The 243,793-nt window shown below is 43.2% G+C and overlaps 1 protein-coding gene across 4 annotated transcripts; it reads right to left on the reverse strand.

Moving 5' to 3' along the window:
* Nucleotides 1-86,379: 86,379 nt before the first annotated feature.
* Nucleotides 86,380-241,619, reverse strand: LOC141265016 (uncharacterized). 4 transcript variants are annotated; one of them, XM_073677537.1, is made up of 7 exons: nt 241,586-241,619; nt 241,194-241,318; nt 240,977-241,066; nt 240,082-240,631; nt 108,699-109,237; nt 91,017-91,083; nt 86,380-89,888 (listed from the first exon to the last, which is right to left on the reverse strand). In XM_073677537.1, exons 4-7 carry the CDS (start codon nt 240,623-240,625, stop codon nt 88,369-88,371), a joined length of 2,670 nt encoding a protein of 889 aa, XP_073533638.1. In that variant the 5' UTR covers nt 240,626-240,631; nt 240,977-241,066; nt 241,194-241,318; nt 241,586-241,619; the 3' UTR covers nt 86,380-88,368. The 4 variants fall into 4 exon arrangements, with proteins under 4 accessions (XP_073533638.1, XP_073533636.1, XP_073533637.1 ...); XM_073677535.1 differs by lacking the exon at nt 241,586-241,619 and having other exon boundaries at nt 241,194-241,509; XM_073677536.1 differs by lacking the exons at nt 240,977-241,066; nt 241,586-241,619 and having other exon boundaries at nt 241,194-241,509.
* Between the last annotated feature and the right edge of the window lie 2,174 nt (nt 241,620-243,793).

Genomic DNA, 243,793 nt, shown 5'->3' on the forward strand with positions numbered 1-243,793 from the left:
ATATGACCACTGAGGACTGGGACACGACCAGACAGGAGCAGTACAGCAGGGTACAAGCCTGTGTCGAGGACAGTCTCACTCGGGTGAGAGGAAAAACAGGAGGCGCACTACAACAAATACGCACCCGCAGAACCTTTCACACCTGGTGAAACAGTATTGAAAAGGAAAAGACGCAACCATAAACTTGACGATCAGGGGGAAAAAGAACCCTACACTGTATTGAATTCCAAATTTGACAATAAGAAGACATGCTTTATCAGTCGAGATGGAGGAAGAACGTCTGCAACAGTGTCCAGGGACCACCTAAAGTTGTGTCCAAACTTACTGAAAACCCAAGACGAAACACCTCTCACAATCCCGGAAGAACCTAAAGAAGCAGTGATACACACTGACCTAGGAGATTTCCCGGCAGATTGGCCTCAAATAGGAGGTGCAGTAATCATCCCAGTACTCCAATTCTACGAACAGCCAGAAAACCCTCCACAGCAAGTTGAACCTGTAAGTGCTGCAGAAGAGCCAGCTCAAGAAGTATCCCCGAATGAAGGATCCCCGGTAGGAGCAGAGCAAGAGGGCCCAGCCAATGGTGAACTTGCCAGCCCAAGAGAGAGGTTAAGGCAGTTTTACAACATGGTTGTAATGGGTCTGGGAGGCGGAACCTCTGAGCAACTATACAAGGGGGTGGTCCTTGTAAGGAACCGGGTGGCTCCCAGGGAAGACGGGCAGGTAGTCACGGCAAGTGACAGGGACAGTCTCTGGGTAGACTAGCAGACAGGTAGCAGGTGGACGCTCCCAGGTGAGCGGGCAAGAGTCTCTGGACGGGCAGGTGGTCACAGCAAGTGACGGCAGAGCCTCCAGGTAGGCTAGCAGGCAGGTAGCAGGTGAGCGCTCCCCGGTGAGCGGGCAAGAGTCTCTGGACTGGCAGGTGGTCACGGCAAGTGACGGCAGAGCCTCCAGGTAGGCTAGCAGGCAGGAAGCAGGTGAGCGCTCCCAGGTGAGCGGGCAAGAGTCTCCGGACTGGCAGGTGGTCACGGCAAGTGACGGCTGAGCCTCCAGGTAGGCTAGCAGGCAGGTAGCAGGTGAGCGCTCCCAGGTGAGCGGGCAGGCTGGTCCATAGACAGACTGACAGGTGTCGGAAGGCAGACCGTCGGACCGCAGGCTTGCAAGCAGGTAAGCGGATATCAGGCAGGTATCAAGCAGGAATCTGGCAGGTGACTGGCAGGTAACTGGTAACGGGACCTGAGGGATGAAGCAGAGTGAAGGCTTTGCAACAACATTGCTCGGGCACCTCCATTTTGGAGGAGGTGCCTTATATATGGTGAAGTCCTCCGGCCATTGGCCGGGGACTTCTTAGGACGGCGCGCGCGGCCCCTTTAAGAGAGGGGGAGCGCGCGCGCCCTAAGCACAGTGGCCGGGAAGCAGCGCGCGCTGCCAGCAGAGCGGGAGGAGGACGCCGGGCACGAAGCGGAGAGGTGAGGGGAACAGCGTCCCTGCCTAGCAGGAGGCAGGGATGCCGACGTTACAGTACCCCCCCCCTTTAGGCCAGACAGAAATTTAGCAAGGATGAGAGGGGCATGGATGTTCTCCCGGAGCTCCCACGTTCTCTCCTCAGGACCAAACCCCTTCCAATCTACCAGAAAAAAGGTTTTTCCTCTTACCCTTTTGGTGGCCAGAATGTTCTCTACCTCAAACTCGTTTTCAGCGGAAACCGGAGCAGGAGGCATACCTGTAGACTTGGAAAAAGAGTTAAGTACCACGGGTTTGAGGAGAGATACATGGAAGGAGTTAGGGATCCGCAAGTTGGCCGGAAGTTTCAATTTATAGGCCACTGGGTTGATTTGTTTGATAACTTCTAGTGGGCCGATGAACCGAGGCCCTAACTTGTAGGAAGGAATCTTGAGCCGGACATACTTGGACGAGAGCCAGACTTTATCTCCAGGACGGAATTGTGGAGGATCCAGGCGTTTTTTGTCAGCGTGTTTTTTCATCCGCTCGGACGACTGAAGGAGTGCGGATCGGGTACTCTCCCAAATGGAGGAAAATTTGCTAACGAGAGATTCCGCAGCCGGATTGTCCACCGAGGTGGAGACGGGAAATGGGATCCGAGGATGCTGACCGAAGACTACAAAAAACGGGGATTTGGAGGAAGATTCGCTCTCGTGATTATTGTAAGAGAATTCGGCCCATGGCAGGAGATCCACCCAGTCTGAATGGTGGGCATTAACGAAGTGCCGGAGGTAACTGGTCAGGATCTGATTGATCCGCTCCACTTGACCATTGGACTGTGGGTGTTATGCGGAGGAGAAGTCCAGGGTGACGTCTAGCAGCTTACATGTGGCTCTCCAGAAGCGTGAGGTGAACTGAACCCCACGATCCGACACGATGTGGAGGGGCAGGCCATGGAGACGGAAGATGTGGCGGATAAAGTCTTTAGCCAGCTCGGGTGCAGACGGGAGGCCTGGCAGGGGAATGAAATGAGCCATTTCGGAAAAGCGGTCAGCGGAAAATGACCGTACAACCGGCAGAGACAGGGAGATCTGTTATGAAGTCCATAGCTATATGCTGCCAGGGGGCAGCAGGTACTGGAAGAGGAAGGAGGCGACCGGCTGGCAGGTGTCTCGGAACCTTGTTGCGGGCGCAGGACACACAGGCAGAAACAAAGTCTATTACGTCCTTGTGCAGGGTAGGCCACCAGTAGTGCCGGGTGATAAGCTGGAGGGTCTTTTTCTGACCGGCGTGGCCAGCAAGCTTAGACGAGTGACCCCAGTGTAGGATCTTCTCCCGATCAGGTACCGTTACGAACGTCTTACCGGGAGGGAGACGATTTAGACTCACAGGGTCCACCTGCATTACTCTGGCGGGATCGATGATGTGTTTAGATTCCTCCTCAAGATCAGACACCAGGAAGGATCGGGAGAAGGCGTCAGCTTTGATGTTTTTGTCAGCCGGGCGAAAATGAAGAACAAAATCAAAGCGAGCAAAAAACAAGGACCAACGGGCTTGGCGCGGGTTAAGTCTCTGGGCACTCTGGAGGTAAGCCAAGTTCTTGTGGTCCGTGTAAATTATTACCGGGTGAAGAGCCCCCTCGAGCAGGTAACGCCACTCCTTCAATGCCAGCTTAATGGCCAATAACTCTCGGTCTCCTATAGAATAGTTGCGCTCGGAAGAGGAGAAGAGTTTGGAGAAGAAGCCGCAAGTTACCATTCTCCCGGAAGACAATTTTTGGGTAAGTACCACTCCGGCTCCAGAGGAGGAGGCGTCAACTTCCAGGAAGAATTGCTTGTTGCCGTCCGGGCGATGCAGCACCGGGGCGGAAGAGAAAGCCTGTTTTAAGGAAAGAAAGGCTTCCTCAGCTTCGGGCGGCCATTCTCTGGGATTAGTGCCCTTACGGGTGAGCGCAGAGATTGGGGCAGTCCGGGAAGAGAAGTGCGGTATGAAGAGGCAGTAGTAGTTGGCGAAGTCCAGGAACCGCTGAATAGCCTTCAACCCCTCTGGTCGAGGCCACTTCTCGATGGCAGACAGTTTCTCAGGATCCATTCGTAGGCCGGTCTGAGAAATTATGTAGCCCAAAAACGGAAGCGAGGTCTGCTCAAAGAGGCACTTCTCATATTTAGCGTAGAGGTGGTTCTGCCTGAGCCTGAGCAGAACCTGAAGAACATCCCTCCGGTGTGTGGGGAGATCCGGAGAGACCAAGATGTCGTCCAGGTACACCACTACGCAGGAGTAGAGAAGGTCCCGGAAGATGTCATTGACCAACTCTTGAAAGACGGCGGGAGCGTTACAGAGACCGAAGGGCATTACCAGGTATTCATAGTGGCCGTCCCGGGTGTTGAATGCCGTCTTCCATTCATCCCCCTGACGGATACGGACCAGGTTATACGCCCCACGGAGGTCCAGCTTGGTGAAGATTCTAGCCCCCCTCAGACGGTCAAATAATTCCGGAATGAGCAGAAGGGGGTATTTATTCTTCACCGTGATCTGGTTAAGGCCTCTATAGTCTATACAGGGACGGAGTTAGCCGTCCTTCTTTTTGACGAAGAAGAAGCCTGCTCCCGCCGGGGAAGTAGATTTCCAGATGAATCCCCGGGCCAGATTCTCCTCAATATATTCTGACATGGATCGGGTCTCAGCAGCGGACAAAGGGTAAATGCGCCCACGGGGAGGAGTAGCGCCGGGCATCAGGTCGATCGGGCAGTCGTATGGTCTATGAGGGGGTAATGTCTCTGCCTCCTTTTTATTAAAGACGTCAGCATACGACCAATAAGGAGCCGGAAGACCAGGTAGATTGGCTGGAGTAGGAGAAGGACGGACAGGATGGACGGGAACTAAGCAAGTCTTATGGCAGTCCTGTCCCCAGCGAAGGACTTCTCCGGTCTGCCAATCAAGCACGGGTGCATGTCTCTGAAGCCAAGGTAGGCCTAGTAAGAGGGCGTGAGAGAGTCCAGGCAGAACATGAAAGAAGATGCTCTCAGAGTGCAGCATTCCCACCTGCAGGGTTATGGATTCGGTGATGAGTTGGATGGGATGTGGTAAGAGGCCCCCATCCACGGCAGCGACAGATAAGGGTACAGCTAGAGGTTTGGTGGGAATGCGGTATTTCTCTACCAGAGACTGAGAAATGAGATTTCCGGCAGCTCCAGAGTCAAGTTGGGCTAGTTCAAAATAACGGTTCTCCCCGCAGATGATAGAGACCGACAGCAACAGAGATGGAGAGGGTTTACTCTTGTCTAGGACGACCTCTCTGAGCGATCCTAGACACAGGCGTTTCCCGACCTCTCCGGGCAGGAACGGATCCGGTGCTCCTTACTGCCACAGTAGAAGCAGCTCCCCTCGGCATGGCGTAACTCTTGACGGGTTTTGACCATCTTGGTCTGGTCGACCTGCATAGGCTCGGGTGAGTGCGCCTGGGGAGTAGCGGGAGAAGTGACAGGTTTCTGAAAGGTAGAGGCTAGACGTGGAAACCTCCTCTCACGGGTGACCTCTTTGGCGCGTTCCTGGAACCGGATGTCAATCCGGGTGGCAAGAGTTATTAAGTCGTCGAGAGTGGTAGGTATGTCCCGACCGGCGAGTTCATCTTTAATACGGCCGGACAGACCCTCCCAAAAGACAGACACCAGGGCGTCGTTATCCCAGGCCAGCTCCGAAGCAAGGGTACGGAACCGTATGGCATATTGGCCCACGGTGAGATTTCCTTGATGGAGGCGTAGCAGAGATGATGCGGATGAGGTCTTCTGTCCGGGTTCGTCGAAGACCTTCCGGAAAGCCGTGAGAAAGACTGGCAGGTTGGACACCAGGGGGTCTCCTCTCTCCCATAGAGGATTTAGCCAAGCCAGTGCCTCCCCCGTGAGATGGGACATGATGAAGGCTACTTTGGCCCGGTCTGAGATAAACTGGTGGGACAGGAGTTCAAAGTGCAGGGTGCACTGGTTTATGAAGCCCCGAGCTTGAGCGGGGTCGCCTCCGAAGCGAGGAGGTGCAGAAAGCCGGGGTCCGGGACAGGATGCCATGGTATTGGGGGGCAGCGGCGCTGCTGGGCTGCGAGTCATGACACTAGCGGTGGTTGCTGGTGGAGCAGTCAGAGTGTCCAGGCGAGAGTTGACATTCCCCAGGTGGCTCAGGATGGACTCCTGTTGGGACCTCTGACGGGACAGTTCATTACATAGGTCCGAGAGCGAGGGAGCTTGGGTGACACCGGGTTCCATGGCCCGAGCAAACTGTAACGGGTCTGGGGGGCGGAACCTCTGAGCAACTATACAAGGGGGCGGTCCTTGTAAGGAAGCGGGTGGCTCCCAGGGAAGACGGGTAGGTAGTCACAGCAAGTGACAGGGACAGTCTCTGGGTAGACTAGCAGACAGGTAGCAGGTGGACGCTCCCAGGTGAGCGGGCAAGAGTCTCTGGACGGGCAGGTGGTCACAGCAAGTGACGACAGAGCCTCCAGGTAGGCTAGCAGGCAGGTAGCAGGTGAGCACTCCCAGGTGAGCGGGCAAGAGTCTCTGGACAGGCAGGTGGTCACGGCAAGTGACGGCAGAGCCTCCAGGTAGGCTAGCAGGCAGGAAGCAGGTGAGCTCTCCCAGGTGAGCGGGCAAGAGTCTCTGGACTGGCAGGTGGTCACGGCAAGTGACGGCTGAGCCTCCAGGTAGGCTAGCAGACAGGTAGCAGGTGAGCGCTCCCAGGTGAGCGGGCAAGAGTCTCTGGACTGGCAGGTGGTCACGGCAAGTGACGGCTGAGCCTCCAGGTAGGCTAGCATGCAGGTAGCAGGTGAGCGCTCCCAGGTGAGCGGGCAAGAGTCTCTGGACTGGCAGGTGGTCACGGCAAGTGACGGCAGAGCCTCCAGGTAGGCTAGCAGGCAGGTAGCAGGTGAGCGCTACCAGGTGAGTGGGCAGGCTGGTCCATAGACAGACTGACGGGTGTCGGAAGGCAGACCGTCGGACCGCAGGCTTGCAAGCAGGTAAGCGGATATCAGGCAGGTATCAAGCAGGAATCTGGCAGGTGACTGGCAGGTAACTGGTAACGGGACCTGAGGGCTGAAGCAGAGTGAAGGCTTTGCAACAACATTGCTCGGGCACCTCCATTTTGGAGGAGGTGCCTTATATATGGTGAAGTCCTCCGGCCATTGGCCGGGGACTCCTTAGGACAGCGCGCGCGGCCCCTTTAAGAGATGGGGGGCGCGCGCGCCCTAAGCACAGTGGCCGGGAAGCAGCGCGCGCTGCCAGCAGAGCGGGAGGAGGACGCCGGGCACGGAGCGGAGAGGTGAGGGGAACAGCGTCCCTGCCTAGCAGGAGGCAGGGACGACGACGCTACAATGGTCACACATAGAACTGGTAGGGTAACTGAAAATACAGACACTGATACCCCACAGACCACCGCACTACGCAGATCAATACGTAGCACGAGAGGTAAACCCCCTGCTAGGTACACTCAATAAATAGACAAATTTCTGAAAATGTAGATAGTTACCCCTGGGGTATTGTATATTAAAATTGAAATGTATTGTATAATTGTGTATTTTCAATGCATATGTCTGCCTTCATTAATTTGTGCTTTATCTTACTAATTCCTTTATTGCTTATCAAAAATCTTTGTGGCTGAGGACTGTGTGCAGCCCAAAAACTGCTTTTGTATATAATTGCGCTCCGTAGAGTGCCCCTTTTAGGTGACCTCAGAAGGAAAACCTGTCGGGAGTGGCTCTATTGGAGGTCCAACTCGGGATCTTCATGCCCTGCAGCCACCCAGGGCCTGCGTTGAGGGTTTGGGACAGGTCCCTCAAAACCACCAAGTACTCTACCCTGTGAGATGGACATCCTCTCTGGGAACCTCACTACAAGAGACCTGAATTCTGAGGACACTACGTATTTGTTATTGTTATGTAACGTTTAAGCTTGGTGCCTCCCATAAAGGGAAGATTGTTATTGCATTGTTCACGTTTCCTATTGTTATTGTTTCATAAAAATGTTCTTCAGCCCGGCAGTGCTGAGCTTAACTAGGGGGGAATGTGAAGCCCAGCTGCGCTTGGTATCACAGATCCTAGAAGAGTGCATTGATGGATTCCTCCACAAGAGGCCCCCATAACCATTTACACATCTCCTCCTTCCACCTCAGACCACCAGAGGGAGCCCGTTAGGGATAGATAAATAGGGAAGGTGGAGCTAGGTAGCAGTTAGTCTAGTCTGGTTTAGCAGTGAGTCCAGTACAGTCTGAGAAGAGTTACCTCAGAGGACAAAAGCCTGTTCCAGCTCCTGCAATTGCTATCCTGCAGTGGAGCCTATCCAGATCAAGACTCAGTTGTAGCTCAGAGAAGTGAGTTTTAGGTGTGCCGGCGCCATAAGGTCGGTGAAGCGTGGCAAGCTGCCGTTAGTGTGTATAGCCTAGTGAGGGCCCGAGTAGGCCGAAGGCGAGAGGAGAGTTAGTACATAGGGGGCAGAGGAGCTTAACTAGCTCACCCCGAAGAAGCATTTACCGGACACCGGGTCCGAAGCTTACTGGGATCTCTATGACCCAGTAAGGTACAACCGGAATCCCTGGAGAACTACAAGTCCCAGGATCGCTAAAGTGCTGATACGTAACAGAGCCAGGAGACACATAGGCCCCGCAAGCTGAGGAGCGTGTACTCCAAGGAAAGGCCCTACCACAAGGTCAGCCAGCGCAGGACAGAGACAAAGTTAGGCCTAGCTCCAGGCAGGTCAGAAACTTACTACGCAGAGGCAAGAAACAGGAGGCCCTACACCTGCTCATTGGGGAGGATCCTGATATGCACCCTTCACCCTACAGTGCTCCGGGACGTGCCTGAATTTCCATCAGTAAAAGGTACTGAAGTGACTATCGTGTCTGTCCCCGTTCTTGCTCTGACCCGGCTGGGTCTCGCCTGTCCTGCATCCCCCTTCATACTCTGCCCTGGGGCCTAGCCACCTGTGGGGAGCTATACCATCGAGCTGCCTTATCATCGGCCTCAGTGGACTGCGCAGCGCTGGTGATTCTCACCAGAAGCCACCGGTGGCGTCACAAACTTTAATAAAAATAAACATCTATCAATGCTTTTAAGAGAGACCCCAGGGTACGGGCCCGGGAGTCGACCACCGCAACATCCCCAAGGCCAGGCAAAGGCCCGGGTACCGAGTCAACCCCATCCCCTGGGCTGGTCATCTCCAATCGTGGAACTTATTATTATTCCAAGATCTATTGATTAAAATCAACTTTCGTTTGTGGGTAAGCCCTTTTAAGGTCCCCATACACGTTAGACTAAAGGTGATGAAACCTGGTAAAATTGTCGGGATCAGCCAACTGCTTAACATGTATGGGGCCTCCCGATTCTCCCCAGACAGATGATGTCATATGAGATAAGGGTCTTGCAATTTGAATTGTAATGCCTGACCTTTTTGTTTTTCAGGAGATAAGCCTCTGCCTGATCCATTTAGCAGCAGCTTTCTCCGCTCTCCCCTTTGAAAGAATCTTAATACTCAACTGAGCAAGACATTCATGGGTATGGGGGAGTCGGGAGTACTGAATGAGTGCTCAACCATCAGCAATTGGAACTGTATGGCTAGCTTCATGCTTTTTAACCTGTCTGTCACTCTTTTTGAGTCAGTAATTCCTTCCAATCAGCATTCTTCCAGCATTGTACATATGTGAACTACCTTCCCTTCACTTCCCAGTATGCTGTTATGTCTGTATGCATTTTGACAGGCAGGATTGTGACAACATGAACACGTTCCTGTCCTGTGATGACAACCTCAGGTTGACAGGGTTCAATTTACAAGTGAAGACAACAAGTTGGCACCTGCAAGAGAGGACAAATAATTCATAACAGTTATGGAAAGGGAATTCGCTCAGTACGATTCCAACAACTGGGTAGTGCCTTTACCTTTTCATTCTCCTAGAGCAAGGTTGCCAAACAAGTATGCTTAGTATGAAGGCATCTCTTTCAATAACCTACTCTTTACTGAGCCTAATCTAAACAACAGCTTTATAGGGGTACTGATTCGCTTCAGACAAGACCCTGTTGCAGTAATGGCCGACATCCAGCAACTGTTTCACCGTTTTATCGGGACCGAATACAGTAGAAACTACCTCAAGTTCCTATGGCACAATGACATCCACAATCAGGTCATAGATTACCGGAAGAAAGTACATGTCTTCGACAACATCCCCTGACCTACTGTGGCAATCTATGGACTGAGATGAAAAGCCCAAGAAGGTGAGAGAGAGTACGGATCTGATCCTCGTCTATTTGTGGAAAAGAATTTCTACATAGATGATGGACTTAAGTATTTGCCCACGAGTGAAGAGGCAATTGACCTGCTCTCCAGAATACAGGAAATGCTGTCTGCAGCAAACCTCAGACTTCACAAGATCATCTCCAACAGCTAGGAGTTAATGAAAGTGTGTCACCCTGGCCTGGATGCCACAAGTGTAATTAAAGCTGTGTCTGAGAGCAAGGGGGAGGTTCTCTAGTCAGGGGAACATTAGCATGCAATGCCTCCTGTCTCAGGCCAGTAGGGGGAGCAGGCTGCCCCTATAAAAGCTGGTACTGGGGGCAGGGTTAGAGAGAACTTGAAGGCCTGTCTCAGGACTGAGACTTGTCACAGAGCAGAGCAGGGACAGACAGTTGTATTGCACCTAAGAGGAAGTGTGGCAGGAGGAGAGCCACAAGCCAGAGACAAGAGGCGAAGAGAGCCTGTCTTGGCAGATCACGGACTTACTTTACCAGACTTTGGTGTCTGAGGCTGGGAGGATTCCACATTCTCCAGCAGATAACCAGTTCGCAGGGGACTGTATATTCCTTGGCCTAAGAAGCCTGGAGGCCCTGCCACAACAGGAGGGACCAGCAAAGCCGTACAAGGCTGGGAGTAGAAAGGAACCCACGTCGCAGGTCATACAGGCGAGAATACACGGAAAGCTCGGAAACGTGGGCTGTTACCCTATAATGAGGAGATAGCCAGAAGGAGCGCAGAAAGCACGGTAGGCCTACACCCTCACCCTGACCAGGGCCAATTTCCCCGTTGCTCTCAGACATCCAGGTCCCCTCCTAGCTGGGACTGTTTGTGGGTCAATTTACCTGTTCTAGTAAAGACCCTGGACTGCAGCCTGTTGTCTGCGTGCTCCTTGCTCCTCCAGCACTATCAGCGCGGGGACTCCCACTACCATCACTCCCAACATCCACTACACTGCCCTGGGGCCGCACTCTTCCCGTGGGGAGTCACACCATCCCAGCTGCATACATCATCAGCCCCAGCGGTCTGCCTTGCAGTGGCGGTTCCTAATGACCGCAAATCCACGGGTGGTGTAGTCGGACATAATCATCAGCGCATAACGGACTACCACTGGCCTGACCACCCTGAGCCACGGAACCGGGTTGCCACTACTACTCCCCAGATCCGAGTGCCCCACGGCCCAGGGGGTGAGTCAAAAGCACTCCCATCTGAGAACCATGCAACAAGCTTAAAAGACCTTGATCTGGATTCTGACGTACCTCCCATGCAACGCAGCCTTGTTCTGCTGTGGGCCATTAAACAGGACACGTTCACATTCCAAGTGTCATCCTGCGATAAACCCTTCAAAAAACGAGGAGTCTTATCTGTTTTGAACAGCAACTATGATCCTCCTGGGTATATAGTACCCATCTCCATTCAAGGCAAGATACTGCTGAGAGCACAGATTGGGACATTCTGCTACTGTCCCAGAAACAACAAAGGCGGGAGACATGGAAGAAGTTTCTGAAAGTTGTAGAGCATCTCCATATCCCACATTGTTATTCCTTAAAGTTCCTTCAGCTGCCATCAGAAGAGAAGTCTACATTCTCTCCGATTAATCTACAGAGGAAATGTCTGCAGTTGCCTATCTGAGGACCTTGGAGACCAGCAATAGAGATGAGCGTTGTTCGACTCGAACTGTTCGCCAATCTCAAATTCGAGCTGTTTTGAGCAGTGTTCGAGCCGTTCGGCGAACGCGAACGATTTGAAAAAAATCCGGCTGTTCGACGTTATGTTCGATAACTGTTCGTGCACCAAAATCATAACTGGATTTTTTTCACAGTAATGCTGATAATCAATGTTGATCCGCAGTTTGAGTGTACAGCGGAGCGGGGGGAGGGGCAGGGGATGGATCTCTGCAGAAGTAATGAAGATCTCCATTTTTTTTTCTCTTTCCCGCATTTACAGTGGTGAGGTGCCATCTGTCAGCCTATCAGTAGCGCACACATGGAGCGAACTGCTTTTTTTCACACAAGCAAGGGCATGTGTCATTGGCTGTGTATGTCACATGTCCTTGCCCTATAAGACCCAGCCATTTTCCCCGTCGCCACCATTTTCACACTGCTGCAGCTGCATGTTAGACGGCACCGCTGTTGCTGTGTGCACTATACTTTCAGTGTTAATTTCAAGCCAATTTTCTCGGAAATATACAGATAGCTTGGAAGTAGGGAATAGATGTGATTGCAGTCCTTTTGAGGACTAGGTTACAGCATTTCCTACAACTTTCAGCAGGCAGGTCTGTGCTCTTAAATAGATAGGTTGGCAGTAGGGACTAATTGTAATTGCAGTCCTTTTGAGGACTATTTTACAGCATTTCCTAGGACTTTTTGCCAGGCAGGTATGAGCCAGTGCTGTGCAAGTGTTTTTCACAGCATTTGGCTAAATCTAGCTAAGCAAATCCTTTTTGGCATCTTGCAGTGTGTGTTAGTCAGTGGAGTAGCGTATCTGTGTTGCAAGCTACACCAACTGTGTATAGAATACAATATTTTTTACTGCACCTAGCCAAGTAAAGCCTTTCGGGCATAGCATCATTCTATCAGGCCATCTATACTAAGCTCCAGCAGCTTGCAAATTAGTAATAATTTTTATCTGCATCTAGCTCGGAAAATAATTTTGGGCTTGTAGCAGTGTGGGACTTATTCTTAGTCCATCTATACTAAGCTCCTCCAGCTTGCAAATTACAAATAATTTTTATCTGCATCTAGCTCGGAAAATAATTTTGGGCATAGTAGTAGTGTGTGGTACTCAATATATTAGGCCATCTATACCAAGCTCCACCAGCTTTGAAATTAATAATAATTTTTAGCTGCATCTTGCCTGTAAAATAATTTTGGGCATATTAGCAGTGTGTGGTACTCATTCTATTAGGCCATCCATACTAAGCTCCAGCAGCTTTCAAATTACTAATAATTTTTAGCTGCATCTTGCCTGGAAAATTATTTTGGGCATAGTAGCAGTGTGTGGTACTCATTGTATTAGGCCATCTATACCAAGCTCCACCAGGTTTGAAATTACTAATAATTTTTAGCTGCATCTTGCCTGTAAAATAATTTTGGGCATAGTAGCAGTGTATGGTACTCATTGTATTAGGCCATCTATACCAAGCTATACTAGGTTTGAAATTACTAATAATTTTTAGCTGCATCTTGCCTGTAAAATAATTTTGGGCATATTAGCAGTGTGTGGTACTCATTCTATTAGGCCATCTATACTAAGCTCCACCAGCTTTCAAATTACTAATAATTTTTAGCTGCATCTTGCCTGGAAAATAATTTTGGGCATAGTAGCAGTGTATGGTACTCATTCTATTAGGCCATCTATACTAAGCTCCACCAGCTTTCAAATTACTAATAATTTTCAGTTGCATCTTGCCTGGAAAATAATTTTGGGCATATTACCAGTGTGTGGTACTCATTCTATTAGGCCATCTATACTAAGCTTCACTAGCTTTCAAATTACTAATAATTTTTAGCTGCATCTTGCCTATAAAATAATTTTGGGCATATTACCAGTGTGTGGTACTCATTCTATTAGGCCATCTATACTAAGCTCCACCAGCTTTCAAATTACTAATAATTTTTAGCTCCATCTTGCCTGGAAAATAATTCTGGGCATAGTAGCAGTGTGTGGTACCCATTGTATTAGGCCATCTATACCAAGCTCCACCAGCTTTGAAATGAATAATAATTTTTAGCTCCATCTTGCCTGTAAAATAATTTTGGGCATATTAGCAGTGTGTGGTACTTATTCTATTAGGCCATCTATACTAAGCTCCACCAGCTTTCAAATTAATAATAATTTTTAGCTGCATCCTGCCTGTAAAATAATTTTCGGCATATTAGCAGTGTGTGGTACTCATTCTATTAGGCCATCTATACTAAGCTCCACCAGCTTTCAAATTACTAATAATTTTTAGCTGCATCTTGCCTGGAAAATAATTTTGGGCATAGTAGCAGTGTGTGGTACTCATTGTATTAGGCCATCTATACCAAGCTCCACCAGGTTTGAAATTAATAATAATTTTTAGCTGCATCTTGCCTGGAAAATAATTTTGGGCTTAGTAGCAGTGTGTGGTACTCATTGTATTAGGCCATCTATACCAAGCTCCACCAGCTTTGAAAATACTAATAATTTTTAGCTGCATCTTGCCTGTAAAATAATTTTGGGCACAGTAGCAGTGTATGGTACTCATTGTATTAGGCCATCTATACCAAGCTCCACCAGATTTGAAATTAATAATAATTTTTAGCTACATCTTGCCTGTAAAATAATTTTGGGCATATTAGCAGTGTGTGGTACTCATTCTATTAGGCCATCTATACTAAGCTCCACCAGCTTTCAAATTACTAATAATTTTTAGCTGCATCTTGCCTGGAAAATATTTTTGGGCATAGTAGCAGTGTATGGTACCCTTTGTATTAGGCCATCTATACCAAGCTCCACCAGGTTTGAAATTAATAATAATTTTTAGCTGCATCTTGCCTGGAAAATAATTTTGGGCATAGTAGCAGTGTGTGGTACTCATTGTATTAGGCCATCTATACCAAGCTCCACCTGCTTTGAAATTAATAATAATTTTTAGCTGCATCTTGCCTATGAAATAATTTTGGGCATATTAGCAGTGTGTGGTACTCATTCTATTAGGCCATCTATACTAAGCTCCACCAGCTTTCAAATTACTAATAATTTTTAGCTGCATCTTGCCTGTAAAATAATTTTGGGCATAGTAGCAGTGTGTGGTACTCATTGTATTAGGCCATCTATGCCAAGCTCCACCAACTTTGAAATTACTAATAATTTTTAGCTGCATCTTGCCTGGAAAATAATTTTGGGCATATTAGCAGGGTGTGGTACTCATTCTATTAGGTCATCTATACTAAGCTCCACCAGCTTTCAAATTACTAATAATTTTTAGCTGCATCTTGCCTGGAAAATAATTTTGGGCATATTAGCAGTGTGTGGTACTCATTGTATTAGGCCATCTATACCAAGTTCCACCAGATTTGAAATTACAAGTAATTTTTAGCTCCATCTTGCCTGGAAAATAATTTTGGGCATAGTAGCAGTGTGTGGTACTCATTGTATTAGGCCATCTATACCAAGCTCAACCAGCTTTGAAATTACTAATAATTTTTAGCTCCATCTTGCCTGGAAAATAATTTTGGGCATAGTAGCAGTGTGTGGTACTCATTGTATTAGGCCATCTATACCAAATTCCACCAGCTTTGAAATTACTAATAATTTTTAGCTCCATCTTGCCTGTAAAATACTTTTGGCCATATTAGCAGTGTGTGGTACTCATTCTATTAGGCCATCTATACTAAGCTCCACCAGCTTTCAAATTAATAATAATTTTTAGCTGCATCTTGCCTGGAAAATAATTTTGGGCATATTAGCAGTGTGTGGTACTCATTCTATTAGGCCATCTATACTAAGCTCCACCAGCTTTCAAATTAATAATAATTTTTAGCTGCATCTTGCCTGTAAAATAATTTTGGGCATATTAGCAGTGTGTGGTACTCATTCTATTAGGCCATCTATACTAAGCTCCACCAGCTTTCAAATTACTAATAATTTTTAGCTGCATCTTGCCTGGAAAATAATTTTGGGCATAGTAGCAGTGTGTGGTACTCATTGTATTAGGCCATCTATACCAAGCTCCACCAGATTTGAAATTACTAATAATTTTTAGCTCCATCTTGCCTGGAAAATACTTTTGGGCATAGTAGCAGTGTGTGGTACTCATTGTATTAGGCCATCTATACCAAGCTCCACCAGCTTTGAAATTACTAATAATTTTTAGCTCCATCTTGCCTGGAAAATAATTTTGGGCATAGTAGCAGTGTGTGGTACTCATTGTATTAGGCCATCTATACCAAACTCCACCAGCTTTGAAATTACTAATAATAATTTTTAGCTACATCTTGCCTGTAAAGTAATTTTGGCCATATTAGCAGTGTATGGTACTCATTCTATTAGGTCATCTATACTAAGCTCCACCAGCTTTCAAATTACTAATAATTTTTAGCTGCATCTTGCCTGGAAAATAATTTTGGGCATAGTAGCAGTGTGTGGTACTCATTGTATTAGGCCATCTATACCAAGCTCCACCAGCTTTGAAATTACTAATAATTTTTAGCTGCATCTTGCCTGGAAAATAATTTTGGGCATATTAGCAGTGTGTGGTACTCATTCTATTAGGCCATCTATACTAAGCTCCACCAGCTTTCAATTTAATGATAATTTTTAGCTGCATCTTGCCTGGAAAATAATTTTGGGCATATTAGCAGTGTGTGGTACTCATTCTATTAGGCCATCTATACTAAGTTCCACCAGCTTTCAAATTAATAATAATTTTTAGCTGCATCTTGCCTGTAAAATAATTTTGTGCATATTAGCAGTGTGTGGTACTCATTCTATTAGGCCATCTATACTAAGCTCCACCAGCTTTCAAATTACTAATAATTTTTAGCTGCACCTTGCCTGGAAAATAATTTTGGGCATAGTAGCAGTGTGTGGTACTCATTGTATTAGGCCATCTATACCAAGCTCCACCAGATTTGAAATTACTAATAATTTTTAGCTCCATCTTGCCTGGAAAATAATTTTGGGCATAGTAGCAGTGTGTGGTACTCATTGTATTAGGCCATCTATACCAAGCTCCACCAGCTTTGAAATTACTAATAATTTTTAGCTCCATCTTGCCTGGAAAATAATTTTGGGCATAGTAGCAGTGTGTGGTACTCATTGTATTAGGCCATCTATACCAAACTCCACCAGCTTTGAAATTACTAATAATAATTTTTAGCTCCATCTTGCCTGTAAAGTAATTTTGGCCATATTAGCAGTGTATGGTACTCATTCTATTAGGTCATCTATACTAAGCTCCACCTGCTTTCAAATTACTAATAATTTTTAGCTGCATCTTGCCTGGAAAATAATTTTGGGCATAGTAGCTGTGTGTGGTACTCATTGTATTATGCCATCTATACCAAGCTCCACCAGCTTTGAAATTACTAATAATTTTTAGCTGCATCTTGCCTGGAAAATATTTTTGGGCATATTAGCAGTGTGTGGTACTCATTCTATTAGGCCATCTATACTAAGCTCCACCAGCTTTCAATTTAATGATAATTTTTAGCTGCATCTTGCCTGTAAAATAATTTTGTGCATATTAGCAGTGTGTGGTACTCATTCTATTAGGCCATCTATACTAAGCTCCACCTGCTTTCAAATTACTAATAATTTTTAGCTGCATCTTGCCTGGAAAATAATTTTGGGCATAGTAGCAGTGTGTGGTACTCATTGTATTAGGCCATCTATACCAAGCTCCACCAGCTTTGAAATTAATAATAATTTTTAGCTGCATCTTGCCTATAAAATAATTTTGGGCATATTAGCAGTGTGTGGTACTCATTCTATTAGGCCATCTATACTAAGCTCCACCAGCTTTCAAATTACTAATAATTTTTAGCTGCATCTTGCCTGGAAAATAATTTTGGGCATAGTAGCAGTGTGTGGTACTCATTGTATTAGGCCATCTATACCAAGCTCCACCAGCTTTGAAATTAATAATAATTTTTAGCTGCATCTTGCCTGGAAAATACTTTTGGGCATATTAGCAGTGTGTGGTACTCATTGTATTAGGCCATCTATACTAAGCTCCACCAGCTTTCAAATTACTAATAATTTTTAGCTGCATCTTGCCTGTAAAATAATTTTGGGCATATTAGCAGTGTGTGGTACTCATTCTATTAGGCCATCTATACTAAGCTCCACCAGCTTTCAAATTACTAATATTTTTTAGCTGCATCTTGCCTGGAAAATAATTTTGGGCATAGTAGCAGTGTGTGGTACTCATTGTATTAGGCCATCTATACCAAGCTCCACCTGCTTTGAAATTAATAATAATTTTTTGCTGCATCTTGCCTGTAAAATAATTTTGGGCATATTAGCAGTGTGTTGCACTCATTCTATTAGGTCATCTATACTAAGCTCCACCAGCTTTCAAATTACTAATAATTTTTAGCTGCATCTTGCCTGGAAAATAATTTTGGGCATAGTAGCAGTGTGTGGTACTCATTGTATTAGGCCATCTATACCAAGCTCCAACAGATTTGAAATTACTAATAATTTTTAGCTCCATCTTGCCTGGAAAATAAATTTGGGCATAGTAGCAGTGTTTGGTACTCATTGTATTAGGCGATCTATACCAAGCTCCACCAGCTTTGAAATTACTAATAATTTTTAGCTCCATCTTGCCTGGAAAATAATTTTGGGCATAGTGGCAGTGTGTGGTACTCATTGTATTAGGCCATCTATACCAAACTCCACCAGCTTTCAAATTACTAATAATTTTTAGCTCCATCTTGCCTGTAAAATAATTTTGGCCAAATTTGTAGTGTGTGGTACTCATTCTATTAGGTCATCTATACTAAGCTCCACCAACTTTCAAATTACTAATAATTTTTAGCTGCATCTTGCCTGGAAAATAATTTTGGGCATAGTAGCAGTGTGTGGTACTCATTCTATTAGGCCATCTATACTAAGCTCCACCAGCTTTCAAATTAATAATAATTTTTAGCTGCATCTTGCCTGTAAAATAATTTTGGGCATATTAGCAGTGTGTGGTACTCATTCTATTAGGCCATCTATACTAAGCTCCACCTGCTTTCAAATTACTAATAATTTTTAGCTGCATCTTGCCTGGAAAATAATTTTGGGCATATTAGCAGTGTGTGGGACTCATTCTATTAGGCCATCTATACTAAGCTCCACCAGCTTGCAAATTAATAATAATTTTTATCTGCATCTACTGTAGCTCGGAAAATAATTTTGGGCTTGTAGCAGTGTGTGGGACTTCTTCTTAGTCCATCTATACTAAGCTCCTCCAGCTTGCAAATTACAAATAATTTTTATCTTCATCTAGCTCGGAAAATAATTTTGGGCTTGTAGCAGTGTGTGGGACTCATTCTATTAGTCCATCTATACTAAGCTCCACCACCTGTGTATGTAATAAAATTGTTTTACTGCATCTAACCCAGCCAATCCTTTTGGGCTAATACCACAGTTTGGCCACTCAGCTCTGCTCGGTTCCCATCCATCGTTTTTTGTGCAAACAACTCCAGAGTTGTCAATTAGTTAACCACCAAAATGAGTGGAAAAAGGCCTGCTGCTAGTGGAAAGGGGAATAGGCGTGTTGGGAAGGGAGAAAAAGGTTGTGTCCGTGGGGTAGGTGTCAAAGCAACAGTAACATCTGCAGAAGAAAGACCATCTTCCAGCCAAACTAAGATGTCTACTTCTTTTAGAGGACAATGTGATACGATCCCCTTCTTACGGCCACGCCAATCGCTACAAATTCCAGATGAGGCACAAAAACAGCAGGTGCTTCAACGGATATCAAGTGCTCCTTTAAGTGGGCTCTACTCCACCTCAACTTCAACATCACAAATACTCCAGTCCTCAGAGGTGTCACCCCAATCGCACTTGCTTCCTCACAGCTCCCAAGTCTCAAGCTGCCTGTCTGAGTATGGGGTAGAACAGATGGCTGTGTCTGCAGAGCTGTTTACTCATACTATAGCCTGGGAATCAGAGGTCGGCTCCAGAGCTTCTGTGAATCCAGACGAGGAAATGATCTGCACTGATGCCCAGAATCTTTATGAGTCGGATCCAGGACCAGACGCAGAAGGTTCTGACCATAATGTAGACCCTCGTTCCCAAACTGTAACTACTGTTGGTGGAGACAATGAGGAAGACGATGATGAGACTCAAATACCTGATTGGAGCGACAACTTTAGTTTTTTCTCAGGCCAGGAAGAGGTTGGCTCTGAGGACGACGGGTGTGTGAACACACAGGGTGATGATGACGAGGTTGCAGATCCCACTTACTGTCAACCCACATTCAGCCAAGAGATGAGGTCAGCAGAGGAGGTGGATGAGGATGCTAGTGACGACGAGGTCAGGTTGCGCCTTCCTGGACAGAGACGTAGTACTGGAAGCACGTCAACAACTGCATCCTCAAACACAACTCTGCCTCTCACCACAAGTCGTGGTGGTTCTTCAGGTCGCATGGGTGCTAAGCCTTGCATAGCATGGGCATTTTTTCAGATGACCCAACTCGTGTTATCTGTAACATTTGTCAGCAAAAGCTAAGTAGAGGCCAAAAAATCCATAGTTTGAGTAATTCATGCATGAACCGTCACATGGATATGAAGCATAAGTTGCAGTGGGAAGCTCACTGTGCTACAATGCGGCCTAGCGGGCCGGGCCAAACACTGTCTGCCCCATCTTGTGCATCCACGGCCTCTTCATCCTCTTTGACTGGGGGGACAGCAGTCACACCTGTTTTGGGATGCAGACCTGCCAACTCTTTACCCGCAACAGCCAGCGTGATTGGCAGGTCATCATTTTCTTTGGAGGTGGAAACACCAGCTGGTGTTGAGCGCTCTCCGACATCGAGAGCACCACCTTTGGATCAAGGCAACCTAACATGTCCGCCTGCATCTTCCTCACAGACCGGCAGCTTGCCGGGGACACCCTTCTCAACCCCGTCTAATCACAACAGCCAGCCCTTGGTCCCTCAGATGTGGACAAGTAAAAGATCATTTCCTCCTAGCCATGAGAAAGCTAAGAGGTTGAATTTCACCAACTGCAAGCTCTTGGCTACAGAAATGCTGCCTTTCCGCCTAGTGGACACAGAGGATTTTCGAGACCTTATGTCCGTCGCAGTGCCCCAGTACCAGATGCCCAGTCGGCACTACTTCTCAAAGAAAGGTGTGCCTGCGCTCCACCAGCATGTCGCACACAACATCACCGCTTCTTTGAGAAACTCTGTGTGTGACTGGGTGCATTTCACCACAGACCCTTGGACGAGTAGGCATGGACAGGAAGGTTACATGTCGCTGACTGGGCACTGGGTAACTATGGTGACAGCAGGACAAGGGGCTGCTGTCCAAGTCTTGCCGTCCCCACGAGTTGTGCGTCAATCCTCTTTATCTCGAAGTTCCTCCACTGCTTCTGCCTCCTCAACCTCCTCTCGGTCCTCCACCTGCACCCAAAGCCTGTCTGGTCATGCCACACGCTTTCTAACTGCGCAGAAGGGATCCTGCACAACTCCTTACTATGCTGTTAGCAGGGCTCAACATCATCAGGCGGTTTTTACTTTGAAATGTCTGGGAAATATGAGTCACACAGCTGAGGAGTTGTGGTCAGCTCTGGAGAACCAGTTTCATGAATGGTTGTCTCCACTGGACCTGAAACCAGGGAAGGCCATGTGCGACAATGCTGCATACCTCGGTGCGGCCCATCGCCGGGGCAATGTCACACACGTGCCTTGTATGGCTCACGTGTTGAACCTGGTTGTCCAGCAATTTTTAGCCCACTATCCCGGACTAGATGGCCTTCTGCAGAGGGCACGGTCGCTGTGTGCTCACTTCCACCGTTCACATCCCGCAGCTCAGCGACTTACATCTCTACAGAAGTCGTTGGGCCTGCCACTTCACCGGCTAAAATGCGATGTGCCTACCCGGTGGAATTCAACTCTGCACATGTTGCAGCGACTGTGGCAGCACCGACATGCCCTGGTGCAATACATTCTGACGCATAGCCTGGGCAAACGGGATTCAGAGGTGGGGCAAATCACGCTGGAGGAGTGGTCTCAGATCAGGGACCTATGCACCCTTCTGCACAGTTTTGAAATGGCGACGAAGATGTTTAGTGCTGATGATGCCATTATCAGCATGACTATTCCAGTGATTTACATGCTGGAGCACATGTAAAACAGAATTCGGAGTCAGGTGGTTCGACAAGAGGAGGTGGAGGAAGTAGAGGAGGAGGAGTTGTATGCGGAAGGGCTAACATCTGCACGGTCCAGACGGTCGGCAGCACCAAGGCGGCAGGCATGTGAGGGTGCGGGAGCTGGATTTACTAGGGCGCATGGTAGCAGCCAAACTAGTGAGGAAGGTGCAGGAGCCCAGGAAGAAGTGGAGGACGAACTGATGGAAGACTCACCAGATGAGGGAGACCTTGATCACATTTCTGTTGTGCGAGGTTGGGGGGAGAGGGCAGAGGAAGGAAGCATGATTGTTACCTCGCCACCAACACAACAGGGACTTGGTGCTCATGGATGCGCAAGACACATGAGTGCCTTCTTGCTGCACTACCTGCAACATGACCCTCGAATTGTCAGAATTCGAAATAATCCTGACTACTGGGTTGCCACACTCTTAGATCCCCGGTACAAAAGTAAATTTGCCGAAATAATTCCTGCAATAGAAAGGGATTCACGCATGCAGGAGTATCAGCAGAGACTGTTGCAGAATCTTACATGTGCTTTTCCACAAAACACCAGTGGTGCATGTAGTGAATCTCACAGTTCTAACTTGCCAACCGTGGGACTGTCGAGTGTTCAGCACTCAAACCGTAACAGAAACACAGTATCTGCTGGTAACAGCAATTTTGCGGAATCATTTCACAGCTTTTTTAGCCCATCCTTTGCAAGGCCACAGGAGACAAGAAGTCTGACACATAGTCAACGACTAGAGACGATGGTACAGGAGTATCTCCAAGTAAACATCGAAGCCATGACTGTGTCACTGGACCCTTCCACTTTTTGGGCTTCCAATCTGGTAAATGGCCTGAGCTCGCCACTTACTCCCTGGAGATCTATGCATGCCCCGCAGCCAGCGTTCTCTCTGAACGTGTGTTCAGCGCTGCTGGTGGTGTGCTGACAGATAAGCGCACGCGGCTGTCCACTGAGAATGTAGACAGACTCACGTTCATAAAGATTAACAAATCATGGATCCGCAAGGACTTTTCTACCCCTGTGTCATCCTGGGGAGAGTAAAAGCTTTAGGATTTCGTTAAATCACCTCACCAACCGTTTTAAGCTTTCAAATTACTAATAATTTTAGCTGCATCTTGTCTGGAAAATAATTTTGGGCCTGTAGCAGTGTGCGGTACTCATTCTATTATGCCATCTATACTAAGCTCCACCAGCTTGCAAATTACTAATAATTTTTAGCTGTATCTTGTCTGGAAAATAATTTTGGGCCTGTAGCAGTGTGCGGTACTCATTCTATTATGCCATCTATGCTAAGCTCCACCAGCTTGCAAATTACTAATAATTTTTAGCTGCATCTTGTCTGGAAAATAATTTTGGGCCTGTAGCAGTGTGCGGTACTCATTCTATTATGCCATCTATACTAAGCTCCACCAGCTTGCAAATTACTAATAATTTTTAGCTGCATCTTGTCTGGAAAATAATTTTGGGCCTGTAGCAGTGTGCGGTACTCATTCTATTATGCCATCTATACTAAGCTCCACCAGCTTGCAAATTACTAATAATTTTTAGCTGCATCTTGTCTGGAAAATAATTTTGGGCATAGTAGCAGTGTGTGGTACTCATTCTAACCAACCGTTTTAAGCAACTCTGGGGCAATTGATGCCACTTAAGTGGTGTCTGTGCCACAAATTTTTGGAAAAAATGGAGACTCGTTTTGGAGTCCCCTTGCTTTGTTTTACGTGACGTTGCCATCATCAATTAGAGGTGGGTTGGGTCTTCCCCCCCTCCTTTAACCGTAAGAAAATACATACACTATGGCTTGGGGTAACACAGATGGTTTAGTCTGAAGAGCTGTTTACTCAGAGGTCTGCTCCAAAGCTTCAGTGTCTGCTAGTCAGCGTAGTAACCCAGCTGCGAACAAGCTGCACCGCCTGTGTATCTAATAATGATTTTTAAATGCATGCATCTAGCCTAGGCAGACTGTGGGGACCCCTAACCAAACCCAGACGCTCAGCCCCCTAACGCCCCCCTTTCATTGACAATACAATCATGTAACTCTTACAACTGGATGGGTGAGGATCGGTCACAGCTTTATTAACTGTTTATACTCATTCCATTAGAAATGCATTTTATTTCTAAAATAATTCAGCTTGTTGCAGCATGCCCTGTGTCTCCAGTCTCCACAACGGCAAGTTGGCCAACAAGTGTAACTCTCCAACATGTCCTTTCTATTTCCGGGCCACGGAAGATTCTGCTTACTCGTATGCAGGACTCTGACCCCCATCCATCACTCTTAACGCTTGTTCCACTCCGTCCTGGAGTCCTGACAGAAATATGTCCAGTCCAAAATCCATTAAGTGAACACCGTCGGGGAATATGAGGCCTGCTTTATCTCCTTCCAGTTGTCAGTGTCGTATCACTACACAGCCTCTGTCTCTTATAAATTTTGCCTTCCGAATATTTATTACCTGCCTTGTCCGTTCGATGGCCGTGATGTCTCACGCACCTTGCCATACCATTCTCGGCACAATCTCTGACCATACTATAGTTCGTTTTGTGAAAAATTCTCTGAAGCGCTCAGTGTCTAGTTTCATTATTGCCATTAGTTATGCGCTCTTGTGATAAGCTATGTCGTTTACCCCGGCCTGTATAACTAAGATGACCGGACCTCTTGCCTCTCTCCCTACCTTGATTACCTCCATTAGTACCTGTGGCCATTGCTGGCCTGTAATACCTCTCCAGTTCAAATATGTGTTATGAAACTCAAATTTCCTCCCGCCTGGGCGGACTTTCACCCTTCTTTCTGCACAATATATATACGAGTTCTTAATCATTGCATAGCAAAAAACAGCAAGGAAGTGGTATTTATATGTCATGTCCTGCTATGCACCTGTTCAAGGCTGAGTTAATCAGAAATTTAAACACACATACCATGTTAAAATCGTATAGCATAGAAACAATGCATATAAATGTAAATAATCAAAAAGAAAAAGAAAAGAAGAAAAAGGGAACATATATAATAATAATCTATAAATGATCACTCATAATTATACATCAAATCATGTCTGATGTTTAAACCCGCTGGTACACGTGTATTTAAAGTATAAATCCACCAACTTTCTCTATTAAGGCGCTTTCTCCTATAATCATCCACCAAATCTCCAGCAATCGCCACGGCCCACGGAGGGGCCACCACAGTCAGTAAATCCTTCCTTATTTAGCATAGAGTCTACCAATACTTTGGGCCTATTAGCCCAGCTGCTAAGCAAGCTGCACCGCCTGTGTATCTAATGAGAATTTTTAACTGCATCTAGCCTAGGCAGACTGTGGGGACCCCCAACCAAACCCAGACACTCTGCATGTAACCCAGCCAATCATTTGATTGTATTGCTAGTAGCAGAGTCGCATGGGCTCTAAACCTTGCATAGCCTGTGCATTTTTTCAGACCGCTAAGGATGACCCAACTCGTGTTATCTGTAACATTTGTCACCAAAAGCTAAGTAGAGGCCAAAAAATCCATAGTTTGAGCATTTCATGCATGAACCCTCACATGGATATGAAGCATAAGTTGCAGTGCAAAGCTCACTGTGCTACAATGCGGCCTAGCGGGCCGGGACAACCACCATCTGCCCCACCTGTGTCATCCTGGGGAGACTAAAAGCTACTGCGTAGTTTTTTCCAAAAATTTGACAGAATTACCAGGGGAATGGTTTGGAAGAGGTATAAGAGTTTAGGTAGGATGTTCATTTTTAGTATGCTTATTCTGCCGAACCAGGAAAAATCCTTCATCGTCCAAGAAGTAAGATCTTTATGGAGTTGTTCAATATAGGGCCCAAAATTAAGATAAAATAGACGGGAGAGGTCTCTATGAATATGAATTCCTAAGTATTTGATACCCTGTGAGGGCCAGGCAAAGGGAAAGTTGGACTGGATGGAATCCTGTATGGATTTGGGGAGGGAGACATCGAGGGCCTCAGACTTCGCTGCATTGATTTTAAAATTTGACCATGTAACAAAGTGATCTATTTCAGCCATAACAGCAGGGATGGATATATGTGATTGACTGATATATACTAGGACATCATCAGCAAATGCAGAGCACTTGTACTCGGTGCCTCCCACCTCAATCCACCTAATATTGGGGTTATCGCGAATTGATGAGAGCAGGTGCTCCATCACTAGGATGTATAAGAGAGGGGACAGAGGACATCCCTGCCTTGTCCCATTGGTGATTATGAAAGGTGATGAAAATGTTCCATTTATCTTCAGCCTAGCTGACGGATTGCAATACAGGGCCATGATTTTGGCTATAAAAGGGTCCCCTAGACCCCTACCCCAAGCTTTTTAAGAGAATAATATATGGCGTGCCAGGAGACTCTATGGAATGCTTTCTCAGCATCCAACGAGAGTATCTAATTACAAATTTTTAACTGCATCTAGCCCAGGCAATACTTTGGGCATAGTAGCAGTGTCTGCTAGTCAGCGGAGTAGCCACCGCCTGTAGATCTTATTACAAATTTTTAACTGCATCTAGCCCAGGAAATAATTTGGACCTAGTAGCAGTGTCTGCTAGTCAGCGGATTATCCCAGCTGTTAAGCAAGCTACACCACCTGTAGTTTGGACACTTAATTTTTTCAAAGGAAATGCTTCGGGCCCCCGGGACACTCAGTGAAGAGCATCGGGGAGGCACCCCAAGGCACAGGGGCTAGGACTGGCGGTAGGACGCCTTGCGGTGGACCGCCAAGCTCGATCCTTATAAAAGCTTTTTAACTGCAGCAGCTTTAGTGGACGCTACAGGAGCTGGAATTCCCGCGGCTGCTGGCATCAGACTTGCCCTCCAATATGTCCTTGTAAAAGGATTTAAAGTGTACTCATTCAAATTACAGAGACAATTTAAATTAAAAAGCTTAGACCTGCCTCCATCGCAGGGGGGCTCGCTCGACCCACCAGCGGACAGGCACCAGTATTGGGAGAGGGGGGCTGGCCGTCAGGGTCCACCGCAGCTCTGGCACAAACCCGGCGACACGGAGGTCGCACGGGCAGGAACGGACTGGCCATATCAGCTTCGCACTTTTTTGGTTTTAGAAGGGCATGACATGCCTATATCTGTGTCTCCCACTCCTTTTACTCCTCCACCTCTTTTCGCATGACTATATGTACTTGTCACTTTTCCATGTGTTAGTTGTGTCTTCTGAGCAGTTTGTCAGCTTTTGGACACCTTTGAAGGTGTTTTCTATGTGTTTTTATGTGTTTTTGTTTGCCTGACATTGGTTTTAACGGTGTTCGACGAACAGTTCGACGAACAGTTCGACGAACATATGGGTGTTCGACGAACCGAACCGAACTCGAACACTACGGGGGTGGCTCAACTCTAACCAGCAACAGGGTACATCACAGATTTGTTCCTTGTAAGGTAAAGCTAAGCCCAAAACCTGCACACTCTGTTCCAAGACTTGAATTTTATGCTGCTCTACTAGCAGTGAACATTGCCGAAGTCACTCTTTAGCAGCGGCACCACATCTCCACTAGCCTGGGTCCAGCTGATTGTGGAGCAGCATCTAGCCTTAGCGACAACACGTGACTATCGCCTCCAAGCTTACACAATACCTGCAGAGCATATACCAGCAGAGCATATGAGCTTGAGAGATCAGACACTGATGGAGAGTTCAAGCCAACCAGTCCTATACACTTTGGACATTTATGGCACCAAGATTAAAGTTGAGGCCTCATCGCTTTGGATGCTTCACGAACTGCTCATCTGTCGTGCAGGCTGGTACTCACTAGACATACATCGCTCAATACCTCATAAGGGAAGGCATCATATGAAGCAGGACACTACTCCTGGACACAGCTTATGGCGGGGAGCATACCTCCACATACCTCCAGCTGTGTTGCTTAGAACTTCAAACTTTCACCACTTAGATTGTTGTGTTGTGGAAGACTTTGCATGTTGTGGCTTCCCCAATAAGAAGATGGGTTTCGTATTGGAACTTAGATTCTTTTATCCTTGTGAACTGCAAGACACCAACTATATAATTAGACTTTTCAGTTATTTGTTGTTTGTTATTGCATGTTTGTGTATTTTCATTTGTTTTTCAGGTTTCAAGAAAGGCGGTGGACATCATTCTAGGACATCATGCCAAGTTGGATTATCGTGAAATCTATAGACTTCAGACGGGGAGTGTCATTTTCCACGACTTGGGAATCATACAGTATTGTATTGTATCGCTGCTTTTATGTTGCTACGCAAAAGGTTTATCTTTTAGAAGTTTGTCCTCCCTTTTTCCCTGTCTGCCTCCCTAGCTCTGATGTCAGTAATCCTTCCCTTCTTCTTTCTTATTGTGAGTCTGTCAGCCATCCAAAAGTACATGTCTTGCAGCTCTGGTTCAGGAAAAATCTTTTTTACCTACTGTATTTGTACATAACTACAAGAAGTCAGCTGGAAAATAAACCTTCTTCTCGAATCTTCATACGAGCCTCCTACAGTCGAGTCAAGCTATCTGAGGAAATCACAAGTAAATGATACATAGAGACAGCCTAGAAACGGTGTCTCAAGAGCGTCCTACACTTGCAGCTTAGTTATGAAGTCTGAATGCACTCCTATTATGGGTCGTGATCTCTGATCTCTTGACCTGAACTCAACAGCCTAGCAGTAGGCAAATAGGTATTCGAACCGTGTTCCAGGGACGTCTGAATTCTGCCTAAAGGCACAGTTACTTCTCTTTTTATTTCTCAGTTTCTAAAGAAATAGAACAAGTTCACTAATTCCATTCTGATTAACCGTCTCAATTTTTTTGTGGAGCTTTTCCTGTTCTTGTTTAAACAATGTGCTCGTATTTAAGCGCAAGTTCTAAAGAATGGCTGGAGATTATTTCCTGCTGGGGAGCTTTATCTATTGCTGAAATATAATAATCGGCTTTCCTCTATCGCAATGTAAGAAAAAAAAAACTTTTATTACCAACTCAAAGCTTTTTCTCATCTTATCCAAAAGATTACCAATTGCATGTTTGTTTCTTATGATTGAAGCCCCTTATTGCAGAGAATCTCTAATTGCAGATACTATCGGAAGTGGCATCTGACAGTGTGTTATCCTTTACTGTGACTCACCTGAATGTCATTCTAGCATGGATTAAGAAAATCTTTGGTACGTTGCTAGACTCTGTTGAGTTTACACAGTAATCACTTCTAGACCAATATCTATCATCTAAGCAAATTAAAATAGTTTTATTGGAAAATTGAACTTTTATAGGTACCAAGGTAGTACATGCCATTGCGTCAGAAACAGATGTAGCAATCGCCAAACTAACCGCCACATTGCACTACAGAAGTAGCGTGACATCCCCAGGGCACTCAGGAATCACAAATGCAAGGAGCAGCGTTTTTTAATGCTAATTCACTATACAGGGGGTCTGGATTTGCATCCCGCTTCTTCCTGGTTTTCTGAAACAGTTGTTCATCAGGTGAAATGATCTTTTGTGCAGCACAAAAAAATCATTGTTTTCGGCGGTGCATCCTGTGTAAGCAAGACTCACACTGTCGAGAGCTATGGCAACCTATGCTCACTAAGCAGTCTAGTATAGATCGATCAGAGCTCATCATTTGCTTTGATCCGTCTGTGTAAACAGCCATTCAATTCTGGAGGCTATGTATACGTTATACATACCCCCGGGCAGCGCCGGACTGGGGTGTCTGGGGCCCACCAGGGAAATTGACTCCAGGGGCCCACCCACCCGGGTCAACCCACCCTTCAGCTATTTGCAAATACCTGTTAGCCGTTATACCCATTATATTGGCGGCTCCTGCCCATCACTGTGCACTCACCAGAAATGCGATGTACAATTACTGTAGTTTGCATTAAAGGGTTTTTATTGGTGAAAACAAGTTATCAGCGATGCACAGGTTGGGAAGGTGATCTCTTATTTATTGGTGGAATCCGCACTGTCAGAAGATTGTGGCACTTTGAGTATTTGGTGAGATTTTTACCTCAGTATTTATAAGACAAAACCAGGAGTGGAGCAATCCGAGGTAATGTTTTATGCATTTCTCACCCACTCCTGGCTTTGTCTTATAAATACAGAGGTGAAAATCTCACCAAATGCCAACCTGCTTTCTCTGGTGAACCTCTGTAACTGCATCTCTGCTGCTGTGTAATAGTCACAGGACAGAGAGGGGTTAAACATCCAAGTATTTAATATCTATTGGAAATAAAGAGGTTTCCCCTTGTTGATATCAGATAAAACAAATGACCAACTACAATCCACTCTACCAAGACCAATATTACCATATAGAAGGCAGAAATACTACCACACCGTGACCAGATCACATATTACCACCACATAGTGCCCAAATAATGCCACATACAAGGCACAAATACTGACACACCATGAGACCATATATTACCACCACATAGTGACCGAATAATACCACATACAAGGGACAAATATCGTCATGTCATGACCAAAGCACATAATGCCACCACATAGTGACAAATAATACTAAAATAATAAAAATGTAAAAAAGCTCTGTATATTGGGTCAGTGTACAGGTTATACAGTGATCACCAGTGACATTATACACAGAAGCTCTGTATATAGTGTACAGGTTATACAGTCATCACCAGTGACATTATACACAGAAGCTCTGTATATAGTGTCAGTGTACAGGTAATGCAATGATCACCATTGATATTATACACAGGAGCTCTGTATACAGGTTATACAGTCATCACCAGTGACATTATACACAGAAGCTCTGTATATAGTGTCCGTGTACAGGTAATGCAATGATCACCATTGATATTATACACAGGAGCTCTGTATATAGTGTCAGTGTGTGTGTATAGGTAATACACATACTCACAAGTTCTTTATCTGTCGCAGACCGATATCACATCTTCTATGCAGGACTTATCTCTGCAGAAAATAACATAGTTAGCTATAACTGATCACTTCCAGAGCACAATCTACACCTTTCCCAAGACTTCTACACTACATGAAATGACAAAAAAGCAACATAGTGCGGCACTACACAGTAACAGTGCTCCAGTGTCATTCTGTGCCTGCTCATCTCTGTCAGCAGACAAATTTGTCTGATGGCAAAGATCTAGCAGAGCTGAAGACAGAAGACCTATGGATTACGTTGGAGTGAGGATTTTTCTTTATTAAATAATAAAAAAAAAATTCTGTCTTTTTTTTCTGTTTACTAGAAATTGATGGTGGCTATGTCTTATTTGGCGTGACACCATGAATTTCGGGCTTAGTACCAGCTGATAATACGAAGCTGGCCTGGTACTAACCCTATTACTACCCAGGGTGCCACTCACCACTAGGGCTGCTGGAAGAGCCGGGTAAAGCACCTGGAAATGGTGCCATGATGAATGCGCCATTTTCAGGGGTGGCTGCAGGCTGCGATTTTCAGCGTGGGGGGCCAAGAACGCTTGGGCCTTACCATGCTGCGAATCCCAGCCCCCAGCTGCCTGGTTTTATCTGGCCGGCGATCAACATATAGCAGGAGCCCACGCATTTAAAAAAAAAAAAAAAAAAATGTTAAATAAGTTTAAAACAAATATTCGGCTTCTCTGTCTTTTGATCGCCAGCCAAGGTAAAGCCAGGCAGCTGGGGGTGGCAGGCCGTAGCTGTCTGCCTTATCTGCGATGAGAATCAAAAATTCTGCGGAGCGCTACATCGTTTTTAAAAATTTCATTTCACACTTCTATATGTGACAGACCCAACAGCCAATCGCAAATGCTGTCAAAGAGGATGGGCGTCTGTGATTGGCTGTTTGAGTAATGTACAATTATCTCATATATTCTAGTATGGTACTATGTATGGGCTGCTTTCAGATTACTCAACCAGCCAATCACAGACGCCCATTCTCTGTGTCAGCATCTGTGATTGGATTTTGGGACTGTCACACATATAGAAGTGTGAAAATAAATAAATAATAAATCAAAAATTACATAGCGCTCCGCAGAATTTTTGACTCTCAGTGCAGATAAAGCAGACAGCTACGGGTTGCCACCTCCAGCTGCCTGGCTTTACTGTGGCTGCTGATCAAAAGTCAGGAAAACCCAATGGTTTTTTTAAATTATTTTAAAAAATAATTAAAAAAAAAAATGTGTGGGCTCCCGCCATATTTTGATCGCCAGCCAGGTAAAAACCAGGCAGCCGGGGGCTGGGATTCTCAGCATGGTAAGGCCCAAGCATTCTGGGCCCCCCACGCTGAAAACGGCAGCCGGCAGCCACCCCTGGAATTGGCGCATTCAACGTAGCGCCATTTCCAGGCGCTTTATCCGGCTCTTCCAACAGCCCTGGTGGGGGGTGGCACGCTGGGTAATAATGGGGTTAGTACCAGCTTTGTATTATCAGCTGGTACTAAGCCTTAAATTCATGGCGTCACGCCAAATTAGACATGGCCACCATGAATTTCTAGTAAACAGAAAAAAAAAACACAACACAGAGAAAAAATGTTTTAATAAAAATAAAACACATGTAGGGACTCCATCTTTAATAAAAAACAAAATGGGCAATGGGCATGCATGATGGTACCACCAGTGGCTGGCAGGACATGATGAGCATGATAGTACCACAGAGGCTGACAGGACTTACTAGGCATGATTCATGCCTTGTATGTCTTGCCAGCCTCTGTGGTACGATCATGCCCACCCGGCAAGTCCTGCCAGCCAGCCACTGGTGGTAGTAGTACTAGCATGATAGTACCACACCACCACCAGTGGCTGGCAGGACATGCCAGATGGGCATGATAGTACCACAGAGGCTGGCAAGGCATACAAGGCATGAATCATGCCTAGTATGTCCTGTCAGCCTCTGTGGTACTATCATGCCCACCCAGCATGTCCGGCCAGCCACTAGTGGTAGTACATGCAGCTGGGCATAGTACCAATAACCAGAGGCTGGCAGCAGGACATGCTGGGCAATGGGCATGATGATGGTCCGTCCTCCACAGTGCACACAGGAAGCAGTCCCAGGGCGATGACGTCATCGCCCTGAGACTGACCTCCTGCGCACGCACCAGCAGTGTCGCACTGCGCAGAGGAGGCAGAGGGGCACTGCGGCAGCAGGCAGAGCAGGGAGATCGCTCTCCCTACTTTGCCGCTGCAGAGGGCCCATCACTAATCATATCGGCAGTGCTGCCGATATGATTAGCGAACCGGGGGGGCCCTCTGTTCTCTGTACAGGGCCCAGGAGGGGTAGGGGAGCGCGGCTTGGGGGGCATGGCCATCGGGACCCGGGGCCCACCGAGGGTTTTCCCGAACCTCCGGTGGGCCAGTCCGCCCCTGCCCCCGGGCATTCAGCGCTGCCTCGCTCCATACACTTATATGGAGCGAGGTCACGCCCCATTTAGTGACATGGATGGCCAGTGGGCGTGTCCGACTAGAAGGCTCAGCCTCACTCAATACAAGTGTGTGGAGAGCGAAGCCGCGCCCACTGGCCAGGAGTATTTATAACACATATATACCCTCCATTACCGGGTCTCATACCGGCAAATCCCTGCAGTGCACAGTGTCTGCACTGGGGGAATTCAAAAGTCTGCAGTCACACAGAGTGACTGCAGACTTATCACTTTTGACCAGACAGCCCCTTTAAAGTGGCTAAAAAAAGATAAGTTCAATTACTCTGTGATGTCGGTAATACATCCATCTATGTCTTTGAAGGAGGGTGGCGGGCTGATGAAGATGCCGTGGCAACAAGTGGGTTAAATATGTTACATGTTATGATTAGTTTGATAAAGTTTACTGTGTTTTATCCCTATGGTCGTTATTGTATGCTGGTTCTCCTCTAGGCTTTGCCTAAGGCCGTCCCTGGGGATGCGGGAGGTCTGTCCACTAAGGGAATCATACAATAGAGAGGGATATAGTTTGCATTACATTGCTTAGACACTAGATAGTTAACACTGGGATTAGCCCACTAGTTGGGTGGGGTTAGAGTAGTTTTATAGAAAACAATTTCTGGGTTGCAGTCAGTTAGTCAGGGTGTGGAGTCCATGACACACACATCCTAGTTCTGGGTCCATGACCCTTACAGCACAGTACTGGTGCAAGTCCTGTTAAAAAGAGTGGAGTGGAGAAAGGAAGGCTGAATAGACATGGAGACTGCTTCCAGAAAGCAGATACAGCAGAGAAGAAAGTATTTTATCAGCGCAAGTTTTCTGACAGAATGAGGACACATCTGATGCTTCATTTGGACGCCGCCACACTTCTGGGCTTAAAGCTTGAAAGAGGTATACTGAGAAACAGACCTCTGTATCCACAATGGGGAAGTTGTCAGCTGGGTCGCAGAAGAAGTAGAAGATGGTGGGTCTCAGGACAGGATGGGGACGAACACTGAAAAGGCACACAACCAAGGGAACATCACTAACAAAAGACTATGTCTTAATCTGTATTCTGCAGCCACGTGTAGAAAAATTACATAGTAAAAGTGAGTCTGTTAATCCAGATCTAAGATCTCCTGTCTTGTTTGAAGCCGGTTCCAGTCCCGTGGACAAAGTAACAATGAGTAAAGAGTAGAGATGAGCGTTGTTCGACTCGAACTGTTCGCCAATCTCAAATTCGAGCTGTTTTGGGCGGTGTTCGAGCCGTTCGGCGAACACGAACGATTTGAGAAACATTCGGCTGTTCGAGGTTATGTTCGATAACTGTTCGTGCACCAAAATCATAACTGGATTTTTTCTCAGTAATGATGAAAATTAATGTTAATACGCAGTTTGAGTGTACAGCGGGGTGGGGGGAGGGGCAGGGGATGGATCTCTGCAGGAATAATGAAGATCTCCATTTTTTTTTCTCTTTCCCGCATTTACAGTGGGGAGGTGCAATCTGTCAGCCTATCAGCAGCGCACACACGGAGCGAAGTGCTTTTTTTCACACAAGCAAGGGCATGTGTCATTGGCAGTGTATGTCACATGTCCTTGCCCTATAAGACCAAGCCATTTTCCCCGTCGCCACCATTTTCTCACTGCTGCAGCTGCGTGTTAGACGGCACCGCTGTTGCTGTGTGCGCTATACCTTGTTAATTTCAAGCCAATTTTCGCACAAATCTACAGATAGCTTGGGAGTAGGGAATAGTTGTGATTGCAGTCCTTTTAAGGACTAGGTTACAGCATTTCCTACGACTTTTATCAGGCAGGTCTGTGCTCTTAAATAGATAGATTGTGGGAGTAAAGACTAATTGTAATTGCAGTCCTTTTCAGGACTAGGTTACATCAGTTCCTATCAGTTTTTGCCAGGCAATCTGTGCCAGTGCTGTGCAAGTTTTTTTCACAGCATTTGGCTGAATCTAGCAAAGCTAATCCTTTTTGGCCTATTGCAGAGTGTGTTAGTCAGTAGAGTAGCCTATCTGTGTTGCAAGATATACCACCTGTGTATAGAATACCAATTTTTTTACTGCACCTAGTGAAGTAAAATCTTTTGGGCATAGCATCATTCTATTAGTCCATCTATACTGACCTCCATCAGGTTGCAAATTGAATATAATTTTTTTCTGCATCTAGCTCTGAAAAAATATTTGGCCTTCTAGCAGTGTGTGGGACTTGTTCTATTAGTCCATCTATACTGACCTCCATCAGGTTGCAAATTAAAAATAATTTTTATCTGCATCTACCTCTGAAAAAATATTTGGGCTTCTAGCTGTGTGTGGGACTTGTTCTATTAGTCCATCTATACTGACCTCCATCAGGTTGCAAACTGAATATAATTTTTTTCTGCATCTAGCTCTGAAAAAATATTTGGCCTTCTAGCAGTGTGTGGGACTTTCTCTATTAGTCCATCTATACTGACCTCCATCAGGTTGCAAATTAAAAATAATTTATATCTGCATCTAGCTCTGAAAAAATATTTGGCCTTCTAGCAGTGTGTGGGACTTTCTCTATTAGTCCATCTATACTGACCTCCATCAGGTTGCAAATTAAAAATAATTTTTTGTCTGCATCTAGCTCTGAAAAAATATTTTTCCTTCTATTAGTGTGTGGGACTTTCTCTATTAGTCCATCTATACTGACCTCCATCAGGTTGCAAACTGAATATTTTTTTTTTCTGCATCTACCTCTGAAAAAATATTGGGCTTCTAGCTGTGTGTGGGACTTGTTCTATTAATCCATCTATACAGACCTCCATCTGGTTGCAAACTGAATATAATTTTTTTCTGCATCTACCTCTGAAAAAATATTTGGGCTTCTAGCTGTGTGTGGGACTTGTTCTATTAATCCATCTATACAGACCTCCATCAGGTTGCAAACTGAATATAATTTTTTTCTGCATCTACCTCTGAAAAAATATTTGGGCTTCTAGCTGTGTGTGGGACTTGTTCTATTAGTCCATCTATACTGACCTCCATCAGGTTGCAAACTGAATATAATTTTTTTCTGCATCTAGCTCTGAAAAAATATTTGGCCTTCTAGCAGTGTGTGGGACTTTCTCTATTAGTCCATCTATACTGACCTCCATCAGGATGCAAATTAAAAATAATTTTTATCTGCATCTAGCTCTGAAAAAATATTTGGCCTTCTAGCAGTGTGTGGGACTTTCTCTATTAGTCCATCTATACTGACCTCCATCAGGTTGCAAATTAAAAATAATTTTTTGTCTGCATCTAGCTCTGAAAAAATATTTGGCCTTCTAGCAGTGTGTGGGACTTTCTCTATTAGTCCATCTATACTGACCTCCATCAGGTTGCAAATTCAAAATAATTTTTTGTCTGCATCTAGCTCTGAAAAAATATTTGGCCTTCTAGCAGTGTGTGGGACTTTCTCTATTAGTCCATCTATACTGACCTCCATCAGGCTGCAAATTAAAAATATTTTTTATCTGCATCTACCTCTGAAAAAATATTTGGCCTTCTAGCTGTGTGTGGGACTTGTTCTATTAGTCCATCTATACTGACCTCCATTAGGTTGCAAACTGAATATAATTTTTTTCTGCATCTAGCTCTGAAAAAATATTTGGCCTTCTAGCAGTGTGTGGGACTTTCTCTATTAGTCCATCTATACTGACCTCCATCAGGTTGCAAATTAAAAATAATTTATATCTGCATCTAGCTCTGAAAAAATATTTGGCCTTCTAGCAGTGTGTGGGACTTTCTCTATTAGTCCATCTATACTGACCTCCATCAGGTTGCAAATTAAAAATAATTTTTTGTCTGCATCTAGCTCTGAAAAAATATTTGGCCTTCTAGCAGTGTGTGGGACTTTCTCTATTAGTCCATCTGTACTGACCTCCATCAGGTTGCAAACTGAATATATTTTTTTTCTGCATCTACCTCTGAAAAAACATTTGGGCTTCTAGCTGTGTGTAGGACTTGTTCTATTAGTCCATCTATACTGACCTCCATCAGGTTGCAAACTGAATACAATTTTTTTCTGCATCTACCTCTGAAAAAATATTTGGGCTTCTAGCTGTGTGTGGGACTTGTTCTATTAGTCCATCTATACTGACCTCCATCAGGTTGCAAATTGAATATAATTTTTTTCTGCATCTAACCCAGCCAATAGATTTGGCCTAATACCACAGTTTGGCCACTCAGCTCTGCTCGGTTCCCATCCATTGTTTTTTTGTGCAAACAACTCCAGAGTTGTGAATTAGTTAACCACCAAAATGAGTGGAAAAAGGCCTGCTGCTGGTGGAAAGGGGAATAGGCGTGTTGGGAAGGGGAAAAAAGGTTGTGTCCGTGGGGTAGGTGTTAAAGCAACAGTAACATCTGCAGAAGAAAGACCATCTTCCAGCCAAACTAAAATGTCGACTTCTTTTAGCGGACAATGTGATAAGATCCCTTTCTTACGGCCACGCCAATCGCTACAAATTCCAGATGAGGCACAAAAACAGCAGGTGCTTCAACGGATATCAAGTGCTCCTTTAAGTGGGCTCTCCTCCACATCAACTTCAACATCACAAATACTCCAGTCCTCAAAGGTGTCACCCCAATCTCACTTGCTTCCTCACAGCTCCCAAATCTCCAGCTGCCCGTCTGAGTATGAGGTAGAACAGATGGTTGAGTCTGCAGAGCTGTTTACTCATACTATAGCCTGGGAATCAGAGGTCGACTCCAGCGCTTCTGTGAATCCAGACAAGGAAATGATCTGCACTGATGCCCAGAATCTTTATGAGTCGGATCCAGGACCAGACGCAGAAGGTTCTGACCATAATGTAGACCCTCATTCCCAAACTGTAACTCCTGTTGGTGGAGACAATGAGGAAGACGATGATGAGACTCAAATACCTGATTGGAGCGACAACTTTAGTTTTTTGTCAGGGCAGGAACAGGTTGGCTCTGAGGACGACGGGTGTGATAACGCACAGGGTGATGATGATGAGGTTGAAGATCCCACTTACTGTCAACCCACAGTCAGCCAAGAGATGAGGTCAGCAGAGGAGGTGGAGGAAGATGCTAGTGACGACGAGGTCAGGTTGCGCCTTCCTGGACAGAGACGTAGTGGTGGCTCTTCAGGTCGCATGGGTGCTAAGCCTTGCATAGCCTGGGCATTTTTTCAGATCGATAAAGATGACCCAACTCGTGTTATCTGTAACATTTGTCAGCAAAAGTTAAGTAGAGGCCAAAAAATACATAGTTTGAGTACTTCATGCATGAACCGGCACATGGACATGAAGCATAAGTTGCAGTGGGAAGCTCAGTGTGCTACAATGCGGCCTAGCCGGCCGGGCCAACCACCGTCTGCCATATCTTGTGCATCCGCGGCCTCTTCATCCTCTGTGACTGGGGGGACAGCAGTCACACCTGTTTTGGGGCGCAGACCTGCCACCTCTTTACCCGCAACAGCCAGCGTGATTGGCAGGTCATCATTTTCTTTGGAGGTGGTAACACCAGCTGGTATTGAGCGCTGTCCGACATCGATAGCACCACCTTTGGATCAAGGCAACCTAACATGTCCGCCTGCATCTTCCTCACAGACCGGCAGTTTGCCGGGGACACCCTTATCAACCCCGTCTAAGCACAATAGCCAGCCCTCGGTCCCTCAGATGTGGACAAGTAAAAGACCATTTCCTCCTAGCCATGAGAAAGCTAAGAGGTTGAATTTCACCATCTGCAAGCTCTTGGCTACAGAAATGCTGCCTTTCCGCCTGGTGGACACAGAGGATTTTCGAGACCTTATGTCCGTTGCAGTGCCCCAGTACCAGATGCCCAGTCGGCACTACTTCTCAAAGAAAGGTGTGCCTGCGCTCCACTAGCATGTCGCACACAACATCACCGCTTCTTTGAGAAACTCTGTGTGTGACAGGGTGCATTTCACCACAGACACTTGGACGAGTAGGCATGGACAGGGGCGTTACATGTCGCTGACTGGGCACTGGGTAACTATGGTGACAGCAGGACAAGGGGCTGCTGTCCATGTCTTGCCGTCCCCACGAGTTGTGCGTCAATCCTCTTTATGTCAAAGTTCCTCCACTGCTTCTGCCTCCTCAACCTCCTCTCGGTCTTCCACCTGCACCCAAATCCTGTCTGGTCATGCCACAAGCTTTCTAACTGCGCAGAAGGGATCCTGCACACCTCCTTACTATGCTGGCAGTAGGGCTCAACGTCATCAGGCGGTTTTTACTTTGAAATGTCTGGGAAATGTGAGTCACACAGCTGAGGAGTTGTGGTCAGCTCTGGAGAACCAATTTCATGAATGGTTGTTTCCACTGGACCTGAAACCAGGGAAGGCTGTGTGCGACAATGCTGCAAACCTGGGTGCGGCCCTTCGACGGGGCAATGTCACACACGTGCCTTGTATGGCTCACGTGTTGAACCTGGTTGTCCAGCAATTTTTAGCCCACTATCCCAGACTAGATGGCCTTCTGCAGAGGGCACGGTCGCTGTGTGCTCACTTCCGCCGTTCGCATCCCGCAGCTCAGCGACTTACATCTCTACAGAAGTCGTTGGGCCTGCCACTTCACAGGCTAAAATGCGATGTGCCTACCTGGTGGAATTCAACTCTGCACATGTTGCAGCGACTGTGGCAGCACCGACAAGCCCTGGTGCAATACGTTCTGACGCATAGCCTGGGCCAACGAGATCCAGAGGTGGGGCAAATCACGCTGGAGGAGTGGTCTCAGATCAGGGACCTATGCACCCTTCTGCACAGTTTTGAAATGGCGACGAAGATGTTTAGTGCTGACGATGCCATTATCAGCATGACTATTCCGATGATTTACATGCTGGAGCACATGTTAAACAGAATTCGGAGTCAGGTGGTGGCACAAGAGGAGGTGGAGGAAGTAGAGGAGGAGGAGTTGTATGCGGAAGGGCTAACATCTGCAAGGTCCAGACGGTCGGCAGCACCAAGGCGGCAGGCATGTGAGGGTGGGGGAGATGGTTTTACCAGGGCGCATGGTAGCAGCCAAACTAGTGAGGAAGGTGCAGGAGCCCAGGAAGAAGTGGAGGACGAACTGATGGAAGACTCATCAGATGAGGGAGACCATGATCACATTTCTGTTGTGCGAGGTTGGGGGGAGAGGACAGAGGAAGGAAGCATGATTGTTACCTCGCCACCAACACAACAGGGACTTGGTGCTCCTGGATGCGCAACACACATGAGTGCCTTCTTGCTGCACTACCTGCAACATGATCCTCGAATTGTGAGAATTAGAAATAATCCTGACTACTGGGTTGCCACACTGTTAGATCCCCGGTACAAAAGTAAATTTGCAGAAATTATTCCTGCCATAGAAAGGGATGCACGCATGCAGGAGTATCAGCAGAGACTGTTGCAGAATCTTACATGTGCTTTTCCACAAAACACCAGTGGTGCACGTAGTGAATCTCACAGTTCCAACTTGCCAACCGTGGGACCGTCAAGTGTTCAGCACTCAAACCGTAACAGAACCACAGTATCTGCTGGTAACATCAATTTTGCGGAATCATTTCACCACTTTTTTAGCCCATCCTTTGCAAGGCCACAGGAGACAAGAAGTCTGACACATAGTCAACGCCTAGAGACGATGGTACAGGAATATCTCCAAGTAAACATTGAAGCCATGACTGTGTCACTGGACCCTTGCTCTTTTTGGGCTTCCAATCTGGATAAATGGCCGGAGCTAGCCACTTACGCCTTGGAGATCTTGTCATGCCCCGCAGCCAGCGTTCTGTCTGAACGTGTGTTCAGCGCTGCTGGTGGTGTGCTGACAGATAAGCGCACGCGGCTCTCCACTGATAATGTAGACAGACTCAAGTTCATAAAGATGAACAAATCATGGATCCGAAACGACTTTTCTACCCCTGTGTCATCCTGGGGAGAGTAAAAGCTTGATGATTGGTTAAAATCACCCTACCAACCGTTTTAAGCTTTCAAATTACTAATCATGTTTATCTGTATCTTGACTGGAAAATAATTTGGGCTTTGTAGCAGTGTGCAGCACTGATTCTATTAGGCCATCTATAATAAGCTCCACCAGATTTAAAATTAATAATAATTTTTAGCTGCATCTAACCCGGAAAATAATTTTGCGGCTCCGAGATGCGCAAGACACATAAGTGCCTTCTTGCTGCACTACCTGCAACATGACCCTCATATTGTCAGAATTTGAAGTAATCATGACTACTGGGTTGCCACACTCTTAGATCCCCCAAACTTTTCGATCAACCTTTTCATTTTAATAAAGACCAAAAAAATTGTCATTTTTGAAATTATAAGCATTAGCAGGTTATTAGAAACTGAAATCAAACAGTTTTCAACTCAAAACTTTATTCTAGGTGATGTTACATTTTCACATAGGACCCCTTGTTCGAAAGGAGCTTCTGAACTCTCTCGTCCATTGAATTTGTCAGGTTTTGGATGGTTTCTGCTTCAATTGTTTTGCATGAGGACAGAATACCCTCCCAGAGCTGTTGCTTAGATGTGAACTGCCTCCCGCCATCATAGACACTCCTTTTGATGATGCTCCAGAGGTTCTGAATGGGGTAGAGGTCAGGGGAGCATGGGGGTCACACCATAAGTTTGTCCCCTTTTATGCCCATATCAGCCAGAGATGCAGATGTTTTATGTGCAGCATGAGATGGTGCATTATCATGCAAAAAAATGATCTTGCTGTGAAATACACGGTTCTTCTTCTTGAACCATGGCAGGAAGTGCTGTTTGAGAAAATCCACATACATTATGGAGTTCATCTTTAGCGCCTTCAGGGATCCTAAAGGGGCCGACAATCTCTCTCCCCATGATTCCAGCCCAAAACATTACTCCTTGTTGGCGCTGTAGCCGTGTTTGCGTGGGGTGTCCATCAACCAGCCATCCTCCACTCCATCCATCTGGACCATCGAGCGCTGCACGGCACTCATCCGTGAACAAAACAGTTTTGAAATCAGTCTTCATGTAATGTTTGGCCCACTGGAGCCGTTTCTGCTTGTGTGAAGTGGATAGAGGAGGTCGACAGGATGGCGTATGCACAGCTGCAAACCTCTGAAGGACCCTGCATCTTGTTGTTCGGGGGACATTGGAGGCACCAGCAGCTTCAAAAACTTGTCTGCTGCTATGACAAGGCTTTTTTGCCGCTGCTCTTTTAACCTGACGTAATTGCCTGTAGGAAAGAGTCCTCAATTTGCCCTTATCAGCACGCACACGTGTGTACTGTGAATCAGCTACATACTTCTTGATTGCCAAGACACTTCATCCTGATCATCGCACAATGTTGATTGTAGTCATGCCTTGACCTAAACACTCCACAATTTGTTGCTTCTCAGCAGCCGACACATCCTTTTTCTTTCCCATTTTGGCAGAAAATGTAGGCTGCTTAATAATGTGGGACAGCCTTCTTAAGTAGTCTTGCCTTTCATTGGACACACCTGCCAAACTAATTAGCACAGGTGTCTGCAATTGCTTACAGTGATATAAAGAGCCCTGACACACATCACCATCAATGAGTTTAACTGACAAACAAACAAATTCTTCCCTTATCACTCCTAAACACTTTTTGCATAATAATTTGGAGCACAGTGTACATGTGCTTTTCCACAAAACACCAGTGGTTCACGTAGTGAATCTTACAGTTCTAACTTGCCAACCGTGGTCTGTATGGAGTTGTTCAATAAAGGGCCCAAAATTAAGATAACATAGATGGGAGAGGTCTCTATGAATAGGAATTCCTAAGTATTTGATACCCTGTGAGGGCCAGGCAAAGGGAAAGTTGAACTGGATGGAATCCTATATGGATTTGGGGAGGGAGACATTGAGGGCCTCAGACTTCGCTGCATTGATTTTAAAATTTGACCATGTAACAAAGTGATCTATTTCAGCCATAACAGCATGGATGGATATATGTGATTGAGTGATATATACTAGGACATCATCAGCAAATAGAGAGCACTTGTACTCGGTGCCTCCCACCTCAATCCACCTAATATTGGGGTTATGGCGAATTGATGAGAGCAGGTGCTCCGTCACTAGGATGTATAAGAGAGGGGACAGAGGACATCCCTGCCTTGTCCCATTGGTGATTGTGAAAGGTGATGAAAATGTTCTGATGCACCCCCTGGGCCTTGGGACACCCGGAGCCGGACCCTTTTTGGTGGATGCTGGTGGTTGTAGTCTTCGTGGCGGCGACCCGGTTCCGTGGCTCAGGGTGGTCAAACCAGTGGCGGAACTATTTATGTGGTTTTGATGTTTAAATGTCCGACTACGCCACCCGTGGATTGCGGTCAGAGTGAACCGCCGCTGCAGGGCAGACCGCTGAGGCTGGTGTTGTGGGTGCAGCAGAGCGTAGCATAACTCCCCACGGGAGGAGTATAGCCTCAGGGCAGTGTATGCGGAGGATGGGGGTGATGGTGCAGGGCAGCAGCAGTAACGACACGGAGTCAGTGATGCAGTCCAGGGCCTTTACTCACAGTTCTTATTATCCAGACCACGTCTGCAGGTAACGGCTGCCCACGTCGTACTGTGCTCACCAGGTGAGGGGCTCAGACAACTCCCAGATAACTTTGGAGCGCTTCACAGGACCCCCTTTGTGTGTCCTTTGTCTGGCCTTTCTTACCAACCCTTCTGTCCGGCTGCCTCGGGCCTCCTCTTGTTAAACTTGGCGCCAGTTTCCCCGACCCTATGTGGTGCCTTCCTAGCGGGTGTAGCGAGGGGCTGCGCCACAAAAAATGTCACAGCCTCCGGTTTCTAGCTGAGGGTCGTTTTCTGCCTCCACTAGTTTCGGGGACCGGTCTACCCCTTTGGCCTGACCCCTCCACGCAGGTGGATTCGGGCGTGCGGTGGCGACTCGCCCGTCCGCACCCCTGGGATCCCTTCATTCCTCGTTCCTGGAGCCTTCTCCGCTCCTCTTCCTTCCTTCTCCCTCTTCCAGGCCTGGGCCTCTGTTACTAGGCCCGCCTCCGGAGCAGAGCTCATGCAGAGCCCCTGCTCCCTGCCACTTCTGCTCAGACTTCTCTGCACTGAACTAAGATGGTGCCCACCTTTTATACTCCCTTCTCAATGCACCCAGGAAATGCTTCCTCCCTGCTCCTGCACTACAGGGTTCCCCTTCCTCAGTGTTCCCTCCCCCCACTCCAGCCAGGGACAGGGACTGTCGTGCCCATCTCAGAGGCATATTGGTCGCCCTGCCCCACGGCAATGTGGTGTAATGCATGCAGGTGTCGGGTCCTGATCCACACTCTATCCTTACCTGAGAGTGAGATATCACACCTCTGGGTGAGGTGCAATACCTCTGTAGCAACCGAGCCCTCAGGGTGCTACAGTTCCATTTATCTTCAGCCTAGGTGACGTATTGTGATACAGGGCCGTGATTTTGGCTATAAAAGGGTCCCCTAGACCGCTACCCCAAGCTTTTTAAGAGAATCATATATGGCGTGCCAGGAGACTCTATGGAATGCTTTCTCAGCATCCAACGAGAGTATCTAATTACAAATTTTTAACTGCATCTAGCCCAGGAAATACTTTGTGCCTAGTAGCAGTGTCTGCTAGTCAGCGGATTATCCTGGCTGTTAAGCAAGCTTCACCACCTGTAGTTTGGACACTTAATTTTTTCAAAGGAAATGCTTCGGGACCACGGGATACTCAGTGAAGAGCATCAGGAGGCACCCCAAGGCATAGGGGCTGGGACTGGCAGTAGGATGCCTTGCGGTGGACAGCCGAGCTCGATCCTTATAAAAGCTTTTTAACTGCAGCAGCTTTAGTGGACGCTACTGTAGCTGGAATTACGCGGCTGCTGGCATGAGACTTGCCCTCCAATAGATCCTTGTAAATGGATTTAAAGTGTATTCATTCAAATTAGAGAGACAATTTAAATTAAAAAGCTTAGAGCTGCCTCCAGCACAGGGGGGCTCGCTCGACCCACCAGCGGACAGGCACCAGTATTGGGAGAGGGGGGCTGGCCGTCAGGGTTCACCGCGGCTCTGGCACAAACCCGGCGACACGGAGGTGGCACGGGCAGGAGCGGACTGAACGTGTCGGCTTCTCACTTTTTGGATTTTAGAAGGGCATGACATGCCTATATCTGTGTCTCCCCCTCCTTTTACTCCTCCACCTCTTTTCTTTTCGCATGACTATATGTACTTGTCACTTTTCCATGTGTTAGTTGTGTCTTCTGAGCAGTTTGTCAGCTTTTGGACACCTTTGAAGGTGTTTTCTATGTGTTTCTATGTGTTTTTGTTTGCCTGCCATTGGTTTTAACGGTGTTCGAAGGTGTTCGACGAACAGTTCGACGAACAGTTCGGCGAACACACGGGTGTTCGACGAACCGAACCGAACTCGAACACTACGGGGGTGGCTCAACACTAGTAAAGAGCAGATTCCATCACACAAAACACTCCACGCTCAGTCCTTTAAAGAAGAGGGGTTACAGGGCACAGAGAACTCAGTTCCAACCCACAGCGTGTTGAAACCAGCCCTATGTCCCCCTTCATCTTCAGAACTTTTTTCCTGACATTTCATTGAGGCCTGGATTTCCATTCTCTTTTCTCACATTACAATTTCTCACATTTGAATAAATTAGCATGCTTCTTGGGAAATTCCCATGTGCACTCAATCTGAGTGTCTACTCACTGTCACAGCCAAGATATGCTGGGAATTAAATTTTTTGATTGAAGACATTGAGAAGATAGGTCCAATGCCCAATAATTTACCAGATTTTCTTGGAAAATGTAATTTGGGAATACATTTTACTGCAATTTGTTGGGCTACTTAGAGTAAGTACATGCACACAACATCTTTTTCAAGCAGATTCTATCTGGAACCAAGTCAGCAAAGATGTGAAAAATGCCAAAAAGAATGAACATCTGCACAGCAATGTCAATACAACTTGCTGTGCATACGCTCCGTCTTTTGTAACTTCTTTTAACTGCTTCAGGCTTTGAAAGCTGTGAAGTGGCTATGAGAGGTGACTGGACTATTCTTCTGGCGGCTTGAAAGCTACCACTTCGTTGTATATTGAGTTGAAAAAAATAAGCTAGCGGCAAGACTGCCTCAAAAGACATCCAGAAAGACCTCAGAAAAGACACTTCAGGGAAAACACCGCCGATGCTTTCAAAAAGCATCTTTTGTTTCAAAATGATATGGGCACGCAGGGGTATAAGCAACGTTATCTGTACTTACAAACTGATTTTTTTCTCATTTACCAAAAGGAGCAAAAAGTAAAGGTGCTGTCTGATCAGGTTTCTCTGTAGAAAGTTTCGCCTGCTTCAGGGGGATGTAGAACAACATGGCTGCCATATAAATAATTAGAAAAAGGTGTCTTCTCTTACAGATCATCTCTCCATTTCAGCTCATAGAGGGGGCTCTCGAATGGAGACCCCCTCTGTGATATTATTAGAGATTGTCATTGTAAGATAACCATCTTAATATTGAATTATTGGTTCACTTACATCAAGAAATCGTCTAACCGTAGTAGGAAAAACAAACCAGTGTAGACATATCGACAGCTATATTTTGTAATACAAAGTCCCATTCCAACTCTCCATTAGGCTTTATCTGTGCAACATTAGGAAAAATAAACTCCTGGCAACAAATATTTAGAGCAAAATAGACGAGTTTATTGTATTTGGCAGCGAATATGTAACAGATTTGCATCAAGTAAACAGTCTGTTTGGCATATGTCCGTACTCTGAAGCCTGAGTTCTGTCTTCAATTATGTCCTAAAAAGCTGTTGGACCTATTATAAAGCCTAAGAGGCAGTGAGAAAATCATCATAGACAATCATTGTGAATGTGTCAGTGATTCCCATAACTTCACCTTCCTGCGTATCATCTATGTGTATTCGATTACAGAACTGCTAGCAGACATTAAAAACTGCAGCATTTTGGAGGCATGGGTGCAATATACAAAATATGAAATGGACTTGTATAGTATAACAGGTGCACAGACAGTTCAGGGGGAAAAAAATACCCAAAAGTTCAACACAGCATACGCTATATGGAGAAAAGTAATGGGACAAAATCCATACGTCTTAAATAATTGAATTCAGAATTCTCATTCAGTCCCATTGCTCCCGGTGTATAATATCCAGACCAGGGGTGGCTTGGGGCCCCTGTACAAGAAATGTGTCTGGGCTCCCCTCCTTCTATGGCAGCAAAGCTACATATATATATATATATATATATATATATATATATATGTGTGTGTGGATATATATATATATATATATATATATATATATATATGTTACTCAGTCTCCTTTAATATGCATACAACCATCCCGTATTACACAGTGCCCTTTCTTGTTATGTACAGCACCGTCCCTTACATATCAGATTATATAGCACCCTGTCTTTATTACATAGCATTCTCTCTTGTTAGATATATAATGCAATGACGGCTGATGTAGCATGGGAAAACTTCTTTTCTAATGGAGGAGGCTGATGGACTGGTCTTCTGGTCACCGGCTGCTCCATCAGCAGTCATGTTACAGTATATCTAACAAGAGACGACTATGTAATAAAAGAGGGCGCTGTGACTGACAAAAGGAACAAGAAAATGCTATGTAAGGGACTGCACTGTACATAACAGCAGAGGAAGCTACAGGTGGGGAAAATAAGTATTTGATACACTGCAGATTTTGCAAGTTGTCCCACCTACAAAGAATAGAGAGGTCTGTAATTTGTATCGTAGATACACGTCACCTGTGAGAGACAGAATTTAAAAATAAAAGACAGAAAATCACATTGTATGATTTTTAAATAATTAAATTGCGTTTTATTGCATGAAATTATTATTTGATCACCTACAAACCAGCAAGAATTCTGGCTCTCATATACCTGTTAGTTTTTCTTCTCTGCGCAAATTACCTGTATTAATTGCACCTGTTTGAACTCGTTACCTGTATAAAAGACACCTGTCCACACAATCAATCACACTCCAACCTCTCCACCATGGCCAAGACCAAAGAGCTGTCTAAGGACACCAGGGACAAAATTGTAGACCTGTACAAGGCTGAGATGGGCTACAGGACAATAGGCAAGCAGCAAGAGTCAGTGTGCCATCCGATAAAAAAAATCTGACAGCACATGGACATATCACACAAATGTGAGAATGCAGCCTAAGGGATTTACAGATAATATTATCACACAGTACAGATACAAAATAATATTTACATCCAGGTACTTACCGCTGATGTCTCGTCTGATTAAAGTCGTTTGTGCTATTTCTTCTCCCTCTGGGTAGACCTTCATGTCGACATCTCCCAGTCACAACTCGTCTTGTCACAATGATCACCGCAGCCCTAAAAATCACAAGGTCACATATATTGTATGCATATATGTGTCTCCCTCGCATTGCGCCCCTGAATACAGATATGTACCCTACCATTAATATACTATTAGCCATGCAGTAATCAAAATATAAAGTGATAAGCAGCACTGTGCCCCCCATTAACTATAATCAGTGCTGACTAGTGTTGAGCGAACATGCTCGACACTGCTCGGTACTCGCCCGAGCATCACGCTACTCGGGATGTCCAGCGAGCACCGATCATTTCCGGGTTACTCGGGCGGGAGCTCGGGTCTCCGCCCTGCATGTTTGGCGCTCTTTACAGAGCCAATGAACATGCAGGGATTGCCAGCCAGTCACTGTAATGCTGCAGCCATGTTGGTTGTGGGCATTACAGTGATTGGCTGGCCGCACAGCGTCACCTCGAGTATTTAAAACCGGGCGCCGCCATCTTGGACACAGTCGCTCCGGATTAGACAGTGTAGGGACAGCGCTGCTGATTTAGGGAGAGATATATACTGCGAAATAGTTAGTGTAGGGTCTGTAAAGGCTGCCAGAACAAACAAACAGTCCTTTTCAGGACTAATATCCATCCCTGATACCAGGCAGGCAGGCTGTATAGGAGACACAGTGGTTATACCAGCAAACGCTGCATTACAGTCCTGTGTGCTCCTGTTGCTGAAATTGCTGGACTTAGCACCAGGTGTCGGGGGCCAGGAAAAATCCTTTTTTTTTCATCTAAATCCTCCTTTTTTTTCCTCCTTCACACTGTACAAATACCCGTCTTATTAACCTTTTGGTGCGCCCCCCCCCCCAAAAAAAAATGTGTCTCTGATTTTTCAGACACAAATATAACTGTTGAAAATAGTCTGGTGTAGGCTAGAGAAACAGAAGTGTTGTTTTGCACTTCCACGGTTCAAACCTCTGTATTATCCATTTTGGGCCATTTGTATCTAAAAAAAAAAACAGTTTGAGTGTGTCGCTCACTGTTCAGCCGCAAATATCTCTATTTAAAAAAGTGTGGTATACCCCAGTAAACAATAACTGTGGTTTTGCCATCCCACGGTAAAAAATCTCTATTATTCAGGTTTTGGTATATTTTCCGTAAAGAAAAACAGTAGTGTCTCCTGACTGTTGTGACACAAAAATATATCTGTTGAAAATAGTCTTGTGTAGGCCCAACATCCCAGTGTGGTTTCGCAGTTCCACGGGTCAAATCGCTGTACTATCCAGTTTTAGGCCTTTGGTATCTAAAAAAAAAGCAGTTTGAGTGTGTCGCTCACTGTTCAGCCGCAAATATCTCTATTTAAAAAAGTGTGGTATACCCCAGTAAACAATAACTGTGGTTTTGCTATCCCACGGTAAAAAATCTCTATTATTCAGGTTTTGGTATATTTTCCGTAAAGAAAAACAGTAGTGTCTCCTGACTGTTGTGACACAAAAATATATCTGTTGAAAATAGTCTTGTGTAGGCCCGACATCCCAGTGTGGTTTCGCAGTTCCACGGGTCAAATCGCTGTACTATCCAGTATTGGGCCTTTGGTATCTAAAAAAAAAAGCAGTTTGAGTGTGTCGCTCACTGTTCAGCCGCAAATATCTCTATTTAAAAAAGTGTGGTATACCCCAGTAAACAATAACTGTGGTTTTGCCATCCCACGGTAAAAAATCTCTATTATTCAGCTTTTGGTAGTTTTTTCCGTAAAGAAAAACAGTAGTGTCTCCTGACTGTTGTGACACAAAAATATATCTGTTGAAAATAGTCTTGTGTAGGCCCGACATCCCAGTGTGGTTTCGCAGTTCCACGGGTCAAATCGCTGTACTATCCAGTTTTGGGCCTTTGGTATCTAAAAAAAAAGCAGTTTGAGTGTGTCGCTCACTGTTCAGCTGCAAATATCTCTATTTAAAAAAGTGTGGTATACCCCAGTAAACAATAACTGTGGTTTTGCCATCCCACGGTAAAAAATCTCTATTATTCAGCTTTTGGTAGTTTTTTCCGTAAAGAAAAACAGTAGTGTCTCCTGACTGTTGTGACACAAAAATATATCTGTTGAAAATAGTCTTGTGTAGGCCCGACATCCCAGTGTGGTTTCGCAGTTCCACGGGTCAAATCGCTGTACTATCCAGTTTTGGGCCTTTGGTATCTAAAAAAAAAGCAGTTTGAGTGTGTCTCTCACTGTTCAGCCGCAAATATCTCTATTTAAAAAAGTGTGGTATACCCCAGTAAACAATAACTGTGGTTTTGCCATCCCAAGGTAAAAAATCTCTATTATTCTGTTTTTGGTAGTTTTTTCCGTAAAGAAAAACAGTAGTGTCTCCTGACTGTTGTGACACAAAAATATATCTCTTGAAAATAGTCTTGTGTAGGCCCGACATCCCAGTGTGGTTTCGCAGTTCCACGGGTCAAATCGCTGTACTATCCAGTTTTGGGCCTTTGGTATCTAAAAAAAAAGCAGTTTGAGTGTGTCGCTCACTGTTCAGCCGCAAATATCTCTATTTAAAAAGTGTGGTATACCCCAGTAAACAATAACTGTAGTTTTGTCATCCCACGGTAAAAAATCTCTATTATTCAGCTTTTGGTAGTTTTTTCCGTAAAGAAAAACAGTAGTGTCTCCTGACTGTTGTGACACAAAAATATATCTGTTGAAAATAGTCTTGTGTAGGCCCGACATCCCAGTGTGGTTTCGCAGTTCCACGGGTCAAATCGCTGTACTATCCAGTTTTGGGCCTTTGGTATCTAAAAAAAAGCAGTTTGAGTGTGTCGCTCACTGTTCAGCCGCAAATATCTCTATTTAAAAAAGTGTGGTATACCCCAGTAAACAATAACTGTGGTTTTGCCATCCCACGGTAAAAAATCTCTATTATTCAGCTTTTGGTAGTTTTTTCCGTAAAGAAAAACAGTAGTGTCTCCTGACTGTTGTGACACAAAAATATATCTGTTGAAAATAGTCTTGTGTAGGCCCGACATCCCAGTGTGGTTTCGCAGTTCCACGGGTCAAATCGCTGTACTATCCAGTTTTGGGCCTTTGGTATCTAAAAAAAAAGCAGTTTGAGTGTGTCGCTCACTGTTCAGCCGCAAATATCTCTATTTAAAAAAGTGTGGCATACCCCAGTAAACAATAACTGTGGTTTTCCTCTTCCACGGTTCTAATCTACTCTTTATTACCCTTTTTCCATTGATAGTGCAAGTGTAAGCTATTTTACTTCATTTACAATGGGCAAGGCGCGTGGCAAGGGAAGTGGAAGTGGACGTTCTGGTGATGGTTCGTGCAGAGGACGGGGCCGTGGCCAAGGTGAAAATGTGCCACAACCAACAGCCACATCTTCTCGCTCCCACTTCTTGACCGAATTACTAGGGAAGCACAGAACAACACCAGTATTGAGAACTGATCAGTGTGAACAGGTTATTAATTGGAATAGCATTTAATACTTCCAGTTACCTAGGCACCACCACCTCCGGTCTGTCTTCCACACGGTCAACTCTTAGTAGCCGTGAGTCTCGACCGCATACTCCTCCTCACCCTGATGCTCCTTCCTCCCACCATGCCGAGTGTCGTCAGACAGCAAGTGATCCCACACTTGGACACTCTGAAGAGCTGTTCACTGGTCCATTTCCATATTTGGGCCCCTCGCCTGATACGCTTGAAGTGGTGGAAGAGGAGATCCCATGTTGCGATGGCCAAATATTTGAACAGCCACGGCCACAGGAAGTCGACGTTGGCAATCTGTCACAAGAGGTGGACGATGACGAGACACAATTGCCAGGAAGTGAGGAGGAGGATCGTGGTGCGCAAGTGGAAAAGGAGGAGGTGGTGGATGATCTAGTAACTGACCCAACGTGGAAGGAGGACATGCAGAGTGAGGCCAGCAGCACACAGGGGGAGGGAGGCAGAGTACTCCAACAGGCAGGAAGAAGCAGTGTGGTGGCCGCAGACAGAAGGCAGGCAACCGTTCCCCATAACACCAACACAAGGGACGTTGCCAGTACAAGCGGTAGGTCTTCCTGAGTCTGGAATTTTTTTAAAGACTCTGCTGATAACCCCAAAAAGGCCATATGTTCCACCTGCCATGCCAGCATCAGCAGGGGTGATAAAACTACCAGCCTGACCACCACCAGCATGATCAGGCACATGGCAGCAAAGCACCCGACTTTGTGGGGCGAAACCCAGGGCCCAAGACCAGTGTCAGCGGGTGTCACCACTCCTTCTTCCACTGTTGTGCACGCAATAGAACCCCCTGTTGTGTGTGCAAGGCAATCCCCTGTCCATACTGCATGTAAAGATGCCCCCTCCTCTCAGTCTTCACTTGTTATGGCAGTTTCTCAAGAAACAGCATCAACGTCCACGTCCACGTCCCACCGCAGCGTTCAATTGTCCATATCCCAGACCTTTGAACGAAAGCGGAAATTCGCAGCTAACGCCCCACAGGCCACAGTCCTAAATTCGCACATTTCACGACTGCTTGCGTTGGAAATGCTGCCTTTTAGGCTGGTGGAGACGGAATCCTTCCGCAATCTTATGGCGGTGGCCGTCCCTCGGTACTCGGTCCCCAGCCGACACTATTTTGCCCGGTCTGCCATCCCCGCCCTACACAAGCACGTGTCCGAAAGCTTCTGCCGTGCCCTCAACAACGCAGTTACTGGGAGAGTCCACCTGACAACGGACACGTGGACAAGTGCTTGTGGCCAGGGATGGTACATCTCTCTGACGGCACACTGGGTAAACATAGTGGAAGCCGGGACCCAGTCGGACCTTGGGACGGAACACATCCTCCCCACACCGAGGATTGCGGGCCCTATGTCAGTCAGAGTTGCCCCCACAGTGTACAGCTCCTGCGCATCCTCCTCCTCCTCCTCCTCATGTTCAGCCTCCATCTCAGATATCACCACATCAGTTACAAGCTGGAAGCATTGCATTACTGCCTCCGCCAAGCGGCAACAGGCTGTGCTGAAACTCATAAGCTTAGGTGATAAACCTCTCACTGCTTGTGAGTTGTGGACAGCTGTGAAAGAGCAGGCAGATCTGTGGCTGAGACCGCTGAACCTACATCCCGGCATGGTCGTGTGTGACAATGGCCGTAACCTGGTGGCGGCTCTGAGGCGAGGTGAGATCACACACGCACCATGCCTGGCTCATGTGCTTAACCTCGTGGTTCAGCGGCTTCTTAAATCGTACCCTGAGTTGCCATATGTGCTCGTGAAAGTACGCCGCCTGTCAGCTCATTTTCGCAAGTCGGCTACAGCTTCCGCCGCCCTTGCTGTGTTGCAGCAGCGTTTGCAGCTTCCGGCACACCGACTGGTGTGTGATGTCCCCACACGTTGGAACTCTACCCTCCACATGTTGAAAAGGATTTGTGAGCAGAAGAGAGCAGTTGTGGAGTACCAGCTGCAACAAGGCCGTCGATATTCAGGTCAGACTCCACACATAAGACCTCAGGAGTGGACCTGGATGTCTGACATATGTACCATCCTGACAAACTTTGAGGAGGCCACCAAGATGGTGAGTGGCGATGACGCCATCATTAGTGTCAGCATCCCACTTGTCTGTCTTTTGCAACGCTCTCTGCAGAGAATTAAAGAGAAGGCATTGCAGCAAGAGTATGATGAGATGGATCAAGAAGCCCTAGCGGGCGATTACACACAGCCCAGCCTCATCTCATTCCAACGTGCATTGGGGGACAATGAGGGAGAGGAGGAGGAGGAGGAGGAAAACAGGAGCTGCTATCATGCGTTGTAGACGGTAGTACCTGTACAAGTGTCATACCGTCGGTTCAGCGTGGGTGGCCTGAGGACAGGGGGGAGGAGGAAGAGGAGGAGGAGGAGGAGAGCATGGTCAGTCGTCATCTTGGTGAGGACACGGAAATCTTGCCCGTTACCAGTCTGGCATGCATGGCTGACTTTATGTTACGCTGCCTTAACTATGACCCTCGCGTTGTCAAAATGTTGGGTGACAGTCATTACTGGTTGGTGACACTTGTAGACCCCCGCTACAAGGAGAACTTTCACTCTCTTATTCCTGAGGTGGAGAGGTCTACAAAAATGGGGCAGTACCAGAAGGCCCTTGCTGCACAACTCTTAAAATAATTCCCATCTGAACACGCTAGCGGCAGAGGTCACAGTTCATTGCCCAACCAAGGCGTACAGGCGAGAGAGATGCAACTCCAATCCAGCAGAGGCAGGGGAACACTGTCAACGTTCTGAGACAGTTTTCTGACACCCGCCCAGCTTACAGGCCCTGAGGCGCGGGGTACTCTCACAAGGAGTGGAAAGTTTCAAAAGATGGTGAGGGAGTACCTTGCCGACCGTAACAGCGTCCTCCGTGTTTCCTCTGTGCCTTTTAATTATTGGGTATCCAAGCTGGACACTTGGAATGAACTCGCTCTGTACGCCTTGGAGGTCCTGGCCTGCCCTGCCGCTAGCGTGTTATCGGAGCGTGTTTTTAGTGCCGCTGGGGGAATTATAACTGATAAGCGCACTCGCCTGTCAACTGACAATGCTGACAAGCTGACCCTTATCAAAATGAACAAGGGCTGGATTGGGCCAGACTTCTCATCACCACCAAATGACAGCAGAGTAACATAAAGTCAAATCCACTGTGTTATTTCGGGAGGTGTATTCACATGCACCGCTTCACACCCACACATGGGTATATGCTTCCTCGTTTCGGCTGTTTTATCTTCTTCTCCAGCCTCCACCACCACTATACCACCAGGGTGCCAGCATTGCAAGTTCCTCCGTTCTAATTTTTGGCAGCTTTTGCTTGCAAGGCATAAGCAAATACTATGGGAGACCCACTCCCCAATAATGGGACTTATGTTTGTAATATGCTGTACTGCATGGCTCTTGTAAGGGGCATTGCAAGTTGCTCCGTCCTAATTTTTGGCAGCTTTTGCTTGCAAGGCATAAGCAAATACTATGGGACACCCACTCCCCAATAATGGGACTTATGTTTGTAATATGCTGTACTGCATGGCTCTTGTAAGGGGCATTGCAAGTTGCTCCGTCCTAATTTTTGGCAGCTTTTGCTTGCAAGGCATAAGCAAATACTATGGGACACCCACTCCCCAATAATGGGACTTATGTTTGTAATATGCTGTACTGCATGTGACGTGCCCCCTGGGCTGTGTGTACACGTGTGCCGGGTCTCTGGGGTCTGTAGTCTCCGTGGTGGTGACCCGGTCCCGTGGCTCAGGCTGGTCAAACCAGTGGCAGTCTTTCTTAGGTTTTGAGGTTAATTGTCAGACTGCGCCACCCGTGGATTACGGTCAGGGAGTACCACCGCTGCGAGGCAGACCGCTGAGGCTGGTGTTGTGTGCGCAGCAGAGAATGGGATAACTCCCCACGGGAGGAGTATAGCCTCAGGGCTGTGAGTGTGGATGATGGGGGTGATGGTGCACGAGCACAGCAGGAACGACTCAGAGTCTTTGCAGTGCAGTTCAGTGTCTTTACTGATGATTATAAGGTAGACCCTCCCGGGAGTACTGGCTAGCATAAGAGGCCTGGTCAGTCTGTGAGCAAGCAGGAGTTCCCCTGGCCAGGTGGAGTTGTAGGCCTCCCCGTCTGTCTACACTCTTGCTGGCTACCTTGCTGTAAGCGGGTAGAAGTAGCCCACGTCCCTGAGTGTACCGTGTAGTGCTCACCCGTATGGCTGGTGACTTGGGGCTTTCTGTTAGCCTCCGCTCCACGACGGCGGTGCTGGTCCCTTGCTTGTGACTGAGCCTCCGGGTTTCTATGGCCAGAGGACCTGAAATCCCCTGCCGGCTGGTTTCTGCTGCTGGATATATAAGTCCTCACAGCCTCGGACTCCTGTGTCCGGTTCCTATTGTCTTCTGCCAGGGCGAGCTCTGCTCAGCTTCCAGCCCCTAGTCTTTAGCTCCTAGCTCCTACAGAGCTCCTTGCTGTTACTTTCCCTTGCTCTCACTCTGACTCTGACTGTTCTCTGTTCTCTGACTCACTCAACCCCGCCCCAGATCCAGTTTATAAGGGCAGAATTCTCCTCTCCCAGGACTGGGGCAGGAGGATGTTGCATGTTTAAGGGATCCTGACCAGGAAACCTCCCACTTACTCTCCGACTTAATATCTCTATTACTGTGGTGATCAGACCCCTGGGGTGCCACACATGGCTCTTGTAAGGGGCATTGCAGTTCCTCATAATTTTTGGAAAGCCTTCCATTCACTGCTTAGGCCAACAGTGCACAGGAGACCCAGTTGCTATAAATGGAAAAAAAGTTTTAGTTAACGCCCTCTGACCTCCATATCATTTCCAAGGGGCAGTGGAGTGCCCCGAAATTTTTGGTAGGCATTGCACTCACTGTATGCCCTATAACTGTGTAGCCGAACCGCTCCTTTTGTTACAGAAACATATCCTACAAGACATATCTGGTTGACTGGCCTGATATTGATGTGAATGGTCCCTGTTCCTCCTGCTCTTTCTCCTTTGCCACTACTTCATCCATCATTTATCACCTGAAGCTTTGTTTTAACGGGAGTCATAGAACTTGGATAGTAGCAGGAAAGCATCCAGCAGTCCTCGGAGGAGGTAGGATATGCGCCAAAACGCTGACCACCTCAGGCCTAGCCGCTACTACATACATGCGCTTGCATTACAACAAAACAAAGCAGATGCTAACTTCTATCATCCTCATCATGCTCCTCACCTTGGCACTCTCAACTCCCCTGATGGAGAAGCCAGGGCCCACCGGAGGAGTCTGATAGTCCGGTGGGCTCGGCCAAAGCTGCCCTAAAGCAGGCCAGGCTAAGAAAAGTGTGGGAAAGGTTACCGGGACAAATAGGGGTGGCTGGGGACCGAGTATGGACACCCGGCCACCCCCTGGAGGCTGGGGAGCAAGCGGGGACACCCGGCCACCAGGCGGCTGGGGACTGAGTATAGATACCAGGCCGCCGACACAGCCATGGCGTGGTGGCCAGATTCCGCCTCCACATGCCTAAAAGGCCCAATTTAAAGTGCAAGCAAGCAAGCAGTATGGTATTGCAGCCTGGGGGTGGGTGGGTGGCAGGCTGCATACTTGTGCTTGCATTGCAAGGAATGGGAGAGGTACAATTGAACACTGCCCTGGGACAAGGACTTGAATGGGGATAGTTGCAAGTCTGCAACGACAGGTGCAAGGTGGGAGGCATCTTCGCATGTACCATGAACAGGGGTTTGGCATGCACACACTACAGTGGAATAGGCTCTCCTTCCCACTAAATGCACTGGGGAGGGCACAGGTAATGTTTTGGTATACGCGCTTAATCTTATGTATAAGGCACACCAGGACAAATAGGGGCGGCTGGGGACTGAGTATGGATGCCTCGCTGCCGAAGCAGCCATGAGGTAGTGGCCAGCTTCGGCCTCCTCCAAACTAAAAGGCCCCATTTCAAGTGCAAGCTAGCAGTATGGAATTGCAGTCTGGGGGTGGCAGGTTGCACATTTACACTTGCATTAAAAGAAAACATAGCAGATGCTAACTTCTGTCATCATCATCATGCTCCTCACCTTGGCACTCTCAACTCCACCGATGGAGAAGTCAGGGCCCACCGGAGGAGTCTGGTTCTCTGGTGGGCTCGTCCAATGCTGCTGGCTAAAGCAGGCCGGGCTAAGAAAAGTGTGTGGGGGGATGTTCCAAGGAGAAATAGGGGCGGCTGGAGACCGTTTATGGACACCCGGCTGCCCCCAGGCGGCTGGGGACCGTGTGTGGACACCCGGCCGCGGGGCGGCTGGGGACCGAGTATGGACACCCAGCCGCCGGGCAGCTGGGGACTGAGTATGGATTCCAGGCCGCCAACACAGCTATGACGTGGTGGCCAGATTCCGTCTCCACATGCCTAAAAGGCCCAATTTCAAGTTCAAGCAAGCAAGCAGTATGGTATTGCAGCCTGGGGGTGGGTGGGTGGCAGGCTGCATACTTGCGCTTGCATTGCAAGGAATGGGGGAGGTACAATTGAACACTGCCCTGGGACTAGAACTTGCATGGGGATAGTTGCAAGTCTGCATCTTCTGATGCGGCAAGGATCACTTATGATGGGCACACTTTTAGACAGTGACCTGGGAGTCAGAGATCCTTCCAGGGGTCTTTCCCATGCTGTTCCCATGTCTTTTCAGCACTTTATGCACAGCACATGGCCAGATAAGGTTGTAAAATGTTAAAATGACATTTCCCGGTGAATGCATTTGTCATAGTTGAAAGCAATACAAAAGTGCAAAAACGCATAAAAAATGCTACTTGTGAACATAGCCGAAGGTGTGGAGGAGTATTTTTGTTTTGGGTCATTTATTTTAACTTATACACAAGTCTTTTCCCTGGAAAGGATGTTCCTTAACATATTTCACAGGAAAAAAGTTTCACTTTAGTTTTTGAACGTTTTATTGTGAGCCTGTAAAAGTGGCTTAATACCTCTGACCACGTTGTTGACAGCAGTGACCTGGGGGTCAGAAATGCTTCCTGGGGCGATCCCCATGCTGTCCCCATGTCATTTGAGCACTGTCACTATTGTTTTGGGCACTTGTTAGGCTTTTAAAAGACTGCCGGGTGTGCCACCGCAAAAATGCTCGAGTCTCCCATAGACTAACATTAGGCTCGTTGCTCGGGTCGAGCACCCGAGTATCACGGTGAGCTCGGCCCGAGCTTCGAGCACCCGAGCATTTTAGTGCTCGCTCAACACTAGTGCTGACCAATAAATATAAATGATTCAGTGACTCTCCCCAATTAACTGTAAGGCTATGTGCACAGGCTGCGTTTTTGTTACACAAAATATGCAAGGCTTTACAGTACAAGCAAAGTGAATAGGATCCCTAAAGTCTCATGCACACATTGCTTATTTTATCCTTGCAGATTTGCAGCAGATTAAAATCTGCAAAATGTCAATTCCTGCAGCGTATTTCACCCATACTAATGAGTGGGGGGAAATATGCAACAAAAGCATGTCAAAAGCATAGTAAAAAAATGTATTTTACGCAGCGTTCACCCTGACAGCACATTAGGATATGCAGCAGAATTTTCTCCTGCAAATCCTGAACGTGTGAACATAGCCTTAGTCCCTGTCATGTGTCCCTACTCCATTCATTATAAGTCCTTGAGAGCATCATAATGAATTTGGAGGAGGGAGAAAGACATTTTCAGCATCATCCGCCACCTCCCAATTCATTACAAGTCCCTGATAGTGTTTTCTCCCACCTTTCAATTCATTTTAAAGTGTCCTATGCACCTTACCCCCTCCCACTCCCCAATAAATTTTAAGTCCCTGATAGTGTCATAATGAATTGTGAGTTGGGAGAGAATGCTATCAGGGACTTGGCACCCTCCTCCACCACCCAATTCAGTTTACATCCTTATCTAACTTATTCCTCCCCCTGTTCATAAGTCCATTATAAGTCCCCTTTACTTCCATCCCAATCCCCCACGTCCCTCATTGTCTTCTCCCCCACTCTCATCATTGTGCTCTCCCCCACCCCCATCATTGTCCTCTCCCCCAACCCACCATTGCCCTCTACCCCACATTCATCTTTGTCCTCACCCCCACCCCATCATTGTCCTTTCCCACACCCCTTCATTGTCCCCTCCTCCACACCCCTCATTGCCCTCTCCCCCATCCTCATCATTGCCCTCTCCCCCACCCTCATCATTGCCCTCTCACCCACCCCATCAATGCCCTCTTCCCCACCCCAATCATTGTCCTCTCCCCACTCCCATCATTGTCATCTCCCCCATCATTGTCTTCTCCCCCACCTCCATCATTGACCTCTCCCGCACATTTCTCATTGCCCTCTCCCCCACATCCCATTATTGTCCTCTCCTCCACATCCAATCATTGTCCTCTCCCCCACCTCCATCATGTCCTCTCCACACTCCCATCATTTTCCTCTCCCCACTTCCATCATTGTCCTCTCCCCACTCCCATCATTGTCCTCTCCCCACTCACAATATTGTCCTCCCCCACTCACAATATTGTCTTCTCACCAGTGTATTGGAAAAAAAACACACTCACCTTTCTGTCCCATGAGGCATCACTGTTCCTTTCTTCATCACCAGCAACTTTCTCTCTGACACATGCACGCGATGTATGCTGATGTCATCAAGCCGCGCGTGCCTGTGTAAGAGAGAAAAGCCAAGCAGGAAGCAGGGGTTGGATTCCTGCAGGCCCGCTGCCATTTTCTCCTGTGGGCAGTGGAGTATGGGCATGTGCACACAACATCTTTTTCAGGTGGGTAAACCTGCTGTGTTTTTCATTACGCTTTGGGACATGTCACAGTTTTTTGCCCCCAAGTGTCTTTTTTATTTTAGTGTTTCCAGAGCCCTTGTTTGTCTTTTTTGACCCTTTTTTAAAATATTTTTCAATTGTTTTTGGGTTGTCTTTTTTACTGGTGTTTTACGTTTTTTCAGTCTTTTCTTTTTCTCCATTCAACAATGATGAAACCCCTAGCAGTTCCTGAAGGATAAAACGGGAAAATGCTCAAATAGAAGCCTGAGCGTCTTCCAGGTGTCTTTTGAGCCTTGCATTGTAAAGTATGGTGCATCTTCAAAGTGGAAAACGCCTGAAGAATGGTCTTTTCAGTGTCAGACTGGGGTGCCAAGGGCCTACCAGTAACCAACTCTAGGGCCCCACTTTTCAGCTACATGCAAATGTGACATTATCCTCAATCACAAATTTATATACCAATGGACTGAGTAGACTGTAAATGAATCAGATGCTGCCTTTGTCTATACATAGTGATTCAAGTATATTGTACCAAGTACTGCTCATATAAGAGGGTGGTGGCGCACCAGAGGATTCTCTGGTTCTCCCGAGCGCCAGTCCAAACCTGCGTCCATTCACTTATTTTAGCCATTTAACATCTTTTGAAATTTAAAGTGGCTAAAAGATGCTGAAAACATTGTATGAACAGCAAGTCGATTTTACATAAAAATGCATATGTTTCGGAGTGCACCCGATCAAAAAACACATACAATTAAAGAAAAAGATGTTTAACGTATGTTCGCTGCATCTTATGGTATTTTTCATTCCTTGACTTTACATATGGTTTAAATGGTTGGTTTTGTGATGTTTGACTCCAAACATTTGTTATGCTTCACTGCACATACATGGTTTGAATCTATAAATTCTCTCCGGAGAGTCTGGCATTCTGGATAAGTACGTGAAGAAACAATGAAAATCAGATGTGATTACCCGTCCTTTTCACTCAACAGGTTGCATTTGCTTTTACGCAATGTGATTTTCCCCTTTAATAAATCACGGGAAGCCTGCATCATGCTGTGATTGCTATTTAATAAAGAATATAAGCAATATGACAAAGTCATTTATGATAGGACAGCCTGAAGCGCAGGAACCGCAGCCAGATGGTAACTACCAATATCAATTATCAAGTTCTTGTTTTCCTATTAATGATTACAAAATAAAGCAAAAATGAAATCCTGCAAAATTACATTATAATTGTTGACAAATCTGAAGGAAATGACATTATTAAGAAAATAACCTTTAATGTCTCCCTATCTCGTTACATGCGTTCAGTATACAACTAACTACACATTTTTCCAAGAATTTAAAGGAGAGATAAGATCCTTTGGAGCCTCAATAACTTTATTTGAATTTACAAATGACCAGTGCAGATATAATAAAGGTCCTTAAACGGGTATTCCAATATGAAAAAACATATTAAAGTATGCATTACAAAGTATAAATCCTCAATGCATATGAATCAATCTTCATGGAATTCTCCAAAATAACGATGTGACATCTGATGACTGCTCACTGCCTTAAATTATTATATTACACCTGATGAGGCTGGTGTACTTTAAAATCAATATCAGAATGACTGTATAATCCTTTAAAAAAGCTTAACTCAAACTTTTGCCTAGCTAGTTTTATTGACGGCTGCTCAGTGTCCCTCCTCCCTGCTGCTGTTGAGATCTAACATTGCTCAGTACAAGTTGTCAGTCTGGCAGGGTGTGCGGAAACTGAATACACTTGGACTCATGAGTAGGGATGAGCGAACCCGAACTTAAAAGTTCGGGGTTTGCACCAGACAGTTAGTGTCCGGTGCAAATCCCCGAACACGGATGGGTTCTGGTTCAAGTTCGGGTATACTTCTGGTACCCGAACCGAACTTTAGAACAGAGTTCGGGTCGAGTACCAGAACCCGAACTTTCATGGGTCCGCTCATCCCTACTCATGAGTCCTCTCAGTCTATAGCGGGACTTATTCTAATATCAGGATTATACAGCCATTCTGACATGGATTTTTCACAGTAAGTGCACCTGCTTCCTCAGGTCTAAAATTTATTTTATAATCTATAGTTTGTACTTTTGAAAATAGTGACAGATTCGCTTTAAAATTTACAACCTGCACTTAGCTGGTTCAGCACACTTACTGACAGTACTAGGTGTTATTGGTGCTATAACTGGGAGCTTATGTGAGAAGCGCAGCAATAAGGAAGCACAGTGTGAATAGATGTCAACAATACATGATGGGAACTATAGTCTGCTACTCACATGGGCTGTTGCTAAAACTTCTGTATGACAGGTAGCAACAATGAGAAAAATCAGGTAATTATACACGTTTAGGATGTAACATTATTAGCATTGTAATGTTGCTCTGTAACAACCCTCAACCTTATTTCAAGTTTCTTGTCTGGTTGCCTTATCCTTTAATGCAGGGGTGTCTAACCTGCAGATTAAGGGCCCAGTATGGCTATGAATGCGGCCCAGGATGGCTATGAATGCGGCCCAGGATGGCTATGAATGCAGCCAGTAGGGCTATGAATGTGGCCCAGTATGGCTATGAATGTGGCCCAGTATGGCTATGAATGCAGCCTAGGATGGCTTTGAATGCAGCCCAGGATGGCTATGAATGCGGCCAGTATAGCTATGAATGCGGCCCAGTATGGCTATGAATGTGGCCCCGTATGGCTATGAATGCGGCCCAGGATGGCTATGAATGCTGCTACTATGGCTATGAATGCGGCCCAGGATGGCTATAAATGCGGCCCAGTATGGCTGAGAATGCGGCCAGTATGGCTATGAATGCAGCCCAGGATGGCTATGAATGCGGCCCAGTATGGCTATGAATGCGGCCAGTATGGCTATGAATGCAGCCCAGTATGGCTATGAATGTGGCCCAGTATGGCTATGAATGAGGCCAGTATGGCTATAAATGCGGCCCAGTATGGCAATGAATTTGGCCCAGTGTGGCTATAAATGCAGCCCAGTATGGCAATGAATTTGGCCCAGTATGGCTATAAATGGGGCCAAGGATGGCTATGAATGCGGCCCAGGATGGCTATGAATGCAGCCAGTATGGCTATGAATGCTGCCCAGGATGGCTATGAATGCGGCCCAGGATGGCTATGAATGCGGCCCAGTATGGCTATGAATGTGGCCCAGGATGGGTATGAATGCGGCCAGTATGGCTATGAATGCGGCCCAGTATGGCTATGAATGCGGCCCAGGATGGCTATGCATTCGGCCAGTATGGCTATGAATGCGGCCCAGGATGGCTATAAATGCGGCCCAGTATGGCTATGAATGCGGCCCAGTATGGCTATGAATGCAGCCCAGGATGGCTATACATGCGACCCAGTATGGCTATAAATGTGTCCCAGGATGGCTATTGCGGCCCAGGATGGCTATAAATGTGGCCCAGTATGGCTATAACTGCAGCCCAGTATGGCTATGAATGTAGCTCAGTATGGCTATGAATGCGACCCAGTATGGCTATGAATGAGGCCAGTATGGCTATAAATGCAGCCCAGTATGGCTATGAATGCGGCCCAGTATGGCTATGAATGCAGCCCAGGATGGCTATAAATGCAACCCAGTATGGCTCTAAATGTGGCCCAGGATGGCTATTGCGGCCCAGGATGGCTATAAATGTGGCCCAGTATGGCTATAACTGCAGCCCAGTATGGCTATGAATGTAGCTCAGTATGGCTATGAATGCGACCCAGTATGGCTATGAATGAGGCCAGTATGGCTATAAATGCAGCCCAGTATGGCTATGAATGCGGCCCAGTATGGCTATGAATGCAGCCCAGGATGGCTATAAATGCAACCCAGTATGGCTCTAAATGTGGCCCAGGATGGCTATTGCGGCCCAGGATGGCTATAAATGTGGCCCAGTATGGCTATAACTGCAGCCCAGTATGGCTATGAATGTAGCTCAGTATGGCTATGAATGCGACCCAGTATGGCTATGAATGAGGCCAGTATGGCTATAAATGCAGCCCAGTATGGCTATGAATGCAGCCCAGGATGGCTATAAATGCAACCCAGTATGGCTCTAAATGTGGCCCAGGATGGCTATTGCGGCCCAGGATGGCTATAAATGTGGCCCAGTACGGCTATAAATGCGGCCCAGTATGGCTATGAATGTAGCTCAGTATGGCTATGAATGTGGCCAGTATGGCTATAAATGCAGCCCAGTATGGCTATGAATGAGGCCAGTATGGCTATAAATGCAGCCCAGTATGGCTATGAATGCGGCCCAGTATGGCTATGAATGCGGCCCAGTATGGCAATGAATTCGGCCCAGTATGACTATAAATGCAGCCCAGGAGGGCTATGAATGCAGCCCAGGATGGCTATGAATGCGGCCCAGGATCGGTATGAATGCAGCCCAGTATGGCTATGAATGTGGCCCAGGATGGGTATGAATGCGACCAGTACGGCTATGAATGCGGCCCACTATGGCTATGAATGAGGCCAGTATGGCTATAAATGCAGCCCAGTATGGCTATAAATGCAGCCCAGTATGGCTATAAATGCGGCCCAGTATGGCAATGAATTTGCCCAGTATGGCTATAAATGCGGCCCAGGAGGGCTATGAATGCGGCCCAGGATGGGTATGAATGCGGCCCAGTATGGCTATGAATGTGGCCCAGGATGGCTATGAATGCGGCCCAGTATGGCTATGAATGTGGCCCAGGATGGCTATGCATTCGGCTAGTATGTCTATGAATGCGGCCCAGGATGGCTATTGCGGCCCAGGATGGCTATAAATGCGGCCCAGTGTGGCTATGAATGCGGCCAGTATGGCTATGAATGCAGCCCAGGATGGCTATAAATGCGACCCAGTATGGCTATAAATGCGACCCAGTATGGCTATAAATGCGGCCCAGGATGGCTATTGCAGCCCAGGATGGCTATAAGTGCGGTCCAGTATGGCTATAAATGCAGCCTAGTATGGCTATGAATGCGGCCCAGGATGGCTATGAATGAGGCCAGTATGGCAATGAATGCAGCCCAGTATGGCTATGTATGCGGCCCAGGATGGATATGAATGCGGCCCAGTATGGTTATGAATGCGGCTAGGATGGCTATGAATGCGGCCCAGGATGGCCATGAATGCGGCCCAGGATGGCTATGAATGCGGCTAGGATGGCTATGAATGTGGCCCAACACGAAATCGAAAAGTTACTTAAAATATTATGAGATTTTTTTTCTGCGAAGAAGAAAAGCCTCATGTCTGCATCACAGACATCTGAATGAGGCTTTACATTGACTGAGCAGAGCTGAGTCAGTGTTCAGCTTAGAAGTATGATGATTGACCGAGCTGTTCTCACAGCTGGAAGAAGTCACCTGCTCTCTCACCGCTCAGAGCTGGAGTGTAAAGGTAAGGTCTTTAAGTGGTGAGGAAAAGTCAATTAGTAGTATAATGTCAGGTTGCCCAACCTGTTCTCACCTCCGCTTCCCTGGTACCCTTTACACTGCCACTGACCTGTCCTCCGGTCACCGCTTGCTGCCAAACACTGCATTAGCAGTAACAGAGGTAAATCGTAGCTCTGCGCCACAATAAAATGGCGCCTGGCTCTTTCCCCAGAGAGAGAATGCAGTCAGACACTGACCACAGTATTCTATGGCCCTGGGCTATCGTATTTGTGATCTATAAGTGTAGTGCTTATGTAAGGGTGGTGGACAATGACTGTCGCGTTCCTACTCCTGAAGACACCAACCAAGCTGTGTTGTATTGTAATGTGAATAATGTCCTGTGTCTTTTGTATATATTGTGTAATGTGGATGTTACAGATCTGGGTGGTGGAACCTCTGTGCTGCGGTGCAAGGAGGGACCAGAGGGGCGTAACTAGGTATCAACTCGGACCGACCAAGGTCGTACGGTGGCTCAATCGACTCTGTGACCAGGGAAGGACCGAGCAGAGGGACCAGGTGCTACTCTGGGGACCGACCTTGTATGACAGCAGGTGACTCCCACGGGTCAGAAGGCAGGGACTGACCGGTACAGCAGATGAGCACGGCAGGCAGGCTGATGGGTGATCCAGGCAAACGGACAGGCAGGCACGGCAGGTAACAAGCAGGAGCCTCCAGGTAGGCTGACAGGTAGGCACGGCAGGTGACAAGCAGGAGCCTCCAGGTAGGCTGGCTGGTAGGCACGGCAGGTAACAGGCAGATGCTTCCAGGCAAGCAGGCGGGTTGAGCCCTTAGACAGACTGGCGGACTGGACCGTAGGCAGACTGTCAGGCTGGAGAGTAGACAAGCTGGCGGACTGGACTGGTAGTCAGTCTGGCGGACAGGACTGGTAGTCAGGCTGGCGGACAGGATTGGCAGTCAGGCTGGCGGACAGGAATGGTAGTCAAGCTGGCAGACAGGACTAGTAGTCAAGTTGGCGGACAGGACTGGTAGTCAGGCTGGCGGGCAGGCAGGACTTGTAGTCAGGCTAGCAGCGGGACCTGAGGGCTGAAGCAGAGTTTAACACACAAAGCTACAACCTTGCACGGGCACCTCCATATTGGAGGAGGTGCCTTTTATAGGGGACTTTTTGGTCGGGGACTTTTTAGGATGGCGCGCGTGGCCCCTTTAAGAGGGAGGGAGCGCGCGCACGCCCTAAGCACAGAGTCAGGGAAGCTGCGTGCACCAGCAGCAGCTGCAGGGAGGCCAGAAGACACCGGAGCAGGACCACGGCGGTAAGGGGGACGGCGTCTCTGCCGGGCAGGAGGCAGAGACGCCGATGCTACTGTGCACTGTAATGTATAATGTAAGATGTGATAGTGTAAGGCATAGTGTATTAGGTAGTGTTAGGAATGTACAGTGTAGGATTTAGATAGGTGACGGTAGTTTAGGTAGCAACGCTGGGGTAAGATAGGATAGGGTTAAATTTTGGGACTAGCCCATAGCGGGAGGGGATTAGAGTTAGGGCAAGAGTCTGCTTCCTTTAGTTAGTTAGTTGAAGTCCGAGGTCAAGTGTCATTGGGAAGTGCAAAGTGAGCAGAGCTGCATTAGGGTTGATCTGGAGTGAGAAGAGACTAAGGACAGGGGACAGCGAGAGCTTGAAGTAACTGATGAAATTGAGAGGCCTTCTGGAAAAGGGTTCTTGGACAGGACGATGAGTCACGAAAACCCCAAGCTTGCAAACACAGAAGGTAATGTACCTTAACAGGGCTGACTTTGAGGGGCTTATGGGGGACCCGAGTGGTAGATCTAAGGCGGCAGTAGTGGAAGAAATAGGATGGGGAACTGCTGAGTAGAGATGAGCGTTGTTCTACTCGAACTGTTCGCCAATCTCAAATTCGAGCTGTTTTGGGCAGTGTTCGAGCCGTTCGGCGAACACGAACAATTTGAGAAAAATTCGGCTGTTCGAGGTTATGTTCGATAACTGTTCGTGCACCAAAATCATAACTGGATTTTTTCTCAGTAATGATGAAAATTAATGTTAATACGCAGTTTGAGTGTACAGCGGGGTGGGGGGAGGGGCAGGGGATGGATCTCTGCAGGAACAATGAAGATCTCCATTTTTTTTTTCTCTTTCCCGCATTTACAGTGGGGAGGTGCAATCTGTCAGCCTATCAGCAGCGCACACACGGAGCGAAGTGCTTTTTTTCACACAAGCAAGGGCATGTGTCATTGGCAGTGTATGTCACATGTCCTTGCCCTATAAGACCAAGCCATTTTCCCCGTCGCCACCATTTTCTCACTGCTGCAGCTGCGTGTTAGACGGCACCGCTGTTGCTGTGTGCGCTATACCTTGTTAATTTCAAGCCAATTTTCGCACAAATCTACAGATAGCTTGGGAGTAGGGAATAGTTGTGATTGCAGTCCTTTTAAGGACTAGGTTACAGCATTTCCTATGACTTTTATCAGGCAGGTCTGTGCTCTTAAATAGATAGGTTGTGGGAGTAAAGACTAATTGTAATTGGAGTCCTTTTCAGGACTAGGTTACATCAGTTCCTATCAGTTTTTGCCAGGCAGGTCTGTGCCAGTGCTGTGCAAGTTTTTTTCACAGCATTTGGCTGAATCTAGCAAAGCTAATCCTTTTTGGCCTATTGCAGAGTGTGTTAGTCAGTGGAGTAGCCTATCTGTGTTGCAAGATATACCACCTGTGTATAGAATACCAATTTTTTTACTGCACCTAGTGAAGTAAAATCTTTTGGGCATAGCATCATTCTATTAGTCCATCTATACTGACCTCCATCAGGTTGCAAATTGAATATAATTTTTTTCTGCATCTAGCTCTGAAAAAATATTGGGCTTCTAGCTGTGTGTGGGACTTGTTGTATTAGTCCATCTATACTGACCTCCATCAGGTTGCAAACTGAATATATTTTTTTCTGCATCTACCTCTGAAAAAATATTGGGCTTCTAGCTGTGTGTGGGACTAGTTCTATTAATCCATCTATACAGACCTCCATCAGGTTGCAAACTGAATATATTTTTTTCTGCATCTACCTCTGAAAAAATATTGGGCTTCTAGCTGTGTGTGGGACTTGTTGTATTAGTCCATCTATACTGACCTCCATCAGGTTGCAAACTGAATATATTTTTTTCTGCATCTACCTCTGAAAAAATATTGGGCCTTCTAGCAGTGTGTGGGACTTTCTCTATTAGTCCATCTATACTGACCTCCATCAGGTTGCAAATTCAAAATAATTTTTTGTCTGCATCTAGCTCTGAAAAAATATTGGGCTTCTAGCTGTGTGTGGGACTTGTTCTATTAGTCCATCTATACTGACCTCCATCAGGTTGCAAATTAAAAATAATTTTTATCTGCATCTACAGTACCTCTGAAAAAATATTTAGGCTTCTAGCTGTGTGTGTGACTTGTTCTATTAGTCCATCTATACTGACCTCCATCAGGTTGCAAATTGAATATAATTTTTATCTGCATCTAGCTCTGAAAAAATATTTGGCCTTCTAGCAGTGTGTGGAACTTTCTCTATTAGTCCATCTATACTGACCTCCATCAGGTTGCAAATTAAAAATAATTTTTATCTGCATCTACCTCTGAAAAAATATTTGGGCTTCTAGCAGTGTGTGGGACTCATTGTATTAGGCCATCTATACCAAGCTCCACCAGCTTTGAAATTAATAATAATTTTTAGCTGCATCTAGCCCTGAAAATAATTTTTCCCAATAGTGGTAGCAATAGAAATATGGGGCGCGCGCCTGGCTAACAAAAATATACGCTTCATAGCACAAAACACCAGCCTAGCGCACTGCATTAATAAGATGGCATCATCGTCTCTCCCAGTGCTAGGCCTACTACGCAGGCTAGTATTCCTGTGCCTAAAACACAATGTATGGGTCCGCGCTAGCCACTATGCTGAGGGGTATAAAGCTGCTGCTAACGCTTTATAACAATTCAATTGGCAGATTTTCATAGAGCTCTTCCACAACGCCCACCCATCGGGCAACAGTTGCCCACCCTCCCTATGGGATCTAGTGGCGAATAGTTGATGCCATTAATCAGAGCATCAGTTGCCCCGTCAACGTGGCAAGCATACGGTAAGGCATGGGAAGAGTGGACACGACTAGTAGCAGGCAGACGGGTTGACCAATGTGAACAAGCCAGATCACAAGTCACCATAGAATTTCTCCACCAGCTAATGATGAGGGGCATATCAGGGGCGTCAGCGCAGCGGTGTCTGACCGGAGTAGCATTTCACTTCCAACTACTGAATTGGGGAGATGTGACAAAGATTCATCATCAGACAATCCATAAAAGTGTGGAAAAGGGGTCAGCCAAGTCAGGAATGTAGACGTCCCGTCCCGTGTCACTAAAACTGATTTCTCACATCTTATCCCTAACACCATTAACATGACACTCACAATTTGAAGCAACACTAATGTCTACTGCATTTGTGATCGCCTTCTTCGGGGCGCTATGTATAAGCGAATTAGTCCCTCAATCCAAAATTACCACCAGTGGACGCTTATTACACCAGGAAGTAGTCATAGCCAATAATGCAATACGTGTACGCATACACCAATCGAAAACGGTTCCAGCGGGCAGGGGTACTTGGGTACTTCTACAACCCACAAATGGTACACTGAGTCGGGTAACAATAGTAAAAACATATCTAACCATCAGATCACAAAGTAATTTCTTCGTATCACACATTGATGGAACGCCATTATCAAGATACCTGTTCCAAGCTATATTTAATAAATGCATAACATCGGCAGGGAACCACCCCAAAGATTACGGGACACACTCATTCCGCATAGGTGCGGCCACGGAAGCAGCAGGAGCAGGACTGTCAGAAATGGAAGTTCAGAGGATAGGGAGATGGCGATCCACGTGTTTGGCGAGATACATAAGACCGGACTTGTTATCCTAACGTGGTTTGTTTCTTTTACAGGTGACGCTAAGCCAACAGTGTGAGTGATAGGCCACTCGTATATATATTGGGCACAAAAAAGGGCGAAAGTCCGCCCAGGCGGGAGGAAATTAGAGTTTCATAACACATATTTCAACTGGAGAGGTATTAGAGACCTGCTATGGCCACAGGTACTAATGGAGGTAATCAAGGTAGGGAGAGAGGCAAGAGGTCCGGTCATCTTAGTTATACAGGCCGGGGGAAACAACCTAGGTCATCACAAGAGCGCATAACTAATGGCAATAATGAAACTAGACACTGAGCGCTTCAGAGAATTTTTCACAAAATTAGCTATAGTATGGTCAGAGATTGTGCCGATAGCGGTATGACAAGGTGCGCGAGACATCACGGCCATCGAATGGACAAGGCGGGTAATAAATATTCGGATGGCAAAATTTAGAAGAGACAGAGGCGGTGTAGTGATACGACACCGACAACTGGAAGGAGATAAAGCAGGCCTCATACGGCCCGACGGTGTTCACTTAATAGATATTGGACTGGACATATTCCTGTCAGGACTCCAGGACGGAGTGGAACAAGCGCTAAGAGTGATGGGTGGGGGTCAGAGTCCTGCATACGAGTACGCTGGATCCTCCGTGGCCTGGAAATAGAAAGGACATGTTGGAGAGTTACACTTGTTGGCCAACTTGCCGGAGTGGGGACCCAGGGCATGCTGCAACAAGCTGAATTATTTTAGAAATAAAATGCCTTTCTAATGGAATGAGTATAAAGAGTTAATAAAGCTGTGACCGATCCTCACCCATCCAGTTGTAAGAGTTACATTATTGGGTTGTCCATGAAAGGGGGGCGGTAGGGGGGCTGAGCATCTGGGTTTGGTTGGGGGTCCCCACAGTCTGCCTAGGCTAGATTAATTTAAAAATTCTTATTAGATACACAGGCGGTGCAGCTTGCTTCGCAGCTGGGCTACTACGCCCAAAGTATTGCCTAGGCTAGATGCAGTTAAAAATTCTACGCTGACTAGCAGACACTGAAGATTTGGAGCAGACCTCTGAGTAAACAGCTCTTCAGACTCAACCATCTGTGTTACCCCAAGCCATAGTGTATGTAGTTTCTTACAGTTAAAAGGGGGGGGGTGCGACCCAACCCACCTGGAATTGACGATGCCAACGTCACGTAAGACACAACAAGGGGACTCCCAAAACTGTGGCACAGACACCACTTAACCCTAGAACGCATACCTGTGGCCTTGCAGGCCCGCCCAGTTAATTGTTTTCTATTTTCTGCAAGATTGCTTTAGTTAGAATTTTGAAACTCTAGGTATTCTTCATGTATATAGTTGTTTGTCATTTGAGTTTGAGTTATTCCTGTTATGTTCTGCTACCAAAGCTAAGGAAAGAGAGGAGATCTTTCCCTACTATAAGACTCAGCTGAATCCCTACGATGTAACAGGGAACCTGATCCTGCGATCAGACCTGCTAAAGTCCTAATCTAGTCTGTACGAAGACCTATAGATGTGGGGAGGGAATCCCTACAAGTACTTAGGACTGGGAGGAATATGGGACACCTCCTAACAGAAATAGTAGCAGACAGACGAACAAACAAAATAGATAGAACAAAGAGGTCCGTAGACCAAGCAAACTAACAGAGTTAGATACAGAGCACAGGCTAGCTAGAAAGTAGATATACAATGAAGTCCAGCAAAGCCAGAAGGGCGGAGCAGGATTAAATAGGCCAACAAGGTCATGTGACCAGCAAAGGAAAAAAAACCTAACAGCAAGGTTCTAACAGTACCCCCCCTTCTAAGAGGATCCTCCGGATCCCCTAGGACCAGGCTTATCAGGAAATCTCCTGTGAAACGCTCTGATAAGTCTGGACGCGGAAACATCATCTGACCTCACCCAAGAGTTATCCTCGGGTCCGAAACCTTTCCAGGCCACAAGATACTGCAAACTACCTCTATACCGTCTAGAGTCAAGGATGCGAGAAATTTCATATTCCCCGTCCTCCACCACCGGAGGAACAGAGGCAGAGGCGTCACCATCCGACACAACAGCTTTTTTTAACAGAGAGACATGAAAGACCGGATTAATTCTCCAGGAGGTAGGAACCTCCAACCTAACAGCAGATTGGTTGACAACCTGAAGCACCTTAAAGGGCCCTACAAACTTGGGACCCAATTTCTTAGAAGGAATCCTCAACCGCAGATTCCTAGAGGACAACCAAACCATGTCACCAACAGCGAACAAAACCTCCTGTCGTTTCCTATCAAAGTAGTCTTTAGATTTTCTGTTGGCCTCCTGAAGATTACCACGCACATCCGTCCAAACTCTTTCCAAATCACCGGAAAAATTCTCCTCCTCAGGCACGGCAGATCCCAACTTGGAGAACGACCCAAACGACGGATGTCTCCCAGAACAACAAAAAAAAGGCGAACAACCAGCAGAAGAAGATGTATGATTGTTCAGAGCAAATTCAGCAAGTGGCAGAAACTCAGACCACCCCTCTTGATTGTCTGCCACAAAACAACGCAAGAACTGCTCAACATCCTGGTTTTTCCTTTCTGTCTGGCCATTAGATTCAGGATGATATCCGGACGAAAACGACAAATGAATTCCCAACCTGTCACAAAAGGCACGCCAAAAACGAGCCACGAACTGAGGACCCCTATCAGAAACAATGTCAGTAGGAACGCCATGAAGTCTGACAATTTCCTTGACAAAGGCCTTAGCGAGAGTTTTAGCGCAGGGCAGTTTGACGAAGGGAACCAAGTGACACATCTTGCTAAAACGGTCCACGATCACCCAGATGACAGTAAAACCCTCAGAGGGGGGAAGGTCAGTTATAAAGTCCATAGCCAAATGTGTCCAAGGAGCACTGGGGACCTCCAAAGGACAAAGCAACCCCGCAGCAGGAGTATGTGAGGACTTAGATCTAGCACATATAGTACATTGGCGCACCCACTTAATGACTTCCTTCTGCCATCCAGGCCACCAAAAACTGCGACCCACCAGTCTCTTGGTCTCAGAGATTCCGGGATGACCTGCCAACCGAGATTCGTGACACTCAACAAACAAATCTCTCCTAAAGGTCTCAGGCACAAACAACCTCCCATGAGGAGTGTTAGATGGGGCATTCTCCTGAGCTTTAAGAATCTCATCTTCCAAAACGGAGTCTAAAGCAGCTATCACAACACCTTCTTGTAAAATGTTTTCCTCTTTCTCAGCACCGACTATGGGAGAAAAACTGCGAGACAAGGCATCCGCCTTAACATTCTTAGTACCAGGGATGTAAGTAACGGAGAAATTAAACCGCGAGAAAAACAGTGTCCACCTAGCCTGACGGGCATTCAGGCGCTTGGCAGCATCAAGATATATCAGATTTTTATGATCCGTAAGAACCTGAACGGGAAATTCCGCACCTTCCAAGAAGTGGCGCCAGTGTTCAAATGCGAGTTTAATAGCCAGCAATTCCCGATTACCAATATCGTAATTCAGTTCAGTCTCCGAAAATTTTTTTGAAAAAAAGGCACAGGGATGTAATCCATCCCCGTTATCCTGAGACAATACTGCGCCAACCCCCACAGAGGAAGCATCAACCTCAACCAAAAACGGCCTAGTAACATCAGGCTGCATAAGGATGGGAGCAGAGGTGAACCTCTCCTTGAGATACACAAAAGCTTCAATGGCCTCAGAAGACCACTGAACCGCATCAGCACCTTTCCTGGTGAGATCAGTCAGAGGTTTGACAATACTAGAAAAATTTTTTATGAATTTTCTGTAGTAATTGGCGAAACCCAAAAACCTCTGTATCGATTTCAAACCAATAGGCCTAGGCCATTCCTGCACAGCCTGAACCTTAACCGGATCCATCTCAAAACCTTTGCTGGAGATAATGTAGCCCAAAAAACTAATTCTCTGTACAGCGAACTCACATTTCTCCAGCTTAGCAAAAAGTGAATTGTCCATTAATAACTGTAATACTTCACGCACGCTCCGCCAATGAGACTCCAGATCTGGCGAATAAATCAAAATGTCATCCAAATACACAACCACATTTTTACCGATCAAAGGTCTAAGGATGTCATTAATCAGATTCTGAAAAAATGCAGGAGCATTAGTAAGACCAAAAGGCATAACCAGATTCTCAAAATGACCCACAGGAGTGTTAAAAGCAGTCTTCCATTCATCACCCTCCTTCATGCGCAACAGATTGTATGCCCCCTTAAGGTCAATTTTAGAGAACCACTTGGCCCCCAATAACTGGTTAAACAGATCAGGAATCAATGGCAGTGGGTAAGGATTGCGTACCGTAATTTTGTTAATCTCACGAAAATCCAGACAAGGACGTAAACCGCCGTCCTTTTTTTTTACAAAAAAAAATCCAACCACCACAGGAGACTTAGAGGGCCTAATGTGACCGGCGGCCAAACTTGTCTGTATGTATTCCTCCAAAGCCTTCCTCTCAGGAATAGTAAGGTTAAATAAACGACTTTTAGGAAGAGTCGCTCCAGGGACAAATTCAATAGAACAATCATAGTCTCTATGGGGAGGCAAAACCTGCGATTCCTTCTCAGAAAAAACTCTCCAAAAATCCTGAATAGGAACAGGCAATTCTCCCCTATCCAAAGCTGCAATACGCCCGTTACAACACTTGTCATAACATTTATGGCTCCAGGATTTAATTTCACTGGTAGACCAATCCAGTACAGGATTGTGAAATTTTAACCAGGGCAAACCCAATATTACTGGAGAAGGCAAGTTATTCAACACTACCAAATCCAATTTCTCATGATGAACACCATTAATAGTGAGAGGAAATTCACTGACCTTGAGAGTAATATTCTTCAAAGGGGAGCCATCCACAGAAACCACAGCAATGGGGGATGATAAAGGTTCAGGTTTTAAATTGAGTTTTTCCACGAATCCCCCATCAATTACATTCAGTGTAGACCCGCAATCAACAAACACCCGAAATTCCATTAATTTTTCCTGAGCAATCGTGGAAGCAGCTAAAAATATACCCTTGGAATTTAAACAGGCAATACGGGCGTGACTGACCTTTTTTTTTTCTTTCTTCATACGAAGCTCACAGCCTTTAATCAAATGACCAGATTTTCCGCAATAGAAACACAAGCCTTCCGAAAAACGACGGTCTTTTTCTTGAGAGCGAGGTGCCACCGATCCAATCTCCATCGGTTCACCACTGTTAGTACACACATTATCATAACCAGAAACTGACATAGCAGAGGATTTGCTCTCATTAACCCTAGCACGCAGTCTTCTATCCACCCGTATAGCTAATTGCATAGCCTGTTGCAAATCCTCAGGTGTAGGATAAGCAATTAGCAGGTCTTTAACCCTTTCACTGAGCCCAGCAAGAAATAGACTTTTCAGAGCAGAATCGTTCCACCCTGTTTGAGTGGACCAACGACGAAAATGAGTACAATATTTTTCGACATTACCTGATCCTTGTTTTAAACGTCTCAACTCAGTCTCAGCTGATGCCACACGGTCAGGATCATCATATAATAGTCCTAAAGCAGAAAAAAAACTATCCACTGATCTGAAGCATGTATCACTAGGTTGCAAAGAAAAGGCCCACTCCTGAGGCTCTTTGCGCAAAAGTGACATTATGAACCCTACGCGCTGGGATTCATCCCCAGAGGACTTGGGTCTCAAATGAAAATACAATAAGCAAGCATTTTTAAATGAAAAAAATTCTCGATGTTCACCAAAAAATAAATCCGGCAAACATACCTTAGGCTCCAAGAAATATGCTCCAGGACAGTTACTCACGTGCTGACGGAGCTCGGCCACTTCCAGAGAGAGTCCCTGCAGGTGTTTAGCCAAATCCTGAACCGACACCATGATGGAACAAAAAAAAAAAAAAAAAAAAACTTTCCTTAGAGAATTTGCAGGCTGGACTTACTGTTATGTCCTGCTACCAAAGCTAAGGAAAGAGAGGAGATCTGTCCCTACTATAAGACTCAGCTGAATCCCTACGATGTAACAGGGAACCTGATCCTGCAATCAGACCTGCTAAAGTCCTAATCTAGTCTGTACGAAGACCTATAGATGTGGGGAGGGAATCCCTACAAGTACTTAGGACTGGGAGGAATATGGGACACCTCCTAACAGAAATAGTAGCAGACAGACGAACAAACAAAATAGATAGAACAAAGAGGTCCGTAGACCAAGCAAACTAACAGAGTTAGATACAGAGCACAGGCTAGCTAGAAAGTAGATATACAATGAAGTCCAGCAAAGCCAGAAGGGCGGAGCAGGATTAAATAGGCCAACAAGGTCATGTGACCAGCAAAGGAAAAAAAACCTAACAGCAAGGTTCTAACAATTCCATGTTATTTGCACACGGGCCTAAAGGGCCCCAGGTATGTGAAAGTGTAGATTTTTATGGTCATGCGTTCTAGGGTTAAGTGGCATCAATTGCCCCACTGTTGCTTAAAACGGTTGGTGAGGTGATTTTACCAAATCCCCAAGCTTTTAGTCTCCCAAGGATGACACAGGGGTAGAAATGTCCTTGCGAATTCATGATTTGATCATCTTTATGAACGTGAGTCTGTCTACATTCTCAGTGGACAGCCGCGTGCGCTTATCTGTCAGCACACCACCAGCAGTGCTGAACACACGTTCAGAGAGAACGCTGGCTGCATGGCATGACAAGTTCTCCAAGGCGTGAGTGGCGAGCTCCGGCGATTTTTCAAGATTGGAATACCAAAATGAGCAAGGGTCCAGTGACACAGTCATGGCTTCGATGTTCACTTGGAGATTCTCCTGTACCATCCTCTCTAGGCATTGACTATGTGTCAGACTTCTTGTCTCCTGTGGCCTTGCAAAGGATGGTCTAAAAAAGTGGTGAAACGATTCCACAAAATTGCTGTTACCAGCAGATACTGTGTTACTGTTACTGTTTGAGTGATGAAGACTCGACAGTCCCACCGTTGGCAAGTTAGAACTGTGAGATTCACTACGTGCACCACTGGTGTTTTGTGGAAAAGCACATGTAAGATTCTGCAACAGATACTCCTGCATTCGTCAATACCTTTTTATGGCAGGAATTATTTCGGCAAATATACTTTTGTACCGGGGATCTAAGAGTGTGGCAACCCAGTAGTCGGGATTACTTCGAATTTTGACAATCCGGGGGTCATGTTGCAGGTAGTGCAGCAAGAAGGCACTCATGTGTCTTGCGCATCCAGAAGGACCAAGTCCTTGTTGTGTTGGTAGCGAGGTAAGAATCATGCTTCCTTCCTCTGCCCTCTCCCTCCAACCTCGCACAACAGAAATGTGATCAAGGTCTCCCTCATCTGATGAGTCTTCCATGCCCATTGCCAGTTCGTCCTCCACTTCTTCCTCGGCTCCTGCACCTTCCTCAACAGTTTGGCTGCTACCATACGCCCTGGTTAATCCCTCTCCCCCACCCTCCCATGCCTGCCGCCTTGGTGCTGCCAACCGTCTGGACCTTGGAGATGTTATCCCTTCCGCATACGACTCCTCCTCTACTTCCTCCACCTCCTCTTGTCCCACCACCTGACTCCGAATTCTGTTTAACATGTGCTCCAGCATGTAAATCACCATAATAGTCATGCTGATAATGGCATCGTCAGCACTAAACATCTTCGTCGCCATTTCAAGACTGTGCAGAAGGGTGCATAGGTCCCTGATCTGAGACCACTCCTCCAGCGTGATTTGCCCCACCTCTGGATCTCGTTGGCCCAGGCTATACGTCAGAACGTATTGCACCAGGGCTTGTCGGTGCTGCCACAGTCGCTGAAACATGTGCAGAGTTGAATTCCACCATGTCGGCACATCGCATTTCAGCCGGTGAACTGGCAGGCCCAACGACTTCTGTAGAGATGTAAGTCGTTGAACTGCGGGATGCGAACGGCGGAAGTGAGCACACAGCGACCGTTCACTCTGCAGAAGGCCATCTAGTCCGGGATAGTGGGCTAAAAATTGCTGGACAACCAGGTTCAACACGTGAGCCATACAAGGCACGTGTGTGACATTGCCCCGGCGAAGTGCCGCACCCAGGTTTGCAGCATTGTCGCACATGGCCTTCCCTGGTTGCAGGTCCAGTGGAGACAACCTTTCATGAAACTGGGTCTCCAGAGCTGACCAAAACTCCTCAGCTGTGTGACTCACATTTCCCAGACATTTCAAAGTAAACACTGATGCGTTGAGCCCTGCTGCCAGCATAGTAAGGAGGTGTGCAGGATTCCTTCTGCGCAGTTAGAAAGCAGGTGGCATTACCAGACAGGCTTTGGGTGCAGGTGGAGGACCGAGAGGAGGTTGAGGAGGCAGAAGCAGTGGAGGAGGTTCGAGATAAAGAGGATTAACACACAACTCGTGGGGACGGTAAGACTTGGACAGCAGCCCCTTGTCCTGCTGTCACCATAGTTACCCAGTGCCCAGTCAGCGACATGTAACGCCCTTGTCCATGCATTCTCGTCCAAGTGTCTGTGGTGAAGTGCACCCTGTCACACACAGAGTTTCTCAAAGAAGCGGTGATGTTGTGTGCGACATGCTAGTGGAGCGCAGGCACACCTTTCTTTGAGAAGTAGTGCCGACTGGGCATCTGGTACTGGGGCACTGTGACGGACATAAGGTCTTGAAAATCCTCTGTGTCCTCCAGGTGGAAAGGCAGCATTTCTGTAGCCAACAGCTTGCAGATGGTGAAATTCAACCTCTTAGCTTTCTCATGGCTAGGAGGAAATGGTCTTTTACTTTTCCACATCTGAGGGACCGAGGGCTGGCTGTTGTGCTTAGACGGTGTTGAGTACGGTGTCCCCGGCAACTGCCGGTCTGTGAGGAAGATGCAGGCGGACATGTTAGGTTGCCTTGATCCAAAGGTGGTGCTCTCGATGTCGGAGAGCGCTCAACACTAGCAGGTGTTTCCACTTCCCAATGAACTGACGACCTGCCAATCACACTGGCTGTTGCGGGTAAAGAGGTGGCAGGTCTGCGTCCAAAAACATGTGTGACTGCTGTCCCCCCAGTCACAGAGGATGAAGAGGCTGCGGATGCACAAGATGAGGCAGACGGTGGTTGGCCCAGCCGGCTAGGCCGCATTGTAGCACAGTGAGCTTCCCACTGCAACTTATGCTTCATATCCATGTGACGGTACATGGATGAAGTACTCAAACTATGTATTTTTTGGCCTCTACTTAGCTTTTGCTGACAAATATTACAGATAACACGAGTTGGGTCATCCTTATCGATCTGAATAAATGCCCAGGCTATGCAAGGCTTAGAGCCCCTGTGACCTGAAGAGCCACTACGACTTGTGGTCAGAGGCAGAGTTGTGGTTGAGGATGCAGTTGTTGACGTGCTTCCAGTACTCCGTCTCTGTTCAGGAAGGCGCAACCTAACCTCGTCGTCAATAGCATCTGTGATGCCCCGCTGCGCTTGGTATCACAGATCCTACAAGAGTGCATTGATGGAATCCTCCACAAGAGGCCCCCATAAACATTCACACATCTCCACCTTCCACCTCAGACCAGCAGAGGGAGCCCGTTAGGGATATAAATAGGGAAGGTGGAGCTAGGCAGTTCAGTTCCTCTGAAGAGTTCCTGCAGTAGAGAAGCCTAAAAGAGGTCAGTCTGCAGTGGAGCTCAGCCTAGTCTAGAGAACGCAGTTAATAGTTCAGCAGTGGAGCACGAGGCTCCTGCTTGCTAGATTCAGGGAGCCCAGATAGAGCTTAAGGTGTGCCGGTGCCGTAAGATCAGTGAAGCGCGGCAAGCTGCCGTTAGTGTGTATAGCCTAGTGAGGGCCCGAGTAGGCCGAAGGCGAGTGGCGAGTTAGTACATAAGGGGCAGAGGAGCTTAACCAGCTCACCCCGAAGCATTTACCGGACACAGGATCCGAGCTTACCGGTATCTCTATGACCCAGTAAGGCATAACCGGAATCCCTGGAGAACTACAAGTCCCAGGATCGCTAAGGTGCTGATATGTAACAGAGAAAGGAGACGCTTAGGCCCCGCATACTGGGAGCGTGAACTCCAAGAGAAGGCCCTACCACAAGGTCAGCCAGCGCAGGACAGAGACAAAGTTAGGTCTAGCTCCAGGCAGGTCAGAAACTTACTACGCAGAGGCAAGAAACAGGAGGCCCTACACCCGCTCATTGGGGAGGATCCTGATATGCACCCTTCACCCTACAGTGCTCCGGGATGTGCCTGAATTTCCACCAGTAAAAGGTACTGAAGTGACTACCGTGTCCGTTCCCGTTCTTGCTCTGACCCAGCTGGGTCTCGCCTGTCCTGCATTCCCCCTGCATACGCTGCCCTGAGACCTAGCTCCACCTGTGGGGAGCTATACCATCGAGCTGCCTTATCACCGGCCTCAGTGGACTGCTGCAGCGCTGGTGCTTGTCACCAGATACCACAGGTGGCGTCATGAACTCTTATAAAATTAACAATTATCCACCCTTTTAAAGAGAGACCCCAGGGTACGGGTCAGGGAGCCGACCACCGCGACATCCCCAAGGCCAGGCAAATGCCCGGGTACCGAGTCATCCCCATCCCCAGGGCTAGTCACATCCTCCTCCACCTCCTCTGCTGACCTCATCGACTGTCTGACTGTGGGTTGACAGTAAGTGGGATCTCCAACCTCGTCATCATCACCCTGTGTGTTATCACACCCGTCGCCCTCAGAGCCAACCTCTTCCTGCCCTGACCGAAAAGTCAAGTTGTCGCTCCAATCAGGTATTTGAGTCTCATCATCGTCTTCATCATTGTCTCCACCAACAGGAGTTACAGTTTGGGAACAAGGGTCTACATTATGCTCAGAACCTTCTTCATCTGGTCCTGGATCAAACTTATAAAGATTCTGGGCATCGGATCAGATCATTTCCTCATCTGGATTAACAGAAGCTCTGGAGCAGACCTCCGTTTCCCAGGCTATAGTATGAGTAAACAGCTGGGCAGACTCAGCCATCTGTGTTACCCCATACTCAGACGGGCAGCTGGAGACTTGGGAGCTGTGAGGAAGCAAGTGCGATTGGGGTGACACCTCTGAGGACTGGAGTATTTGTGATGTTGAAATTGAGGTGTTGGAGAGCCCACTTGAAGGAGCACTTGATATCCGTTGAAGCACCTGCTGTTTTTGTGCCTCATCTAGAATTTGTAGCGATGGGCGTGTCCGTAAGAATGGGATCTTATCACATTGTCCACGAAAAGAAGTCGACATCTTAGTTTGGCTGGAAGATGGTCTTTCTTCTGCAGATGTTACTCCCCCCCCACCGTGGGGGGCCTCGACCCACCGGCGGACAGGCACCAGTATTGGGATAGGGGGGCTGGCTGTCAGGGTCCACCGCGGCTCTGGCACAAACCCGGCGACACAGAGGTGGCACAGGCAGGAACGGACTGGCCGTGTCGGCTTCTCACTTTTTGGATTTTAGAAGGGCATGACATGCCTATATCTGTGTCTCCCCCTCCTTTTACTCCTCCACCTCTTTTCTTTTCGCATGACTATATGTACTTGTCACTTTTCCATGTGTTAGTTGTGTCTTCTGAGCAGTTTGTCAGCTTTTGGACACCTTTGAAGGTGTTTTCTATGTGTTTCTATGTGTTTTTGTTTGCCTGCCATTGGTTTTAACGGTGTTCGAAGGTGTTCGACGAACAGTTCGACGAACCGTTCGGCGAACACACGGGTGTTCGACGAACCGAACCGAACTCGAACACTACGGGGGTGGCTCAACACTACTGCTGAGCGAGTAGAGAGACCTGTTGATCAGGACTATGGCATTGAAAATGGGTTGTGATGAAGCAACGTAATGGCGAAACAGTGTGCCTCACCGGCCCTGGAGTAGACAACAGAGGAAGGATACTGTGTGAATGAAACTGCTTCGTACTGTTAAAGAAACATGTGGAAGACTTTGTACCTGCTTTCCCTTATATATAATCCTAAACAATTTACAGTTCAGTAAAGACTTTATTTTTGAACGGCGGTCTCCTTTATGGAACCTACGGTCCTGGCCAGCCAACACCATCGGCCACAGGCAGCCTGCATGGGCGCAAAGTCCTCACAGCAAGAGTACAAACACCAAACCAGGACCCACACTTTCATCTAGTGCGCCGGAGCGTAAAAGGAGTACCTCGCCCACGGCTACTGCCCCGCTCAGCACTATACTCTCACCCTTACACACTGGCAAATAAAAAAAAGTAATAAAAAATAATAATTACCAGAACAGTAGATTTTATTTTGTTTTAAAAGTAAATGATTATATAATCAATACTTATTAATTCGAATATAAGAATCGCGTTATATTTCCTTGAAATAAAGGACAGAGGCATCTTTTAGAAAGTAACTGGAAATAGAATTAATCCGTAGAGGGCCAGAGAACATTTTGCTGTTTCTGTCATGTCGCTGTTTCGTGTTTTTGTGTAACTTTATTCTTTTATATTAAAAAAGGAAAGGGGAATACCAACTAGAAATAAATACGTGAAAAAAGAGTAGAGAAAGTATTAGATTTGGAAGTTTATTCCTTTGACTATATTTTATTGTATTTTTTTTTTTTGTCGGTGGTTGGCAGATGGGACTACTTATTGACCATCCTTAATTTATTAAATTGAAATACCTCAGCCTTCTGTGTCCATCACTTTTTTCTTGGGTTTGGAGGTGATGGACAGTTGAGATTTTGGGAAGGATCCAGATGCCTTGGGTATGTCATGTTTTACATTACTAGGTTCTCCCTATCTATGCGATTGTTGTCCATGACTGGTGGTAAAAAAAATTCTACCTGGGTCATAGTGGTATATACAGAGGCAGGAAACTGAATTTTGGTAAATATGGGAGAAAAAAAGGCCTAATTAAGTCTGACCCTGACCAATGTCAGTAACAAAATGGCTTAAAAGGGAATTGTTTTATTTTTTTTTAATTTTTCATAATTCAATAGAACACGATAAAGGGAACCTATCAGGTCAGATAATGATATTAACCTATTAGCGTTATGTAGGTACCCGGCAAACAGTATTGTATTGTATTGTCATTGTATTGTTGCTGTTACACTGCTATGGAATCCTTATCAGTTTTGTTGAACAACATTTCCAACGTAAAGACCTGAAAAAAACAAGTAAGATCAGTTTCTACATCAAAGTCACTTCTATGGGTCACTGGACAATACGCTAAACCTTTATTGAGGACAGAAAGTTCATCATTATTCATAGTTCTAGATGAAATATTCACCATTAGATCTGGGGGGTTATCTTCTGTCAGGGGGGATTCCTCCAAAGCTGAAAGTAATGTGTTTGATTTTCTCTTCCGTGCTCATGAGCTCTTCTTGCACCCTCTCCTTTTCTTCTTCCATTCGTAGTGTCTGTCTTTCTGGTCTCTAAAAAAAGACCTCCTTTGGATAGTTCAGAATTAGTGCTAAAACCTCCTTGCAATATCGGATTAGTCCTGTTGACATGTGGTATAGGTATATTTTTCATAGTGTTTGGTCCTTGGAATTGCCAGCTATAGACACGGCCAGATGTATAATCGTCAGCATCTCTTGCCCATTTATTACGCTTAGTACACACAATACCCTCACGATGATCCATACGCATGTTGTCATGCTTCTTCTTTAAGGTCTTAAAATCATCCAAGGTGACAGATTCCTGCAGTTTCTTTTCCTGTAAGAAGCACTGTTTCTGGGTCTCCTCAATCTCCACCTGTAAGAATTCCAAGTTCGATGTCATAATGTCTATGGAATAATTATTCGAGATCCTCTCAAATCTTTTACACTATGCCAGATTATTAGGTACGAGATATGGACTTACATGTGATCACATTCCACGTGGTATACGCTGTATTTTATAGTATTTAGCAAGTGTCCGTAAGTGGAATTGTAAAGATTGGAGTTTTTTTGTGTCATTATTTCAATCTATAGTCAATTCATCCACAGGTGGTTTTGCAAGGAAAGTTGCTTCCTGGGTGACTCTACTTAGAATTGTGGTGGCTTCTTCCTCAGAATGTGTAAAAACATTAGCATCTCTAGGATGGTCACATTCCATGGTAAATATACTTCCAATAGCAATGTGGAAAAATGATAAAAAGTTTGAGGGAACTTACTGGATCAGGTGAAGGATTCTCATGCACCATTGGTGGCTCTGTGTTGAGTCAGTGTGACCTCCCATTAGGTCCCACTAATGAACTAGTGAAGACTGCGACATTCCAAAACGGATCCGAGGCACCAGAGAAAACTCATATATGAAAAAACATAACTTTTATTCCATCCTTAAAATCACATAGCGCTAATAGAAAGTTGATGTAGACAAAGCAACATTTCAGCCAAAATTGCCCTTTATCAAACCAGAAAAAGACAAATTAAAAATACCGCTGTAAAGACCAGGTGACACGGCTGAGGCCTTTTATATATGAGGGGAATTGAGCTCCACCTCTTCCTCCTCATCAGGGCCCAGCCCAGTTGTCATGACAGCTATCTTATCATTAAATAAACAAATCATTAAAATATGGTAAAATTAAAAATAACTACATATACACATATGCTGTATCAAAGAGAAGATGTGGTATCGTTCATACCAAGATCTCAAGAGTTAAAAAAATAATGAAATCCTCATAGGAATACCCGTTATCAAAATTGTATATGTCATGCACCTAAATAGGGTCTTATTATTATAGCTTACATTGCTATGGAATCAGGTTTGCCCTTTTGAGAAGTTTGTCCTGTACCTCTCCCTGTAGCACATCTCTGATGTAAGTAACTCCTCCCTTCTTCCGCCTGTGTCAATGTTTTTCAGCCATCTTGCTAGGTTCATCTCTGTACATCACTGGTTCAGAATTGTCTGTCTATCAAGAATTCAGCCCGAGAATAAACTTCTTCAGGAATCTTCATACGTGCCTCTGCAGTCGAGTCAAGCTATCTGATACTGGTTCATAACAGATATTCATAGAAACACTGTCTCAAGAGCCCCACACTCGCAGCCTAGATATGGAGTCAGAATTGTGATACCCAGGAGAAAATTAACTTTATTTTTCCCGGGAGCCACCAACTTTATTTTTCCCGGGAGCTGCCTGCTTTCAGGAGTGAGAAAGGCGGCTGTAAGCACATCCCTGCACTGACTGACAGCCGGCTCTGGGGAGCATAAGTGCAAAGCCAGCTTCACTTATTACAGCTTGGACTCATTTTACCTGTGAATTGAGAATTTTGACAATGAATGATCAATCCAAGAAGCGAAAGAAGGTGGATTTCTCTGATAAGATATATTACAAAGTTGCTCATTTTCATGTGTACTATTAATTTGCAAAACAAAAATTAAAACGTGGGTTGATTATTCTCTTAAAGAGCCATCGGTCCTTGCAGATTTTATTCTCCTTTATAATAGTCATCATCAACAGGAGACATATCTTAAAGTTTACTAGTAATAGAGGTAAAAAAAAGTCTCACTCTATTAGCTTTCATATACTAAAGCAACCAAACAGCAACAGCATTCTGGTGGGGCTCAGATATATGCAAACAGTGAGAGGGTCCGACTGATCTGATTTTGCTGACTTATCATGACCATGACCTGTCTGTGCTAAGAAAAACCTCTTTAGATTAAAAATAAAGGAGGCTCCCTGAGGTCCCAGGCCAGCACCCCCACCCCCCCTTTCCCAAATAAAAATAATAAAAGAGACAAAATACTTGGTAGAAATAAGATTTAATTACCAATCTGAATGGCAAACTGAGCAATTTATTAAAATCGCTTTAAACATATAATTTCCGGTATAAAAAAAGACACCAATTGTAAATGATACAAGTCTTATACATTTTAGGTATCAGCATTATTCACAGCTCAATTGGAGCTATTAAAATAGTTTTTAATCCATCTAAAATTCTTTAAAAAAAATCATTCAAAAGACTCGCTATAAAGCGATCATCTCACCTTGTACAATCTGAAGCCCTCAAGCACACAACCATAAGATAAATCATAGCATAGGGCATTCTGCATCTGTGGGCAAACCACATCAAGTTCCATATTGCACTGGTTTTGCCCATAGGTTTCCATCTGGTGTTCTTTACTCAGGAGTATTATTGCACGTACTTTCATATGACGCAGCATAATAAGTATCCTACAAATATGATTTCCAACGTCATCCCTGCTAAAAGTCTAGGAGAAAATTCCATATGCACCTGGGAACAATTTTTCCATCTCCATTGACTTCTATGGGGCAAATAAGCATACAGTACATGCGTTATCCACTGGAGCATAGCACAATTCTGTTTTAGCCATATTTTGCCTGTGTTCAACTTGGACTTAGCACCAAGCAATAATATGGTCGTGCACATGAGACCTAAATCTGTAGACTCCTCCCATGAAAATAATGCATTTAAACAGTTCTTTCTTATAAAATATAAATATATGTAAGCATTTACAAAAATAGACACATGAATGGTGGAACCATTTGGTGCCAGCAAAACAGGCCTGATTCCCCGTAATATACTTCTCTTAAAAAAGTTTCTCAAGTCCTTATAACTTCTTATGTTTTCGATGCATATTTTAAACATATAATACATTATTGCCTACTAATGTTGTGTCATCTTTCTAACATTTAGTATTTACAAAAAAAACATATTTTATAATAGTCCACTTCATTTTTATTATAAAACATGTATTCTGTCACTTAAAAAATATGTATTGAGATTTTCCCATGATGCGCTGTTTAATTGCAATTATTTTAATTTAGGCAATATATCTTTTAATGAAATAGGTAGACAAAGTATTGTAGAACTTGCTAGCTTTCATGGTATTTATAGGGTTCCTACATCATTGCTAGGGCATGTGTCAGGTAAGGTACTCTACATGTGAATATAATACTCAGCTTCATTCACCCAAAATGGTTGACAATGGTTACAGCTTCCTATAAAAGTAAGTAGCTCTCTTCAAGGGAGTCTTTCAGCACAAAATGACTGCTCAAACAAAGCACCGATGCTGGGTGTTCCTTTGGGTGACCAAACACTTCACTGCATCTTCCCACCTACTTTGTCCTCCTCTTCCTTGATTGACAGCTCTGCCTTTATAGGAGTGAAAATAGGACAGATATAGAAGAGAAACAAGTAGATGAGATAGCCAAGTCAAAGGAGCACTGAGCATCTGTGCTTTGTTTGAACAGTCATTTTCTGACGATTCCTTTTAAGGCCCTTTTGCAATGGTCAAAATCAGCAAACCAAATATTCATAAGAACATTATTTGCTAATAATTGCTCCATGTAAAAATGGCAGGAATCAGCCAATAAATGAGTGAACACACTTTTCTCAAAGTCAACCAGTCGCATCTTTTATATGGGCCTAAGAATCATTAGTGGTCGGCAGCACATCTCATGAACACGGGATGCGCTGCCGACAATATACAAACTGTATGGGAACAGTAATAGCAATAATCATTCTTCCTCATGCAGTTTGCAAATGTAGATGATTGTCAAGTGAAAATGGAAATGTGAGGAATGTTAATCAACAATCTACGAGCAGACTATAATCCTGAATATCAACCTTCTAGCTAGTTTTCAAAATGTCAAGTCACCTCCACTCCATCTGTTTAGGTTGCAACTGATAAGTACAAACTGGAAACTAAAGCTGGTGACACATGGCCTGACTTTTTGGCTTTATACAATGACATAGTCTCAGCCTAATATGTACCAACTTATGGCTGCTCTATGATGAAACCCATAGGATAGACAAATTAGTCCCTTTGTCATGAGCGATCTGATTGATTCTACCACGAACACAGTCAAGTGAAATTGATAACATTGTGCCATTTTCAACGTGAAATGAAGACCGTAGAGTCACGCTAGTCCATTGACTTCCTTCTGGCATCTGCCCACCAATTTGCTGGGCGACCACAGTTGGTTGCACTTGGTCATTCACCCATGTACTAATTGTCACTTTCACAACGTTGCAGGAATGGATCAATTTTAGATTGAAAGATACACTGACACCTCCCCTTTCGGTAAACTTGAAATATTTGTAGGCAAACTGACCAGTCGAAATAAGCTGAATTATTTTGTCATTGGCTAAATCCAGGCTAAAACTCAAAACTTTATTTCTCACTGCTCCTGTTGGTAATCCAGAACTAGATACTGAGGCTGAAATAGCGGTGGAAATTGCAGTTGGAATCCAGAGAAGACTTAACATGCTAATTCCAGAGTTTTCACCAAAATATCTAACGTTGCATTGAGCCGGTGATAGAACCTCAAAGTTTATTATGTCTCCAGAGTTAACTTTGGCCGCTCCAGATCCCGAGATGGACGTGTCTCGGTAGTTTACTCCAGACTTGAAAACTTGAATTAATTCAGAGTTTGTGCCATTTCTATTGATGTAAAAAATCAGATTAAACCCTTCACGCACACAGGTTGGACCCATGGAATACAAGGCTTGTTGAAAGACAAATTTGACTACACCGGACTCCGTTAATTTAATACTTCTTCCATCATGAGATAGACTGACCATGTATGGATCAGACACAGAAATAATCTTAAAGGTGGGCCGATAGTTTGTTTGGTAATGCATTGCGGTGGACATCTGAGCACTCATGGCCACTGCTCCAGTATCATGAGACAGCCAAAACAAACTAAGTGGAGTGTTCAGGTCATAAACATGTAAGTCTTTACTCTGGTTACAGAACTGGTTGGGGCTTTTTAGAACCACAGACATAGTTTGGCTTGGCTCAACTTCTGCTGCACAACTTACGCTCGTGCTCTGGAAGTATTTTCCTTCTGGCTGTTCTATTCTTGAACCACTTATCTCATAACCTTCTTCGCTGTTGTTAAGTTTCAATGACAGCTGAAGGAAATTCCTGCAGTTATGCTTCACTGCAAAATTCAGATCCACCCATAACAAGCCGTGTTGTTTGAAGACCACTTGATTTTCTTCGGGAGACAAGATTTCGCAATGCATCTTCTCTTTGATCTTTAAGTGGAGTCCAGGGTAGATCTGTGAGACGGGCAGTTTAGATGTTGGCAGAGAAAGGCTAGCCGACCATGATTCAGATAATTTGCTTTCACTGATAGTTGTGCAGACTGTATCACTATCCGCAGTACATGAAAAGGTAACAACCCCTTCTTCACACTCAGAGCAGGCTTGGCACTCCTGAAGCTCCTTATTAAAGAAGTAATGGTCTCCACAAATCCCTAAAGCTGCATCTTTTTCAGCAACCCCCAGACATCGGAAGCCACCTAGTAAAATAAAAACAATATAACATGTTTAATGGTGACAAGCAAGCTACTTAAGACTTGTCCTAGTATAAAGCAACTTAAAGGGGTTGTCCAGCCTTAGACTATAAGTCTGCAGTCACTCTATGAGACTGCATAATTAACCAATAAAGTTGCACTCTATAGCGTTATAGCATGTAGACATGAAATTTATAAAATATGAATTGCATTACTTTTCTAGAAAATAGGAAAAAATTTATACAATTAGCAAATAATTTGGCCAATCTATGCATGCCCAGCGGCCAACGACAAGGCATTCTACTGTTGCTGGGGACCTATCCTAATGTGAACCCTCTCCTAGGCTAAAGCATGTATTTACATGGGTAGGAAGGACACTGCTACAATTAAAACCGCCAAGGCTGATGGGTGGATTGCTCGGTCAAAGAGCCTATATATAAATAACAAAAGACTGATCGTCACTTCCAAACAGAAAACAGTTAGACTATGTCCGCCCTCGCTCAATAAACTTGCATTAAGCAAGACTATGCCCATCTAGTCAGTACGTGACCTAATGTATGCAAATCACATACTTGCGGTCACGCGCCTTGTGCGCCAGCACTGGAAAATCCTCACAGCGCGCAGTGTGCAGAGTGACAGCAGACTTGTTGCCTAAGGCTGGACAACCCCTTTATATATGTTCACTTTTAGGATATTTAATGTATGCTGATTGTATTATTTGATTATATAATTCAAGCCACCATTTAACACCTTTCACAATCTCCTCTGTCACCATAAAATAGAAACAGGGGGTGTGAAGCTGCAGGAACTCTAGCACAGTGTGTCTATGAGGCTGCAGGAGAGGGAGAGAACCTACAGAGGAGAAAACTGATTTGATCAGTGCACACAATACTACACAGAAAGGGTCCACCTACTCAGCAAACATGACAATCGGTAATGTAAATGTATGGAAAACAGACAAACGGGAAAAAACTAAATTATTTATATTATACTTGGGGGGGGGACATTTCTGGCTAAATATAATACACGTCCATAGCTGCATGAATCCTTAAATTAATACATTCTATATTTTTTTCTTAAACTAAAATGATTTTGAATATCCCTCCCTCCATTAGGATGTAGTAAAAGCAATACCTGGAGTGTTTAAGCACTTAATCCTCTCGCCACAGATACTTGGTGAATCCATGCACTCATCTCTGTCCTAAAAAAATGCAATAAAAAAAGTTATTACCAAGTAATATGATTTCAGATAAATTGTGCTTTGCTTTAGATTTTTGGCGATACAGTAGGGAAGATTTACACAAAGCTACCGAGTTCATGACAAGCAATATCCAATAATCTTTTAAGGGGTTTTCTTTAGCGATATGCCTCTACTTTAGATTGTCAATGAGCTCAGGGCGGAATAAGAGAAAATAAAGAATCCTATATTCATCTCTAGTACTGGTGTCAAACTCTGGCCCTCAGGGTGATTATATTTTGCCCGAGACACCAGGGACTATGTTGGGCAACTATACTGTATGCACGACTATATGGGGCCCATTATATTGAATGGTGGACAATGTGGGGCCCATTATTCTGTATGGAGGATTATGTGGGGCCATTATACTATATGAAGGACGATGTGGAGCCATTATACTGTATGGAGGACTATGTGGGGCCCATTATTCTGTATGGAGGATTATGTGGGGCCATTATACTATATGAAGGACAATGTGGAGCCATTATACTGTATGGAGGACTATGTGGGGCCATTATACTGTATGGAGGACTATGTAAGCCATTATGCTGTATGAAGCACTATGTGGGGCCCATTATTCCGCATAGAGGATTATGTGTTGGCCATTATTCTATATGGAGGACTATGTGGGGCCATTATACTGTATGGAGGACTATGTGGGGCCATTATACTGTATGGACAACTATATGGGGCCCATTATACTGAATGGAGGACTATGTGGGGCCCATTATTCTGTATGAAGGACTATGTGGGGCCATTATACTATATGAAGGACAATGTGGGGTCCATTATTCTGTATGGAGGACTATGTGAGGCCATTATACTGTATGGAGGACAATGTGAGGCCATTATACTCTATGAAGGACTATGTGGGGCCATTATATTATATGAAGGACGATGTGGGCCATTATACTGTGTGAAGCACTAAGTGCAGCCATTATACAGTATGGAGGACTATGTGGGGCCATTATACTGTATGGAGGACTATGTGGGGCCCATTATTCCATATGGAGGACTATGTGGGGGCCATTATACTGTGTGAAGGTCTGTGTAGGAATCACAGTTGAGGCATAATGTTATGCACATGCCCGGACTGACTGGCGTGAGCGTGGTTAGTTATCCCACAGGACCATGAACCGAGGAGTGCCTGGAGGGGTGTGACTAAGTATCAACTCGGTCCGACCAAGGTCGCACGGTGGCTCAGTCGACTCCGTGAACCAGGGAGGAACCGAGCAGAGGGACCAGGTGCTACTCCAGGTCAGACCCCGGTCACAGCTGTTGATCCACACCGGGAAATGCAGGAACAGGCAGGTTAGGCTGACATATTGACAGGTGGGTACTGGCAGGCACGGCTGGTATGCAGACAGGTGGGTACTGGCAGGCATGGCTGGTATGCAGACAGGTGGGTACTGGCAGGCACGGCTGGTATGCAGACAGGTGGGTACTGGCAGGTAGGAGTGCAGGCAAGATAGGGACCAGTACAGACTGGGATACAGGAACAGAGCCGCAGATGCGGCAGACAAGCAGAGCAGAGCAAAACCTGCAGATGCGGTAGACGAGCAGAGCAAAACCCGCAGGTGCGGTAGACAAGCAGAGCAGAGCAAAACCCGCAGGTACGGTAGACAAGCAGAGCAGAGCAAAACCCGCAGGTGCGGTAGACAAGCAGAGCAGAGCAAAACCCGCAGGTGCGGTAGACAAGCAAAGCAGAGCAAAACCCGCAGGTGCGGCAGACAAGCAGAGCAGAGCAAAACCCGCAGGTGCGGTAGACAAGCAAAGCAGAGGAAAACCCGCAGGTGTGGTAGACAAGCAGAGCAGAGCAAAACCCGCAGATGTGATAGACAAGCAGAGCAGAGCAAAACCCGCAGGTGCGGTAGACAAGCAAAGCAGAGCAAAACCCGCAGCTGCGGTAGACAAGCAGAGCAGAGCAAAACCCGCAGGTGCGATAGACAAGCAGAGCAGAGCAAAACCCGCAGGTGCAGTAGACAAGCAAAGCAGAGCAAAACCCGCACATGTGGTAGACAAGCAGAGCATAGCAAAACCCGCTTGTGCGGTAGACAAGCAGAGCAGAGCAAAACCCGCAAGTGCGGTAGACAAGCAGAGCAGAGCAAAACCCGCAGGTGCGATAGACAAGCAGAGCAGAGCAAAACCCGCAAGTGCGGTAGACAAGCAGAGCAGTGCAAAACCCGCAGGTGCGGTAGACAAGCAGAGCAGAGCAAAACACGCAGGTGCGGTAGACAAGTAGAGCAGAGCAAAACCCGCAGGTGCGGTAGACAAGCAGAGCAGAGCAAAACCTGCAGGTGCGGTAGACCAGCAGAGTAGAGCAAAACCCGCAAGTGCGGTAGACAAGCAGAGCAAAACCCGCAAGTGCGGTAGACAATCAGAGCAGAGCAAAACCCGCAAGTGCGGTAGACAAGCAGAGCAAAGCAAAACCCGCAAGTGCGGTAGACAAGCAGAGCAGATACACACAAGGTACTTACAATGAAGTAGCGAGTGGACACTAAACTCACAAGCAGAAGTACAGAGACAACGAGTTGGAGTTACGTGCAGGTTCAGACACTGCAGGAAAAGGGAAGATACAAACATAGAGACAAACAAGTAACGGGCTAGGACACTGTTCAGACAGGAACTGAACCAGGAACAAGATACAGGAATGAGCCTGGGAACTCAGCCCCCAGGGTGGCGGAAACAGACTAGAAGTCACAGATACAGGTAACAAGCCTGGGTATACAGCCCCCAGGGTGGCGGAACAGACTAAAAGTCACAGATACAGGTAACAGGCCTTGGAATACAACCCCCAGGGTTGCGGAAACAGACAAGATACAGGACAGGACCTGGCAACTCAGTTGCACAGAACACACTGAAAGAAAGTGTTGCTCAGGCACCTCCTACTGGGTGGAGGGGGTTTAAGTATCCAGTGACTCACAACAATAGGCTGGGGACCCAATAGGAGTGCACACACAGTAACTACAAGAATCAGACAATAACCGCGCCGCCGCCCTAAGTAATCAGACAAGAGACATGCACACAGCAGGCACTAGAGCAAAGTGTGCAGCCTGGACTGATAGGTAAGATGGCGGTCTTGCATGGTGGGAGATGGTAAGCCATGCCAGCATGCCGCCAGGGATGTTACATGTAATACTGTGGTGGGTCACCATACTTTTCTGGGGGGGTACAGTAGGGTCATCATACTGTGCAAGTAGAGGGTACTGATCGGTTGCAGTCTTCACATTCAATCCAAAGCTGCTTCTTCCACTCAGACGCAATGCGAAGGCTTCAGCTGATTAGTGGTGGCAGCATGTGCCTTAAGATGCTGATTCCTCAAAACCAGCGGCTGGCACAGTGGCGAGTACGAAGGAATGGCACCAGTGCAGGAGCTGAGTATAGGATTTTTTTCTCTTCTCAATGCTTGTCATGAATTTGACAAGCAGACATCGCTTTGTCGGAACTGGGCAAAAATGGCGGGAAAAGTCACAAAAGTCACAAATTTTTTGCACTGCCTCGTGTTGCATAAAAGGTTTGCAAATTTTCAAAGCTTTTTATGCCAGTTGTTTTGTAATTTTTTTGCATTATACTGATGTATCGACTAGAGATGAGCGTTGTTCTACTCGAACTGTTCGCCAATCTCAAATTCGAGCTGTTTTGGGCGGTGTTCGAGCCGGTCGGCGAACACGAACAATTTGAGAAAAATTCGGCTGTTCGAGGTTATGTTCGATAACTGTTCGTGCACCAAAATCATAACTGGATTTTTTCTCAGTAATGATGAAAATTAATGTTAATACGCAGTTTGAGTGTACAGCGGGGCGGGGGGAGGGGCAGGGGATGGATCTCTGCAGGAACAATGAAGATCTCCATTTTTTTTTCTCTTTCCCGCATTTGCAGTGGGGAGGTGCAATCTGTCAGCCTATCAGCAGCGCACACACGGAGCGAAGTGCTTTTTTTCACACAAGCAAGGGCATGTGTGATTGGCAGTGTATGTCACATGTCCTTGCCCTATAAGACCAAGCCATTTTCCCCGTCGCCACCATTTTCTCACTGCTGCAGCTGCGTGTTAGACGGCACCGCTGTTGCTGTGTGCGCTATACCTTGTTAATTTCAAGCCAATTTTCGCACAAATATACAGATAGCTTGGGAGTAGGGAATAGCTGTGATTGCAGTCCTTTTAAGGACTAGGTTACAGCATTTCCTACGACTTTTATCAGGCAGGTCTGTGCTCTTAAATAGATAGATTGTGGGAGTAAAGACTAATTGTAATTGGAGTCCTTTTCAGGACTAGGTTACATCAGTTCCTATCAGTTTTTGCCAGGCAGGTCTGTGCCAGTGCTGTGCAAGTTTTTTTCACAGCATTTGGCTGAATCTAGCAAAGCTAATCCTTTTTGGCCTATTGCAGAGTGTGTTAGTCAGTGGAGTAGCCTATCTGTGTTGCAAGATATACCACCTGTGTATAGAATACCAATTTTTTTACTGCACCTAGTGAAGTAAAATCTTTTGGGCATAGCATCATTCTATTAGTCCATCTATACTGACCTCCATCAGGTTGCAAACTGAATATAATTTTTTTCTGCATCTAGCTCTGAAAAAATATTTGGGCTTCTAGCAGTGTGTGGGACTTGTTCTATTAGTCCTTCTATACTGACCTCCAGCAGGTTGCAAATTGAAAATAATTTTTTTCTGCATCTAGCTCTGAAAAAATATTTGGGCTTCTAGCAGTGTGTGGGACTTGGTCTATTAGTCCATCTATACTGACCTCCATCAGGTTGCAAATTAAAAATAATTTTTTTCTGCATCTAGCTCTGAAAAAATATTTGGGCTTCTAACAGTGTGTGGGACTTGGTCTATTAGTCCATCTATACTGACCTCCATCAGGTTGCAAATTGAATAAAAAAAATTTCTGCATCTAGCTCTGAAAAAATATTTGGGCTTCTAGCGGTGTGTGGGACTTGGTCTATTAGTCCATCTATACTGACCTCCATCAGGTTGCAAATTAAAAATAATTTTTTTCTGCATCTAGCTCTGAAAAAATATTTGGGCTTCTAGCAGTGTGTGGGACTTGGTCTATTAGTCCATCTATACTGACCTCCATCAGGTTGCAAATTAAAAATAATTTTTTTCTTCATTTAGCTCTGAAAAAATATTTGGGCTTCTAGCAGTGTGTGGGACTTGTTCTATTAGTCCTTCTATACTGACGTCCAGCAGGTTGCAAATTGAATATAATTTTTTTCTGCATCTAGCTCTGAAAAAATATTTGGGCTTCTAGCGGTGTGTGGGACTTGGTCTATTAGTCCATCTATACTGACCTCCATCAGGTTGCAAATTAAAAATAATTTTTTTCTGCATCTAGCTCTGAAAAAATATTTGGGCTTCTAGCAGTGTGTGGGACTTGGTCTATTAGTCCATCTATACTGACCTCCATCAGGTTGCAAATTAAAAATAATTTTTTTCTGCATCTAGCTCTGAAAAAATATTTGGGCTTCTAGCAGTGTGTGGGACTTGGTCTATTAGTCCATCTATACTGACCTCCATCAGGTTGCAAATTAAAAATATTTTTTTTCTTCATTTAGCTCTGAAAAAATATTTGGGCTTCTAGCAGTGTGTGGGACTTGTTCTATTAGTCCATCTATACTGACCTCCAGCAGGTTGCAAATTGAATATAATTTTTTTCTGCATCTAGCTCTGAAAAAATATTTGGGCTTCTAGTGGTGTGTGGGACTTGGTCTATTAGTCCATCTATACTGACCTCCATCAGGTTGCAAATTAAAAATAATTTTTTTCTGCATCTAGCTCTGAAAAAATATTTGGGCTTCTAGCGGTGTGTGGGACTTGGTCTATTAGTCCATCTATACTGACCTCCATCAGGTTGCAAATTAAAAATAATTTTTTTCTGCATCTAGCTCTGAAAAAATATTTGGGCTTCTAGCAGTGTGTGGGACTTGGTCTATTAGTACATCTATACTGACCTCCATCAGGTTACAAATTAAAAATAATTTTTTTCTTCATTTAGCTCTGAAAAAATATTTGGGCTCCTAGCAGTGTGTGGGACTTGTTCTATTAGTCCTTCTATACTGACCTCCAGCAGGTTGCAAATTGAATATAATTTTTTTCTGCATCTAGCTCTGAAAAAATATTTGGGCTTCTAGCGGTGTGTGGGACTTGGTCTATTAGTCCATCTATACTGACCTCCATCAGGTTGCAAATTAAAAATAATTTTTTTCTGCATCTAACCCAGCCAATAGTTTTGGCCTAATACCACAGTTTGGCCACTCAGCTCTGCTCGGTTACCATCCATTGTTTTTTTGTGCAAACAACTCCAGAGTTGTGAATTAGTTAACCACCAAAATGAGTGGAAAAAGGCCTGCTGCTGGTGGAAAGGGGAATAGGCGTGTTGGGAAGGGGAAAAAAGGTTGTGTCCGTGGGGTAGGTGCAGAAGAAAGACCATCTTCCAGCCAAACTAAAATGTCTACTTCTTTTAGCGGACAATGTGATAAGATCCCTTTCTTACGGCCACGCCAATCGCTACAAATTCCAGATGAGGCACAAAAACAGCAGGTGCTTCAACGGATATCAAGTGCTCCTTTAAGTGGGCTCTCCTCCACATCAACTTCAACATCACAAATACTCCAGTCCTCAAAGGTGTCACCCAAATCGCACTTGCTTCCTCACAGCTCCCAAATCTCCAGCTGCCCGTCTGAGTATGAGGTAGAACAGATGGTTGAGTCTGCAGAGCTGTTTACTCATACTATAGCCTGGGAATCAGAGGTCGACTCCAGCGCTTCTGTGAATCCAGATGAGGAAATGATCTGCACTGATGCCCAGAATCTTTATGAGTCGGATCCAGGACCAGACGCAGAAGGTTCTGACCATAATGTAGACCCTCATTCCCAAACTGTAACTCCTGTTGGTGGAGACAATGAGGAAGACGATGATAAGACTCAAATACCTGATTGGAGCGACAACTTAAGTTTTTTGTCAGGGCAGGAACAGGTTGGCTCTGAGGACGACGGGTGTGATAACGCACAGGGTGATGATGATGAGGTCGGAGATCCCACTTACTGTCAACCCACAGTCAGCCAAGAGATGAGGTCAGCAGAGGAGGTGGAGGAAGATGCTAGTGACGACGAGGTCAGGTTGCGCGTTCCTGGACAGAGACGTAGTACTGGAAGCACGTCAACAACTGCATCCTCAAACACAACTCTGCCTCTCACCACAAGTCGTGGTGGCTCTTCAGGTCGCATGGGTGCTAAGCCTTGCATAGCCTGGGCATTTTTTCAGATCGATAAAGATGACCCAACTCGTGTTATCTGTAACATTTGTCAGCAAAAGCTAAGTAGAGGCCAAAAAATACATAGTTTGAGTACTTCATGCATGAACCGGCACATGGACATGAAGCATAAGTTGCAGTGGGAAGCTCAGTGTGCTACAATGCGGTCTAGCCGGCCGGGCCAACCACCGTCTGCCATATCTTGTGCATCCGCGGCCTCTTCATCCTCTGTGACTGGGGGGACAGCAGTCACACCTGTTTTGGGGCGCAGACCTGCCACCTCTTTACCCGCAACAGCCAGCGTGATTGGCAGGTCATCATTTTCTTTGGAGGTGGTAACACCAGCTGGTCTTGAGCGCTGTCCGACATCGATAGCACCACCTTTGGATCAAGGCAACCTAACATGTCCGCCTGCATCTTCCTCACAGACCGGCAGTTTGCCGGGGACACCCTTATCAACCCCGTCTAAGCACAATAGCCAGCCCTCGGTCCCTCAGATGTGGACAAGTAAAAGACCATTTCCTCCTAGCCATGAGAAAGCTAAGAGGTTGAATTTCACCATCTGCAAGCTCTTGGCTACAGAAATGCTGCCTTTCCGCCTGGTGGACACAGAGGATTTTCGAGACCTTATGTCCGTCGCAGTGCCCCAGTACCAGATGCCCAGTCGGCACTACTTCTCAAAGAAAGGTGTGCCTGCGCTCCACCAGCATGTCGCACACAACATCACCGCTTCTTTGAGAAACTCTGTGTGTGACAGGGTGCATTTCACCACAGACACTTGGACGAGTAGGCATGGACAGGGGCGTTACATGTCGCTGACTGGGCACTGGGTAACTATGGTGACAGCAGGACAAGGGGCTGCTGTCCAAGTCTTGCCGTCCCCACGAGTTGTGCGTCAATCCTCTTTATGTCATTTTTCCTCCACTGCTTCTGCCTCCTCAACCTCCTCTCGGTCTTCCACCTGCACCCAAAGCCTGTCTGGTCATGCCACAAGCTTTCTAACTGCGCAGAAGGGATCCTGCACACCTCCTTACTATGCTGGCAGTAGGGCTCAACGTCATCAGGCGGTTTTTACATTGAAATGTCTGGGAAATGTGAGTCACACAGCTGAGGAGTTGTGGTCAGCTCTGGAGAACCAATTTCATGAATGGTTGTCTCCACTGGACCTGAAACCAGGGAAGGCCGTGTGCGACAATGCTGCAAACCTGGGTGCGGCCCTTCGCCGGGGCAATGTCACACACGTGCCTTGTATGGCTCACGTGTTGAACCTGGTTGTCCAGCAATTTTTAGCCCACTATCCCAGACTAGATGGCCTTCTGCAGAGGGCACGGTCGCTGTGTGCTCACTTCCGCCGTTCGCATCCCGCAGCTCAGCGACTTACATCTCTACAGAAGTCGTTGGGCCTGCCACTTCACCGGCTAAAATGCGATGTGCCTACCCGGTGGAATTCAACTCTGCACATGTTGCAGCGACTGTGGCAGCACCGACAAGCCCTGGTGCAATACGTTCTGACGTATAGCCTGGGCCAACGAGATTCAGAGGTGGGGCAAATCACGCTGGAGGAGTGGTCTCAGATCAGGGACCTATGCACCCTTCTGCACAGTTTTGAAATGGCGACGAAGATGTTTAGTGCTGACGATGCCATTATCAGCATGACTATTCCGGTGATTTACATGCTGAAGCACATGTTAAACAGAATTCGGAGTCAGGTGGTGGCACAAGAGGAGGTGGAGGAAGTAGAGGAGGAGGAGTTGTATGCGGAAGGGCTAACATCTGCAAGGTCCAGACGGTCGGCAGCACCAGGGCGGCAGGCATGTGAGGGTGGGGGAGATGATTTTACCAGGGCGCATGGTAGCAGCCAAACTAGTGAGGAAGGTGCAGGAGCCCAGGAAGAAGTGGAGGACGAACTGATGGAAGACTCATCAGATGAGGGAGACCTTGATCACATTTCTGTTGTGCGAGGTTGGGGGGAGAGGACAGAGGAAGGAAGCATGATTGTTACCTCGCCACCAACACAACAGGGACTTGGTGCTCCTGGATGCGCAACACACATGAGTGCCTTCTTGCTGCACTACCTGCAACATGACCCTCGAATTGTGAGAATTAGAAATAATCCTGACTACTGGGTTGCCACACTGTTAGATCCCCGGTACAAAAGTAAATTTGCAGAAATTATTCCTGCCATAGAAAGGGATGCACGCATGCAGGAGTATCAGCAGAGACTGTTGCAGAATCTTACATGTGCTTTTCCACAAAATACCAGTGGTGCACGTAGTGAATCTCACAGTTCCAACTTGCCAACCGTGGGACCGTCAAGTGTTCAGCACTCAAACCGTAACAGAACCACAGTATCTGCTGGTAACATCAATTTTGCGGAATCATTTCACCACTTTTTTAGCCCATCCTTTGCAAGGCCACAGGAGACAAGAAGTCTGACACATAGTCAACGCCTAGAGACGATGGTACAGGAGTATCTCCAAGTAAACATTGAAGCCACGACTGTGTCACTGGACCCTTGCTCTTTTTGGGCTTCCAATCTGGATAAATGGCCGGAGCTAGCCACTTACGCCTTGGAGATCTTGTCATGCCCCGCAGCCAGCGTTCTGTCTGAACGTGTGTTCAGCGCTGCTGGTGGTGTGCTGACAGATAAGCGCACGCGGCTCTCCACTGATAATGTAGACAGACTCACGTTCATAAAGATGAACAAATCATGGATCCGAAACGACTTTTCTACCCCTGTGTCATCCTGGGGAGAGTAAAAGCTTGATGATTGGTTAAAATCACCCTACCAACCGTTTTAAGCTTTCAAATTACTAATCATGTTTATCTGTATCTTGACTGGAAAATAATTTGGGCTTTGTAGCAGTGTGCAGCACTGATCCTATTAGGCCATCTATAATAAGCTTCACCAGATTTAAAATTAAAAATAATTTTTAGCTGCATCTAGCCCGGAAAATAATTTTGGGGCTCCGAGATGCGCAAGACACATAAGTGCCTTCTTGCTGCACTACCTGCAGCATGACCCTCATATTGTCAGAATTCGAAGTAATCATGACTACTGGGTTGCCACACTCTTAGATCCCCCAAACTTTTCGATCAACCTTTTCATTTTAATAAAGACCAAAAAAATGTTCATTTTTGAAATTATAAGCATTAGCAGGTTGTTAGAAACTGAAATCAAACAGTTTTCAACTCAAAACTTTATTCTAGGTGATGTTACATTTTCACATAGGACCCCTTGTTCGAAAGGAGCTTCTGAACTCTCTCGTCCATTGAATTTGTCAGGTTTTGGATGGTTTCTGCTTCAATTGTTTTGCATGAGGACAGAATACCCTCCCAGAGCTGTTGCTTAGATGTGAACTGCCTCCCGCCATCATAGACACTCCTTTTAATGATGCTCCAAAGGTTCTGAATGGGGTAGAGGTCAGGGGAGCATGGGGGTCACACCATAAGTTTGTCCCCTTTTATGCCCATATCAGCCAGAGATGCAGATGTTTTATGTGCAGCATGAGATGGTGCATTATCATGCAGAAAAATGATCTTGCTGTGAAATACACGGTTCTTCTTCTTGAACCATGGCAGGAAGTGCTGTTTGAGAAAATCCACATACATTATGGAGTTCATCTTTAGCGCCTTCAGGGATCCTAAAGGGGCCGACAATCTCTCTCCCCATGATTCCAGCCCAAAACATTACTCCACCTCCTCCTTGTTGGCGCTGTAGCCGTGTTTGCGTGGGGTGTCCATCAACCAGCCATCCTCCACTCCATTCATCTGGACCATCGAGCGCTGCACGGCACTCATCCGTGAACAAAACAGTTTTGAAATCAGTCTTCATGTAATGTTTGGCCCACTGGAGCCGTTTCTGCTTGTGTGAAGTGGATAGAGGAGGTCGACAGGATGGCGTATGCACAGCTGCAAACCTCTGAAGGACCCTGCATCTTGTTGTTCGGGGGACGTTGGAGGCACAAGCAGCTTCAAAAACTTGTCTGCTGCTATGACCAGGCTTTTTTGCCGCTGCTCTTTCAACCTGACGTAATTGCCTGTAGGAAAGAGTCCTCAATTTGCCCTTATCAGCACGCACACGTGTGTACTGTGAATCAGCTACATACTTCTTGATTGCCAAGACACTTCATCCTGATCATCGCACAATGTTGATTGTAGTCATGCCTTGACCTAAACACTCCACAATTTGTTGCTTCTCAGCAGCCGACACATCCTTTTTCTTTCCCATTTTGGCAGAAAATGTAGGCTGCTTAATAATGTGAGAGAGCCTTCTTAAGTAGTCTTGCCTTTCATTGGACACACCTGCCAAACTAATTAGCACAGGTGTCTGCAATTGCTTACAGTGATATAAAGAGCCCTGACACACATCACCATCAATGAGTTTAACTGACAAACAAACAAATTCTTCCCTTATCACTCCTAAACACTTTTTGCATAATAATTTGGAACGCGGTGTACATGTGCTTTTCCACAAAACACCAGTGGTTCACGTAGTGAATCTTACAGTTCTAACTTGCCAACCGTGGTCTGTATGGAATTGTTCAATAAAGGGCCCAAAATTAAGATAACATAGATGGGAGAGGTCTCTATGAATAGGAATTCCTAAGTATTTGATACCCTGTGAGGGCCAGGCAAAGGGAAAGTTGGACTGGATGGAATCCTATATGGATTTAGGGAGGGAGACATCGAGGGCCTCAGACTTCGCTGCATTGATTTTAAAATTTTACCATGTAACAAAGTGATCTATTTCAGCCATAACAGCAGGGATGGATATATGTGATTGAGTGATATATACTAGGACATCATCAGCAAATAGAGAGCACTTGTACTCGGTGCCTCCCACCTCAATCCACCTAATATTGGGGTTATGGCGAATTGATGAGAGCAGGTGCTCCGTCACTAGGATGTATAAGAGAGGGGACAGAGGACATCCCTGCCTTGCCCCATTGGTGATTGTGAAAGGTGATGAAAATGTTCTGACGCACCCCCTGGGCCTTGGGACACCCGGAGCCGGACCCTTTTTGGTGGATGCTGGTGGTTGTAGTCTTCGTGGCGGCGATCCGGTTCCGTGGCTCAGGGCGGTCAAACCAGTGGCGGAACTATTTATGTGGTTTTGATGTTTAAATGTCCGACTACGCCACCCGAGGATTGCGGTCAGAGTGAACCGCCGCTACAGGGCAGACCGCTAAGGCTGGTGTTGTGGGTGCAGCAGAGCGTAGCATAACTCCCCACGGGAGGAGTATAGCCTCAGGGCAGTGTATGCGGAGGATGGGGGTGATGGTGCAGGGCAGCAGCAGTAACGACACGGAGTCAGTGATGCAGTTCAGGGCCTTTACTCACAGTTCTTATTATCCAGACCACGTCTGCAGGTAACGGCTGCCCACGTCGTACTGTGCTCATCAGGTGAGGGGCTCAGACAACTCCCAGATAACTTTGGAGCGCTTCACAGGACCCCCTTTGTGTGTCCTTTGTCTGGCCTTTCTTACCAACACTTCTGTCCGGCTGCCTCGGGCCTCCTCTTGGTAAACTTGGCGCCAGTTTCCCTGACCCTATGTGGTGCCTTCCCAGCGGGTGGAGCAAGGGGCTGCGCCACATAAAATGTCAGAGCCTCCGGTTTCTAGCTGAGGGTCGTTTCCTGCCTCCACTAGTTCGGGGACCGGTCTCACCCTTTGGCCTGACCCCTCCACGCAGGTGGATTCGGGCGTGCGGTGGCGACTCGCCCGTCCGCACCCCTGGGATCCCTTCATTCCTCGTTCCTGGAGCCTTCTCCGCTCCTCTTCCTTCCTTCTCCCTCTTGCAGGCCTGGGCCTCTGTTACTAGGCCCGCCTCCGGAGCAGAGCTCATGCAGAGCCCCTGCTCCCTGCCACTTCTGCTCAGACTTCTCTGCACTGAACTAAGATGGTGCCCACCTTTTATACTCCCTTCTCAATGCACCCAGGAACTGCTTCCTCCCTGCTCCTGCACTGCAGGGTTCCCCTTCCTCAGTGTTCCCTCCCCCCACTCCAGCCAGGGACAGGGACTGTCGTGCCCATCTCAGGGGCATATTGGTCGCCCTGCCCCACGGCAATGTGGTGTAATGCATGCAGGTGTCGGGTCCTGATCCACACTCCATCCTTATCTGAGAGTGAGATATCACACCTCTGGGTGAGGTGCAATACGTCTGTAGCAACCGAGCCCTCGGTGCTACAGTTCCATTTATCTTCAGCCTAGGTGACGTATTGTGATACAGGGCCGTGATTTTGGCTATAAAAGGGTCCCCTAGACCCCTACCCCAAGCTTTTTAAGAGAATCATATATGGCGTGCCAGGAGACTCTATGGAATGCTTTCTCAGCATCCAACGAGAGTATCTACTTACAAATTTTTAACTGCATCTAGCCCAGGAAATACTTTGTGCCTAGTAGCAGTGTCTGCTAGTCAGCGGATTATCCCGGCTGCTAAGCAAGCTACACCACCTGTAGTTTGGACACTTAATTTTTTCAAAGGAAATGCTTCGGGACCACGGGATACTTAGTGAAGAGCATCAGGAGGCACCCCAAGGCATAGGGGCTGGGACTGGCACTAGGATGCCTTGCGGTGGACAGCCGAGCTCGATCCTTATAAAAGCTTTTTAACTGCAGCAGCTTTAGTGGACGCTACTGGAGCTGGAATTACGCGGCTGCTGGCATGAGACTTGCCCTCCAATAGATCCTTGTAAATGGATTTAAAGTGTATTCATTCAAATGAATTTAAATTAAAAAGCTTAGAGCTGCCTCCACCACAGGGGGGCTCTCTCGACCCACCAGCGGACAGGCACCAGTATTGGGAGAGGGAGGCTGGCCGTTAGGGTTCACCGCGGCTCTGGCACAAACCCGGCGACACGGAGGTGGCACGGGCAGGAGCGGACTGGCCGTCTCGGCTTCTCACTTTTTGGATTTTAGAAGGGCATGACATGCCTATATCTGTGTCTCCCCCTCCTTTTACTCCTCCACCTCTTTTCTTTTCGCATGACTATATGTACTTGTCACTTTTCCATGTGTTAGTTGTGTCTTCTGAGCAGTTTGTCAGCTTTTGGACACCTTTGAAGGTGTTTTCTATGTGTTTCTATGTGTTTTTGTTTGCCTGCCATTGGTTTTAACGGTGTTCGAAGGTGTTCGACGAACAGTTCGACGAACAGTTCGGCGAACACACGGGTGTTCGACGAACCGAACCGAACTCGAACACTACGGGGGTGGCTCAACACTAGTATCGACCAGAAGGAGGCCAAAAGGACTTTGTTTTGGCCTATATTTGCCAATAAAGCAATATAGATTTAATTAGCATGTGCATTAGGAGTTTCCCAAGGTACATGAAATCCCGAAGTTAAAGCACCACTCTAGTGATTTTTTTTATTTCAGTGTTGGAGTGGTGCTACTACGTAACATCCTTGCACCAAGTATTATACTTATCAGCCATCGTCTTCAGTTGGTGGTGATAGAAGGTGAAGACAGCGGCTGGTAAGTATGAGAGTAGGTTCAGGGACCTTACATTAGTAGCACCACTCCAGAGAGAGAGAGCTGTCAGTGGAATGATGCTTCAGTCTATATCCATCTAAGCTCAGTTATATACGAACATGCATATTTATGTAGGCTAGGTTAGATATGCATGTTATTACTATAGAAGGAGGAAAATAATTTTATAGACTACAGTGGGTGCGGAAAGTATTCAGACGCCTTTAAATTTTTCACTCTTTGTTTCATTGCAGCCATTTGGTAAATTCTAAAAAGTTAATTTTTTCTCTAATATTAATGTACACTCTGCACCCTATCTTGACTGAAAAAAAATCAGAAATGTAGAAATTTTTGCAAATTTATTAAAAAAGAAAAACTGAAATATCACATGGTTATAAGTATTCAGACCCTTTGCTCAGACACTCATATTTAAGTCACATGATGCCCATTTCCTTGTAATCCTCCTTGAGATGGTTCTACTCCTTCATTGGAGTCCAGCTCTGTTTAATTAAACTGATAGGACTTGATTTGGAAAGGCACACACCTGTCTATATAAGACCTCACAGCTCACAGTGCATGTCAGACCAAATGAGAATCATGAGCTCAAAGGAACTGCCCAAGGAGTTCAGAGACAGAATTGTGGCAAGGCACAGATCTGGCCAAGGTTACAAAAGAATTTCTGCATTGTTCAAGGTTCCTAAGAGCACAGTGGCCTCCATAATCCTTAAATGGAAGAAGTTTGGGACCACCAGAAGTCTTCCTAGACCTGGCCGTCCAGCCAAATTGAGCAATCGTGGGAGAATAGCCTTGGTGAGAGAGGTAAAGAAGAACCCCAAGATCACTGTGGCTGAGCTCCAGAGATGCAGTAGGGAGATGGGAGAAAGTTCCACAAAGTCAACTATCACAGCAGCCCTCCACCTGTCGGGCCTTTATGGAAGGTGGCCAGACGGAAGCCTCTCCACAGTGCAAGACATATGAAAGCCCGCATAGAGTTTGCTCAAAAACACATGAAGGACTCCCAGACTATGAGAAATAAGATTCTCTGGTCTGATGAGACGAAGATAAAACTTTTTGGTGATAATTCTAAGTGCTATGTGTGGAGAAAACCAGGCACTGCTCATCACCTGCGAATACAATCCCAATAGTGAAACTTGGTGGCAGGACGACTGGTTGTAATTAAAGGAAACATGAATGCGGCCAAGTACAGAGATATCCTGGATGAAAACCTCTTCCAGAGTGCTCTGGACCTCAGACTTGGCCAAAGGTTCACCTTCCAACAAGACAATGACCCTAAGCACACAGCTAAAATAACAGGAGTGGCTTCAGAACAACTCTGTGACGATTCTTGACTGGCCCATCCAGAGCCCTGACCTAAACCCAATTGAGCATCTCTGGTGAGACCTGAAAATGGCTGTCCACCAACGTTCACCTTCCAACCTGACGGAACTGGAGAGGATCTGCAAGGATGAATTACAGATGATCCCCAAATCCAGGTGTTAAAAACTTGTTGCATCATTCCCAAGAAGACTCATGGCTGTACTAGCTCAAAAGGGTGCTTCTACTCAATACTGAGCAAAGGGGCAAAGGGTCTGAATACTTATGACCATGTGATATTTCAGTTTTTCTTTTTTAATAAATTTGCAAAAATTTCTACATTTCTGTTTTTTTCAGTCAAGATGGGGTGCAGAGTGTACTTTAATGAGAAAAAAAATAAACTTTTTAGAATTTACCAAATGGCTGCAATGAAACAAAGAGTGAAAAATTTAAAGGGGTCTGAATACTTTCCGTACCCACTGTATGCTCATATACTGTTGGCCGAGTTATTAGAAATTTACCAGTGAGCATCAACTCTACATTATTGAATGCCATAATCTCACAAACCTGGACCCCAGTAAATTTAACATGATGGGACCAAAATAAGACATTTTTATTCGTTTTTCAACACTCAGGGTGCTAACAATCCATAAAATATTGGACAGTGCTTAAAAATAGTGCACTTTTTTCAAGAGTCCATAAAAACATCTAATGTGTCCTTGACTTTTTCTAAGGTGCAAACTTTTGTGATGGCAATTATAATCATTTTTCTGACATCAAAGTACATGATATCAGCATATGAGCTACATACACTCCTCAACATTGAATTTGTAACTCAAATTGGAAAAGTCGTGGATTTATGAAAACTGCAGGCTCGATAGATATGTTAATGATATACAAATGGAAACAGTATTTTTAAAACATCTGAATTCATTCAGTATGGAGTACAAGCGCCACGCACAGAAATCCCGGCACTCACAGCCTTGGCTACTATCAATGTGATTATTAATGGTTGGCTGAGGAACGACACTGAATGCATTTGGACAAATCATCAAGATCCACTGCTGGCAGCTCGTTTTGCTATTGACGACCAATGATGTCCCAGACGTGCTCAATGGACAAGTCCAGAGACGCTGCAGACCATGGTAGCAAGTTTAGGCCACATAGGCTACTTACAGTACCATCAGCATGTTCATAATCTCATGATTTTTCCTTCTTGGGTGTTGCAATTTTAATGTTGAGGAATTAATATAATGTAAGATCTTTATAATTCATTTTGGTTTTCAAATGTGTTTGTAAAAATTCTTGGTTATTTGTGATTCATTATCCGGAACAAAATAGATAAAAATTGGTAACTGAGGTTGGGAACCATGGGTGTCACTCTCCATCAAAAAATACCAGTGCGCATCACCAACTCTGACTCTCTAAATCAGACTCTTGGACCTCTGATTATGACCCTGGTGGATACTACAGTCAATCCTAGAATGTAAGGTTTTTGATTCAATGATTGTTATTGTAACACAATAAAATTTTGACTTACTTGACAAATCCGATCAATATTTTCAGAACACTCAGATAGTTGGAAAAACCCTGCAGGACACAATGTACATTTTTCACATAGAGGAGGTGTTTTCTGAAAATTACAAAACTCATCACTCTCACAGATGCCACATTCGGGTAGAGGCTCCTCAACATCAATCACTTTAGCATCCACGTCCATCTTATGTACAGAGTATGTCTTCTGAAGATGGTTCCGAACCTGATTCTGCAACCCTTGGAGATGGGCTTCAAAATACTGCTGTATGTCCTCCTGGAGACTCTGGAAGGACATCTGCTTTACAGTGTCAAACAGGATACTGTACTGGATTTTAACCATGTCCATTTGCTCATACATTCTCCTCTGCTGCTCTATAATTTCTCGTTGCTGGTTGACCAATAAGTTCTGCTGTTCAGATAGTTTCTGCTGTAAATCTGTTATGGTCTTTTGTTGGATTTTCAATGACTCCACAAACTTTTCCTGGCCTTTGGCCAACTGCAACTGAAGAATCAGAGCATCTTCTGATGGAACTTCATTTTCTCCTAAAATATATGAAATTTTGTCAAAATTTTGCAGTAATAAGTACTATAATCCTACAAGTACAAGATGAAACTCACAATCATTCATTCAGCTTTTAAAAAACATTTAAAGGTAATCAAAAACATCGATTCTGTCATTTATTTTTATTTTTTTAATTTTAGTGTTTACTGTACAGCATAAATATGATATTAGATCCATACAGTTATGCATCTTGTAATTGTGTTGCTGGGTGGTGATGGGCATCGGAAGGGAAACCTCCCCGCATTTCCAAAGCATCTGTCAAGATTCACAGCAGCATCTAAGGATCTAAACTGCTGTGATGGAAAGTAGCGCGAATCGCAGCAGTTAGACTTTGATGCTGGCTGTATAAAACAGTCAGCACTTGCAATGTGCACATCAGAAGTACATATAAGCTACAATTGATGTCGCCAATGGAAATCTGAGCCAAATGGGCCCCCAGCATTTTTCCGGGTTCACTGAGTGCAGACGCCAGCCCTGCCTTTTACCAATGTAAACTAAAGATTTCATTCTTATGTTGTATGTTCATTGAGTCAGAAAGGCTCAAGATGGACCAAAACGCATCCTGTCCTTATCTTTATTAATATACAGTGATAAAAGCAGCGAAAAATAGTATCATTGCATTGCATGGATTTCCATCCCACGTGTGCAGTCACTACCCAAGGGCAGAAAAAGTCAATCTTTTAACCAGAAATCTACTTGAGTCTGCATTATAATAACAGCACCATCCGCCATGATTATCTTGGTATGCAATACACCTTTGTACCTTTTGCGCATTATGTCTCCAGCTTACAACCTCTAAGGTCCCCATACACATTAGACGAATGTCAGCCAAGCCTAACGATTTTCACAGGATTTGCCAACAGTCTAATGTGTATTGGACCGCTGGTCAACTGATGGTCGGGGAAGATGTTGATCACGCATTTCTAGTTTCGGACTTCCAATTGTATTGTTCTCTTGGAGATAAGCTGCAATGTGACATCTCAGGTGACAGCTTTCTCATAGAGAACACAGGAGCGTTCGGTCGAACAAGTGGTCCTGGTTAGAGATGAGCGTTGTTCTACTCGAACTGTTCGCCTATCTCAAATTCGAGCTGTTTTGGGCAGTGTTCGAGCCGTTCGGCGAACACGAACAATTTGAGAAAAATTCGGCTGTTCGAGGTTATGTTCGATAACTGTTCGTGCACCAAAATCATAACTGGATTTTTTCTCAGTAATGATGAAAATTAATGTTAATACGCAGTTTGAGTGTACAGCGGGGTGGGGGGAGGGGCAGGGGATGGATCTCTGCAGGAACAATGAAGATCTCCATTTTTTTTTCTCTTTCCCGCATTTGCAGTGGGGAGGTGCAATCTGTCAGCCTATCAGCAGCGCACACACGGAGCGAAGTGCTTTTTTTCACACAAGCAAGGGCATGTGTCATTGGCAGTGTATGTCACATGTCCTTGCCCTATAAGACCAAGCCATTTTCCCCGTCGCCACCATTCTCTCACTGCTGCAGCTGCGTGTTAGACGGCACCGCTGTTGCTGTGTGCGCTATACCTTGTTAATTTCAAGCCAATTTTCGCACAAATCTACAGATAGCTTGGGAGTAGGGAATAGCTGTGATTGCAGTCCTTTTAAGGACTAGGTTACAGCATTTCCTATGACTTTTATCAGGCAGGTCTGTGCTCTTAAATAGATAGATTGTGGGAGTAAAGACTAATTGTAATTGGAGTCCTTTTCAGGACTAGGTTACATCAGTTCCTATCAGTTTTTGCCAGGCAGGTCTGTGCCAGTGCTGTGCAAGTTTTTCACAGCATTTGGCTGAATCTAGCAAAGCTAATCCTTTTTGGCCTATTGCAGAGTGTGTTAGTCAGTGGAGTAGCCTATCTGTGTTGCAAGATATACCACCTGTGTATAGAATACCAATTTTTTTACTGCACCTAGTGAAGTAAAATCTTTTGGGCATAGCATCATTCTATTAGTCCATCTATACTGACCTCCATCAGGTTGCAAATTGAATATAATTTTTTTCTGCATCTAGCTCTGAAAAAATATTGGGCTTCTAGCTGTGTGTGGGACTTGTTCTATTAATCCATCTATACAGACCTCCACCAGGTTGCAAACTGAATATATTTTTTTCTGCATCTACCTCTGAAAAAATATTGGGCTTCTAGCTGTGTGTGGGACTTGTTCTATTAATCCATCTATACAGACCTCCATCAGGTTGCAAACTGAATATATTTTTTTCTGCATCTACCTCTGAAAAAATATTGGGCTTCTAGCTGTGTGTGGGACTTGTTGTATTAGTCCATCTATACTGACCTCCATCAGGTTGCAAACTGAATATATTTTTTTCTGCATCTACCTCTGAAAAAAATATTGGGCTTCTAGCTGTGTGTGGGACTTGTTCTATTAATCCATCTATACAGACCTCCATCAGGTTGCAAATTGAATATAATTTTTTTCTGCATCTAACCCAGCCAATAGTTTTGGCCTAATACCACAGTTTGGCCACTCAGCTCTGCTCGGTTCCCATCCATTGTTTTTTTGTGCAAACAACTCCAGAGTTGTGAATTAGTTAACCACCAAAATGAGTGGAAAAAGGCCTGCTGCTGGTGGAAAGGGGAATAGGCGTGTTGGGAAGGGGAAAAAAGGTTGTGTCCGTGGGGTAGGTGTTAAAGCAACAGTAACATCTGCAGAAGAAAGACCATCTTCCAGCCAAACTAAAATGTCTACTTCTTTTATCGGACAATGTGATAAGATCCCTTTCTTACGGCCACGCCAATCGCTACAAATTCCAGATGAGGCACAAAAACAGCAGGTGCTTCAACGGATATCAAGTGCTCCTTTAAGTGGGCTCTCCTCCACATCAACTTCAACATCACAAATACTCCAGTCCTCAAAGGTGTCACCCCAATCGCACTTGCTTCCTCACAGCTCCCAAATCTCCAGCTGCCCGTCTGAGTATGAGGTAGAACAGATGGTTGAGTCTGCAGAGCTGTTTACTCATATTATAGCCTGGGAATCAGAGGTCGACTCCAGCGCTTCTGTGAATCCAGACGAGGAAATGATCTGCACTGATGCCCAGAATCTTTATGAGTCGGATCCAGGACCAGACGCAGAAGGTTCTGACCATAATGTAGACCCTCATTCCCAAACTGTAACTCCTGTTGGTGGAGACAATGAGGAAGACGATGATAAGACTCAAATACCTGATTGGAGCGACAACTTTAGTTTTTTGTCAGGGCAGGAACAGGTTGGCTCTGAGGACGACGAGTGTGATAACGCACAGGGTGATGATGATGAGGTTGGAGATCCCACTTACTGTCAACCCACAGTCAGCCAAGAGATGAGGTCAGCAGAGGAGGTGGAGGAAGATGCTAGTGACGACGAGGTCAGGTTGCGCCTTCCTGGACAGAGACGTAGTACTGGAAGCACGTCAACAACTGCATCCTCAAACACAACTCTGCCTCTCACCACAAGTCGTGGTGGCTCGTCAGGTCGCATGGGTGCTAAGCCTTGCATAGCCTGGGCATTTTTTCAGATCGATAAAGATGACCCAACTCGTGTTATCTGTAACATTTGTCAGCAAAAGCTAAGTAGAGGCCAAAAAATACATAGTTTGAGTACTTCATGCATGAACCGGCACATGGACATGAAGCATAAGTTGCAGTGGGAAGCTCAGTGTGCTACAATACGGCCTAGCCGGCCGGGCCAACCACCGTCTGCCATATCTTGTGCATCCGCGGCCTCTTCATCCTCTGTGACTGGGGGGACAGCAGTCACACCTGTTTTGGGGCGCAGACCTGCCACCTCTTTACCCGCAACAGCCAGCGTGATTGGCAGGTCATCATTTTCTTTGGAGGTGGTAACACCAGCTGGTGTTGAGCGCTGTCCGACATCGATAGCACCACCTTTGGATCAAGGCAACCTAACATGTCCGCCTGCATCTTCCTCACAGACCGGCAGTTTGCCGGGGACACCCTTATCAACCCCGTCTAAGCACAATAGCCAGCCCTCGGTCCCTCAGATGTGGACAAGTAAAAGACCATTTCCTCCTAGCCATGAGAAAGCTAAGAGGTTGAATTTCACCATCTGCAAGCTCTTGGCTACAGAAATGCTGCCTTTCCGCCTGGTGGACACAGAGGATTTTCGAGACCTTATGTCCGTCGCAGTGCCCCAGTACCAGATGCCCAGTCGGCACTACTTCTCAAAGAAAGGTGTGCCTGCGCTCCACCAGCATGTCGCACACAACATCACCGCTTCTTTGAGAAACTCTGTGTGTGACAGGGTGCATTTCACCACAGACACTTGGACGAGTAGGCATGGACAGGGGCGTTACATGTCGCTGACTGGGCACTGGGTAACTATGGTGACAGCAGGACAAGGGGCTGCTGTCCAAGTCTTGCCGTCCCCACGAGTTGTGCGTCAATCCTCTTTATGTCAAAGTTGCTCCACTGCTTCTGCCTCCTCAACCTCCTCTCGGTCTTCCACCTGCACCCAAAGCCTGTCTGGTCATGCCACAAGCTTTCTAACTGCGCAGAAGGGATCCTGCACACCTCCTTACTATGCTGGCAGTAGGGCTCAACGTCATCAGGCGGTTTTTACATTGAAATGTCTGGGAAATGTGAGTCACACAGCTGAGGAGTTGTGGTCAGTTCTGGAGAACCAATTTCATGAATGGTTGTCTCCACTGGACCTGAAACCAGGGAAGGCCGTGTGCGACAATGCTGCAAACCTGGGTGCGGCCCTTCGCCGGGGCAATGTCACACACGTGCCTTGTATGGCTCACGTGTTGAACCTGGTTGTCCAGCAATTTTTAGCCCACTATCCCAGACTAAATGGCCTTCTGCAGAGGGCACGGTCGCTGTGTGCTCACTTCCGCCGTTCGCATCCCGCAGCTCAGCGACTTACATCTCTACAGAAGTCGTTGGGCCTGCCACTTCACCGGCTAAAATGCGATGTGCCTACCCGGTGGAATTCAACTCTGCACATGTTGCAGCGACTGTGGCAGCACCGACAAGCCCTGGTGCAATACGTTCTGACGTATAGCCTGGGCCAACGAGATTCAGAGGTGGGGCAAATCACGCTGGAGGAGTGGTCTCAGATCAGGGACCTATGCACCCTTCTGCACAGTTTTGAAATGGCGACGAAGATGTTTAGTGCTGACGATGCCATTATCAGCATGACTATTCCGGTGATTTACATGCTGGAGCACATGTTAAACAGAATTCGGAGTCAGGTGGTGGCACAAGAGGAGGTGGAGGAAGTAGAGGAGGAGGAGTTGTATGCGGAAGGGCTAACATCTGCAAGGTCCAGACGGTCGGCAGCACCAAGGCGGCAGGCATGTGAGGGTGGGGGAGATGGTTTTACCAGGGCGCATGGTATCAGCCAAACTAGTGAGGAAGGTGCAGGAGCCCAGGAAGAAGTGGAGGACGAACTGATGGAAGACTCATCAGATGAGGGAGACCTTGATCACATTTCTGTTGTGCGAGGTTGGGGGGAGAGGACAGAGGAAGGAAGCATGATTGTTACCTCGCCACCAACACAACAGGGACTTGGTGCTCCTGGATGCGCAACACACATGAGTGCCTTCTTGCTGCACTACCTGCAACATGACCCTCGAATTGTGAGAATTAGAAATAATCCTGACTACTGGGTTGCCACACTGTTAGATCCCCGGTACAAAAGTAAATTTGCAGAAATTATTCCTGCCATAGAAAGGGATGCACGCATGCAGGAGTATCAGCAGAGACTGTTGCAGAATCTTACATGTGCTTTTCCACAAAATACCAGTGGTGCACGTAGTGAATCTCACAGTTCCAACTTGCCAACCGTGGGACCGTCAAGTGTTCAGCACTCAAACCGTAACAGAACCACAGTATCTGCTGGTAACATCAATTTTGCGGAATCATTTCACCACTTTTTTAGCCCACAGGAGACAAGAAGTCTGACACATAGTCAACGCCTAGAGACGATGGTACAGGAGTATCTCCAAGTAAACATTGAAGCCACGACTGTGTCACTGGACCCTTGCTCTTTTTGGGCTTCCAATCTGGATAAATGGCCGGAGCTAGCCACTTACGCCTTGGAGATCTTGTCATGCCCCGCAGCCAGCGTTCTGTCTGAACGTGTGTTCAGCGCTGCTGGTGGTGTGCTGACAGATAAGCGCACGCGGCTCTCCACTGATAATGTAGACAGACTCACGTTCATAAAGATGAACAAATCATGGATCCGAAACGACTTTTCTACCCCTGTGTCATCCTGGGGAGAGTAAAAGCTTGATGATTGGTTAAAATCACCCTACCAACCGTTTTAAGCTTTCAAATTACTAATCATGTTTATCTGTATCTTGGCTGGAAAATAATTTGGGCTTTGTAGCAGTGTGCAGCACTGATCCTATCAGGCCATCTATACTAAAGCTCCACCAGATTAAAAAATTACTAATAATTTTTAGCTGCATCTAGCCCGGAAAATCATTTTGGGGCTCCGAGATGCGCAAGACACATAAGTGCCTTCTTGCTGCACTACCTGCAGCATGACCCTCATATTGTCAGAATTCGAAGTAATCATGACTACTGGGTTGCCACACTCTTAGATCCCCCAAACTTTTCGATCAACCTTTTCATTTTAATAAAGACCAAAAAAATGGTCATTTTTGAAATTATAAGCATTAGCAGGTTGTTAGAAACTGAAATCAAACAGTTTTCAACTCAAAACTTTATTCTAGGTGATGTTACATTTTCACATAGGACCCCTTGTTCGAAAGGAGCTTCTGAACTCTCTCGTCCATTGAATTTGTCAGGTATTGGATGGTTTCTGCTTCAATTGTTTTGCATGAGGACAGAATACCCTCCCAGAGCTGTTGCTTAGATGTGAACTGCCTCCCGCCATCATAGACACTCCTTTTAATGATGCTCCAAAGGTTCTGAATGGGGTACAGGTCAGGGGAGCATGGGGGTCACACCATAAGTTTGTCCCCTTTTATGCCCATATCAGCCAGAGATGCAGATGTTTTATGTGCAGCATGAGATGGTGCATTATCATGCAGAAAAATGATCTTGCTGTGAAATACACGGTTCTTCTTCTTGAACCATGGCAGGAAGTGCTGTTTGAGAAAATCCACATACATTATGGAGTTCATCTTTAGCGCCTTCAGGGATCCTAAAGGGGCCGACAATCTCTCTCCCCATGATTCCAGCCCAAAACATTACTCCACCTCCTCCTTGTTGGCGCTGTAGCCGTGTTTGCGTGGGGTGTCCATCAACCAGCCATCGTCCACTCCATCCATCTGGACCATCGAGCGCTGCACGGCACTCATCCGTGAACAAAACAGTTTTGAAATCAGTCTTCATGTAATGTTTGGCCCACTGGAGCCGTTTCTGCTTGTATGAAGTGGATAGAGGAGGTCGACAGGATGGCGTATGCACAGCTGCAAACCTCTGAAGGACCCTGCATCTTGCTGTTCGAGGGACGTTGGAGGCACAAGCAGCTTCAAAAACTTGTCTGCTGCTATGACAAGGCTTTTTTGCCGCTGCTCTTTCAACCTGACGTAATTGCCTGTAGGAAAGAGTCCTCAATTTGCTCTTATCAGCACGCACACGTGTGTACTGTGAATCAGCTACATACTTCTGGATTGCCAAGACACTTCATCCTGATCATTGCACAATGTTGATTGTAGTCATGCCTTGACCTAAACACTCCACAATTTGTTGCTTCTCAGCAGCCGACACATCCTTTTTCTTTCCCATTTTGGCAGAAAATGTAGGCTGCTTAATAATGTGAGACAACCTTCTTAAGTAGTCTTGCCTTTCATTGGACACACCTGCCAAACTAATTAGCACAGGTGTCTGCATTTGCTTACAGTGATATAAAGAGCCCTGACACACATCACCATCAATGAGTTTAACTGACAAACAAACAAATTCTTCCCTTATCACTCCTAAACACTTTTTGCATAATAATTTGGAACGCAGTGTACATGTGCTTTTCCACAAAACACCAGTGTTCTAACTTGCCAACCATGGTCTGTATGGAGTTGTTCAATAAAGGGCCCAAAATTAAGATAACATAGATGGGAGAGGTCTCTATGAATAGGAATTCCTAAGTATTTGATACCCTGTGAGGGCCAGGCAAAGGGAAAGTTGGACTGGATGGAATCCTATATGGATTTGGGGAGGGAGACATCAAGGGCCTCAGACTTCGCTGCATTGATTTTAAAATTTGACCATGTAACAAAGTGATCTATTTCAGCCATAACAGCATGGATGGATATATGTGATTGAGTGATATATACTAGAACATCATCAGCAAATAGAGAGCACTTGTACTCGGTGCCTCCCACCTCAATCCACCTAATATTGGGGTTATGGCGAATTGATGAGAGCAGGTGCTCCGTCACTAGGATGTATAAGAGAGGGGACAGAGGACATCCCTGCCTTGTCCCATTGGTGATTGTGAAAGGTGATGAAAATGTTCTGATGCACCCCCTAGGCCTTGGGACACCCGGAGCTGGACCCTTTTTGGTGGATGCTGGTGGTTGTAGTCTTCGTGGCGGCGACCCGGTTCCGTGGCTCAGGGTGGTCAAACCAGTGGCGGAACTATTTATGTGGTTTTGATGTTTAAATGTTCGACTACGCCACCCGTGGATTGCGGTCAGAGTGAACCGCCGCTGCAGGGCAGACCGCTGAGGCTGGTGTTGTGGGTGCAGCAGAGCGTAGCATAACTCCCCACGGGAGGAGTATAGCCTCAGGGCAGTGTATGCGGAGGATGGGGGTGATGGTGCAGGGCAGCAGCAGTAACTACACGGAGTCAGTGATGCAGTCCAGGGCCTTTACTCACAGTTCTTATTATCCAGACCACGTCTGCAGGTAACGTCTGCCCACGTCGTACTGTGCTCACCAGGTGAGGGGCTCAGACAACTCCCAGATAACTTTGGAGCGCTTCACAGGACCCCCTTTGTGTGTCCTTTGTCTGGCCTTTCTTACCAACCCTTCTGTCCGGCTGCCTCGGGCCTCCTCTTGGTAAACTTGGCGCCAGTTTCCCTGACCCTATGTGGTGCCTTCCTAGCGGGTGTAGCGAGGGGCTGCGCCACATAAAATGTCACAGCCTCCGGTTTCTAGCTGAGGGTCGTTTCCTGCCTCCACTAGTTTCGGGGACCGGTCTCCCCCTTTGGCCTGACCCCTCCACGCAGGTGGATTCGGGCGTGCGGTGGCGACTCGCCCGTCCGCACCCCTGGGATCCCTTCATTCCTCGTTCCTGGAGCCTTCTCCGCTCCTCTTCCTTCCTTCTCCCTCTTCCAGGCCTGGGCCTCTGTTACTAGGCCCGCCTCCGGAGCAGAGCTCATGCAGAGCCCCTGCTCCCTGCCACTTCTGCTCAGACTTCTCTGCACTGAACTAAGATGGTGCCCACCTTTTATACTCCCTTCTCAATGCACCCAGGAACTGCTTCCTCCCTGCTCCTGCACTACAGGGTTCCCCTTCCTCAGTGTTCCCTCCCCCCACTCCAGCCAGGGACAGGGACTGTCGTGCCCATCTCAGAGGCATATTGGTCGCCCTGCCCCACGGCAATGTGGTGTAATGCATGCAGGTGTCGGGTCCTGATCCACACTCCATCCTTACCTGAGAGTGAGATATCACACCTCTGGGTGAGGTGCAATACCTCTGTAGCAACCGAGCCCTCAGGGTGCTACAGTTCCATTTATCTTCAGCCTAGGTGACGTATTGTGATACAGGGCCGTGATTTTGGCTATAAAAGGGTCCCCTAGACCCCTACCCCAAGCTTTTTAAGAGAATCATATATGGCGTGCCAGGAGACTCTATGGAATGCTTTCTCAGCATCCAACGAGAGTATCTAATTACAAATTTTTAACTGCATCTAGCCCAGGAAATACTTTGTGCCTAGTAGCAGTGTCTGCTAGTCAGCGGATTATCCCGGCTGTTAAGCAAGCTACACCACCTGTAGTTTAGACACTTAATTTTTTCAAAGGAAATGCTTCGGGACCATGGGATACTCAGTGAAGAGCATCAGGAGGCACCCCAAGGCATAGGGGCTGGGACTGGCAGTAGGATGCCTTGCGGTGGACAGCCGAGCTCGATCCTTATAAAAGCTTTTTAACTGCAGCAGCTTTAGTGGACGCTACTGGAGCTGGAATTACGCGGCTGCTGGCATGAGACTTGCCCTCCAATAGATCCTTGTAAATGGATTTAAAGTGTATTCATTCAAATTAGAGAGACAATTTAAATTAAAAAGCTTAGAGCTGCCTCCACCACAGGGGGGCTCGCTCGACCCACCAGCGGACAGGCACCAGTATTGGGAGAGGGGGGCTGGCCATCAGGGTTCACCGCGGCTCTGGCACAAACCCGGCGACACGGAGGTGGCACGGGCAGGAGCGGACTGGCCGTGTCGGCTTCTCACTTTTTGGATTTTAGAAGGGCATGACATGCCTATATCTGTGTCTCCCCCTCCTTTTACTCCTCCACCTCTTTTATTTTCACATGACTATATGTACTTGTCACTTTTCCATGTGTTAGTTATGTCTTCTGAGCAGTTTGTCAGCTTTTGGATACCTTTGAAGGTGTTTTCTATGTGTTTCTATGTGTTTTTGTTTGCCTGCCATTGGTTTTAACGGTGTTCGAAGGTGTTCGACGAACAGTTCGACGAACAGTTCGGCGAACACACGGGTGTTCGACGAACCGAACCGAACTCGAACACTACGGGGGTGGCTCAACACTAGTCCTGGTTATGGGAGAGTCAACTGAGATGGCCGTCAGCCAAAAGATCATCAATCTAATGCATGGCCAGCTTAAAACCGTCCATATCAACCAGATGGCTGACAGCTGAATGATGCTTTTGATCATTCGGCCAACAGTCATTTCAACCGACTGCCCCATACACAGCAGCACTCATTTGATCAAGAGCTACTGAGTTCTCTATGAGAATGCCGCCGACAGGCGAGTTGGATGGCGGCTTATCTCAGGGAGAACAATGCAATTGGCAGTCCGAAATCGGACATGTTTGATCGACATATCTCCTGACCATCAGTTGGCCGGTGCCTCTATACAAATTCAAGAAGGAGGGGAATATCCTGCATCCAGATAGATAAAATAAAGAATTTTATTAGGAAAAATTTAAAAGCTCGGGTAGTCCAAGTCACAACCATGCATATGGCATGAAAATCGCAGACACGTTTTGGACTATTTGTCCTTTTTCATTCAAGCAATGAATAAGGAAACATAGTCCGAAACGCGTCTGCGATTTTCATGCCGTATGCACGGTTGTGACTTGGACTACCCTAGCTTTTAAATTTTTCCTAATAAAATTCTTTATTTTATCTATCTGAATGCTGGATATTCCCCTCCTTCTTGAATGCTTTCCCTGCTGCGCTGCAGCTTTTTCTGTGCAACGGATTTGTTGGAGTAGATGAGCTGACTCTAATCGTATGATTATCCTGCTTGTGTCCCTGTACAAATTAGACCAGCAGCCAAAGCCGTCGATATTGGTGGGTTCAGCAGACTTAAGTCTTAAGTGTATGGGGGTCTTAGGGTGTAAATACCATAAACAAGATGCAGTTTACTAACCTTTTTTAACCTCTCTCCTATTGCTATCCTTCCTTCCGTTGGCGCTTATGTCTCCTATATTAAGCACCTTTGGGCCCTTCATGACATAGGTCCAATTAAAAACAAGATGCCAACAACAATGAGAAAGATAATGGACAAAAGCTTTTACAAAAGGATTAAAGGAGGGAGGTATGGCCCCTTGGCCAATCATGCAGTCAGCCACCATTGAGATTTCAAGTTTTGGGAAAGTTAATTTACTAAATCATTTTCCAGTGTATGTACAGTTTCATCTTGAGCTACCTAAGATGTAATCCTAGCATTAAGTGGCCATCTAATTGAAAGTTAAATAGATGGAAAACATCTGTGTGCCCTGCGGCAATGCGGAACATATGTTCCTAAAACACAGCACATATACCGAACAGACATGTCTCACGTTGAATCAGTGGAAGGCCAGACTCTGATGATTAGAAACAGTGATATGATACCTTGGATTACAGACAAATACCCCAAATGTTTTGCTAATTTGCAAACAGTGCAAAACAAGCCTTATTGTACCATCAAAAAAGCAGTAACATTTCATGGATAGCATTTCTCCTCAAATACTCTATCTGTTGGCCCCAAAACAGTTCCATTCAGCGACACAAGTTATGCCAAATAATTGTTTCAAATGAAAGCAAAAATATGATGAAAATTAAAAGGGTTATCCACTTCTCAAAAATTAATAACCATCAAAACGAGATCAATGGACGCCCAACTCTCGGAAACCACAGCAATCGGCTGTTGTAAGGGACATCGGCCCTCGTATGAGCACTGTGTCCACTTTGTTGTTTAGACTGGTCCATATAGCACAGCTACAGTACATACTATTATGAATGTCTGTGCTGGGTTTTGTTTTTTTAACCCACTCAAATAAATAAGACAAAGCTGCATTGTATATATTGTTGCGCCCCCATCAAACCATAGATTGCGATGGGTGACAAAAGTTTTACCATCCACCTATCTAATATTTATGGCCAATCCCAATTTAAACCTTTTAATTAAAAAGAATCTTATTTTGTATGAAAAGCTGAAAATGAATCATTGAAGAAAATAATTCCTGCCCTCTGAGCAGAAAAAGTTTGACCCCTTTTAAGTTTGCTCAGTCATTGATCAAAGTGTCATGAAGATCTTACAGTCTTACCGGTTGCTCGTCACCCATACACATTAGCTACAAGCAGATACAGACACTTAAAAGTATCTGTATATTCTTTATATAATATAAAAGGGACATCATTTGTGAAAAATCTCCCAGTGAAAAAGTTTTCTTGCTCCTCATATGAACAAAAAATGTAACTAAAGGGCTGAGGCTGCATTCCTTGTAACATCCTTACAGTGGGTACGGAAAGTATTCAGACCCCTTTACATTTTTCACTCTTTGTTTCATTGCAGCCGTTTGGTAAATTATAAAAAGTTCTTTTTTTTTTCTCATTAAAGTGCACTCTGCACCCCCATCTTGACTGAAAAAAAACAGAAATGTTGAAATTTTTGCAAATTTATTAAAAAAGAAAAACTAAAATATCACATGGTCATAAGTATTGAGACCCTTTGCTCAGTATTGAGTAGAAGCACCCTTTTGAGCTAGTACAGCCATGAGTCTTCTTGGGAATGATGCAACAAGTTTTTCACACCTGCATTTGGGGATCCTATGCCATTCTTCCTTGCATATCCTCTCTAGTTCCGTCAGGTTGGATAGTGAAAGTTGGTGGACAGACATTTTCAGGTCTTTCCAGAGATGCTCAATTGGGTTTAGGTCAGGGCTCTGGCTGGGCCACTCAAGAATAGTTACAGAGTTGTTCTGAAGCCACTAATTGGTTATTTTAGCTGTGTGCTTAGGGTCATTGTCTCGTTGGAAGGTGAACCTTTGGCCAAGTCTGAGGTGCAGGGCACTCTTGAAGAGGTTTTCATCCAGGATATCTCTGTACTTGGCCACATTCGTGTTTCCTTCAATTGAACCAGTCGTCCTGTCCCTGCAGCTGAAAAACACCCCCGTAGCATGATGCTGACACCACCATGTTTCACTGTTGGGATTGTATTAGGCAGGTGATGAGCAGTGCTTGGTTTTCTCCACACATACCGCTTAGAATTATCACCAAAAAGTTCTATCTTCGTCTCATCAGAACAGAGAATCTTATTTCTCATAGTCTGGTAGTCCTTCATGTGTTTTTGAGCAAACTCTATGCACGCTTTCATATGTCTTGCACTGAGGAGAGGCTTCCATTGGGCCACTCTGCCATAAAGGCCCGACTGGTGGAGGGCTGCACTGATAGTTGTCTTTGTGGATCTTTCTCCCATCTCCCTACTGCATCTCTGGAGCTCAGCCACAGTGATCTTGGGGTTCTTCTTTACCTCTCTCACCAAGGCCCTTCTCCCACAATTGCTCAGTTTGGCTGGACGGCCAGGTCTAGGAAGACTTCTGGTGGTCCCAAACTTCTTCCATTTAAGGATTATGGACGCCACTGTGCTCTTAGGAGCCATGAGTGATGCAGAAATTCTTTTGTAACCATGGCCAGATCTGTGCCTTGCCACAATTCTGTCCTTAGCTCTTAGGGCAGTTCCTTTGAGCTCATAATTCTCATTTGGTCTGACATGCACTGTAAGCTGTGAGGTCTTATATAGACAGGTGTGTGCATTTCCAAATAAAGTCCTATCAGTTTAATTAAACACAGCTGGACTCCAATGAAGGAGTAGAACCCTCTCAAGGAGGATCACAAGGAAATGGACATCATGTGACTTAAATATGAGTGTCTGAGCAAAGGGTCTGAATACTTATGACCATGTGATATTTCAGTTTTTCTTTTTTAATAAATTTGCAAAAATTTCTACATTTATATTTTTTTTCAGTCAAGATGGGGTGCAGAGTGTACTTTAATGAGAAAAAAAATGAACTTTTTAGAATTTACATAATGGCTGCAATGAAACAAAGAGTGAAAAATTTAAAGGGGTCTGAATACTTTCCGTACCTACTGTATGTATATTAGGGGCTGACGATCATCGATCCAACCGCAAACAATAATTTGTTGATCAGATTTTTCATGATGACAAAAAAATTGTGTATACAGGGGCTATTCTGGCAACAATAATGTACTCTATAAGTGTAGCACAAACATGCGATCTACTGAACAATCATTTTGGGGGAAAAAATTGTAGATAATGGTGATATCCACATAGAAGTAACCAAGCGCCAATTAACTATATTATGAAACAGATCAGTATTCAATTCAGAAAATTGACTTTACTGTGTTTAATATCTCTGTGCTGTGAAATCATTTTATATATTATCCCTGTACTGAGACATCACTGTGTTTATTAACCCTGTACTGTGACATCAATGTTTATTATCCCTGTACTGTGACATCACTGTGTGTATTATCCCTGTACTGTGACATCTTTGTATCTATTATCCCTGTACTGTGACATCACTGTGTTTATTATCTCTGTACTGTGACATCACTGTGTTTATTATTCTTGTATTTTGATATCAATTAGTCTAGTATCCCTGTACTGTCACATCAGTGTTCATTATCTCTGTACTGCAAAATCACTGTCTATTATCCCTTTACTGTGACATCATTATGTTTATTATCTTCGTACTGTTACATCACTGTGTTTATTATCTTTCTACTGTGACATCACTGTTTATTATCCCGGTACTGTGACATCACTGTTTATTATCTCTGTACTGTGACATCACTATTTATTATCCCTGTATAGTGAAATCACTGTATTATCCCTGTACTGTGACATCACTGTGTTTATTATCTCTGTACTGTGACATCAATGTGTATATTATATCTGTACTGTTACATCACTGTGTTTATTATCCCTGTACAGTGACATCATTGTGTGTATTATTCCTGTACTGTGACATCACTGTGTTTATTATCTCTGTACTGTGACATCACTGATTATTATCCCTGTACTGTGACATCACTGTGTTTATTATCCCTGTACTGTGACATCACTGTGTTTATTATCCCTGTACTGTGGCATCACTGTATATATTATCCCTGTACTGTGATATCAATGTTTATTTTCTCTGTAGTGTGACATCACTGTTTATTATCTCTGTACTGTGACATCACTGTTTATTATCGCTGTACAGTGACATCATTGTGTTTATTATCCTTGTACTGTGACATCACTGTTTATTATCTATGTACTGTGACATCACTGTGTTTATTATCCCTGTACTGTGACATCACTGTGTTTATTATCCCTGTACTTTGACATCACTGTTTATTATCTCTGTACTGTGACATCAGTGTCTGTATTATCCCTGTACTGTGACATCACTGTGTCTATTATCCCTGTACTGTGACATCACTGTGTTTATTATCCCTGTACTGTGACATCACTGTTTATTATCCATGTAATGTGACATCACTATGTTTATTATCCCTGTACAGTGAAATCACTGTGTTTATTATCCCTGTACTGTGACATCACTGTTTATTATCTCTGTACTGTGACATCACTGTGCCTATTATCCCTGTACTGTGACATCACTGTGTTTCCTATCCCTGTACTGTGACATCACTGTATTTAATATCCTTGTACTGTGACATCACTGTGTTTATTATCCCTGTACAGTGAAATCACTGTGAGTATTATCCCTGTACTGTGACATCACTGTGTTTATTATCCCTGTACTGTGACATCACTGTGTTTATTATCCCTGTACTGTGACATCACTGTGTTTATAATCCCTGTATTGTGATATCACTGTGTGTATTATCCCTGTACTGTGACATCACTGTGTTTATTATCCCTGTATTGTGATATTACTGTGTGTATTATCCCTGTACTGTGATATCACTGTGTTTATTATCCTTGTACTGTGACATCACTGTTTATTATCTCTGTACTGTGACATCATTGTCTGTATTATCCCTGTACTGAGACATCACTGTGCCTATTAGCCCTGTACTGTGACTACACAATATTTATTATCCCTGTACTGTGACATCACTGTTTATTATTTCTGTACTGTGACATCACTGTTTAGTATACCTGTACTGTGACATAACTGTGCTTATTATCCCTTTACTGTGACATCACTGTGTTTTATTATCCCTGTACTGTGACATCACTGTGTTTATTATCCCTGCACTGTGACATCACTGTTTATATTATCCCTGTACTGTGACATCACAGTATGTATTATACCTGTACTGTGACATCACTGTGTTTATTATCTCTGTACTGTGACATCACGGTGTTTATTATCCCTGTACTGTGACATTACTGTGTGTATTATCCCTGTACTGTGACATCACTGTGTGCATTATCCCTGTACTGTGATACCACTGTGTTTATTATCCCTGTACTGTGAAATCACTGTGTGTATTATCCCTGTACTGTGACATTGCTCTGCATATTATCTATATACTGTGACATCACTGTGTTTATTATCCCTGTACTGTGACATCTTTGTATTTACTATCCCTGTACTGTGACATCATTGTGTTTATTATCCCTGTACAGTGAAATCACTGTGCTTATTTTCTCTGTATTGTGGCATCACTGTGTTCATTATACCTGTACTGAGACATCACTGTATTTTATCTCTGTACTGTGACATCACTGTGTTTATTATCCCTGTACTGTGACATCACTGTGTTTATTATCCCTGTACTGTGACTTCACTGTGTTTCTAATCCCTGTACTGTGACATCACAGCATGAATTATCCCTGTACTGTGACATCACTGTTTATTATCTCTGTACTGTGACATCACTGTGTTCATTATACCTGTACTGTGACATCACTGCTTATTATCTCTGTACTATGACAACACAATGTTTATTATCTCTGTACTGTGACATAACTGTTTATTATCTCTGTACCGTGACATCACAATGTTTATTATCTCTGTACTGTGACAGCCCTGTCTTTATTATCCCTGCACTGTGACATCACTGTGTTTATTATCCCTGTACTGTGACATCACTGTGTGTATTATCCCTGTACTGTGACATCACTGTGTTTATTATCCCTGTATTGTGACATCACTGTTTATTATCCCTGTACTGTGACATCACTGTGTGTATTATCTCTGTACTGTGACGTCACTGTCTTTATTATCCCTGTACAGTGAAATCACTGTGTGTATTATCCCTGTACTGTGACATCACTGTGTGTATTATCTCTGTACTGTAACATCACTGTTTATTATCCCTGTACTGTGAAATCACTGTGTGTATTGTCCTTGTACTGTGACATCACTGTGTTTATTATCCCTGTACTGTGACAACACTGTGTTTACTATCTCTGTACTGTGACATCACTGTGTTTATTATCCCTTTACTGTGATATCACTGTTTATATTATCCCTGTACTGTGACATCACTGTGTGTATTATCCCTGTACTGTGACATCACTGTGTTTATTATCCCTTTACTGTGATATCACTGTTTATATTATCCCTGTACTGTGACATCACTGTGTGTATTATCCCTGTACTGTGACATCACTGTATTTATTATCCCTGTACTGTGAAATCACTGTTTATTATTCCTGTACTGTGACATCACTGTGTGTATTATCCCTGACAGTGACATCACTGTGTTTATTATCCCTGTACTGTGACATCACTGTTTATTATCCCTGTTCTGTGACAAAGCTATATTTATTATCCCTGTACTGTGACATCACTGTTCATTATCTCTGTACTGTGACATTACTGTGTGTATTATCCCTATACTGTGGCATCACTGTGTCTATTATCCCTTTACTGTGACATCACTGTGTTTATTTTCCCTGTACTGTGACATCTATGTATTTACTATCCCTGTACTGTGATATCACTGTGTATATTATCCTTGTACTGTGACATCACTGTGTTTATTATCTCTGTACTGTGACATCACTGTGTTCATTATACCTGTAATGTGACATCATTGCTTATTATCCCTGTACTGGGACATCACTTTGTGTATTATCCCTGACTATGACATCACTGTGTGTATTATACCTGCACTGTGACATCACTGTGTTTATTATCCCTGTACTGTGACATCACTGTGTTTATTATCCCTGCACTGTGACATCACTGTGTATATTATCCCTGTACTGTGACATCACTATGTTTATTATCCCTGTACTATGACATCACTGTGTTTATTATCGCTGTACTGTGAGATCACAGTATGAATTATCCCTGTACTGTGACATCACTGTTTATTATCTCTGTACTGTGGCATCACTGTGTTTATTATCTCTGCACTGTGACATCACTGTGTGTATTGTCCCTGTACTTTGACATCACTGTGTGTATTATCCCTGTACTGTGACATCACTGTGTTTATTATCTCTGTACTGTGATATCACTGTTTTTATTTTCTCTATACTGTGACATCACTATGTTTATTATCCCTGTACTGTGACATCATTGTGTTTTATCCCTGAACTGTGACATCACTGTGCGTATTATCCCTGTATTGTGACATTGCTCTGTATATTATCTCTGTATTGTGACATCACTGTGTTTATTATTTCTGTACTGTGACATCTTTGTATTTACTATCCCTGTACTGTGACATCACTGAGTTTATTATCTCTATACTGTGACATCACTGTGTTTATTATCCCTGTACTGTGACATCATTGTGTATTATCCCTGTACTGTGACATCACTGTGTGTATTATCCCTGACTGTGACATCACTGTGTGTATTATCCCTGCACTTTGACATCACTGTGTCTATTATCCCTGTACTGTGACATCACTGTGTTTACTATCCCTGTACTGTGACATCACTGGGTTTAATATCCTTGTACTGTGACATCACTGTGTTTATTATCCCTGTACTGTGACATCACTGTATTTATAATCCCTGTATTGTGATATCACTGTGTGTATTATCCCTGTATTGTGACATCACTGTGTTTATTATCCCTGTACTGTGACATCACTTTGTTTATAATCCCTGTATTGTGATATTACTGTGTGTATTATGCCTGTACTGTGATATCACTGTGTTTATTATCCTTGTACTGTGACATCACTGTTTATTATCTCTGTACTGTGACATCATTGTCTGTATTATCCCTGTACTGAGACATCACTGTGACTATTATCCCTGTACTGTGACTACACAATATTTATTATCCCTGTACTGTGACATCACTGTATTTATTATCCCTGTACTGTGACATCACTGTATTTATTATCCCTGTACTGTGACATCACTGTTTATTATACCTGTACTGTGACATCACTGTGTTTATTATCCCTGTACTGTGGCATCACTCTATATATTATCCCTGTACTGTAATATCAATGTTTATTTTCTCTGTAGTGTGACATCACTGTTTATTATCTCTGTACTGTGACATCACTGTTTATTTTCGCTGTACAGTGACATCATTGTGTTTATTATCCTTGTACTGTGACATCACTGTTTATTATCTATGTACTGTGACATCACTGTGTTTATTATCCCTGTACTGTGACATCACTGTGTTTATTATCCCTGTACTTTGACATCACTGTTTATTATCTCTGTACTGTGACATCAGTGTCTGTATTATCCCTGTACTGTGACATCACTGTGTCTATTATCCCTGTACTGTGACATCACTGTGTTTATTATCCCTGTACTGTGACATCACTGTTTATTATCCATGTACTGTGACATCACTATGTTTATTATCCCTGTACAGTGAAATCACTGTGTTTATTATCCCTGTACTGTGACATCACTGTTTATTATCTCTGTACTGTGACATCACTGTGCCTATTATCCCTGTACTGTGACATCACTGTCTTTACTATCCCTGTACTGTGACATCACTGTATTTAATATCCTTGTACTGTGACATCACTGTGTTTATTATCCCTGTACAGTGAAATCACTGTGAGTATTATCCCTGTACTGTGACATCACTGTGTTTATTATCCCTGTACTGTGACATCACTGTGTTTATAATCCCTGTATTGTGATATCACTGTGTGTATTATCCCTGTACTGTGACATCACTGTGTTTATTATCCCTGTATTGTGATATTACTGTGTGTATTATCCCTGTACTGTGATATCACTGTGTTTATTATCCTTGTACTGTGACATCACTGTTTATTATCTCTGTACTGTGACATCATTGTCTGTATTATCCCTTTACTGAGACATCACTGTGCCTATTATCCCTATACTGTGACTACACAATATTTATTATCCCTGTACTGTGACATCACTGTTTATTATTTCTGCACTGTGACATCACTGTGTGTATTGTCCCTGTACTTTGACATCACTGTGTGTATTATCCCTGTACTGTGACATCACTGTGTTTATTATCTCTGTACTGTGATATCACTGTTTTTATTTTCTCTATACTGTGACATCACTATGTTTATTATCCCTGTACTGTGACATCATTGTGTTTTATCCCTGAACTGTAACATCACTGTGCGTATTATCCCTGTATTGTGACATTGCTCTGTATATTATCTCTGTATTGTGACATCACTGTGTTTATTATTTCTGTACTGTGACATCTTTGTATTTACTATCCCTGTACTGTGACATCACTGAGTTTATTATCTCTATACTGTGACATCACTGTGTTTATTATCCCTGTACTGTGACATCATTGTGTATTATCCCTGTACTGTGACATCACTGTGTGTATTATCCCTGACTGTGACATCACTGTGTGTATTATCCCTGCACTTTGACATCACTGTGTCTATTATCCCTGTACTGTGACATCACTGTGTTTACTATCCCTGTACTGTGACATCACTGGGTTTAATATCCTTGTACTGTGACATCACTGTGTTTATTATCCCTGTACTGTGACATCACTGTATTTATAATCCCTGTATTGTGATATCACTGTGTGTATTATCCCTGTATTGTGACATCACTGTGTTTATTATCCCTGTACTGTGACATCACTTTGTTTATAATCCCTGTATTGTGATATTACTGTGTGTATTATGCCTGTACTGTGATATCACTGTGTTTATTATCCTTGTACTGTGACATCACTGTTTATTATCTCTGTACTGTGACATCATTGTCTGTATTATCCCTGTACTGAGACATCACTGTGACTATTATCCCTGTACTGTGACTACACAATATTTATTATCCCTGTACTGTGACATCACTGTATTTATTATCCCTGTACTGTGACATCACTGTATTTATTATCCCTGTACTGTGACATCACTGTTTATTATACCTGTACTGTGACATCACTGTGTTTATTATCCCTGTACTGTGGCATCACTCTATATATTATCCCTGTACTGTAATATCAATGTTTATTTTCTCTGTAGTGTGACATCACTGTTTATTATCTCTGTACTGTGACATCACTGTTTATTTTCGCTGTACAGTGACATCATTGTGTTTATTATCCTTGTACTGTGACATCACTGTTTATTATCTATGTACTGTGACATCACTGTGTTTATTATCCCTGTACTGTGACATCACTGTGTTTATTATCCCTGTACTTTGACATCACTGTTTATTATCTCTGTACTGTGACATCAGTGTCTGTATTATCCCTGTACTGTGACATCACTGTGTCTATTATCCCTGTACTGTGACATCACTGTGTTTATTATCCCTGTACTGTGACATCACTGTTTATTATCCATGTACTGTGACATCACTATGTTTATTATCCCTGTACAGTGAAATCACTGTGTTTATTATCCCTGTACTGTGACATCACTGTTTATTATCTCTGTACTGTGACATCACTGTGCCTATTATCCCTGTACTGTGACATCACTGTCTTTACTATCCCTGTACTGTGACATCACTGTATTTAATATCCTTGTACTGTGACATCACTGTGTTTATTATCCCTGTACAGTGAAATCACTGTGAGTATTATCCCTGTACTGTGACATCACTGTGTTTATTATCCCTGTACTGTGACATCACTGTGTTTATAATCCCTGTATTGTGATATCACTGTGTGTATTATCCCTGTACTGTGACATCACTGTGTTTATTATCCCTGTATTGTGATATTACTGTGTGTATTATCCCTGTACTGTGATATCACTGTGTTTATTATCCTTGTACTGTGACATCACTGTTTATTATCTCTGTACTGTGACATCATTGTCTGTATTATCCCTTTACTGAGACATCACTGTGCCTATTATCCCTATACTGTGACTACACAATATTTATTATCCCTGTACTGTGACATCACTGTTTATTATTTCTGTACTGTGACATCACTGTTTAGTATACCTGTACTGTGACATCACTGTGCTTATTATCCCTTTACTGTGACATCACTGTGTTTTATTATCCCTGTACTGTGACATCACTGTGTTTATTATCCCTGCACTGTGACATCACTGTTTATATTATCCCTGTACTGTGACATCACAGTATGTATTATACCTGTACTGTGACATCACTGTGTTTATTATCTCTGTACTGTGACATCACGGTGTTTATTATCCCTGTACTGTGACATTACTGTGTGTATTATCCCTGTACTGTGACATCACTGTGTGTATTATCCCTGTACTGTGATACCACTGTGTTTATTATCCCTGTACTGTGAAATCACTGTGTGTATTATCCCTGTACTGTGACATTGCTCTGCATATTATCTGTATACTGTGACATCACTGTGTTTATTATCCCTGTACTGTGACATCTTTGTATTTACTATCCCTGTACTGTGACATCATTGTGTTTATTATCCCTGTACAGTGAAATCACTGTGCTTATTTTCTCTGTATTGTGGCATCACTGTGTTCATTATACCTGTACTGAGACATCACTGTATTTTATCTCTGTACTGTGACATCACTGTGTTTATTATCCCTGTACTGTGACATCACTGTGTTTATTATCCCTGTACTGTGACTTCACTGTGTTTCTAATCCCTGTACTGTGACATCACAGCATGAATTATCCCTGTACTGTGACATCACTGTTTATTATCTCTGTACTGTGACATCACTGTGTTCATTATACCTGTACTGTGACATCACTGCTTATTATCTCTGTACTATGACAACACAATGTTTATTATCTCTGTACTGTGACATAACTGTTTATTATCTCTGTACCGTGACATCACAATGTTTATTATCTCTGTACTGTGACAGCCCTGTCTTTATTATCCCTGCACTGTGACATCACTGTGTTTATTATCCCTGTACTGTGACATCACTGTGTGTATTATCCCTGTACTGTGACATCACTGTGTTTATTATCCCTGTACTGTGACATCACTGTTTATTATCCCTGTACTGTGACATCACTGTGTGTATTATCTCTGTACTGTGACGTCACTGTCTTTATTATCCCTGTACTGTGAAATCACTGTGTGTATTATCCCTGTACTGTGACATCACTGTGTGTATTATCTCTGTACTGTAACATCACTGTTTATTATCCCTGTACTGTGAAATCACTGTGTGTATTGTCCCTGTACTGTGACATCACTGTGTTTATTATACCTGTACTGTGACAACACTGTGTTTACTATCTCTGTACTGTGACATCACTGTGTTTATTATCCCTTTACTGTGATATCACTGTTTATATTATCCCTGTACTGTGACATCACTGTGTGTATTATCCTTGTACTGTGACATCACTGTATTTATTATCCCTGTACTGTGAAATCACTGTTTATTATTCCTGTACTGTGACATCACTGTGTATTTTCCCTGTACTGTGACATCACTGTGTGTATTATCCCTGACAGTGACATCACTTTGTTTATTATCCCTGTACTGTGACATCACTGTTTATTATCCCTGTTCTGTGACAAAGCTATATTTATTATCCCTGTACTGTGACATCACTGTTCATTATCTCTGTACTGTGACATTACTGTGTGTATTATCCCTATACTGTGGCATCACTGTGTCTATTATCCCTTTACTGTGACATCACTGTGTTTATTTTCCCTGTACTGTGACATCTATGTATTTACTATCCCTGTACTGTGACATCACTGTGTATATTATCCTTGTACTGTGTCATCACTGTGTTTATTATCTCTGTACTGTGACATCACTGTGTTCATTATACCTGTAATGTGACATCATTGCTTATTATCCCTGTACTGGGACATCACTTTGTGTATTATCCCTGACTATGACATCACTGTGTGTATTATACCTGCACTGTGACATCACTGTGTTTATTATCCCTGTACTGTGACATCACTGTGTTTATTATCCCTGTACTATGACATCACTGTCTTTATTATCGCTGTACTGTGAGATCACAGTATGAATTATCCCTGTACTGTGACATCACTGTTTATTATCTCTGTACTGTGGCATCACTGTGTTTATTATCTCTGCACTGTGACATCACTGTGTTTATTGTCCCTGTACTTTGACATCACTGTGTGTATTATCCCTGTACTGTGACATCACTGTGTTTATTATCTCTGTACTGTGACATCACTGTTTTTATTTTCTCTATACTGTGACATCACTATGTTTATTATCCCTGTACTGTGACATCATTGTGCTTTATCCCTGTACTGTGACATCACTGTGCATATTATCCCTGTATTGTGACATTGCTCTGTATATTATCTCTGTATTGTGACATCACTGTGTTTATTATTTCTGTACTGTGACATCTTTGTATTTACTATCCCTGTACTGTGACATCATTGTGTATTATCCCTGTACTGTGACATCACTGTGTGTATTATCCCTGACTGTGACATCACTGTGTGTATTATCCCTGCACTGTGACATCACTGTGTCTATTATCCCTGTACTGTGACATCACTGTGTTTACTATCCCTGTACTGTGACATCACTGTGTTTAATATCCTTGTACTGTGACATCACTGTGTTTATTATCCCTGTACTGTGACATCACTGTGTTTATAATCCCTGTATTGTGATATCACTGTGTGTATTATCCCTGTATTGTGACATCACTGTGTTTATTATCCCTGTACTGTGACATCACTTTGTTTATAATCCCTGTATTGTGATATTACTGTGTGTATTATGCCTGTACTGTGATATCACTGTGTTTATTATCCTTGTACTGTGACATCACTGTTTATTATCTCTGTACTGTGACATCATTGTCTGTATTATCCCTGTACTGAGACATCACTGTGTCTATTATCCCTGTACTGTGACTACACAATATTTATTATCCCTGTACTGTGACATCACTGTATTTATTATCCCTGTACTGTGACATCACTGTTTATTATTTCTGTACTGTGACATCACTGTTTATTATACCTGTACTGTGACATCACAGTGTTTATTATCCCTTTACTGTGACATCACTGTGTTTTATTATCCCTGTACTGTGACATCACTGTGTTTATTATCCCTGTACTGTGACATCACTGTGTGTATTATCCCTGTACTGTGAATTCACTGTGTTTATTACCTCTATACTGTGACATCACTGTGTTTATTATCCCTGTACTGTGACTTCACTTTGTTTATAATCCCTGTATTGTGATATTACTGTGTGTATTATGCCTGTACTGTGATATCACTGTGTTTATTATCCTTGTACTGTAACATCACTGTTTATTATCTCTGTACTGTGACATCATTGTCTGTATTATCCTTGTACTGAAGCATCACTGTGTCTATTATCCCTGTACTGTGACTACACAATATTTATTATCCCTGTACTGTGACATCACTGTATTTATTATCCCTGTACTGTGACATCACTGTTTATTATTTCTGTACTGTGACATCACTGTTTATTATACCTGTACTGTGACATCACTGTGTTTATTATCCCTTTACTGTGACATCACTGTGTTTTATTATCCCTGTACTGTGACATCACTGTGTTTATTATCTCTGTACTGTGACATCACTGTGTGTATTATCCCTGTACTGTGAATTCACTGTGTTTATTATCTCTATACTGTGACATCACTGAGTTCATTATCCCTGTACTGTGACATCACTGTGTTTTTTATCCCGGCACTGTGACATCACTCTGTATATTATCCCTGTACTGTGACATCACTGTGTGTATTATCCCTGTACTGTGCCATCACTGTGTTTATTATCCCTGTACTGTGACATCACTTTGTGTATTATCCCTGTACTGTGACATCACTGTGTGTATTATCCCTGTACTGTGACATCACTGTGTGTATAATCCCTGTACTGTGATACCACTGTGTTTATTATCCCTGTACTGTGAAATCACTGTGGGTATTATGCCTGTACTGTGACATTGCTCTGCATATTATCTGTGTACTGTGACATCACTGTGTTTATTATCCCTGTACTGTGACATCTTTGCATTTACTATACCTGTACTGTGACATCATTGTGTTTATTATCTCTGTACTGTGACATCACTGTGCTTATTTTCTCTGTATTGTGGCATCACTTTGTTCATTATACCTGTACTGAGACATCTCTGTATCTTATCTCTGTACTGTGACATCACTGTGTTTATTATCCCTGTACTGTGACATCACTGTTTATTATCCCTGTACTGTGACATCACAGTATGAATTATCCCTGTACTGTGACATCACTGTTTATTATCTCTGTACCGTGACATCACTGTGTGTATTATCCCTATACTGTGACATCACTGTGTGTATTATTCCTGTACTTTGACATCACAGTATGAATTATCCCTGTACTGTGACATCACTGTTTATTATCTCTGTACTGTGACATCACTGTGTTTATTATCTCTGTACTGGGACATCACTGTGTGTATTATCCCTGTACTGTGACATCACTGTGTGTATTATCCCTATACTGTGACATCACTGTGTGTATTATCCCTGTACTTTGACATCACTGTGTGTATTATCCCTGTACTGTGACATCTTTGTATTTATCATGGCTATACTGGGACATCACTGTGTTTATTATCCCTGTAATGTGACATCACTGTGTTTATTGTCCCTGTACTGTGACATCACTGTATTTATTATCCCTGTACTGTGACATCACTCTATTTATTATCCCTGTACTGTGAAATCACTGTTTATTATTCACGTACTGTGACATCACTGTTTATTTTCCCTGTACAGTGACATCACTGTGTGTATTATCCCTGACTGTAACATCACTGTGTTTATTATCCCTGTACTGTGACATCACTGTTTATTTTCCCTGTTCTGTGACATAGATGTATTTATTATCCCTGTACTGTGACTAGAGATGAGAGTTGTTCGACTCGAACTGTTCGCCAATCTCAAATTCGAGCTGTTTTGGGCGGTGTTCGAGCCGTTCGGCGAACACGAACGATTTGAGAAAAATTCGGCTGTTCGAGGTTATGTTCGATAACTGTTCGTGCACCAAAATCATAACTGGATTTTTTCTCAGTAATGATGAAAATTAATGTTAATACGCAGTTTGAGTGTACAGCGGGGCGGGGGGAGGGGCAGGGGATGGATCTCTGCAGGAACAATGAAGATCTCCATTTTTTTTTCTCTTTCCCGCATTTGCAGTGGGGAGGTGCAATCTGTCAGCCTATCAGCAGCGCACACACGGAGCGAAGTGCTTTTTTTCACACAAGCAAGGGCATGTGTCATTGGCAGTGTATGTCACATGTCCTTGCCCTATAAGACCAAGCCATTTTCCCCGTCGCCACCATTTTCTCACTGCTGCAGCTGCGTGTTAGACGGCACCGCTGTTGCTGTGTGCGCTATACCTTGTTAATTTCAAGCCAATTTTCGCACAAATCTACAGATAGCTTGGGAGTAGGGAATAGTTGTGATTGCAGTCCTTTTCAGGACTAGGTTACATCATTTCCTATCAGTTTTTGCCAGGCAGGTCTATACCAGTGCTGTGCAAGTTTTTTTCACAGCATTTGGCTGAATCTAGCAAAGCTAATCCTTTTTGGCCTATTGCAGAGTGTGTTAGTCAGTGGAGTAGCCTATCTGTGTTGCAAGATATACCACCTGTGTATAGAATACCAATTTTTTTACTGCACCTAGTGAAGTAAAATCTTTTCGGCATAGCATCATTCTATTAGTCCATCTATACTGACCTCCATCAGGTTGCAAATTGAATATAATTTTTTTCTGCATCTAGCTCTGAAAAAATATTTGGGCTTCTAGCACTGTGTGGGACTTGTTCTATTAGTCCATCTATACTGACCTCCATCAGGTTGCAAACTGAATATAATTTTTTTCTGCATCTAGCTCTGAAAAAATATTTGGCCTTCTAGCAGTGTGTGGGACTTGTTCTATTAGTCCATCTATACTGACCTCCATCACGTTGCAAATTCAAAATAATTTTTTGTCTGCATCTAGCTCTGAAAAAATATTTGGCCTTTTAGCAGTGTGTGGGACTTTCTCTATTAGTCCATCTATACTGACCTCCATCAGGTTGCAAATTAAAAATAATTTTTTGTCTGCATCTAGCTCTGAAAAAATATTTGGGCTTCTAGCTGTGTGTGGGACTTGTTCTATTAGTCCATCTATACTGACCTCCATCAGGTTGCAAACTGAATATAATTTTTTTCTGCATCTACCTCTGAAAAAATATTTGGGCTTCTAGCTGTGTGTGGGACTTGTTCTAATAGTCCATCTATACTGACCTCCATCAGGTTGCAAACTGAATATAATTTTTTTCTGCATCTAGCTCTGAAAAAATATTTGGGCTTCTAGCAGTGTGTGGGACTTGTTCTATTAGTCCATCTATACTGACCTCCATCAGGTTGCAAACTGAATATAATTTTTTTCTGCATCTACCTCTGAAAAAATATTTGGGCTTCTAGCTGTGTGTGGGACTTGTTCTATTAGTCCATCTATACTGACCTCCATCAGGTTGCAAACTGAATATAATTTTTTTCTGCATCTAGCTCTGAAAAAATATTTGGCCTTCTAGCAGTGTGTGGGACTTGTTCTATTAGTCCACCTATACTGACCTCCATCAGGTTGCAAATTCAAAATAATTTTTTGTCTGCATCTAGCTCTGAAAAAATATTTGGCCTTCTAGCAGTGTGTGGGACTTTCTCTATTAGTCCATCTATACTGACCTCCATCAGGTTGCAAATTGAATATAATTTTTTTCTGCATCTAGCTCTGAAAAAATATTTGGGCTTCTAGCAGTGTGTGGGACTTGTTCTATTAGTCCATCTATACTGACCTCCATCAGGTTGCAAACTGAATATAATTTTTTTCTGCATCTAGCTCTGAAAAAATATTTGGGCTTCTAGCAGTGTGTGGGACTTGTTCTATTAGTCCATCTATACTGACCTCCATCAGGTTGCAAACTGAATATAATTTTTTTCTGCATCTACCTCTGAAAAAATATTTGGGCTTCTAGCTGTGTGTGGGACTTGTTCTATTAGTCCATCTATACTGACCTCCATCAGGTTGCAAACTGAATATAATTTTTTTCTGCATCTAGCTCTGAAAAAATATTTGGCCTTCTAGCAGTGTGTGGGACTTGTTCTATTAGTCCACCTATACTGACCTCCATCAGGTTGCAAATTCAAAATAATTTTTTGTCTGCATCTAGCTCTGAAAAAATATTTGGCCTTCTAGCAGTGTGTGGGACTTTCTCTATTAGTCCATCTATACTGACCTCCATCAGGTTGCAAATTGAATATAATTTTTTTCTGCATCTAGCTCTGAAAAAATATTTGGGCTTCTAGCAGTGTGTGGGACTTGTTCTATTAGTCCATCTTTACTGACCTCCATCAGGTTGCAAACTGAATATATTTTTTTTCTGCATCTAGCTCTGAAAAAATATTTGGCCTTCTAGCAGTGTGTGGGACTTGTTCTATTAGTCCATCTATACTGACCTCCATCACGTTGCAAATTCAAAATAATTTTTTGTCTGCATCTAGCTCTGAAAAAATATTTGGCCTTCTAGCAGTGTGTGGGACTTTCTCTATTAGTCCATCTATACTGACCTCCATCAGGTTGCAAATTAAAAATAATTTTTATCTGCATCTACCTCTGAAAAAATATTTGGACTTCTAGCTGTGTGTGGGACTTTCTCTATTAGTCCATCTATACTGACCTCCATCAGGTTGCAAATTAAAAATAATTTTTTGTCTGCATCTAGCTCTGAAAAAATATTTGGCCTTCTAGCAGTGTGTGGGACTTTCTCTATTAGTCCATCTATACTGACCTCCATCAGGTTGCAAACTGAATATATTTTATTTCTGCATCTACCTCTGAAAAAATATTTGGCCTTCTAGCAGTGTGTGGGACTTTCTCTATTAGTCCATCTATACTGACCTCCATCAGGTTGCAAACTGAATATAATTTTTTTCTGCATCTACCTCTGAAAAAATATTTGGGCTTCTAGCTGTGTGTGGGACTTGTTCTATTAGTCCATCTATACTGACCTCCATCAGGTTGCAAACTGAATATAATTTTTTTCTGCATCTAGCTCTGAAAAAATATTTGGCCTTCTAGCAGTGTGTGGGACTTGTTCTATTAGTCCACCTATACTGACCTCCATCAGGTTGCAAATTCAAAATAATTTTTTGTCTGCATCTAGCTCTGAAAAAATATTTGGCCTTCTAGCAGTGTGTGTGACTTTCTCTATTAGTCCATCTATACTGACCTCCATCAGGTTGCAAATTGAATATAATTTTTTTCTGCATCTTGCTCTGAAAAAATATTTGGGCTTCTAGCAGTGTGTGGGACTTGTTCTATTAGTCCATCTATACTGACCTCCATCACGTTGCAAACTGAATATAATTTTTTTCTGCATCTAGCTCTGAAAAAATATTTGGCCTTCTAGCAGTGTGTGGGACTTGTTCTATTAGTCCATCTATACTGACCTCCATCACGTTGCAAATTCAAAATAATTTTTTGTCTGCATCTAGCTGTGAAAAAAATATTTGGGCTTCTAGCAGTGTGTGGGACTTTATTAGTCCATCTATACTGACCTCCATCAGGTTGCAAATTCAAAATAATTTTTTGTCTGCATCTAGCTCTGAAAAAATATTTGGCCTTCTAGCAGTGTGTGGGACTTTCTCTATTAGTCCATCTATACTGACCTCCATCAGGTTGCAAATTAAAAATAATTTTTTGTCTGCATCTAGCTCTGAAAAAATATTTGGCCTTCTAGCTGTGTGTGGGACTTGTTCTATTAGTCCATCTATACTGACCTCCATCAGGTTGCAAACTGAATACAATTTTTTTCTGCATCTACCTCTGAAAAAATATTTGGGCTTCTAGCTGTGTGTGGGACTTGTTCTATTAGTCAATCTATACTGACCTCCATCAGGTTGCAAATTGAATATAATTTTTTTCTGCATCTAACCCAGCCAATAGTTTTGGCCTAATACCACAGTTTGGCCACTCAGCTCTGCTCGGTTCCCATCCATTGTTTTTTTGTGCAAACAACTCCTGAGTTGTGAATTAGTTAACCACCAAAATGAGTGGAAAAAGGCCTGCTGCTGGTGGAAATGGGAATAGGCGTGTTGGGAAGGGGCAAAAAGGTTGTGTCCGTGGGGTAGGTGTTAAAGCAACAGTAACATCTGCAGAAGAAAGACCATCTTCCAGCCAAACTAAAATGTCTACTTCTTTTAGCGGACAATGTGATAAGATCCCTTTCTTACGGCCACGCCAATAACTACAAATTCCAGATGAGGCACAAAAACAGCAGGTGCTTCAACGGATATCAAGTGTTCCTTTAAGTGGGCTCTCCTCCACATCAACTTCAACATCACAAATACTCCAGTCCTCAAAGGTGTCACCCCAATCGCACTTGCTTCCTCACAGCTCCCAAATCTCCAGCTGCCCGTCTGAGTATGAGGTAGAACAGATGGTTGAGTCTGCAGAGCTGTTTACTCATACTATAGCCTGGGAATCAGAGGTCGACTCCAGCGCTTCTGTGAATCCAGACGAGGAAATGATCTGCACTGATGCCCAGAATCTTTATGAGTCGGATCCAGGACCAGACCCAGAAGGTTCTGACCATAATGTAGACCCTCATTCCCAAACTGTAACTCCTGTTGGTGGAGACAATGAGAAAGACGATGATGAGACTCAAATACCTGATTGGAGCGACAACTTTAGTTTTTTGTCAGGGCAGGAACAGGTTGGCTCTGAGGACGACGAGTGTGATAACGCACAGGGTGATGATGATGAGGTTGGAGATCCCACTTACTGTCAACCCACAGTCAGCCAAGAGATGAGGTCAGCAGAGGAGGTGGAGGAGGAAGCTAGTGACGACGAGGTCAGGTTGCGCCTTCCTGGACAGAGACGTAGTACTGGAAGCACGTCAACAACTGCATCCTCAAACACAACTCTGCCTCTCACCACAAGTTGTGGTGGCTCTTCAGGTCGCATGGGTGCTAAGCCTTGCATAGCCTGGGCATTTTTTCAGATCGATAAAGATGACCCAACTCGTGTTATCTGTAACATTTGTCAGCAAAAGCTAAGTAGAGGCCAAAAAATACATAGTTTGAGTACTTCATGCATGAACCGGCACATGGACACGAAGCATAAGTTGCAGTGGGAAGCTCACTGTGCTACAATGCGGCCTAGCCGGCCGGGCCAACCACCGTCTGCCATATCTTGTGCATCCGCGGCCTTTTCATCCTCTGTGACTGGGGGGAGAGCAGTCACACCTGTTTTGGGGCGCAGACCTGCCACCTCTTTACCCGCAACAGCCAGCGTGATTGGCAGGTCATCATTTTCTTTGGAGGTGGTAACACCAGCTGGTGTTGAGCGCTGTCCGACATCGATAGCACCACCTTTGGATCAAGGCAACCTAACATGTCCGCCTGCATCTTCCTCGCAGACAGGCAGTTTGCCGGGGACACCCTTATCAACCCCATCTAAGCACAATAGCCAGCCCTCGGTCCCTCAGATGTGGACAAGTAAAAGACCATTTCATCCTAGCCATGAGAAAGCTAAGAGGTTGAATTTCACCATCTGCAAGCTCTTGGCTACAGAAATGCTGCCTTTCCGCCTGGTGGACACAGAGGATTTTCGAGACCTTATGTCCGTCGCAGTGCCCCAGTACCAGATGCCCAGTCGGCACTACTTCTCAAAGAAAGGTGTGCCTGCGCTCCACCAGCATGTCGCACACAACATCACCGCTTCTTTGAGAAACTCTGTGTGTGACAGGGTGCATTTCACCACAGACACTTGGACGAGTAGGCATGGACAGGGGCGTTACATGTCGCTGACTGGGCACTGGGTAACTATGGTGACAGCAGGACAAGGGGCTGCTGTCCAAGTCTTGCCGTCCCCACGAGTTGTGCGTCAATCCTCTTTATCTCAAAGTTCCTCCACTGCTTCTGCCTCCTCAACCTCCTCTCGGTCCTCCACCTGCACCCAAAGCCTATCTGGTCATGCCACAAGCTTTCTAACTGCGCAGAAGGGATCCTGCACACCTCCTTACTATGCTGGCAGTAGGGCTCAACGTCATCAGGTGGTTTTTACTTTGAAATGTCTGGGAAATGTGAGTCACACAGCTGAGGAGTTGTGGTCAGCTCTGGAGAACCAATTTCATGAATGGTTGTCTCCACTGGACCTGAAACCAGGGAAGGCCGTGTGCGACAATGCTGTAAACCTGGGTGCGGCCCTTCGCCGGGGCAATGTCACACACGTGCCTTGTATGGCTCACGTGTTGAACCTGGTTGTCCAGCAATTTTTAGCCCACTATCCCGGACTAGATGGCCTTCTGCAGAGGGCACGGTCGCTGTGTGCTCACTTCCGCCGTTCGCATCCCGCAGCTCAGCGACTTACATCTCTACAGAAGTCGTTGGGCCTGCCACTTCACTGGCTAAAATGCGATGTGCCTACCCGGTGGAATTCAACTCTGCACATGTTGCAGCGACTGTGGCAGCACCGACAAGCCCTGGTGCAATACGTTCTGACGTATAGCCTGAGCCAACGAGATCCAGAGGTGGGGCAAATCACGCTGGAGGAGTGGTCTCAGATCAGGGACCTATGCACCCTTCTGCACAGTTTTGAAATGGCGACGAAGATGTTTAGTGCTGACGATGCCATTATCAGCATGACTATTCCGGTGATTTACATGCTGGAGCACATGTTAAACAGAATTCGGAGTCAGGTGGTGGCACAAGAGGAGGTGGAGGAAGTAGAGGAGGAGGAGTTGTATGCGGAAGGGCTAACATCTGCAAGGTCCAGACGGTCGGCAGCACCAAGGCGGCAGGCATGTGAGGGTGGGGGAGATGGTTTTACCAGGGCGCATGGTAGCAGCCAAACTAGTGAGGAAGGTGCAGGAGCCCAGGAAGAAGTGGAGGACGAACTGATGGAAGACTCATCAGATGAGGGAGACCTTGATCACATTTCTGTTGTGCGAGGTTGGGGGGAGAGGACAGAGGAAGGAAGCATGATTGTTACCTCGCCACCAACACAACAGGGACTTGGTGCTCCTGGATGCGCAACACACATGAGTGCCTTCTTGCTGCACTACTTGCAACATGACCCTCGAATTGTGAGAATTAGAAATAATCCTGACTACTGGGTTGCCACACTGTTAGATCCCCGGTACAAAAGTAAATTTGCAGAAATTATTCCTGCCATAGAAAGGGATGCACGCATGCAGGAGTATCAGCAGAGACTGTTGCAGAATCTTACATGTGCTTTTCCACAAAACACCAGTGGTGCACATAGTGAATTTCACAGTTCCAACTTTTCAACCCTGGGACCGTCTAGTGTTCAGCACTCAAACCGTAACAGAACCACAGTATCTGCTGGTAACATCAATTTTGCGGAATCATTTCACCACTTTTTTAGCCCATCATTTGCAAGGCCACAGGAGACAAGAAGTCTGACACATAGTCAACGCCTAGAGACGATGGTACAGGAGTATCTCCAAGTAAACATTGAAGCCATGACTGTGTCACTGGACCCTTGCTCTTTTTGGGCTTCCAATCTGGATAAATGGCCGGAGCTAGCCACTTACGCCTTGGAGATCTTGTCATGCCCCGCAGACAGCGTTCTGTCTGAACGTGTGTTCAGCGCTGCTGGTGGTGTGCTGACAGATAAGCGCACGCGGCTCTCCACTGATAATGTAGACAGACTCACGTTCATAAAGATGAACAAATCATGGATCCGAAATGACTTTTCTACCCCTGTGTCATCCTGGGGGAGTAAAAGCTTGATGATTGGTTAAAATCACCTCACCAACCATTTTAAGCTTTCAAATTACTAATCATGTTTATCTGTATCTTGGCTGGAAAATAATTTGGGCTTTGTAGCAGTGTGCAGCACTGATTCTATTAGGCCATCTATAATAAGCTCCACCAGATTTAAAATTACTAATCATGTTTATCTGTATCTTGGCTGGAAAATAATTTGGGCTTTGTAGCAGTGTGCAGTACTGATTCTATTAGACCATCTATACTAAGCTCCACCAGATTTAAAGTTACTAACTATGTTTATCTGTACCTTGGCTGGAAAATAATTAGGGCTTTGTAGCAGTGTGCAGCACTGATTCTATTAGGCCATCTATAATAAGCTCCACCAGAATTAAAATTACTAATCATGTTTATCTGTATCTTGGCTGGAAAATAATTTGGGCTTTTTAGCAGCGTGCAGTACTGATTCTATTAGACCATCTATACTAAGCTCCACCAGATTTAAAATTACTAATCATGTTTATCTGTACCTTGGCTGGAAAATAATTTGGGCTTTGTAGCAGTGTGCAGCACTGATTCTATTAGGCCATCTATACTAAGCTCCGCCAGATTTAAAATTAATAATAATTTTTAGCTGCATCTAGCCCGGAAAATAATTTTGGGGCTCCGAGATGCGCAAGACACATAAGTGCCTTCTTGCTGCACTACCTGCAACATGACCCTCATATTGTCAAGTAATCCTGACTACTGGGTTGCCACACTCTTAGATCCCCCAAACTTTTCGATCAACCTTTTCATTTTAATAAAGACCAAAAAAATGGTCATTTTTGAAATTATAAGCATTAGCAGGTTGTTAGAAACTGAAATCAAACAGTTTTCAACTCAAAACTTTATTCTAGGAGATGTTACATTTTCACATAGGACCCCTTGTTCGAAAGGAGCTTGTGAACTCTCTCGTTCATTGAATTTGTCAGGTTTTGGATGGTTTCTGCTTCAATTGTTTTGCATGAGGACAGAATACCCTCCCAGAGCTGTTGCTTAGATGTGAACTGCCTCCCGCCATCATAGACACTCCTTTTGATGATGCTCCAGAGGTTCTGAATGGGGTAGAGGTCAGGGGAGCATGGGGGTCACACCATAAGTTTGTCCCCTTTTATGCCCATATCAGCCAGAGATGCAGATGTTTTATGTGCAGCATGAGATGGTGCATTATCATGCATAAACATGATCTTGCTGTGGAATACACGGTTCTTCTTCTTGAACCATGGCAGGAAGTGCTGTTTGAGAAACTCCACATACATTATGGAGTTCATCTTTACCCCTTCAGGGATCCTAAAGGGGCCGACAATCTCTCTCCCCATGATTCCAGCCCAAAACATTACTCCACCTCCTCCTTGTTGGCGCTGTAGCCGTGTTTGCGTGGGGTGTCCATCAACCAGCCATCCTCCACTCCATCCATCTGGACCATCGACCGTTGCACGGCACTCATCCGTGAACAAAACAGTTTGGAAATCAGTCTTCATGTAATGTTTGGCCCACTGGAGCCGTTTCTGCTTGTATGAAGTGGATAGAGGAGGTCGACAGGATGGCGTATGCACAGCTGCAAACCTCTGAAGGACCCGGAATCTTGTTGTTCGGGGGACGTTGGAGGCACCAGCAGCTTCAAAAAACTTGTTTGCTGCTATGACAAGGCTTTTTTGCCGCTGCTCTTTTAACCTGACATAATTGCCTGTAGGAAAGAGTCCTCAATTTGCCCTTATCAGCACGCACACGTGTGTACTGTGAATCAGCTACATACTTCTTGATTGCCAAGACACTACAATCAACATTGTGCGATGATCAGGATGAAGTCATGCCTTGACCTAAACACTCCACAATTTGTTGCTTCTCAGCAGCGGACACATCCTTTTTCTTTCCCATTTTGGCAGAAAATGTAGGCTGCTTAATAATGTGGGACAGCCTTCTTAAGTAGTCTTGCCTTTCTTTGGACACACCTGCCAAACTAATTAGCACAGGTGTCTGCAATTGCTTACAGTGATATAAAGAGCCCTGACACACATCACCATCAATGAGTTTAACTGACAAACAAACAAATTCTTCCCTTATCACTCCTAAACACTTTTTGCATAATAATTTGGAACACAGTGTACATGTGCTTTTCCACAAAACACCAGTGGTTCACGTAGTGAATCTTACAGTTCTAACTTGCCAACCATGGTCTGTATGGAGTTGTTCAATAAAGGGCCCAAAATTAAGATAACATAGATGGGAGAGGTCTCTATTAGTGTTGAGCCACCCCCGTAGTGTTCGAGTTCGGTTCGGTTCGTCGAACACCCGTGTGTTCGCCGAACTGTTCGTCGAACTGTTCGTCGAACACCTTCGAACACCGTTAAAACCAATGGCAGGCAAACAAAAACACATAGAAACACATAGAAAACACCTTCAAAGGTGTCCAAAAGCTGACAAACTGCTCAGAAGACACAACTAACACATGGAAAAGTGACAAGTACATATAGTCATGCGAAAAGAAAAGAGGTGGAGGAGTAAAAGGAGGGGGAGACACAGATATAGGCATGTCATGCCCTTCTAAAATCCAAAAAGTGAGAAGCCGAGACGGCCAGTCCGCTCCTGCCCGTGCCACCTCCGTGTCGCCGGGTTTGTGCCAGAGCCGCGGTGAACCCTGACGGCCAGCCCCCCTCTCCCAATACTGGTGCCTGTCCGCTGGTGGGTCGAGAGAGCCCCCCTGTGGTGGAGGCAGCTCTAAGCTTTTTAATTTAAATTGTCCCTCTAATTTGAATGAATACACTTTAAATCCATTTACAAGGATCTATTGGAGGGCAAGTCTCATGCCAGCAGCCGCGTAATTCCAGCTCCAGTAGCGTCCACTAAAGCTGCTGCAGTTAAAAAGCTTTTATAAGGATCGAGCTCGGCTGTCCACCGCAAGGCATCCTAGTGCCAGTCCCAGCCCCTATGCCTTGGGGTGCCTCCTGATGCTCTTCACTAAGTATCCCGTGGTCCCGAAGCATTTCCTTTGAAAAAATTAAGTGTCCAAACTACAGGTGGTGTAGCTTGCTTAACAGCCGGGATAATCCGCTGACTAGCAGACACTGCTACTAGGCACAAAGAATTTCCTGGGCTAGATGCAGTTAAAAATTTGTAAGTAGATACTCTCGTTGGATGCTGAGAAAGCATTCCATAGAGTCTCCTGGCACGCCATATATGATTCTCTTAAAAAGCTTGGGGTAGGGGTCTAGGGGACCCTTTTATAGCCAAAATCACGGCCCTGTATCACAATACGTCACCTAGGCTGAAGATAAATGGAACTGTAGCACCGAGGGCTCGGTTGCTACAGACGTATTGCACCTCACCCATAAGTGTGATATCTCACTCTCAGATAAGGATGGAGTGTGGATCAGGACCCGACACCTGCATGCATTACACCACATTGCCGTGGGGCAGGGCGACCAATATGCCCCTGAGATGGGCACGACAGTCCCTGTCCCTGGCTGGAGTGGGGGGAGGGAACACTGAGGAAGGGGAACCCTGCAGTGCAGGAGCAGGGAGGAAGCAGTTCCTGGGTGCATTGAGAAGGGAGTATAAAAGGTGGGCACCATCTTAGTTCAGTGCAGAGAAGTCTGAGCAGAAGTGGCAGGGAGCAGGGGCTCTGCATGAGCTCTGCTCCGGAGGCGGGCCTAGTAACAGAGGCCCAGGCCTGCAAGAGGGAGAAGGAAGGAAGAGGAGCGGAGAAGGCTCCAGGAACGAGGAATGAAGGGATCCCAGGGGTGCGGACGGGCGAGTCGCCACCGCACGCCCGAATCCACCTGCGTGGAGGGGTCAGGCCAAAGGGGGAGACCGGTCCCCGAACTAGTGGAGGCAGGAAACGACCCTCAGCTAGAAACCGGAGGCTCTGACATTTTATGTGGCGCAGCCCCTTGCTCCACCCGCTAGGAAGGCACCACATAGGGTCAGGGAAACTGGCGCCAAGTTTACCAAGAGGAGGCCCGAGGCAGCCGGACAGAAGTGTTGGTAAGAAAGGCCAGACAAAGGACACACAAAGGGGGTCCTGTGAAGCGCTCCAAAGTTATCTGGGAGTTGTCTGAGCCCCTCACCTGGTGAGCACAGTACGACGTGGGCAGCCGTTACCTGCAGACGTGGTCTGGATAATAAGAACTGTGAGTAAAGGCCCTGAACTGCATCACTGACTCCGTGTCGTTACTGCTGCTGCCCTGCACCATCACCCCCATCCTCCGCATACACTGCCCTGAGGCTATACTCCTCCCGTGGGGAATTATGCTACGCTCTGCTGCACCCACAACACCAGCCTTAGCGGTCTGCCCTGTAGCGGCGGTTCACTCTGACCGCAATCCACGGGTGGCGTAGTCGGACATTTAAACATCAAAACCACATAAATAGTTCCGCCACTGGTTTGACCGCCCTGAGCCACGGAACCGGATCGCCGCCACGAAGACTACAACCACCAGCATCCACCAAAAAGGGTCCGGCTCCGGGTGTCCCAAGGCCCAGGGGGTGCGTCAGAACATTTTCATCACCTTTCACAATCACCAATGGGACAAGGCAGGGATGTCCTCTGTCCCCTCTCTTATACATCCTAGTGACGGAGCACCTGCTCTCATCAATTCGCCATAACCCCAATATTAGGTGGATTGAGGTGGGAGGCACCGAGTACAAGTGCTCTCTATTTGCTGATGATGTCCTAGTATATATCACTCAATCACATATATCCATCCCTGCTGTTATGGCTGAAATAGATCACTTTGTTACATGGTAAAATTTTAAAATCAATGCAGCGAAGTCTGAGGCCCTCGATGTCTCCCTCCCTAAATCCATATAGGATTCCATCTAGTCCAACTTTCCCTTTGCCTGGCCCTCACAGGGTATCAAATACTTAGGAATTCCTATTCATAGAGACCTCTCCCATCTATGTTATCTTAATTTTGGGCCCTTTATTGAACAATTCCATACAGACCACGGTTGGCAAGTTAGAACTGTAAGATTCACTACGTGAACCACTGGTGTTTTGTGGAAAAGCACATGTACACCGCGTTCCAAATTATTATGCAAAAAGTGTTTAGGAGTGATAAGGGAAGAATTTGTTTGTTTGTCAGTTAAACTCATTGATGGTGATGTGTGTCAGGGCTCTTTATATCACTGTAAGCAATTGCAGACACCTGTGCTAATTAGTTCGGCAGGTGTGTCCAATGAAAGGCAAGACTACTTAAGAAGGCTCTCTCACATTATTAAGCAGCCTACATTTTCTGCCAAAATGGGAAAGAAAAAGGATGTGTCGGCTGCTGAGAAGCAACAAATTGTGGAGTGTTTAGGTCAAGGCATGACTACAATCAACATTGTGCGATGATCAGGATGAAGTGTCTTTGCAATCAAGAAGTATGTAGCTGATTCACAGTACACACGTGTGCATGCTGATAAGGGCAAATTGAGGACTCTTTCCTACAGGCAATTACGTCAGGTTGAAACAGCAGCGGCAAAAAAGCCTTGTCATAGCAGCAGACAAGTTTTTGAAGCTGCTTGTGCCTCCAACGTCCCCCGAACAACAAGATGCAGGGTCCTTCAGAGGTTTGCAGCTGTGCATATGCCATCCTGTCGACCTCCTCTATCCACTTCACACAAGCAGAAACGGCTCCAGTGGGCCAAACATTACATGAAGACTGATTTCAAAACTGTTTTGTTCACGGATGAGTGCCGTGCAGCGCTCGATGGTCCAGATGAATGGAGTGGAGGATGGCTGGTTGATGGACACCCCACGCAAACACGGCTACAGCGCCAACAAGGAGGAGGTGGAGTAATGTTTTGGGCTGGAATCATGGGGAGAGAGATTGTCGGCCCCTTTAGGATCCCTGAAGGCGCTAAAGATGAACTCCATAATGTATGTGGATTTTCTCAAACAGCACTTCCTGCCATGGTTCAAGAAGAAGAACCGTGTATTTCACAGCAAGATCATTTTTCTGCATGATAATGCACCATCTCATGCTGCACATAAAACATCTGCATCTCTGGCTGATATGGGCATAAAAGGGGACAAACTTATGGTGTGACCCCCATGCTCCCCTGACCTCTACCCCATTCAGAACCTTTGGAGCATCATTAAAAGGAGTGTCTATGATGGCGGGAGGCAGTTCACATCTAAGCAACAGCTCTGGGAGGGTATTCTGTCCTCATGCAAAACAATTGAAGCAGAAACCATCCAAAACCTGACAAATTCAATGGACGAGAGAGTTCAGAAGCTCCTTTCGAACAAGGGGTCCTATGTGAAAATGTAACATCACCTAGAATAAAGTTTTGAGTTGAAAACTGTTTGATTTCAGTTTCTAACAACCTGCTAATGCTTATAATTTCAAAAATGACCATTTTTTTGGTCTTTATTAAAATGAAAAGGTTGATCGAAAAGTTTGGGGGATCTAAGAGTGTGGCAACCCAGTAGTCATGATTACTTCGAATTCTGACAATATGAGGGTCATGCTGCAGGTAGTGCAGCAAGAAGGCACTTATGTGTCTTGCGCATCTCGGAGCCCCAAAATTATTTTCCGGGCTAGATGCAGCTAAAAATTATTTTTAATTTTAAATCTGGTGAAGCTTATTATAGATGGCCTAATAGGATCAGTGCTGCACACTGCTACAAAGCCCAAATTATTTTCCAGTCAAGATACAGATAAACATGATTAGTAATTTGAAAGCTTAAAACGGTTGGTAGGGTGATTTTAACCAATCATCAAGCTTTTACTCTCCCCAGGATGACACAGGGGTAGAAAAGTCGTTTCGGATCCATGATTTGTTCATCTTTATGAACGTGAGTCTGTCTACATTATCAGTGGAGAGCCGCGTGCGCTTATCTGTCAGCACACCACCAGCAGCGCTGAACACACGTTCAGACAGAACGCTGGCTGCGGGGCATGACAAGATCTCCAAGGCGTAAGTGGCTAGCTCCGGCCATTTATCCAGATTGGAAGCCCAAAAAGAGCAAGGGTCCAGTGACACAGTTGTGGCTTCAATGTTTACTTGGAGATACTCCTGTACCATCGTCTCTAGGCGTTGACTATGTGTCAGACTTCTTGTCTCCTGTGGCCTTGCAAAGGATGGGCTAAAAAAGTGGTGAAATGATTCCGCAAAATTGATGTTACCAGCAGATACTGTGGTTCTGTTACGGTTTGAGTGCTGAACACTTGACGGTCCCACGGTTGGCAAGTTGGAACTGTGAGATTCACTACGTGCACCACTGGTATTTTGTGGAAAAGCACATGTAAGATTCTGCAACAGTCTCTGCTGATACTCCTGCATGCGTGCATCCCTTTCTATGGCAGGAATAATTTCTGCAAATTTACTTTTGTACCGGGGATCTAACAGTGTGGCAACCCAGTAGTCAGGATTATTTCTAATTCTCACAATTCGAGGGTCATGTTGCAGGTAGTGCAGCAAGAAGGCACTCATGTGTGTTGCGCATCCAGGAGCACCAAGTCCCTGTTGTGTTGGTGGCGAGGTAGCAATCATGCTTCCTTCCTCTGTCCTCTCCCCCCAACCTCGCACAACAGAAATGTGATCAAGGTCTCCCTCATCTGATGAGTCTTCCATCAGTTCGTCCTCCACTTCTTCCTGGGCTCCTGCACCTTCCTCACTAGTTTGGCTGCTACCATGCGCCCTGGTAAAATCATCTCCCCCACCCTCACATGCCTGCCGCCTTGGTGCTGCCGACCGTCTGGACCTTGCAGATGTTAGCCCTTCCGCATACAACTCCTCCTCCTCTACTTCCTCCACCTCCTCTTGTGCCACCACCTGACTCCGAATTCTGTTTAACATGTGCTCCAGCATGTAAATCACCGGAATAGTCATGCTGATAATGGCATCGTCAGCACTAAACATCTTCGTCGCCATTTCAAAACTGTGCAAAAGGGTGCATAGGTCCCTGATCTGAGACCACTCCTCCAGCGTGATTTGCCCCACCTCTGAATCTCGTTGGCCCAGGCTATACGTCAGAACGTATTGCACCAGGGCTTGTCGGTGCTGCCACAGTCGCTGCAACATGTGCAGAGTTGAATTCCACCGGGTAGGCACATCGCATTTTAGCCGGTGAAGTGGCAGGCCCAACGACTTCTGTAGAGATGTAAGTCGCTGAGCTGCGGGATGCGAACGGCGGAAGTGAGCACACAGCGACCGTGCCCTCTGCAGAAGGCCATCTAGTCTGGGATAGTGGGCTAAAAATTGCTGGACAACCAGGTTCAACACATGAGCCATACAAGGCACGTGTGTGACATTGCCCCGGCGAAGGGCCGCACCCAGGTTTGCAGCATTGTCGCACACGGCCTTCCCTGGTTTCAGGTCCAGTGGAGACAACCATTCATGAAATTGGTTCTCCAGAGCTGACCACAACTCCTCAGCTGTGTGACTCACATTTCCCAGACATTTCAATGTAAAAACCGCCTGATGACGTTGAGCCCTACTGCCAGCATAGTAAGGAGGTGTGCAGGATCCCTTCTGCGCAGTTAGAAAGCTTGTGGCATGACCAGACAGGCTTTGGGTGCAGGTGGAAGACCGAGAGGAGGTTGAAGAGGCAGAAGCAGTGGAGGAAAAATGACATAAAGAGGATTGACGCACAACTCGTGGGGACGGCAAGGCTTGGACAGCAGCCCCTTGTCCTGCTGTCACCATAGTTACCCAGTGCCCAGTCAGCGACATGTAACGCCCCTGTCCATGCCTACTCGTCCAAGTGTCTGTGGTGAAATGCACCCTGTCACACACAGAGTTTCTCAAAGAAGCGGTGATGTTGTGTGCGACATGCTGGTGGAGCGCAGGCACACCTTTCTTTGAGAAGTAGTGCCGACTGGGCATCTGGTACTGGGGCACTGCGACGGACATAAGGTCTCGAAAATCCTCTGTGTCCACCAGGCGGAAAGGCAGCATTTCTGTAGCCAAGAGCTTGCAGATGGTGAAATTCAACCTCTTAGCTTTCTCATGGCTAGGAGGAAATGGTCTTTTACTTGTCCACATCTGAGGGACCGAGGGCTGGCTATTGTGCTTAGACGGGGTTGATAAGGGTGTCCACGGCAAACTGCCGGTCTGTGAGGAAGATGCAGGCGGACATGTTAGGTTGCCTTGATCCAAAGGTGGTGCTATCGATGTCGGACAGCGCTCAAGACCAGCTGGTGTTACCACCTCCAAAGAAAATGATGACCTGCCAATCACGCTGGCTGTTGCGGGTAAAGAGGTGGCAGGTCTGCGCCCCAAAACAGGTGTGACTGCTGTCCCCCCAGTCACAGAGGATGAAGAGGCCGCGGATGCACAAGATATGGCAGACGGTGGTTGGCCCGGCCGGCTAGACCGCATTGTAGCACACTGAGCTTCCCACTGCAACTTATGCTTCATGTCCATGTGCCGGTTCATGCATGAAGTACTCAAACTATGTATTTTTTGGCCTCTACTTAGCTTTTGCTGACAAATGTTACAGATAACACGAGTTGGGTCATCTTTATCGATCTGAAAAAATGCCCAGGCTATGCAAGGCTTAGTACCCATGCGACCTGAAGAGCCACCACGACTTGTGGTGAGAGGCAGAGTTGTGTTTGAGGATGCAGTTGTTGACGTGCTTCCAGTACTACGTCTCTGTCCAGGAAGGCGCAACCTGACCTCGTCGTCACTAGCATCTTCCTCCACCTCCTCTGCTGACCTCATCTCTTGGCTGACTGTGGGTTGACAGTAAGTGGGATCTCCGACCTCATCATCATCACCCTGTGCGTTATCACACCCGTCGTCCTCAGAGCCAACCTGTTCCTGCCCTGACAAAAAACTAAAGTTGTCGCTCCAATCAGGTATTTGAGTCTTATCATCGTCTTCCTCATTGTCTCCACCAACAGGAGTTATAGTTTGGGAATGAGGGTCTACATTATGGTCAGAACCTTCTGCGTCTGGTCCTGGATCCGACTCATAAAGATTCTGGGCATCAGTGCAGATCATTTCCTCGTCTGGATTCACAGAAGCGCTGGAGTCGACCTCTGATTCCCAGGCTATAGTATGAGTAAACAGCTCTGCAGACTCAACCATCTGTTCTACCTCATACTCAGACGGGCAGCTGGAGATTTGGGAGCTGTGAGGAAGCAAGTGCGATTTGGGTGACACCTTTGAGGATTGGAGTATTTGTGATGTTGAAGTTGATGTGGAGGAGAGCCCACTTAAAGGAGCACTTGATATCCGTTGAAGCACCTGCTGTTTTTGTGCCTCATCTGGAATTTGTAGCGATTGGCGTGGCCGTAAGAAAGGGATCTTATCACATTGTCCGCTAAAAGAAGTAGACATTTTAGTTTGGCTGGAAGATGGTCTTTCTTCTGCACCTACCCCACGGACACAACCTTTTTTCCCCTTCCCAACACGCCTATTCCCCTTTCCACCAGCAGCAGGCCTTTTTCCACTCATTTTGGTGGTTAACTAATTCACAACTCTGGAGTTGTTTGCACAAAAAAACAATGGATGGTAACCGAGCAGAGCTGAGTGGCCAAACTGTGGTATTAGGCCAAAACTATTGGCTGGGTTAGATGCAGAAAAAAATTATTTTTAATTTGCAACCTGATGGAGGTCAGTATAGATGGACTAATAGACCAAGTCCCACACACCGCTAGAAGCCCAAATATTTTTTCAGAGCTAGATGCAGAAAATTTTTTTATTCAATTTGCAACCTGATGGAGGTCAGTATAGATGGACTAATAGACCAAGTCCCACACACTGCTAGAAGCCCAAATATTTTTTCAGAGCTAGATGCAGAAAAAAAATATTTTTAATTTGCAACCTGATGGAGGTCAGTATAGATGGACTAATAGACCAAGTCCCACACACTGCTAGAAGCCCAAATATTTTTTCAGAGCTAGATGCAGAAAAAAATTATTTTTAATTTGCAACCTGATGGAGGTCAGTATAGATGGACTAATAGACCAAGTCCCACACACCGCTAGAAGCCCAAATATTTTTTCAGAGCTAGATGCAGAAAAAAATTATATTCAATTTGCAACCTGCTGGACGTCAGTATAGAAGGACTAATAGAACAAGTCCCACACACTGCTAGAAGCCCAAATATTTTTTCAGAGCTAAATGAAGAAAAAAATTATTTTTAATTTGCAACCTGATGGAGGTCAGTATAGATGGACTAATAGACCAAGTCCCACACACTGCTAGAAGCCCAAATATTTTTTCAGAGCTAGATGCAGAAAAAAATTATTTTTAATTTGCAACCTGATGGAGGTCAGTATAGATGGACTAATAGACCAAGTCCCACACACCGCTAGAAGCCCAAATATTTTTTCAGAGCTAGATGCAGAAAATTTTTTTATTCAATTTGCAACCTGATGGAGGTCAGTATAGATGGACTAATAGACCAAGTCCCACACACTGCTAGAAGCCCAAATATTTTTTCAGAGCTAGATGCAGAAAAAAATTATTTTTAATTTGCAACCTGATGGAGGTCAGTATAGATGGACTAATAGACCAAGTCCCACACACCGCTAGAAGCCCAAATATTTTTTCAGAGCTAGATGCAGAAAAAAATTATATTCAATTTGCAACCTGCTGGAGGTCAGTATAGAAGGACTAATAGAACAAGTCCCACACACTGCTAGAAGCCCAAATATTTTTTCACAGCTAAATGAAGAAAAAAATTATTTTTAATTTGCAACCTGATGGAGGTCAGTATAGATGGACTAATAGACCAAGTCCCACACACTGCTAGAAGCCCAAATATTTTTTCAGAGCTAGATGCAGAAAAAAATTATATTCAGTTTGCAACCTGATGGAGGTCAGTATAGATGGACTAATAGAATGATGCTATGCCCAAAAGATTTTACTTCACTAGGTGCAGTAAAAAAATTGGTATTCTATACACAGGTGGTATATCTTGCAACACAGATAGGCTACTCCACTGACTAACACACTCTGCAATAGGCCAAAAAGGATTAGCTTTGCTAGATTCAGCCAAATGCTGTGAAAAAAACTTGCACAGCACTGGCACAGACCTGCCTGGCAAAAACTGATAGGAACTGATGTAACCTAGTCCTGAAAAGGACTCCAATTACAATTAGTCTTTACTCCCACAATCTATCTATTTAAGAGCACAGACCTGCCTGATAAAAGTCGTAGGAAATGCTGTAACCTAGTCCTTAAAAGGACTGCAATCACAACTATTCCCTACTCCCAAGCTATCTGTATATTTGTGCGAAAATTGGCTTGAAATTAACAAGGTATAGCGCACACAGCAACAGCGGTGCCATCTAACACGCAGCTGCAGCAGTGAGAAAATGGTGGCGACGGGGAAAATGGCTTGGTCTTATAGGGCAAGGACATGTGACATACACTGCCAATCACACATGCCCTTGCTTGTGTGAAAAAAAGCACTTTGCTCCGTGTGTGCGCTGCTGATAGGCTGACAGATTGCACCTCCCCACTGCAAATGCGGGAAAGAGAAAAAAAAATGGAGATCTTCATTGTTCCTGCAGAGATCCATCCCCTGCCCCTCCCCCCGCCCCGCTGTACACTCAAACTGCGTATTAACATTAATTTTCATCATTACTGAGAAAAAATCCAGTTATGATTTTGGTGCACGAACAGTTATCGAACATAACCTCGAACAGCCGAATTTTTCTCAAATTGTTCGTGTTCGCCGACCGGCTCGAACACCGCCCAAAACAGCTCGAATTTGAGATTGGCGAACAGTTCGAGTAGAACAACGCTCATCTCTAGTCTCTATGAATAGGAATTCCTAAGTATTTGATACCCTGTGAGGGCCAGGCAAAGGGAAAGTTGGACTGGGTGGAATCCTGTATGGATTTGGGGAGGGAGACATCGAGGGCCTCAAACTTCGCTGCATTGATTTTAAAATTTGACCATGTAACAAAGTGATCTATTTCAGCCATAACAGCAGGGATGGATATATGTGATTGAGTGATATATACTAGGACATCATCAGCAAATAGAGAGCACTTGTACTCGGTGCCTCCCACCTCAATCCACCTAATATTGGGGTTATGGCGAATTGATGAGAGCAGGTGCTCCGTCACTAGGATGTATAAGAGAGGGGACAGAGGACATCCCTGCCTTGTCCCATTGGTGATTGTGAAAGGTGATGAAAATGTTCTGATGCACCCCCTGGGCCTTGGGACACCCGGAGCCGGACCCCTTTTGGTGTATGCTGGTGGTTGTAGTCTCCGTGGCGGCGACCCGGTTCCGTGGCTCAGGGCGGTCAAACCAGTGGCGGAACTATTTATGTGGTTTTGATATTTAAATGTCCGACTACGCCACCCGTGGATTGCGGTCAGAGTGAACCGCCGCTGCAGGGCAAACCGCTGAGGCTGGTGTGGTGGGTGCAGCAGAGCGTAGCATAACTCGCCATGGGAGGAGTATAGCCTCAGGGCAGTGTATGCGGAGGATGGGGGTGATGGTGCAGGGCAGCAGCAGTAACGACACGGAGTCAGTGATGCAGTCCAGGGCCTTTACTCACAGTTCTTGTTATCCAGACCACGTCTGCAGGTAACGGCTGCCCACGTCGTACTGTGCTCACCAGGTGAGGGGCTCAGACAACTCCCAGATAACTTTGGAGCGCTTCACAGGACCCCCTTTGTGTGTCCTTTGTCTGGCCTTTCTTACCAACCCTTCTGTCCGGCTGCCTCGGGCCTCCTCTTGGTAAACTTGGCGCCAGTTTCCCTGACCCTATGTGGTGCCTTCCTAGCGGGTGTAGCGAGGGGCTGCGCCACATAAAATGTCACAGCCTCCGGTTTCTAGCTGAGGGTCGTTTCCTGCCTCCACTAGTTTCGGGGACCGGTCTCCCCCTTTGGCCTGACCCCTCCACGCAGGTGGATTCGGGCGTGCGGTGGCGACTCGCCCGTCCGCACCCCTGGGATCCCTTCGTTCCTCGTTCCTGGAGCCCTCTCTGCTCCTCTTCCTTCTTTCTCCCTCTTCCAGGCCTGGGCCTCTGTTACTAGGCCCGCCTCCAGAGCAGAGCTCATGCAGAGCCCCTGCTCCCTGTCACTTCTGCTCAGACTTCTCTGCACTGAACTAAGATGGTGCCCACCTTTTATACACCCTTCTCAATACACCCAGGAACTGCTTCCTCCCTGCTCCTGCACTACAGGGTTCCCCATCCTCAGTGTTCACTCCCCCCACTCCAGCCAGGGACAGGGACTGTCATGCCCATCTCAGGGGCATATTGGTCGCCCTGCCCCACGGCAATGTGGTGTAATGCATGCAGGTGTCGGGTCCTGATCCACACTCCATCCTTACCTGAGAGTGAGATATCACACCTCTTGGTGAGGTGCAATACCTCTGTAGCAACCGAGCCCTCAGGGTGCTACAGTTCCATTTATCTTCAGCCTAGGTGACGTATTGCGATACAGGGCCATGATTTTGGCTATAAAAGGGTCCCCTAGACCCCTACCCCAAGCTTTTTAAGAGAATCATATATGGCGTGCCAGGAGACTCTATGGAATGCTTTCTCAGCATCCAACGAGAGTATCTAATTACAAATTTTTAACTGCATCTAGCCCAGGAAATACTTTGTGCCTAGTAGCAGTGTCTGCTAGTCAGCGGATTATCCCGGCTGTTAAGCAAGCTACACCACCTGTAGTTTGGACACTTAATTTTTTCAAAGGAAATGCTTCGGGACCACGGGATACTCAGTGAAGAGCATCAGGAGGCACCCCAAGGCATAGGGGCTGGGACTGGCAGTAGGATGCCTTGCAGTGGACAGCCGAGCTCGATCCTTATAAAAGCTTTTTAACTGCAGCAGCTTTAGTGGACGCTACTGGAGCTGGAATTACGCGGCTGCTGGCATGAGACTTGCCCTCCAATAGATCCTTGTAAATGGATTTAAAGTGTATTCATTCAAATTAGAGAGACAATTTAAATGAAAAAGCTTAGAGCTGCCTCCACCACAGGGGGGCTCGCTCGACCCACCAGCGGACAGGCACCAGTATTGGGAGAGGGGGGCTGGCCGTCAGGGTTCACCACGGCTCTGGCACAAACCCGGCGACACGGAGGTGGCACGGGCAGGAGCGGACTGGCCGTGTCGGCTTCTCACTTTTTGGATTTTAGAAGGGCATGACATGCCTATATCTGTGTCTCCCCCTCCTTTTACTCCTCCACCTCTTTTATTTTCGCATGACTATATGTACTTGTCACTTTTCCATGTGTTAGTTGAGTCTTCTGAGCAGTTTGTCAGCTTTTGGACACCTTTGAAGGTGTTTTCTATGTGTTTCTATGTGCTTTTGTTTGCCTGCCATTGGTTATAACGGTGTTCGAAGGTGTTCGACGAACAGTTCGACGAACAGTTCGGCGAACACACGGGTGTTTGACGAACCGAACCGAACTCGAACACTACGGGGGTGGCTCAACACTAACTGTGACATCACTGTTCATTATCTCTGTACTGTGACATTACTGTGTGTATTATCCCTGTACTGTGACATCACTGTGCCTATTATCCCTTTACTGTGACATCACTGTGTTAATTTTCCCTGTACTGTGACATCTATGTATTTACTATCCCTGTACTGTGACATCACTGTGTATATTATCCTTGTACTGTGACATCACTGTGTGTATTATCTCTGTACTGTGACATCACAATGTTTATTATCTCTGTACTGTGACAGCCCTGTATTTATTATCCCTGCACTGTGACATCACTGTGTTTATTATCCCTGTACTGTGACATCACTGTGTGTATTATCCCTGTACTGTGACATCACTGTGTTTATTATCCCTGTACTGTGACATCACTGTTTATTATCCCTGCACTGTGACATCACTGTGTGTATTATCTCTGTACTGTGACGTCACTGTCTTTATTATCTCAGTACTGTGAAATCACTGTGTGTATTGTCCCTGTACTGTGACATCACTGTGTTTATTATCCCTGTACTGTGACAACACTGTGTTTATTATCTCTGTACTGGACATCACTGTGTTTATTATCTCTGTACTGTGACATCACTGTGTTTATTATCCCTTTACTGTGATATCACTGTTTATATTATCCCTGTACTGTGACATCACCGTATTTATTATCCCTGTACTGTGAAATTACTGTTTATTATTCATGTACTGTGACATCACTGTGTATTTTCCCTGTACAGTGACATCACTGTGTGTATTATTCCTGACTGTGACATCACTGTGTTTATTATCCCTGTACTGTGACATCGCTGTTTATTATTCCTGTTCTGAGACATAGCTATATTTATTATCCCCGTACTGTGACAACACTGTTCATTATCTCTGTACTGTGACATTACTGTGTGTATTATCCCTATACTGTGACATCAGTGTGTCTATTATCCCTTTACTGTGACATCACTGTGTTTATTTTCCCTGTACTTTGACATCTATGTATTTACTATCCCTGTACTGTGACATCACTGCGTATATTATCCTTGTACTGTGACATCACTGTGTTTATTATCTCTGTACTGTGACATCACTGTGTTCATTATACCTGTACTGTGACATCACTGCTTATTATCCCTGTACTGGGACATCACTTTGTGTATTATCCCTGACTATGACATCACTGTGTGTATTATACCTGCACTGTGACATCACTGTGTTTATTATCCCTGTACTATGACATCACTGTGTTTATTAACCCTGCACTGTGACATCACTGTGTACATTATCCCTGTACTGTGACATCACTGTGTTTATTATCCCTGTACTATGACACTGTGTTTATTATCTCTGTACTGTGACTTCACTGTGTTTATTATCCCTGGAATGTGACATCACTGTGTTTATTATCTCTGTACTGTGACATCACTGTGTTTATTATCCCTGTACTGTGACATCACTGTATATATTATTCCTGTACTGTGAGATCACAGTATGAATTATCCCTGTACTGTGACATAACTGTTTATTATCTCTGTACTGTGGCATCACTGTGTTTATTATCTCTGTACTGTGACATCTCTGTGTGTATTGTCCCTGTACTGTGACATCACTGTGTGTATTATCCCTGTACTGTGACATCACTGTGTTTATTATCTCTGTACTGTGACATCACTGTTTTTATTTTCTCTATACTGTGACATCACTATGTTTATTATCCCTGTACTGTGACATCATTGTGTTTTATCCCTGTACTGTGACATCACTGTGCGTATTATCCCTGTATTGTGACATTGCTCTATATATTATCTCTGTATTGTGACATCACTGTGTTTATTATTTCTGTACTGTGACATCTTTGTATTTACTTTCCCTGTACTGTGACATCACTGAGTTTATTATCTCTATACTGTGACATCTCTGTGTTTATTATCCCTGTACTGTGACAACATTGTGTATTATCCCTGTACTGTGACATCACTGTGTGTATTATCCCTGACTGTGACATCACTGTGTGTATTATCCCTGTACTATGATATCACTGTGTGAATTATCCCTGTACTATGACATCACTTTGTTTATTATTTCTGTACTGTGACTTCACTGTGTTTATTATCCCTGTACTGTGACATCACTGTGTTTATTATCTCTGTACTGTGACATCACTGTGTTTATTATCCCTGTACTGTGACATCACTGTGTTTATTATCCCTGCACTGTGACATCACTGTATATGTTATTCATGTACTTTGACATCACTGTGTTTATTATCCCTGTACTGTGACATCACTGTGTTTATTATCGCTGTACTGTGAGATCACAGTATGAATTATCCCTGTACTGTGACATCACTGTTTATTATCTCTGTACTGTGGCATCACTGTGTTTATTATCTCTGTACTATGACATCACTGTGTGTATTGTCCCTGTACTGTGACATCACTGTGTGTATTATCCCTGTACTGTGACATCACTGTGTTTATTATCTCTGTACTGTGACATCACTGTTTTTATTTTCTCTATACTATGACATCACTGTGTTTATTATCCCTGTTCTGTGACATCATTGTGTTTTATCCCTGTACTGTGACATCACTGTGCGTATTATCCCTGTATTGTGACATTGCTCTGTATATTATCTCTGTATTGTGACATCACTGTGTTTATTATTTCTGTACTGTTACATCTTTCTGTTTACTATCAATGTATTGGGACATCACTAAGTTTATTATCTCTATACTCTGACATCACTGTGTTTATTATCCCTGTACTGTGACATCACTGTGTATTATCCCTGACTGAGACATCACTGTGTGTATTATCCCTGCACTGTGACATCACTGTGTTTATTCGCCCTGTACTGTGACATCATTGTGTATTATCCCTGTACTGTGACATCACTGTGTGTATTATCCCTGACTGTGACATCACTGTGTGTATTATCCCTGCACTGTGACATCACTGTGTTTATTAGCCCTGTACTGTGACATCACTGTGTTTATTATCTCTGCACTGTGACATCACTGTGTATATTATCTCTGTACTGTGACATCACTATGTTTATTATCTCTGTACTGTGACATCACAGTGTGTATTTTTTCTGTACTGTGACATCACTGTGTATATTATCTCTGTACTGTGACATCACTGTGTATATTATCCCTGTACTGTGACATCACTGTGTATATTATCTCTGTACTGTGACATCACTGTGTTAATTATCTTTGTACTGTGACATCACTGTGTCTATTATCCCTGTACTGTGACTTCACTGAGTTTATTATCCCTGTAGAGTGACATCACTGTGCTTATTATCCCTGTACTGTGACTTCATTGTGTTTATTAACCCTGTACAGTGACATCACTGTGTCTATTATCCCTGTACTGTGACTTCACTGTGTATATTATCCCTGTACTGTGACTTCACTGTCTTTATTATCCATGTACAGTGACATCACTGTGTCTATTATCCCTGTACTGTGACTTCACAGTGTTTACTATCCCTGTACTGTGACATCACTGTGTTTATTATCCCTGTACAGTGACATCACTGTGTCTATTATACCTATACTGTGACATCACTGTGTATTATCACTGTACTGTGACATCACTGTGTTTATTATCCCTGTACTGTGACGTTACTGTGTTTATTATCCCTGTACTGTGACATCACTGTGTCTATTATCCCTGTACTGTGACATCACTGTGTAATATCCCTGTACTGTGACATCACTGTGTTTATTATCAATCTACTGTGACATCACTGTGTGGATTTTCCCTGTACTGTGACATCACTGTGTTTACTATACCAGTACTGTGACATCACTCTTTGTTATTTTTGTACTTTGACATCAATGTGTATTATCCCTGATCTGTGACATCACTGTGTTTATTATCCCTGCACTGTGACATCACTGTGTATATTATCCCTGTACTGTGACATCACTGTTTATTATCCCTGTATTAAGACATCAGTGTGTATTATCCCTGTACTGTGACATCACTGTGTTTATTATCCCTGTACTGTGACATCATTGTGTATTATCCCTGTACTGTGACATCACTGTATGTATTATCTCTGTACTGTGAAATCACAGTGTGTATTATTTCTGTACTGTGACATCACTGTGTATATTATCTCTGTACTGTGACATCACTGTGTATATTATCTCTGTACTGTGACATCACTGTGTTAATTATCTTTGTACTGTGACATCACTGTGTCTATTATCCCTGTACTGTGATTTCACTGTGTTTATTATCCCTGTACAGTGACATCACAGTGTTTATTATCCCTGTACTGTGACTTCAATGTGTTTATTATCCCTGTACAGTGACATCACTGTGTCTATTATCCCTGTACTGTGACTTCACTGTGTTTATTATCCCTGTACTGTAACATCACGGTTTTTATTATCCCTGTACTGTGACATCACTTTGTTTATTATCCCTCTACAGTGACATCACTGTGTCTATTATACCTGTACTGTGACATTACTGTGTATTATCCCTGTACTGTGACATCACTGTGTTTATTATCCCTGTACTGTGATTTCACTGTGTTTATTATCCCTGTACTGTGACATCACTGTGTTTATTATCCCTGTACTGTGACATCACTGTGTATTATCCCTGTACTGTGACATCACTGTGTTTATTATCCCTCTACTGTGACATCACTGTGTGGATTTTCCCTGTACTGTGACATCACGGTGTTTACTATACCAGTACTGTGACATCACTCTTTATTATCTTTGTATTTTGACATCAATGTGTATTATCCCTGATCTGTGACATCACTGTGTTTATTATCCCTGTACTGTGACATCTTTGTATTTACTATCCCTGTACTGTGACATCACTGTGTTTATTATCCCTGCACTGTGACATCACTGTGTATATTGTCCCTGTACTGTGACATCACTGTGTGTATTGTCCCTGTACTGTGACATCACTGTGTTTATTATCTCTGTACTGTGACATCACTGTTTTTATTTTCTCTATACTGTGACATCACTGTGTTTATTATCCCTGAACTGTGACATCATTGTGTTTTATCCCTGTACTGTGACATCACTGTGCGTATTATCCCTGTATTGTGACATTGCTCTGTATATTATCGCTGTACTGTGACATCACTAAGTTTATTATCTCTATACTGTGACATCACTGTGTTTATTATCCCTGTACTGTGACATCATTGTGTATTATCCCTGTACTGTGACTTCACTGTTTGTATTATCCCTGACTGTGACATCACAGTGTGTATTATCCCTGAACTGTGACATCTCTGTGTTTATTATCCCTGTACTGTGACATCACTGTGTTTATTAACCCTGCACTGTGACATCACTGTGTATATTATCCCTGTACTGTGACATCACTGGGTTTATTATCCCTCTACTATGACATCACTGTGTTTATTATTTCTGTACTGTGACTTCATTGTGTTTATTATCCCTGTACTGTGACATCACTGTGTTTATTATCCCTGTACTATGACATCACTGTGTTTATTATCTCTGTACTGTGACTTCACTGTGTTTACTATCCCTGTACTGTGACATCACTGTGTTTATTATCCCTGTACTGTGACATCACTGTGTTTATTATCCCTGCACTGTGACATCACTGTATATATTATTCCTGTACTGTGACCTCACTGTGTTTATTATCCCTGTACTGCGACATCACTGTGTGTATTATCCCTGTACTGTGACATCACTGTGTTTATTATCTCTGTACTGTGACATCACTGTTTTTATTTTCTCTATACTGTGACATCACTATGTTTATTATCCCTGTACTTTGACATCATTGTGTTTTATCCCTGTACTGTGACATCACTGTGCGTATTATCCCTGAATTGTGACATTGCTCTGTATATTATCTCTGTATTGTGACATCACTGTGTTTATTATTTCTGTACTGTGACATCTTTGTATTTACTATAACTGTACTGTGACATCACTGAGTTTATTATCTCTATACTGTGACATCACTGTGTTTAGTATCCCTGTACTGTGACAACATTGTGTATTATCCCAGTACTGTGACATCACTGTATGTATTATCCCTGACTGTGACATCACTGTGTGTATTATCCCTGTACTATGACATCACTGTGTGTACTATCCCTGTACTATGACATTACTTTGTTTATTATTTCTGTACTGTGACTTCACTGTGTTTATTATCCCTGTACTGTGACATCACTGGGTTTATTATCCGTGTACTATGACATCACTGTGTTTATTATCTCTGTACTGTGACTTCACTGTGTTTATTATCCCTGTACTGTGACATCACTGTGTTTATTATCTCTGTACTGTGACATCACTGTGTTTATTATCCCTGTACTGTGACATCACTGTGTTTATTATCCCTGCACTGTGACATCACTGTATATATTATTCATGTACTGTGACATCACTGTGTTTATTATCCCTGTACTGTGATATCACTGTGTTTATTATCGCTGTACTGTGAGATCACAGTATGAATTATCCCTGTACTGTGACATCACTGTTTATTATCTCTGTACTGTGACATCACTGTGTTTATTATCTCTGTACTGTGACATCACTGTGTTTATTATCCCTTTACTGTGATATCACTGTTTATATTATCCCTGTACTGTGACATCACCGTATTTATTATCCCTGTACTGTGAAATTACTGTTTATTATTCATGTACTGTGACATCACTGTGTATTTTCCCTGTACAGTGACATCACTGTGTGTATTATTCCTGACTGTGACATCACTGTGTTTATTATCCCTGTACTGTGACATCGCTGTTTATTATTCCTGTTCTGAGACATAGCTATATTTATTATCCCCGTACTGTGACAACACTGTTCATTATCTCTGTACTGTGACATTACTGTGTGTATTATCCCTATACTGTGACATCAGTGTGTCTATTATCCCTTTACTGTGACATCACTGTGTTTATTTTCCCTGTACTTTGACATCTATGTATTTACTATCCCTGTACTGTGACATCACTGCGTATATTATCCTTGTACTGTGACATCACTGTGTTTATTATCTCTGTACTGTGACATCACTGTGTTCATTATACCTGTACTGTGACATCACTGCTTATTATCCCTGTACTGGGACATCACTTTGTGTATTATCCCTGACTATGACATCACTGTGTGTATTATACCTGCACTGTGACATCACTGTGTTTATTATCCCTGTACTATGACATCACTGTGTTTATTAACCCTGCACTGTGACATCACTGTGTACATTATCCCTGTACTGTGACATCACTGTGTTTATTATCCCTGTACTATGACACTGTGTTTATTATCTCTGTACTGTGACTTCACTGTGTTTATTATCCCTGTACTGTGACATCACTGTGTTTATTATCTCTGTACTGTGACATCACTGTGTTTATTATCCCTGTACTGTGACATCACTGTATATATTATTCCTGTACTGTGAGATCACAGTATGAATTATCCCTGTACTGTGACATCACTGTTTATTATCTCTGTACTGTGGCATCACTGTGTTTATTATCTCTGTACTGTGACATCTCTGTGTGTATTGTCCCTGTACTGTGACATCACTGTGTGTATTATCCCTGTACTGTGACATCACTGTGTTTATTATCTCTGTACTGTGACATCACTGTTTTTATTTTCTCTATACTGTGACATCACTATGTTTATTATCCCTGTACTGTGACATCATTGTGTTTTATCCCTGTACTGTGACATCACTGTGCATATTATCCCTGTATTGTGACATTGCTCTATATATTATCTCTGTATTGTGACATCACTGTGTTTATTATTTCTGTACTGTGACATCTTTGTATTTACTTTCCCTGTACTGTGACATCACTGAGTTTATTATCTCTATACTGTGACATCTCTGTGTTTATTATCCCTGTACTGTGACAACATTGTGTATTATCCCTGTACTGTGACATCACTGTGTGTATTATCCCTGACTGTGACATCACTGTGTGTATTATCCCTGTACTATGATATCACTGTGTGAATTATCCCTGTACTATGACATCACTTTGTTTATTATTTCTGTACTGTGACTTCACTGTGTTTATTATCCCTGTACTGTGACATCACTGGGTTTATTATCCCTGTACTATGACATCACTGTGTTTATTATCTCTGTACTGTGACTTCACTGTGTTTATTATCCCTGTACTGTGACATCACTGTGTTTATTATCTCTGTACTGTGACATCACTGTGTTTATTATCCCTGTACTGTGACATCACTGTGTTTATTATCCCTGCACTGTGACATCACTGTATATATTATTCATGTACTGTGACATCACTGTGTTTATTATCCCTGTACTGTGACATCACTGTGTTTATTATCGCTGTACTGTGAGATCACAGTATGAATTATCCCTGTACTGTGACATCACTGTTTATTATCTCTGTACTGTGGCATCACTGTGTTTATTATCTCTGTACTATGACATCACTGTGTGTATTGTCCCTGTACTGTGACATCACTGTGTGTATTATCCCTGTACTGTGACATCACTGTGTTTATTATCTCTGTACTGTGACATCACTGTTTTTATTTTCTCTATACTATGACATCACTGTGTTTATTATCCCTGTTCTGTGACATCATTGTGTTTTATCCCTGTACTGTGACATCACTGTGCGTATTATCCCTGTATTGTGACATTGCTCTGTATATTATCTCTGTATTGTGACATCACTGTGTTTATTATTTCTGTACTGTTACATCTTTCTGTTTACTATCAATGTATTGGGACATCACTGAGTTTATTATCTCTATACTCTGACATCAGTGTGTTTATTATCCCTGTACTGTGACATCATTGTGTATTATCCCTGTACTGTGACATCACTGTGTATTATCCCTGACTGAGACATCACTGTGTGTATTATCCCTGCACTGTGACATCACTGTGTTTATTCGCCCTGTACTGTGACATCATTGTGTATTATCCCTGTACTGTGACATCACTGTGTGTATTATCCCTGCACTGTGACATCACTGTGTGTATTATCCCTGCACTGTGACATCACTGTGTTTATTAGCCTTGTACTGTGACATCACTGTGTTTATTATCTCTGCACTGTGACATCACTGTGTATATTATCTCTGTACTGTGACATCACTATGTTTATTATCTCTGTACTGTGACATCACAGTGTGTATTATTTCTGTACTGTGACATCACTGTGTATATTATCTCTGTACTGTGACATCACTGTGTATATTATCCCTGTACTGTGACATCACTGTGTATATTATCTCTGTACTGTGACATCACTGTGTTAATTATCTTTGTACTGTGACATCACTGTGTCTATTATCCCTGTACTGTGACTTCACTGAGTTTATTATCCCTGTAGAGTGACATCACTGTGCTTATTATCCCTGTACTGTGACTTCATTGTGTTTATTAACCCTGTACAGTGACATCACTGTGTCTATTATCCCTGTACTGTGACTTCACTGTGTATATTATCCCTGTACTGTGACTTCACTGTCTTTATTATCCCTGTACAGTGACATCACTGTGTCTATTATCCCTGTACTGTGACTTCACAGTGTTTACTATCCCTGTACTGTGACATCACTGTGTTTATTATCCCTGTACAGTGACATCACTGTGTCTATTATACCTATACTGTGACATCACTGTGTATTATCACTGTACTGTGACATCACTGTGTTTATTATCCCTGTACTGTGACGTTACTGTGTTTATTATCCTTGTACTGTGACTTCAATGTGTTTATTATCCCTGTACTGTGACATCACTGTGTAATATCCCTGTACTGTGACATCACTGTGTTTATTATCCCTCTACTGTGACATCACTGTGTGGATTTTCCCTGTACTGTGACATCACTGTGTTTACTATACCAGTACTGTGACATCACTCTTTGTTATTTTTGTACTTTGACATCAATGTGTATTATCCCTGATCTGTGACATCACTGTGTTTATTATCCCTGCACTGTGACATCACTGTGTATATTATCCCTGTACTGTGACATCACTGTGTTTATTATCCCTGTATTAAGACATCAGTGTGTATTATCCCTGTACTGTGACATCACTGTGTTTATTATCCCTGTACTGTGACATCATTGTGTATTATCCCTGTACTGTGACATCACTGTATGTATTATCTCTGTACTGTGAAATCACAGTGTGTATTATTTCTGTACTGTGACATCACTGTGTATATTATCTCTGTACTGTGACATCACTGTGTATATTATCTCTGTACTGTGACATCACTGTGTTAATTATCTTTGTACTGTGACATCACTGTGTCTATTATCCCTGTACTGTGATTTCACTGTGTTTATTATCCCTGTACAGTGACAATACAGTGTTTATTATCCCTGTACTGTGACTTCAATGTGTTTATTATCCCTGTACAGTGACATCACTGTGTCTATTATCCCTGTACTGTGACTTCACTGTGTTTATTATCCCTGTACTGTAACATCACGGTTTTTATTATCCCTGTACTGTGACATCACTTTGTTTATTATCCCTCTACAGTGACATCACTGTGTCTATTATACCTGTACTGTGACATTACTGTGTATTATCCCTGTACTGTGACATCACTGTGTTTATTATCCCTGTACTGTGATTTCACTGTGTTTATTATCCCTGTACTGTGACATCACTGTGTTTATTATCCCTGTACTGTGACATCACTGTGTATTATCCCTGTACTGTGACATCACTTTGTTTATTATCCCTCTACTGTGACATCACTGTGTGGATTTTCCCTGTACTGTGACATCACGGTGTTTACTATACCAGTACTGTGACATCACTCTTTATTATCTTTGTAAATCATAGAATCATAGAATCATAGAATGGTAGAGTTGGAAGGGACCTCCTGGGTCATCTGGTCCAACCCCCTGCTCAAAGCAGGATTCACTAAATCATCTCAGACACATGTCTGTCCAGCCTCTGTTTGAAGACGTCCATTGAAGGGGAACTCACCACCTCTCGTGGCAGCCTGTTCCACTCATTAATCACCCTAACTGTCAAAAAGTTTTTTCTAATATCTAATCTGTGTCTCCTCCCATTTAGTTTCATCCCATTGCTTCTAGTCTTTCCTTGTGCAAATGAGAATAAAGATGATCCTTCTACAATGTGACAGCCCTTGACATATTTGTAGACAGCTATTAAGTCTCCTCTCAGTCTTCTTTTTTGCAAGCTAAACATTCCCAAAATCTGCAACCGTTCCTCATAGGACATGGTTTGCAGACCAGTCACCATTCTGGTCGCTCTTCTCTGAACTTGCTCCAGTTTGTCTATGTCTTTTTTAAAATGTGGTGCCCAAAACTGTACACAGTATTCCAGATGAGGTCTGACCAAAGAGGAGTAAAGACCGATAATGACTTCACGTGATCTAGACTGTATGCTTCTGTTAATACATCCCAGAATTGTATTTGCCTTTTTTGCTGCTGCATCACACTGTTGACTCATGTTCAGTCTATGATCTATTAGTATACCTAAGTCTTTTTCACATGTACTGTTGCTTAGCTCTATTCCTCCCATTCTGTATATGCTTTTTTCATTTTTATTGCCCAGATGTAGTACTTTGCATTTTTCCCTGTTAAAAACCATTCTGTTGGTTGCTGCCCACTGCTCCAGTTTATTTAGGTCTTTTTGAATCCTCTCTCTCTCTTCTCTAGTATTAGCTATCCCTCCTAGCTTTGTGTCATCAGCAAATTTAATCAGTTTACCCTCAATTCCTTCATCTAAATCATTGATAAAGATGTTGAACAATACAGGTCCCAGGACGGAGCCCTGTGGTACCCCACTTGAGACATTCATCCAGCTGGATGTGAAGCCATTTACAACCACCCTTTGAGTCCGATCACTAAGCCAGTTATGAATCCACCTAACAGTTGCCTGGTCCATTGCATACTTGGTCATTTTTTCAATAAGGATGGTGTGAGATACTTTGTCAAATGCTTTGCTGAAGTCAAGATATACTATATCTACAGCATTTCCCTGATCCACCCAGTCAGTGATTCTGTCATAGAAGGAAATTAAGTTAGTATGACATGACTTGTTAGTTACAAACCAATGCTGACTCTGGTTAATCACTTCATTCTTATCCATGTACTTACATACATGCTGTTTAATAAATGCTGTTTAATAAATGCTGTTTAATTAATGCTGTTTAAATACACATTTAATCAATGTGTATTATCCCTGATCTGTGACATCACTGTGTTTATTATCCCTGTACTGTGACATCTTTGTATTTACTATCCCTGTACTGTGACATCACTGTGTTTATTATCCCTGCACTGTGACATCACTGTGTATATTGTCCCTGTACTGTGACATCACTGTGTGTATTGTCCCTGTACTGTGACATCACTGTGTTTATTATCTCTGTACTGTGACATCACTGTTTTTATTTTCTCTATACTGTGACATCACTGTGTTTATTATCCCTGAACTGTGACATCATTGTGTTTTATCCCTGTACTGTGACATCACTGTGCGTATTATCCCTGTATTGTGACATTGCTCTGTATATTATCGCTGTACTGTGACATCACTAAGTTTATTATCTCTATACTGTGACATCACTGTGTTTATTATCCCTGTACTGTGACATCATTGTGTATTATCCCTGTACTGTGACTTCACTGTTTGTATTATCCCTGACTGTGACATCACAGTGTGTATTATCCCTGAACTGTGACATCTCTGTGTTTATTATCCCTGTACTGTGACATCACTGTGTTTATTAACCCTGCACTGTGACATCACTGTGTATATTATCCCTGTACTGTGACATCACTGGGTTTATTATCCCTCTACTATGACATCACTGTGTTTATTATTTCTGTACTGTGACTTCATTGTGTTTATTATCCCTGTACTGTGACATCACTGTGTTTATTATCCCTGTACTATGACATCACTGTGTTTATTATCTCTGTACTGTGACTTCACTGTGTTTACTATCCCTGTACTGTGACATCACTGTGTTTATTATCCCTGTACTGTGACATCACTGTGTTTATTATCCCTGCACTGTGACATCACTGTATATATTATTCCTGTACTGTGACCTCACTGTGTTTATTATCCCTGTACTGCGACATCACTGTGTGTATTATCCCTGTACTGTGACATCACTGTGTTTATTATCTCTGTACTGTGACATCACTGTTTTTATTTTCTCTATACTGTGACATCACTATGTTTATTATCCCTGTACTTTGACATCATTGTGTTTTATCCCTGTACTGTGACATCACTGTGCGTATTATCCCTGAATTGTGACATTGCTCTGTATATTATCTCTGTATTGTGACATCACTGTGTTTATTATTTCTGTACTGTGACATCTTTGTATTTACTATCCCTGTACTGTGACATCACTGAGTTTATTATCTCTATACTGTGACATCACTGTGTTTAGTATCCCTGTACTGTGACAACATTGTGTATTATCCCAGTACTGTGACATCACTGTATGTATTATCCCTGACTGTGACATCACTGTGTGTATTATCCCTGTACTATGACATCACTGTGTGTACTATCCCTGTACTATGACATCACTTTGTTTATTATTTCTGTACTGTGACTTCACTGTGTTTATTATCCCTGTACTGTGACATCACTGGGTTTATTATCCGTGTACTATGACATCACTGTGTTTATTATCTCTGTACTGTGACTTCACTGTGTTTATTATCCCTGTACTGTGACATCACTGTGTTTATTATCTCTGTACTGTGACATCACTGTGTTTATTATCCCTGTACTGTGACATCACTGTGTTTATAATCCCTGCACTGTGACATCACTGTATATATTATTCATGTACTGTGACATCACTGTGTTTATTATCCCTGTACTGTGATATCACTGTGTTTATTATCGCTGTACTGTGAGATCACAGTATGAATTATCCCTGTACTGTGACATCCCTGTTTATTATCTCTGTACTGTGGCATCACTGTGTTTATTATCTCTGTACTGTGACATCACTGTGTGTATTGTCCCTGTACTGTGACATTACTGTGTGCATTATCCCTGTACTGTGACATCACTGGGTTTATTATCTCTGTACTGTGACATCACTGTTTATTATCCCTGTTCTGTGACATCATTGTGTTTTATCCCTGTACTGTGACATCACTGTGCGTATTATCCCTGTATTGTGATATTGCTCTGTATATTATCTCTGTATTGTGACATCACTGTGTTTATTATTTCTGTACTGTGACATCTTTCTGTTTACTATCCCTGTATTGTGACATCACTGAGTTTATTATCTCTATACTGTGACATCACTGTGTTTATTATCCCTGTACTGTGACATCATTGTGTATTATCCCTGTACTGTGACATCACTGTGTGTATTATCCCTGCACTGTGACATCACTGTGTTTATTAGCCCTGTACTGTGACATCACTGTGTATATTATCCCTGCACTGTGTCATCACTGTGTATATTATCTCTGTACTGTGACATCACTGTGTTAATTATCTTTGTACTGTGACATTACTGTGTCTATTATCCCTGTACTATGACTTCACTGAGTTTATTATCCCTGTAGAGTGACATCACTGTGTTTATTATCCCTGTACTGTGACTTCATTGTGTTTATTAACCCTGTACAGTGACATGACTGTGTCTAGTATCCCTGTACTGTGACTTCACTGTGTATATTATCCCTGTACTGTGACTTCACTGTCTTTATTATCCCTGCACAGTGACACCACTGTGTCTATTATCCTTGTACTGTGACTTCACAGTGTTTATTATCCCTGTACTGTGACATCACTGTGTTTATTATCCCTGTACAGTGACATCACTGTGTCTATTATACCTGTACTGTGACATCACTGTGTATTATCACTGTACTGTGACATCACTTTGTTTATTATCCGTGTACTGTGACGTTACTGTTTATTATCCCTGTACTGTGACTTCACTGTGTTTATTATCCCTGTACTGTGACATCACTGTGTCTATTATCCCTGTACTGTGACATCACTGTGTAATATCCCTGTACTGTGACATCACTGTGTTTATTATCCCTCTACTGTGACATCACTGTGTGGATTTTCCCTGTACTGTGACATCACTGTGTTTACTATACCAGTACTGTGACATCACTCTTTATTATCTTTGTACTTTGACATCAATGTGTATTATCCCTGATCTGTGACATCAGTGTTTATTATCCCTGTACTGTGACATCTTTGTATTTACTATCCCTGTACTGTGACATCACTGTGTTTATTATCCCTGCACTGTGACATCACTGTGTATATTGTCCCTGTACTGTGACATCACTGTGTATATTGTCCCTGCACTGTGACATCACTGTATATATTATTCATGTACTGTGACATCACTGTGTTTATTATCCCTGTACTGTGATATCACTGTGTTTATTATCGCTGTACTGTGAGATCACAGTATGAATTATCCCTGTACTGTGACATCACTGTTTATTATCTCTGTACTGTGGCATCACTGTGTTTATTATCTCTGTACTGTGACATCACTGTGTGTATTGTCCCTGTACTGTGACATTACTGTGTGTATTATCCCTGTACTGTGACATCACTGGGTTTATTATCTCTGTACTGTGACATCACTGTTTATTATCCCTGTTCTGTGACATCATTGTGTTTTATCCCTGTACTGTGACATCACTGTGCGTATTATCCCTGTATTGTGATATTGCTCTGTATATTATCTCTGTATTGTGACATCACTGTGTTTATTATTTCTGTACTGTGACATCTTTCTGTTTACTATCCCTGTATTGTGACATCACTGAGTTTATTATCTCTATACTGTGACATCACTGTGTTTATTATCCCTGTACTGTGACATCATTGTGTATTCTCCCTGTACTGTGACATCACTGTGTGTATTAACCCTGCACTGTGACATCACTGTGTTTATTAGCCCTGTACTGTGACATCACTGTGTATATTATCCCTGCACTGTGTCATCACTGTGTATATTATCTCTGTACTGTGACATCACTGTGTTAATTATCTTTGTACTGTGACATTACTGTGTCTATTATCCCTGTACTATGACTTCACTGAGTTTATTATCCCTGTAGAGTGACATCACTGTGTTTATTATCCCTGTACTGTGACTTCATTGTGTTTATTAACCCTGTACAGTGACATGACTGTGTCTAGTATCCCTGTACTGTGACTTCACTGTGTATATTATCCCTGTACTGTGACTTCACTGTCTTTATTATCCCTGCACAGTGACACCACTGTGTCTATTATCCTTGTACTGTGACTTCACAGTGTTTATTATCCCTGTACTGTGACATCACTGTGTTTATTATCCCTGTACAGTGACATCACTGTGTCTATTATACCTGTACTGTGACATCACTGTGTATTATCACTGTACTGTGACATCACTGTGTTTATTATCCCTGTACTGTGACTTCACTGTGTTTATTATCCCTGTACTGTGACATCACTGTGTCTATTATCCCTGTACTGTGACATCACTGTGTAATATCCCTGTACTGTGACATCACTGTGTTTATTATCCCTCTACTGTGACATCACTGTGTGGATTTTCCCTGTACTGTGACATCACTGTGTTTACTATACCAGTACTGTGACATCACTCTTTATTATCTTTGTACTTTGACATCAATGTGTATTATCCCTGATCTGTGACATCACTGTGTTTATTATCCCTGTACTGTGACATCTTTGTATTTACTATCCCTGTACTGTGACATCACTGTGTTTATTATCCCTGCACTGTGACATCACTGTGTATATTGTCCCTGTACTGTGACATCACTGTGTATATTGTCCCTGTACTGTGACATCACTGTGTTTATTATCTCTGTACTGTGACATCACTGTTTTTATTTTCTCTATACTGTGACATCACTGTGTTTATTATCCCTGAACTGTGACATCATTGTGTTTTATCCCTGTACTGTGACATCACTGTGCGTATTATCCCTGTATTGTGACATTGCTCTGTATATTATCTCTGTATTGTGACATCATTGTGTTTATTATTTCTGTACTGTGACATCTTTGTATTTACTATCCCTGTACTGTGACATCACTGAGTTTATTATCTCTATACTGTGACATCACTGTGTTTACTATCCCTGTACTGTGACATCATTGTGTATTATCCCTGTACAGTGACTTCACTGTTTGTATTATCCCTGACTGTGACATCACAGTGTGTATTATCCCTGCACTGTGACATCACTGTGTTTATTATCCCTGTACTGTGACATCACTGTGTTTATTAACCCTGCACTGTGACATCACTGTGTATATTATCCCTGTACTGTGACATCACTGGGTTTATTATCCCTGTACTATGACATCACTGTGTTTATTATCTCTGTACTATGACTTCACTGTGTTTATTATCCCTGTACTGTGACATCACTGTGTTTATTATCTCTGTACTGTGACATCACTGTTTATTATCTCTGTACTGTGACATCACTGTGTTTATTAGCTCTGTACTGTGACATCACTGTGTGTATTATCCCTGTACTATGACATCACTGTGTTTATTATTTCTGTACTGTGACTTCACTGTGTTTATTATCCCTGTACTGTGACATCACTGTGTTTATTATCCCTGTACTATGACATCACTGTGTTTATTATCTCTGTACTGTGACTTCACTGTGTTTATTTTCCCTGTACTGTGACATCACTGTGTTTATTATCTCTGTACTGTGACATCACTGTGTTTATTATCCCTGTACTGTGACATCACTGTGTTGATTATCCCTGCACTGTGACATCACTGTATATATTATTCCTGTACTGTGACCTCACTGTGTTTATTATCCCTGTACTGCGACATCACTGTGTTTATTATCGCTGTACTGTGAGATCACAGTATGAATTATCCCTGTACTGTGACATCACTGTTTATTATCTCTGTACTGTAGCATCACTGTGTTTATTATCTCTGTACTATGACATCACTGTGTGTATTGTCCCTGTACTGTGACATCACTGTGTGTATTATCCCTGTACTGTGACATCACTGTGTTTATTATCTCTGTACTGTGACATCACTGTTTTTATTTTCTCTATACTGTGACATCACTGTGTTTATTATCCCTGTTCTGTGACATCATTGTGTTTTATCCCTGTACTGTGACATCACTGTGCGTATTATCCCTGTATTGTGACATTGCTCTGTATATTATCTCTGTATTGTAATATCACTGTGTTTATTATTTCTGTACTGTGACATCTTTCTGTTTACTATCCCTGTACTGTGACATCACTGAGTTTATTATCTCTATAATGTGACATCACTGTGTTTATTATCCCTGTACTTTGACATCATTGTGTATTATCCCTGTACTGTGACTTCACTGTGTATTATCCCTGACTGTGACATCACTGTGTGTATTATCCCTGCACTGTGACATCACTGTTTATTCGCCCTGTACTGTGACATCATTGTGTATTATCCCTGTACTGTGACATCACTGTGTGTATTATCCCTGACTGTGACATCACTGTGTGTATTATCCCTGCACTGTGACATCACTGTGTTTATTAGCCCTGTACTGTGACATCACTGTGTTTATTATCTCTGCACTGTGACATCACTGTGTATATTATCTCTGTACTGTGACATCACTATGTTTATTATCCCTGTACTGTGACATCACAGTGTGTATTATTTCTGTACTGTGACATCACTGTGTATATTATCTCTGTACTGTGACATCACTGTGTATATTATCCCTGTACTGTGACATCACTGTGTATATTATCTCTGTACTGTGACATCACTGTGTTAATTATCTTTGTACTGTGACATCACTGTGTCTATTATCCCTGTACTGTGACTTCACTGAGTTTATTATCCCTGTAGAGTGACATCACTGTGTTTATTATCCCTGTACTGTGACTTCATTGTGTTTATTAACCCTGTACAGTGACATCACTGTGTCTATTATCCCTGTACTGTGACTTCACTGTGTATATTATCCCTGTACTGTGACTTCAATGTCTTTATTATCCTTGTACAGTGACATCACTGTGTCTATTATCCCTGTACTGTGACGTCACAGTGTTTATTATCCCTGTACTGTGACATCACTGTGTTTATTATCCCTGTACAGTGACATCACTGTGTCTATTATAGCTATACTGTGACATCACTGTGTATTATCACTGTACTGTGACATCACTGTGTTTATTATCCCTGTACTGTGACGTTACTGTGTTTATTATCCCTGTACTGTGACTTCACTGTGTTTATTATCCCTGTACTGTGACATCACTGTGTTTATTATCCCTCTACTGTGACATCACTGTGTGGATTTTCCCTGTACTGTGACATCACTGTGTTTACTATAACAGTACTGTGACATCACTCTTTGTTATTTTTGTACTTTGACATCAATGTGTATTATCCCTGATCTGTGACATCACTGTGTTTATTATTCCTGTACTGTGACATCTTTGTATTTACTATTCCTGTACTGTGACATCACTGTGTTTATTATCCCTGCACTGTGACATCACTGTGTATATTATCCCTGTACTGTGACATCACTGTGTTTATTATCCCTGTATAAAGACATCAGTGTGTATTATCCCTGTACTGTGACATCACTGTGTTTATTATCACTGTACTGTGACATCTTTGTGTATTATCCCTGTACTGTGACATCACTGTGTGTATTATCTCTGTACTGTGAAATCACAGTGTGTATTATTTCTGTACTGTGACATCACTGTGTATATTATCTCTGTACTGTGACATCACTGTGTATATTATCTCTGTACTGTGACATCACTGTGTTAATTATCTTTGTACTGTGACATCACTGTGTCTATTATCCCTGTACTGTGATTTCACTGTGTTTATTATCCCTGTACAGTGACATCACAGTGTTTATTATCCCTGTACTGTGACTTCACTGTGTTTATTATCTCTGTACAGTGACATCACTGTGTCTATTATCCCTGTACTGTGACTTCACTGTGTTTATTATCCCTGTACTGTAACATCACGGTTTTTATTATCCCTGTACTGTGACATCACTTTGTTTATTATCCCTCTACAGTGACATCACTGTGTCTATTATACCTGTACTGTGACATTACTGTGTATTATCCCTGTACTGTGACATCACTGTGTTTATTATCCCTGTACTGTGATTTCACTATGTTTATTATCCCTGTACTGTGACATCACTGTGTTTATTATCCCTGTACTGTGACATCACTGTGTATTATCCCTGTACTGTGACATCACTGTGTTTATTATCCCTCTACTGTGACATCACTGTGTGGATTTTCCCTGTACTGTGACATCACTGTGTTTACTATACCAGTACTGTGACATCACTCTTTATTATCTTTGTATTTTGACATCAATGTGTATTATCCCTGATCTGTGACATCACTGTGTTTATTATCCCTGTACTGTGACATCTTTGTATTTACTATCCCTGTACTGTGACATCAATGTGTTTATTATCCCTGCACTGTGACATCACTGTGTATATTGTCCCTGTACTGTGACATCACTGTGTGTATTGTCCCTGTACTGTGACATCACTGTGTTTATTATCTCTGTACTGTGACATCACTGTTTTTATTTTCTCTATACTGTGACATCACTGTGTTTATTATCCCTGAACTGTGACATCATTGTGTTTTATCCCTGTACTGTGACATCACTGTGCGTATTATCCCTGTATTGTGACATTGCTCTGTATATTATCGCTGTACTGTGACATCACTAAGTTTATTATCTCTATACTGTGACATCACTGTGTTTATTATCCCTGTACTGTGACATCATTGTGTATTATCCCTGTACTGTGACTTCACTGTTTGTATTATCCCTGACTGTGACATCACAGTGTGTATTATCCCTGAACTGTGACATCTCTGTGTTTATTATCCCTGTACTGTGACATCACTGTGTTTATTAACCCTGCACTGTGACATCACTGTGTATATTATCCCTGTACTGTGACATCACTGGGTTTATTATCCCTGTACTATGACATCACTGTGTTTATTATTTCTGTACTGTGACTTCATTGTGTTTATTATCCCTGTACTGTGACATCACTGTGTTTATTATCCCTGTACTATGACATCACTGTGTTTATTATCTCTGTACTGTGACTTCACTGTGTTTACTATCCCTGTACTGTGACATCACTGTGTTTATTATCCCTGTACTGTGACATCACTGTGTTTATTATCCCTGCACTGTGACATCACTGTATATATTATTCCTGTACTGTGACCTCACTGTGTTTATTATCCCTATACTGCGACATCACTGTGTGTATTATCCCTGTACTGTGACATCACTGTGTTTATTATCTCTGTACTGTGACATCACTGTTTTTATTTTCTCTATACTGTGACATCACTATGTTTATTATCCCTGTACTGTGACATCATTGTGTTTTATCCCTGTACTGTGACATCACTGTGCGTATTATCCCTGAATTGTGACATTGCTCTGTATATTATCTCTGTATTGTGACATCACTGTGTTTATTATTTCTGTACTGTGACATCTTTGTATTTACTATCCCTGTACTGTGACATCACTGAGTTTATTATCTCTATACTGTGACATCACTGTGTTTAGTATCCCTGTACTATGACAACATTGTGTATTATCCCAGTACTGTGACATCACGGTATGTATTATCCCTGACTGTGACATCACTGTGTGTATTATCCCTGTACTATGACATCACTGTGTGTACTATCCCTGTACTATGACATCACTTTGTTTATTATTTCTGTACTGTGACTTCACTGTGTTTATTATCCCTGTACTGTGACATCACTGGGTTTATTATCCCTGCACTATGACATCACTGTGTTTATTATCTCTGTACTGTGACTTCACTGTGTTTATTATCCCTGTACTGTGACATCACTGTGTTTATTATCTCTGTACTGTGACATCACTGTGTTTATTATCCCTGTACTGTGACATCACTGTGTTTATTATCCCTGCACTGTGACATCACTGTATATATTATTCATGTACTGTGACATCACTGTGTTTATTATCCCTGTACTGTGATATCACTGTGTTTATTATCGCTGTACTGTGAGATCACAGTATGAATTATCCCTGTACTGTGACATCACTGTTTATTATCTCTGTACTGTGGCATCACTGTGTTTATTATCTCTGTACTGTGACATCACTGTGTGTATTGTCCCTGTACTGTGACATCACTGTGTGTATTATCCCTGTACTGTGACATCACTGGGTTTATTATCTCTGTACTGTGACATCACTGTTTATTATCCCTGTTCTGTGACATCATTGTGTTTTATCCCTGTACTGTGACATCACTGTGCGTATTATCCCTGTATTGTGATATTGCTCTGTATATTATCTCTGTATTGTGACATCACTGTGTTTATTATTTCTGTACTGTGACATCTTTCTGTTTACTATCCCTGTATTGTGACATCACTGAGTTTATTATCTCTATACTGTGACATCACTGTGTTTATTATCCCTGTACTGTGACATCATTGTGTATTATCCCTGTACTGTGACATCACTGTGTGTATTATCCCTGCACTGTGACATCACTGTGTTTATTAGCCCTGTACTGTGACATCACTGTGTATATTATCCCTGCACTGTGTCATCACTGTGTATATTATCTCTGTACTGTGACATCACTGTGTTAATTATCTTTGTACTGTGACATCACTGTGTCTATTATCCCTGTACTGTGACTTCACTGAGTTTATTATCCCTGTAGTGTGACATCACTGTGTTTATTATCCCTGTACTGTGACTTCATTGTGTTTATTAACCCTGTACAGTGACATGACTGTGTCTATTATCCCTGTACTGTGACTTCACTGTGTATATTATCCCTGTACTGTGACTTCACTGTCTTTATTATCCCTGCACAGTGACATCACTGTGTCTATTATCCTTGTACTGTGACTTCACAGTGTTTATTATCCCTGTACTGTGACATCACTGTGTTTATTATCCCTGTACAGTGACATCACTCTGTCTATTATACCTGTACTGTGACATCACTGTGTATTATCACTGTACTGTGACATCACTTTGTTTATTATCCGTGTACTGTGACGTTACTGTTTATTATCCCTGTACTGTGACTTCACTGTGTTTATTATCCCTGTACTGTGACATCACTGTGTCTATTATCCCTGTACTGTGACATCACTGTGTAATATCCCTGTACTGTGACATCACTGTGTTTATTATCCCTCTACTGTGACATCACTGTGTGGATTTTCCCTGTACTGTGACATCACTTTGTTTACTATACCAGTACTGTGACATCACTCTTTATTATCTTTGTACTTTGACATCAATGTGTATTATCCCTGATCTGTGACATCACTGTGTTTATTATCCCTGTACTGTGACATCTTTGTATTTACTATCCCTGTACTGTGACATCACTGTGTTTATTATCCCTGCACTGTGACATCACTGTGTATATTGTCCCTGTACTGTGACATCACTGTGTGTATTGTCCCTGTACCGTGACATCACTGTGTTTATTATCTCTGTACTGTGACATCACTGTTTTTATTTTCTCTATACTGTGACATCACTGTGTTTATTATCCCTGAACTGTGACATCATTGTGTTTTATCCCTGTACTGTGACATCACTGTGCGTATTATCCCTGTATTGTGACATTGCTCTGTATATTATCTCTGTATTGTGACATCATTGTGTTTATTATTTCTGTACTGTGACATCTTTGTATTTACTATCCCTGTACTGTGACATCACTGAGTTTATTATCTCCATACTGTGACATCACTGTGTTTATTATCCCTGTACTGTGACATCATTGTGTATTATCCCTGTACTGTGACTTCACTGTTTGTATTATCCCTGACTGTGACATCACAGTGTGTATTATCCCTGCACTGTGACATCACTGTGTTTATTATCCCTGTACTGTGACATCACTGTGTTTATTAACCCTGCACTGTGACATCACTGTGTATATTATCCCTGTACTGTGACATCACTGGGTTTATTATCCCTGTACTATGACATCACTGTGTTTATTATCTCTGTACTATGACTTCACTGTGTTTATTATCCCTGTACTGTGACATCACTGTGTTTATTATCTCTGTACTGTGACATCACTGTTTATTATCTCTGTACTGTGACATCACTGTGTTTATTAGCTCTGTACTGTGACATCACTGTGTGTATTATCCCTGTACTATGACATCACTGTGTTTATTATTTCTGTACTGTGACTTCACTGTGTTTATTATCCCTGTACTGTGACATCACTGTGTTTATTATCCCTGTACTATGACATCACTGTGTTTATTATCTCTGTACTGTGACTTCACTGTGTTTATTTTCCCTGTACTGTGACATCACTGTGTTTATTATCTCTGTACTGTGACATCACTGTGTTTATTATCCCTGTACTGTGACATCACTGTGTTGATTATCCCTGCACTGTGACATCACTGTATATATTATTCCTGTACTGTGACCTCACTGTGTTTATTATCCCTGTACTGCGACATCACTGTGTTTATTATCGCTGTACTGTGAGATCACAGTATGAATTATCCCTGTACTGTGACATCACTGTTTATTATCTCTGTACTGTAGCATCACTGTGTTTATTATCTCTGTACTATGACATCACTGTGTGTATTGTCCCTGTACTGTGACATCACTGTGTGTATTATCCCTGTACTGTGACATCACTGTGTTTATTATCTCTGTACTGTGACATCACTGTTTTTATTTTCTCTATACTGTGACATCACTGTGTTTATTATCCCTGTTCTGTGACATCATTGTGTTTTATCCCTGTACTGTGACATCACTGTGCGTATTATCCCTGTATTGTGACATTGCTCTGTATATTATCTCTGTATTGTAATATCACTGTGTTTATTATTTCTGTACTGTGACATCTTTCTGTTTACTATCCCTGTACTGTGACATCACTGAGTTTATTATCTCTATACTGTGACATCACTGTGTTTATTATCCCTGTACTGTGACATCATTGTGTATTATCCCTGTACTGTGACTTCACTGTGTATTATCCCTGACTGTGACATCACTGTGTGTATTATCCCTGCACTGTGACATCACTGTTTATTCGCCCTGTACTGTGACATCATTGTGTATTATCCCTGTACTGTGACATCACTGTGTGTATTATCCCTGACTGTGACATCACTGTGTGTATTATCCCTGCACTGTGACATCACTGTGTTTATTAGCCCTGTACTGTGACATCACTGTGTTTATTATCTCTGCACTGTGACATCACTGTGTATATTATCTCTGTACTGTGACATCACTATGTTTATTATCCCTGTACTGTGACATCACAGTGTGTATTATTTCTGTACTGTGACATCACTGTGTATATTATCTCTGTACTGTGACATCACTGTGTATATTATCCCTGTACTGTGACATCACTGTGTATATTATCTCTGTACTGTGACATCACTGTGTTAATTATCTTTGTACTGTGACATCACTGTGTCTATTATCCCTGTACTGTGACTTCACTGAGTTTATTATCCCTGTAGAGTGACATCACTGTGTTTATTATCCCTGTACTGTGACTTCATTGTGTTTATTAACCCTGTACAGTGACATCACTGTGTCTATTATCCCTGTACTGTGACTTCACTGTGTATATTATCCCTGTACTGTGACTTCATTGTCTTTATTATCCCTGTACAGTGACATCACTGTGTCTATTATCCCTGTACTGTGACTTCACAGTGTTTATTATCCCTGTACTGTGACATCACTGTGTTTATTATCCCTGTACAGTGACATCACTGTGTCTATTATACCTATACTGTGACATCACTGTGTATTATCACTGTACTGTGACATCACTGTGTTTATTATCCCTGTACTGTGACGTTACTGTGTTTATTATCCCTGTACTGTGACTTCACTGTGTTTATTATCCCTGTACTGTGACATCACTGTGTCTATTATCCCTGTACTGTGACATCACTGTGTAATATCACTGTACTGTGACATCACTGTGTTTATTATCCCTCTACTGTGACATCACTGTGTGGATTTTCCCTGTACTGTGACATCACTGTGTTTACTATACCAGTACTGTGACATCACTCTTTGTTATTTTTGTACTTTGACATCAATGTGTATTATCCCTGATCTGTGACATCACTGTGTTTATTATCCCTGTACTGTGACATCTTTGTATTTACTATTCCTGTACTGTGACATCACTGTGTTTATTATCCCTGCACTGTGACATCACTGTGTATATTATCCCTGTACTGTGACATCACTGTGTTTATTATCCCTGTATAAAGACATCAGTGTGTATTATCCCTGTACTGTGACATCACTGTGTTTATTATCCCTGTACTGTGACATCATTATGTATTATCCCTGTACTGTGACATCACTGTGTGTATTATCTCTGTACTGTGAAATCACAGTGTGCATTATTTCTGTACTGTGACATCACTGTGTATATTATCTCTGTACTGTGACATCACTGTGTATATTATCTCTGTACTGTGACATCACTGTGTTAATTATCTTTGTACTGTGACATCACTGTGTCTATTATCCCTGTACTGTGATTTCACTGTGTTTATTATCCCTGTACAGTGACATCACAGTGTTTATTATCCCTGTACTGTGACTACACTGTGTTTATTATCTCTGTACAGTGACATCACTGTGTCTATTATCCCTGTACTGTGACTTCACTGTGTTTATTATCCCTGTACTGTAACATCGCGGTTTTTATTATCCCTGTACTGTGACATCACTTTGTTTATTATCCCTCTACAGTGACATCACTGTGTCTATTATACCTGTACTGTGACATTACTGTGTATTATCCCTGTACTGTGACATCACTGTGTTTATTATCCCTGTACTGTGATTTCACTATGTTTATTATCCCTGTACTGTGACATCACTGTGTTTATTATCCCTGTACTGTGACATCACTGTGTATTATCCCTGTACTGTGACATCACTGTGTTTATTATCCCTCTACTGTGACATCACTGTGTGGATTTTCCCTGTACTGTGACATCACTGTGTTTACTATACCAGTACTGTGACATCACTCTTTATTATCTTTGTATTTTGACATCAATGTGTATTATCCCTGATCTGTGACATCACTGTGTTTATTATCCCTGTACTGTGACATCTTTGTATTTACTATCCCTGTACTGTGACATCACTGTGTTTATTATCCCTGCACTGTGACATCACTGTGTATATTGTCCCTGTACTGTGACATCACTGTGTGTATTGTCCCTGTACTGTGACATCACTGTGTTTATTATCTCTGTACTGTGACATCACTGTTTTTATTTTCTCTATACTGTGACATCACTGTGTTTATTATCCCTGAACTGTGACATCATTGTGTTTTATCCCTGTACTGTGACATCACTGTGCGTACTATCCCTGTATTGTGACATTGCTCTGTATATTATCGCTGTACTGTGACATCACTAAGTTTATTATCTCTATACTGTGACATCACTGTGTTTATTATCCCTGTACTGTGACATCATTGTGTATTATCCCTGTACTGTGACTTCACTGTTTGTATTATCCCTGACTGTGACATCACAGTGTGTATTATCCCTGAACTGTGACATCTCTGTGTTTATTATCCCTGTACTGTGACATCACTGTGTTTATTAACCCTGCACTGTGACATCACTGTGTATATTATCCCTGTACTGTGACATCACTGGGTTTATTATCCCTGTACTATGACATCACTGTGTTTATTATTTCTGTACTGTGACTTCATTGTGTTTATTATCCCTGTACTGTGACATCACTGTGTTTATTATCCCTGTACTATGACATCACTGTGTTTATTATCTCTGTACTGTGACTTCACTGTGTTTACTATCCCTGTACTGTGACATCACTGTGTTGATTATCCCTGTACTGTGACATCACTGTGTTTATTATCCCTGCACTGTGACATCACTTTATATATTATTCCTGTACTGTGACCTCACTGTGTTTATTATCCCTGTACTGCGACATCACTGTGTGTATTATCCCTGTACTGTGACATCACTGTGTTTATTATCTCTGTACTGTGACATCACTGTTTTTATTTTCTCTATACTGTGACATCACTATGTTTATTATTTCTGTACTGTGACTTCACTGTGTTTATTATCCCTGTACTGTGACATCACTGTGTTTATTATCTCTGTACTGTGACATCACTGTTTATTATCTCTGTACTGTGACATCACTGTGTTTATTAGCTCTGTACTGTGACATCACTGTGTTTATTATTTCTGTACTGTGACTTCACTGTGTTTATTATCCCTGTACTGTGACATCACTGTGTTTATTATCCCTGTACTATGACATCACTGTGTTTATTATCTCTGTACTGTGACTTCACTGTGTTTATTTTCCCTGTACTGTGACATCACTGTGTTTATTATCTCTGTACTGTGACATCACTGTGTTTATTATCCCTGTACTGTGACATCAATGTGTTTATTATCCCTGCACTGTGACATCACTGTATATATTATTCCTGTACTGTGACCTCACTGTGTTTATTATCCCTGTACTGCGACATCACTGTGTTTATTATCGCTGTACTGTGAGATCACAGTATGAATTATCCCTGTACTGTGACATCACTGTTTATTATCTCTGTACTGTAGCATCACTGTGTTTATTATCTCTGTACTATGACATCACTGTGTGTATTGTCCCTGTACTGTGACATCACTGTGTGTATTATCCCTGTACTGTGACATCACTGTGTTTATTATCTCTGTACTGTGACATCACTGTTTTTATTTTCTCTATACTGTAACATCACTGTGTTTATTATCCCTGTTCTGTGACATCATTGTGTTTTATCCCTGTACTGTGACATCACTGTGCGTATTATCCCTGTATTGTGACATTGCTCTGTATATTATCTCTGCATTGTAATATCACTGTGTTTATTATTTCTGTACTGTGACATCTTTCTGTTTACTAGCCCTGTACTGTGACATCACTGAGTTTATTATCTCTATACTGTGACATCACTGTGTTTATTATCCCTGTACTGTGACATCATTGTGTATTATCCCTGTACTGTGACTTCACTGTGTGTATTATCCCTGACTGTGACATCACTGTGTGTATTATCCCGGCACTGTGACATCACTGTGTTTATTATCCCTGTACTGTGACATCACTGTGTTTATTATCCCTGCACTGTGACATCACTGTGTATATTATCCCTGTACTGTGACATCACTGTGTTTATTATCCCTGTACTATGACATCACTGTGTTTATTATCTCTGCACTGTGACTTCACTGTGTTTCTTATCCCTGTACTGTGACATCACTATGTTTATTATCTCTGTACTGTGACATCACTGTGTTTATTATCCCTGTACTGCGACATCACAGTGTGTATTATTTCTGTACTGTGACATCACTGTGTATGTTATCTCTGTACTGTGACATCACTGTGTATATTATCCCTGTACTGTGACATTACTGTGTACATTATCTCTGTACTGTGACATCACTGTGTTAATTATCTTTGTACTGTGACATCACTGTGTCTATTATCCCTATACTGTGACTTCACTGAGTTTATTATCCCTGTAGAGTGACATCACTGTGTTTATTATCCCTGTACTGTGACTCCATTGTGTTTCTTAACCCTGTTCAGTGACATCACTGTGTCTATTATCCCTGTACTGTGACTTCACTGTGTATATTATCCCTGTACTGTGACTTCACTGTCTTTATTATCCCTGTACAGTGACATCACTGTGTCTATTATACCTGTACTGTGACTTCACAGTGTTTATTATCCCTGTACTGTGACATCACTGTGTTTATTATCCCTGTACAATGACATCACTGTGTATTATCCCTGTACTGTGACATCACTCTGTTTATTATCACTGTACTGTGACATCACTGTGTTTACTATCACTGTGTTTATTATCCCTGTACTGTGACATCTTTGTATTTACTATTCCTGTACTGTGACATCAATGTGTTTATTATCCCTGCACTGTGACATCACTGTGTATATTATCCCTGTACTGTGACATCACTGTGTTTATTATCCCTGTATAAAGACATCAGTATGTATTATCCCTGTACTGTGACATCACTGTGTTTATTATCTCTGTACTGTGACATCACTGAGTTTATTATTTCTATACTGTGACATCACTGTGTTTATTATCCCTCTACTGTGACATCATTGTGTATTATCCCTGTACTGTGACATCACTGTGTCTATTCTCCCTGTACTGTGAATTCACTGTGTTTAGTATCCCTGTACAGTGACATCACAGTGTTTATTATCCCTGTACTGTGACTTCACTGTGTTTATTATCCTTGTACTGTGACTTCACTGTGTCTATTATCCCTGTACAGTGACATCACTGTGTCTATTATCCCTGTACTGTAACATCACGGTGTTTATTATCCCTGTACTGTGACATCACTTTGTTTATTATCCCTGTACAGTGACATCACTGTGTCTATTATACCTGTACTGTGACATCACTGTGTATTATCCCTGTACTGTGACATCACTGTGTTTATTATCACTGTAATGTGACATCACTGTGTTTATTATCCCTGTACTGTGACATCATTGTGTTTATTATCCCTGTACTGTGACTTCACTGTGTTTATTATCCCTGTACTTTGACATCACTGTGTTTATTATCCCTGTACTGTGACATCACTGTTTATTATCCCTGTACTGTGACATCACTGTGTTTATTATCCCTCTACTGTGACATCACTGTGTGGATTTTCCCTGTCCTGTGACATCACTGTGTTTACTATACCAGTACTGTGACATCACTCTTTATTATCTTTGTACTTTGACATCAATGTGTATTATCCCTGATCTGTGACATCACTGTGTTTATTATCCCTGTACTGTGACATCTTTGTATTTACTATCCCTGTACTGTGACATCACTGTGTTTATTATCCCTGCACCGTGACATCATTGTGTATATTGTCCGTGTACTGTGACATCACTGTGTTTATTATCCCTGTATAAAGACATCAGTGTGTATTATCCCCTTACTGTGACATCACTGTGTTTATTATCTCTGTACTGTGACATCATTGTGTATTATCCCTGTACTGTGACATCACTGTGTGTATAATCTCTGTACTGTGAAATCGCAGTGTTTTATTTCTGTACTGTGACATCACTGTGTATATTATCTCTGTACTGTGACATCACTGTGTATATTATCCCTGTACTGTGACATCACTGTGTATATTGTCTCCGTACTGTGACATCACTGTGTTAATTATCTTTGTACTGTGACATCACTTTGTCTATTATCCCTGTACTGTGATTTGACTGTGTTTATTATCCCTGTGCAGTGACATCACTGTGTTTATTATCCCTGTACTGTGACTTCACTGTGTTATTATCCCTGTACTGTGACTTCATTGTCTTTATTATCCCTGTACAGTGACATCACTGTGTCTATTATCCCTGTACTGTGACTTCACAGTGTTTATTGTCCCTGTACTGTGACATCACTGTGTTTATTATCCCTGTACAGTGACATCACTGTGTCTATTATACCTGTACTGTGACATCACTGTGTATTATCACTGTACTGTGACATCACTGTGTTTATTATCCCTGTACTGTGACGTTACTGTGTTTATTATCCCTGTACTGTGACTTCACTGTGTTTATTATCCCTGTACTGTGACATCACTGTGTCTATTATCCCTGTACTGTGACATCACTGTGTAATATCACTGTACTGTGACATCACTGTGTTTATTATCCCTCTACTGTGACATCACTGTGTGGATTTTCCCTGTACTGTGACATCACTGTGTTTACTATACCAGTACTGTGACATCACTCTTTGTTATTTTTGTACTTTGACATCAATGTGTATTATCCCTGATCTGTGACATCACTGTGTTTATTATCCCTGTACTGTGACATCTTTGTATTTACTATTCCTGTACTGTGACATCACTGTGTTTATTATCCCTGCACTGTGACATCACTGTGTATATTATCCCTGTACTGTGACATCACTGTGTTTATTATCCCTGTATAAAGACATCAGTGTGTATTATCCCTGTACTGTGACATCACTGTGTTTATTATCCCTGTACTGTGACATCATTATGTATTATCCCTGTACTGTGACATCACTGTGTGTATTTTCTCTGTACTGTGAAATCACAGTGTGCATTATTTCTGTACTGTGACATCACTGTGTATATTATCTCTGTACTGTGACATCACTGTGTATATTATCTCTGTACTGTGACATCACTGTGTTAATTATCTTTGTACTGTGACATCACTGTGTCTATTATCCCTGTACTGTGATTTCACTGTGTTTATTATCCCTGTACAGTGACATCACAGTGTTTATTATCCCTGTACTGTGACTACACTGTGTTTATTATCTCTGTACAGTGACATCACTGTGTCTATTATCCCTGTACTGTGACTTCACTGTGTTTATTATCCCTGTACTGTAACATCGCGGTTTTTATTATCCCTGTACTGTGACATCACTTTGTTTATTATCCCTCTACAGTGACATCACTGTGTCTATTATACCTGTACTGTGACATTACTGTGTATTATCCCTGTACTGTGACATCACTGTGTTTATTATCCCTGTACTGTGATTTCACTATGTTTATTATCCCTGTACTGTGACATCACTGTGTTTATTATCCCTGTACTGTGACATCACTGTGTATTATCCCTGTACTGTGACATCACTGTGTTTATTATCCCTCTACTGTGACATCACTGTGTGGATTTTCCCTGTACTGTGACATCACTGTGTTTACTATACCAGTACTGTGACATCACTCTTTATTATCTTTGTATTTTGACATCAATGTGTATTATCCCTGATCTGTGACATCACTGTGTTTATTATCCCTGTACTGTGACATCTTTGTATTTACTATCCCTGTACTGTGACATCACTGTGTTTATTATCCCTGCACTGTGACATCACTGTGTATATTGTCCCTGTACTGTGACATCACTGTGTGTATTGTCCCTGTACTGTGACATCACTGTGTTTATTATCTCTGTACTGTGACATCACTGTTTTTATTTTCTCTATACTGTGACATCACTGTGTTTATTATCCCTGAACTGTGACATCATTGTGTTTTATCCCTGTACTGTGACATCACTGTGCGTACTATCCCTGTATTGTGACATTGCTCTGTATATTATCGCTGTACTGTGACATCACTAAGTTTATTATCTCTATACTGTGACATCACTGTGTTTATTATCCCTGTACTGTGACATCATTGTGTATTATCCCTGTACTGTGACTTCACTGTTTGTATTATCCCTGACTGTGACATCACAGTGTGTATTATCCCTGAACTGTGACATCTCTGTGTTTATTATCCCTGTACTGTGACATCACTGTGTTTATTAACCCTGCACTGTGACATCACTGTGTATATTATCCCTGTACTGTGACATCACTGGGTTTATTATCCCTGTACTATGACATCACTGTGTTTATTATTTCTGTACTGTGACTTCATTGTGTTTATTATCCCTGTACTGTGACATCACTGTGTTTATTATCCCTGTACTATGACATCACTGTGTTTATTATCTCTGTACTGTGACTTCACTGTGTTTACTATCCCTGTACTGTGACATCACTGTGTTGATTATCCCTGTACTGTGACATCACTGTGTTTATTATCCCTGCACTGTGACATCACTTTATATATTATTCCTGTACTGTGACCTCACTGTGTTTATTATCCCTGTACTGCGACATCACTGTGTGTATTATCCCTGTACTGTGACATCACTGTGTTTATTATCTCTGTACTGTGACATCACTGTTTTTATTTTCTCTATACTGTGACATCACTATGTTTATTATCCCTGTACTGTGACATCATTGTGTTTTATCCCTGTACTGTGACATCACTGTGCGTATTATCCCTGTATTGTGACATTGCTCTGTATATTATCTCTGTATTGTGACATCACTGTGTTTATTATTTCTGTACTGTGACATCTTTGTATTTACTATCCCTGTACTGTGACATCACTGAGTTTATTATCTCTATACTGTGACATCACTGTGTTTAGTATCCCTGTACTGTGACAACATTGTGTATTATCCCAGCACTGTGACATCACTGTATGTATTATCCCTGACTGTGACATCACTGTGTGTATTATCCCTGTACTATGACATCACTGTGTGTACTATCCCTGTACTATGACATCACTTTGTTTATTATTTCTGTACTGTGACTTCACTGTGTTTATTATCCCTGTACTGTGACATCACTGTGTTTATTATCTCTGTACTGTGACATCACTGTTTATTATCTCTGTACTGTGACATCACTGTGTTTATTAGCTCTGTACTGTGACATCACTGTGTTTATTATTTCTGTACTGTGACTTCACTGTGTTTATTATCCCTGTACTGTGACATCACTGTGTTTATTATCCCTGTACTATGACATCACTGTGTTTATTATCTCTGTACTGTGACTTCACTGTGTTTATTTTCCCTGTACTGTGACATCACTGTGTTTATTATCTCTGTACTGTGACATCACTGTGTTTATTATCCCTGTACTGTGACATCAATGTGTTTATTATCCCTGCACTGTGACATCACTGTATATATTATTCCTGTACTGTGACCTCACTGTGTTTATTATCCCTGTACTGCGACATCACTGTGTTTATTATCGCTGTACTGTGAGATCACAGTATGAATTATCCCTGTACTGTGACATCACTGTTTATTATCTCTGTACTGTAGCATCACTGTGTTTATTATCTCTGTACTATGACATCACTGTGTGTATTGTCCCTGTACTGTGACATCACTGTGTGTATTATCCCTGTACTGTGACATCACTGTGTTTATTATCTCTGTACTGTGACATCACTGTTTTTATTTTCTCTATACTGTGACATCACTGTGTTTATTATCCCTGTTCTGTGACATCATTGTGTTTTATCCCTGTACTGTGACATCACTGTGCGTATTATCCCTGTATTGTGACATTGCTCTGTATATTATCTCTGCATTGTAATATCACTGTGTTTATTATTTCTGTACTGTGACATCTTTCTGTTTACTAGCCCTGTTCTGTGACATCACTGAGTTTATTATCTCTATACTGTGACATCACTGTGTTTATTATCCCTGTACTGTGACATCATTGTGTATTATCCCTGTACTGTGACTTCACTGTGTGTATTATCCCTGACTGTGACATCACTGTGTGTATTATCCCGGCACTGTGACATCACTGTGTTTATTATCCCTGTACTGTGACATCACTGTGTTTATTATCCCTGCACTGTGACATCACTGTGTATATTATCCCTGTACTGTGACATCACTGTGTTTATTATCCCTGTACTATGACATCACTGTGTTTATTATCTCTGCACTGTGACTTCACTGTGTTTCTTATCCCTGTACTGTGACATCACTATGTTTATTATCTCTGTACTGTGACATCACTGTGTTTATTATCCCTGTACTGCGACATCACAGTGTGTATTATTTCTGTACTGTGACATCACTGTGTATGTTATCTCTGTACTGTGACATCACTGTGTATATTATCCCTGTACTGTGACATTACTGTGTACATTATCTCTGTACTGTGACATCACTGTGTTAATTATCTTTGTACTGTGACATCACTGTGTCTATTATCCCTATACTGTGACTTCACTGAGTTTATTATCCCTGTAGAGTGACATCACTGTGTTTATTATCCCTGTACTGTGACTCCATTGTGTTTCTTAACCCTGTTCAGTGACATCACTGTGTCTATTATCCCTGTACTGTGACTTCACTGTGTATATTATCCCTGTACTGTGACTTCACTGTCTTTATTATCCCTGTACAGTGACATCACTGTGTCTATTATACCTGTACTGTGACTTCACAGTGTTTATTATCCCTGTACTGTGACATCACTGTGTTTATTATCCCTGTACAATGACATCACTGTGTATTATCCCTGTACTGTGACATCACTCTGTTTATTATCACTGTACTGTGACATCACTGTGTTTACTATCACTGTGTTTATTATCCCTGTACTGTGACATCTTTGTATTTACTATTCCTGTACTGTGACATCAATGTGTTTATTATCCCTGCACTGTGACATCACTGTGTATATTATCCCTGTACTGTGACATCACTGTGTTTATTATCCCTGTATAAAGACATCAGTATGTATTATCCCTGTACTGTGACATCACTGTGTTTATTATCTCTGTACTGTGACATCACTGAGTTTATTATTTCTATACTGTGACATCACTGTGTTTATTATCCCTCTACTGTGACATCATTGTGTATTATCCCTGTACTGTGACATCACTGTGTCTATTCTCCCTGTACTGTGAATTCACTGTGTTTAGTATCCCTGTACAGTGACATCACAGTGTTTATTATCCCTGTACTGTGACTTCACTGTGTTTATTATCCTTGTACTGTGACTTCACTGTGTCTATTATCCCTGTACAGTGACATCACTGTGTCTATTATCCCTGTACTGTAACATCACGGTGTTTATTATCCCTGTACTGTGACATCACTTTGTTTATTATCCCTGTACAGTGACATCACTGTGTCTATTATACCTGTACTGTGACATCACTGTGTATTATCCCTGTACTGTGACATCACTGTGTTTATTATCACTGTAATGTGACATCACTGTGTTTATTATCCCTGTACTGTGACATCATTGTGTTTATTATCCCTGTACTGTGACTTCACTGTGTTTATTATCCCTGTACTGTGACATCACTGTGTTTATTATCCCTGTACTGTGACATCACTGTTTATTATCCCTGAACTGTGACATCACTGTGTTTATTATCCCTCTACTGTGACATCACTGTGTGGATTTTCCCTGTCCTGTGACATCACTGTGTTTACTATACCAGTACTGTGACATCACTCTTTATTATCTTTGTACTTTGACATCAATGTGTATTATCCCTGATCTGTGACATCACTGTGTTTATTATCCCTGTACTGTGACATCTTTGTATTTACTATCCCTGTACTGTGACATCACTGTGTTTATTATCCCTGCACCGTGACATCATTGTGTATATTGTCCGTGTACTGTGACATCACTGTGTTTATTATCCCTGTATAAAGACATCAGTGTGTATTATCCCTGTACTGTGACATCACTGTGTTTATTATCTCTGTACTGTGACATCATTGTGTATTATCCCTGTACTGTGACATCACTGTGTGTATAATCTCTGTACTGTGAAATCGCAGTGTTTTATTTCTGTACTGTGACATCACTGTGTATATTATCTCTGTACTGTGACATCACTGTGTATATTATCCCTGTACTGTGACATCACTGTGTATATTGTCTCCGTACTGTGACATCACTGTGTTAATTATCTTTGTACTGTGACATCACTTTGTCTATTATCCCTGTACTGTGATTTGACTGTGTTTATTATCCCTGTACAGTGACATCACTGTGTTTATTATCCCTGTACTGTGACTTCACTGTGTTATTATCCCTGTACAGTGACATCACTGTGTCTATTATCCCTGTACTGTGACTTCACTGTGTTTATTATCCCTGTACTGTAACATCACGGTGTTTATTATCCCTGTACTGTGACATCACTGTGTTTATTATCCCTGTACAGTGACATCACTGTGTCTATTATACCTGTACTGTGACATCACTGTGTATTATCCATGTACTGTGACATCACTGTGTTTATTATCACTGTACTGTGACATCACTGTGTTTATTATCCCTGTACTTTGACACCACTGTGTTTATTATCCCTGTACTGTGACTTCACTGTGTTTATTTTCCCTGTACTGTGACACCACTGTGTTTATTATCCCTGTACTGTGACTTCACTGTGTTTATTCTGTCTGTACTGTGACATCACTGTGTTTATTATCCCTGTACAGTGACATTATTGTGTCTATTATCCCTGTACTGTGACTTCACTGTGTTTATTATCCCTGTACAGTGACATCAGTGTGTGTATTATCCCTGTACTGTGACATCACTGTGTGTCTTATCTCTGTACTGTGACTTCACTGTCTTTATTATCTCTGTACTGAGAAATCACTGTGTGTATTGTCCCTGTACTGTGACATCACTGTGCTTATTATCACTGTACTGTGACAACACTGTGTTTATTATCTCTGTACTGTGACATTACTGTGTTTATGATCTCTGTACTGTGATATCACTGTGTTTATTATCCCTTTACTGTGATATCACTGTTTATATTATCCCTGTACTGTGACATCACTGTGTCTATTATCCCTGTTCTGTGACATCACTGTATTTATTATCCCTGTACTGTGAAATCACTGTTTATTAATCCTGTACTGAGACATCACTGTTTATTTTCCCTGTACAGTGACATCACTGTGTGTATTTTCCCTGACTGTGACATCACTGTGTTTATTATCCCTGTACTGTGACATCACTGTTTATTATCCCTGTTCTGTGACATAGCTATATTTATTATCCCTGTACTGTGACATCACTGTTCATTATCTCTGTACTGTGACATTACTGTGTGTATTATCCCTATACTCTGACATCACTGTGTATATTATCCCTTTACTGTGACATCACTGTGTTTATTTTCCCTGTACTGTGACATCTATTTATTTACTATCCCTGTACTGTGACATCACTGTGTATATTATCCTTGTACTGTGACATCACTGTGTTTATTATCTCTGTACTTTAACATCACTGTGTTCATTATACCTGTACTGTGACATCACTGTTTATTATCCCTGCACTGGGACATCATTTTGTGTATTATCCCTGACTATGACATCACTGTGTGTACTATACCTGCACTGTGACATCACTGTGTTTATTATCCCTGTACTGTGACATCACTGAGTTTATTATCTCTATACTGTGACATCACTGTGTTTATTATCCCTGTACTGTGACAACATTGTGTATTATCCCTGTACTGTGATATCACTGTGTGTATTATCCCTGACTGTGACATCACTGTGTGTATTATCCCTGTACTATGATATCACTGTGTGTATTATCCCTGTACTATGACATCACTTTGTTTATTATTTCTGTACTGTGACTTCACTGTGTTTATTATCCCTGTACTGTGACATCACTGGGTTTATTATCCCTGTACTATGACATCACTGGGTTTATTATCCCTGTACTATGACATCTCTGTGTTTATTATCTCTGTACTGTGACTTCACTGTGTTTATTATCCCTGTACTGTGACATCACTGTGTTTATTATCTCTGTACTGTGACATCACTGTGTTTATTATCCCTGTACTGTGACATCACTGTGTTGATTATCCCTGCACTGTGACATCACTGTATATATTATTCATGTACTGTGACATCACTGTGTTTATTATCCCTGTACTGTGACATCACTGTGTTTATTATCGCTGTACTGTGAGATCACAGTATGAATTATCCCTGTACTGTGACATCACTGTTTATTATCTCTGTACTGCGGCATCACTGTGTTTATTATCTCTGTACTGTGACATCACTGTGTCTATTGTCCCTGTACTGTGACATCACTGAGTGTATTATCCCTGTACTGTGACATCACTGTGTTTATTATCTCTGTACTGTGACATCACTGTTTTTATTTTCTCTATACTGTGACATCACTGTGTTTATTATCCCTGTTCTGTGACATCATTGTGTTTTATCCTTGTACTGTGACATCACTGTGCGTATTATTACTGTATTGTGACATTGCTCTGTATATTAACTCTGTATTGTGACATCACTGTGTTTATTATTTCTGTACTGTGACATCATTCTGTTTACTATCCCTGTACTGTGACATCACTGAGTTTATTATCTCTATACTGTGACATCACTGTGTTTATTATCCCTGTACTGTGACACCATTGTGTATTATCCCTGTACTGTGACATCACTGTGTGTATTATCCCTGACTGTGACATCACTGTGTGTATTATCCCTGCACTGTGACATCACTGTGTTTATTAGCCCTGTACTGTGACATCACTGTGTTTATTATCTCTGCACTGTGATATCACTGTGTATATTATCCCTGTACTGTGACATCACTGTGTTTATTATCCCTGCACTATGTCATCACTGTGTTTATTATCTCTGCACTGTGACTTCACTGTGTTTATTAGCCCTGTACTGTGACATCACTATGTTTATTATCTCTGTACTTTGACATCACTGTGTTTATTATCCCTGTACTGTGACATCACAGTGTGTATTATTTTTGTACTGTGACATCACTGTGTATATTATCTCTGTACTGTGACATCACTGTGTATATTATCCCTGTACTGTGACATCACTGTGTATATTAACTCTGTACTGTGACATCACTGTGTTAATTATCTTTGTACTGTGACATCACTGTGTCTATTATCCCTGTACTGTGACTTCACTGAGTTTATTATCCCTGTAGAGTGACATCACTGTGTTTATTATCACTGTACTGTGATTTCACTGTCTTTATTATCCCTGTACAGTGAAATCAATGTGTCTATTATCCCTGTACTGTGACTTCACAGTGTTTATTATCCCTGTACTGTGACATCACTGTGTTTATTATCTCTGTACAGTGACATCACTATGTCTATTATACCTGTACTGTGACATCACTGTGTATTATCACTGTACTGTGACATCACTGTGTTTATTATCCCTGTACTGTGACGTTACTGTGTTTATTATCCCTGTACTGTGACTTCACTGTGTTTATTATCCCTGTACTGTGACATCACTGTGTCTATTATCCCTGTATTGTGACATCACTGTGTAATATCCCTGTACTGTGACATCACTGTGTTTATTATCCCTCAACTGTGACATCACTGTGTGGATTTTCCCTATACTGTGACATCACTGTGTTTACTATACCAGTACTGTGACATCACTCTTTGTTATTTTTGTACTTTGACATCAATGTGTATTATCGCTGATCTGTGACATCACTGTGTTTATTATCCATGTACTGTGACATCTTTGTATTTACTATCCCTGTACTGTGACATCACTGTGTTTATTATCCCTGCACTGTGACATCACTGTGCATATTATCCCTGTACTGTGACATCACTGTGTTTATTATCCCTGTATAAAGACATCAGTGTGTATTATCCCTGTACTGTGACATCACTGTGTTTATTATCTCTGTACTGTGACATCACTGAGTTTATTATTTCTATACTGTGACATCACTCTGTTTATTATCCCTGTACTGTGACATCATTGTGTATTATCCCTGTACTGTGACATCACTGTGTGTATTATCTCTGTACTGTGAAATCACAGTGTGTATTATTTCTGTACTGTGACATCACTGTGTTAATTATCTTTGTACTGTGACATCACTGTGTCTATTATCCCTGTACTGTGATTTCACTGTGTTTATTATCCTTGTACAGTGACGTCACAGTGTTTATTATCCCTGTACTGTGACTTCACTGTGTTTATTATCCCTGTACAGTGACATCACTGTGTCTATTATCCCTGTACTGTGACTTCACTGTGTTTATTATCCCTGTACTGTAACATCACGGTTTTTATTATCCCTGTACTGTGACATCACTTTGTTTATTATCCCTCTACAGTGACATCAATGTGTCTATTATACCTGTACTGTGACATCACTGTGTATTATCCCTGTACTGTGACATCACTGTGTTTATTATCCCTGTACTGTGAATTCACTGTGTTTATTATCCCTGTACTGTGACATCACTGTGTATTATCCCTGTACTGTGACATCGCTGTGTTTATTATCCCTCTACTATGACATCACTGTGTGGATTTTCCCTGTACTGTGACATCACTGTGTTTACTATACCAGTACTGTGACATCACTCTTCATTATCTTTGTACTTTGACATCAATGTGTATTATCCCTGATCTGTGACATCACTGTGTTTATTATCCCTGTACTGTGACATCTTTGTATTTACTATCCCTGTACTGTGACATCACTGTGTTTATTATCCCTGCACTGTGACATCACTGTGTATATTGTCCCTGTACTGTGACATCACTGTGTGTATTGTCCCTGTACTGTGACATCACTTTGTTTATTATCTCTGTACTGTGACATCACTGTTTTTATTTTCTCTATACTGTGACATCACTGTGTTTATTATCCCTGAACTGTGACACCATTGTGTTTTATCCCTGTACTGTGACATCACTGTGCGTATTATCGCTGTATTGTGACATTGCTCTGTATATTATCTCTGTATTGTGACATCACTGTGTTTATTATTTCTGTACTGTGACATCTTTGTATTTACTATCCCTGTACTGTGACATCACTGAGTTTATTATCTCTATACTGTGACATCACTGTGTTTATTATCCCTGTACTGTGACATCATTGTGTATTATCCCTGTACTGTGACTTCACTGTTTGTATTATCCCTGACTGTGTCATCACTGTGTGTATTATCCCTGCACTGTGACATCACTGTGTTTATTATCCCTGTACTGTGACATCACTGTGATTATTATCCCTGCACTGTGACATCACTGTGTATATTATCCCTGTACTGTGACATCACTGGGTTTATTATCCCTGTACTATGACATCACTGTGTTTATTATCTCTGTACTGTGACTTCACTGTGTTTATTATCCCTCTACTGTGACATCACTGTGTTTATTATCTCTGTACTGTGACATCACTGTTTATTATCTCTGTACTGTGACATCACTGTGTTTATTAGCTCTGTACTGTGACATCACTGTGTGTATTATCCCTGTACTATGACATCACTGTGTTTATTATTTCTGTACTGTGACTTCACTGTGTTTATTATCCCTGTACTGTGACATCACTGTGTTTATTATCCCTGTACTATGACATCACTGTGTTTATTATCTCTGTACTGTGACTTCACTGTGTTTATTATCCCTGTACTGTGACATCACTGTGTTTATTATCTCTGTACTGTGACATCACTGTGTTTATTATCCCTGTACTGTGACATCACTGTGTTTATTATCCCTGCACTGTGACATCACTGTATATATTATTCCTGTACTGTGACCTCACTGTGTTTATTATCCCTGTACTGCGACATCACTGTGTTTATTATCGCTGTACTGTGAGATCACAGTATGAATTATCCCTGTACTGTGACATCACTGTTTATTATCTCTGTACTGTGGCATCACTGTGTTTATTATCTCTGTACTATGACATCACTGTGTGTATTGTCCCTGTACTGTGACATCACTGTGTGTATTATCCCTGTACTGTGTCATCACTGTGTTTATTATCTCTGTACAGTGACATCACTGTTTTTATTTTCTCTATACTGTGACATCACTGTGTTTATTATCCCTGTTCTGTGACATCATTGTGTTTTATCCCTGTACTGTGACATCACTGTGCGTATTATCCCTGTATTGTGACATTGCTCTGTATATTATCTCTGTATTGTGACATCACTGTGTTTATTATTTCTGTACTGTGACATCTTTCTGTTTACTATCCCTGTACTATGACATCACTGAGTTTATTATCTCTATACTGTGACATAACTGTGTTTATTATCCCTGTACTGTGACATCATTGTGTATTATCCCTGTACTGTGACCTCACTGTGTGTATTATCCCTGACTGTGACATCACTGTGTGTATTATCCCGGCACTGTGACATCACTGTGTTTATTATCCCTGTACTGTGACATCTTTGTATTTACTATTCCTGTACTGTGACATCACTGTGTTTATTATCCCTGCACTGTGACATCACTGTGTATATTATCCCTGTACTGTGACATCACTGTATTTATTATCCCTTTATAAAGACATCAGTGTGTATTATCCCTGTATTGTGACATCACTGTGTTTATTATCTCTGTACTGTGACATCACTGAGTTTATTATTTCTATACTGTGACATCACTGTGTTTATCATCCCTCTACTGTGACATCATTGTGAATTATCCCTGTACTGTGACATCACTGTGTGTATTATCTCTGTACTGTGAAATCACAGTGTGTATTATTTCTGTACTGTGACATCACTGTGTATATTATCTCTGTACTGTAACATCACTGTGTATTTTATCCCTGTACTGTGACATCATTGTGTATATTATCTCTGTACTGTGACATCACTGTGTTAATTATCTTTGTACTGTGACATCACTGTGTCTATTATCCCTGTACTGTGATTTCACTGTGTTTATTATCGCTGTACAGTGACATCACAGTGTTTATTATCCCTGTACTGTGACTTCACTGTGTTTATTATCCCTGTACCGTGACTTCACTGTGTCTATTATCCCTGTACTGTGACTTCACTGTGTTTATTATCCCTGTACTGTAACATCACGGTATTTATTATCCCTGTACTGTGACATCACTGTGTTTATTATCCCTGTACAGTGACATCACTGTGTCTATTATACCTGTACTGTGACATCACTGTGTATTATCCCTGTACTGTGACATCACTATGTTTATTATCTCTGTACTGTGACATCACTTTGTTTATTATCCCTGTACTGCGACATCACAGTGTGTATTATTTCTGTACTGTGACATCACTGTGTATATTATCTCTGTACTGTGACATCACTGAGTATATTATCCCTGTACTGTGACATTACTGTGTACATTATCTCTGTACTGTGACATCACTGTGTTAATTATCTTTGTACTGTGACATCACTGTGTCTATTATCCCTGTACTGTGACTTCACTGAGTTTATTATCCCTGTAGAGTGACATCACTGTGTTTATTATCCCTGTACTGTGACTCCATTGTGTTTCTTAACCTTGTACAGTGACATCACTGTGTCTATTATCCCTGTACTGTGACTTCACTGTGTATATTATCCCTGTACTGTGACTTCACTGTCCTTATTATCCCTGTACAGTGACATCACTGTGTTTATTATCCCTGTACTGTGACATCACTGTGTTTATTATCCCTGTACAGTGACATCACTGTGTCTATTATACCTGTACTGTGACATCACTGTGTATTATCACTGTACTGTGACATCACTGTGTTTATTATCCCTGTGCTGTGACATCACTGTGTTTATTATCCCTGCACTGTGACTTCACTGTGTTTATTATCCCTGTACTGTGACATCACTGTGTTTATTATCCCTGTACTGTGACATCACTGTGTTTATTATCCCTCTACTGTGACATCACTGTGTGGATTTTCCCTGTACTGTGACATCACTGTGTTTACTATACCTGTACTGTGACATCACTCTTTGTTATTTTTGTACTTTGACATCAATGTATATTATCCCTGATCTGTGACATCACTGTGTTTATTATCCCTGTACTGTGACATCTTTGTATTTACTATTCCTGTACTGTGACATCACTGTGTTTATTATCCCTGCACTGTGACATCACTGTGTATATTATCCCTGTACTGTGACATCACTGTGTTTATTATCCCTGTATAAAGACATCAGTGTGTATTATCCCTGTTCTGTGACATCACTGTGTTTATTATCTCTGTATTGTGACATCACTGAGTTTATTATTTCTATACTGTGACATCACTGTGTTTATTATCCCTCTACTGTGACATGATTGTGTATTATCCCTGTACTGTGACATCACTGTGTGTATTATCTCTGTACTGTGAAATCACAGTGTGTATTATTTCTGTACTGTGACATCACTGTGTATATTATCCCTGTACTGTGACATCATTGTGTATATTATCTCTGTACTGTGACATCACTGTGTTAATGATCTTTGTACTGTGACATCACTGTGTCTATTATCCCTGTACTGTGATTTCACTGTGTTTATTATCCCTGTACAGTGACATCACAGTGTTTATTATCCCTGTACTGTGACTTCACTGTGTTTATTATCCCTGTACCGTGACTTCACTGTGTCTATTATCCCTGTACTGTGACTTCACTGTGTTTATTATCCCTGTACTGTAACATCACGGTGTTTATTATCCCTGTACTGTGACATCACTGTGTTTATTATCTCTGTACAGTGACATCACTGTGTCTATTATACCTGTACTGTGACATCACGGTGTATTATCCCTGTACTGTGACATCGCTATGTTTATTATCTCTGTACTGTGACATCACTTTGTTTATTATCCCTGTACTGCGACATCACAGTGTGTATTATTTCTGTACTGTGACATCACTGTGTATATTATCTCTGTACTGTGACATCACTGAGTATATTATCCCTGTACTGTGACATTACTGTGTACATTATCTCTGTACTGTGACATCACTGTGTTAATTATCTTTGTACTGTGACATCACTGTGTCTATTATCCCTGTACTGTGACTTCACTGAGTTTATTATCCCTGTAGAGTGACATCACTGTGTTAATGATCTTTGTTCTGTGACATCACTGTGTCTATTATCCCTGTACTGTGATTTCACTATGTTTATTATCCCTGTACAGTGACATCACAGTGTTTATTATCCCTGTACTGTGACTTCACTGTGTTTATTATCCCTGTACTGTGACTTCACTGTGTCTATTATCCCTGTACTGTGACTTCACTGTGTTTATTATCCCTGTACTGTAACATCACGGTGTTTATTATCCCTGTACTGTGACATCACTTTGTTTATTATCCCTGTACAGTGACATCACTGTGTCTATTATACCTGTACTGTGACATCACTGTGTATTATCCCTGTACTGTGACATCACTGTGTTTATTATCACTGTACTGTGACATCACTGTGTTTATTATCCCTGTACTGTGACATCACTGTGTTTATTATCCCTGTACTGAGACTTCACTGTGTTTATTATCCCTGTACTGTGACATCACTGTGTTTATTATCCCTGTACTGTGACATCACTGTGTATTATCCCTGTACTGTGACATCACTGTGTTTATTATCCCTCTACTGTGACATCACTGTGTGGATTTTCCCTGTCCTGTGACATCACTGTGTTTACTATACCAGTACTATGACATCACTCTTTATTATCTTTGTACTTTGACATCAATGTGTATTATCCCTGATCTGTGACATCACTGTGCTTATTATCCCTGTACTGTGACATCTTTGTATTTACTATCCCTGTACTGTGACATCACTGTGTTTATTATCCCTGCACTGTGACATCACTGTGTATATTGTCCGTGTACTGTGACATCACTGTGTTTATTATCCCTGTATAAAGACATCAGTGTGTATTATCCCTGTACTGTGACATCACTGTGTTTATTATCTCTGTACTGTGACATCACTGAGTTTATTATTTCTATACTGTGACATCAATGTGTTTATTATCCCTGTACTGTGACATCATTGTGTATTATCCCTGTACTGTGACATCACTGTGTGTATTATCTCTGTACTGTGAAATCGCAGTGTTTTATTTCTGTACTGTGACATCACTGTGTATATTATCTCTGTACTGTGACATCACTGTGTATATTATCCCTGTACTGTGACATCACTGTGTATATTATCTCTGTACTGTGACATCACTGTGTTAATTATCTTTGTACTGTGACATCACTGTGTCTATTATCCCTGTACAGTGATTTCACTGTGTTTATTATCCCTGTACAGTGACATCACTGTGTTTATTATCCCTGTACTGTGACTTCACTGTGTTTATTATCCCTGTACTGTAACATCACGGTGTTTATTATCCCTGTACTGTGACATCACTGTGTTTATTATCCCTGTACTGTGACATTACTGTGTCTATTATACCTGTACTGTGACATCACTGTGTATTATCCCTGTACTGTGACATCACTGTGTTTATTATCACTGTACTGTGACATCACTGTGTTTATTATCCCTGTACTGTGACACCACTGTGTTTATTATCCCTGTACTGTGACTTCACTGTTTATTTTCCCTGTACTGTGACACCACTGTGTTTATTATCCCTGTACTGTGACATCATTTTGTCTATTATCCCTGTACTGTGACTTCACTGTGTTTATTATCCCTGTACAGTGACATCAGTGTGTGTATTATCCCTGTACTGTGACATCACTGTGTGTCTTATCTCTGTACTGTGACTTCACTGTCTTTATTATCTCTGTACTGTGACATCACTGTTCATTATCTCTGTACTGTGACATTACTGTGTGTATTATCCCTATACTCTGACATCACTGTGTCTATTATCCCTTTACTGTGACATCACTGTGTTTATTTTCCCTGTACTGTGACATCTATGTATTTACTATCCCTGTACTGTGACATCACTGTGTATATTATCCTTGTACTGTGACATCACTGTGTTTATTATCTCTGTACTTTGACATCACTGTATTCATTATACCTGTACTGTGACATCACTGCTTATTATCCCTGTACTGGGACATCACTTTGTGTATTATCCCTGACTATGACATCACTGTATGTACTATAACTGCACTGTGACATCACTGTGTTTATTATCCCTGTACTGTGACATCACTGTGTTTATTATCCCTGCACTGTGACATCACTGTGTATATTATCCCTGTACTGTGACATCACTGTGTTTAATATCCCTGTACTATGACATCACTGTATTTATTATCGTTGTACTGTGACTTCACTGTGTTTGTTATCCCTGTACTGTGACATCACTGTGTTTTTATCTCTGTAGTGTGACATCACTGTGTTTATTATCCCTGTACTGTGACATCACTGTGTTTATTATTCCTGCACTGTGACATTACTGTATATATTATTCCTGTACTGTGACATCACTGTGTTTATAATCCCTGTACTGTGACATCACTTTGTTTATTATCGTTGTACTGTGAGATCACAGTATGAATTATCCCTGTACTGTGACATCACTGTTTATTATCTCTGTACTGTGACATCACTGTGTTTATTATCTCTGTACTGTGACATCACTGTGTGTATTGTCCCTGTACTGTGACATCACTGTGAGTATTATCCCTGTACTGTGACATCACTGTGTTTATTATCTCTGTACTGTGACATCACTGTTTTTATTTTCTCTATACTGTGACATCACTGTGTTTATTATCCCTGTACTGTGACATCATTGTGTTTTATCCCTCTACTGTGACCTCACTGTGCGTATTATCCCTGTATTGTGACATTGCTCTGTATATTATCTCTGTATTGTGACATCACTGTGTTTATTATTTCTGTACTGTTAAATCTTTGTATTTACTATCCCTGTACTGTGACATCACTGAGTTTATTATCTCTATACTGTAACATCACTGTGTTTATTATCCCTGTACTGTGACATCATTGTGTATTATCCCTGTACTGTGACATCACTGTGTGTATTATCCCTGACTGTGACATCACTGTGTGTATTATCCCTGCACTGTGACATCACTGTGTTTATTATCCCTGTACTGTGACATCACTGTGTTTATTATCCCTGCACTGTGACATCACTGTGTATATTATCCCTGTACTGTGACATCACTGTGTTTATTATCCCTGTACTATGACATCACTGTGTTTATTATCTCTGTACTGTGACTTCACTGTGTTTTTTTTATCCCTGTACTGTGACATCACTGTGTTTATTATCTCTGTACTGTGACATCACTGTGTTTATTATCCCTGTACTGTGACATCACTGTGTTTATTATCCCTGCACTTTGACATCACTGTTTATATTATCCCTGTACTGTGACACCACTGTGTTTATTATCCCTGTACTATGACATCAGTGTGTATTATCCCTGTACTGTGACATCACTGTGTTTATTATCTCTGTACTGTGACATCACTGAGTTTATTATCTCTATACTGTGACATCACTATGTTTATTATCCCTGTACTGTGACATCACTGTGTTTATTATCCCTGTACTGTGAAATCATTGTGTATTATCCATGTACTGTGACATCACTGTGTGTATTATCCCTGACTGTGACATCACTGTGTGTATTATAACTGCACTGTGACATCACTGTGTTTATTATCCCTGTACTGTGACATCACTGTGTTTATTATCCCTGCACTGTGACATCACTGTGTATATTATCCCTGTACTGTGACATCACTGTGTTTATTATCCCTGTACTATGACATCACTGTTTTTATTATCTCTGTACTGTGACTTCACTGTGTTTTTTTTATCCCTGTACTGTGACATCACTGTGTTTATTATCTCTGTACTGTGACATCACTGTGTTTATTATCCCTGTACTGTGACATCACTGTGTTTATTATCCCTGCACTTTGACATCACTGTTTATATTATCCCTGTACTGTGACATCACTGTGTTTATTATCCCTGTACTATGACATCAGTGTGTATTATCCCTGTACTGTGACATCACTGTGTTTATTATCTCTGTACTGTGACATCACTGAGTTTATTATCTCTATACTGTGACATCACTATGTTTATTATCCCTGTACTGTGACATCACTGTGTTTATTATCCCTGTACTGTGAAATCATTCTGTATTATCCATGTACTGTGACATCACTGTGTGTATTATCCCTGACTGTGACATCACTGTGTGAATTATCCCTGCACTGTGACATCACTGTGTTTATTATCCCTGCACTGTGACATCACTGTGTATATTATCCCTGTACTGTGACATCACTGTTTATTATCCCTGTACTATGACATCACTGTGTTTATTATCTCTGCACTGTGACTTCACTGTGTTTATTATCCCTGTACTGTGACATCACTGTGTTTATTATCTCTGTACTGTGACATCACTGTGTTTATTGTCCCAGTACTGTGACATCACAGTGCGTATTCTTTCTGTATTGTGAAATCACTGTGTATATTATCTCTGTACTGTGACATCACTGTGTATATTATCCCTGTACAGTGACATCACTGTGTATATTATCTCTGTACTGTGACATCACTGTGTTAATTATCTTTGTACTGTGACATCACTGTGTCTATTATCCCTGTACTGTGACTTCACTGAGTTTATTATCCCTGTTCAGTGACATCACTGTGTTTATTATCCCTGTACTGTGACTTCACTGTGTTTATTAACCCTGTACAGTGACATCACTGTGTCTATTATCCCTGTACTGTGACTTCACTGTGTATATTATCCCTGTACTGAGACTTCACTGTCTTTATTATCCCTGTACAGTGACATCACTGTGTCTATTATCCCTTTACTGTGACTTCACAGTGTTTATTATCCCTGTACTGTGACATCACTGTGTTTATTATCCCTGTACAGTGACATCACTGTGTCTATTATACCTGTACTGTGACATCACTGTGTATTATTACTGTACTGTGACATCACTGTGTTTATTATCCCTGTACTGTGACTTCTCTGTGATTATTATCCATGTACTGTGACATCACTGTGTTTATTATCCCTGTAATGTGACATCACTGTGTATTATCCCTGTACTGTGACATCACTGTGTTTATTATCCCTCTACTGTGACATCACTGTGTGGATTTTCCCTGTACTGTGACATCACTGTGTTTACTATACCAGTACTGTGACATCACTCTTTGTTATCTTTGTACTTTGACATTAATGTGTATTATCCCTGATCTGTGACATCACTGTGTTTATTATCCCTGTACTGTGACATCTTTGTATTTACTATCCCTGTACTGTGACATCACTGTGTTTATTATCCCTGCACTGTGACATCACTGTGTATATTATCTCTGTACTGTGACATCACTGTGTTTATTATCCCTGTATAAAGACATCAGTGTGTATTATCCCTGTACTGTGACATCACTGTGTTTATTATCTCTGTACTGTGACATCGCTGAGTTTATTATTTCTATACTGTGACATCACTGTGTTTATTATCCCTGTACTGTCACATCATTGTGTATTATCCCTGTACTGTGACATCACTGTGTGTATTATCTCTGTACTGTGAAATCACAGTGTGTATTATTTCTATACTGTGACATCACTGTGTATATTATCCCTGTACTGTGACATCACTGTGTATATTATCCCTGTACTGTGACATCACTGTGTATATTATCTCTGTACTGTGACATCACTGTTAATTATCTTTGTACTGTGACATCACTGTGTCTATTATCCCTGTACTGTGATTTCACTGTGTTTATTATCCCTGTACAGTGACCTCACTGTGTCTATTATCCCTGTACTGTGACTTCACTGTGTTAATGATCCCTGTACTGTAACATCACGGTGTTTATTATCCCTGTACTGTGACATCACTGTGTTTATTATCCCTGTACAGTGACATCACTGTGTCTATTATACCTGTACTGTGACATCACTGTGTATTATCCCTGTACTGTGACATCACTGTGTTTATTATCACTGTACTGTGACATCACTGTGTTTATTATCCCTGTACTGTGACATCACTGTGTTTATTATCCCTGTATTGTGACTTCACTGTGTTTATTATCCCTGTACAGTGACATCACTGTGTTTATTATCCCTGTACAGTGACATCACTGTGTCTATTATCCCTGTACTGTGACTTCACTGTGTTTATTATCCCTGTACAGTGACATCAGTGTGTGTATTATCCCTGTACTGTGACATCACTGTGTGTATTATCCCTGTACTGTGACATCACTGTGTGTATTATCCCTGTATTGTGACATCACTGTGTGTATTATCCCTGTACTGTGATACCACTGTGTTTATTATCCCTGTACTGTGAAATCACTGTGTGTATTATCCCTGTACTGTGACATTGCTCTGCATATTATCTGTGTACTGTGACATCACTGTGATTATTATCCCTGTACTGTGACATCTTTGTATTTACTATCCCTGTACTGCAACATCACTGTGCTTATTTTCTCTGTATTATGGCATCACTGTGTTCATTATAACTGTACTGAGACATCACTGTATTTTATCTCTGTAATGTGACATCACTGTGTTTATTATCCCTGTACTGTGACATCACTGTGTTTATTATCCCTGTACTGTGACATCACAGTATGAATTATCCCTGTACTGTGACATCACTGTTTATTATCTCTGTACTGTGACATCACTGTGTTTATTATCTCTGTACTGTGACATCACTGTGTGTATTATCCCTATACTGTGACATGACTGTGTGTATTATCCCTGTACTTTGACATCACAGTATGATCCCTGTACTGTGACATCACTGTGTATATTATCCTTTTACTGTGACGTCACTGTGTTTATTATCTCTGTACTGTGACATCACTGTGTTCATTATACCTGTAGTGTGACATCACTGCTTATTATCCCTTTACTGGGACATCACTTTGTGTATTATCACTGACTATGACATCACTGTGTGTATTATAACTGCACTGTGACATCACTCTGTTTATTATCCCTATACTGTGACGTCACTGTGTTTATTATCCCTGCACTGTGAAATCACTGTGTATATTACCCCTGTACTGTGACATCACTGTGTTTATTATCCCGGTACTATGACATCACTGTGTTTATTATCTCTGTACTGTGACTTCACTGTGTTTGTTATACCTGTACTGTGACATCACTGTGTTTGTTATCCCTGTACTGTGACATCACTGTGTTTTTTATCTCTGTACTGTGACATCACTGTGTTTACTATCCCTGTACTGTGACATCACTGTGTTTATTATCCCTGCACTGTGACATCACTGTATATATTATTCCTGTACTGTGACATCATTGTGTTTATTATCCCTGTACTGTGACATCACTGTGTTTATTATCGCTGTACTGTGAGATCACAGTATGAATTATCCCTGTACTGTGACATCACTGTTTATTATCTCTGTACTGTGGCATCACTGTGTTTATTATCTCTGTACTGTGACATCACTGTGTGTATTGTCCCTGTACTGTGACATCACTGTGAGTATTATCCCTGTACTGTGACATCACTGTGTTTATTATCTCTGTACTGTGACATCACTGTTTTTATTTTCTCTATACTGTGACATCACTGTGTTTATTATCCCTGTACTGTGACATCATTGTGTTTTATCCCTGTACTGTGACCTCACTGTGGGTATTATCCCTGTATTGTGACATTGCTCTGTATATTATATCTGTATTGTGACATCACTGTGTTTATTATTTCTGTACTGTTACATCTTTGTATTTACTACCCCTGTACTGTGACATCACTGAGTTTATTATCTCTATACTGTGACATCACTGTGTTTATTATCCCTGTACTGTGACATCATTGTGTATTATCCCTGTACTGTGACATCACTGTGTGTATTATCCCTGACTATGACATCATTGTGTGTATTATCCCTGCACTGTGACATCACGGTGTATATTATCCCTGTACTGTGACATCACTGTGTTTATTATCCCTGTACTATGGCATCACTGTGTTTGTTATCTCTGTACTGTGACTTCACTGTGTTTATTATCTCTGTACTGTGACATCGCTGTGTTTATTTTCCCTGTACTGTGACATCACTGTGTTTATTATCCCTGCACTGTGACATCACTGTTTATATTATCCCTGTACTGTGACATCACTGTGTTTATTATCCCTGTACTATGACATCAGTGTGTTTTATCCCTGTACTGTGACATCACTGTGTTTATTATCTCTGTACTGTGACATCACTGAGTTTATTATCTCTATACTGTGACATCACTATGTTTATTATCCCTGTACTGTGACATCATTGCGTATTATCCCTGTACTGTGACATCAATGTGTGTATTATCTCTGTACTGTGACATCACAGTGTGTATTATTTCTGTACTGTGACATCACTGTGTATATTATCTCTGTACAGTGACATCACTGTGTATATTATCCCTGTACTGTGACATCACTGTGTATATTATCTCTGTACTGACATCTCTGTGTTAATTATCTTTGTACTGTGACTTCACTGTGTCTATTATCCCTGCACTGTGACTTCACTGAGTTTATTATCCCTGTACAGTGACATCACTGTGTTTATTATCCCTGTACTGTGACTTCTGTGTTTATTAACCCTGTACAGTGACAACACTGTGTCTATTATCCCTGTACTGTGACTTCACTGTGTATATTATCCCTGTACTGTGACTTCACTGTCTTTATTATCCCTGTACAGTGACATCACTGTGTCTATTATCCCTGTACTGTGACTTCACAGTGTTTATTATCCCTGTACTGTGACATCACTGTGTTTATTATCCCTGAACAGTGACATCACTGTGTCTATTATACCTGTACTGTGACATCACTGTGTATTATCCCTGTACTGTGACATCACTGTGTATTATCCCTGTACTGTGACATCACTGTGTTTATTATCACTGTACTGTGACATCACTGTGTTTATTATCCCTGTACTGTGACTTCACTGTGTTTATTATCCCTGTACTGTGACATCACTGTGTTTATTATCCCTGTACAGTAACATAACTGTGTATTATCCCTGTTCTGTGACATCACTGTGTTTATTATCACTGTACTGTGACATCACTGTGTGTATTTTCCCTGTACTGTGACATCACTGTGTTTACTATACTAGTACTGTGACATCACTCTTTGTTATCTCTGTACTGTGGCATCACTGTGTATTATCCCTGTTCTGTGATATCACTGTGTATATTATCCCTGTACTGTGACATCACTGTGTTTATTATCTGTGTACTGTGACATCACTGTGTTTATTATCTCTGTACTGTGACATCACTGTGTATATTATCCCTGTACTGTGACATCATTTTGTATATTATCTCTGTACTGTGACATCACTGTGTTAATTATCTTTGTACTGTGACATTACTGTGTCTATTATCCCTGTACTGTGATTTCACTGTATTTATTATCCCTGTACAGTGACATCACTGTGTTTATTATCCCTGTACAGTGACATCACTGTGTCTATTATACCTGTACTGTGACATCACTGTGTATTATCCCTGTACTGTGACATCACTGTGTTTATTATCACTGTACTGTGACATCATTGTGTTTATTATCCCTGTACTGTGACTTCACTGTTTATTATCCCTGTACAGTGACATCACTGTGCTTATTATCCCTGTACAGTGACATCACTGTGTCTATTATCCCTGTACTGTGACTTCACTGTGTTTATTATCCCTGTACAGTGACATCGGTGTGTCTATTATCTCTGTACTGTGACTTCACTGTGTATTATCCCTGTACTGTGACATCACTGTGTTTATTATCACTGTATTGTGACATCACTGTGTTTATTATCCCTGTACTGTGACATCACTTTGTTTATTATCCCTGTACTGTGACTTCACTGTGTTTATTATCCCTGTACAGTAACATCACTGTGTATTATCCCTGTACTGTGACATCACTGTGTTTATTATCACTGTACTGTGACATCACTGTGTGTATTTTCCCTGTACTGTGACATCACTGTGTTTATTTTCCCTGTACTGTGACATCACTGTGTTTACTATACTAGTACTGTGACATCACTCTTTGTTATCTCTGTACTGTGACATCACTGTGTTTATTATCTCTGTACTGTGACATCACTGTGTATATTATCTCTGTACTGTGACATCACTGTGTGTTTTATCTCTGTACTGTGACATCACTGTGTTTATTATCCCTGTACTGTGACATCACTGTATTTATTATCCCTACACTGTGACATCATTGTGTTTATTATCTCTGTACTGTGACAATACTGTGTTTATCATCTCTGTACTATGACATCACAGTGTGTATTATCCCTGTACTGTGACATCACTGTGTTTATTATCGCTGTACTGTGACATCACAGTATGAATTATCCCTGTACTTTGACATCACTGTTTATTATCTCTGTACTGTGACATCACTGTGTTTATTATCTCTGTACTGTGACATCACTGTGTTTATTATCCCTGTACTGTGACATCACAGTGTGTATTATCCCTGTACTCTGACAGCACTGTGTTTATTATCTCTGTACTGTGACATCACTGTGTTTATTATCTCTATACTCTGACATCACTGTGTTTATTATCCCTCTGCTGTGACATCATTGTGTATTATCCCTGTACTGTGACATCACTGTGCGTATTATCCCTGTATTGTGACATTGCTCTGTATATTATCTATGTACTCTGATATCACTGTGTTTATTATACCTGTACTGCGACATCTTTGTATTTACTATCCCTGTACTGTGACATCACTGTGTTTATTATCTCTGTACTGTGACATCACTGCGTTTATTATCTCTGTACTGTGACATCACAATATTTATTATCTCTGTACTGTGTCATCACTGTGTTTATTATCCTTCTACTGTGACTTCATTGTGTTTATTATCCCTGTACTGTGACATCACTGTGTTTATTATCTCTGTAATGTGACATCACTGTGTATGTTATCTCTGTACTGTGACATCACTGTGTTTATTATCTCTGCACTGTGACATCACTGAGTTTATTATCTCTATACTGTGACATCACTGCGTTTATTATCTCTGTACTGTGACATCACTGTGTATATTATCCTTGCAGTGTGACATCACTGTGTGTATTATCCCTGCACTGTGACATCACGGTGTTTATTATCCATGTACTGTGACATCACTGTGTTTACTATACCAGTACTGTGACATCACTGTGTATTATCCCTGTACTGTGACATCACTGTGTATTATCCCTGATTTGTGACATCACTGTGTTTATTATCCCTGTACTGTGACATCTTTGTATTTACTATCCCTGTACTGTGACATCACTGTGTTTATTATCTCTGTACTGTGACATCACTGTGCTTATTTTCTCTGTATTGTGGCATCACTGTGTTCATTATACCTGTACTGTGACATCACTGTTTTTTATCTCTGTACTGTGACATCACTGTGCTTATTATCCCTGTACTGTGACACCACTGTCTTTATTATCCCTGTACTGTGATATCACTGTGTTTATTATCTCTGTACTGTGACATCACTGTGTTTATTATCTCTGTACTGAGACATTACTCTGTATATTAACCCTGTACTGTGACATCACTGTGTTTATTATCCGTGTACTGTGACATCACCGTGTGTATTATCCCTGTACTGTGACATCACTGTGTGTATTATCTCTGTACTGTGACATCACAGTGTGTATTATCCCTGTACTGTGACATCACTGTGTGTATTATCACTGCACTGTGACATCACTGTGTTTGTTATCCCTGTACTATGACATCACTGTATGTATTATCCCTCTACAGTGACTTCACTGTGTTTCTTATCCCTGTACTGTGACATCACTGTGTTTATTATCCCTGTACAGTGACATCACTGTGTCTATTATCCCTGTACTATGACATCACTGTATGTATTATCCCTGTACTTGACATCACTGTGTATATTATCTCTGTACTGTGACATCACTGTGTATATTATCCCTGTACTGTGACATCACTGTGTATATTATCCCTGTACTGTGACATCACTGTGTATATTATCTTTGTACTGTGACATCACTGTGTTTATTATCTTTGTACTGTGACATCACTGTGTCTGTTATCCCTGTACTGTGACTTCACTGTGTTTATTATCCCTGTACAGTGACATCACTGTGTCTATTATCCCTGTACTGCGACTTCACTGTGTTTATTATCTCTGTACTGTGACATCACTGTGAGTATTATCCCTGTACTGTGACATCACTGTGTTTATTATCTCTGTACTGTGACATCACTGTTTTTATTTTCTCTATACTGTGACATCACTGTGTTTATTATCCCTGTACTGTGACATCATTGTGTTTTATCCCTGTACTGTGACCTCACTGTGGGTATTATCTCTGTATTGTGACATTGCTCTGTATATTATATCTGTATTGTGACATCACTGTGTTTATTATTTCTGTACTGTTACATCTTTGTATTTACTATCCCTGTACTGTGACATCACTGAGTTTATTATCTCTAGACTGTGACATCACTGTGTTTATTATCCCTGTACTGTGACATCATTGTGTATTATCCCTGTACTGTGACATCACTGTGTGTATTATCCCTGACTATGACATCACTGTGTGTATTATCCCTGCACTGTGACATCACGGTGTATATTATCCCTGTACTGTGACATCACTGTGTTTATTATCCCTGTACTATGGCATCACTGTGTTTATTATCTCTGTACTGTGACTTCACTGTGTTTATTATCTCTGTACTGTGACATTGCTGTGTTTATTTTCCCTGTACTGTGACATCACTGTGTTTATTATCCCTGCACTGTGACATCACTGTTTATATTATCCCTGTACTGTGACATCACTGTGTTTATTATCCCTGTACTATGACATCAGTGTGTATTATCCCTGTACTGTGACATCACTGTGTTTATTATCTCTGTACTGTGACATCACTGAGTTTATTATCTCTATACTGTGACATCACTATGTTTATTATCCCTGTACTGTGACATCATTGCGTATTATCCCTGTACTGTGACATCAATGTGTGTATTATCTCTGTACTGTGACATCACAATGTGTATTATTTCTGTACTGTGACATCACTGTGTATATTATCTCTGTACAGTGACATCACTGTGTATATTATCCCTGTACTGTGACATCACTGTGTATATTATCTCTGTACTGACATCACTGTGTTAATTATCTTTGTACTGTGACTTCACTGTGTCTATTATCCCTGCACTGTGACTTCACTGAGTTTATTATCCCTGTACAGTGACATCACTGTGTTTATTATCCCTGTACTGTGACTTCTGTGTTTATTAACCCTGTACAGTGACATCACTGTGTCTATTATCCCTGTACTGTGACTTCACTGTGTATATTATCCCTGTACTGTGACTTCACTGTCTTTATTATCCCTGTACAGTGACATCACTGTGTCTATTATCCCTGTACTGTGACTTCACAGTGTTTATTATCCCTGTACTGTGACATCACTGTGTTTATTATCCCTGAACAGTGACATCACTGTGTCTATTATACCTGTACTGTGACATCACTGTGTATTATCCCTGTACTGTGACATCACTGTGTATTATCCCTGTACTGTGACATCACTGTGTTTATTATCACTGTACTGTGACATCACTGTGTTTATTATCCCTGTACTGTGACTTCACTGTGTTTATTATCCCTGTACTGTGACATCACTGTGTTTATTATCCCTGTACAGTAACATAACTGTGTATTATCCCTGTTCTGTGACATCACTGTGTTTATTATCACTGTACTGTGACATCACTGTGTGTATTTTCCCTGTACTGTGACATCACTGTGTTTACTATACTAGTACTGTGACATCACTCTTTGTTATCTCTGTACTGTGGCATCACTGTGTATTATCCCTGTTCTGTGACATCACTGTGTATATTATCCCTGTACTGTGACATCACTGTGTTTATTATCTGTGTACTGTGACATCATTGTGTATTATCCCTGTACTGTGACATAACTGTGTATTTTATCTCTGTACTGTGACATCACTGTGTATATTATCCCTGTACTGTGACATCATTTTGTATATTATCTCTGTACTGTGACATCACTGTGTTAATTATCTTTGTACTGTGACATTACTGTGTCTATTATCCCTGTACTGTGATTTCACTGTATTTATTATCCCTGTACAGTGACATCACTGTGTTTATTATCCCTGTACAGAGACATCACTGTGTCTATTATACCTGTACTGTGACATCACTGTGTATTATCCCTGTACTGTGACATCACTGTGTTTATTATCACTGTACTGTGACATCATTGTGTTTATTATCCCTGTACTGTGACTTCACTGTTTATTATCCCTGTACAGTGACATCACTGTGCTTATTATCCCTGTACAGTGACATCACTGTGTCTATTATCCCTGTACTGTGACTTCACTGTGTTTATTATCCCTGTACAGTGACATCGGTGTGTCTATTATCTCTGTACTGTGACTTCACTGTGTATTATCCCTGTACTGTGACATCACTGTGTTTATTATCACTGTATTGTGACATCACTGTGTTTATTATCCCTGTACTGTGACATCACTTTGTTTATTATCCCTGTACTGTGACTTCACTGTGTTTATTATCCCTGTACAGTAACATCACTGTGTATTATCCCTGTACTGTGACATCACTGTGTTTATTATCACTGTACTGTGACATCACTGTGTTTATTTTCCCTGTACTGTGACATCACTGTGTTTACTATACTAGTACTGTGACATCACTCTTTGTTATCTCTGTAATGTGACATCACTGTGTTTATTATCTCTGTACTGTGACATCACTGTGTATATTATCTCTGTACTGTGACATCACTGTGTTTATTATCCCTGTACTGTGACATCACTGTATTTATTATCCCTACACTGTGACATCATTGTGTTTATTATCTCTGTACTGTGACAATACTGTGTTTATCATCTCTGTACTATGACATCACAGTGTGTATTATCCCTGTACTGTGACATCACTGTGTTTATTATCGCTGTACTGTGACATCACAGTATGAATTATCCCTGTACTTTGACATCACTGTTTATTATCTCTGTACTGTGACATCACTGTGTTTATTATCTCTGTACTGTGACATCACTGTGTGTATTATCCCTGTACTGTGACATCACAGTGTGTATTATCCCTGTACTCTGACAGCACTGTGTTTATTATCTCTGTACTCTGACATCACTGTGTTTATTATCTCTATACTCTGACATCACTGTGTTTATTATCCCTCTGCTGTGACATCATTGTGTATTATCCCTGTACTGTGACATCACTGTGCGTATTATCCCTGTATTGTGACATTGCTCTGTATATTATCTATGTACTCTGATATCACTGTGTTTATTATACCTGTACTGCGACATCTTTGTATTTACTATCCCTGTACTGTGACATCACTGTGTTTATTATCTCTGTACTGTGACATCACTGCGTTTATTATCTCTGTACTGTGACAACACAATATTTATTATCTCTGTACTGTGTCATCACTGTGTTTATTATCCTTCTACTGTGACTTCACTGTGTTTATTATCCCTGTACTGTGACATCACTGTGTTTATTATCTCTGTAATGTGACATCACTGTGTATGTTATCTCTGTACTGTGACATCACTGTGTTTATTATCTCTGCACTGTGACATCACTGAGTTTATTATCTCTATACTGTGACATCACTGCGTTTATTATCTCTGTACTGTGACATCACTGTGTATATTATCCTTGTAGTGTGACATCACTGTGTGTATTATCCCTGCACTGTGACATCACGGTGTTTATTATCCATGTACTGTGACATCACTGTGTTTACTATACCAGTACTGTGACATCACTGTGTATTATCCCTGTACTGTGACATCACTGTGTATTATCCCTGATTTGTGACATCACTGTGTTTATTATCCCTGTACTGTGACATCTTTGTATTTACTATCCCTGTACTGTGACATCACTGTGTTTATTATCTCTGTACTGTGACATCACTGTGCTTATTTTCTCTGTATTGTGGCATCACTGTGTTCATTATACCTGTACTGTGACATCACTGTTTTTTATCTCTGTACTGTGACATCACTGTGCTTATTATCCCTGTACTGTGACACCACTGTCTTTATTATCCCTGTACTGTGACATCACTGTGTTTATTATCTCTGTACTGTGACATCACTGTGTTTATTATCTCTGTACTGTGACATTACTCTGTATATTAACCCTGTACTGTGACATCACTGTGTTTATTATCCGTGTACTGTGACATCACCGTGTGTATTATCCCTGTACTGTGACATCACTGTGTGTATTATCTCTGTACTGTGACATCACAGTGTGTATTATCCCTGTACTGTGACATCACTTTGTGTATTATCACTGCACTGTGACATCACTGTGTTTATTATCCATGTACTATGACATCAGTGTATGTATTATCCCTCTACAGTGACTTCACTGTGTTTCTTATCCCTGTACTGTGACATCACTGTGTTTATTATCCCTGTACAGTGACATCACTGTGTCTATTATCCCTGTACTATGACATCACTGTATGTATTATCCCTGTACTTGACATCACTGTGTATATTATCTCTGTACTGTGACATCACTGTGTATATTATCCCTGTACTGTGACATCACTGTGTATATTATCCCTGTACTGTGACATCACTGTGTATATTATCTTTGTACTGTGACATCACTGTGTTTATTATCTTTGTACTGTGACATCACTGTGTCTGTTATCCCTGTACTGTGACTTCACTGTGTTTATTATCCCTGTACAGTGACATCACTGTGTCTATTATCCCTGTACTGCGACTTCACTGTGTTTATTATCTCTGTACTGTGACATCACTGTGCTTATTTTCTCTGTATTGTGGCATCACTGTGTTCATTATACCTGTACTGTGACATCACTGTTTTTTATCTCTGTACTGTGACATCACTGTGCTTATTATCCCTGTACTGTGACACCACTGTCTTTATTATCCCTGTACTGTGACATCACTGTGTTTATTATCTCTGTACTGTGACATCACTGTGTTTATTATCTCTGTACTGTGACATTACTCTGTATATTAACCCTGTACTGTGACATCACTGTGTTTATTATCCGTGTACTGTGACATCACTGTGTGTATTATCCCTGCACTGGACATCACTGTGTGTATTATCTCTGTACTGTGACATCACAGTGTGTATTATCCCTGTACTGTGACATCACTGTGTGTATTATCACTGCACTGTGACATCACTGTGTTTATTATCCCTGTACTATGACATCACTGTATGTATTATCCCTGTACAGTGACTTCACTGTGTTTCTTATCCCTGTACTGTGACATCACTGTGTTTATTATCCCTGTACAGTGACATCACTGTGTCTATTATCCCTGTACTATGACATCACTGTATGTATTATCCCTGTACTTGACATCACTGTGTATATTATCTCTGTACTGTGACATCACTGTGTATATTATCCCTGTACTGTGACATCACTGTGTATATTATCTTTGTACTGTGACATCACTGTGTTTATTATCTTTGTACTGTGACATCACTGTGTCTGTTATCCCTGTACGGTGACTTCACTGTGTTTATTATCCCTGTACAGTGACATCACTGTGTCTATTATCCCTGTACTGTGACTTCACTGTGTTTATTATCCCTGTACTGTGACATCACTGTGTTTATTATCCCTGTACAGTGACATCACTGTGTCTATTATCCCTGTACTGTGACATCACTGTGTATTATCCCTGTACTGTGACATCACTGTGTTTATTATCACTGTACTGTGACATCACTGTGTTTATTATCCCTGTTCTGTGACATCACTGTGTTTATTATCCCTGTACTGTGACTTCACTGTGTTTATTATCCCTGTACTGTGACATCACTGTGTTTATTATCACTGTACTGTGACATCACTGTGTGTATTTTCCCTGTACTGTGACATCACTGTGTTTACTATACCAGTACTGTGACATCACTCTTTGTTATCTCTGTACTGTGACATCACTGTGTATTATCCCTGTTCTGTGACAACACTGTGTATATTATCCCTGTACTGTGACATCACTGTGTTTATTATCTCTGTACTGTGACATCACTGTGTATATTATCTCTGTACTGTGACATCACTGTGTGTATTATCTCTGTACTGTGACATCACTGTGTGTATTATCCCTGTACTGTGACATCACTGTATTTATTATCCCTATACTGTGACATCATTGTGTTTATTATCTCTGTACTGTGACATCAGTGTTTATTATCTCTGTACTGTGACATCACTGTGTTTTTTATCCCTGTACTGTGACATCACTGTGTTTATTATCCCTGTACTGTGACATCACTGTGTATATTATCCCTGTACTGTGACATCACTGTGTTTATTATCTCTGTACTGTGACATCACTGTGTTTATTATCTCTGTACTGTGACATCACTGTGTTTATTATCCCTGTACTGTGACATCACTGTTTATTATACCAGTACTGTGACATCACTGTGTTTACTATACCAGTACTGTGACATCCCTGTACTTGTTACCTTTGTTCTGAGACATTACAGTGTCTGATATTCCTTTGCTAGGTGATTTTCAAACTCTCATAGTAGTGAATATGGTGGCATTTCTCCCTTCACAGTGAGCCAGATATATCCCTTCTTGAGATAAGTGCAGGTTATCTACTTTTGATGAGGTTTTTGCTAACATAATAATAGCATATACCCACACAAATAGTTTGTACTTTTTATATATAACTATATTTGTTCCTATTCCTATTTAGTGTCAGCCAGTCACTATTGGCAGTGGATAATTAAACAATCACTCAGCACTAGAGATGAGCGTTGTTCTACTCGAACTGTTCGCCAATCTCAAATTCGAGCTGTTTTGGGCGGTGTTCGAGCCGATCGGCGAACACGAACAATTTGAGAAAAATTCGGCTGTTCGAGGTTATGTTCGATAACTGTTCGTGCACCAAAATCATAACTGGATTTTTTCTCAGTAATGATGAAAATTAATGTTAATACGCAGTTTGAGTGTACAGCGGGGCGGGGGGAGGGGCAGGGGATGGATCTCTGCAGGAACAATGAAGATCTCCATTTTTTTTTCTCTTTCCCGCATTTGCAGTGGGGAGGTGCAATCTGTCAGCCTATCAGCAGCGCACACACGGAGCGAAGTGCTTTTTTTCACACAAGCAAGGGCATGTGTCATTGGCAGTGTATGTCACATGTCCTTGCCCTATAAGACCAAGCCATTTTCCCCGTCGCCACCATTTTCTCACTGCTGCAGCTGCGTGTTAGACGGCACCGCTGTTGCTGTGTGCGCTATACCTTGTTAATTTCAAGCCAATTTTCGCACAAATATACAGATAGCTTGGGAGTAGGGAATAGTTGTGATTGCAGTCCTTTTAAGGACTAGGTTACAGCATTTCCTACGACTTTTATCAGGCAGGTCTGTGCTCTTAAATAGATAGATTGTGGGAGTAAAGACTAATTGTAATTGGAGTCCTTTTCAGGACTAGGTTACATCAGTTCCTATCAGTTTTTGCCAGGCAGGTCTGTGCCAGTGCTGTGCAAGTTTTTTTCACAGCATTTGGCTGAATCTAGCAAAGCTAATCCTTTTTGGCCTATTGCAGAGTGTGTTAGTCAGTGGAGTAGCCTATCTGTGTTGCAAGATATACCACCTGTGTATAGAATACCAATTTTTTTACTGCACCTAGTGAAGTAAAATCTTTTGGGCATAGCATCATTCTATTAGTCCATCTATACTGACCTCCATCAGGTTGCAAACTGAATATAATTTTTTTCTGCATCTAGCTCTGAAAAAATATTTGGGCTTCTAGCAATGTGTGGGACTTGGTCTATTAGTCCATCTATACTGACCTCCATCAGGTTGCAAATTAAAAATAATTTTTTTCTTCATTTAGCTCTGAAAAAATATTTGGGCTTCTAGCAGTGTGTGGGACTTGTTCTATTAGTCCTTCTATACTGACCTCCAGCAGGTTGCAAAATGAATATAATTTTTTTCTGCATCTAGCTCTGAAAAAATATTTGGGCTTCTAGCGGTGTGTGGGACTTGGTCTATTAGTCCATCTATACTGACCTCCATCAGGTTGCAAATTAAAAATAATTTTTTTCTGCATCTAGCTCTGAAAAAATATTTGGGCTTCTAGCAGTGTGTGGGACTTGGTCTATTAGTCCATCTATACTGACCTCCATCAGGTTGCAAATTAAAAATAATTTTTTTCTTCATTTATCTCTGAAAAAATATTTGGGCTTCTAGCAGCGTGTGGGACTTGTTCTATTAGTCCATCTATACTGACCTCCATCAGGTTGCAAATTAAAAATAATTTTTTTCTGCATCTAGCTCTGAAAAAATATTTGGGCTTCTAGCAGTGTGTGGGACTTGGTCTATTAGTCCATCTATACTGACCTCCATCAGGTTGCAAATTAAAAATAATTTTTTTCTTCATTTATCTCTGAAAAAATATTTGGGCTTCTAGCAGCGTGTGGGACTTGTTCTATTAGTCCATCTATACTGACCTCCATCAGGTTGCAAATTAAAAATAATTTTTTTCTGCATCTAGCTCTGAAAAAATATTTGGGCTTCTAGCAGTGTGTGGGACTTGGTCTATTAGTCCATCTATACTGACCTCCATCAGGTTGCAAATTGAATAAAAAAAATTTCTGCATCTAGCTCTGAAAAAATATTTGGGCTTCTAGCGGTGTGTGGGACTTGGTCTATTAGTCCATCTATACTGACCTCCATCAGGTTGCAAATTAAAAATAATTTTTTTCTGCATCTAGCTCTGAAAAAATATTTGGGCTTCTAGCAGTGTGTGGGACTTGGTCTATTAGTCCATCTATACTGACCTCCATCAGGTTGCAAATTAAAAATAATTTTTTTCTTCATTTATCTCTGAAAAAATATTTGGGCTTCTAGCAGCGTGTGGGACTTGTTCTATTAGTCCATCTATACTGACCTCCATCAGGTTGCAAATTAAAAATAATTTTTTTCTGCATCTAGCTCTGAAAAAATATTTGGGCTTCTAGCAGTGTGTGGGACTTGGTCTATTAGTCCATCTATACTGACCTCCATCAGGTTGCAAATTAAAAATAATTTTTTTCTTCATTTATCTCTGAAAAAATATTTGGGCTTCTAGCAGCGTGTGGGACTTGTTCTATTAGTCCATCTATACTGACCTCCATCAGGTTGCAAATTAAAAATAATTTTTTTCTGCATCTAGCTCTGAAAAAATATTTGGGCTTCTAGCAGTATGTGGGACTTGGTCTATTAGTCCATCTATACTGACCTCCATCAGGTTGCAAATTGAATAAAAAAAAATTCTGCATCTAGCTCTGAAAAAATATTTGGGCTTCTAGCGGTGTGTGGGACTTGGTCTATTAGTCCATCTATACTGACCTCCATCAGGTTGCAAATTAAAAATAATTTTTTTCTGCATCTAGCTCTGAAAAAATATTTGGGCTTCTAGCAGTGTGTGGGACTTGGTCTATTAGTCCATCTATACTGACCTCCAGCAGGTTGCAAATTGAATAAAAAAAATTTCTGCATCTAGCTCTGAAAAAATATTTGGGCTTCTAGCGGTGTGTGGGACTTGGTCTATTAGTCCATCTATACTGACCTCCATCAGGTTGCAAATTAAAAATAATTTTTTTCTGCATCTAGCTCTGAAAAAATATTTGGGCTTCTAGCAGTGTGTGGGACTTGGTCTATTAGTCCATCTATACTGACCTCCATCAGGTTGCAAATTGAATAAAAAATTTTTCTGCATCTAGCTCTGAAAAAATATTTGGGCTTCTAGCGGTGTGTGGGACTTGGTCTATTAGTCCATCTATACTGACCTCCATCAGGTTGCAAATTAAAAATAATTTTTTTCTGCATCTAACCCAGCCAATAGTTTTGGCCTAATACCACAGTTTGGCCACTCAGCTCTGCTCGGTTACCATCCATTGTTTTTTTGTGCAAACAACTCCAGAGTTGTGAATTAGTTAACCACCAAAATGAGTGGAAAAAGGCCTGCTGCTGGTGGAAAGGGGAATAGGCGTGTTGGGAAGGGGAAAAAAGGTTGTGTCCGTGGGGTAGGTGCAGAAGAAAGACCATCTTCCAGCCAAACTAAAATGTCTACTTCTTTTAGCGGACAATGTGATAAGATCCCTTTCTTACGGCCACGCCAATCGCTACAAATTCCAGATGAGGCACAAAAACAGCAGGTGCTTCAACGGATATCAAGTGCTCCTTTAAGTGGGCTCTCCTCCACATCAACTTCAACATCACAAATACTCCAGTCCTCAAAGGTGTCACCCAAATCGCACTTGCTTCCTCACAGCTCCCAAATCTCCAGCTGCCCGTCTGAGTATGAGGTAGAACAGATGGTTGAGTCTGCAGAGCTGTTTACTCATAATATAGCCTGGGAATCAGAGGTCGACTCCAGCGCTTCTGTGAATCCAGACGAGGAAATGATCTGCACTGATGCCCAGAATCTTTATGAGTCGGATCCAGGACCAGACGCAGAAGGTTCTGACCATAATGTAGACCCTCATTCCCAAACTGTAACTCCTGTTGGTGGAGACAATGAGGAAGACGATGATAAGACTCAAATACCTGATTGGAGCGACAACTTTAGTTTTTTGTCAGGGCAGGAACAGGTTGGCTCTGAGGACGACGGGTGTGATAACGCACAGGGTGATGATGATGAGGTCGGAGATCCCACTTACTGTCAACCCACAGTCAGCCAAGAGATGAGGTCAGCAGAGGAGGTGGAGGAAGATGCTAGTGACGACGAGGTCAGGTTGCGCCTTCCTGGACAGAGACGTAGTACTGGAAGCACGTCAACAACTGCATCCTCAAACACAACTCTGCCTCTCACCACAAGTCGTGGTGGCTCTTCAGGTCGCATGGGTGCTAAGCCTTGCATAGCCTGGGCATTTTTTCAGATCGATAAAGATGACCCAACTCGTGTTATCTGTAACATTTGTCAGCAAAAGCTAAGTAGAGGCCAAAAAATACATAGTTTGAGTACTTCATGCATGAACCGGCACATGGACATGAAGCATAAGTTGCAGTGGGAAGCTCAGTGTGCTACAATGCGGTCTAGCCGGCCGGGCCAACCACCGTCTGCCATATCTTGTGCATCCGCGGCCTCTTCATCCTCTGTGACTGGGGGGACAGCAGTCACACCTGTTTTGGGGCGCAGACCTGCCACCTCTTTACCCGCAACAGCCAGCGTGATTGGCAGGTCATCATTTTCTTTGGAGGTGGTAACACCAGCTGGTCTTGAGCGCTGTCCGACATCGATAGCACCACCTTTGGATCAAGGCAACCTAACATGTCCGCCTGCATCTTCCTCACAGACCGGCAGTTTGCCGGGGACACCCTTATCAACCCCGTCTAAGCACAATAGCCAGCCCTCGGTCCCTCAGATGTGGACAAGTAAAAGACCATTTCCTCCTAGCCATGAGAAAGCTAAGAGGTTGAATTTCACCATCTGCAAGCTCTTGGCTACAGAAATGCTGCCTTTCCGCCTGGTGGACACAGAGGATTTTCGAGACCTTATGTCCGTCGCAGTGCCCTAGTACCAGATGCCCAGTCGGCACTACTTCTCAAAGAAAGGTGTGCCTGCGCTCCACCAGCATGTCGCACACAACATCACCGCTTCTTTGAGAAACTCTGTGTGTGACAGGGTGCATTTCACCACAGACACTTGGACGAGTAGGCATGGACAGGGGCGTTACATGTCGCTGACTGGGCACTGGGTAACTATGGTGACAGCAGGACAAGGGGCTGCTGTCCAAGTCTTGCCGTCCCCACGAGTTGTGCGTCAATCCTCTTTATGTCATTTTTCCTCCACTGCTTCTGCCTCCTCAACCTCCTCTCGGTCTTCCACCTGCACCCAAAGCCTGTCTGGTCATGCCACAAGCTTTCTAACTGCGCAGAAGGGATCCTGCACACCTCCTTACTATGCTGGCAGTAGGGCTCAACGTCATCAGGCGGTTTTTACATTGAAATGTCTGGGAAATGTGAGTCACACAGCTGAGGAGTTGTGGCCAGCTCTGGAGAACCAATTTCATGAATGGTTGTCTCCACTGGACCTGAAACCAGGGAAGGCCGTGTGCGACAATGCTGCAAACCTGGGTGCGGCCCTTCGCCGGGGCAATGTCACACACGTGCCTTGTATGGCTCACGTGTTGAACCTGGTTGTCCAGCAATTTTTAGCCCACTATCCCAGACTAGATGGCCTTCTGCAGAGGGCACGGTCGCTGTGTGCTCACTTCCGCCGTTCGCATCCCGCAGCTCAGCGACTTACATCTCTACAGAAGTCGTTGGGCCTGCCACTTCACCGGCTAAAATGCGATGTGCCTACCCGGTGGAATTCAACTCTGCACATGTTGCAGCGACTGTGGCAGCACCGACAAGCCCTGGTGCAATACGTTCTGACGTATAGCCTGGGCCAACGAGATTCAGAGGTGGGGCAAATCACGCTGGAGGAGTGGTCTCAGATCAGGGACCTATGCACCCTTCTGCACAGTTTTGAAATGGCGACGAAGATGTTTAGTGCTGACGATGCCATTATCAGCATGACTATTCCGGTGACTTACATGCTGGAGCACATGTTAAACAGAATTCGGAGTCAGGTGGTGGCACAAGAGGAGGTGGAGGAAGTAGAGGAGGAGGAGTTGTATGCGGAAGGGCTAACATCTGCAAGGTCCAGACGGTCGGCAGCACCAAGGCGGCAGGCATGTGAGGGTGGGGGAGATGATTTTACCAGGGCGCATGGTAGCAGCCAAACTAGTGAGGAAGGTGCAGGAGCCCAGGAAGAAGTGGAGGACGAACTGATGGAAGACTCATCAGATGAGGGAGACCTTGATCACATTTCTGTTGTGCGAGGTTGGGGGGAGAGGACAGAGGAAGGAAGCATGATTGCTACCTCGCCACCAACACAACAGGGACTTGGTGCTCCTGGATGCGCAACACACATGAGTGCCTTCTTGCTGCACTACCTGCAACATGACCCTCGAATTGTGAGAATTAGAAATAATCCTGACTACTGGGTTGCCACACTGTTAGATCCCCGGTACAAAAGTAAATTTGCAGAAATTATTCCTGCCATAGAAAGGGATGCACGCATGCAGGAGTATCAGCAGAGACTGTTGCAGAATCTTACATGTGCTTTTCCACAAAATACCAGTGGTGCACGTAGTGAATCTCACAGTTCCAACTTGCCAACCGTGGGACCGTCAAGTGTTCAGCACTCAAACCGTAACAGAACTACAGTATCTGCTGGTAACATCAATTTTGCGGAATCATTTCACCACTTTTTTAGCCCATCCTTTGCAAGGCCACAGGAGACAAGAAGTCTGACACATAGTCAACGCCTAGAGACGATGGTACAGGAGTATCTCCAAGTAAACATTGAAGCCACGACTGTGTCACTGGACCCTTGCTCTTTTTGGGCTTCCAATCTGGATAAATGGCCGGAGCTAGCCACTTACGCCTTGGAGATCTTGTCATGCCCCGCAGCCAGCGTTCTGTCTGAACGTGTGTTCAGCGCTGCTGGTGGTGTGCTGACAGATAAGCGCACGCGGCTCTCCACTGATAATGTAGACAGACTCACGTTCATAAAGATGAACAAATCATGGATCCGAAACGACTTTTCTACCCCTGTGTCATCCTGGGGAGAGTAAAAGCTTGATGATTGGTTAAAATCACCCTACCAACCGTTTTAAGCTTTCAAATTACTAATCATGTTTATCTGTATCTTGACTGGAAAATAATTTGGGCTTTGTAGCAGTGTGCAGCACTGATCCTATTAGGCCATCTATAATAAGCTTCACCAGATTTAAAATTAAAAATAATTTTTAGCTGCATCTAGCCCGGAAAATAATTTTGGGGCTCCGAGATGCGCAAGACACATAAGTGCCTTCTTGCTGCACTACCTGCAGCATGACTCTCATATTGTCAGAATTCGAAGTAATCATGACTACTGGGTTGCCACACTCTTAGATCCCCCAAACTTTTCGATCAACCTTTTCATTTTAATAAAGACCAAAAAAATGGTCATTTTTGAAATTATAAGCATTAGCAGGTTGTTAGAAACTGAAATCAAACAGTTTTCAACTCAAAACTTTATTCTAGGTGATGCTACATTTTCACATAGGACCCCTTGTTCGAAAGGAGCTTCTGAACTCTCTCGTCCATTGAATTTGTCAGGTTTTGGATGGTTTCTGCTTCAATTGTTTTGCATGAGGACAGAATACCCTCCCAGAGCTGTTGCTTAGATGTGAACTGCCTCCCGCCATCATAGACACTCTTTTTAATGATGCTCCAAAGGTTCTGAATGGGGTAGAGGTCAGGGGAGCATGGGGGTCACACCATAAGTTTGTCCCCTTTTATGCCCATATCAGCCAGAGATGCAGATGTTTTATGTGCAGCATGAGATGGTGCATTATCATGCAGAAAAATGATCTTGCTGTGAAATACACGGTTCTTCTTCTTGAACCATGGCAGGAAGTGCTGTTTGAGAAAATCCACATACATTATGGAGTTCATCTTTAGCGCCTTCAGGGATCCTAAAGGGGCCGACAATCTCTCTCCCCATGATTCCAGCCCAAAACATTACTCCATCTCCTCCTTGTTGGCGCTGTAGCCGTGTTTGCGTGGGGTGTCCATCAACCAGCCATCCTCCACTCCATTCATCTGGACCATCGAGCGCTGCACGGCACTCATCCGTGAACAAAACAGTTTTGAAATCAGTCTTCATGTAATGTTTGGCCCACTGGAGCCGTTTCTGCTTGTGTGAAGTGGATAGAGGAGGTCGACAGGATGGCATATGCACAGCTGCAAACCTCTGAAGGACCCTGCATCTTGTTGTTCGGGGGACGTTGGAGGCACAAGCAGCTTCAAAAACTTGTCTGCTGCTATGACAAGGCTTTTTTGCCGCTGCTGTTTCAACCTGACGTAATTGCCTGTAGGAAAGAGTCCTCAATTTGCCCTTATCAGCACGCACACGTGTGTACTGTGAATCAGCTACATACTTCTTGATTGCCAAGACACTTCATCCTGATCATCGCACAATGTTGATTGTAGTCATGCCTTGACCTAAACACTCCACAATTTGTTGCTTCTCAGCAGCCGACACATCCTTTTTCTTTCCCATTTTGGCAGAAAATGTAGGCTGCTTAATAATGTGAGAGAGCCTTCTTAAGTAGTCTTGCCTTTCATTGGACACACCTGCCAAACTAATTAGCACAGGTGTCTGCAATTGCTTACAGTGATATAAAGAGCCCTGACACACATCACCATCAATGAGTTTAACTGACAAACAAACAAATTCTTCCCTTATCACTCCTAAACACTTTTTGCATAATAATTTGGAACGCGGTGTACATGTGCTTTTCCACAAAACACCAGTGGTTCACGTAGTGAATCTTACAGTTCTAACTTGCCAACCGTGGTCTGTATGGAATTGTTCAATAAAGGGCCCAAAATTAAGATAACATAGATGGGAGAGGTCTCTATGAATAGGAATTCCTAAGTATTTGATACCCTGTGAGGGCCAGGCAAAGGGAAAGTTGGACTGGATGGAATCCTATATGGATTTAGGGAGGGAGACATCGAGGGCCTCAGACTTCGCTGCATTGATTTTAAAATTTTACCATGTAACAAAGTGATCTATTTCAGCCATAACAGCAGGGATGGATATATGTGATTGAGTGATATATACTAGGACATCATCAGAAAATAGAGAGCACTTGTACTCGGTGCCTCCCACCTCAATCCACCTAATATTGGGGTTATGGCGAATTGATGAGAGCAGGTGCTCCGTCACTAGGATGTATAAGAGAGGGGACAGAGGACATCCCTGCCTTGTCCCATTGGTGATTGTGAAAGGTGATGAAAATGTTCTGATGCACCCCCTGGGCCTTGGGACACCCGGAGCCGGACCCTTTTTGGTGGATGCTGGTGGTTGTAGTCTTCGTGGCGGCGATCCGGTTCCGTGGCTCAGGGCGGTCAAACCAGTGGCGGAACTATTTATGTGGTTTTGATGTTTAAATGTCTGACTACGCCACCCGTGGATTGCGGTCAGAGTGAACCGCCGCTACAGGGCAGACCGCTAAGGCTGGTGTTGTGGGTGCAGCAGAGCGTAGCATAACTCCCCACGGGAGGAGTATAGCCTCAGGGCAGTGTATGCGGAGGATGGGGGTGATGGTGCAGGGCAGCAGCAGTAACGACACGGAGTCAGTGATGCAGTTCAGGGCCTTTACTCACAGTTCTTATTATCCAGACCACGTCTGCAGGTAACGGCTGCCCACGTCGTACTGTGCTCACCAGGTGAGGGGCTCAGACAACTCCCAGATAACTTTGGAGCGCTTCACAGGACCCCCTTTGTGTGTCCTTTGTCTGGCCTTTCTTACCAACACTTCTGTCCGGCTGCCTCGGGCCTCCTCTTGGTAAACTTGGCGCCAGTTTCCCTGACCCTATGTGGTGCCTTCCTAGCGGGTGGAGCAAGGGGCTGCGCCACATAAAATGTCAGAGCCTCCGGTTTCTAGCTGAGGGTCGTTTCCTGCCTCCACTAGTTCGGGGACCGGTCTCCCCCTTTGGCCTGACCCCTCCACGCAGGTGGATTCGGGCGTGCGGTGGCGACTCGCCCGTCCGCACCCCTGGGATCCCTTCATTCCTCGTTCCTGGAGCCTTCTCCGCTCCTCTTCCTTCCTTCTCCCTCTTGCAGGCCTGGGCCTCTGTTACTAGGCCCGCCTCCGGAGCAGAGCTCATGCAGAGCCCCTGCTCCCTGCCACTTCTGCTCAGACTTCTCTGCACTGAACTAAGATGGTGCCCACCTTTTATACTCCCTTCTCAATGCACCCAGGAACTGCTTCCTCCCTGCTCCTGCACTGCAGGGTTCCCCTTCCTCAGTGTTCCCTCCCCCCACTCCAGCCAGGGACAGGGACTGTCGTGCCCATCTCAGGGGCATATTGGTCGCCCTGCCCCACGGCAATGTGGTGTAATGCATGCAGGTGTCGGGTCCTGATCCACACTCCATCCTTATCTGAGAGTGAGATATCACACCTCTGGGTGAGGTGCAATACGTCTGTAGCAACCGAGCCCTCGGTGCTACAGTTCCATTTATCTTCAGCCTAGGTGACGTATTGTGATACAGGGCCGTGATTTTGGCTATAAAAGGGTCCCCTAGACCCCTACCCCAAGCTTTTTAAGAGAATCATATATGGCGTGCCAGGAGACTCTATGGAATGCTTTCTCAGCATCCAACGAGAGTATCTACTTACAAATTTTTAACTGCATCTAGCCCAGGAAATACTTTGTGCCTAGTAGCAGTGTCTGCTAGTCAGCGGATTATCCCGGCTGTTAAGCAAGCTACACCACCTGTAGTTTGGACACTTAATTTTTTCAAAGGAAATGCTTCAGGACCACGGGATACTTAGTGAAGAGCATCAGGAGGCACCCCAAGGCATAGGGGCTGGGACTGGCACTAGGATGCCTTGCGGTGGACAGCCGAGCTCGATCCTTATAAAAGCTTTTTAACTGCAGCAGCTTTAGTGGACGCTACTGGAGCTGGAATTACGCGGCTGCTGGCATGAGACTTGCCCTCCAATAGATCCTTGTAAATGGATTTAAAGTGTATTCATTTAAATTAGAGGGACAATTTAAATTAAAAAGCTTAGAGCTGCCTCCACCACAGGGGGGCTCTCTCGACCCACCAGCGGACAGGCACCAGTATTGGGAGAGGGGGGCTGGCCGTCAGGGTTCACCGCGGCTCTGGCACAAACCCGGCGACACGGAGGTGGCACGGGCAGGAGCGGACTGGCCGTCTCGGCTTCTCACTTTTTGGATTTTAGAAGGGCATGACATGCCTATATCTGTGTCTCCCCCTCCTTTTACTCCTCCACCTCTTTTCTTTTCGCATGACTATATGTACTTGTCACTTTTCCATGTGTTAGTTGTGTCTTCTGAGCAGTTTGTCAGCTTTTGGACACCTTTGAAGGTGTTTTCTATGTGTTTCTATGTGTTTTTGTTTGCCTGCCATTGGTTTTAACGGTGTTCGAAGGTGTTCGACGAACAGTTCGACGAACAGTTCGGCGAACACACGGGTGTTCGACGAACCGAACCGAACTCGAACACTACGGGGGTGGCTCAACACTACTCAGCACATCAAATAAAGAGCAGCCCAAGGAAAGCAACCTGATACTTTGAAACATAATGCTGCCTTTCAGAAAATGTTACTTCCAGTTGCATAGTTCCCCGGACACATAACTCAGGATAATGCAGAACATAGCAAGATGCATGGACCCAAATACTAATGAAGTCTCATAAAAAAAGTATCTGTAAGAGCGGGGAACCAGACAAAACAAACAGAAAGAGGGAAATCCTTCAATGTGAAGTGTTGTCTGTCTATTGAAAGTGATGGCCGAGACGGAGTTGTGAGAAGGGAGATATAAATAAAGACATTAGCTGGTATGGTCTACTGCCATTAGGTTCTTCATCCCAACTGTAAGACTAGTGACATCACAATACCCTGTATAGCGACATCACAAGACACAGGATGTTTAAAGGGGTTGTAAGTAGTAGAAAAAAAGTTTTTTATAGTTATCCAAATTGTCTCTTCAGAGAGGAAGAGAACTAGAACTCTAGTGTCACCTATAGTAGGTAGCAATCCTAAAAGTCAATATCGACTCTCTTACAAGCATTGTCACTTGACTTAGGCTTAAAGCCAAAACCAAAATCTCAATTTGTAGACACTGTGTTTCAGGGTTCTGTCCCTCATCAGTGCCAAGTGTGAGATCTGGTTTGGCTGGGTGAGAGGCGTCTGACCAGGATCCAAGGGGTAACATTTCTCCTTGCCGACAGTGACATGTCAAGCCTGACATGCCAAGGTGAGGAGACTTTTAAGCCGCAATGCTCCTCTGGGAAATATGTAAATTGTCTCTTTATAGTTTTGGATGCACTTAAAATAAGAAAAACATAGGCAAATTAGCACTTCTGCACAGTTTGCTCTGGAGGTCAACACCAGCTCTGGAAACAATGTTTGTTCCATTTGGAAGTCACAGGACCGCTGCAGCCTGTTATTGTCTGCAGCGGTCAGTTGACTAGAAGAGCACATCATCAGATGTTTCTCTTCTAGGCACCTGACTAGGTTAATTAGAAATGATACCAATGTATTTTATAAATTGGCCAACAAAAAAGTCCAGTTCTGTAAAAAAATAAAAACAAGACTTGTTTAGTCCCACACCACTAGTTACTGTCACTGGCATAGACCAAGGCTCGTAGGATAACTGCTGAGAACGTGATACATGGACCTCGAAATAATAGAGATTTAAATAAAAATTTGCAGAACTATTTAACCCCAAGAACTGTCTACCCAAAAATACTAGTTCTACATAAATGGCCAACAGTAGGCTCCATTAAATGCCCTTTGTCCTGTTTTAAACATATTAATAGAGCTAAAACATTTAATCACTTCTTTCCTCAGGACCTGTCATCCAGTTTCCTTTCATGAAATCAACATCAATAATCTGAAGAAAGACTGACAGCTCCGCAGCAGAAGATGCCCTGAGTATGTGAAGGTCTCCACATAAGTCTGCAGGCCTGGACCTGCTGGAGTTGGTGCCAGATGATCCAGCAGATAGCCTCTAGCGTGTAAACCCAGTAATGGCAGCAGAATATCTGCAAACAGCCACGAACGTTCCTCAGATATCTCTGTAACTACTTTGTAATTACTGCAAAACAAACTATTTGCTGAAGGTGATATTAACTTTTATTCATTTTGACTCAAAACTGCAGATATGTTATTCTGGAAAAAAAATGATTGTTTTTGTCTCTTTTTTTAATACATTTACTGTAAATTATGTGTAGGTAATAGAATTTCCTAGTCAAAATGGATTTATACTATTCCATGTTACAATGGAATTTTCCAAGACAAAATCTGAAAATCTGTGCACGAGTCTACCTGAACCCAAGGACCTAATGGTTATGGTTGATTTTTACAAATGTTAGCGGTTACCATTAAAAATAATGTACACTTATTTTCAGTGTGCAATTTTCATTTCATCATTCATTTTCAGACTTCCTCATATGCAGTTTGCTGCCTTCTATTAGTTTCAGACTTTTCCCTTCTGAGAGTATTCCTCCCAGTAATACATGCTCGACATGTGTTCTCTGTGTATTTAGGGTGCTGCTGTCTTCACTAGCTCAGCAAAGCTTCTATCCTGTACATAAATGCTCTTCATGTATTTCCTGCTTACGTATAGTCTTTTTCTGCCCTCCCTGACACAGTAGATGCTTTCTTGACTATCCACACTGTAGAGATCAGTTCACAACACTATCCTCTTCCAACTGCTCTAGGTTAAATTCAAACTCACTCAAACTAACATTCTCATATATGGCTGTGAGGATGTTAGTTCGAGTGAAAAGAAACACCTCATGACCTTCTTCACTCAAACTTTTTTTTCTGAAATTTTTTTGTTGTAAAAAATAAAATCCAAAATTAATTTCAAGCATAAAGATAAAGTTTCAACTTCTTTCACAAGTACAAAGAAGAAGTCACTGATAGCCTCAGCTGCAGAACTCCTAATTCTGTTAGCGAGCAGACAAACAGCGTATGTGTGTCCACGGGTGAAGGGCAAGAGCACAAGTGGACACAATTAAAGATATGAACGCAAGTGGGCACTATAAGAAAATTATTAATCTGAATAACTTGTCACAACAAAAGCAATAAGTTGTCAATTACATTTTTAGTTTATATATATATATATATATACATACATATACATATACATATTTTTGCTTTTTTTCCTCAAAGCAACTTTTGAAATAGTGTTTAAATATTTCCTACCATTTTATGTCTACAGCTCCCATGTGGAGCAATGTGTATCTTGGTTTAGAGACAATAATTAACCAGTGCAGTTTAAGCTTACAATTATACCCCTTAACATGTGCATGTTATCAAGAATTAGGGCGAAGTGTGACTGCAAGATCTGACTACAAGTAATTTGTTTGTAGTCTGTAACCATGGAAACACATAGGTCTGCTTAGGAGCTGTAGGGTCAAATGGTAGGATATTTTAATCAAATCATTGACGCAAAAAATGACTGCAGTAGTAGACCGGTAAATGTCCTATCCAAAATTGACTTTTTGAAAAGCTTGAAACATGAAGACGCTAGAATTTAATTAACTTATTATTAGTGATATCATGAAATCAAAATACATTGTCCTGCATACGTTTCAGCCTTACCTGGTTTTATGTCGCAGGTGAGTTGAACTCCCAGTGGAGCGCCTCCTAGCTCAGCGTTTGAGAATTGAAGATCTGGCACCTCCCCAATAAAGTGAGCTGCCCGGTCTGACATCCGCACCAAACCCTGTTGCCCCTCGACAGGTGTGCATCCTTCCCCAGTACAAGGAACTCTGCTTCGAGATTTCAGCCGGATCCTCAGGGGCAGTTTACATTCAATTCCTTTGCAATCCCTGGTGACGTTGCTGTGTGCTCCACCCCATGCATCAGGACTACTGGAGAAGTCAACTCTGGTGGATGCTGATGTCTGCTGGTTCACTCTCACAGGCTGGTAAAGGATGTCAGCACCAGCTGTCTGCTGGTAGGAGTGTGAGGTTCTGCTTACTCTAGCTGGGCATCTGGCACCCACACATGGTTTTGACTGTTCATTTTCTATGGGAATGGTAGTGCAGGACTGACCCCCAGGACATCTCTCAGTTGGAACTCCATAGCATTGAGGCAGAAATAGCAGGCAACTCATCCATGTGAAGGACCACCGACTCAGCATGGTTATCTGGAGATATACAAGAGCAAAAAAAAAAAAACAAGAAGTAAAAAAATATCATCACAACAACTCATCCACAACATAAAATAATAAATATAATACTAAAGAAATTACATTTCTTAGCATCCTACGGACACATCTTGCTCTGAAGACCTCTAAGCTAAACCCAAGTCACCATCTAATTGTTCTCCACAACATACAAAATCAATTCATTCAAGCTAACAAAGCTAAACCACTTTTATGTATACACATAAAAGCCCATCAAGCATGTGTTTCCCATTGTAGCATCTTGCTTTCGAATATTTTTCATTAGCAGAGATGAATCTTAAAAGAGATGTTTTATGACTTGAATACCTTGGAAAGACTTGCAGAGTCAAGTCCCTTGAGCTGCTACTTCCAATTAAAGACTTATCATCAGTTCAGAGCTATCCAAAGTGGTGACCTCTGCAAAAAAAAAACTACGAGCTGGGGAATGTAATGTGTAACATTCCTCGGATTTCATTAGCTTAGAATTTCTCAGAGACCACCCATTAACCCTCCACTCGCTGGCTTTAGTGGTCCATCAACTTACCTTAAAATTAAATTCCGCTTCTTCTCGTACATCTATAAATAGTTCGATGATGTGTTATGAATACAGATCCTTCATCCTGCAGATTCTCCTCCGCCTAATGAAATATATCCATGGTATGCCCCATGCTGTCACATTGAGAAAGAAGTAAAGAATAAGGTTAAGTGTTTGCGACAGGAATAAATGTAAATCCTAGTTTTCTCCTAATTATGGTAGCCAAGGGCAGGAATGCTTTTCATTGTGTAGTTCAGTCAATCTCTTCTTTCAGACTGGAGCTTCTAAAACTTTATTTTTTCTCCCTCCCTCGGAGGTTCAGCTATAGTCAAGATGTTTAAGAGTTATTGGATTTCAAGAGCACTTCCTGCATTTTTGCAAGGGTTAGATAATTTACTTACCAAAACAAAACAGAAGCCAAGAATAGGTATATCGAAAACTCGGTTTACTTGCGTATAAATGAAAACATAAGGAGGAACTTATCAACATCTTGGTTTCCCTCCAGCGGTCTAGGAGAATTTTTTTCTTTGTTTTTGCTGGGTCGTAATAAAGAATCCATAAAGGTTTCCATGCCTAGAGGTTTGTGGATGCAATTTACAGCATTGACTTCATTGACCAGATATCAAATGAACAGCTCCGATTTGGATGAGAACCTCAGTCATTTGTAAAAGTTCTTTAATGGGTCGTATGTTGGGTATAGGTGGCACTAAAGAGATTTTTCTTCTGGAGAGGAACAGTTTGGCATACTTTTTCCTATATAATGATCTAAAATAGTGTTCTCCAAACTCTGGCTTAAGGGTAACAATAAGTAGTGTTGAGCCACCCCTGTAGTGTTCGGGTTCGGTTCGGTTCATCGAACACCAGCATGTTCGCCGAACGGTTCGTCGAACGGTTCGTCGAGCACCGTTAAAACCAATGGCAGGCAAACAAAAACACATAGAAACACATAGAAAACACATAGAAAACACATAGAAAAAAGCTGACAAACTACTCAGAAGACACAACTAACACATGGAAAAGTGACAAGTACATATAGTCATGCGAAAAGAAAAGAGGTGGAGGAGTAAAAGGAGGTGGAGACACAGATATAGGCATGTCATGCCCTTCTAGAATCAAGAAAGGCTGGAGTAAAAATCTGAAATCAGCCTACCAACACCCAGACGTTGTGACAAGAAAATTAAAAAAAGAAATATCATTAGGTAGAATGACGGTTCCATTCAGAACACTTTCCTTACCATACTTAGTGGTATCCCCATTGGGAGTCGTGCCAAAAACGGAACCTAATACATTCGGACTAATCCACAATTTGTCATATCCAAGGGGCAGGTCAGTAAACGACAACATCAATGCGGAACCAAGTACAGTAGTATATACTGTACATCCTTTGACAAGGCAATCAGGCGGGTCAAGAAGTTGGGAAGGGGCACCCTATTGGCCAAAACAGACATTGAGGGGGCGCTCCGTTTACTTACTAACTGTGCCTGCGAATAGTGTCCACCTATTGGGCTGCTTCTGGGAAGGAGCATACTATATAGATCTCTGTTTGCCCATGGGGTGCTCCATATCCTGCTCACTATTTGAGGCGTTTAGTTGCTTCCTCGAATGGGTCGTCAAGGACGTTTCTAAGGGGGCACATATTATCCATTACCTCAACGACGTCTTTTGCCTGGGCCCAAAAATTCGCCACAGTGTGAATACACGCGGTAGTCCACCTGTGAGAAGGAGAGAGCTGGAGGGAGAGCGGACACCACAGAGCCGAGGGGTTAGATGGAGAACGGAAAGAGGGCGAGGGAGGTAAGGGAGTACAGTGGAAGGCCGACCTGAGCTCCCCCACATTCCTGCTGGGCAGGGAACAGCCCTGGGAAGAAAAGCCGCTTGCACATCCCTTTGAGGTTACGGGCACGAGCGGGCAGAGGGACTACGCTGGAGTGCGAAGCCGACACGGCCTGGCCGTTCCTGCCCGTGCGACCTCCGTGTCGCCGGGTTTGTGCCAGAGCCGTGGTGGACCCTGACGGCCAGCCCCCCTCTCCCAATACTGGTGCCTGTCCACTGGTGGGTCGAGACCCCCCGCGGTGGAGGCAGGTCTAAGCTCTGTAATTTAAATTGGCTCTGTAATTTGAATGAGTACACTTTAAATCCTTTTACAAGGATCTATTGGAAGGCAAGTCTGCTGCCAGCAGCCGCGGTAGCAGGAAGACGAAGAGGCAGAGCCTGCCGTGTGCTGCTGTGTTTGGGGTGTGGAGAGAGCTCCTGGGAAGGGAGATTTTGCTTTTCCATCTGGGACTTTTTGTCTGCCCCCTTCTCAGGAAAGCAGGCTTGTTCTTGGATTGGCCTCCGGGGCTGGGCCCCCGGCTCCTGCCCCCCGGTCCAAGCCGGCGGGGGGCAGTAGGAATACCATCCCGGCCGGGATGACCAGGACCAGGTCCGGAGAAGGCAAGGGGTCCGTCATGAAGCCCAGAGGGTCCCCCGAGGCCACGGCCGTGGCGGCTCCTCCCCCTGGAGGTAGGCCGAGTACAAGCAGGGGTGCTGCAGCGGTGCCCCTTGATTGGGGCACCAAGGTGGCGAAGGAGTCCACGGTCAGCTATGGCTTCCGCATCCATGCGCACCTC

This window comes from Phyllobates terribilis, unplaced genomic scaffold (genome assembly GCF_046119375.1).
Source record: "Phyllobates terribilis strain yellow unplaced genomic scaffold, ASM4611937v1 Scaffold_4__5_contigs__length_816908805, whole genome shotgun sequence".
NCBI lineage: Eukaryota > Metazoa > Chordata > Amphibia > Anura > Dendrobatidae > Phyllobates > Phyllobates terribilis.

What these genes read in the sequence shown, in the direction of transcription:
- LOC141265016 (XM_073677534.1), bottom strand. An exon ending in CACCTGCGACATAAAACCAG is followed by an intron (nt 109,238 to 240,081) that starts GTAAGGCTGAAA and finishes CATATATTTTAG; the next exon opens with GAGAAAATGAAGTTCCATCA. An exon ending in TAAGTGCTTAAACACTCCAG is followed by an intron (nt 89,889 to 91,016) that starts GTATTGCTTTTA and finishes TTATTTTACTAG; the next exon opens with GTGGCTTCCGATGTCTGGGG.